Source organism: Pristis pectinata, chromosome 25, assembly GCF_009764475.1.
Source record: "Pristis pectinata isolate sPriPec2 chromosome 25, sPriPec2.1.pri, whole genome shotgun sequence".
Taxonomy (NCBI): Eukaryota; Metazoa; Chordata; class Chondrichthyes; order Rhinopristiformes; family Pristidae; genus Pristis; species Pristis pectinata.
The window spans coordinates 10,920,797-11,209,154 of NC_067429.1; the positions used below are offsets into that span (position 1 = coordinate 10,920,797).

The window sequence follows — 288,358 nt, forward strand, 5'->3', positions numbered from 1 at the left end:
TCACAGGCTGTGCAGCACTCCCTCAACATGGCACCAAAGCATCAGGTTAGGTTCTGTGTTTGAGTCCCTGGAGTGGGGACTGAACCTACGACCTCTTGGTCCCGTGTAGGGTGAGCTGGGACTGACAACAGGATTTTCAGAAGTAAAAGAGACTTGCTAAAGATGATTGTAACTGACATTTAGTGACATAGAAGGAGTTGCCCATCGACGGGTGGAGATGTAAACAGGCACGGTAGTGTAGCGGTTAGCGTAACGCTATTACAGTGCCAGCGACCCGGGTTCAATTCTGGCCACTGTCTGTAAGGAGTTTGTACGTTCTCCCCATGTCTGCGTGGATTTCCTCCGGGTGCTCCAGTTTCCTCCCACATTCCGAAGACGTCCAGGTTAGGAAGTTGTGGCCATGCTATGTTGGCGCTGGAAGCATGGCGACACTTGTGGGCTGCCCCCAGAACATTCATTGCAAAAGATGCATTTCACTGTGTGTTTCGATGTATATGTGACTAATAAAGATATCTTATCTTATCTTGTTCACCTGTTTCCCAGTATATTATTTCTTTAACCTAAGACCAGGAGAGTATAGAACAGGGAGGGTGGAGTGGTACAGGTGGTGGGCTGTGGGCTGTGAGCTGATGTCCGACTCTCACCAGCATCATTCCAAGCAATCTTTGAGGGGCCCTTGGTCTTCTGTTCCTCCTTGTTGGGATGTGCCTTATATCCTGATGGATTATTTGACATTAGGATGGAGAACGGTGAACACAACCAATGTCCTACCGACATGCGTTAAAGGTACCGGCGTGCATCCTTGAAAGCACAATTAAAACAAATACTACTTGATTGGAGCACAAAAGAGGCTGCGTTGTCATTTGAAGCATCAATCCAGAGGAATTACGGCATCTCCACAATAGTCCAATAAAAGTGAAACTGTGGAGAGAGCTCTGACCCTGAGTGGGAAGACTTGGTGTGCTCACAGACTTTTTTCTACAGAAGTAGACAATAAGTCAAGGTTAGAGGTGCAAAAAACAGAGTCAGGAAGAGTCATATGTCAAATGAAAGGGATCTCATTTGGGATTTTTGGATTATAACCCTTATCCAAATGTGCCAATGTCTTCATTATATTTTTAAGAAGGCCTCAATACTGCATGGCCATTTATTAATCGGCTCATTGTTGTCCCTCTAAAGGCCTTATTTTTCTGCTTCACTTTTTCAAATGATGTTTATTGGCAGTTCATCCTGATTATGGGGAGGGGGTGGCGGGGGGGGGGGGGAAGGAATAAGAAAATTATAGTCCTTTCTCAGTTAGATTATTAACTCCTAAATTACAGGCCACAAAAAACCAACAAAGGTGCTATTCCCCTAAATCACAGGTCCTTTTACTGCCCTCTAGCACAACAACCTATAATTAAAATCAATTACCAAAAAGAAGGGTGAAAACAGTGCCTTGTGTCTGTGCCTCAAGGCTGCCCTGGGAGCCCAGATAATTCAGATGTTTTGTCATTATCAGGAATAATAATCAACCATCAAAGTCAAATCTGTAAACAACAATGGAGGCCTCTGGATGGGAATTTCAATAGTAGCACAACTCTCCACTGAGGTACTGAGGGAACTGCAATTTTGGAGTGCTAATTGTTGCATGAGACTTTAAATCAAGGTCTTCTACACCCTCTCAGGTGAATGGTTAAAAAAAAATGACAAGGTACCCTGGTCAATATTTGACCATTAATCAACATTTATATAAAACATTATCTGATTGTTGTTATATCGCTGCTGGTGGGAGCAGACTGTGCACAAATTGGTGACTGTGTTTCCTACATTATAACAATTACCACATTGCAGAGGTATTTTATCAGTTGTAAATCAATTTGGGACATCCTGAAAGCGATGTTAAAGGCGCTATATAAATGCAAGTCTGAATTTCTTTCCTTTTCAACAATATAATTGGGCCCAAGCTGTGGATGAGTTAATTAATTTTTTTAGGACAGTTTTGACTGATTGTAATCCAGCTGATGCCAATTTAACGAGCTGGTGGTTTAATTGGGTGTGTTTAAACTTATCAGTAAAATACAAATCAAAGGTAGTAGACTGTACTGTGGGTGAATCGTCCACTCTGTACCCAAGGAATTCAGGAATAGGTATTCATAGTCACAGAGTCGTACACATGGAGAGAGGGCCCTCACCCCCCTTGTCCATGCTGGCTGAGATGCCCATCTATGCTAATCCCATTTTCCTGCATTTGGTCCATATTCCTCTATTCCTTTCCTCTCCATGTACTTGTTCACATGTTTTTTAAAAAGCTGTAGTCGTACCCACCTGCACCACTGCCTCTGGCAACTTGTTCCATATACCCACCACCCTCCATGTCAAAAACATGCCCCTTATAGAGCTCCTTTAAAGATTTCCCCTCTTACCTTAAACCTTTGTCTTCTAGTTTCAAATCCCCCTACCTTTTATAAAAATTTACAAAACATAATCCAAAGTAACTAACAAAGAGCCAAAGGTGAAGAGAACATTTTTTGATTACATGGTGAATTATTGTGATACGATTAACCTGAAAGGCAGCAGATTTAATAATAACGTTCAAAAGAGGGTTGAATAAATTCTTGTAGGTAAAAACCTACGGGTCTGTGGAAATATTGGATGGGTGTGGGATGCTTCAAAGAGCTGGCAAATGTATGACAGGCCAAATGGCCTCCTTCTGTGCTTTACCATTCTATTATTTGATGTGTTCATTATAATATGAGGTTAAATATACATTAAATCTCACTACTACACGACAAAAGCTTACACATGAAGTTCTTGACTCTGTGACAGTCCCTCCAGAGGAGACATGAATTGGAACCCCTGTCAGATGCCTGTGAGAGGTAACATAGTATTACTTTAAAGAAGTTATCTCCCACATCTTTGTAAATACTTTATTGCTAATGAACATTACTAAAACAGCTGTCTGTAAATTGGCTGCCATGTTTCCAACGACGGAGGAGTGACTCATTTCAACAATATTTCATCAATTGTAAAGTCTGCCAGGATATCCTGGGTTTGTGCATGATGCTTTACATATAAAATGAGTCTTTCTCTGTGAAAAGTGCCTGCCCTCAACTCCATAACTTCCCCCAGTAGCAGAACAATCTCTACAACTTGTTGGATCGGTAATAGTTGTTGCAAACTCTCCACTCTGTGGTACGGAATGCTGGTTATACACCACCTAAAGAAATTCGGCATGTCCCAGATGACTCTCACAAATTTTTATAGATGCACCATTGAAAGCATCACAGCTTGGTATGGAAACTGCTCTGCCCAAGGTCACAAGAAATTGCAGAGAGCCGTGAAGGTAGCCCAGTCCACCATGCAAATGAGCCTCCCCTCCATTGTCTCGTGAAAGCAGCCAACATAATCAAGGACCCCTCCCACCCCAGTCCCCTCCCACTGGGCAGAAGATACAAAAGCTTGAGAACATGTACCACAAGATTCAAGGACAGCTTCTATCCCACTGTTATAAGACTCTTATGTGCTAAAGATGAACCCTTGATCTCCTAATTTACCTTGTCATGACCCTTGCACTTTATTTCACTACCTGCACTGAACATTGTCCGTAACTGTAACACTATATTTCGCATTCTGTTTTTTTCCTTTTTCACTACTTCAATGTACTTATGTACGGAATTGGCACGCAAACAAAAGCTTTTCACTGTATCTCAGTACATGTGACCATAATAAACCAATTACCAACCCTGTAATCATACCTTAGTCATTCTTACCGAGGTGGAAACACACAAATACACTCAATCAAAAGATCCATTTTATTCAAGTGTTGCTTTCAACAAGTTTTGCTGAGTACATAGGTAAATGACTTCATCACCTGAGGAAAGTTCCACTTGATGGATATCCATTGAGTAAAAATATTTCTAATGAGAATGAAAGATTTGCATTTATATAGCTTCTTTCAAGACATCCACTTTCTGGTCAATGGAATACTATGAGTGTAGTTACTACTGTAATACAGGAAATAAGGCAAACAATTTGCAGATAGCAGGATCGCATAAGTAGTACTGCTGTTTGTAAGATGTTGTTTGAGGAATAAGTATTGTTCAGAATGCTATGAAGAACTTTGCTGATCTTCTTTGAATTTTCCCCTCGGCATCTTTTAAGCCAACCTCCAACAACCTCCTCCCTTAGTACATACTGACTTGAAGAGTCAGCCTTTAATTTTGTGCTTGAGTCTCCACAGAGGGGCTTGAAGTGCACAACCTTCTGACTCAGAGGCAAGAATGCTACCAGCTGATTGATAACTGATCCACTAGCAGGCCCTCTGAATGAATAACCGCATTGGATGGGGGCCTTTGAATGAGTATCCCCATTATTGGATTTATTTTGAATGAATGCTTCCATTATTGAGATACCTTTGAACAAAAAAATACTTATTAATAGGTACCTGTGAATGAAGATCCTCATTGACAGACATTCTTTACAAGAACATCCCCAATAGAAAGCAATTCATTATCTGATATGTATACTGCTCCATAATGACTGCAGTCATCAATGAAATTCCAACCTGTTGATTGTTTATTCCTTTATCTTTGATCGACAATGATCCTTGATGTATCTCGTGTAAAAATATGAGACTATATCACAATGTTGGATTATGGTCCCTGGGGGCAGGAGCTTGTTATAATGTAATGAATTACTGGTGCCCACTTATCTATTAATTTGGTTGCTCATTTAAAGCTGCTAATCGTGTTGAATGTTTTCAGCCAAATGACTTATTGATAATAGGTTTCTGCTCAAAGCAACACTGCAATTACAGAGAAGCCAAAGATTGGTCATCAATCCACAAACCATACAAGGTCAGTTTTCCTTCTATTTTCTAAACCGGTTTCCCATGGAAAGCTGGAAAGCCTGAGGGTGCAGTAATTTCTTTCATTACATTCCTCTTTTCTCTCCAGTTAATTACCATGAACATTTCCCGGCTCTTTTTTAAAGCCTCCAGTAAATGCACAGTTTGCTCACTTATTTAGGCCACCTGGGTTGTTGCTATGACAACATTCCCCTGAAGCATCATGGTGAAATGACACAACCTGAGCTCTGGATTAAGTTGTTTTCCCAGAATACGCAAAGGGAAATAATGGCATGGCATCCTCGGTGTGTTGAAGGACTCTGCGACGCAGGGCTGCCAACAGGCCTGTGTGTAATGGGCAGTTTTTATTTTAAATGCACGCAGAGATAACAATTGCACCTTGCGATTGGTCTTCAAATACAAAAATGGTTGTATCTCACACATTACTAGAATATCTAGCCCACCATATTTTCTTTGAAAATTTTGACCACACGTACATTATTATTTGGAAAACAGAAATCACAGCATAAGGCAGAAAAAAAATCAAAAGATGAACCTATTCCTAAATATTTTCACATTTAAAGATAGCAGGGACTGTTCGAGGATTAAAATCATGGCCTGTTTCCTGCAGCTAATTTTCAGTCAAAACTTATGCATAAAGAGTGTTTTTCATCCGTATTGATGAAAAGTTATTGACCTGAAATGTTAACTCTCTCCACACCTGCTGCCTGGCCTGCTGAATATTTTCTGCCTTCACACTTCTAACATCTGCAGTATTTTCATTTTCCATTCTTCCTTCACCAGGTAGACTGAAACCCAATTACAGTCAGTACCTTTTTGAAGGGTTACTGACAGAACTATTGGTTGGCTAGGACACTCCAAGTAGGAATCTCTGGATGAAAACTCGTGAGCCTCAGTCTCAGCATCTTCCCACCTTCTGAAGGTGAGTAAACAACAACCCTATCACAGTCAATCTAAACCCAATACAGCACTTGTAATATTTTTTGATATTGGACACATATATTTCAGGTTGGTTGTGCTCAGCTTGTGTAGCCAGATTCTGACTAAAATACCAAGCCTTAATGTGTTTACTTGTGAGGAATCGACCAAGCTGACCTGAGCTCGATGACGTAAATATAGTCCCAACCTGACCCCAATACAGTTGGTTGGGTCTTGTGGCTTTGGGATGGGTAAAGTCAGCTTGGAAGTAGGCCCTTTGGCCCAACTCATCCATGCCAACAAAGATGCCCATCTGAGCTAGTCCCATCTGCCCACGTTTGGCCCATATCCCTTTAAACCTTTCTTATCCATGTACAACATCTTTTAAATGTACCTGCCTCAACCACTTCTTTACTGGTAATCAGTACTGGGTAACTAGACTCTAGTCTGAAATGCAACATGTTATTTTGCACACACAAAAAGTGCTGGAGGAACTCAGCAGGTCAGGCAGCGTCTATGGAGAGAAATAAACAGTCGACATTTTGGGTCGAGACCCTTCATCAGGACTGGAAAGGAAGAGGGCAGAAGCCAGAATAAGGTGGTCGGGGAGGGGGAGGAGCACACGCTGGCAGGTGATAGGTGAGTTCAGGCGATAGGTGAGTTCAGGTGAGGGGGGAAGATAGGTGTGTGGGGGAGGGGGGAGATGTAAGAAGCTGAGATGATAGGTGATAGGGCTGAAGAAGAAGGAATCCGGCAGGAGAGGGCAGTGGACCATGGAATAAAGGGAAGGAGGTGGGGAGTAGATGGGCAGGTCATGAAGTTGAGGGAAGACAAAGGGGGTGGGGAAGGAGGAAGAAAAAAAGGGGGGAGAAGAGGGGAGGGGTTACTGGAAGTTAGAGAAATCAATGTTGAGGCTGTCAGGTTGGAGACTCCCAAGGCAGAATATGAGGTGTTGTTCCTCCAACCTGCATCTGGCCTCAACATGGCAGTAGAGGAGGCCGTGAATAGACATGTCAGTATGGGAGTGGGATGTGGAATTGAAGTGACTGGCCACCCGGAGGTCCTTGCTTTAGCGGCGGACGGAGTGAAGGTGCTCAATGAAGCAATCACCCAGTTGTTATTTTGCTCCCAGAGATTGTTGATAGATCTATCCATCCAATCAGAGTTGTTGATCCATCCCACCATTGCCATATTAATTGTCTGAGACCTTTGCACCCATTCCTTCATTTACAAAGGGGATATATTGCTAAGAAATATTTTGCTGCACAACATTTTGTACATCAAAAGGGCTGGGTGAAATGGATTACTAATATTTTGGTATAATGTACGTGTATGTGGAGACAGTGGGGTGCTGTTGGTTAGAGTGAAAAATAGATTGATAAATTCGAAGACGTGTAGCCCACAGAGTCAATGGCCTTACAGCGAAATTTTGTAATTCGTAAATCGAGGAAAATCTGTATCAATATCGTACATTTATTTCATAAGTTTACGGTTCACCGCATCATAACTGAGGCTGTAAAAGAGGGCAATAAAGAAAGTCAAGCAACTGTGATGAGGTGACATGAGGGTTGAGTTTTAGAAAGTACATAATCAAGGGCTCCTACACTTAAATCAATAAAAGTTTAACAAGTGTATGACTGTAAGTTCTTCAGTCCTTTTATCTTTTCCATTGGAAATATAATTGATCATGACAAGCCTTGATAAAACATGCTCCGCTGTATTTGAGTATGTTCTCTGCATAACTTCTGTGTGGGAGATTCACTGCAATTATTAATACACTGCAAGGAACTGCTGCCCTAATTTCCAAACAACAGTGCCAACCGCCCAAGGGCAAACGATGCCATTAATTCAGAGAGGCAACAAGTGGAGTAAACTGCTGATGAGCAGGCAGGTATCTGATGTCCTTGGCAGTCCTTGGTCTGAAAGCTGGTGACCCAAGCTGGAAAGGTATGGCAGAATTGAAGCTGCATTGAAACACTGAACAATGCTTCACTCCGTTGTAACATCTGTTCAATGCAGCAGATCCTGTGATACTTCGAGCTCCACAGATATTAAATAAAAGGAAACTAATTGTTGATATAAAAACAGAAGATTTTGGAACTAATCGGCAGATCAGAGAGAACCCATGAGAACAGAAACAGTTAATGTTTCGTGTCTGAGACCCTTCAACAGAACTGGGAAAGAGAGAAATGAGTTAGTTTAGGTAGCAGAGAAGGTGAGGGAGGGAATAGGTGAAGCAAAGGGAATACCTCTGATAGGGTGAGACTGGATGTCCTAATGCTGCTGTTAAGGGGTGATTAAGATCAGTTTAAGCTTCTTTGTGTAATGTGTTGCTGATAGTAAAGCTGTGGGACATGCATCTATGATAAAAAAAAAACTGAGCCAAAATAATGACAGCCAAAAATGGTCAGTTCTCATAAACAGAGAGAAAGAGTTATCTAATTGGGAGAATCTGATATTGAGTCCTGCAGGTTAATTGTTGATGTTTGTGTGAAGGTTTAGTAATGATTCCTGTTCCATTGATTTTCCTTTCCAAGAATATTTTCATTTTATACCAGCCATTTTTGCACTCCTTTGTAGGGTGGTCAATGGTTGCCATGCTATCTATGTGGAGAAATGACCTGATACCAGTTGGAAATGATACCACAGGAAATGAAGCCTCAGTTTAGAGGAATTATTTGGTGTTGCAGATATCTGTCAGCATTTATGAGACAAGAATGTGATTTACTTTACTCTGCACATGGTAATGCATGAAGTTAGATGATGCATGCTACAGAAATATGACCTTGTTTGAGTATAAATGTAGCCAGAGCTGTTTGTTTACTTCTATCCATTTTCTGTGATAATCTCAATTGAAAAAATGTATTGAATATTTAACATGAATAATGTTTCATGAACCCTTCATTCACAGGCCATGCATGTATGATGTCCACCAAAACCATCTTTAGGAGATCCAAGCTACTCTAAAGTTTGAGCATCATTCAGATTCATCTATTAGACTGTGGGCACCAAGCATGGGTGCTGGCTGGCAGGTAGGTCCTGTTGGGGGTCGGGGGAGATATTTGGTGAGGGAAATCCAATGCTTATAGATCCAGGAAGGTGAAAGCACCATCACTAATGGTGGAGTGATCTAATCGTGAAGAGCAACCACTGAAATCAATAGATCCCAACGCTGGTTGATATTGGTGGCACGTCTTCTTGTGTGTGATTGGTGATCACCAGTAATGTAAATTTCATCCCCAGTGTCTGTCAGTTGAAAAATATAATGTAGAACTACAATCAGCATCTACCATCCACAACAGAACTTAAGATCTAAAGTCTCTGTTCATATCATTGACTCACCTCCAGCTGTTCCAGCTGAGATCTGTGAGTGCCACAACCTGACAGTAACTGCCACAGCTTTCCCATCAGCACACTGTCTTTTTCCCGAGCGTGGAGATTAGCTAGAAGGACATGTCTATTACAATGTCAGAGCCCATCTGTTTTTGTGACACATTTAATACTATTTAATCAAGGGAGGTCAATAGAGTCAAGATACTGATCTAATTGAATGATAGAACAGGTCTGTTTGGTTGGATTTCCTTCCCCTGTCCCAGCCCTAAAGAGATGGTAACATAATGGTTAAACCACGGGATTACCACCCTGAGGTCCGGCTAAGGATCTGAAAATTTGAATTCAAGTGATAAAATGGACCTGGAATACAACGCTAATATCAGTAATAATGACCAAAAAATTATTAAATTGTCAGTAAAATCCATTTGGTTCCTCCATGTTTTTCAGGGAATGTATTCTGTAAATCTTACCCAGTCCAGCCTGTATGTGACTCCAAACCCACAAAAAACTGGTTGACTTTTAATTGCCCTCTGCAGTGGGCCAGCAATTCAGGGACAATTAGGAATGGATAATAGTTGCTGACCTTGGTAAAGACACACCATGTCCCATAAATGAATGAATGGTGGCTTTGGCAGATACCACACATGCATTATCATCTTCACATCCAATGCTTAAAATAATCTCTGACATAACAGAGACTGAAAACTGTCTTTTGTTTTATAAATAACATGGTTTGGTTAACATGTGATATCATAAAATTTCCATGATCTGCATTGTGCTGTTTTATACTTCAGAAAAGGAGGCTTCGCAAGTGATATTCAGTGAGAAGCTCTGGACAGTTTTTCTCCAAGTTTTTGGTCTCTGTGGCAATCAAAGGCCCAGCCAAGATGGTGAGCAAGTGACCTTTCTCCCAGTGTTGGCTATATGAACACACACGAGATATGAGTTCAGGGAGGCTCACTCTAATTTATGCCTGGTGAATACGAGGAAGTACTTTCCTTGATCACAATCCATTTAAAAAGAGCTGAAGTGATCCTTTGAGAAACTGCTGGGCTAAGCTGTTTGTTGCCAGTAAATGCTATGCTGGGTTAGATTTAGACACACAGCCCTCCTGTTTCAAAACTACTCAGAGATGGCAAGTTCCAGGGCTGTTTTACTTTGCAACCACTGAACTTTAATGGACCAAACTGGACAGAGAGCCGGGTTTCAGTAATAACAAACAAAACGCTGGAGGAACTCAGCGGGTCAGGCAGCATGGACTGGATGAAGGGTCTCAACCCGAAACATCAACTGTCCATTTCCCTCCACAGATGTTACTTGACCTGCTGAGTTCTTCCAGCATTTTGTTTGTTGCTCCTGATTCAGGCATCGGTAGTCTTTGTGTGTCTCAAGATGGGTTTCTGTGTTTTGTTACCATCATTTTCACAATTCTCTGTCTCTGATAAGAGAAATTAAAGTTAATGATCTTATTTTGGTGGGAATACTATCACTTAAATTTCCATTTTGTAAATAAGGAATCCATTTTGTAATATGACCCTAATGATAAATGCCTGAAGAACTTTGCCAACAGTGCAATCTTCACAGAGGTCGCAAACAGCTTGCACTTGAAGCTAAACGACAGAATGATTACATTTAGATAATGACTCTCTTATGATTATTGCACACTGAGGGACCAACTTATCTGGAATGTAGCCATAATAGAGTGCATGCTATGCCTTGCTAAAACTTAAAACACTGGCCTGGGAGCATGGCAGATGTTTAGAGAGTTTAGAATATCTTGATAGAGATAGGGAGAACTGGTATAGAGTTCATTGAGGTCATGTGAAATTATGCAATCAGAAAGATATGGGAATTAAGAAATTTTAATGTAAGGTTTGAAGGTGAAGTAGAAACTGTGGTAGAAATTCATCTCCTCTTTTATGTGCCAAATTCACAAAGTAGTAACACATGCAAAATGAACTCTACTCCTGAAATTCAGTTGCATCGTCTTCGATGGAATTAAATTTCAAAAGCAGAGTTTGATGTGTCTAAGTTTTTAAAAGTTCTTTTTTGGGCTATCACGCAGTTAATATAATTGTTTATGTTTTGTTGATGGGTGTCATTAGCGAGGCCAGCAGTTATTGCCCTTCCCTAATTGCTCTTGAGAAGATGATGGGGATCTGCCTTCTTGAGTTGTCGCAGCTTTTCAGGTGAAAATCCTCCCACAGGAGCGCTGGATGGAAATTCCAGGGTTTAAACACTGCCGTGATGAAAGGACTGGCGACGTAGCTCCAAGTCAGGAGGGTGTGCCACTGGGAGAGGGACCTGCAGGCGGTGGTGTTCCAAGGTTCATCTTGCTCCAACATTGCCCGTTTTGCATATGCAATGGAAGATGAATTTTACAGAATGTTGACTGTTGTGTGTGATCTTCTGTTGCAAAGCACTGATGTGATGTTCATATGTTCCCCAAACTCTCAGGAAACCTACAACTGACTCCTGCATCTCAAAATCTCATTTCTTTCTCAAATCTCAGTCAGAATTTATTTTAGCCAATGCTATTGAACAGGTATTGGAATGGCTGCTCATTATACTTACTGCCTGATATTTCATTCCACTAACTGTAGTGAAACTCAGTGATGTACACTGGTTGGCTGCAGTAATGCTTCTTATTTAGGCTGCTGTGCAATGTGAATTTCTAACCCTTTTAAGGATGGAAGATTGTGGGAAATGCATTGAATCACCCTGCGGTTGTAATTACTGGAGTTTCCCAGAGCACCATTCTCTAGCTCAAATTTAGGTGGTACAGTAGCGCAGCTGGTAGAGCTGCTGTCTCACAGCTTGAGCAACATAGGTTCGATCCTGACCTCTGGTGCTGTATGCGCAGAGTTTGCATGTTCTCCCTGTGACCACGTGTGTTTTCCCTGAGTGACCTGGTTTCCTCCCACATCCCAAAGACATGCGGGTAATCGGTCACTGTAAATTGCCCCTCGTGTGGGTGAGTGGTGGAACCTAAGGGGAGAATAGGTTGCAGGGAAAATGAGTAGGGGGACAGGATTTCCCTGTGAGCGTCATAGACCTTGATGGGCTGAAATGGGCCCTTCTGCATCAAATGGAAATATGGAATCCATCTGTTCAGAAACAATCCAACCAGCTAAAGGTCCTCACAGACCTCCTGTTACACCTCCTTCCAATACCAGAACGTCCTTCCATTAATTTCTCCCCCATAAGCCTTCCTAGCTAGTTTATAAATAACGACTGCAGCCTCAGTCTTACAAATTCAGTTCATTTTTGGGTTAGCTACTTGAGTCAATTGCCTTTTAGGAATAGAACATTGTGGGAAATGCTTTGTTTTCACCCTGCTATTGTTTTTACTGGAATTTATATTGCATTCTTCATAGTACATGGTACATGATATATAGTACATACAGTACAGAAACAGGCCTCTCAGCCTACCAAGTCCATGGCGCCAGTCAAGCATCCATTTACACTTTACATTTTATTCTTCCCACATTCCCATTAACTCCCTGCAGATTCTACCACTCACCTACACACTGGGAACAATTTACAGTGGCCATTTAACCTACCAACCCACATGTCTTTGGGATGTGGAATTCATACAGTCACAGGGAGAATGTACAAACTCTACACAGGCAGCACTAGAGGTCAGAATCGAACCTGGGTCACTGGAATTCCCCTAGCTCCACCACTGTTTTGCTTAAACTATGATTCTCTAACATTAAGTTGGCTAAAGGCAAACAAACTGAGGCAGCAGGTTTGGGGGAGGGGTTGGTACAGAATGGGGTGAGGTATTACATTTTTAACAGATACAGTCTTCTCACAGGCCCCATTTGCTGTATGGTTTTCCGGTATTAAGTTGTGTTAAATTAAAATACTGGTGAGGAATTATAGTGTGGTGTAATGGATTCAAGGCTTCTGGTGTTACTGAACCGATGTTATACATTTCTCTCTGCTCAGTCCAGGTTCAGGTCTACGTCCAGAAATGGTGGTGAGGGTGGGGGGGTTGGGGGTGTGAGGGAGGGGTAGTTGATGGGCCAGCTGAGCATGGATTTATGAAGGGGAAATCATGTTTGACAAATCTATTGGAATTTTTGGAGATTTCAATGACCAGAATGGACAAAGGCAAGCCTGTGGATATGGTGTATCTGCACCTTCTGAAGGTCTTTGATAAGATACCACATGAGAGATTAAACAAAATTAAAGCATGGGTACTGGGGCAACAGACTCACTTGGATTGAGGATTGGTTAACAGAGAGAAAACTGAGAGTAGGAATAAGTGAGCCATTTTCAGGAAAACAGGTAAGCCTGGGTGTCACAGGGAAAAGATCCAGGGTTGGAGGGGAGGGTCAAGGTTCAGAGAATGGCCATCAAGGCAATTTGAAGATGGTATTAGATCAGTAGAAAAAACTTATAATATTGCCAAAAAAAGAGTAGTAGGCCAAAGGATTGAGAAAATTTCAAAACTGGGCAAAGGAATTTGAAGACATTGATGGGGAAAGAGGGATTAGAGTCAACAATAGGCTGGCAGGAGAGAGAAACAGACAGTTAGGTCTTCTATAGGTATGTAAACAGAAAAAGATCAATGAACATTACCGTGGCTCCCTTATGGATTGAATCAGGAGAAGGTGTATTGGGGAATAAGGAAATGGTAGAGAAATTGAACACATGATTTGAGTCCGTCCTCATGGAAGAAGTTGCAGAAATGCGTACTAGCAAGAAAAAAGTACTGGCAAAGTGAATGAGTCTAAAAGACAGTAAAGCTTCAGGATTGGATGACTGGTCTCCTAGGGGTTTGAAGGAGGTGACTAGAGATGTATTGGTTTCAAAATTTCATAACTCCTAGAATGGTTCCCATAAATTGGAAAGTAGAAAATGTGACTGGACAATTTAAGGAAGGAGGGAGAGAGGAAACAGAGGACCACAGGACAGTTAGCCCAGCACCAGGGAAAATGCTGCGACTGAATATTAAGGAAGCGGTAACAGGGTGCTTCGAGAATAATAATAGGATTGGGGAGAGCCCACATGGATTTGTGAATGGGAAATAATGTTTGACAAATCCACTGGAATCTCTGGAGATTTTAATGAGCAGAATGGATAAAGGTGATGCTGTGGATATGGTGAATCTGCACCTTCAGAAGGTCTTTGGTAAGATACCACACCAGAGATTATTAAACAAAATTAAAGCATGGGTATTGGGCCTATAGACTCACTTGGATTGAGGATTGGTTAACAGACAGAAAACCGAGAATCGGAATAAATGGGCCATTTTCAGGTTGACAGGTGCAACAAGTCCTGGTTCTGAGGCTCTACTTGTTCACAATCTGTACCAATGATTTGGATGAAGGGATTATGCCATTCATCCAAGTTTTCTGATTGTACAGTGGTAGGCAGCAGTGTGGGCTGTGAGGAGGATGCAGAGAGGCTTCAAGGGGGACATAGGCAGGCTGTGTAAATGGGCACAGACATGGTAAGTGGAATGTAATGTGGAAAAATACGGGGCCATTTACTTTGGTGAAAAGAATAGAAAGACTATTATTTTATATGTAAGATTGAAATGTGTTGGTGTTCAGAGAGACCTGCTTGTCCTTGCATTTGAAATGCTAAAAGTTAACGTGCAGGTTTAGTATGTAGTTAGGAAGGCAAAATATATGCTGGCATTTTTTGCAAGAGGATTTGAGTCGAAGAGTAGAGACACCTTGCTTCAATTATATGGAGCCTTAGTGAGATCACATCTGGGATGTTTTATACAGGTCTGGACTCCTTAGTTAAGGAAAGATAAACTGGTGATACTGGGAGTGCAGTCATCAGATTGATTCCTGGGCTGATGGGTCTGCTGTACATGAAGAGATTAAGTAAACTAAGTCGGTCCTCTCTTCAGTTTATAAAGATGAGATGGCATCTCTTTGAAATCTATGGAATTCTTCAGGGGTTTGACAGGGCTGATGTGGAGCTGGTGTTTTTTTTTGGCTGTGGACCCCCCTGGCACCGGGCTAAAAGATCAGCCATGATCTTACTGAAAGGCAGAGCAGGCACAATGGGCTGAATGGCCTACTCCTGCTTCTATTTCTAATGTCTTATTTATGGGGTGTTCAAGATTGACCGATGTGTCTGGGTATTGGTGGATGGCAGGATCAGCAATGGGTGGGAAGTGAAAGGATTGTTGTTGTGGGTGAGGTCAGGAGCGTGGGTATCTAGGAGAAGGATTAGTAGCGAGTGGATAAGATTGGTAGTTATGCAGTGATGATGGTAGTTAGGAAGGTATGACTGGTGGTCAGGATAGTGAGTAGTTAGGGGGATGTGATCAGAAGTCCAAACTATGGTAGTTGGAAGCTGGGATGAGTAGTTGGGGGGCAGGCAGGGTCACTGGAGTTGGAGTGGCGTTAATGCTCAGGGGTCTATTGTTGGGGGCTGGAAGACAGGAACAGGCAAGGGTCACAAGCTAGGGGAAGAAGTGGCAGTCAGTCCAAGGGTATTGGGGACAGGATGGGTGACCCAAAGGAAAGTGATTTGAGAACCTACCTTAAAGAGTCCTACCTGAGTCAGATGCTTTCGACTGGCCAGGGTTCTACTCAACCAGGTTGTCTTGAAATCACACTCAGAGAGAACGTCCAGAATACACCACCCCAGAAATGCCATTTCACTTTCTTCTGCACTCATGCAGTTCCAAGACTCAGGGAGATTATCACAATTCAGGACAAGGCAGTCCGCTTGCTCAGCACCCCATCCATTACCACAAACATTCACTCCCTCTGCTGCCACGACATTGTGACTGCAGTGTGAACCATCTACGAAATGTACTGCAGTTACTCTCTGAGGCTGCTCCAAACATGCAGCCTCTTCCACCTAGAAGCACAAGGGCAGGAGACACAAGGGAACACCCCCATCTACAAGTCCCACTCTTGGTCACATGCCATCCTGACTTGGAAATATATCACCATCCTCCACTCCCGTGGGTCTTAATACTGGAATCCTCAGACTAACAGCACTCCAGGTGTACCATCATCAGAAGGACTTCAGCAAATTGAGAAGGTGCCCCACCACCTTTCCAAGGGCAAAGGAGGATGTGCAATAAATGCTGGCTTTGCCAGTGATGCCAGATCCTGTAAAGGAATAAAGTGGGAAGTCCCACTGAGGACTCTTCGGGAGGGAACCAGATCCAGCTGCATACTGCCCCACTTTCCACCCTTGCCAATCCCTTCCTGCAACATCTATGGTTGAAGCACTTGCCCCATTTCCCAAGGAAATTTGGAACCCTTAATTCTCCATTAATAGCCCAAACTTTGAGGTTCAGCATTGTTGAAGAAAAATGCAATTTTCAGTTCAGTCTTATTTTGCAGATAAAAATAAAGGTGTCATTTGTGGAAGACCAGCATTTGATTTATTAAACTTGAAATATTACAGTTTCATCCAAGTGTTCACTCATCTGTGCCATGAGGCCCTTTGCAGTGTATTGATGGATTGGTCGTACCCAGCATTGACAGAAAAATAGCTATTACCAAAATACCTTTCAACAGTTACTCTATCTTCAAGCATCAGATAAGTGACGGCCCATTGAAAACAATGTGAGATTTGTTCTCAGACCAAACGGAGGTATGTGGTCACATGACTCCACACAGTTAACAACATTCAGACACAATAACTTGGCCTCACGTGTTGAAGTTGGAGACCAGTAAAATGATATTCACAGTGGGAAGTCTGGGGTCACAAAGATGATATTCACAGTGTTTATTTCAATTTCACATTGAGGAGATTGCGGGTAAATCTGTGGTTGTGGGAGGGCATTTTCGTAAACACAATTGAAGAGAAAATGTAAAAATTGAAGGGGCAGGACTATGTCCATATTTAAGACATACAGTTCTTTTTGTAAGTTTCATACAAGAGCAACATTAAATTGAAGAATGTTATGAATCCAATTACTTTCTACATGAAACTAATAATCGGTTCATTTCTTGTAGTATATTTATACAGATACTGGAAGATGTCCCTTACTAAATATCAACAGTGGAGATCACATAGAAAAATTATTCTGCCAAAACAAAATTCTTCAAAGGTCAAAATCTCAGCCAGTAAATGACAAAACATTAGAAGCTGCGTGTTAATGAAGTATTTAGAAATTACATTCTCACTGAATTTCTGCCTTCAACCATGCAAGAACTGGGGAGCCAATTGGTATGTAACTTTCTCCAGAACGTCAGAGACCTGTGCACTCTTGTGATATTTTCATATGGTTAGGCAGACAATATGACAGCTGTTCCCAGCAAGTCAACACTCCTCCTCACAGGGAGGCAGGCAAGTAGAAACTCTTAAAAGTCATCAAGCTGGTAACAGCTGGAAGACCAAACTGCACTAATAAAATTGAAAGCAAAAAAAAAGCTACAGATGCTGGAAACCAGAAATGAGAATGGAAAATGCTGGAGGTACTCAGCAGGTCAGGCAGCACCTGTAGGGACAGAAAGATAGTTAACGTTTCAGGTCAATGTCCTTTCAGAAATGGGAAAGTAAGAAAGACCAATGGGTTTTAAGTGGCAGAGAAAGGGAGGGGTAGAGAGAACAAAGGGAACGTTTGTAGCCGCAAACGATCTGCTGGAGGAACTCAGCGGGTCGAGTAGCATCTGTGGGGGGAAAGGAACTGTCGATGTTTCAGGTCGAGACCCTGCATCAGGATAGGCTACGGGGAATGTCAGTGATAGAGTGGAGACCAAGAGAACCAAGAGACACAAAGAGCTGTTGGTGCTGTCTAAGAGAGGGTGATGAATACTTGTCAGTCTGGAAAAGTGTAAACAGAGGAGATAAATGTGAGAAAGAAAACATTGCTGGAACACTGTGAGATGCAGAACATAGCAGTTGCTGGAAGCCTGAAATAAAACAGAGTGGTTGAGATGCATTCCTCACCCTCTCTTCGTCCGAACTGATGGCGTTTATGTCACCTGGACAACCTTGGTCTCCACTCTACCAGACATTCCCTCTGTCACGCCACCCCTCTCCCTCTCTGCAACTTAAAACATGCTTGTTTTCCAGTTCTGTTGAAGGATCATTGACCTGAAACACTATCTCTGTTCCTCTCCTCACAGACATTGCCTGACCTGCCAAGTGACTCCAGCATTTTCTGTTTTTTCATTGTACAATTAAAATGTTCTTTTGGCAGAATGTACATATTATATCCTTGATATCCTCTCTACTGACTTGGAATATCTGGACTAACTTCCAAACCTTAATATTTGAATTAAAACAGTGTCCACAAAAAAAAACCTGTGATCTGATTCAGATTCAGTTTTGATGTGCCTACACATCTATTACTGCATGTCAAATACAAATCATTATCTAAAGGGTTCTGCTATATAAATGTGTGTGTCCCTTTCAAATAAGCAGGCATTCAGGTACTATTTTTGTTCAGTCATGGGATATGGACATCACTGGTGAGACTAGCAATTATAGTCAGACTCACAATGAGATTCAGACTAATTTCTCTGGATCCATGCAACTGGATATCAGCTTAATTTACCACCATTCTACCTATATAATGTACCTCTATGAGGCAAGTTTTAAAAAATATTTAACATTAAAACATAAACTCTGAAATTTGCAAAAACCTAAAAGGCATGAATAACACAAAACATATATCAACATTTTAAGTAAAGAATTCGCTTGGAATATTATTAGGATCTTTTAAATAGAATTTATTAAAAACAGCGGTAATCTAGTAATCTAACTGTTTGGAACATATTTGATGTCACCTTTCACCATTATTTTCTTGTTAAGTCTATGAGGGAAGGTGTCACAGACTCAGTACACATGGACAGTGTGCTCATTATTCCAATAATACATTAATCCCCTGAAATACTTCAGATAATATTCCATGCCTTCCACTTCCAGCCTTTACAAGTGGCCTTGATATTTCTGGAGCTCCCAGGATGATGGATGACGATAACTGATGGATGAAGGTCCAGTAGAGAAAAAGTCAGCGATAATACTGGACTTCTTGGTATTGCCATCAAGTTGCCCCTTGAAATCTCTATCAAGAAAGTACTCTTAGCTGCAGTGGGGCTGACATTTCATATCCTCAATGTTATTGACCCAAACTAGGGTTATTGAACTGGGGCCATGCTTGTGCTATGAATTCACACTTCTTTCCTTGGACTGCAGCAAGTCTGGTGCTGCTGATTTTTCATCAACCATTTTGGTTTCAGAGAGTTTCTTTTTTCAGATTTTTGTTCCTTTTCCTATAAAAAAAACGCCCTTGCACAGAATACCTTTGCTAATGACTGACATTTTAAAGAACTCACAAAAATATTGTGCAAAAAAGACTGGTAACCCATGGTTCCACCGAACTCTACACACATCTACATCAGCTCTGTAATAGTCTTTGTTACTGAAACCATATTTTCTTAATATGATGTTCATCTAAATATATTTGCAGTATAAAACTGCTGATTCTAGATGTTAAAGCAAGAGGCAGATTTCTGCCATGCATAACTTATAATGTTCACATTTATGACTGCATAGTTCCCTTTTATTTTCCAAAATGTCTATAATGTTTTGAACCCTGAAGTCAATACGGTGCAAAAAGAAATGGTGTATGCGTTGCCCTCAGAGGGCCTGGAGTGGCTCTGAAGAAGGCTGGTCCAAGAAATGGAGTCTGGAAGAGTGTGGTCGGTCGAAGAGTGAGATTTGGCATAGCACAGACAGCGGCTGCTGTTAGAGGATTTGGTAAGAAACCGGTTGCTATTGGTTTTGTGAGATGCTTCTGAAAAGCCATCTTTGTCTGAAGAAAGAGAAAATAACATAAAACTGATTATGATGTTCCAACCACTCTGGATCATAATTCACCACTTATGATTCTCAGCCTGAAATCTACCACCTCTTATCCAAAAGCAAAATTCTGCAGATGCAGGACATCTGAAATAAATCAGAAGACTCTGGAAATACTCAACATCTGTGGAGAGGGAAACCATTTCCGGTCAATGACCTTTCATTAGCTTTGTACAGAAAATAAAAGATCATTGAACTGGAATGTTAATTCTATTTCTCTCTCTATAGATGCTGCCTGACCTGCTGAGTAATTCTAGCATTTTCTGTTTTATTACTTTAGCTCCTTGTTTATAAAATCTTTTGTAAATAGTTGTTTATTAATTAATTAATCTTGGTTATAGCATTTCATATGTCGGTAACAACATTTTTGTACACTTTAGGAAAAAGGAGAGAGAAGTGGATAAGACAGATGATCAACTATGATCTTACTGTAAAGTACAGCAGTATAGAGGGGTTGAATGGTGTCCCACTGATTCTTTATAATACAATTCTTGAGTTAAAAATATCTGGCCACCAGTGAAGGATAACATATTCCTTAACCTATGGGATTTCAGTATTTGAAATATATATTCTTATAAGGCATTTTCAAATCAGGCATATTATTTATTTATTTTAATCGTACTTTGTATTCAGATCTTTATAGCATCTCTCTTGAAGGCTTGCCATATTTGTTCTGTATCAAGCAGGCTTCTATTGTAGCTTTGAAGTGCAACTTTATTAAGATTATCAGTAAATCCCAACATCAAAGGCATTTTCTTGTCTGAGACATAGATTTGTGTGGCAGTTCTTCTGTTGGGTGCCCGATTGTGAGATAGTAACAGTCCCATCGACGTGGAGGTCACTTGGGAACAGGAGGATGAAGCCGGTCAACTGGAAGTTCTACTGAAAGGACTCTCTCAGAATTTCTGCTGAACCTACATTATGAATAAGGTAACCGGCACTTTGTGAACGTCCCACATTTACGTGTTGTTTTATTTCACTTGTGTTTCCCTTCTCATAAATTTGGAGTTTAATAAATGAAAGTTTTGTTTCAATTGTTTTGGTTTGTAAAGTCTGTGTTTAATATTCTACCAAGTGATGGTGGCGGAGGAACCGAGAGAGATTGTTGCAATGAAAGCCTGTTAACCTTCCCTCTGAGAAATCTCATGGTGCGGTCAAAATGGAACTTTCTGCATTTGGCCTCTTTCACAGGGGGACTTCACAGAGAAATAGTTCTAAACATAGGTAGGTTAATTGGCCACTGTAAATTTCTCCACGAGGTTAGTGTATTGACATCTTCGGTGATGTTAACTTCCCCTGGTGCAATCTGGGGAGAGTTGATGGGAATATGCGGAGAGCAAAATGGGGTTAGTGAAAGGTTAGTTTAAATGGGTGCTTGATGTTTGGTGGGGGAAAGGGAAAGGGTTCTCCTTGAGTCCTTACCTGTCAAACAAGCAATTTGATTGTATAATAGTGCAAATGTGTCATAATAATTTTTGCCTGCAACGCTGTGACATTGCAAGCTCCCACTGACTGGGGCTGATATGTCTCGTGACAGCACTCAGTTTCTGGGGAAGAGCATTTAACTTGGAGAATGGGCTAAGCTTATATTGGTGCTTCTGTGGAAGCAGCAGTTCAGAGGGCAATAAACCTGACAGTCATTACTGCCCTTCAGAGATGTCAACAATCAAGGTCAGACTCTAGTACTCACCGCCAGCACTGCAGTCTGTTGGAGCTTGGCATAGGGACTGTATTTGGGCTTGGATGTCTTTCCTGTAAGCCTCTCCTTATGTCTTCTGCTGGTCATATGCTGCATTGGAATGCAAACAGATTTAAAGATAAACAGTGCTTGAAAGGTAGACTCTGTTCAGTTATTTTAGTGAAAGCTCTGGTTTATATTGTCAGCCCGTTGACTTCTAGCTATATTGGTGCTTTGCCATAATCTTAAAATCTGTTAAACAGATCTCATATTGAGTCATAATGTGTTCACATTAAGGGTAATACAGTAACTAACAGAAACACTCGGGACAAGCCACCATTTAAGAAAAATAATTGTATTGCTTACTGGATGCTATGTGCAATCTCACTTCATTCTGTAATTTCATTCAGAGTTGTTACCAACACTAAGCCCAAGATCGTGCATTGCCTGACCAGTGTCTGTCAGTTGGATTGCAACAGTAGATTTCCTGAGTCTTTTTTTTACGTTTTTTGACTGCTTGCTCCCATCTCTCAATCTGTTCCTCAGAAGTTCTCTCACTCAGAACTTCAATTATCACAGTTTTTTTTTCACAAGATCACAAGACAAAGGAGCAGAAGTAGGCCATACGGCCCATCGAGTCCGCTCCGCCACTTCACCATGAGCTAAACTGTTCTCCCATCTAGCCCCAATTCCTGGCCTTTTTCCCATATCCCTTGATCCCCTGACTAATTAGATATCTGTCAATCTCTGCCTTAAACACCCCCAATGATCGGGCCTCCACAGCTGTATGTGGCAACAAATTCCATAAATCCATGACCCTCTGGCTAAAGAAATTTCTCCGCATCTCTGTTCTAAATGGGTCCCCTCTAATTCTAAGACTGTGCTCTGTTGTCCTGGACTCACCCACCATGGGAAACAACTTAGCCACACTACTCTGTCCAGTCCTTTCAATATTTGAAATGTTTCTCTGAGGTCCCCTCTCATTCTTCTGTACTCCAATGAATACAGTCCAACAGCCGATTTTACTGAGGAGATCCCTCAGCACTTAAGCCTTTGTGGAGTGGAAAGTACAGAAGAATCTGTTTCTGTTTTCTTCCAGAAACCCTGGTGTAAATAACATTTGAAATGGGAGCAGCAGAGTGCCGTTCAATCCTCTGCATTGCAACTGCCTCTTTGAATGGTAGTTTCTCAGCTGTAAGTTGTCAGAACTCCTGTCTGTCCAGTTATGGAAGAGCAGAAATCTCTTCCAACTTCCTTCAAAGCCTACCCCTCTGTCTTTGATCCCTGCCACAAACTCCATTCCTCAGCCACTAACTCCATTTCTCTCACTGTGTACAACCCTGGTTGGATTCTCACATCTACACACACTGACTTTTAGACTACATACATGCATGTCTCTAAGACCGCCTATTTCCACCACTTTAACTTTGCCTCATTCTACCTCTATCCGAACTCCTGTTGCTGAAACTCTAAAGATCAATCAGAGTAAGGAATATTGTCTCCCAACAGGCAGACAAACATTCCTTGGAATGTAGGAGACTGAGGGGTGACCTGATAGAGGTGTATAAAATCATAGAGAGGGGCATAGATATGGTGAATGCATACAGTCTTTTTCTCAGGAAAAGGATTCAAAAACTAGAGGGCATAGGTCAACCTCACAATCTACCTCATTATGACCTTGCACCTTATTGTCTGCCTGCACTGCACTTTCTCTGTAACTGTAACACTTTATTCTGCATTCTGTTTTTGTTTTACCTTGTACGACCTCTATGCACTGTGTAATGAATTGATCTGTATGAACGGTATGCAAGACCAGTTTTTCACTGTACCTCAGTACATGTGACAATAATAAAGCAATTTACCAATTTAAGGTGAGAGGGGAAAGATTTCAAGGGACCTGAGGAGCAACTTCTTCACACAGAGGGTGGTGCTATATGGGACGAGCTGCCAGAGGAAGTGATTGAGGCAGGTACAGTAAGAACATTTAAAAGACATTTGGACAGGTACATGGATAGGAAAGGTTTTAGAGGGACATGGGCCAAGGTAAATGGGACTATCTTGGATGGGTATATTGGTTGGCATGGACCAGTTGGGCCGAAGGGTCTGTTTCCATGCTGTATTACCCATTACTATATGACAAAACATATCTTTACCTATCCACAGGGAGATAATTTACCTCTCCCTGGCTAAGCTGCAGCGTGATTCAATTCAGGACTCAACACTCAGAAACTGAGCTTATAAGCTCCTTGGCTAGAGGTAGATGAAAGCAGAAGTGGGGAAAGCAGAAATGTAACCCTTCCAGTTAAAGGTTCACCTTGGACACTGTGCAAATAAATACTCAACTGACATTACAGCTAATGTCTGTAAAAAAATTACCTCATCCTGATAATGAACACACTCCTATGAAACCATAGCATCATGGCATAGCTAAGTATTTCAGGAAACCAGATGTATTTATTCTTTGCTGGTAGATGATCATCTTCATGTTTGAAAAATACAGAAAAGTGGTTGTTAGGTGAAGATGCCTGGCTGAACAAGGTTGCCTGTCAGCCTCTATATATTACGTCGGAAGCATCTGAATAAGCAGTCATGGCACTCACTGTATATCATCCTGTTTATACAGCGGTTTCTAAGCATGTATATTTAGGCACTGTTATTGAAGCTTGTGCATTTGGGTTTTATACACTGAACAAAGAAACCAGGCCACGGAGGAATAATGGGCAGCCAGGGAGAAGGGTCAGCGAGTTGTAGTGCTTATCATCTTTAGGGCATGCAACAGAAAGATTTTAAAAGAATTACCAATAGCTTGTAATCTTGTTGCCTTTTTCCTGTAGTGAAACCCCCCTGTGTGGTCTGTGTGAGAAGCTGAGCTAGAAGGTAGAAATTAATGAGATAGATTGCCTGGACCCTGTCACATCCTTGATGGTGGGAGCCAGTTGTCGTGTTTCCTACATTACAATAGTAATAATTCAAAAGTACCTCCTGGGTTTTAAAGGGTTTTGGTACTTCACAGAGAGGTTGTAAGCGGTGATATATATTTCTTTTCCTGCTTTTTTGAAAAAGTGATGGGTGGTCATCAAAGACAAGGTGTCAAAGGAAAGGAATTTTGCACGGGAATCCGTCAAAGAGTCGAAGGGTTTGAGAGATGGGTCTTGAAGGCTCTGTTTTTCTGGGTTGAGAGCTCCAGTATCCTTCTCATCAGTGATGCCTCGGCACATTCAAAATACCTTTTTATATATTTCCAATAATCCCAACAAACAGGTCCAATTTCTTAAAGCTTTGTGGACTTTCCTCTAGCCATGCCATTTGAGGGCCGCCCCAAGAGCCGTCACGTGGAGTGGGATGGGGGAAGAGATGATTCAGGGAATGATGTGGAGAGTCAGAAGATTAGGAAGCAGGATGTAGGGTTGGAATGGATTACAAATGGACAGAGGAGGGTTTGTTGCACTTGGAATTAAGCAAGGGGTATTCCATTTGCTTTCACGTGACCAGTCGTTATAAGAGCCTCAGGGAAAAACACTGTGATGCTGGAGGAACTCAGCAGGCCAGTGTTTTTCATCTAGATTCCAGCATCTGTAGTCCTTTGTTTCTCTGGATCTTCAGGGGGATGTGGGCACCGCTGTCCAGCCGTCAAGAGGTCATCTACTTGGGCTGCTTCAATGTCTTTGAGGTGAAGTTCTTGTAGATGAGTGCCCATTACTGGTCACCAGTACTGATGCCAGTTCCCCATGTCAGCTTAACTGAATTTAAACTCATGAAGGGATTTGAACACTTGCAGCTGAATCCTAACCAATATGTTACTATCCCACACTGTGCCAGGTACTTTACTGACAGCACCTACTTAGTTACTGATTCACAATTACAAAAGGAAGAAAGTAGGTTCTTTGGATGAATGTAGAATATAAACTTGAGATTCTAGCTCCATGTATCACAGGGGGAACAGATGACTCCATAGAACAATACAGCACAATACAGGCCCTTCGGCTCACCATGTTGTGCCAAACTTTAAACCACGCCTAAAACTCACCTGCTTGAGTTGAGTTTCAGAGTTGACGTAGATCTCACAGATATTACAGTGGAAAGCCTTACTCTGGATGCCGATGCTCCCCTTGTTACCAATGCGTTTGGTTTTGTACAATGTCCGTGGGAAGAGTCTCAGTCTGCTCCTTCTGTTGTGACTGTTCTGACCCTGCAGCACCGATTTATGCTTCGACCCTAAAAAATCGGCAAGGTAATGTATCAGCCTCCATTGTTTATAATTACAGTAACACCAGTCACAAATGTTTAGGAATATTTGTGATGAAACAAAATCAATACAGAGAAAACAATGCGTGGGCTACGGTTGCCAAGTGTCCCATATTGCATCGGATAGCCTACGTTTAAATGGGAAATTGGATGCCTATTTGCGATCAGTCTGGGACATACTTCTTCCCTTATAATTTCCCAACTCAGGTATCCAACCTACAAAGGAATTTTGGGCTGGATGGAGTGACCCCTGGACACTATTTTCTTTGGATTCATCTGACAGACACGTTGGCTCAGGATTTTGCACTCAGCTAGCAGGTCTGGACAGAGTGGACGTCGAGAGGATGTTTCCACTGGTAGGAGAGTCCCGATCCGAGGGCACAGCCTCAGAATAAAGGGATGTCCCTTTAGAACTGAGATGGGGAGAAATTTCTTCAGCCAGAGGGTGGTGAATCTGTGGAATTCGTTGCCACAGAGGGCTGTGGAGGCCAGGTTATTGGGTGTGTTTAAGGCAGAGATTGATAGGTTCCTGATTGGTAAAGGGATTAAGGGTTATGGGGAGAAGGCAGGAGAATGGGGTTGAAAAAAAATCAGCCATGATTGAATGGCAGAGCAGACTCAATGGGCTGAAAAGCCTAATTCTGCTCCCATGTCTTATGGTCTAACGCAGGAAATAGAAGCAGGAGGTGGCTGTTCTGCCCTTTGTGCCTGCTCGGACCTTTTGCCTCAGTGCCACTTTCTAGTACCTATCTCAGTTCCTTGAGTCCCTTAATATCTGAAAATTTATGTTTCTCTCTTGAATATACCAAGTAACTGAATGTCCATATCGCTCTAGGGCTCTGACCTCATGATCTACTTTGTTGTGACTTTGCACCTTATTGCACTGCACTTTCTCCGTAGCTGTGACACTTTACTCTGTACTGTTATTGTTTTTACCTGTACTACCTCAATGCACTCTGTACTAACTCAATGTAACTGCACTGTGTAATGAATTGACCTGTACGATCGGTATGCAAGACAAGTTTTTCACTGTACCTCGGTACAAGTGACAATAATAAACCAATACCAATAACAATTCAGCACTCTCTGAATAAGGAAATTTCTTCTCCTATCTGTCCTGAATGACTTATCGTCTCCCGCTTTTCTGGGGCTGCAACACATGACATTAGACTTCCGAGACAGGGGAAGTATAATCCCTGAATCTACCCTGTCAAGTCCCATGAAAACTTTTTATGTTTCAATGAGATCACCTGTCATTCTTTGACAGCAGAGGTCAATGCTGGTTCATCTATCGTCAAAGGGCAATCTCCCCATCCTAGGGTTCATTCTGATGCACCTCTGTTGCACTCCCTCTGTTTCAACATTTCCAACATTTCAGAAGAGGTTTCATCAGGCCTCTGTATAAATGCTGTAGGACTATAACAACAGTTTTGTATTTATAACTTTAGATTATTCAAAATTAGAGATGAGATTTCCTACAGAATACACTGGAATCCATTAATGCTGTCTGCTGATGGGACCTCTACTAAGAGACATTCTGCTTCTAATCATTTTAACAGCTGTAAAAATCCCTTTGTTACTGAGTTAGAGGGTGGAGGTTTCACATAAAAGGAGTGTGGGGAATTTCCTCAGTGGAACGTGATCAGGGGAGGGAGGAATGGGGAGCTGGAGTGATTTCTCTTGATTGACCGCTCTAACTTGAGTGGAAACCTCAGGTAGATGCATGGACAGGTTTTCAGCCAATGTTCTGCCCTACAGTTAGGTTGGTAAAATCCTAAGCCGATTGCCTGTCGATATATCAATGAATGCAAAGGTAGGTGGGATATCATAATCTAATCAAGGAGGGTCAGGATAACTTCATGAAGGGGAGACTGTCTGTCAGATATATTAGAGACAAAAGAGAGACCGCAGATGCTGGAAACCTGGAGCAGTACAAAGGCGCTGGAGGAACTCAGCGGGTCAGGCAGCATCTATGGAGGGAAATGGACAGTTGACGTTTCGGGTTGACACCCTTCATCTGGGGTCCATTTCCCACTTCCCTCCATAGATGCTGCCTGACCCACTGAGTTCCTCCAGAGCCTTTTTGTGTGTTAACAAATTTCTTAGAGGTTTTTTAAGGAAGTCTTGACCAGAATTGATAGAGGGGAACTAGTAGGTGTATTGTATTTGGAATTCCGGAAGGTGTTTGACATGGTGCTTCATAAAAGGGTAAATTACACGACCGTGGTATTGAAGGTTACAAACTGTCATGGAGAGAAGACTGGTTAACAGATAGGAAGAAGCAAGTAGGGACAAAAGGGTCATTTTCAGGTTGGCAACCTGCGAGCAGGGGGGAGCTCACAGGTTGCAGGTCACAGGGAGCAGTGCTGGGATCACAACTGTTCACAGCTTATGCATGACTTGGAGGAAGTGAATGTACAGTAGCCAACTTTGTAGACAACACAAAACGGGACAAGTTGTGAGGAAGGTACAGTTTATAGAAAGGTAGCAATTGGTTAAGTGAGTGGACAAAATGTTGGCAAATGGAGTACAATATGGGAAAATATACAATTGTTCACTTTGGAAGGAAGTACAAAATAAAATAGTTTTATTTATACGGGGAAAACAGCTGCAGCATGAAGGGATTTGGGCATCCTTGTGCACAAAACACAGAAAGCTAGCATACAAATACAACAGGTAGTAGGGAAGGAGAATGGAATGTTGACCCTACTTTTAAGGGGGTTGGAGTATAAAAGCAGAGAACGGTAGCGTAGCGGTTAGCATAATGCCATTATAGCGCCAGCGATTGGGGTTTAATTCCTGCCGCTGTCTTTAAGGAGTTTGCATGTTCCCCCTGTCACTGCGTGGGTTTCCTCCGGGTGCTCCGGCTCCCTCCCACATTCCAAAGAGGTACGGGTTAGTAGGTTAACATGGGTGTAATTGGGTGGCACAGGCTCGTTGGGCCAGAAGGGCCTGTTACCGTGCTGTATAAATAAAGCTTTTTAAAAACTCCTTCTGCAGCTGAACAAAGCACTCGTGGGACCACATCTTGAGTACTGTGAATAATTCTGATCCCCCTATTTTAGGAAAGATTATTTAGTTGGAGGGAGTTCAGAGAAGGTTAGTAAGGATGATCCTGGGTTTGGAATGTTTGTCCTTTGAAGGAAGATTAAACAGTTGGGACTCTAGTGATTGGAGTTTTAGAAGAACAAGTGTTGATCTTATCAAAACGTTTAAGATTCTAGGGGGGCTTAGAATGGGTAAATACTGAGAGGAAGTCTTCTGTCGTGGGAGAACCCAGAACCAGAGGAGATAGTTTCTGAATAAGGAGGGGGTGAGGGGTGCCCATTTAAGGCTGAGATGAGGAACAATATCTTATCTCAAAGGATTGTGAGTCCTTGGAACTCCTTGTCTCAGAGAGGTGTGGGAGCAGAGTCCCTGTGTATGTTTAAGGCAAAGATAGCTAGCCTTTTAATCAGGAAAGGAATCAGGGGTCATGGGGAAAGGGCAGGAAAGTGGATGTTGAATGTTAGATCAGTCGTGATCTTGTTGGATGACGGAATGGGCTCAAGGAGCTGAATTGCCCACTTCTGTCCCCACTTCTTATGGTAGCTCCAAAGTTAATCGGTTTTAATTTTTACAGGGTCGAAGTTGCAGAAATGGGAGCAAACTGGCTGCTATGTTAGTCTACATTGCAACAGTAAACCATCAGCTGTAATGCACATTGGGACACTTTAACATTCTGAAAGCTGCTATATAAAAGCTAGCTCATTAAGTTTTTTTTCAGATCAGGCGGGCAAGAAAGTACTGTATCAAAATATAATGGACAAATGGTTTGAATCACTTTCCTCCACACACCACTTTAATGTGGGTGTTAATCTGCATAATTTATGCCTCTGTTAAAATGGTGGTCACAGAAGCAACAATGAATCTGTTAAGTATGTGTAAAGGGCTATTAACAGAAGTAATTTCTGGCCTTCCCTCTTCTGAGAAATTATTTGTTTTGCGGGACTGAATTTGTTAAACTTATATCAAAATATTCCATCCACCATCCAGTCCAGCGAACCAATGTATTGCTCTGTATCTCACTATTGCTGAGATCAAAGATCTCGGCTGACTCTCCACTGAAGGAGTCCTGGCCTGTTGGAACTATCCTCTTTCAGATGGGATCTTAAAACCAGGACATGTCTGCCTGCCAGGTGGATGTAACAGGTACTATTTCAAACCATCAAAGTGGCAGAAAGTTATCCCTGACGCTCTGCTCAAAATATATTCCTTAATCAACATCATTAACTAAATAACAGATTATCAATTTACTTAGTTTGAATGTGCTTCTTTATATAATTACTTTATATTCAAGTTCTCCACCATATTTTAGGGCTTCCTCCCTGATAATCTCAAGCCCGAAATAGCAAATAGCCTGGGTTTAACTATTTTTGTAATGGGTGCGATAGGTTATGTGACTGTCAACCATATAATGTGCTTCAGTGGAGAACAAGGGATGCGAGAGTTATCTCACTCCTTTGAAATGGACCACTCCAGGGGCACACACTGCCCAACTATTCAACCAGCTGAGAACCACTGGTGTCAACCCAACAACGGCATTTGGTAATTGGTTTATTATTGTCACATATACCAAGGTGCAATGAAAAACTTTGTTTTGCATGCCATCCGTACAGATCATTTCACCACATCAGTACATTGAGGTAGTACAAGGGAAAAGCAATAACAGAATGCAGAATAAAGTGTTACAGTTACAGAGAAAGTGCAGTGTAGGCATCCTGTTGTACAAGAGGTCCATTCAATAGTCTTATAACAGCAGGATAGAAATTGTCCTTAAGCCTGGTGGTACGTGCTTTCAGGCGGAGGCTGATGATAGCGGACCAACCTCTACCACTGACCTGTTGCCTTCTTAAAGGAGAATTTATTGTGACAGGTCAAGGAAGAGGACTAAAATCTGGATTAAAGCAACTTGGTGCCTTTAAGGTAGATTAACACAAGAGGGGAGGAATATAAAGTGATGGTCTGGTGAAATAGGATGGAACGCAAAGCCAACTGAGTTTCACCAGATGAACTGAAAGATTTGTTTCCATCCTACAATTCCTACATGTTGCTACGTAATATGCATCTGAATAAAATTCCTTCCTTTTCCCTCCAGTTAGCAATGGCCACTTACATTTCTTCCAAAATGGCTTCACAAGTGTCAAGCAGTGGGGCCACTCACCATTGTTGTGTGCCTCGAGTTGTGATACGGAGTTCACAGTCACTTTGCAAGCTGCGCAGTACAGATGCTGTTTCATTTTCTCTCCTTCTTTCTCACTCTCAGGGATTGAGCTGACACTGTTGGTGCCTTCACTTCTAATGATCTCTGCGGTGTGCACCAGCGAGGTCTCAATGCCATCCTCAGACCTGCCATTAGTAGCTTCTGAACAGGAGAATGTGGCTGATGTCTTGGTACCAGCAGATTCCATCACAAACATTTTGGATACATGGACCAATGAGGTAGAATCATCTTCAGTTTTCTCCACGGCTGGTGCTGTAGGATAATCCTCTACAAGTCAAACACAATAGGTTGACAGAATATATCACCTTACATCTATCCATAGTTTTTTTTGTCAGAGGAAGTCTGTTCAATTAAATTTCGATTGAATTTTTTTCAACTATTCAGTTAGTTAATGCAAATTGGTTTAGCTTAAATCACTAGATTCCTGAGGGATGGATACAGAGAGTTTGTTTCCCCTGAAGTGGAGGAGGCTCTGGGGTCCTGAATGAGGTATACAAAAGGGGCATAGATTGGGTAGGTAGTAGGGAACTTTTCCTCACAGCACAGATATCTAAGACCAAAGGCCAGAGGTTTAAATTAACGGGTGGGTGGTTTAGAGAGGATATGAGGAAGAATTCTTTCACCCAGAGGGTGGTTAGAATTTGAAACACTCTGCCTGAGAGAGTGGGGAGGCAGAGCCAACTTTTAACAAGAATCTGGACAAGCACTTGAACTGCCAAGACATAAAGGCTACATATCAAGTGCTGTAAGTGAGATTAGTATAGGTAGGTACTTGATGGTCAGCATGGATATGGTGGGAAGAAGGGACTGTTTCTGTGCTGTACAACTCAATGACTTTATAGTAAATGCATTAGATGTGATCTTCCACAATTCCCAGAGTTGGAAAGCTTCCAGCTACTCAAGAAAAGGAGAGAGAAAGCAAGAAAATAATGGCATCCATTACCAAGGAGGTGATATCAGAGCACTTAGAAACACACAAGGCAGTGTCAACATGGCTTCATGAAAGGAAAATTGTGACTTAGCATATTTTTCCAACAGTTCTTGAGGTTATAACTAGCAGGACGGATAACGGGAGTTAGTAGATGCAGTATATTTGGATTTCCAAAGGCATTCAATAAAGAGCTATCTAAGATTACTGCATAAGATAAGGGCTCATGGGTTTGAAGGTCATATATAGGAAGGATGAAGGATTGATTTTCTAGGAATAAACAGGACATTTTTGCCAAGCTTGTGGAGTCCCTGATGGATCAGTGCTGAGACCTCGGCTACTTATAGTCTAATATAACGACAGATAAAGTGATGGAATGCAATGTATCCAAGTTTGCTGAGCTGCAAAGATATGTGGGACAGGAAGGCGGGAGGAGGACCTGTAAAGAAATGAAATATAGACGTTTTAAATGAGTGGTGAAAAGATGGGAGGTGGAAACTAAGGGGAGGAAATGTGAGTTGTTCACTTTGTTAAGAAAAATAGAAAATTAGAATGTTTGTTATGTAGTGCAAGAGAGATCTAGGTGTCCTTGAACATGAAAATTGCAGAGTTAGCATGTAGCTACAGCATGTAATTAAGGAGGCAAATGGAATTTTGGCCTTAACTGCAAGGGGAATGGAGTATAGGAGTAAGGAACTCTTGCCACAACTGTGTAGGGTGTCGGGACATCACAACTAGAGTACTTCATGCAGTTTTGCTCTTGATTTAAGGAGGAACATGTTTGCCATGGCGGCAGTACATCAAAGGTTTGTTGGATTGATCCTTGGGATAGGGGATTGTTTTGTAAGGAGAGTTTGGGTAGAATAGGCCTATTCTTTCCAATTTAGAAGAATCAGAGGTAATCTTCATGGAATATATCTGATTATGAGATCTAGCAGAGTAGACGTCTTGTGGGAGAACTTAGAACTAGGGCCATTGAACCCAATGATGAGATAGAAAGATTTTTGGACTATAGAACATCAAGGGTTGCAGGGAGCATGAAAGAAAGTGGAGTTGACCAACTATGACCATACTGAATAGTGGGGCAAGCTTGACTGTTTGTATGGCTAACTCCTATTCCTTAAGAGTCTCAGGATAAGTGGTTAGCTACTTAAGACTGAAGTGAGGAGGAATTTATTTCCTCAGAGGTTGCAAACCATTGGAATCCTGAGTAACTATCCTAAATATCCTAAGTATATTTACTTGTCTACTGTAAATTGCCCCTAATGTGTAGATGGATGATGGGAAAGTCAGGGAGGTGATGGACAGGTTTTTAGACCACAAGGGGATTGAGGGTTGTGGGGGTTGGGCAAGAAAGTGGGGATGAGGCTAAAGATCCTCTTGGCCATGATCTGAATGTGGGACCAGGCCTGAGGGGCTACATAGCCCACTCTTGCCTCCTATTCTGATATTTATAATGCCTCAGGGTATCCGAGTCTTATTATTATGCAATATTATTTTCTACAAATTGACACAGAACATTATTAATATAGGGAAGTCAATTAACTGAATGAGTTTGATTCTCCATAAAATGGGTGTCATATAGACTTCAGAAATGTTCTATGTTCTATATGTAAAGCCACAAGATTGCACAATTGTAAAGTCAGCACCTTCCATGGACAGCAATTTCCATCAGCTACATTACAAGGAGAAACTTTGACACTGATGAGTTGTGGATTCCACATTGAAGTCCCAAAGTTTAAATGCTTAAAAGCATCAATGTACATCTCAGTTCTAAATAAACTACATCAAGAGTAGTGAAATGGGTGGAATTCAGGTATTCACATCATATTTTTTATTCAAGTTAGAAAATCACGGAGTACATATATATATATCCTTATGACACAGAGGAGGCCATTTGGCCTATCGAGCCTATGCCAGCTCTCAGAGCAATCTCATCAGTCCCATTCCCCTGTATTTCCCTCTCACTCATGCTTATTAACACCTCCCTGACTTTCCCACCACCCACCTATACATTAGGGGCAATTTACAGTAAACAATTAACCTACCAACCAGCATGTCATTGAGATGTGGAAGGAAACCGTAGTCATGGGAGAATGTATGAACTCCACATAGTCAGCAACAGAGGTCAGAATCAAACCTGGAGACAACTACACCATCTGTACTACCACTGTGCCAATACAGTAAGGTACAGTTCACCAGTAAAATTGTGGAGGATTAATGTGCCCACATTTGAGTGGAGCCACACCGGACTAGAAAGTAAGTTGCCCAGCTTGGCAGGAGAAATGTGTGGCTTTCTATACTTCCTGCTGATCAACTTTGTAAATCATTGAAGTCAAAGGAACTAACTTTCAGAAAGAGATTACAAAGCACAGCCACTACTACATTGCAGATTTGCAGCCCAAGGTGTCTGGTGAACATTGGTGGGTCAGGTTTATTGTCTCTCTTAAGGAATGTATCCCTATGATGTGTTTTTTCTGATGATCTGGCACACTGGAGGTGCATTATGTTTCATATAGAATTTGTTTCATTCTGGTTAACGCATTCACTTTCACACCTTTGCTTTCTTCCTTCACAAGCCTTTAACTTCCAGTGGTTAACAGATTCCCAATTACAAGGTGAGATGGGAACCCCTTTACAGGCCCCAGTCACAATGCACTACTGACGGGGTTTGAAAGGAGCCAATAAATGCAGGAATAATCAAACCCTCAGTCTCCACCCAAATTCATTCTGCTTCCTGTTCTTCTGAATCAAGTTCATTCCCCACTACTCCCATTACGGCAGCCTTTATTATCAGTACACCCACCCCAGCCCCTCCCTCTTCCACTTCATCTGTCCTTTTTAAATGTCAAGTGTGCAGGAATATTTAATTTCCAACTTTGGTCACCATGCAACCGGATTGCTATAATAGCTTTTAGGTTGAACCAATTTGACACTATTTGTGCCATCAGTTCATTTGGTTTACTTCAAATGCTTTGTACGCTCATACAACACCTTTGATTTTAGCTTTTAACCATATTTCCTTGATTTAACTTTGTTTACTTATGTGATGCCAAAGCTTGCTAAGGCATCACTTTAATTATCCAAGGCTAACTCCGACCTTGTGTACAAAGAACATAGAACATAGAACAGTACAGCACATGAACAGAACTTCCAGCTTACAATGTCTGTGCTGACTATGATGCCATTCCAAACTAATCCCATCTGCCTGCACTTGGTCTATATCCCTCCATTCCCTGCCTGTTCGTGTGCCTGTCTAAATGCCTCTTAAACATTGCTAAGGATAGAGAAATGGAGGGCTATGTGGGAGGGAAGGGTTAGACAGATATTAGAGCAGGATAAAATGTTGACACAACATCGTGGGCCGAAGGGCCTGTACTGTGCTGTAATGTTCTATGTTCTAAGGTACTCTAAGGTTTTGCAGCAATGGGTCCTCAACAAAACCTCCCAATGACCATGGGATGAAGCTCATTCTAACTCAACAAAAATGTTACTTGGCCTGTCACACACTACCAATTTAACTAGATATTCCAGGCACCAAAGGACTTGCCAGTATTAGTCACAGTAACTAAGAAACCACAGGATTGTCACAGACACCCATCTGGTTCACTCATTTCTTTCTCAACACTGGCCAAATTTGATTCCAGCGCTCCTACTGACTCCTAACAGGCCTCAAAATGATCTGACAAGACTTCTTGGATCAAGAACCGGTTCGGGAAGGAGAATAAATTCTGGTTTGCCAATGATATCCACACTCAGTGAATGTATAAAGAAAAAGATCTTTAAATCAACAGCGAATATTCTCAGGAACAAATAACAGAGTTTAAATTGTTCACATTTCTAATTTTAAAGCCATTGACTTGATACTTTCTTAGCATTGTGAAAATTGCTGTAAGTTACCTGTAGAGAAATGAAACTAGAAAGGAAAAACTCAAGAGAAAATCTACTTTAGTTGAAACACTTAAACAGAATCACACTGTATTTTATAGGTGATAGTCTTCATTGTTTGAGTAAAGATTCAGAAAGTACTAGAATACTTAAGTAGTGTAATAACTGTCAACTTGTTATTTGGTATCTCTGACATGAAATGTAAACTTCATTTTCAATTTGGTTGCACACTGCAAGTTCAATTTGATACCAGGCACGGTGTTACATATGACTCCATGCAGATAAATCCTCTCTACAATTATGTGCGACTGATCTCATGTATTTTGATGCGCAATAGAATTATTAAATATCTTACATTCGGAGGTGTAATTGTCATGTTTCATCTCAAAGAGACCAGATTACAGCCGGCTCTGTGGACTACAGCAGCAGTTTAAGAAATAAGCATTCTGAGGTTAAGACTAGTGCCTTTCCAACCAATAGGAAAACACACTCCACATCTGTATGCAGATTCTGTGGAGTTTGATGGCTTTTTAAATGACTAAACACATCAAATAGACTACTTAGTACTTCAGGGTTTTCAAGTAGATTTGGCAGGCACTGAACAACACAAGTCTGTTTCTAAGCAAATGGAGAGGAGTTTTAAACATTGACCCCATTATGGGCCTGGCATGAGTTGTAAGTGGTAGTGCGATCACCCTGGCATGATAATCAGCTTGTCACGCTTCAACAGGGTCATAGTGTCCGCCTGCCACTGCTCTGTCTTTACTGGCACTGAATGTGCTCTTGTTGATCAAACCATGACTGAGGGGATTCAGATTTTAAAATTCTGCAAGGCATGGGATAATGTAGATGCAGCATAATATGAGGCTGCAAGATATAGGAGCAGAATTTGGCCATTCGGCCCATTGAGTCTGCTCTGTCATTCAATCATGGCTGATTCTTTTTTTCAACCGCATCCTCCCGCCTTCTCCCTGCAACCCTTAACCCCCTTACCAATCAAGAACCTATCAATCTCTGCCTTAAACACACCCAATAACCTGGCCTCCACAGCCCTCTGTGGCAACAAATTCCACAGATTCACCACCGTCTGGCTGAAGAAATTCCTCCTCATAACCAAACTCAATCACTCTGCATATAGAGTTTACACATGAGCATTTAGCCTGTGAGCCGAATGTTGAATATATGGAAGAGGCACACCACAAAAGTTAACAGAATGTTGGCAAATTCTGTTAAAAAGGCTAGAAAAATATTTGGCAAGGAATATAATGTAACGTGGAAGGAGAGGTGACAAAATAATCTGGGTCTTGTGTGTCCAGGGTTATGCCTTCATCTTCAGATATCATTTGGTTAAGGCTGGATAATATAAAGGAAAGAAAAACAGCCCTTTCATTTCTGTCTTTTATTTTCAGTTTGTTTTGTCAGATTTCCCACCCAATCAGTTGTTTAGTTCTATTTATGGAACATGTGCAGAACATCAGAGAGAGGAGGTCATCGGTGGCAGATGAAGGGAATTATAAAGCAACAGCTGACACAGTGCAGATGATGCCGCAAAGGCATTTTGAATTTATGTATTAGATGCTGTTCCTCGATAGTTATGATCTACCTTCTATTTGGTGATGATGTTGGGGAGTGAACTGATCAGTGACAATGGGTTCTCTAGAGGTTCAGTCAGGTAGCCTACATTTCCTCTCTTCACCTGTGCCACAGTTTCTAATCCAGCGATGGAGAAGTGGGGTGCCTGCTCCCATGCCCCTCCTGGTGTTCCTCACACCAGTCCCCCCCAAACCTCCCCATTACTTCAACAGCACATTAGCAGAGGACTGCTGTGTTAGGAACCTATCATGATAGCACATCGCAATATTACGTATGCTGATGTGTGTGACCATGCTGAAAAACTCATGCCTATGTGGACAATCCCCAACAGCACATTCATGAACATCCCTCGCAGTGGCTTTTGGTCAAGATGTGCAGTACCATTTGAGCCTGCCTTGAAGTGTAAGATGGAATTTCCAGACTGTTCCTTCTTCCACACCAGGAACTGGATCTAAATCCGACTGGTGCAAGTTGCTTCTCCCTGTGCAACATATGATCAGCTACATCCAAGTCAGCTCTCAATTAGGATCAGGACAACAATGCAAATCACTTCACAATGCAAACCATTGGAGGGTTCAAAGCAACATTGATAGGGCTGGATAACAGCCTGCTTGTAATATGGGTCCCTGAGCTAATCACTCCTCATAAGGCTAATCATATGGAAAAATGTCCAGGTCTGACCTTTCCACAAAAGAAGTAGTCTCCCATTACCTTCAAAGGCACCAACATCATGGTAGTAGTGGGGTGGGGGGGGGGGGGGGAAGGTGAGTGATGTAGGGGGAGAGTTGGGGGAGGAGGAGGTATTGTTATCATTAACCAAAGGAAGAATTGAACCAGCGACATAAAGACCAATGCTGTACAAACGGGACAGAAGCTTTCTGCACCACTTCCAATGCTCAAGTTGAGATTTAAGGGGAATACCCTTTGCTGTGTCTGAACTGGTGAAGCTGAGACAAGGCTCCACAAACTCAACATTACTGAGAACTGCAGCTTTCTTGATCAGTGCCCTTGCCAGAGATTTCAATATCCACTACTGTGTCAGCAGTGCATTACAGGTGCCATTACACCATCCACTACACCAACTCACTGAGGTTACTGCAATGGCAGTTTCCTTTTCTGTAAACTCTGGCACCGGAAGAGGACAAGAGCAAGTATTTTGCAGGAATGCCATTACCTCCAAGTTCCTCTCCAAGGCTACATTGTCCAGGATTGGAGATATAGGCATAGACAGGGTGAATGCACTCAGTCTTTCTCCCCAGGGTTGGGGAATCAAGAACGAGAGGGCATAGGTTTAAGGTGAGAGCGGAGAGATTTAATAAGAATTTGAGGGGCAACATTTTTACACAGAGGGTTGTATGTATATGGAACGAGCTGCCAGAGGAAGTGGTTGAGGCAGGTACATTAACAATTTTTAAAAGAAACTTGGACAGGTACATGGATAGGAAAGGATTGGAGGGATGTGGACCAAATGCAGACAAATGGGACTAGCTTGGATGGGCATCTTGGTCAGCATGGAACAGTTGGGCTGAAGGGCCTGTTTCTGTGCTGTTTGGCTCTATGACTCTATATATTCTATATACAGGTTGAAATTCTCCAGTCCGGCATTCCGTGGTCTGGCATGTTTTGAATCTGTAGTACAGATCTATACTAATTAACTTAACTTGTTATCATTGACCAAAGGAAGAAATGAACCAGCAACATAAAGACCAATGCTGTACAAACGGGACAGGAGCTTTCTGCACCACTTCCAATGCTCAAGTTGAGATTTAAGAGGAATTAACTAAGATCTAAATAAGCTCTGAAATTAACTAAGATCTGTACTAGTCTGTAGCTAATTAACCTACTAGTGCAACTTTTGAAGTCTCAGCTGACAGCGATCTTGTCTGACGGTGTTTCCGATTTATGGATACTTTGGGTTATGGACAGTTCTTGGATCCCTAATGTATCCCATGGAGTGTCGCTAGTTAAAAAGAACGCTTCTCCTGCTCAGAGGAAGATGATCAGGGACAATTTCTATGGCCCGGATTTTCTGTGGCCCCTCACCAGTCAGGTCCCAAGGGTGCCGGATGAGAGAGTTTCAACCTGTACTTCATTTTCACAATGTAAAATCCCCAGGAATTCCTGACCCAACACCACACAACCCCACCCCAACATGCTGCTGGTTCAACATCAGAAAAAAACATACATGTTATAGCCCTGTGCCATCAGCATGTGATGTTTACCATCCAATTACATCAGTCTTGACATTAGACCTGGTCACCAGATAAAGTTGAATAACATAATAAATACAAAAGAGTGGTGTACCTGAGACTTCTTTTTAAACCCTACCATGGTGTCAGGCTTGCTAAATCAATATTTGGCTTCATTCTATATCCACACTTTTTTCTTCAATTCTGTTCCTGACATCATGGCTTATCTCCAGCTCTTTCACTTTACTCAGGATTTATTTATGTTTTTATGGTCCATCATTTTGTTACACACAATATTACTCTCACACTGATACTTTGCACTATTTCTGTCAACAGTTTTCTATTTATTCTTTATTCAATACAAATAAAGACAGACAGGGGGAAATATAGTGCTGCTACTGAACAAGATTCAGCCAATAAAAAGAGCCCTTTCATGAACTTGCAGCCGTTCTGGGATGCTAACAGAGTATTGTGCCATAGCTTCTCCAAGTATAATAATCAGGATCAACATTTCAATCACTAGAGTCATAAAGCATCTTTTTTAAAAAAATAATCATAATGCACCATAAATCCAAGTTCTGTTTCACTCGATTTTGTCTAAAGCTGACAGAAAAACAGTTTGGGTGTGGATGCTATTGCAATGGCCTAAAGTTCAGTCCTAGTAGCTCACTGGGATACTGTCTGTACAGTGTCCCTGCTCATCAAATTTTATCTGGTATCCTTCATTAGAACTGAGAAAGAGAGAAAAATTGTTAGTTTTGAGTATCACAGGGGAAGGAATGTGTGGAATAAAAGGAATATTTCTGAAAGGGTGAGACCAGATGGTGGTGAGAGGCTGTTAAAATCAGATTATGCTTTTTAACTTAATCTGATTTTAATGACCACATTAGGTCATCTGGTCTCACCCTAACAGAGATATTCCCTTTGTTCTGCCCATCCCCCTCCTCGCCTTCTCTGCTACCTAAACAAACATGTTTCCTCTCTCTCCCAGATGTGGTGGAGGGTCCCAGATCTGAAACGTAAACTGTTTCTCTTTTCACAGGTGCTGCCTGACGTGCTGAGTGTTTCCAGCATTTTCTGTTTTTATCTCTACATGAACAGACTGGGCCAACTCTGATGTTGTGGCTACCCCTTCTCATTGTACCATCTTGCTGTGTTTTAATTTGCTTGGTTAGGTAATTATTACCTGAACAACCCTTGTGGCAACCTGTTTAATACCCTAAGAGATCTGTACATTGTTGGGAGAATCAGTGGAGACCATTTGCTCCAACATTCAACAAGCGAATAGGGTTCAGTGCATGTAGATCTTTGGTTGTTGTAGAAAATTTGCCTGGAAGTGCACTAGTGTGATAACAGCTTTGGGCAAAGGTCAGCATTCCCAAACACCTAAAGTACATCATCATTTTACAAGGAAAAAATGTACTGAGGGGGCTTATGTGTCCACGCAGTGCTGAGACACGCGTTTGAGTAGGTTTCAGTTTCACTCGACATTCAGTTTCCCATAACTGAAGATTAACTTTCAAGACACAGCTTGAGAACAGCCCAGGAGAAAAATCATTGTGGCATTAAAAAGGATGGTGTATGATACATTTGCATCTAGTTATGTAAATAAGTAATTTGATCAGAGGACATACCGACATCATCACATGTATGATGTAAGCACCACATGTTGCTTGCTGCCAGAGTTAGAACAAACACTTTCATTCATAGCTTCTGTGACCTGTAACTGTTATTGTAAGGAGAATCCTATTGCTATCCAAGGTCCACCTTGGAATATATTACAGTGCATTCTTTGTACATTTACTTTGAACAGATGTCTATCAAAAAAACTGAATTGACAGACAAGGGCATACAATGATCATCTAAGTGAATCATGAGAAGTTTGCTCACTCTCTAACTGACATGGGAAGATGGTTCGTCACAGAGTTGGTGACGTCAGGGGATAAAAGGAAGGAGAATGAAGGTGAGACAGTGCATGGCAGAATACTATGTAATGAAACTGTCAACTCGATTTGTAAATGCTCATTTCCATTGAGGGAATGTAGCCACAGCAGATTGCAAGCAAAAACTTTTTGCTGTGATCTTCATGCCAGATATTGCTGCCACAGACACCAGTCTGGCACAAACGTCTTGGCAGGTGAAGATAGCCAACTGCTCAATTGTGTGGAAGTGAGGGAACTTGCTTAGCAATGCAGTGCTGCTAAGACTCCCTGAAACAAATAAAGAAATGGAAACCAAGGTCACATTGTCAGTCTGGGGTTTCTGGCTGGGGTGGTGTGGTGGGGGTGTGGAGGGGTTTCATGGGCTGACAAAATTCTTTGTCTCAAAGGAACTACTGAGCCATGTGCCTTCAGGGGTGAGTTGCCTGGTGAGCAAAAGGAGGGGTTTAATGAATGTGTGAAGGAAATTGAGGATGTGTAGTTGCTAACTCTAAATCATAGCAGATCACCACTTAAATTGGAGTTTCCTCTGAGCTGCATTTGGCATGTTGTCATACCTTTACCAGAAGTGTGTCACAGAGCTTGTTTACTCTGGCAATGTAACAATAAATCCTGTATGGTTAATGGAGCACCATGATTAATAAAACATTTGCAATATAAAATAGAACCTGCCACATCCATAGCCTACTAGATGTTGGAAATGGATTGATAATCAGAAGTATCCAACTTCCACATTTGTTAATTATCTGAAATTTAAAGTGCTGTAGCTGTCCAGCACTTTCAAGTTCTACTGTTTAAAATAACAAGTGGAATGTCCAACACATTAGAGTTACTTAACAAACACCTAGCAGACACCTAGGAAGTGTTGTCAAAATGTAAGTTATATAAGTAGTTGTACCTCATCATTGTGGAATACCTGGAGCAGTGAAAAGGAGCACTGTCCAAGTTGGATGGACACAAGCAAAAGTTCCACTCGTATTTCACCTTATGTATATAGGGATGAGAGTATCCTTTCCCTTGTTATAATTAAAACTGGTTGCTAGGACATTGAATGGACCTAGCTTGGCACAGGTTTGGATTCATACTGTAGCTGCTGTGAAGCCCAAGAAATGTAAGGTGAGTGGCAGCCTCACACCTGTGTCAGATTGCCAGCCTGAAACGTTCACATTGAGTGGCCCAAGGCCATTTACTTTCAATGCAGAAGTAGAAAACAATCTATGCAATACCTGGTTAATACAAGGAGAAGACATATCCTGGGTAAGTTCTAACAATAGAGTGAGCACTGTACCAATGAAGGAATTCTTTTGTCTGGACAGGAGCATAAACCAATAATATGTCTGCCCTCTTGGGTGAGAGTAAAAGAGCCCGTAGCACCATTTAAGGAAATGGAGGCTGTTCTCTTTGGTGTCCTGGCCAATATTTAGCCCTCAATTAATATCACAAATACAAATTATCTGGCTATTGAAGCGTTGCAGGTTGTAGGGAAGCACAGTGGCACAGTTGGTAGAGCTGCTGCCTCACAGCATCAGCGACTCGGGTTCAATCCTCACCTCCAGTGCTGTCTGTGTGAAGCTCGCACCTTCTGTCTGTAATCGCATGTATTTCCTTCGGGTGCTCTCGTATCCTCTCACATCCCAAAGACATGCAGGCTGGTAGGTTAACTGGACTCTGTAAACTGCCTGTAGTGTGCAGGTAAATGGTTGAATCTGGGGAGAGTTGATGGGAATGTGTGGAGAATAGGCTGTGGGAAAATCACTGGGGAATGAGATTGGTCTGTGACAGGATAGACTTGATGGGCTGAACTGACATCTTTCCATGTCATATGGAAACATGGCTCTATGCAAACTGGCTTTCTTGTTTCTTAAATTACAACAGGAACTACATTTCTAAAGCAGAGAGACACAAGAGACCGCAGATGCTGGAATCTGGAGCAAAACACAATCTGCGAGAAGTACTCAGCAGGTCAAGCAGCATCTGTGGGAGGAAAGGAACTGTCGATGTTTCAAATCAAAACCCTGCATCAGAACTGAGAGCGGAGAGATGAGATGGCCAATATAAAGAGAAGGGGAGTGGCAAGAAGGAATTTCTAAAGCATTTCTAAAGCAACTTACTTTGGAATGATCTGAAGCTGTGGAAAGTGCTATAGAAATGCAAGTCCTTCTTTGTTGGGTTTGACTGGAGCCCAAAACATTTGAAGTTTCACACTTGAAGAGTAAATTTTACTGCAATTCTTTGACAAAATAGCCTACTGACAGCCACACCAAAAGCCACAATCCTTCTGGGGATAGGTTGAGCGAGTAGGACTCTTCTCTTTGGAGAGAAGGAGGATGAGAGGTGACTTGATAGAGGTGTACAAGATGATAAGAGGCATAGATCAAGTGGACAGTCAGAGACTTTTTTGCAGGGCAACAATGGCTAACATGAGGGGGCATAATTTTAAGGTGATTGGAGGAAGGTATATGGGGGCTGTCAGGGGTAAGTTTTTTACACAGAGAGTGGTGGGTGCGTGGAACGCACTGCCGGCAGAGGTTGTGGGGGCAGATACATTAGAGACATTTAAGAGATTCTTAGATAGACATTTGAATGATAGAGAAATGGAGGGCTATATGGGAGGGAAGGGTTAGATAGATATTAGAGCAGGATAAAATGTCGGCACAACATCATGGGCTGAAGGGCCTGTACTGTGCTGTAATGTTCTATGTTCTCCCAAATGCTAACAGACTTATTGTGCATTTGCAATTATATTTCTCAACAATTTGTTTCCCAAAGTTGAAATTTCATGAAACCTTGTTGCAGAACACAACCTGCTCAATCTCTATGTTTAGGTGAAAGACTACAATGATCAGATGCTGAAAGCTAGCCATATCTAAGAAAGATGGCACAGTTAACCTGTTTTCTCTGGGTCACTCATGGTATCGTCAAGGTTGTGAACAGACTGCGTCACGTTGTCCTCCTTGGCTGCTGCGGCTTTCTGCTTATTTTTCAGCGCCTCAAGTGCTTTGAGCTTCCGAGCATGTTTGTGACCCTTGTAGTGAGCCTCGGCCTGGTTCTGTAAAGTAATGAACCATTCGGTTAAGATCAAAATTCCTCGACCAGAAACCTTTCCTTGCCATGTAACCTTTGTATAAAGAAGTGTACAAACAATGGCATCATTCCAAGGTAAGAACTGTGATTAGGTAAATCAATGCATTGGTACCAACATGCTGTAGGAAAGGCCCAAATCAGATAAAATCCAATACATTCTTGTGAGTTCATCCCCTTATCCACATCTGAGATACAATGGTAACCAACGGCTCTTCAGACTTTCGTTCAGATTCAAATGTTCTCTGCAGGATTAACCTAGGAGTCAAGGATGGGAGTAAGAGGGTGACCAGACCTTCCGTTTTGAATGGAACAGTCCCATATTGAAGCTGTAATGTGGGTGTTCTGACCTTTTCTGAAGAACCTTAAATCAATTTTGACAGATGTCTATGTTCCTGACACAAAGCTGATAATATACAAGTGGAAGCAGGGTATCTGTAATTTCATAAGACCACATGATAATTAGGCCATTTGGCCCATCGAGTCTGCTCCACCACTCAATCATGGCTGATTTTTTTCAACCCCATTCTCCTGCTTTCTCCCTGCAACCCTAACCCCCTGACTGATCAAGAACCCATCGATATCTGCCTTAAATACACCCATTGACTTGGCCTCCACAGCCCACTGTGCCAGTGAATTCCACAGATTCACCACCTGCTGGCTGAAGAAATTGCTCCTCATCTCAGTTTTAAAGGGGCGTCCCTTTATTCTGAGGTTGTGTCCTTGGATCGTAGACTCTCCTACTAATGGAAACATCCTTGCCACATCTGCTCTATCCAGACCTTTCAGGATTCCATGTAAGAAGAAAGTCTTGTGTTTACAGTAACCGTAGTCAACCTTATGACATGCAGTGCTGACAACTGCTGTCTTGAGTAATCACATGTATACTGGGCTTAAACCCAATTCAAGATGGCTGCTGGTAGCCAGCCACATTCATCTAGCTTCTGCCTTAGTCATCCACCCTCAGCAAGTGGCTGGGAGCACCCCTACACTTCCAACAATGGGAATGATGTGGGAATGTGGCAGGATCATTGCTGGGATCCGGGTGAGGGATCAGAGTGTGGTGGGAACAGAGCTAAGTGTGTGGAACGGAAAGTAGAGGGAACAGGCAAAACCTGAGGCAATCACTTGGAACATGATGGCACCATTGCCAACAGCCCACTATTGGGTGGTTTCAAGGAGTGTACTTTTACCTTACCTATCGTGGACGCATCAAACAAAAAGACTAGTGGTATTCACACTAGAACTAGAGACCACTTGTATTCTCTTCCGATGACAAGGGAGAAAAACAAAATTCATCGAGTTTACTTCTTCAAAGAATGAAACATTTGACTTTCCATGTGAATTTCTTCAACTGATTGTGCAAAATCAGCCCACTGAAAAGTTTATTGGACTTTATGTAGACAACACCAAGATAAGTGAGCTGGAAAAATCAACGCATGCTGAAAATTGCAGGTCAAACCCAGGGAAGAGACACTTGGTATCGGTTGTGGTTCTCACATTTTTCATAATGTCTACAAACAACAGCTGACTGTTTTCCACTTGACTTGAAGTGCTTTGCTGTGAAGTTTATAAATACTTTCACATTTACACTGTTTGTGCAGAAGAATTTCTGCTGATTTGTGACCTGCTTGAATATTCCAAATTGCTAGAACAAGGCAGCATACGGTTCTTATCAGTGGGACCAGCACGAAACAAAATTTTGTTGACTTTTGAGGGACAGAAGGCACTTTTTCTATAGCAGGCAAGGTGCCCAACACGATTGAAAAACATCTTTAATGGTTCCTGCTCCAAACTGTGAATTGCTTTTGCTAGTAAACAAATAGCAGCCATTCAGAAGACTGCAGAGACCATTGAGAAGAGCAATTGTCAGTGACTGAGGCTGCATTGCAAATCCATGGTCTTCGAGAAAACTCAGTGGAGAAGCTCCGAGAAAGGTTTGTCAAATCCGGTGCAAAGATACATTTGCAGTGTTTGGTTGAGGATAGGGAAATTAGTGATGGGAATTCAATAAGGTAGAAGAGAATTTTTTTGTCAACAGCACCAAGTTACCTAGACTTGTGGATGCTGGCCTTTGAATTCACAGAACAGCATGAGTGGGGCTTATTAATAAAAGTGCTGGAGTGAAATGATATACGGCCTTGCCACTTGCTAAAGAAAAATTACCACATTAAGTTTAATGGATGAGAATTATCTTTTCGTCAAATAATGCAAAACCAACAATCTCCCAGCTGATGTCTGATTGGAACGCACATAAAGGTGACATAATGTGTTTCAGTAGATGGACACAAACGCGGTGGAATACCCAGAACCACCAAAGGCAACTGAGTCCACATTGTGTCCGTCAGGTAACACAGCTCCCAGTGAACAAGCCTTTTCAATAATGAACACAGTCTGGCCATGTCTCACTGCTTCTACCAACGAAGGCTATTTTGTTTTTGCGGATACGTTTTAAACAAAACTGCACAACCTTCTTTGATAAACAGTTGAAAGATAGACAGGTGTTATAAAAGATTTCTTCAAGAGAAAAATACAATCCACAGGAAGCACTGCACTGCAGACAGCACAATGACAAGAGACCAGAGCCTTCTAAAGAGCAAGAGCTAGGTAATTGTGAGCGTGGTATTATATTTTACTCAATATTAATGTTCTAATATGTTGTAATTCTGATTAGCAGTGTATATTTTTAGTGTTTTGGTATTTGAAGGTTTGTGATTAATTGTTGTGTTCTTCAATAACTTTACTTAATGTTGATGTGGGGGGTGGGGAGGTTTTGAGTGGTGGGGGTTGGGTCAGCGTACTCTTTCCCTGGTTGCAAAAATTAATGTCACATATTAAGACAATGGAAAAGTGGTCACCCTAAAGATCAACCATGACCTTGTTGATGTCACAACTGGAGTGAGGAGCTGAATGGATGGCCTCCTCCTGCCTTCATAGAACATAGAACAGTACAGCACAGGAACAGGCCCTTTGGCCCACAAAGTCTGTGCTGACCATGATGCCAAATTAAACTAAACCTATCTGCCTGCACATGATCCATATCCCTCCTCTCCTGCATGTTCATGTTTCATTTCTTATGTTCTTTTAAATCAACAGTCCAATTATACTATGAGGTGATTCATAAAGTTTATTTGTGAAAATCTCTCACACCTGTTAAACCATCTTATGGGAGTTCATATTGTGACAACGGGATATGGTCGTATGGTTGTTAACAGGGGAATTTGCAGAGGACTGATCTGAATTCAAGTCCCACCATCATGGCTGGAGAATTTTAATTCAAATAAAAATATTAAAAAAATCAGTGACAGTGATCTTGAAATTAATGGATTATCATAAAAGCCCATCTTTTGGGAGGGATATCTGTTCACCCTACATCCAGCTTATCTGTGGCTCCAGACCCCTAACATGGTTAACTCTTAGAGACACAAGAGCCTGCAAATGCTGGAATGTGGAGCAACACACAAAACACTGGAGGGAAATAGACAGATGGTGTTTTGGGTCAAGACCCCTCATCTGGACTGAAAGGTAGAGGGGAGTTAGCCGGTATAAAAAGGTGGGGAGAAGGGGTGGAGCAAGAGCTGGCAGGTGATAGGTGGATTACGTTACCTCTTAACTGCTCTCTGGAATGGCCTATTATGCTTCTCAGTTCAAAGGAGACAAATGCTTGCGCTGATGCTAACGTCCACATCCTGTGAATGGACAAATCTCCCGAGCACAGTGGCACAGCTAGTGGAGCTGCTACAAAACATTTAGAGCAACCCACGCTGAATCCCAACCTCCGGTGATGTCTGTCTGGGGTTTACTTGTTCTCCTTGTGACCATGTGGGTTTCCTCTGGGTGCTGTGGTTTCCTCCCATTTCCCAAAAGTGTGCTGGTAGGTTAATTGGCCCCTGTAACTTACCGCTAGTGTGTAGGTGAGTGTTGGAATCTGGGGGAGTTGATGGGAATAAGGGGAAAATAAGGACTAGTGGAGGATTAATGTCAACTGGTGCATAGTGGATGTTTCTATGCTGGATGACTCTGTGATTAGGACTTTATCCTAGTTGCTGAACTTGTAAAAAATATTAATGAAAATTAAAAACTGTAGGTGCTGAAACTCTGAAACAAAAACAGAAAATGCTGGAAACACTCAGCAAATCAGGCAGCATCGGTGGAGAGAGAAGCAAAGTTAACATTTCAGGTTGAAGGACCTTTTCTGTGAATAATAAATACCTTGCTTAAAGGCAATATTGTTAGAGAGGATTTTATTCATTTTTTTGTGATAAAAGGTATTGTTAGTCCTTTCACAAACTACCAGGGTAGGACAAAGGGCAGACATGGTAGCATAATCACAAGAAGCCTAGAATTGTCTTATAAGCCTTGCAGGGAGATATCTATTTCACTGAAACACGGCTGAATTCAAATGAACTCCTTTGTTATTTTTCTAATCTGTAAAGAAACTGTTGATGTGCAGAATCTTATTCATACCCTAAAGCAGGAAGGTGGCATATGTTTCTGAGCTCCCAGAAAGCTCACTTTGAAATGAGCCAGACATTCCTCAGGATGCACAACGCATCCTCAAAGGCCCCTTTCAGAAACCCGAGCAGCTTCTTGCAGAAAATGTTACCCAATGTAGGACATTCCGCATGACCACCCAGGAGAATGCTCTTCTTCTTTCCAAGATATCAGTACTTTTTGTTGAAAAGGTTTCTGATTTATTTTAATATTTTATTTCCATCTGTCATTGCACTCGTACTCAGCTAAGCTCAGCAGAATAACTCAGAGCTTGAAAGAGGTTGCTCTTAAAACAGAGCAAAGAGTTGACACACACACAGCAGCTGGTGGCCTGGGACCCAAGCGCCTTGGGGTAACTGCCGACTTACCTTCCTTCTTTACTTGTCCAAGTACCCCACATGACCTACTTTGTTACTATCATTGGCATTTTTGGTTACTCTGAACCCTATTAAATCAGCCAACAGTTTGAGGCAACTGCCGATTTAGATCATTTTTCTTTGAGGCTAAATCCAAATTATAATTGATCACATTGATTATATTTCATAGAACATAGAACAGAACAGCACAATACAGGCCCTTCAGCCCACAATGTTGTGCCGACCTTTAAATCTCACCTAATACTATCTAACCCCTTCCTCCCACATATCTCTCGATTTTAAATTCCTCCATATGCTTATCTAGTAATCTCTTGAATTTGACCAATGTGCCTGCCTCCACCACCACCCCAGGCAACGCATTCCATGCCCCAACCACTCTCTGGGTAAAAAACCTTCCTCTGATATCTCCCTTGAACTTCCCATCCATTACTTTAAAGCCATGCCCTCTTGTATTGAGCATTGGTGCCCTGGGAAAGAGGCGCTGGCTGTCCACTCTATCTATTCCTGTTAATATTTTGTACACAATACGGGACATTGTGACCCATCGAGTCTACGTTGGCACAGCAGAACATTCCCAATCCCCACTAATTTTCCCTGTAACCCATTCTCCCCACATTCCCATCAATTCCCCCCCAGATTCTACCACTAACTAGGCTTGATTTGCTGTGACAAATTAACCTATCGGCCTACTCGTGATTGTGGGAGGAAACGGGAGCAGCTGGGGTAAAACCCACACAGTCCCAGGGAGAGCGTGCAAACTTCTCACACCGGAGGTCAGGATTGAACCTGGGTGACTGGAACAGCCCTACTAACTGCACCATTGTGCTGCCTGTTTGCTTTCTTAGCACTTATCAAGTTGGGGAATTAATTTCTGATAAAGTATTTCTTGCGTAGAAAACTATCATAATGTTTGGGTGGGGATGGAGCTTGGTGGGAGGAATAATTGCTCAAAGGCACAGTTATATCCAAAGATGATAGCTGAAATCAGAAAGGGTTGGTGATAGGAATTCGAGAGGACAGAGGCTAACAAACCTGTCACATATCTGGAGTGAGGGGAGGGGTGCAAACCACAGATGTTAGTGCAGGGTTGACAAAGATGAGCGCACCATGTCAGCGTGTGGCTGGGGAGGCTTTCTCAGTGGGGAATGTAGCAGGTGTGAGTGAGAGATATGCTGAAGTGGGATGAGTGGGAAATTTAATTAGCTAATGTGAGCTGCATATCATTAAATTAGTTGTAAATTAGTTGTATCATTACTGTTTGGCCTCCTTGAAAACTTTACGATTCCTGATTAAAAGAATTGGAAACAAGTTGAATTCACTTACTATCCTATTTTGTTGATGGTGCTGTTATTCACTGTTTGCTTCTCATAATCTATTTGCTTCAAGGAGTTTGTTTATCTTCTTTTTCCTGATGAGTTCAGTTTATTTTTTTGAACCTGATTTGCTGCAACTCAGAACTCACCTCTCCGAAACTTATATTGAACATCACTGTGAGTTGTGGAGTTCCCATTCCATCTATTCCAGGAGGACAATCAGCCCATCCAATCTATGCGACTCTCAGAGCATTCCCATCCCCCCATTTATTTCCCTGTAACCTGCCCTTTCTCACATGCCCATTCCCCTGATCCTTCCACCTTCCACCTACATTAAGGGTAATCAACGGCCAATCAACTCAACAACTAGCTCGTCTTTGGGATGTAGGGATGCCAGTTTCTCACAGCTACTATTGGGCAGGAGGTACAGAAACTTGAAGTCCCACACCACCAGGTTCAAGAACAGCCATTTTCCTTCAAACGTTCGGTTCTTGAACCAACCGGCACAACCCTAATCACTACAGTTTAGCAACACTATGACCACTTTGATCACTTTGTACTAAAATGGACTTTGTTTTTTTTTGTTCTAAGCATGTTCTTTCTTGTAAAAATTGTGTTTAATTTATATTTTTCTTGTGAATGCTGCTTATATGATGCTCTGTGCCTGTGATGCTGCTGCAAGTATGTTTTTCATTGCACCTGTGCACACATGTACTTGTGCATTTGACAATAAACTTGACTTTGACTTTGATTTTGACTTTAGAAGGAAACTAGAGCATCCAGGGCAAACGCATGTGGTTACAAGGAGAACGTGCCAACACCACATTGACAGCACTGGAGGTGAGGATCGAACCAAGGTCACTGGAGTTGTGAGGCAGCCACACGACTTACTGTGTACCTTTATGCTCCTTCTGCTTAAAGTTGATAACGCTTCATAGAAATCCTTCCCATCATCATGTTTTACACAGTGTGCAGTATTGATTTGTGTGCATTTAATGCATAGTAAAAAAGGTGCTCGTTCAACAAAAAATCTCAGCTTCATCTTCCCAATAAATCTTACTGAGAATATGTGTTGCTTAAAAATTCAGGATACACAAAACATGACTGATATTGTCATTGTAAACACAGCACACTGTGAACAGTGATAAGAACACCTGGTAACAAACTGACCAGTGGTGTTCTTGGAAAATGCTTTCAAAGACAGCACTGAATATTAACCTAATGCACACAATGGGCAACTGATGCATTAGTAATATCTGAAATGACGTTTTATCACATTGTGTATTTGAATGCATAACTCTGCTTCATACGAGAGCGAGCATAAAATGTGATGAACAAAATTGATTGTGCACCCATAGATAATCCTTTAAACATGGACATTCAACTCAAATTTGACAAGGATCCATCACACATTGCAAGTTGGGATTTTTAAAGGCTGTGGAGGAAGATGGACAGGAACCCTGCAGTTGGGACCATGTACTTAAGGTGGTGTTTAAGTAAATGTACTAGTGAATGAAAATAAAGTAACTGTGAGGCTTGTCCAGAACAATGATAAGGGACAAAAGGAAAAATTAACTACATGGGGAAGAAGATGGTGTGTGGAGTAGCCAGTACGGCTTTGTTTGATCAGTAACTGAGTTATCAGTATGCCTTCACTGCGCCAACTTGGCGAACAGTTGGTGGCAATTATAAATGCTATCCAAGTGGAATTGACAGCTGACTGTTCCACAGATGACTGTGTCTGACTCCTGCTTGGTGAATGGACTCACAATAAGCCCATCAGCCGAGCAGCGATGTGTTGGAGAGAGGTCGGATACATTTCATGTCCACCCATCAGATACGCTGGGGAGGGTTGGGGTATCTGCAGTGATTCCATTCATTTGAATAGGGTCAATGTATAGAGGCACAGACTCACAGAGCATGGAAGCAGGCCCTTCAGCCCACTGAGTCCATGCTGACCACCAACCACCCATTTACACTGATCCTTCATTAATCCCCATTTCCTTTTCCTCAACTCCCCTCAGATTCTACTACTTGTCCACACACTGGGGACATGTTACCGAGACCAATTAACTTACCATGCTGTCTGACTATGAATTCCGTTTATACCAAAGTGGATGTGGAAACTCAGTTGATCACTATATTTAAAAACAGATTTTTTAAAAAAATACTTTACAAATGCATCTTTGAAAACTTGGCAATAAGTTACACATTTTTAGAGCCAGGCACGATGTTCAACAATACACTGCTGAGTACATTACCAGAAAGCCTCATACATTCCCCCTTTGGAACGTGGGAGGAACCGGGAGCACCCAGAGGAAACCCATGCAGTCAAAGAGGGAACATGCAAGCTCCACACAGACTGTACCAAAGGTCAAGATCGAACCTGGGTCTCTGGTGCTGTGAGGCAGCAGCTCGACTAGCTGCAGCACTGTGCCATCCTTGTTTGAATTGTTTGTGTTTGAATTATTTTATTGTATTTCACTTTATCTTAATGCTTTTCAATTATTAGTTAACAGGTGAAGGGGTTTTCAATTAAATTTATTTTTAAAAGGTGCTTTTTTAATCAAATTTTTAATTATTTCAATCTACTTGAACAATGTCTGAACATCAGAAAGAAGGAAAGTCAGTTCAAAAGCCTTTGACCATGGGAGGTTCCAAGGACGGGGTCTCAGGATGCACTGCCAGAAGATTTTTAACCTCTCGAAGCCTATTCTGCCATAGGTACCTGTCCGGTGGAAAGGATCAGCCCGTCCAGCCCTCTGCCTAGGTGGTGCCTCTGTGGCCAGGGAGTCTGGGCTGTGGGCTGAGTCCACCATGATCTGGCCTACGGAATGCCTCTTGGTTGTTGCATTCCATATTTTCAGAATCAGGTTTATTATCACTGACTTATATGTTGTTAAATTTGTTGTTTTGTGGCAGCAGTACAGTGCAAAGACATAAAATTACTATAAATCACAAAATAAATAAATAGTGCAAAAAAAAAGGAACAATGAAGCAGTGTTCATGGGTCCGTGGACCATTCAGAAATCTGATGGCGGAGGGGAAGAAGCTGTTCCTAAATCGTTGAGTGTGGGTCTTCAGGTAAAGAGGTGCCAAGGCCACAGATCCAAATTAAATCAGTGAAGAGCATTAGGAACAGTATCATTACCTCTAGTAACCAACATATTGCAGACAGGATCAATCTTTCAATTGGTCAGTCTTCAGTCAATTCAATTCACTTAACACAATATCGAGAAACAGCTGAAAGCACTGGCTACAGCAAATCCTATGGGACCAGACAATATTCTGAGTGTGCCACTAAAGATCTGTGCTCCAGAATTGGCCATGTCTCTAGCTAAGCTGTTCCAGTACAATTACAACACTGGCATCCACCTGACACTGTGGGAGATTGTCCAGGTATATTCCTGTTCACAAACAGCCAAACAAATCCAATCCTGCTAATTACCACCCAATCAATCTACTTCCAATCATCAAAGTGATGAAAGGTGTTGTTGACAGTGCTATCAAAACAGCACTTAGTAATAAACTGCTCACTGGTGCCCAGTCTGGGTTTTGCCAGGACCACTCTGTTCTAAACCTTATCCCGCCTTGGCCCAAGTACGGAGCAAAGAACTTAATTCCAGACATGAGAGTCACTGTCCTTGATACCACGGCAACATTTGATTAGGTGTGGCATCAAGATGTCCTGATAACACTGAAGCCAATGGGCATCAAAATGAAAAGACTCCAGTAGCTGGAGCTGTAGATCACACAAAGGAAGATGGTCAACCCAGGACATCACTGCAGGAGCAACAAACAATCTGCTTGAGGAACTCAGTGGGTCAAGCAGCATCTGTGGGAGGGGAAGGAATTGTCAACATTTCCAGTCGAAACTGTGCCAACCCAAAATGTTGGTAATTCCTTTCCCCTCACAGATGAGGCTTGACCTGCAGAATTCATGCAGGCAGGGTTTTGACCCGAATTGTCGACAATTCCTTTCCCTCCACAGATGCTAGCTGACCCAGTGGGATCCTCCAGCAGGTTGTTTGTTACTCCAGATTCCAGCATCTGCAGTCTCTTGTGTCTCCAGCACTGCAGGAGCTCCTCGGGTAGTGTCCTAGTCCCAGCCATCTTCAGCTACTTCCTCAATGACCTTTTCATCACCAGGTCAGAAGTGGGAATGTTCATTGATCCCATTTGCAACTCCTGACCAACTGAAGCAGCCCAGGTTTCCATATAGTAAGACTTAAACAACACTTAAACATGGGCTGATGTATGTCAAATAACATTTGTGTTACAAAATTGCCAGGCCGTGATCACCTCTGACAAGAGAGAGTCTGACCACTTACCCCTGATATTCTGTGATTGAGTCCACCACCATCAACATGCCGGTGGTCACCATTGAACAGACACTCAGCTGGACCAGCCACAAAAACGCTGTGGCTCCAAGAGAAGGCGAGAATATTCTGTGGTAAATGACTCACCTCCTGACAGCCCAAGGCTTTTCCACTATCTCCAAGGTCCAAGTCTGGCCTGTGATGGAACTCCCTCTGCTTGCCTGGATGAGTGCAGCTTCATACCATCCAGGACAAAGCAGCCCACTTGATCAGTATCTCATTCACCATTGTAAAAATTCATTCTTTCCATCACTGCTTCTCCACGACTGCAGTCTGTACCCTCTACAATCACTTGTCTCGTCTACTCCGGCAGATCCTCCCAACCTACAACTACTATCACCAAGAAGGGCAAGGGCAGCAGATGCAGAGAACACCGCCCCCTATATGTTCCCCTCAAAGTCACACTTCATCCAGTCTTTCAGTGTTGCTGGGTTTAAATCTTGAGATTTCCTCTTTTACAGCACTGTGGGAGCACCTTCACCAGAGGCACTGCAACAGTTCAAGAAGGTGGCTCACCACCGGCTTCTGAAGGGCAATTAGGGCTGGACAATAAATACTGGCCTTGTCTATTACACGCAGGTTCCCAAACATTAGTGAACATAAAAGGATGCAAGAAGCAAATGCACCCTCACAGTTAATTGGCATGACCAATTGGCCTGACCTTCAAATATTGGATGGCACCTAGTGTTATGCGTAACAACACACAGAAAGACTGGACACGGATCCACACTTCAGAAAACTGAAATGAGGACATTTTATCCAAAATGATTGATGGACCCAGCATCCCATGTTTATCGATTCCCAATTGGTTATTTTAAATACTGTATCGAAAAAAGACATATTTCTCTTTTGTTTTCATGATGATATGTGGACTGGATTTACGACTGTACCAGTAAGAAGCCAGGTGAAGATATAAAGGCATGAAAAATCACAGACACCACCAAAGAAGTGTAATTTTTAAAATTATAAAGTGCATTATAAAATCACAAAGGTGTCCAACCCCTTGTGAGATGAGGGTCTAGGACAGGGAAGAGTAAAACATCCCCCTTCTCTTTGATGCCTCATGTTCGGCATTCCTGAGCCAATATACTGCATACCCACCTCAACCCCTTTGCCTTTAATATTCACTAGGAAGTTCTTGCTGCGAGGGAAGCCATGTGATCCTTGTGTGCTTACGTGGAGATTGTTCCTGACAATAACCCAGGGAGAAGGCCCTCCCTGTGAATGTGCATTACAGTTTGCAGGCTGCAGTTGAAGGAACTCTGTTGCGGAGCCAACAATCTCAGATGGTCCAAGTGAGCCATGTGGTGATGCTAGGGATGACCTGATTCACTGTGACTCGTATGGAAGTTTTCCATTATAAGCCTTGGAGATCAGGTTTCCTTCCTCAAGTGGTGAGGGTCTTTGACCAGGGTATCACAAGATCTAAACCCAAAAGTACTAGTGGATTCAAGCAAAACCACATCAGGGGCTTGTGAAAAACACACCAATTAACATATGTGAAGAAGGCAATCTCCTTTTACATCCATCAAGATTACATGTCGTAATATGGTCAGTATAGGTAATCATGTTAGACACAGATTATAATTGCACATGCATTATTTGAAATTCTCATAATAACCTCTTTCTTGTCCATTTACATTGAGATATATCAGATTGGGCTGTACAATGGAGCTGTCTCAGAGCTCAATGATCTGGGTTCAATTCTGACCTCTGGTGCTGTTGGGTTAATTGACTACTGTAAATTATCACGCGTGTGGGTAACTGGTGGGAGCCAACGGACATGTGAAAGAGAATAATTGGGGGAATGGGAATAATGGGATTGCACTGAGAGCTGGCAGAGACTCAGTGGGCTGAATGACCACCTTCTACGTTGTTTGGAATACAAGAAACTAACAACTGGGAAAAAGACCCAACAGTGATCAGAAATGTTCATAATCAACCCTCTAATTTAACAGACAGTGCAGGGACACCACCTGCACAGACTCCAACCAACGAAACCGGAAGTTAACAGCTCCGATGGGAATTGCCGGGAATCAGCCACACCCGAGTCCTGAATTTCCACATCAAAATTGTGCAGAAGTCCAAACTGCACATTCGGATCATGATTTGTAAACCCAGGTGGGTTAGATTCAATCAACTTGTTTCTTGTTAAGTATCAGAATATTGGCCTGAAGCAATTAAGGACACTGGCTGTGACCACTAGATTCATCACCACTTACTGTTAACACTGTTAGATCTGTATCATTAGACTGAGGACATTCCAGCAATATCAATGATAAGTATTCTATTACAAGTTTTTAAAATATGTCTGTAATGGATGATGATGAGATATCCAATGTTCAGCAATTAGCGATAAATACTTTGCTCCAAGGCAGTTGACATGGAATCCAATAAAATAATTAAGGATTGGTTGTATTGAGTTTGCCAATTAAGGGCCAATTAAGGACAGATTGATTAAGGGTAATAAATGGTTTCCTTGACCCATCTAAAATCCTAAACCAGCAGTCTGCAGTTTCCTACAATGATTGACTATTCTGATCAATACCTGGTGTTAGATCTTAATCCTACCAGATCTGTGTAAACCAAGTGGGTGGGCATTTAAATGTAAACAAGTTACATAATCACTTATGTCCTAATCATTTCTAACTGCTTGCAATTTTAACCTTCCTTTTCAATCTTTTTATTAATTTTCAAATTAATACAGAATAATACATATAACATCGGTAATTATACACGTAATACAAAGAGATCGGGAGGACAATCATGACATATATAGTCATAAAGAATAAAAAAAGATATATTCTAATCCCCATGGTTTCTTAGTAAATGAATATATTACAAAAAAAATCAAAATGAGGAAGAGAAAGATTTATTATATAAAAAACCCAAAGTGAAAAAAAATTATAAGTAATAAAACGAAACAAACTAGAAATAAATTTCAGAAAAAAAAACTGGACTGACATTTCTCAATAAACAAAGAGCATTATTATGTCGTCAACTCCGCTCCTCTAAGTTCATTGAAAAGGGATCTATATCATATGAAAATATTGAATGAATGGACTCCAAACTTCCTCAAATTTAAGCGAAGAATCCACAGTGCCACTCCTAATTTTTTCTAAGTTTAAACATGATACAGTTTGAGAAAACCATCGAAAAGTAGTGGGAAGTATTGGATCCTTCCATTTAAACAAAATGGATCGCTTGGCCATTAACGTAACAAAGGCAATCATATGACAAGCAGCATCAGATAAGTGGCCAGATTCCATCACTGGTAGCCCAAAAATTGCAGTGATTGGGTGAGGTTATAAATCAGTATTCAATACAGTTGAAATAATATTAAAAATGTCTTTCCAATACTTTTCCAAAAGAGGACAGGACCAAAACCTTCAGGCATGTGAGATGTTCAGCTAAAGCAGGGAAGGTCTCATATCTTTTTGCCAGTTCTGTTGCGTCAATGAGTAGCTGATGCAGTTTTAACTGGAGCTTGACCTGTGGTGTGTGAATGACTTGAGGCAGAAACAGGTCTGCACCTAGTCTGGAGACCAGAGCTTATTTCTTGAAGCTATGAGTCTCGGTCTCTGCCCTGGATTGCCCTCTATTTGTCTACCTGCACTTCATTTTCTCTGTAACCGTAGTACTTTATTCTGCATTCTGTTTTTGTTTTTACTACCTCAATGTACTTTTGCATGGAATGATCTGTCTGGATGGCATGCAGACAAAAGCTTTTCACTGTATTCCGGTACATGTGACAATAATAAACCAATATTTCCTCATGCAAGATCTTTCCAAAGTTCCAGGTCATTTAACCAAGAAAGTACCACATCACCAGAAAGTTATATACTAATTTCTGTAGGTTTATGTATAATTGATAAAGCAAACTACATTTTCCAACATATCCCTAACTAATTTCCTGCTTTCCATTTAATAATAGCTCTTGAGATTTCTTAGTGACAAGAGATTGAGACCCATACCCAATTCCTCAGTGTTTACTGCAAGGAGGTTAATAATTTGAAAAGTTGTACAAGTGGTGGTGGCTTACTGACCTGCTATTGGAGTATGGATTATCAGAGTGTGCACTATTCCCTGCCACTCCCCATCTGGTCTACTCCTCATTTCAATGTGAAGGGACGAGAAGCAGGCACACCATGCATCCAGTGATATAACAGAAACTAATCCTCATGAGGGTCCCTTATGTTTAATAACCTCTGAAGGCTTCTAATGAAACATCATTGACCCAAAACATCCTCTCTTTAGAAATGCTGCTTGGCCTGCTGAGCATTTTCAGATGTCTTTAACTTTTTGACCCTCAATGTAACTTGCCATGTGTCTCTTCATTACTGAAATCACAGCTCGGAGGTCAGCCCAAGTGCTCGGATTCTCCAGGGGCACTGAGAAATTCCACAAGGTCAGGAGTAAGGACTCAGTACACATTTCACAAGCACACGAGATGATAAACTGCATAAGATATTTATTTAATGCAAATGCTGCACCATGTTTCTGCAATTTAGCTGAGACTCATCATGTTGTCAAATCCTGCAGACCAAAGTAAAATTCCTCACTGAGAAATGATGCATAACAGGAATTGCTGATCACAGTTGTCCCAATGGGTATTTATATTCAAGTCTGATTATGATGTGCAATAGTTAAGATGGGTTGTTATTTTAGTCATCACTTCTGAGGTGAAGGTATCAATTCATTCCCAAAAACACCATTTCACAATGCCATGGTTTCCTTAAGATGACACAAGATTCTAAAATCAGAGTGTAAAGAAGATACATCATTTTATATATAAAATTACCTACACAATATGCACATGCTTGTGCTTGCTGACTTCATTGCTTCCCGATTTTGCAACACCCAGTGCTTATCTTTATCTTCATTTTCCTTCGGTACCTACATCCCAGCCTAAAGCTTTAATTTCCCCCCGCCCCACAGTCCTCTGTTACCCCCCCTCTTCCACTTCTGGCTTCTTGCAAATCCTCACGTTCCTTTGCTTGAATGTTGTTGGCCATGTCGTCATCTCCCTGCTCTCTGAATTCTGGGATTCTTGTCCTCAAACACTCCACTTCCCTCTCCCTCTTTTTCCCATTTCTCCCTTCTCCACAAGACCCATCTTGTAAGAGGAAGCTTCTGGTCACCTGTCCTCCTGCAGCTCGATGTTAAATTTTGTTCAGTAAACTTCCTGAGAAACACTGTGTCACACTATGCAGGATGCACAAACCCTGCCACATGTGTGGCAGGTGGTTACTGACAGGATGGTGAATGGGTTGTTTGGGGTTTAATGTGCTTCTTCCACTACTTGTGTTTGCCCTTCACATGCCTCTGGCATAGCGACTCAAGGTAGTAAGTACCTTCTGGAATGATGCTCCTCTACTGTGAATGGTCATGGGACAGGTATTCCCATGAATTGGAGAGGATGTCACCTTTTTCAAGGAGACCTTGAAGAAGTTCTCTGTCCTTGAAACCTTTTCTCTGTTCTTGAAACTTTTTCTCTGTCTTCCTTGAAACCTCTTTCTGTGATCTAGAGTGAGTAGAGTGCTTCTTTTGCGAGTCTGGTGTTGGTGTTGTGGATGACATGGCAGAGGTGGTTAACTGTGATATGAGCATCATGCTAGGAATGCTGACCTGGGAGAGGACACCGACAAACATTTCTTTAACCTGCCAATGGATTTGGAGCATCTTTCAGAGATAATGCTGTTTAGACTTCTCCAGTGGTTTGAGACGCCTGATGTAGGCTGTTACCATTCACTGTTTGACATGAAACTTAAAATAAGAATAAACAGACATCCCAATGTCCTGGGAAGGAAGGTTGAGAATGTAGTTTTTGTTCCTTTGAGTTTTTTTTTGGTTTTGACAATCTATGGCTCTGAGGTACTCTAAACATACATCTTAATCTTCTGCTCTTTGATGGAAAGGTTAAAATCTTCTCAATCCCAGCAATATCAGGCTTCAACCAGGAAGGCAACCAATGATTCATCACTCCTAAATGCAATGTTGTTCACTGGAATTTCATTCAGACAGGGAGCGTATTTACCAATCTTGACAAGGCACTTCCTGGGCTTTGCTTAATACTCCGGAAGGTGTTACAATCCCTATATAACCATGTTAGACTGACTGACATGCATGATTGGTTAATATACTGACTGAAGCAAATTCACTCCAGATGAGAAAAGCAAGAAGGGAAAGGATTAAGAGGGTTATTCAAAAAGTTAAAAGGTCAGCCGTATGCTATTAAATGACCTCTGTTGGGAACAAAGCTCTTTCAAAGCTAATAGACAATTAAGTTGGCAAAACAGTCTTGGAAGCTGCAGAAATGGAGAAACAAGTTACCTATATAATAACAGGGGTTAAAAGGAGAAAATAATCTCATACTCCCATGGCTCAAAAAACCTCATCAAGAAAATAAAATGGAGAGAAGAAGTGAACTGCAGTTACTGTGTGCAGGAGGATCACTTGGTATCTGTTATAGTGTGATTCTTAATCAATGATACTTCACTTGAAGTTGCATTGCTCTTGGTGTGAACTCAGTCCATTGGGAGATACTTGCAGGAGGTGGTTGCATTTTGGTGAACCCACACATCCTCTAAGTTGCATGGCTAAATGCCCTGTTGCATTGCTCCTTGGTGCCTGCAAGGAATGCATGTTGCCAGATCGCTCAGCTGCAATTTCCTGTCTATAACAGATGGAAAATTGGAGGGAGGGAGTGTGAAGATCTTGTAAGTCGTGCATGCCAAGCTAAATGGTTTGCACCCCTTACTGCCATTTCTTGACTGATGCATTTACAAGTTGCTTTGTATCAATCTGAGGTGACAGTTTATTTACACTCCTGCTAGATCTCTGGCAAGTTAATCTGGAAAAAATGGGATCACCTCCAAGGAAATGCACAGTCTTGTTTTCACAAAAAGACCTTTGCTGTTTTTGAGGGACTGAGGTGGCTCCGTGTAACTCAAAAAATGATAGAAAGCATAAAACCCTGGGAATCAAAAAAAATGAAGATTAAAAAATATTGCAGATGCTGAAATCTGAAACAAAAACAGAAAGTGCTGGAAAGGCTCAACAAGTCAGGCAGTATCTGCGGAAAGAGAAACAGAGTTAATGTTTCAGGTCAACGACCCTTCATCAGAACTGGGCACCAATTCTGAAAAAGTATCTTTGACTTGAAAGGTTAATTCTCTCCTTAACTCAGGAGGTATTTCCCTGACCTTTGGTTTCAAGGAGCTCTTGTTGGTTCTGTTATTCTTCTCCCATCAGTTTCAACAGTGGTGATGAATGGAATACAACTTGGGCTGAAAACATTGACCGAAATGAGGAACTGATTCAAGGCCCAACAGTTAAGACCCCCTGGGCTTTGCTGGCCTTGAAGGACATGGACAGTTCTAAACAGGAGCCAAACAGGACCTGGGAATGAGGCCAGTTAATGCATGAGCAGCAAATCAAACCCTCCTCTGCCTGTGAATGAGATAATCTGCATCCAACAATGAACCAAATCATCACATTCTGCCCTGGATACAATTATATGGAAGCATCTCTGAGATAAACGCCCCTCTCCAAAAGAGCCATACGGTGGCTTATGAATCCTGTACACAGTTTATAAATGTTATTCTAGCTATGCGCTACATACTCTCCATGGAAATTATTTTTGGAGGCAGAGTGAGATGTACAGTTACAACTTTAATGTGCATTTAACATTACTGACTGGGAATGAACTTCTGGACATACCTTCAACCTCGGATTCATTAAACTGGGTAAGAGTTAGATAGCCTTTTTACTGCGACATGAAAACCAAAATCACTAACAACACCATCTGAGGTGGCCTTACCAGCTTTGTTTCAGTCCCTATCTGTCTGAAATGTTTATATACACTGTGGACAGCACCAAACCCTCACTCACTGCTACATTCCCAACATCCATTCTCTTTCCTGGTTAAGCCAATTTACTCTTAAGTCTGGAATCTTGCCTCCTAGTAAATGCTTTCCTGGCTAATTGATTGTTTAGTTCAGTGTCAAAACCCTTGTTGAAACCTTTTTCATCAATTTGTAGAATATTATTTATAAAGGTCTGTTCATTCCTTGGAGACTCCAACAAGCTTCTTAGAAGGGGCTCTGCCTCTGTGGCTATTTTGTCCTACAATGCCATACCCATCTAATTGGTCATTATCTTCTCTCCATGGGATGCCTTCTAATATTCTCACAGCTGATGTTAAGCTCATTTGTGCTAACTCCTGGGCCATCCCTATGTTCCTTTTCAAGGTTGGGCACAATATTCCAATCCTCAAGTGAAATTCCTCTTTCTAACAAATCTCTAAAGAATGCAAACTGTCTCACTAGTCATTTTTAGAAACTTCCTTATAAGAAGTTTGCTGTACATTTATTGTGAGCATACCTTTAAGAACTTGTATAGTATAAGGTATGAATTTTGATATACTGTCTCACCAGTCACTGCTATTAGTTGAGTGTTGACTACCTTCAATAAACAATGTTTTGTTGGTAGCAGTCCTTGTTATGTATCTTAGTGAACAGCAACACAGAAGAGCCCGTGGACACTGCAAAGTCCATTAGGATCATTGTCTTGGCTTCCCTAACTTTAATCAATGATCACTGTATCTGGACATTGTACTTCTTTGGTAACTCCTCCATTTCAAGAAATGTAACTTTGACATTGGAGGTCATCAATGGTTTTTCCAACAAACAATAAGAAGACAACTTTTACTCTGTTTACTCTCCCTTGGATGCTTGATATTACATTAGCAAAGATATCAATAACTTTACCCTTCAATTTTGCTTTGCAGTGCATCTATTATTAGATATATTTGACCTATCTTTTTTTTAAATATCCCTTGCTATCTTCACGTATTTTTTTGAACTTATCTCACATGATCAGTTTCTTAAACCCCTTTGCATTATGATTATCATGCTCCACCAGGGAACATAGTTTTAGACTTGGAGGATGTGTTTTTTTTGGCCTGATATCAAATAACCTTCTGTGCAAACATAAGATTTATAACTATGAAATGAACAAAAAAATTATGGAATTCTACATCTTGCAAATGTCAAACCAGCTTCTGCGAGAAGCAAGACAATTTTTCTCAGTGCAAGATAGAATTCATTAATGATTCTCACATCACTTGTTGTCATTAAATTTACTACAGTTCAGTGAAACAGATTTCAGACACTCTTTACCCCATCACCCGTTTATTCTTTTTTCACTCCATTTCATCACATTTTATTAGAATTCCACAAAAATTCATTTGTGTCATTAAAATGCAAATTATACCAGCAAGTTTAACTGTGGAGCCTCAATATGACAAAAATGAATTGAGTCGTAAAAGCCATTCTCACCGCATCATTGCTCCTGAAAGAGACTGAAGGAAATGATGTAGCGGGGAAAAGGTTCAGGACGACACTCTGCTTCCCTCACTCACTCACTGCTCTTCCCTCTCTCCAAACAGTGTGGCCATGTAACAGGATGCTTCAAGGGAACGAGGGTGACTGTGTATGGGGACTTGGAGGGGCTCGGAGAGAAGTGTGCATTGGTGGACAGCTACATGGTAAAGAAAGACTCTTATTCATACTGCACTGTTCATGATCCTTTCAGGACGTTTCACAGTACTTTACTGCCAGTGAAATAGTGTAGAAATATGTAAACTGTCTTCCACATTACCACAATGTGCACTTAAATAGCAATATGATAATGATTAGGTCACTTGGTAATTGGTAATTGGTTTATTATTGTCACATGTACTGATATACAGTGAAAAGGTTATGTCTGCATGCCATCCAGCAAGATCATTCCATACATAAGCACATTGAGGTAGTAAAAAAGAAAAAAAACAATGCAGAAAATTGTGTTGCAGTTACAGAAAAAGTGCAGAGCAGCTAGACAATAAGGTGCAAGAGCCATTACGAGGTAGATTGAAAGATCAAGAGTTCATCTTTAATGTATGAGGTCCATTCAAGAGTCTTATAACAATGGGATAGGAGCTGTCCTTGAGCCTGGTGGTGCACTTTCTTAAGCCTTGTGTCTTCTGCCTGGTGGGAGGGCGGGAGAAGAGAGAATGACCGGGGTGGGAGGGGTCTTGATTATGTTGGCTGCTTTCCCGAGGCAGCAGGAAGTGTAGACAGTGTTTGATTCAGTGATGTTGATTGAGGAATAAATAGTGGCCAGGACACCAGGGATAACTTTCCTGCTCTTTTCAAAATAATCTTGTGGGATCCTGTGCATACACCTGAGAGGTCAGTGGTCCTTGGTTGAAAGTGTTACCTGGACGACAGCAGTGTAGCAGTCCCACAGTATTCTGCTGGAGTGTCAGCCTAGATATTTGGAGTGGGACATGAACTCACAGTCATGTGACTCAGATGGTAAGCATCACAAACAGAGCCATTTTGTGTCAGTATTGCATTCATTTTTGCTTCAGTTGTAAGACTGCAGCTGAAAAACATAAATCCCCAACATCTGGGGCCAAGGACAGATGGAAGAGCTTTAGAAATTTTCTTTTTGTAGCACAAAATGGCCTTATAAAAGAAGGAGGCAAACTTGGCTTACACCATTAGTTGTTTGCCCAATGGTGAAAAAAATTGGACTGAAACATTTTTGACCAAATGGGATTGTGGGATTTTTTGAATGCCTTAATGGATTATAATCTATAATTTCTCATGGGGTCCTTGGTAGATGAATAAACATCCTTCAGTGGTTTTTCAGAATGTTTCTATGATTGTGGAAGTTCATCATGAACTTGTGCCCTCCCTAACCCAAGCTAGATCAAGAAATGATGAACAAAATATTGTCTCAATCCTTAAACTCACATTAGCCTAGCACGAACATAAATCTGGCAAGGAATATAAATGCATTCTTCTTGCAAACACTATGTAACTGAAATATAGTTTTCTCAAGATATGTGTGTGGACATACTCTCAAATTCAATAATTTTAGTTGAACTATTAATAACAAGAGGTACCAAAAGTCCCTGGATGTCAATCACAGTTGGGATCAAGACTATTCAATACTAATTGATCTCAAAGACTTTGTGGGATGATGGGGGAAAGGGTGGTCAAGGGGAACCCAGCATGTGAAACCAGGCAAGGGCACCTCCTGAAAGCTGGAAAGACAATGAAGAGAGGACAACCTTGTCAAATGAACCTACCAGGCATAGTGGGGATGATGCTCTCAGTTGTAGACGATGCCATTTTTGAATTTGGTTGCAGCAGTTTCAAAGCTGATACAGGGACAGAAGTGCGAGCAGAGAGATTCAAATGCCGTTGCAAGAAAGATGGGCACAGAGTGGTCATAATGTGATCAAGGTGTTGGAAAGGGAAACACAGGAGGTTCTGCAGATGCTGGAATCTGGAGCAACACACACAAAATGCTGAAGGAACTCAGCAGGTCAGGTAGCATCTATGGAGAGAAATAAACAGTCATGATTCAGGTCGAGACCCTTCATCAGGGAAAGAAGGCCCAAGTGAGGATATAGCTCTTCAGATCTGAGTGGCTAATGGTAGTTTCCTTCTGAGAAGGGGCATTTTATGGTGGCTTTTTATGGGGAATAATTACATTGTTAGTTAGCATGGGGTCCAGGAAGGAATGATGGAAGGTTGGAGGTTCTTCAGGAATGGTCCATGACATTTGGCACAATGGGCTCTTGGCTCACAGTCTTTCATGAAGAAGAGCTAGGCACACTTTTATTATTTGGTCTTGAGAATATCAAAATATGAGCCTTTAAATCTTGTTGGCCTAGCACTATATCCAGGCACTGCAGTTTAGTGTGAGTTGTGTTGACTCATTGTGAATTGTAAACATCATAAATGGATGTCAAGCAGTTTCATAACAAAACTGTATATTAAAATTTGTTATATCATTTTCCTCATTTTTAATGCTTGTTATAATGGCATAATGTTCATGAGCAATAAAATATGAATAATCAGAAGCCTATTTGTGAAGAATGTTTGTGAAGTCTACACATCATAGATGTTCTGGTATTTTTCTGCAGTAAGATGTTGGATTTTATTGGTGTAGAACAGTCTGTTTTGCTACAAGATGTTCCAAAGGTGCACTTATAGCAGCAATGCTGCAAACAAATGGCCTTCAAAACTGGAACCAAAAGATTGCATTAAATTGCTTTGTTAGCATGCTAGAGTCCCAGAAAGAGCAGTAAAGGTTCAATGGAAGGGTTCCAGGGATGAGGGAGTTTGGCTACAAAGTTATGCTGGCAGAGCTGGGGTTGTTCTCCTTGGTGCAAAGAAGGATGAAAGCAGATGTGATGGAGGTGGTCAAGATCATGACTGGTTTCAACAGGGAAATAGAGGCAAGCTGTTGACATTAATGTACGCTTGAGCACCAGAAGATGTAGATGTATCATGGTGGGTAAAACCTCATGGAGTCATAGAGGAAAACAGCACGGAAACAGATCCTTCGGCCCAACTCGTCCATGCCGACTGAGGTGCCTTCCTGAGCAGGTCCCTCTTGCCTACATTTAGCCCTTATCCCTCTAAATCTTTCCTATCCATGTACGTGTCTAAATGTAATCGTACACACTTCCATCATTTCTTCTGGCAGCTCGTTGCATATACCCACCACCTTCTGTGTGAAAAGATTGCCCCTCACGTCTCCTTTAAATCTTTCCCCTCTCATCTTAAGCCCCTGCCCTCTGGTTTTAGACTCTCCTACCCTGTGAAAAAGACTGATCATCCACCTTTTCTATACCCCTGATGATTTTATTAAAGGTCACCTCTCAGCCTCCTTCACTCCAGGGAAAACAGTCCCAGCCTATCCAGTCTCTCCTCATAACTCAACCACCCAGTCCCAGCAACATCCTTGTGAATCTTTTCTGTGCCTTCTCTAGCTTAATCACATCCTTCCTATAGTGTGGTGACCAGAATACTCCAGGCGCGGTCTCACCAATGTCCTATACAGCTGTAACATGATGTCCCTACTCTTGTACTCAATGCACCATAGTATAGAACAGATATGAAGAAAAATATTTCTATGCAGAGAGTGGTTATGATCTATAATCAATCAGGGCTTTCAGAAGAGCATTGTATAGGCACTTGGAGGGAAAATGATTTGCAGAGTTACAAAGAAAGAGCAATGGAATGGTGGAAGCTAGATCATTGCGGGTATTTAGAGAAGGTAGATATTCCGTTGTAAGATCAGGGAATTGAGGGCTATGGAGAACTGGGGCAAAAGAGAAGCTGAGGCCTGGGGAAGATCATACTGAATAGTAGAGCAGGCATGAGGAGCCTGGTGGCCTACTCCTCTTCCTATTTTCTTGTGTAGTCTTGTGTTGACTGGACTACTCTACAGAGAGAGAGAGCGAGAGAGAGAGAGAGAGAGAGAGAGAGAGAGAGAGAGAGAGAGCGAGAGAGAGAGAATGTGTTTGATGGGCTGAATGACATCCTTCTCTGCTGCAAAGATACTATAATCCTATGAAGCTCTGATTAATCTTTTAAACCTAAACTCTTGGGCGACAGATGTGTGTCATCTGATCCACAGATTCTGTGCAGCAGAGAGAAGCAAAGGAAAGAGAGGAAAATAATCTTTAAAGAGTATGGGGAGGAAAGGAAGGCAATAAATAATAAACTAAATGAAAATCAGAGGTTGAAAGACAGACTTTGCTTTGCACCTAATCTTTAACAAACTGGTTAATGGGATTTTCTATGATCTACTGAAGAAGTTAGTCATCCAAATTTGTTCAAATAACTGAACAGTGAAAAACCGCATACTGGAAATCTGCAATAACAACTAAACTTCCTCATCAGGTCTGGGAGCATCTGTGGAGAGAGAAATGGAGTCAGTGTTTCAGATCAATGATCCTTCACCTGGGCAGATGAAGAGTCAACGACTTGGACAGTTAACCCTGTTTCTCTCTCCACAGAAGCTGCTGAGTATCTCCAAAATTTTCTGATTTTATTTGGTATAATAACATTTCAGAGGAGTTTTACTCTGAACGAGTTAATTGGAACTATCTCCTGTATGATACAGAGTAATGGCATTTGAAATCAGATTCATCACAATGTCAGTTTTCATTGCACAGATTGAAAGAAAAATGTAATAATATTTAGTGTACATGCAGTACATTTTGTGGTAGTGGTGCTCAGGTCTGGGTTCAAGCGCCACTCCTGAGAACTGAGCACAGAAAACTAGGCTTCACTTCAGTGCAGTTGTGAGGGAGTGCTTCACTGTCACAAGTGCTGTCTTTAATGTGAGATATTAAACCAAGGCTCCCTCAGGTGGATTTAAACCATTCAGTGTAAGGAGGAGTGGGGTAATCCCTGGTGTCCTTTTATCTCTCACTCAACAATACTGAAAAAAAAAGCCCAAATGAAACAAAAACAGAAAATGCTGAAAAAAATCAGGCAGCATCTGTGGAAAGCAGAACAATTAATGTTTTGGGTCTGATTTCCAACATCTGTAATTTTTTCTTGATTTTCATTTACTTTGAACAATAAAACAAATGATCTGGAGTTAACATCTGTGTTCCGAGACCCTTCAAAGGGTCTCAGACATGAAATGTTAACTTGATTTCTCTTTCCACAGGTAATGCCTGAACTATTGAGTGTTTCCAGCATTTTCTGTTTTTTATCTCAGATTTCCAACAGCTATGTTTTATTTTCAATGAACTAGTGAGTCTACTTCATTTGTGTGACAGGAAATTCCATCAGCCATGCTAAGAGTTGTACCAGAGCGCCAAACAGCACCAGTACAACCGCTTGGTATTACCTGATGAAACTGGGTTTTAAAGCACTTAGTAAGAGATATACTTGGATTAAGTTTTATTGAAAGTCTATTGGGGGTAATTGTCATTACTTAGTGGACACAAGCAGAGCAGCAGAGATGGGAATCATCTCCTTTGGGATGGGTTGTGCTATTTACTTGAAAAGTACTCCCAATGCATCTGAATGTGCATGCACAATGGGCTAGATCATGTTTCTGTTTGCTTTCATGATGACCCCTCCAATTTTCCATATCTCCTACATATGGATCCTCATGAGAAGCTGAGTCAAAGGAAGATTTCATTTCAAAGCATCAGCCATCCTAAATTCTAGCCTCTTGCACATTCCTGATTTTAATCACTCTGCCATTAAAAGGCATGCTTTCAGTTGTCAAGTGTCTAGGTTCTAAAATTCCCTCCCTAAACCACTCTGCCTCTCAATTCTCCTTTAAACCACTCCTTAAAATCTATCTCCTTGACATAGCTTTTGGTTCTCTTCCCTAATTTCTCCCTACAGAACTTGGCACCAGTCTTTGATTGGTTGTGCTCATGTCAACTGCCTTCAGAACACATCTCTATGTTAAAGGTCTTGCAGAAATGGAAGGGTTTGGAATTTACTACTAGTGCTACGAAAACATACAAAGCAGATAATTTACATCACTTCTGAAGAAGCCAGAATGTGGATTAAATTCTGGTTCTGTTACAAATAAATTCTATTTTTAACAAGAAATCATTATGTGTCTAAAACATGCTGCAATTATTTTGCAGGAGTTGCCAACCTCAGAGAACCATCCATACAAGGAATGGAGTTGCTTTATATCAAAATGTCTGCCAACGGTCTCTTTGGTAGGATGCTCGAGCTTTTATCTTTCGTTAGGGTATCTTTCTACATAGATGAATTGTTATTTCTAGAGCAACTACTTTGAGTGGCCAAACTTGGACAAAAGATTGCTCACAAGACTGACCAAGCACCCAGATCAAATTAATTGCCACGGTACATTAACCCACAGTGCACCTTTACAGACCTTCATGGAGAGCTTAAAATTATATGTTTTTAAATATATCTTCTGCACGCTACACTACAAGCTTTTAAATATTAAAACATAATTAATTTACTTTGAATTTGGTTATAACGTACCAGTGAAGCCCGTGGTTACTCCTGTATCATTGTTCATAGTAATTTTCAATGCTTTAACATCAAGTTACTCACAACTACCTTTATCAATATTCCAATTTAAAGTGATAAGCACATTTTCAGCTGTGTTAATAAAACAACACCAGGTTACCACTCTTAAATAAACCAAAGAAAATATTTTGATCAGGACAAAAAGTTAGGTTTAAAGAGCTGCCCAACTGAGCTGGTTAATGGACAATTTTCTATTTATGATAAGCTGATAAGACAAATCAGTCTGTGGAAACTAGACCCATAAAATCAATGTGAAGAACTGGCAGAATTTTGGATAGATTCATATCATCCCCACCCCCCCACCCATGACATTCTATTTCAATGTCAGGAAACACTCCTAGAACTAAACCCATGTCCCGAGGTTGTTAAAGTTTGATCAGCAAATGTGTTTCCTTGTGCCCACAGAGTATAATGTTATCATGGGCAATGGTTCAGGCATAGCTCTTGTAGAGAGAAGCACCTTACCTCCGAGTTGAACCTCAGGTGGCAGACGTTGCAAGAGATTACGTGCTTCTTTTTTGGTGGCAGCGTTACACCAAACGTGTGGTTTATTACAGCCTTCTGCACTGGATCCATCTGCAATTAAAATAATCACATTTAGAAGCACAATTTAGCCTCATTAACTGTTACAAAATAAACCGTGCTTTATCATCTTAATAGGAAAACAGGAAAGCAAAATACATCAAAAAATGCTCCGCTCACGGTGAATAAGTAACCTGGGGACCTAGTCTCAGGATCGGGGGCCAAACATTTTAGAACTGAGAAGAAATGTCTTTTTTTTACTTTAGAATAAAAACAGAAGATACTCAGCAGACCAGGCAGCATCTGTGGAGAGAGGTATGGAGTTAACGTTTTATATCCAAAGACCTCTCGTCACAAGGATCTCGGACCTGAAATGTTAACTCTGTTCCCTTCTCAGCAGAAGCTGCCTGATATTCTGAGCTCTTCCAGCATTTTTTGTTTTCACTTGTTAAATAGCAGCTGTAACTTTCTGCTGTGGGTTTAAGTAGCAATGAACACAGAGTGAAACATTGCATTAAACTGAAGGGAAGGGTGAGGGCAAGCTACCCTTTTCACATGGCAAGTTATCGGATAAGGACGGAGGCCTCGAAGGAAGTCAGGGCCTGAGCTGGCAAGTAGGTCAGCCAGCGAACTGTCCATTCCACTCATCAATATACCCTGCCGTGCTAGGTACTAATGACAGGCTACAGGGCGTTAACCGCATTAAACTTTAACTCTACTGTAAGTTAGACTATTGTATTTGTTAAAAGGCTCCATTTCAACTGTATCCAGTGTACTCCTGGCCCTATCACATGTTAATCACAGGGGAAATCTTATTAAGTCACAAGGTAAAACTGTATTGTTACTTTGATGTTTAAGTTAATTAAGATTCATATGCATTCCCACCTTCAAAAGGAAGGTTATCCTTAGAAACAGCATCAGGGCCACAGGGCTAAAGTTCCTATTTCTCTGTCTAACCTTATCAGAAAGGAGAAGTGAGAAGCTGTAACTCAAACCCATGTTAAGTACATTAACTTGATGGGAAACATTTCACAGCCCAAATACATCTCCGAAAACCTTTGTGGACTTTTTATATCAACTTTGACTTAGTCTGATGCTTATATAATGGATAATTGTTACCTGATGGACAGTTCCCAAACCTTTTGTACAATTATTTTGGCATTTAATATCTTGCCTACATCTTTGCTTTGCTGTATGGCAGGTAAATAAATTGGATCAATAGACTTAGTCTGTATAAAGTGGTTCTGGTTTTAGATGTTTTTCATTTTTATTCATTCAAAGATGCAGGTCTCAATGGCCTGACTCATTCTGAATGGCTTGTTGGCTATTTCTGAGAGTAGTTATGAATCAACCATGTTGCTCTGAGCTTGGAGTCATATAAAAGACAGAATGGGTATAAGATGAGTATAAGAGTTGGGACATCATATTGCAGCTGTATAAAACATTGGTTAGACTGCATTTGAAGTATTGTGCACAGTTCTAGTCACCACACTGCAGGAAGGATGTGGTAGCAACAGAGAGAGTGCAGAAGAGATTCACCAGGGTGTTACCTGGATTGGAGGGCTGGGATTGTTCTCACTGGGATGTTGGGAAGCTGAGGGGTGACTTTATAGAGGTTTATAAAATTATGAGGGGCATAGATAGGATGGACAGTCAGAATCTTTTTCCCAAGGTAGGAGAGCCTAGAACTAGGGGGTATGGGTTTAAAGGTAAGAGGGGAGAAATTTAAAGGAGATCTGAGGGGTAAGTTTTTCACACAGAGGGTGGTGGTTATCTGGAACGAGCTGCCAGAGGCAAACACAATTACAACAGTTAGAAGGCATTTGGGCAGATACTTAGATAGGAAAAGCATAGATGGATATGGGCCTAAACCTGGCAAATGGGATTAGCCTAGATAGGGATCACAGTAGGCATGGACAAGGTGCGCCAAAAGGGCCTGTTCCTATGCTGTACGAATTAATGACTCTATGATTCTATCTTAGCAGAAAAGGCACAAGTGAACCAGTTGAGTCTTTACAGTTATCACACAGGTTCATGGTTCCCCTTGCTGACACTAGGCTTTTATTCCAGATTTACTTCATCAGCTATATTTATTTATTTTTTCACTCATTCACAGGATGTGGACATCACTTGCAGTGCTCCCATGGCTGATTGGCCCTCAAATGAGGAGGCAGGTAAGAGTCAGCCCTGTTGTTGGTCCTGGAGTCACTTATAGACCAGAATGGTGAAGGATGGCAGGTCGCCTTCTCTGGAGTACCAGATGGGGTTTTACAACATTCTTCTACTTTTACGGCCACCATTATTGAGAATGGTTTTTTTGTTTTCTTCCTGGTGTCTTCTTTCAGGTGTCCTGTTCAGATTTAATTTCATGCCCTTGGATCAATGGTCCAGCACTCTGGCTGCTGGTTAAATAATTTACCACTACAGTCTCACACCTATTGCCATGGTGTCTGGTTTAGTTCAAGTCACTGGTTTATTGATCTAGTAACATAACCACTATGGTACCATATCCTGCTGTTTGGAGCGACGGTAGAGTGTGGCCTGGAACTATCTGGGTGCAGCCCCGCTGCTGGGATTCCTTGTGCTTCCTAGCTTTGGATGGTAAGGCCGAGCATGTGGGCCGAGAGCTTCCTCCCCATGGTCCACGAGGCCTTGCACCATGCCAGGTCCTTCCACAGTGTAATCAGGTCACATGGGATTAGGATAGATAAGTCCAATAGTCAGCATGGACGTGGTTGGTTGAAGGGCCTGGTTCTGTGTTGTACAACTCTATAACTCTCTGAGTGTGCATGAAACTGCTGAGGGTTAAGCCAAGCCTGTCAAACCTTTCTGAATGTCCCTGTATGTCCCTGACATTCAGAAGTGTTCCAAGATCATTAATAATGAAATAAACAATAAACATAAATATTGTGATGATTTACATAGAATAACAGAATCACACAAGACACACACGAATATAAAAAAAACACTGCAAGCACTGAAAAAATGACTTGCTTTTTCTGACCTTCCTTCTTCACGGATCTAAAATTTCCATTGGAATCAATGGGTTCACAGATGCAGCACCAATTCTGATGAATGGGCCCACAGAACCCACATTTGTCAGGGTGGGGACTGTCTGGCTAGAGGTTGTGGCTGTGGGATTGTGCAAAACTAATGACTCCAAGTGAAGAAGTTGATTAATCTTTTTGAAAATTCATCTTTTGTATTTTGGAATTCCTCTGGCCAATAAGATCTGTCTTCATGAGCTGTCGAGAAAATCATGAGAGGCCACCGTTTTGGAGCATGTAGATCACAGGACTGCAGGCACTGGGGCATAAGGTGTGTCCTTGAGAATCAACAACTTGTTTCATTCCCCACTCAATATTCTTCCAGCAGAGATCTTGCAAGAAAGATCTTGCATTCCTACCCTGTCTCTCATGATGTAGGGATATTCCAAAGAGGTTTACAGTCAGGGGAGTTATTTAGGGAATACAGTCATTATTCAGAATTGTGGCTTCTGATCATTGCATAGCAAGATTCCATAAACAACAATGGATTAATTGGGAGTCTGGTCTGGTACAAAATTAAAACTTGACTTGAACCTGAGTTGATGATGATCAATCTGAACTCAATCTGGTCCCAATTAGCTATAATTTCTCCCTACCTGACCTGGCACAGGGGCATTTGCAGAAAAGTAGAAAAAGGACCGACTATGTTGCATGTACATTGCTATTGATCAAGAACAGAGGACAGATAGAGTAATACTACACAAATCACCCCGAGCTGGATAAAGTCTTGAGCTGGGCTGGCCGGACCTGCCCTAACCTGAACCCAAATGTTTTATCAGATTGTACACATAACCCAACCCAGACGCAACATATAACTGGGTCCCGTTGGGCTTGGGTTGGCAGCCAGGCTCTCTGACCAAGTAATCTGGTTCACTGGTGTTGGCTGGGAGACAAATGTTGGCAAGGATGCCAGGAGAATTCCCCTGCTCTCATCCAAATATTATTTGGGATCTTTTAGGATCAACAAACAGAACAGATGAGGCTTCAGTTTAGAAACTCATCTGGGATTTATTCCACAGTGGAATGATAATTATTCAGGATTATCTACAGGAAAGGCCACTGAGGCGAGGGATTGACATCCATGAGTCAGTCCTTGTAGTGAAAGCTAAAAACCACCTTTTCCCTCTTTTCCTCTCTGGGCGAACTGACCTGCTGGGCATGTCTTCCTGCCCCGTATTTCGCAACTCCTACCTTCTTTTGTCTAATCTTCTCACTCTCTAACTGCTCCCACTCACTCATTGACCAGATAACCTTATTTGCAGCTTATCCCCATGGTCACTCAAGAGACTGCAGATGCTGGAATCTGGAGCAACAACCAATCTGCTGGAGGAACTCAGTGGGTCGGGCAGCACCTGTGGGGGGAAAGGAATTGTCGATGTTTTGTGTTGAGCATCGTTTCGCCCCAAAGCATCGGCAATTCCTTTCCCCCACAGATGCTGCTCGACCCACTGAGTTCCTCCAGCAGATTGGCTGTTGATCCCCGTGGTCACCCCCAGTTTTACCCTATCAGAGACATCCCCTTTTCTCCCACAGTCCCTGCAGCTTCTCTTCTCTCCTTCCCAGTTCTGGCAGAGGGTCTTCAACCACAAACACTAACTCTGTTTCTCTTCCCACAGATGCGGCCTGACCTGCCGAGTATTTCCAGCATGTTCAGTTTTTATTTCAGGAAAGGAGATTACCTGGAGAGAGCAAAAATCTCTATGTCCTAGCAGATGAGATTGAGGAAGGGTTAAAACCAATGCTACTGTTGCTTGATGCACATGGCTACACTCAATATAAGCCAACAATAGCAGGAATTTACTCACTGCAGTTAAAAATGCCTTCAGCCTCTGGCAAACTGTGGACCACAATACAGTTACTGCTTTATACTCTCAGGAAACACAGAGCTACCTGTTTGATTTCCCTGTCAGCCCCTTTCCTCCCTCCCAACAGAAATGCACAATCCCGGATTGCCTTTCAGCGTATTTAATTACAAAGGCAGGTGCATCAGTCTTGGAGGCACACGCCTGCACAGAAAAGCCATTATCAGTTCCCTGAATTCCATTCCAGGACCGAGCAGACAGGTGATTACAGAATTATCAACCCACAGACTGTCTACAGCTCACCACCACTTGCTCGGAGCTTGGCTTCAGTCCAAAAGTTGGTTTATGTCCTCAGAACAAATATTGTAAAAATAAAGATTTGTTGAAACAGAACCCAACAGTAAATTAACCAAAGAACCATCTTAGCTCAAAAGCTGCTCTAATCAGATGGAAATGCCACAATGAACTAAATTCCTGTCTGACAAAAGAAAACAATTACAGTTAGGAGTGTGTAATCCCTTTCTGAAATGTAACATATCACATAAATATTCATTACACCTTCCTCTCTGTACAAATTATGCAAGTTTAACTAACAGTTTTTCAGTCAATATGATGCAATCTGTTCTGCAGAACATACTGCTTGCTTTTTCATTGTCAGTTGGCTCCAGTATATGTGGCTGAATCAAGGGGCACAGTTAGACCCATCCTCTTCTTTTGTAACTACCTAGAAGAAGTGAATGGCCTCCTCCTGTTCCTATGTAAACAGGATTGAAGGGCTGAATGGCCACCTTTTGTTCCTGCATAAGGGGCTACGTTACCACCTTTTGTTCTTGCAGAGTCATCTCAGTGAATGAATGACTTGTCCCTGTGTTAAGGTTTAAGGCTGAGCAGCTTCCTGTTCCTGGGTAGCAGGCTCAATGTCCTCCTTCTGTCCCCAGCTCATTGATTGCCAGTTGCTGTTAGCCAATTGTTACACTGGCAGCCCAACAAATCAATGGAGAGAGCAGAACAGGAGTTAGGCAGAAAGTGGGATCACAGCTCAGCTGTTGGTGTCCACGTTATTTTGTTGGAATCTTAACAATTGATGTTTCCACATTCTATGGCAGTGGAATGAAAGAAAGGAAAGAAAGGAAAAGACAGAACTTACAGCACAGGTGGAGGGCAGGTAGCTTTGCTGACCCTGAGCTCCCCTTGAGAGCTGACTTTACATGGCGCCATTTTTCTGTGTAGCATTAAACATTGCCCAGATCTGAAGGTTTGAACATACTCCTGGCCAAGGAACTGGTCTGATTTCAGGTCCGGTTGCCTGTTGGATGAATATGGCTCCAAAACAGACCATGGTTGAGGTTCAGGTAAGTTTTGTGGTTGTTGGGGCAGGATGGCAGGGAGCTTTGTTGATGGGGCAGGGTGGAGGTTGGTGGTTAGGGTGCAGATGGGAGAAAGTAGGAGCTGATTACAAGTGACAGGGAATTAAAGATAGCAAGGGATCAGAGGGGTTGTTAGGAATAGATCAGAGACACATCTCAGATAGATTGGAGGGGGATGAGGCAAATCATTTTGTTGTCCAATAAGTTTATTCACAGAAGTTTCTCAAGATCTCTTACTTTATGCATTTCCTGTTCATCTCAAGGCTACTGCCTGGTTTCTTCTGTTTGCCTCCTCAGGGAAGTTGCTTGCCTGAGGAGGCAAACCAGGGAACTCAGGGAAGTTGGTCATCCCATTACTGGGCTTTCTTAGTTGCAAATGGCTCTCAAAATGGGAGTACATAATGAAATCTCAGGCACATTGCCATGTTAATCCATCTATTAAAATCGACCAGCAGGGTAATCACATAACAAGTTTCCCACATTACACTCAGAAAAAGTACAGGCAAGTTGGAAGCAAGTTACTTGCTTTTGAACACATCTATCATATTCTCCCTCAGCCATCTTAGCTCAGGTGAATATGTGTCACCTCTTATAGATAAGATATCTTTATTAGTCACATGTACATCAAAACACACAGTGAAATGCATCTTTTGCGTAGAGTGTTCTGGGGGCAGCTTGCATCTGTCGCCATGGTTCCGGCGCCAACATAGCTTGCCCACAACTTCCTAACCCATACGTCTTTGGAACGTGGGAGGAGACCGGAGCACCCGGAGGAAACCCACACAGAAACATGGGGAGAACGTACAAACTCCTTACAGACAGTGGCCGGAATTGAACCCAGGTTGCTGGTGCCGTAATAGCGTTACACTAACTGCTAACGCAGACCATGTTGCCCTGATATTTACTAGTTTTTAATTGGGTGGAGGATATACAACTGGAAACACCAGAGATTTTCGGCTAATTTTCTCTTGAAAGACTTAGTTTAGTGTTCAATGGGGTTTGGGAATATGCCAGTATTAAGGATTTGATAGGCTTTGTGATTGATGGGGGATGGAGGGTGCTGGGATCAGTAAGAGTAGGGGGTACAGTATGCTTGGCAGAGGGTTGGGCGCAGTGTGGGGGTAAGGGGATTTGTAGGAATTCCACACTTGGCATCACATTCAACTAGAATTATAAATGAGCACATTATTTACAATGTGCAAAACATCATGGATTTTAATCAGTTTTGTGCCTGCTTATAAGCCATGCCAAGTCAACATTTACAGCTCTCACTGATCAACTCAAAGCCATTCCTTTACAGTGAGCATAACTGTAGTGAGGCCAGTCACTCTCACTGAGCATTATCTCTGAGCAATGGTCAAATTTTTTTCCCTGAAAGTTATTTTGGGTTGCACATAGCTTGGTGAAAAGAAAGCAGTTTGTTGGTGTCAGTTTAGTATTAACAGAGCAAAACCTTGATAAGAACACCTAGCAGACTTATTTATGAGAGGAAACAATAAGCAAAAGTAATATTAGATTAAAAAAACTGCCCCTGACAAATTAAGTATAATATCAAAATCAAAATGACATTGTTAAACATCTGAGTTGAAGGGACTGATTGTGTCTCACTTCATCCATGTGGATGTTGCAAATGACTTCTGGCTAAATCAGCTCTGCAATATAAAAGTTAAGTTAAAGAAAATCCAAAAAAAACTGCAGATGCTGGAAATCTGAAATAGAAACAGAAAATACTGGAAATACTCAGCAGGTCAGGCAGCATCTGTGCTAAGAGAAACAGAATTACCATTTCAGATTCCTTCTGATGAAGAATATTGAACCTGAAATGTTTCTCTTTCCACAGATGCTGCCTGACCTGCTGAGTACTTCCAGCATTTTCTGTTTTTATTATGGACATTAATTTCTTGGGTATAAACTGAGCTTTGATGATGTAATGTAATCCTTCCTGCCTGAATTTTCTGCTTGCACTACAACTGTGTGATCCAACTACAATATCAAGAACCAACTATCTCATCATTACAAGAAATAGGAATGGAGAAAACACACTGAACAGGTGAATATCCTATTTTCAGTGAAACTGTGGTTAAATGCATTACTACCTTGAAATGCCTTAATCTCAGCCAAGACCATTTCACACCCACTCTTTCCAACAGCGTCCTTTAAGAAATGCAAGGTATCCACTTGTGGGTTGTGTTGCTGTCAATAGAGGATTTTTGAAATGTGTGAAGTGTATCATCATGGAAAGCGATTTACTAACGTCTACAAGTGACAAGTCAGTCAGTGGCTTTAATGGGCAATTGACTTGTAACGCTCAAGTAAAGTGTTAGCATTGCACTAAAGACAATTCTGAGTTAATGGCACTTTTCAGTGCCTTGTAAATGGCTCAAAGTTGAAAAGTTACACTTGTGAACATTATAGAAAGCTTAAAGGATAATCATCGTGGTTGGGAAACCTTTAAACTTTTAAAAACTATAAGCATCTACTGAACAGGTGAACACCCAATTTTAGTGAAACTATGGTTAAATGCTTAATTCCAAGATAGGAAGGGAGTTCTTCTGATTGTAATAATCTTTATAAAATAAGTTTGCTCTCCTGTTTCTCAGCTACACATGTTTCCTTGTGGCATTGATAACACAATGTCAGTTTTCATTCAGGCCAACAATAACATCTTGACCTCACTCCATTTTCCTGGTACCCAATACTGGATGAGCTGAAACCTCTGACTAAATATTGCAAAGAATAAAACTATAGTCTTCAGTACTTGGAACAAACATGCTTCTCTAGCCACCAACTTCATCAGACTTCCTGGCAACCATGCAGTGGTGAGTTTGCAATCCTGATCTGTTATTTAACCCAAATTTCAATGGCTGGAATTTCCTTCCATCTCTGTAACTTGGTGAAAACCCCATCCGGCTTCATCCATTCCATGTCTACCTGGACAACATCCCATCTTTCATAAACAAGCTCATCCAAATGCTGGTGTTTGTGACAGGCATGGTAGTGCAGCGGTTAGCGTAACGCTTTACAGTGCCAGCGACCCAGGTTCAATTCTGGCCTCTGTCTGTAAGGAGTTTGTACGTCTCCCCGTGTCTGTGTTGTCTCCAGGTGCTTTGGTTTCCTCCCACATTCCAAAAACGCACGGGTTAGGAAGTTGTGGACATGCTATGTAAGTGCCAGAAGCATGGCGACACTTGCGTGCTGCCCCCAGAACACTCTACACAAAAGATGCATTTCACTGTGTGTTTCGATGTACATGTGACTAATAAAGGTCTTATCTAAATTCTGTTCACCCATCAACCTCATGGTTGCAAATCTACAAAGGTTTGAATTGTTATCCTTATTTACATCTCACTCTTTGCCTCACCCCCCCCCCCCCCTACCTCTATAACCTCCTCCAGCTCTCCAGTCCTCTAAAATTTTGCTCCTCCAATACAGGCCACTTGACTAACTCTGAGTTTAAGTGGTGATCATGCTTGCAGCTGCCGAGCTCCATAGCTCTGGAATTTCAGGATTAAATACTTTGCTCACATTCTTCCCTTTTTTTAAGAACATGGGACACTGAGATAGATATAGGAAGGTCATGATCGTTCTGGAGAGGGTGGAGAGGAGATGCAGCAAGGTGTAGCTTGAGGCGGAGCTATGGGAAGAGGCTGGATTAGTTTTCCTTTAAGCAGAGGAGGCTGAGGGGGGACCTGATAGAGTTATACAAAAGGGTAAGGACAGCATAGATATAGGAAAGTTATCCCCAGTGCAGAGGTATATAAAAGTACAGAGCACAGCTTTAAGGTAAGGAGTCAGAGGTTTAGACAGGATCTCTGAGGACAAATTTTTTCATCCAGAGGGTGGTTGGAATCTGGACATAGTGCCTGAGCCGTGATGGAGACACGTACTCCAGTCAAGAACTTCATAGATGAGCACCTGAATTGCCAGTTAGCAGAATTAGACTATTTGGCCCATCGAGTCTGCTCTGCTATTCAATCATGGCTGATTTTCCTTTAACCCCACTCTCCTGCCTTCTCCCCGTAACCCTTAACTCCCCTTACCAATCAAGAACCTATCAATCTCTGTCTTAAATACACCCAATGACTTGGCCTCCGCAGCTGTCTGTGGCAACAAATTCACCCTCTGGCTGAAGAAATTCCTGCTCATCTCAGTTCTAAAGGGATGTCCCTTTATTCTGAGTCCTGTTAGTATGCTGCATAACTCTATATGCCACAGTGATCCATTGGATGAACTAACACAATATTCAGAATCTTTTGATTTTAGTTGAAATTCTTATACAAAGTTTATTGTTATGGTCTCCAGGGTAATAGGTTTGAGGATCAATAAACTTCTGGATTGGTCAGTTTGATCTCTACAAACTGTTCCTCCAAACTCAAGAGATTAGTGGTCTGAAACACACCACTGAATTTCTGCTCAAGCATCAGGCAAGTTTCATTAAACTAGCCTGGGCCACTGCCACTCCTGCTCCTCTCCCGCATCTCTTCCAGCTCATGACTGAGTGCGCTCTCCCAACTCCAGGGAAACCTCATGAGTGGAGGGCGGCCAAGGGTTGCTTGGTATTGTCATTGGCTGGAGGTAACTACCTCACCTGGAGATAATGGTCACTGCTGGTGACTGGCTGGACTGACGGCAATGAAGCCTAGTCTCTTGCTAGGATGAGCAGTCACCTTCTGTCCCATTGACCTCCTGATACCCTGATTACTTTTCCCCAAGGTTTGAGAGAGGCAGCACTATTTGAATCACTTGTAGTTGAATGTCTCCCTTGAGGAAGGTATATGGCAGTTTGCTTAACTCAAGAGATAAAAGGGAGGAGTTGTTGAGAGTTAAATTCATAGCTAACATGAAGGGGTACTTTTTAAAATCCAAGATGCTAAATACCTTTGTTACCTGTGTTATTTTTTTGGAAGCCATCACATGTCATGAGATCTAACTCAATTGGAATCAATTGGTCCTGTAACCTTATGCGAACAGCATCACCTGCAACTGTAAAACCACTAGATCTTGATACAATTCAGTCTGTTTCACATACTGTTTCATGTATCACATTTACAACAAAGTCCACTTGGCACATTCCAGATCAAAATTTCCTTTAGCTTTATTAATCAGAGGGATTAATTAATAGTACACTGTGTTCCAAATCTTGAACTTGAATCAATATATGACTCAAATGCAACAACATCTTACACTGTTTGATTGGTCTGAGCACCCAACAAATTAGAATTTAAAGTAGCATAATGGCCCTTCTAAAAGAAGGTCTGGGACAAAACTGATCTTACTCTGTCTCATTCAGTTGCGTGAACATTTCCTCTTCCCATCTGTTGCATGCAAACTCCTTTTTAAATTCATTCATAGAATGTGGGCAAGGCTGGCATGGCCTGGATTTGGTGCTCATCCCTGGCTCACTCACCACTGCGCCAGGTTGGAGTCACATATATCATTAGGTAAGGAAATTAATGGACCAGGATTTGTAAGACATTCGAATAGTTTCGTGACCACCGTTCCTTCTACAGTGTTAATTCCAGATTTATTTAATTAACTTAGATTTCCCAGCTGTTGTGGTGGGATCTGAATCGACCTTTGGATTAGTCCTGTATTCTGGATTATGACCACAACACTACCATACCTTTGCATATATCCTCATAGGAATCTATAACATTCCAACAGAACCAGACTGACAGATGCAGGGAGGGTGTTCCTGGTGGCTACTGAATCCAGAACCAGAGGTCACAGCCTCAGGGTATGGGTTATGCCATTTGGAACTGAGGTCAGGTGAAGCTTATTCACTCAGAGTATGGTGAACTTGTGGAATTGTCTACCGCAGAAAGCAGTGGAGGCCAAGTCGTTAAAAACTATATTCAACATGGGAGTAAGATATATTTATTAATGATAAGGGGATCAGGGATATCAGGAATGTATGATGTCTCTGGGCCTGTACTCATGGAGTTCAGAAGGATTTGGGGGGGGGGGGTGGAATCTCATTGAAACCTACTGGATACTGGAAAGACCTGGAGAGATTGGATGTAGAGAGGATGCTTCCATTAGTAGGACAGTCTAGGATCCGAGGGCGCAGCCTCAGAATAAGGGGACATCCCTTTAAAACTGAGATCAGGAGGAATTTCTTCAGCCAGAGGGTGGCGAATCTGTGGAATTCACTGCACAGAGGGCTGTGGAGGCCAAGTCATTGGGTGTATTTAGGGCAAAGATTGATAGGGTCTTGATTCGTAAGGGGGTTAGGGGATACGGAGAGAAGGTGGGAGAATGGGGTTGAAAAACAATTCAGCCATGATTGAATGGTGGAGCAGACTCGATGGGCTGAATGGCCTAATTATGCTCCCATATCTTTTGGTATAGATATGAGTAGACAGCAGGATACTGAGGTAGATGATCAGTCATGATCATATTGAAGGGTGAAGAGGGAATGGATGGCCTACTCTTGCTCCTATTTTCTTTGTTTTTATGTATTTTGAGCATTTCCTGCCTTTACTTCAGGATTCACTGCTTCTCTTCTCCCCAGTTTCAAAAGTTTCCTTCCTTTTGTTTCAATGCATGCCGCTGCAAGCTAGACCCATGTGACTTGAAAGGTCAATGACCTTTTCCCGAGCTTCTGCTACAGTGCTCTCGAGCTGGCAGCTTGAAGGTGCACAAGAACTGCTTGAGGCAACGTACCTGCCAATCTGCCTCCTACCTTCACTCAGCATGTTAGCACAGCAAGCTGCTAGTCTGCTACCTTTCTGGTTTGGATTTTAAAAAAAGATTTGACTACTTAAAGATATACTCCTTCACAACAATCATAGCCTCTAATTGGTTGTAGACAGAGACCTATACATAAAATTACATGTGCGTCAGTGTCTGTGGGAACAGGAAATGGGGCAGAGAACTGCAAAACGGAGTCTCTGACGGCTTACATGAAAGTTAAGAGGACAGAGGTCTGACTGACATTTTAAATAACACGAAAGGGACTTTATAATGCCTCATGTGTTATTTTCTGGACACAAGGGTTGTGGTTGTGACTTGAGGTTCAAACCAAGGATCTGTAATGAGGCATGTATGTTTTGTACCAACCTTCCATAGTTCAGTTCCACTGGTGTCAATGGAGCCAAATTTCACAAGGGGAGGAAAACAAGAAGCCATCACCACACAACTCCCTCACAATATGTGACCCAGGGTGAACTTCTACCCAGTTGTACAACACCTTGATGAAGTGAATGGTGATTCTTCAAAGAAAATTGCTGCTTACTAATGGTCACAGTCTGTTATCTGCAGTGGTGGGAGTGATTGAGATATGATTGCACAACCTTAAAGCATGCTGGCTTATGCACAATTTTTCTCAAAGCTTATTGATGCCAGTGCAGTAAGTAACATGGTGACTATGCTACAGGGGTTTTGATGCTGAGTGCCTGTTTGTCCTTGCTTCTTGTCATTTCCACCACAAGGAAATATAATCAGTGGTCAGTGAAACCTGCAATCCTTCCGCTTGAAAAGTCAACTGCTGCAGGACCAGCAGACATTTCTCCTGCACTCTGCCACACTCCGTGGATACCAGCCTTGAGGCTGCCTCTGTAAAAGTATCAGGTCAATTTGAAAACAATGTGACAGTGCACATGTTATGCCCATGCATGAAATACATACTTCAGAATAAAATGAAGAGAGTTTTGCCAAAGGACAATACTGTCTGAAAATGGTGTGCTTTCCCCAACTCCCTGCTTTGTTGACAGGACCATTCTAAACCCTTGGTCTCTGCCAGCTGGTAGGGCAAGAGCAGTAAGTACATGGGGCTCCATCACCTGTGGGTTCCAGTCCAAGTTACATGTCACCCTGACTGGAAATATATAGTGCTTGAGTTTCTGAATCTTGGAACTTCCTTCCCACCAACACATGCAGAAAGGTACTTCACTGGCACCTTCTCAAGGACAATTAGGGCTGGGCAATGAATGCTAGCTTTAACATTGATGCCCATTTCCTGAATAGAACATAGAACAGTACAGCACAGGAACAGGCCCTTCGGCCCACAATGTTGCGCCAAACCAATAACATTAGTAATAAAATGCCCAACTAAACTAATTCCTTCTGCCTACACAATGTCCATATCCTACCGTTTCCCTCACATCCACCTGCCTATCTAAGAGCTTCTTGAACGCCCCTATTGTATTTGCCTCCACCAACACCCCTGGCAGCGCATTCCAGGCACCCACCACTCTCTGTGTGAAAGACTTGCGCCGCACATCTCCTTTGAACTTACCCCCTATCACCTTAAATACATGCCCTCTGGTATTAGACATTTCAACCCTGGGGAAAAGATATTGGCTGTCTTCTCTACCTATGCCTCTCATAATCTTATAAACCTCTATCAGACCTCCCCTCAGCCACTCCAGAGAGAACAACCCAAGTTTCCCCAACCTATCCTCATAGCACATATCCTCTAATCCAGGCAGCATCTTGGTAAACCTCTTCTGCACCCTCTCCAAAGCTTTGACATCCTTCCTATAATGGGGTGACCAGAACTGAATGCAATACTCCAGATGCAGCCTAACTAAAGTTTTATAAATCTGCAGCATAACTTCCTAACTCTTGAACTCAATTCCTTGACTAATGAAGGCAAGCATGCCATATGCTTTCTTTATCGCCCTACCAACCTGTGTAGCCACTTTCAGAGAGCTATTAACTGAATGAATAACAAATATACATCTTGCATTGTTCACTGATTCCTATCTGGTGGATTGTAAACCTCAGAATTTAAAAATAATGAAAATGTCCAACCTGAACCTTTTGGAATCTGGATGAGATGGAATACCTACTTTGCTTCATAGCTCAACCATGCAATCTACTTAATTCTCATGTGAGTGCCATTCTCAATAACCTCAAGTGACCTCTCTATTTGGCTCTAGTTTTAGAATTTGTCTATAAAGTCAGTTAAAGATTACCAAAAATGTTGAGTAGGGCCCCGCTCAATTTTATGGTGCACAAGGACACCCAGATCTCATTGTATCTTCCCTTTGCCTCAATCTGTCACCATTCAGATAATGATCTGCCTTCAATTTTCAGAACCAAAGCTCAGCCACTAAACTTGGATCATGGGAGTCCTTCACACCCACAGCTTTAACTTGTGTTCTTTCTGCCCTCCTAATCTTTCTATTTTTTTGTGGCAGAGGTGGTCTCAGCCAATGGTGCTGCATTTTGCTCTCTGTATATCTCATCCCCCAAAGTCATGCCATAGATATAAATAAACCTTCTTGGCTCAGTTCTGGAATCATCTTGTTTACTTCTCCATGATACTGACCATGGAAAGGTTCTGAACTAATACCATTGGTGGAACAGGTGACTTGCTGGTGTGAGCTACCTAGGTGTGGCCTCCAAAGGCACATTACCTTGTGTAGGAGGGGAGGAGGGGAGGCCACCACTAACGTTGGTGCAGCTGGGGACTGGGAATGTTGCCAGTCTCAGGCAGGTGTTTCATTCTCTCTGCACTTGAATAACCTGACACTTTCAGAAGGCTTTTGACAGTTTCTAAAGGCAGAAACTGAAGGAGATGAATGAGGAATTGGCTTAAGGGAAGGAAGCAGTGGGTTTTAGTTTCAAAGAGTAACCTAGAGGTGTTTGGAAGATTAACAATGGGTAAGCAGAGGTCATAGCTGGGGCACTGACTAATGGGCTTGTGGAGACTCTGTGTTGGCCGGGACTTCCCCAAACTGAAATATAATTGTCCGTAAATTACTCCAAACATCCTGGGAGAAATGTAGGTCTAGAATTCCTGTAACAATATATTCATCTGCTGTTTTATCATCAACCCAATCATGGTACACTTCTGGATCCTCAGAAGTGGAATGCATCAGACTGCCGTTATCATGTGGCGTGTTACTGGCTGGGAGTGAACTTCCAGACATTCCTTTATGAACCTCACCTTCCACAGTGCTGGGAAAGCAGGGAGGAAAATTATTTTCCTGTGGAAAGCTCATTCTACCCTGGATGAACTTCCTGTGCAGGACAATATCAGAGCTTGGGCACCTCACTCTAAGCCAATATGGCCCACTGGCCCAAAACCACTTTAATGCTGACGTGAGTTTTTATGGGGGGAAGTATCAGAATCAGGTTTATTATCACTGACTTATATGACGTGAAATGTGTTGTTTTGCAGCAGCAGTACCGTGCAAAGACATAGAATTATCATAAATTTCAAAAATACATAAATAGTGCAAAAAAAAGGAATAACGAGGCAGTGTTCATGGGTTCATGGACCATTCAGAAATCTGATGGCAGAGGGGAAGAAGCCGTTTCCATGGCTTGAGGTTTACATGCCGCCTTCAAGTCACACCTGTGATTTAACTTGAGTTCTTTCTTGACCTGCTTAAGGGTGTCCTTGCAGTCCCTACCCCTCACACTGTAGTCACTGGGACAAAAATCACCAGCCAATATACAGCACTTCAGAATACACAACTGCTGTAAGGTAATAACACTGGCAAAGAGTGAACACATGCCACCTGTTCACACATCTCCTCCTCCTCCAGTACTAGCAACCAATACCACAAAAAAAGGTGGGTTGAATGTTCATTCATTTTGTTGCTTTTTTCCTCAAAAAATATACTTTATTTATAAAATACAGGGCATTCCTTAATTGCCATTCACTCTATTTTGCTCATCGTTATATACCATTAGGATATTTACATTAGGTAAATATTGCATCAATTTTTCTTTCTCAAGCATTCCACCAGTGTAGGTTGAGAGTTTATTGCACAGAACTCAGTGGTATCTGGTGGTGAGACAACCCCTAAATTGTGGCCTTTCCTACAGAAACTTTGTGTGGCTGCACCTATTTTTCAGTGCATCCCTCAGCACATCTCCTGCACCCTTGAAAATGCCATTTGTTTGGGAATATTTTCTTCCACTGGAGATGTCTACAAGTGTGCTTTTCACTGAGATGATGATCTTTCGGCAGTAGTTGGTTTTGTCTCAGTCTGTGTCCATGGTAACAGCCTGTAGATCACAGTGTCCTCTGTTAGCAGCTGCCTGGGGCAAACCTCGACAATGACCACTGCGTTCCTCTCCAGACCTTCTTTGCAAATGCACAGTCCACGAAGAACTGGGCGATCAGCTAACCCTCACCACAGCTTTCTTGAGGGCAGCGTGTGGTGGAATTGAGAGTCAGGCTTCGCAGGATGGATCCGACAGGGAGCAACCCTTGCACTGTTGGCCAAGCAAAGTCTTGGTGCTTGATTGCAAGCTCTGGCGATCAGTCTTTCTGCCAATTGACTTTGCTTGGGGGTCCGTCCCCCAGGGTCCGCCACCATTTTCTCCTGCATGGTTTTCAGGATGTTCCGTGATGATCACCGCCTGATGGATGTGGTCAAAGGTGTCTTTCTGCAGAAATTTATCTATGAAGGACAGGTTCAACTGAATAAAACATTGTGCTGCAACACGGCTAGGCTCATCGTTTGCAACATCAGGAACAGGTAGAACCCCAGCACATAGTGTTTGGTTTATTGTTGTTTCTGGGACACTGGTTCATATAAAATGACTGCACCGTTTGCAAACACAACAGTCTCTGCAGTTCCTAGCAATTTAGTTCATATACCAGTCTGAGTGGGTGACCTGAGTCACAAAATAAGGAAAATATTTAAATTGTACTAATTCCCAATTTGTTCTAGTTTGCAAATCCCACAAGATTGGGTTTCCTTGAAGCTAGGACAGATTCAAAGCAAAAATGTACAGAATTTACTCTGACTGTGCACAGATTCCAGCTCTAATCCAGCTTCCATTTGCTAGTTTCAATGGGGCTGGTTTCAGTGAGTAAACTGACAAGGCCCCCACTGTTCATTAAATTCAGAAACCTGTTCCATTTTCCGTGAAACCTGTCTGCTTTCCCCTGGAGGCAGAATCCTCAGCAGGGAGGGACCTTTATCAACGCTTCTCATCTGGACATGAATTTATCGACTTGCATTCTCCTGTGGCGACTGAGTATTGTTTTGTGTCTAATCAGTAGTTCAGAGAGGAGTTAATGGATTTTATACGTCTCCTTGAAAGTTTGATACATCAAAGAATATTATATTTATAACAAATAGTAAACTGTAACATAAAATCAAAGCACTATTTAAATAACCAAGCACTTAGCAGTTTTTAGCACTGATAGATCACAAAACAGTCTTGGCCTGGTCTGAGTCAATTGTTTTCAAGATCTTGCAACACAAACCCAATCTGCCCAACGCTACTCCTCTTCTATGTTTCTGAGAGTTTGTTCCAATCTCTCTGAAATGAATACAATTATTCTGCTTGCTGTAATTTCCTTCTCAACCTCATTGTTCACTTTCAGTCTGTTCCATTTTGTTTTATTTCAAAAATAAATTTTATTAATAAAATATATACAAGAAATATAAAAAAACAGTGCATGGCTTTCCTTACATTCATTGTGCTGTTCAGTCTGTACATTCATAGTGTTATTAAGTTCTATACATTGGTAGAGTTTGCACATTCTGTGTACAGAACACTTTTGCCTCTCAAGTGGCCTCCTGGGATGATATAAACTTCAAGTGTTTGAGAGGCTTCTACGGCAGCCCTAGCACCTCAATGTCTAGTGCCAAAAAGACCTCAGACTGCAGCCATTCCCTACAAAGGCTCTGCGTTGGCTGCATTAAGCTTCAGTGCATCCCTTAGCACGTACTCCTGCAGCCTGCAATGTGCCAGTCAGCAGCATTCCCTTATGAAAATCTCATTGTACTGGAAGACCAATAGATTTTGGACAGACGAAAGTCCATCGTTCACTGAGTTGATGATCTTCCAGCAGCACTTGATGTTTGTCTCGGTATGCATCTCTGGGAACAGTACATAGATCAGAGGGTCCTCTGTTAAGCTGCTGCTCAGGATGAATCCGGACAAGGACCCTTACATCTCTTTCCAGACCTTCTTTGCAAATTCATAGTCCACAAAGAGGTGGGTGATTGTCTTGTCCTCATTGTAGCCATCCTGAGGGAAGTGTGCATTGGGAGGGGAACTTCAACTGAGCAGGAAGGACCTGACAGGCAGGGCCCCTTTCACTGCTAGCCAAGCGAGGTCTTGGTGCTTGTTGGTGAGCTCTGGTGATGAGACACATACTCCTGCAGCCTGGAAAGTGCGAATCAGCAGAATTCCTTTATGGACATCTTGTTGTACTGGAAGACCAACAAATTTCAGGTGGTGCAGCAATGTCCATCTGAATGGAACATTGCACATTCACACCTGTCATACAAAGCATGGCACATGTCTAGGCTCCTCACTGTGGTAGCTCATCAGACTTGTGGTCCATGTTGGGGACTTGGAAGTAAAATTGCAGACTTCATATAACTTGCTGTAAGTACCCAAATTTCCACCACGTTTTAATTTTCATTAAAACTGAATCACTAAGTGAACAAAAACACTGTACTAAGCAATCCATTTCCAGGCACCTATGTTGGTTAATCCCCCTGCATTGGTGCCAGGGTCTATTAAAGTTGATGTGTGAAGAATTATTTGATGAAGAAAAAGAAAACATCAACAATGTTACAGAGGCTGTAGGAAAAGATGGCACATGCTTCAAATAAGAAAGATCAAAACTATCTAGTTCTAATTAACTCTACATGTGTATTAAAGAATAGAAAAGGCTTTGAAGCACAGTCTGGTTTAACCCTTTTGGTAACTTTAGACTTTCATCTTCTGATGCCAGAAGTATGAAATCAGAAGATCAAAGGAACAATTATGATCCTACATGTAATAACGTTCTCACCGAGGCACTGTTATAAGGAAGAGCTGTATTTTGAAGAATTGCTGTAGCAGTAAAAGATTTATTAAATATTCTGCTGTTTGGATGTTGTATTGAACTGAGTACTATTCACCATTAACCTTAGGCTTACTGGCTGATATTGGCTCCTGGCTAAGCAGTATATCAACTTTCACATTCTCAGCCTTTGTTTCTGAATTCCTCCATTGCATTTCCCCATCCCTATTTAATCTCCACCAGCCCGCATCACTGAGATACCTAGGATACCAGTTCTCTCCAATGCTGGCTTTTGTGATTATCCCTGAATTTATCTGCTCCACCATTGGTGTCTGAGCCTTCTGCTGCCCATAGACTAGGCTCTGAAACTCACGACTGACACCCCTGCATCTCCATGTTTCCTTTCTCTGAAAAGACATTCCTTTAATTTTACCCCTTTGACCAAGCCTTCAGTCATCTGTCCTACTGTCTTTTTTGACAATGTTCCTATGAAGTGCATGGGACATTATTCTTCCAGCTTAGAGATGCTATATAAATGGAAGTTGTTGTTTCTGATGCTAATTTTGAGCATTTATTCTAGAGGGCTTCACAGAAGGTAGTCAAGAGCCAACACATACAGTATATGATTGAGATTTCTAGATCTATCTGTTTATTCAAGCACAATTCATGCAAATAAAATACAGAAAAGCAAAATAAACTTACAAAAAATTGATGCACAACATAGTAACAAAATAAACAGCAGGGGTAGCTAATGCACAGCCTCAACTGAATCTGCTAAACGCTAAATGGGAAAATAGATGGACATTTTTTAATTGAGTCAAGTTCCTCATGAAACCCAACCAGGTGATTCTGATTAGAAAACAAAACTTAAAGGCATTTTCCATGAGTGTCCCTCACCCTTTCCTGAACTCTTGAAAAGGACACTGGAATTTTTAACTGAACAAAATACTCAAGCGTTTCCAAAGCCTATCCCTTTCTCTACACATCTGCTTGAGCCCCTCCTCTCACACCATCCTTCCCTTGTAAGAAACACAAGCAATTAGAGTCTCTTGAAATCTATTTGCATTGCTTCAGCAGCATTCCTTGGTAACTAGCATTAATTGATGCCTGGCACATCTGCCCACACTTGGCTTGTTAATCCACCTGTCACTTCCGAAGCACTCAAGGTTTGACAGGAGTTTCCAACACTTAGGGGAGATCACAAAAATACTTGGAAAGATTGAATAAAATTTACCTGTCATGACATCATCATTTCAATATTGTAACTGTCTAAATTGGGCTAAAAAAAACACTGGGAAATATTCTGGGGAGGAAGTTCTCTTTGGTTGCTGATACTAAAAGTCTGTAAGAATCTTGGCCAGCAGTGGAATCTATTTGATTTCTTCGGCTGCCTACATGACCAGACAAGTTTCTCCCATTTCATCTTTCACAGGTCCTTTGTACTGGTGCTTACAATTTAGTTACAGATGGCGGACAGTGAAATTTACAGCAGAATTTGTCCATCCATCATGACCTATGACTTGTGGTCGTTTCTGCCAAGGAGGATTAAATGTGCATTAGCACTGGCATACTTAACTGATGTAAGAACATAAGAAGATCACTGCTGATCTTCTGCCTCACTGCCTTCCTGCAGTATCCCTTTATCCCTTAATATACAGAAATCCATCGATCTATGTTCTAAATGAACTCAGTGACTGAGCCACTGTGGTCCTCTGTGACTCACCACCCTCTGCATGAAGAAATTTCTCTTTGTCCCAATACTAAGTGGCATGTTCAAGTTCAAGTTTATTGTTGCCATGGGCATACATACCCAGGGTATAAATGCCATGAAAACTAGATTTTTGCAGCAGCAGCACAGTACGTTACAAGACAAGGACAAACATAAGTTAACATAAACTTAAATTAACATAAATTATGTACACGTGTGCAAAATAAACAAGAACAGTAGTGTGAGATTGAGAGATAGAAGAAAACAATATAGTCTGAGGTAGTGTTACAGTTTTTCAGGTCGGTTCAAGAACCTGATGGCAGTGGTGAAGAAACTATTGTTGAACTTTGAGGTTCAAATGGCATACCTCTTATTCTGTGGTCTCTGGACTCCTCAGTCAGGGGAAGTATCTTCCCTGAGATTTCTATGTTTTATAAGGTCTCTTCTCATTCATCTAGAGAATACAGAGCTAGTAAATTCAATCTCTTTTCGTGCAGCTTGGGAGGAGCAACATTCCTGACTGCTGCTCACAGAAAGTGGCACATTTTCATTTATTGTAGTGTCTCATTCAGGACTCTGTGACGTACCATGTTGCGATGAAAGAAGATTGAGATCTTCACAATGTCACTTTGAGCAATGGTGTTTTGGCTGTAACTGTATGCCACAAAATACGACAACCCTGGCAATATACATGTAAATAAAGAAGTAAAAAAAACAAAGCCTTTTATTTGTCTTAGTCACACAGCAGTGAATCAAATCATTGTTAAAACCTCCTGTTCCATGTTAGAACACTGCTCCTCCTGGCAATATGCACAGCAGCTTCTGGATGCAAAGGTTCACGAAAAAGACACCACAAAGGCCTGAATAAACCACTGGTGACATGAAACTCTTTAATCTATCTGCAACGTAAACATTTTTTTTACTATGGACAGGAATCCAAAGTCAAACATGAAAAGGTAACACCCTCCACGGCTCCTAACCACAGATCAGAGTCCGAATCAATAATGCATTGTTCGGATTTCAATCAGAGGGTAACCATACACCTGTGTGCAGGTGGTCTTTGAGACAAGCCCTGCAGTGTTGGCAGTGACGTTACTAAGCACCAAGGGAAGAAGTGGTATTCAGAATGAAGTTGAAGCTCCATTGCTCAGAGTTAAAGACTGGTGAAACTAATGATGATGAGAGGATGATGATTAAGCCCCAGGGTTAATTTGCTTCTTTCACAAAGAGCAAGTTGGGCTGTTGGGCTTCTGGCAGGCTCCCTTTGATGCTTCCTCTGACATGACCCTAAAACTCGACTGCGTTACACTATCTTCCGTTTCCTTATCTCTTCAAGCCTTGGCAACAGGTTGTGTCGTTAGCACTGACACCTTGCACTCCTCCTCATCCAGCCCCACCTGACTGATTTCCCAACCTCATGATGGACAATAAATGCTGGAAGAAGAATGGGAAGTTCCCATATTGAGTTAATAAGGTTGTCTGTAACCAGTGCTAGAGGTCAGACAAATGCCCACTGAGAAAGTGCGAAGGTGTATCCAATGGGAAGGGAGGGGACCCCAAATGGGATCATAAGAGAATAAATGTGTGAGATGAAAGGTCATTGACCTGAAACAGTGAGGCACAAGAGACTACAGACGCTGGAATCTGGAGCAAAAGACAAACTGAAGGTCAGACAGTATCTGCGGAGGGAAATGGACAGTCGATGTTTTGGATTGAGACCCTTCATCTGGACATTGACTTTGTTTCTCCATCCACCAATGCTGCTGACCTGCTGAGCATTTTCAGCAATTTTTTATGTTTTAGAATTCCTGCATCTGCAGTTTTCTTCCCCCTTTTGGAGAAGGATAATTGCTGGTTTTGAATTTCAGTAAAAGACTGCAACAATATCCAGGGAACCTTCAAATAACCGCATTTTATTTCATGCAATTTCCAAAATTTTGAAACAGTCTATGACTGCAAAAGCTGCCACTCTCTGTGGAGTCACCTCACTGCCAAGCAGACATCTCTGCTGTGTTGGGATATTTATTATGGAGCTTCTGATGATGGGATGTCACTGTGGCCAATCAGAGACAGATGGGAGGGACAGGCCTGTTGGCTAAATCAAACCACACAGTGACACTCTCTCTACAACTTTCTGCTTCACTGATCTTAATACTCCTCTTGATCCAAGACTGATTCACTTGTCATTCATTAGTCCTGATTTTAACTCTGGGGAGTTGGGTGAAGAAGGCAGAAGGACTGAGGTGAATGGCACTCATCACGGCACCGGCATGATGGTTCCATGATTTATTTAAATGATGGAAGGGTGGTTCACACTCTGATCCAGTGGGAATGATGAGGCCGGAAGGAGTAGAATTCTGGTCGGCAGGATACCGCTGTAGGGAACATCGGAAACAGCCCTTGTAGGTTTTTGTGCTAAGCATTCCTGCAAAGCAAACTGATTTAGAAGTGGAGATGAGGTTACAAAACCCACCACAACTCAGTATGCAAGAGTTGAAATGAAGGAGATGAACCACCTCCAGGATTAGAGGCACCTGTCACCATTTGGAGCACCGTTTAGATTTAACTCCAAGCATTAGGATTGGCATAGACAATGGTATCAGCATTTATAAACCTGGTTCTGGTTCCAGTATAGATAGAAGGTGGGAAAAATGTCTGGGAAGCAAAGAAATAGGTGGGAAAAATGGCTTCAGATGGGTTTCATGCTGTGTCCTAAATTTTAAGGTGACTTCTATGAGTGGGTACAAAGACACTGCATTGCATGCCGAAATACGTCAAGCCTTGCACCCTGCTGTGCTCCCAAACCCCATTTTTTACTTGACTGGTGTATGTAACAGCCAATCAGCAGCATCGAATGCCCTCTTTGGGGTTTGGGTTCCATTGAGAATTTGCTGCACCGGCACGTTACCAAAACAGCCAATGGTATGCCGTGTAGATGCGCAGATTGTACTGTTATTTGGGTCTTAGTTGGTTAAAACATACAAGCTTATACAGCGTATAAATTCAGCCTGGTTTAACCTGTCAAGGTGATATAATGACAAAAAAGATCTCAAAGCTGTATTGGGAACATTATTATTCCCACCACTCTACTGATAATTTGCTTTGCGTCACTTGGCAAACCGATTATTTGCATGACACACATGCCCATGTTTTTCATTCCAGGCTTTTAATCCCTCCATAAATCTGCAGAGTAGTTCCTTTACTATGACTGATGACGTCACAAGCACCTCACAATCCTTCTCATTATTCCTTATTTTTTTTCTAAAACACCACTGCCCTCCTGAAAGTTTCAGGATTTCTGCCTATCATCTTGAGTTAAGCTTTGTAGGCAAGTTCTTGTACCTTGTTAATTTTCAATTACAGTGCCAGTGACCCGGGTTCAATTCTGGTGGCTGTCTGTAAGGAGTATGTACATTCTCCCTGTGTCTGTGTAGGTTTCCTCCAGGTGCTCCAGTTTCCTCCCACTTTCCAAAGACGTACGGGTTAGGAAGTTGTGGGCATGCTATGTTGGCGCTGCAAGTGTGGCGATGCTTGCGAGCTGCCCCCAGAACACTCTACGCAAAAGACGTACTTCACTTTGTGTTTCGATGTACATGTGACTAATAAAGATATCTTATCAGAATTTTTCTTAAGGCTTGCCTCTGCCAATTTTCAGTACGTGCCTTCTAATCTTCGGCCAGGTGAAAATAAATCTTTCTATTCTTTATAATTTCCTTGGGGAACCTCCCAATGAGATGTTCTCCCTCCTAACACTACACCTGACCCATGACTCTTACCCACTTCACTCCTGCTGATATTGACTCACTAACTGCTCGTTTTAACAACAGGGGCTCCGAAAAACAACTAAAGATTTACTTCCGCAGTTCGCAGAGGACATGATTTGTTGTGGCAAATGATTGGTCATTATACAGCAAATGGGACTGAACTTTAACCTCTCCTCTTTCCCCCACCAACCCACCTGTTTTTGGGGGCTGGCATCTTCAGTTTTAATGTCTCATAGGTTTAACTATGGTGTGCCCTGTTAACCAGGGTTTGGGAAACCCGACATTTCAAGGGAGACAAGGTGGCTGGAGAGGCCCATGTTTTTATAGAACTACCTGTGGGCCAGGAGGAACAGGTGTGTGCTTCTCCTCACTACCACCCCTCTCTTTCACCACCACCTCCAAGCCTAACTGCTTTCCTTGAATTGGAATTGGAGCCCCTATCCAGTCCCCAGCATCGAAATGCCTGGGATTAGACCAGGCATCATATTCCCACATTACACACCCCTCACCATTACCAATGTTAGGCTTCCTGCCAGCATCTTCTGTGGCTGTGATGCTGGGCATATGGATGACATGGGCTAATGATAGAGAATGGTATGTGTGATCAGCGAGTCTCTCAGACTGGCTGTGAACTTAGGCTATCAGTCAGACTGTATTCTAGGTGGGAATGAAAAATGTGTGCTCAGGAATTGGAAATTCCACTGCATATTGGGAAACCCAGTTTTCCAGTTGTCCCTCCCTAAATTCCATCCAATTCCCAGCATTGAATACCGATCTGTTAATATTGGCACTATCATTCTCCACATACTTGGCAAAAATTGTACAACACAAATCTCCAACTTGTCACAAGTGGTCTAACTGTACCAAGTCCAGGCCTTATTCATCTTGAAGCTTCTTGATTATAACAGTTCCTTTCATTCTCTGTGTATATATTCATTCTGTGCATTATCACTAATCAAACTCTAACCATCAGCAACAACAATACCGTAGTAATGAACATGAAATGCAGAACAAATTTTTGAACAAGCTCACAGACTAAATGAGAATAGTTAGTGACGAGAAAAATAATGGCAGATGTGTTTCTGAATCTAGCTCCTGGTTAAATGTTCATCCAGTGTCCTGCATGATGTCAATGCATCAGTGTCATACAGGGGAGCTTTGGTTATTATATACCACATTGCAGCAAATAGATATACCTGTGTGGTGTGGGACAAAGATTCATATAAATGCCAACCATGTCTAATTTGTTAGTATGAACGTTAGTGTCTTCTCCCAGGCTAAGATCCAGGCTGTGATCATGCTCAACCAGGTTTCATGGCTGGGGTTACATCAGCTGTGTGCCTGATATGTGAGTCCCTAAGCAAGCATTCTACTCTTAGCCCCATCACGGTAAGCAATTTCCAGGGGACAGTGAAAACACTTAAAGGACATCCTCAAATCCTTCTTGAAAAAATGTAGCATCATCACTAACCCCTGGCCTGAGACTTCTCAAATTGGCAGGGAGACACCAAACACTTTGACTCTTTCTGATGGGAGATTGTGAAGGAATATTATGTTTAAGGTGAGGAAGGAAAGACTTCAAAGGGACCTGAGGAGCAACTTCTACACACAGAGGGTGGTGTGTATATGGAACGAGCTGCCAGAGGAAGTGGTTGAGGCAGGTACGATGACAAATTTTAAAAGACACTTGGACAGATACATAGACAGGAAAGGTTTAGAGGGATATGGGCCAAATGTGGGCAAATGGGACTAGCTTGGATGAGTTGGGCCAAAGGGCCTGTTTCCGTGTTGTATTACTCTATATGACTAAGCATAAACAGCAGACAGAGCACAGGACGAACTGGGCAACTCTGACACCTGTCCCATCAAGCATCACCTGCCCCACTTGTGGCAGTCTGGGTATCTTGCATAGGACAGGGTATTCACCTCAAAACTGGAGTGAAAACAAGTCACCCTCAACCTTGAGCAGCTGCCTACGAGGCGGCAGAAACTAGAGAAAACAACGATCTCAATGTAGTGTTAGGAATCAGACATTTCCCTTTGTACATAGAAACAAAATCTTACATTCCTCTATGTGACCAATGACTAGGGTACATCTTCACAATAAGCCCACAGGCTCACCAGAAAATGGTTGAGTCACTTCTACTCAAAGTCACCAGCCATCACTTACATCCAGGCTGGGGCACTTACGACTCAGAATGCCAGTAACTTGGCTCACATCCATCAGATTAGGAGGAAGTGTACATGCCAACCAGAACTTCAGCAAGGAGGCTGGAATTCAACCATATTTTTTTTCTTAGTCACATGTACATCGAAACACACAGTGAAATGCACCTTTGCATAGAGTATTCTGGGGGCAGCCTGCAAGTGTTGCCATGCTTCCAGCGCCAACATAGCATGCCCATAACTTCCTAACAATTTGAGAGGTTTCCTATGAACTGTTAGAGTTGAATCACTAAGAATCTGGCCAGATAGCCACCAAATGTCCAAGGCAGCCCCGATAGCAGGCTGCCTCCAAACGAAGTGCTGGCTGTTTCTTCATGAATTTAATGACTCAATAATTTGTGAATTAAAATCTATAATACAATTAGTCAAACTAAGAATCCAGTTGTATACTGAATTACTTAGGGAATGAAATCATTAGGCAAGTAATAATGAGAGCATGGAAGTAATTTGTTTGGTGAATTTTATGATGCTCAAGCTTTTGCAGTGGTAGGGGAACATCCTGACATAAAAATCTATTGCTGTTCCTTTATCACCACTGAGTCAAAATTCAGTAAGCCCCGACCTAACAATACCATGGGAGTACCTTCATTACCAGTATAGCAGTGGTTCAAGGAGGCATCTCATCACCACCTTCTGCGTGGGTTTCCTCCGGGTGCTCCGGTTTCCTCCCACATTCCAAAGATGTACGGGTTAGGAAGTTATGGGCATGCTATGTTGGCGCCGGAAGCGTGGCGACGCTTGCGGGCTGCCCCCAGAACACTCTACACAAAAGATGCATTTCACTGTGTGTTTTGATGTACACGTGACTAATAAATAAAGCTTATTTTATCTTATCTTGATGGCAATTCAGGATGAACAATAAATGCTGGCCTTGCTAGCAACACCCAATTCCTATGAATTAGAAGTTTCCAAACTTTGCTGCATATGGGGTACCCCTTTAAAACTTGATCCACTTCTGAGGACCACTGAAATATCAAGATCATAAAAAATGAATATTTAAAGGTCCCATTTTCATTACTATCAAACAATATAAATAACAGACTGGTACTTCAGCAAGTACGGAGAAATGGAAATATACGAAAACAATTAAATAATAAACGAATAATGCTAAGATATCAACGGCTAATGGACCCCAGTTTGAAGACCTTAGAAAAGATGTCAATGGGGGGTGGAGCAGCTATGCCACTTCAGACAATGTACAGACCAAGTACTTGTAGAATAGGAATGGTATAGGCTAGTTACTGACTGAAATTTCTGCTGCTCATCTGCAATAACTTCCATTAATCTCAGATCCTGGGGACTTCATTAAGGCAAATCTTCCCATTTCAGAGAATTTCCACGTTTACAGACTCTTTGGATGGTCCTATTCCAAACAAATGCTGTGTGCTGTGTCATCAAACACCAAACAAGGGAATGGAATGGTTTAGATTTAAGATTACTTAATGGGAGCTCCTTGCATATGTTGTAGAGAAAGGGTTTTCACCCCATTATGGCAAGAGCAAAATCAGATTCCAAGGGGATATCAATTTCATCCGAGGTAGTGTGGGGTAGAATCTTTTACTGTCCTTATTTTAATGCTTTGCATTCAAACAGATTGTTTCTCTCAAGCTTGAAATACACCAGAGGTCAAATGGAGCTAACATCAGTTAGAGCTTATAAAAACATGTGGCAGACAGCACTGGTGAGGATAACTCTTTTTGAGTGACCTACCTTTGTGCCCACATTATCCAGTTATGTTCTGGAGCAGCAGACATAGACAGAGTGTGGTGTCAAAGGGTATTTGGTTACATCTAAAACAATTGACTAATATGCATTTCAGAAGCCAAATTAGAAAACATTTTTTTTCTCTGTATGCAATCACCCTTACTTAAAAAGCAGAGAGATACATACTATGAGAGCACTTACTGCGTTGAAGTTGGGGAATAATCCAACAGGAGAGGGGCTGTTTAGACGAAATGGTAGGAAGTGTTTGATATCAAGAGCTGGCTGCATGGCTCTTCCTTGCAGCTGTAGGGATGCTAAAAGACTATTGTGCTGGCCTGTGGAACCTGCAGAAACACAGAATGAAGGCGAAGTGATTAATTGCAATTGACACACTAATTGTGCTAAGTTTATAAAACACACATGCAGCACGTGACACCATCCTACATATAAAATGTTTGCTGAGTATTGAGCATTTCTAAGGAAAGGTCTGCTGTCAATAACAACGCCAGGTGAGCCTTCTCTTTCAAAATTATGACATAAGCTATTTCAAGAAAATGTCTCAAACAAAAAGACCCTCCCTGTGGAGCAAGCAACCCCGAGCTTTCAGCGAAATCAGTGAAAATACGAGCAGGCAAAGGATTGGAATCGTGTCCCAGATCTTCGGAAAGCTACAACAAACATCCCTGTGTGGGACAGTAGTTAAAAACAAAACAGTCATGGCCCAATACAAGAGTATCATTTAAGAAGCACTTGGATAGGTACATGGAGGGGCGGGGCTCAGAGGAAATTGGGACTAGCTGGGTGGGTACTGTGGTCGGTATGGACTGGTTGGGCCAAAGGGCCTGTATTCGTGCTGTATTGCTCAATGACTCTAATAGCAAGAACAGAAGTCTTACACCTGTGGAGCAAACACAGTTTACATCCTCTCCTGAAAAGCTGAACTTCAAACAGAAGGTCATATAGGCAGTTATGTACTTATGCAGGTACAAACACACACACACACACACACACACACACACACACACACATGGAGAGCTGCAAATCTGTGCTTGTACAGAGTCACAGAGATGCACACTCAGATGGGCAAATCAGATGTTTGCACACTGTCAGATCCATGCACAAAGACAAGCACACACACACTGAGATATCAGTGCCCATGTGATCATCTGGGCACCTTTGCATGCTTGGAATGATTAGTTCTTCATTCACTAAATTAATAACACAGTGGTGCAGCTGGTAGAGCCACTGCCTCACAGCACCAGAGACCTGGGTTCAATCCTGACCTTGAGTGTTGCCTGTATGGAGTTTGCATGTTCTCCTTGTGACCATGTAGGTTTTCTCCAGATGCTCTGGCTTCCTCCCACATCCCAAAGACGTACAGGTTGTTGGGTTAATTGGCCACTGTAAATTGCCCCTAGTGTGTAGGTGAGTGATGGAATCTGGAGGAGTTGATGAGAATGTGGTGAGAATAAAAAGTGGGATTAATGTACGATTAGTGCAAATGGGTGGGAGATGGTCAGTGCACACTCGGTGGGCCAAGTTTCTGTGCTGTATCTCTCTAACACTTTATGACTTATAATAGTGTAGACCGGTTCAGTATAAAATGACTGTGACTACACACTGCACTGCATGAGCATCCTGTGAGTGGTCATAATCTAAAAAATGTCAGAGTTCAATTATCCCACCCCCTAAACATCACTGCAGGAGTTGCTCAGAGCACAGGCCACCTTCAGCTGTTTCATCAATGATCTTCCTTCCATCACCAGGCCAGAACTGGGGACATTCGCTGATGATTGCACAATGTTCAATTCTATTTGCAACTCCTCAGCAAATGAAGCAACCCATGCCTGCATGTGGCAAACCCAGGTGACATTCAGGCATGGACTGATGAGGTGCCAGTAACATCCGCAACACAGAAGAAACAGGCAACGACCATCTCCATTAAGTGAGAGTCTAAGCACCATGACATTCAATGACATTACCATCACTGAGCCCCCACCCAGTATTAGTATTCTGGGAGTCACCACTGACTAGAACCTCAGTTGGACCAACGACCTAAAATCAGTGGCCACAAGAGCAGGTCAGAGGCTGGGTATCTTGTAGTGAGTAACTTGGCTTCTGACACTCCAGTTCCTTTGCACCTTCTGTAAGACACCAATCAGGAGAGCAGTGAAGTACCCTCCACTTGTTTTGATAAGTACAGCTCCAACAACTCTCAGGAAGCTCAACACCATCCAGGACAAAAACACACTTGATAAGCATCCCACCTACCACTCTAAACACTTATTCTTTCCAGCATTGGTGTACAGTGACTGCAGTGTGTAGTACACTCAGTTACTCATCCAGGCTACTTCAACAACAACTCCCAAACTGGTGACTTCTACCGCCAAGGACAAGGGGAACAGAAGCAAGGGCATCACTGCCTGCAGGTTTCCCTCCAGGTTGAGCACTATCCTGACTTGGAAATGTATCACTGGTCCCTCATTGTCATTGGGTCTAAATCCTGGAACTCACTCCCCAATAGCCTTGTGGCAGTTCCTTCACTGGAAGGACTGGAGTGGTTCAAGAAAGCAGATCAGCGTGCCAGTGACACACAAGTCATGAAAATGAATAAACTTACAATATATGGAGTGTAATTTCTTACCATTAAAACAAATCTATCCTTCGCATCCTTTTGAGGATATGTTAAAGCCCTTTGCAGCATCTTTGTCAGCATAGCCATGTTGGAAGCACATCAGCCAAATGTGAACAGTATGTTCCTTCATGCACATTTGATTGACCAATTAAGAAGTAATGTTGATTGAGGGATAATTATTGGTCACAACACTAGGAATAATCCCATCCCCTTCGGAAAAGTGCAGTGAGATCTTTACATATATCCTGAGGCTAGATGAAGTTTTATCCGAACAATGACCCCTCTACAAGTGCAGCACTCCTGCAGGATGACTCTGTAGTGTTTTCTCATATTTATTTTCAACATAGAAGGAGGCCATTCAGCCCATCAAGGTCAATGCTGGCTCTAAATGCAATCCCGCTCCCCCACCTATTTCCCTCGAAACTATTTTCTCTCACATGCCCATTGGTGAAGGTGGAGAGTTCTGAACAACAATTTAAACATCTCATGGAGTTCAAGTGTAACAATCCAAAATAAAGCCAGACTACAACATTTGAGATAACATTTATAATAGAAAGCCAAAATCCAAATTGCATTTTGCTTTTGCATGACTTTTTTTTACCAAAAGTGAGGAGCAGTGTGGTGCCTGTGGTTCTCCCATGCACCATCACCCTTCCACCCCTGCAATTCTTGCAGCTGGGTGTGAGGCGGCACGGCAGCGTAGCGGTTAGCGTGACACTATTACAGCACCAGCGACCGGGGTTCGATTCCCATTGCTGTCTGTAAGGAGTTTGTACGTTCTCCCCGTGTCTGCGTGGGTTTCCTCCGGGTGCTCTGGTTTCCTCCCACATTGCAAAGATGTACGGGTAGGTTAATTTGGGTTTAAAATGGGCGGCACGGACTCGTTGGGCTGGAAGGGCCTGTTACCACACTGTAAGTAAAATTCAAAAATAAAATTATTGCATCAATCACATCATTACACATGGCTCCATTGAGAGTCAGAAGCTGCTGTTCAGATTCTACGGGAAAGGGTGGGTTCCATTTATTTATTTTTCTCTGGTCTCTTGCTGGTGAAGTTGAGTCATTTTTGTGCACAGTTGTCTACCGTGTCTCAGTTGGCAGTGCTCTCGCTTATGGTTGAGTCGGGTGTGACTCAAGCCCCACTCCGAGACCTGAGTCTATAACCTAGAGCTGGAGCTCCAGTGCAGGCCTGACAGGGTGCTACATTGTCAGAGTTGTATAAAACATTAACTGAGATCTCAAATGCCTTTAACCACAGATATCAAATATCAGAAGAGGTGAATGGAATATGATGCATGTCTGGGCCAATGCCTTACCCTCAGACAAAGTCAGCTGTTTGTGGATGTGACCTAGTCTAGCATGGATGCCCACATAATAATATTCACTCTACAACATGTGCTGCCCAATATGAGACACTTTGGCGTGCTGGGTGGGATGCTGCTCAATTTCCATTCTTATCCATCCAGTCTTAGCCACAGAATCACCTTCACTCTTCCACTCCTGCACCATTCCCTCTTTAGTTTCCCAAGAATCTATCTTTGCCTCTCTCCTATTCTCTCATCACATTGACCAATGAGAGAGAACCTGAGCACCACCCCTTGACATGACCTTTGTCAAATCCCCCATCACAAGTGTCCTCAGAGTCACTATCGAACTTAAACAATCCGATCGGTCACGTAAGCAGCAGAAAAGAGGATGTATCCCATGGTGAGTGACTCCTGAAAGCCACTACATGAGACTGTGATGAAGTACTCTCCACCTGCCTGGTTAAGTCCAGCTCCAACAGCAGTCAAGAAGTGTGGCACCATCCAGGGCAGTGCAGCCTGCACGATTGTCACCCTCCTCTCCCTGAAACTCTCCTCCTCTTTAACTGTACCATTTAACACTTCTTTCCAACAACCTGACAGCATCTCAGAAACCTGCTCTCTAGAAGGCAGGGACAGTGGGCACATGGGGGATCTTTCCCTCCGGATCATGTACTAACTCAGAAATATATCTCCATCCCTTCATTATCTTTTGCATCACATTGGAGGTACCACACAAATGTTATTTGATCCTAATGTTGGTTTCTAACCATATGCTTGCATCGTCACTAATCTTGAGAAACCTTCAGCCCTGCCTTCGTTTGCTCTGGACCTGAGCATTGCAGCACAGCCCTGGCCAGCCACTCATCTTCTGTTCCCCATGAACTTCTCATTGAAGATCCTGTATCCCAGCTCAAATCAAGTCCTGTTCAACTTGGATCCTCTCCTGAGTTATACAATGCTTCGATTTTAAATTCCCTCCAAGGTCCTACTCCTCACCATCCCAGTAATTAACCTGCAGCACTGTAGCACTCTTAGATACTTGCAATCCACTAATTTTGGCCTCTTCCACACTCTCAGTTTTAACCAGTCCACCACTGACGGCCATGCCTGCAGCTGCCAGGGCGCCAAGCTCTTGAACTCCCTTTCTCTTTGCCTCTATACCCTTTTAAAACCCTCCTTAAAAAATTATCCTTTAACAGCCTTGTAGCCAATGCCCTAATATTTCTTTACATGGCTTACTACTGTTTTGCTTGATATCGCTTTCGTTAAGTCCCTTAAAATGATAATGCATAATGGTGATGCATTTAAAATGATACATAATTATGAGTTGCTGTTCCTGAATGACAGGATAATGCATATATATAGACAGGTTGCCCTCTTATACTTCCCTTGAACTCAAATGACAAAAATCTGAAATGTTATTTAACAGTGGAAAGTACACACACATAAACTAAATCATCCCTGCTGTCTGTTCCCCTCCCCCTCCCCACTCTCATCCTCAGCAACCTAATACACAGAGATGTGGAGGTCAATTGCAAATATGCCAGGTTGGCCCAGGCGAGTTAATTTAACACAGAGCAAGGATTACTTCCAAGCCCTTCCTGAATCCATATTGAGTAAATTTTCCAAGAAAAGCCACTGGCACTTGCAACTTCACTTATGAACAGCCATCCATGTTGCCACAAGTTGCATTAGATGCCGTTTCCTTCAGGATGTGTGGAGTCCATCCAATGTACTTGATTCCATTGGATAAAATGCAAAATCTGCTCCTTTAACTGAATCAGATGTGGAATTATTTAAAAAAGAATATTGAATATTACTTTTATACAACCCATACAGATCAGGAAGAAATTGCTGCAGTCTTAAATGGAAACCATTTGGCTATGTTACCAGTTTGTGGGTGCTTTGGTGTTTGCCTGTTCTAGTGCACACAGGGGGCACAGACTGGGAAAGTTGACACTCCGGCCTGCAATTTTCCAGTCATCCGTTTAATGTCCTGAAATTCGTAGGCTTAGGGTCCATAACTCCCTCAATAGGTGCTTGCCGGAATGCACCAGGAGTTTCCGAAGCAAAATATTTCAGCATTAGGTTTATGAAGCACTTGAAATAAATTGTGATCCACAAATACATCATCATTAGAATCCTGACTCATATTGTGCAGAATGACTGGTCCTATCCTTCTCTGATACAGCCCTTGACAAAACATCCTGATAATCTGCAAATCTTAAATCTTTTATTTCTGCAGATTTGAGGATGAAGCAATGAAAAGCAAATGTCTGATTCTTACCTTCTTCTCCCCGATCTCTTGAAAGAGCTTCCCAGTACTTAATATATATGACCCAGATGGTTTAACATTCCACACATGCTTTTACATTTCTACCCTTTCAATTTAGTCTTGTCGAATGAGTGAAGAAATGAATACTGTACTCAGTGATGTGGCAGATCGGTTGGGGTCTGTGTTCACAAAAGGCATTTGTGCAAATAGTTATGTGTAACTGCCAAAATCCAAATGGGAATGGCCTTATTCATAACCCATGACCTCCACCAAACATTATTGGCGCCAGGGGAGAATTTGATTAACTGTACTTACCTGTGCACAGCTGTATCGTTGTGCCACATACTCTGTGTTTATTGTTGGTCTGAAGAAACTGAAATTGCCTGCGAATGTGGCAGTTTGAGCTTTAGTGTTACAGTAATGAATATGACCTTCTTGTTACAGGAAGGTTAGTTTAAAATACATTAAATTGAGGCTATTCGAGAGGGAAGGAAACAACGTGGAAGAGCTCACCATAGCTTGCAATGTAAAGGAATGGTTGATAATGCTTTGGCCATATTCACTACGCTATTTATCAGAAGCATAAACTCAGTAAATTACGTAAATACCTTTAAAACAGTTGCGAGCTCTAAGTTTAATCCATGATTATTGGCTGAATAGTTAGAAATTAAAACTGGGAAGTGTAAGTTTGGTTCACTGGTAACTTCCTTGCTTTGAGACAGAAGAACTTGGGTTTAAGACAATTCTGTGACTTTAATGCAAAGTACAATGAAGTGTCAAATTGATGGAGGCTTTCATTTGGATGAAGCCATATCTAACAAATTTTAGAAGATTCTAAAGAAGCGAATTCACCAACTTTCCTAATCATTCCACTGCTGCCTCACCAAAACTAATTGTTTAACTAATTGTGAGATACAGGTGACCCCTGCGTTAGGTGGGGTGGAGAGGTTGCGTTCCTAGAAAGTGGTCTGTATCGCGATTTTCCATAACGCGAAGCTGCATTTCTGAACCCATGCACATTACTTCGTTATTCCTTTTTTGTGCATTATTTATTCATTTTTGTAATTTATAGTCATTTTATGTCTTTGCACTGTACTGCTGTCGCAAAACAACAAATTTCACGTCATATAAGTCAGTGATGATAATAAATCTGATTGTGATCTGTGTATGCAGAAAAAGGAATGCAAGTTGAAAAAAATGTAATTATAATATTATTTATTTACTTTTTTCACATAAATTCCACAAGTGCAAATTTTATTCTGTACCTCAAATTTTTGGGTAGTGAATTTTGCAAGTTCAAATTTCTGTTATCTGGATGGCTGTAACATGGGGACACCTGTACTGCTGTGTGGGAGTGTGTAGATCCCTTTTACTTGTGCCTTTGGCTTGCTCACTGCTCCAGTCTCTTTTCTGGCTCTGCGGTGCCTTTTAATTATATTGAATTTACATCTATCACTGTCCAGCTCATTTTGTAGGCCATTAGCATTGAGTGCCTCTGTCCATCCCCCAGTTTAGCACCGTCTGTAAGTTGACATTGTTGTGGATTGCTCAACAGTGTTACATGTACTCGAAGAGTCTTTTTAAATTTAAATTTAGAAATGACAGTGAAGAGTAAAGTGCTGGTGAAAAAAGATGAGATGAATTAAGAGGTAATAGTGAAGCCATGTCTAGCTAGTTTTTATAGATCTATAGATAGTGAATGGAAGGAAGTACTGAGGAAGGCAAAGTCCTTCACAATCTGCAGCTCCTGGGAAAGGCACAATGGAGCTGTGGGAAGAAGGAGTTAAGGAACTTTTTGATGTCAAGGCCCTGGGAAAGAATGTTGCAACAAAGTCATAGTGAGAAAAAGAGCAAATAACAGTGAGTTTTCGCCAGTGAGGAAGAAAATTGAGACGAATACTGATTTTATTAGTGTTTAATAAAGATATAACAATGGTTAATACAGACAGAATTTGGGTATTGAGGTAGAATTACAGAAAATTTATCACATGGGAAGCCATTTTCCATACAGTCATTAAGTCATACAGCACAGAAACAGGCTCTTCGGCCCAACTGGTCCATGTGACCAAGATTCCCATCTAAGCTAATCCCATTTGCCTGCATTTGGCCCATATCCCTCTAAACCTTTCATACCCATGTACCTGTCCAAGTGCCTTTCAAATGTTGTTAATGTACCTGCTTCAACCACTTCCCCTGGCAGCTCAATCCACATACAGACCACTCTCTGGGTGAAAAAACTGCCCCTCAGGTTCCCATTAAATCTCTCCCCTCTCACCTTAAACCTATGCCCTCTTGTTCATGATTCCCCAACCCTGGGACAAAGACTGTGTGCATTCACCCTACCTATTCCCGTCATAGTTTTATACACCTCTATAAGATCACCCTCATTCTCCTACGCTCCAATGAACTATGCTCCATTGTCCTATCATGTCCATGCCAGTTAAGAAAGAGCTACCTGGTCCAATCCTGCCTTCTAGCTCTGGGTTAGTGCCTCTCTGCAGGTTGTGGCTCTTTGATTGCACATCCAACTACTTTTTAAATGTGGGGAGGGGTTCTGCCTCTACCACCTTTTCATACAGTGAGTTCCAGAACCCTACTACCCACTGGGTGAAAAAATATTTCCTCCTTTCCACTCTAATCCTTCTGCCAGTTGCTTCAAATCTTTCCCCATTGGTTTATGACCCCTCTGCTAGGAGAAATATGTCCTTCCTATTTACTCTATCTAGGCCCCCATGATTAAATGTCCCATCAACCTTTTCAGTTCCAGAGAAGACAATCCTAGTCTCTCCTATCTTTACTTGTATGGCTACAATTTTCCATTCTTGGCAATATCCTTGGAAATCTCCTCTGCACCCTTTCCAGTGCAATGGCATCTTCCCTGTAATGTGGTAACCGGAACAGTAATGCATTACTCATTCTGTGGCTTAGTTAATGCTGTGCACAGTTTCTACTTAACTTCCCGCCTTCATATCCTTTGCCTCCACAATTTCCTCCCTTGCTCCTTTTGACAGTCTGGGATATATTTCATGAGGGCTTGACATCACTTGCAGATGACAATCTTTTGCCTCTGTCTTACCCAGTACTATGAGAACATTGTTAGTAGAACTTATCTAGATATGAGCAGGGATTCAATGTTTAAACTGAAAATATACTGTTGAGATGGAACAGAAAGCTATGCTTCTTGGAGGCTGCTTTGACAATTGAGGATGAAAGGAAGTGGCACAGATGTCATGTCTTCCCTCAAGTTTAGTGCAGAGGAAGGTTTCTAGTGATTGGAGTTTGCTGAACTCTCATTGTTGATATTGGTTTATTATTGTCATATGTACCAAGATACAGTGAAAAGCTTTGTTTGCATGCTGTCCAGGCAGATCATGCCATGCATATGTTACATTGAGGTAGTAAAATAAACAGAACGCAGAATATAGTGTTACAGTTGCAGAGAAAGTGCAGTGCAGGTAGGCAAATAAGATGCAAGGGCCATGACGAGGTAGATTGGGGGATCAAGAATTCAAGAGTTTATCTTTTAATGTATGAGAGGTCCGTTCAAGAGTCTGATAACAGCAGGATAGAAGCTGTCCTTGAGTCTGGTGGTACGTGCTCTCAAACTTTTGTGTGTCCTGCCCGATGGGAGAGGAGAGAAGAGAGAATAACCAGGATGGGAGGGGTCCTTGGTTATGTTAGCTATTTTCCCGAGGAAGCGGGAGGTGTAGACAGAGTCAGTGGAGGGGAGGACGGTTTGCATGATGGACTGGGCTGCGTTCACAATTCTCTACAATTTCCTGCGGTCTTGGGCAGAACAGCTGCCATAGCCAAGCTGTGATGCATTTGGATAGGACACTTTCTGTGGTGCATCTATAAAAATTGGTGAGAGTCATCAGGGACATGCCGAATTTCCTTAGCCTTCTGAGGAAGTAGAGTAGTTGGTGTGCTTCCTTGGCCGTGGCATCCATGTGTAACTCTGTGCATTTACACATTTCGTTCCAGCAGTGCCCATCACTTTTTATGGATGCCTGAACTGTTGATCATAGTGAAGCAGAAAGCAGAGATAAGGATCTACCCTCTGACAATAGAGGAATCACGGGGAGAGCTACCCTCACACTCCTTCTGGAGAGGCAATGTCAGAAGCACGTGAGCAACTTCTAGAAATTTGTTCTGGAATCAAGTCTGCATCTTGAAAGGAAACCAACAAGAACAGAAGAGCCTCACCAGAGAGAAGAAAATGAATCATCACTCCTGTACACTTGAAACTGCAATATTTTCGAACTCAATTATCTTGCCAAAGAGCAGGTACGACGGCTACATCTAAGAAAGGAGTAAGGAGCAGGAGAAGCAGTACAAATACTATTTAGCATCTGTGCCTCAAATTCTTTTTTTAAAACAGTTTTTATGCCCCATTTCAGTCAGTTCCGATTTACTCCCACAGCAGCAGATGCTGCTTCCTTGGCAGAGAGTGGTTTGTTCTTTCCCAGCACCTGCATCTCCTGAAGCGTGAACTCTGGATGGCAGCTGCTGGCTGAGACAACACAATCTCACTGACACCACCACTTTTAACCACTTGACAGCTACGTTCATCCTGTACATTAAAAATGCATGGAATGTGGGCACCTGGACCCATTCCTCATTTTATTGGCTGTCAAAACCACCAGCTTCATGGCACGGAGATGTTGGGTTGACGTCAATGAGACCTGGATGGAATGCAAAGTAGGAATCTTATATGTTATGAAGTTATTGATTCATTTGCTTACTGGTATGTACGGATACTTCAGCCATCTCATTTGCTTATTTTGCAGTTTATTCAGAGGAAAGGGCCATTCACCAAGATCATCCCTGTACTCCATCCTAAACAATCTATCCACCTTGGTTTAGCAATCTAAATACCCTTGTCTAACAAAAACTATCGGTGCCCATTTATTCAACTGCCACCATTGACACGCACACAACAGTGCCACAAAGATGATGGTGTTGGCGATAATGAAACGGGAAATAACTGGATAATATTAGCTTGGTTGAAGGAGAGGCTTCCTGTTGACCCAGATCCAACAGCCTTTTGGAGAAGGTGGGTTCCAGAACATGACTACCATTTGCTTCATGCATTAGCCTGACATTCCGAATCAAACAATGAGTTTATTCACCTTGTTCGATCCTTCGAAGCAGAGAAAATAGGTCCCCTCTGTCTACACATCCATGCTTCTTATAATCAAATACACAATATATAAATACTCCAATCCATCATTTTTCTCAGTTCTCACCCACTTCTAAATATATATTGTACACATACACTATCTTGTAAAGGGATAAAGCTAACAGGTATAAGCCAATGTGAATTTTTTACAAAAGGGTCTCAAACCTCATCTGACTCATTTGCCAGTTCCAAACCTCTTCACAGTTTGTCATCACATCCAATTCTATTTCTGATAATGTGAGTTGAATAGGAACATACAGATATTCCAATCTTGGTTTCTAGTGAATGCTATCCCTTTCATTTCATACAATGGAAGTTTTAGTTAAATAACTTTCCCTTTGACATTTACAGCAGTGATATAACTATTTAGAAAACTTCCAGCAAATTCAAATACCTAACCCATATACAGTATCAGGACATCTTTCAGAGAAATGCAGAGCATAACTCAATCATTGTGGGGCTCAGGTCAGACCACAAAGAGACCGGAACACGGTTTGACTGGACTTAAGCTCCCTAACAAAAAAAAAGTCGAAACGAGGAGTGTGGCTTTTTTCACTTCGGTATTTAAGACTCACTCAATTACATTTTCTGACCCACCTCTTTAGAACTGATGCACCTTTATGTTGTATCTTCTGAAGTGAATGACTGATGGGCTAAGAGTACATTCTAATGTTTATTCTATATTATCATTTGCAACTGAAATCCACTGGAGGTTCATTTCAGGCATCTGTAATAATTTGACAAACATAAACAAAGCAGGGAAAAAGAACCTTGGAAAGAACAATGTAAGGAAGGACAATGATGGCCAGGCAGCAAATAGTGTTGCAGAATAGGAATCTAAAAATTTGGTTAGCCACAAGGTTAACCAAAATAAGTTAAACTGCTTGTACAGCAACACACTCTGTCCATAGTGAAGCATGTTTTTGGAGAAATCAGACATAATAGAATTAATGAGACCTGGCCCAGATAAATTAGGACTGAGAATGAAATATTGCTGGATACAACATAATTGCAAAGAGATAAAGGAAAAAGGAAAGGTGGAGTAGTGAACTTAGAAGAAATAACATTACAGCAGTAATAAAAAGGGATGCAGCGATAATGAAGACAAAAAGAATCCCTATGGCTAAAGACAAAGAATAACAAGGTATCAATCACATGGTTAGGGTTAGGCATTGTCTGCAATTCAACTAATAAGGAATATGCAGAGAAAGGGAAATGAATTAAAACACAACAATAATCATAGGTGATTTTAATTGCCCCTAAGTTAATTGGATAGGAGAGATAGGTAAAGGGGATAAGAGAATGGAGATGCTACAATGTCTACAAGACTCCTTACTAACCTAACATGTGAAAAACCAACAAAAAAGAGTTTGCTAATGGATATAATAATGGAGGATCAAACAGAGCAGATAAGAGACGTAAAATTAGGGGAATATCTAAGCAATAGTGATCATAACATAGTTTCCTTCAAGCTTGTAATAGTAAAATACATCAACCAAGAAAAGTAGGTTAATCAAGGGAAGATAGACTGACTTTGTGGGGCTAAGAATAGAACTTGGGAAATTAAAATGGGCAACACTAACAAACAATGATGTAGAACAACAATGAGTAACATTTAAGACGGTGCTCAAGGGAGTGCAGGAAAAATATATTCAACTAAAAGGAGAGAACAAACTGAACACACTTGAGACAGATTGAATTAAGATATAAGAGAACAATTATAGGTAAGAAGCATACTACAGAAGCAGAAGAGTCTATGATAAGAGAGAATGCAAAGAGATTAGGAGACAGGTCAAAAAGGAGTTATGAAACTAAATTATAAAGGAGCATCAAAATAGTGGGATATTTTACGGACACATCAATTAAAAAAGGGTGGGATTGAAACAATGGGAAAAATAGGAGAACACCATGGTAGGGTGAAAGCAGGATCATTAAATCATTATCTCACTTTGGCATTGGTCAGGGAGATAGAAAACGCAGAAATAACATTGGATGTTGAGATGGGTAATGAGATAAATCCATTTAAAATAGGAAAAGAGGATTTATTGAATCAAAACTAATCAAAGTTACAGAGCATAAACCCCTGGAATGGATGGTTTGCATCCACATATTTTAAAAGAATTTTGGGAAATGTAGAAGCATTGCTAGATGTATTTAATAATTCATTAGAAAAAGGTGCCGAGCTAGATGATTAACAAGTAGCTAACATAACATCTACATTTAAGGGAGTGTTGAACATGTTCAGGGAATTATGGACCAGTTATCATAACATTGGTGGATAATAAAGATAATGGTATTTCTACCAAAGGAGAGAATAGAAGCACATTTAGAAATGAAAAGTTTAGTAATGAGTAATCAGAATCTATATAAGAAAGGGAAATCTTGCCTGATCAACCCTTTGAATTCTTTGAAGAGCGAATTGAAAGTGTAGCAGTTGCTGTTACTTATCTGTTTTTTGAATAGGCCCTTGACAAGGTGTCCCATAAAGACGAATGAAGGTGGTGAGATAATGTAGGGTCAGGTTAAAAATAGCAGAATGGGTTGCTTGCTAACTTCAGGAACTAGGAGAGTGTGGGTATGGGGTCACTATTCACAGGGAAGAAGGTGGGTTATAGTTTTCACAAGGAACTGTGCTGGGACCACAGCTGCTCTCAACTTACGGTAACAATTTATACTTTAGAATTAAAGCCATGATTTCTAAATTAGGGAGAGCAGTTAATACTGAGGAAGAATACAAAAATTACAGGAGGACATTAATAAATTTGTAGAATGGACAAGTCAATGGCAAATAATGTTCAACACCAGTAAAGGCAAAGTAGTGCATTGCTGCACAAAGAATAGAGAAGTTATTTATTGGAGATAGGAGTTTTGGAGGGGTACAGGAACAATGGGACCTCAGTTTACAAATGACTGATCAATAAAAGCTGCATGATAGGTTAGCAAGCCCGAGGAAAGAGCAATCCAAGGATGAGAGCTTATTTTTAGAGGGACAGAAACGAAATGTGGGGAAGTTATGCTCAATCTGTATTGAATGCACAGTTCTGTTTGCTTTATTATAGAAAGGATACAGAAGCATAGGAGAGAATGCAGGGTAGGTTTATCAGAATTATCCAGAAATTTACAGGTCTATGTATAATGAAAAGATGAACAGTTGGGTCTCGTCCCTCTTAAGAAGGCTGAGGGGCTACCTACTAGATGTCTATAAAATTAAAAAGGTTAAAATACAGAGAGAAAGTTTCCACTGCTGGGGATAAACATAATGAGACTATCACTACAAGACGGTTACCAGGAACTCCAGTAAGGTATTCATTACCCAGTGAATAGTGAGAATGTGGAGTTTGCTACCATAGGGAGTGATAGAATGTGACAGTATAGATACATTAAAGAGGAGGCTGGGCAAGCACATGGAGGAGAAGGGAATGGTGGATTACACTGATAGATTTAGATGAGAAAGGACACAATAAGGCAGGATTGGAGCAGAACAGATGGCGTAGACTGGCTGGGTTGAATGGCCTATTTCTACACTGTATATCCTACATAGTCCCACATAATCCTGTTTAAAGAAAGCTGAAGAAATACCTCCCAGATTCCAGAGACTGGAATTTCCTTGTTAAAGCTCCCACATCTCTGCCTGCTTGGTGGCCCCTTAAAATGTACTTCTCTATCCAACCTTTAGGTTTGATGATGCTGAGGTGAAGCATTTTAGAACATCCAACCATGTTAAATATAAATGTGTGTTGTTAATGTTGAACTGGGAATTATTAATCTGAATGATGATTAATAACTCTCCTTTTGACATTTCTGACATTACTGCAATTATGCAAATAACTTCCAGCAAATATAAATTTCCAACCTATCTACAGCGGATTACAGGACATAACCAAATCATTTAGGGTTCAGGTCATATTACAAAGTGACAAAAACATAGCTTGAATGGACTTATGTTTTTGATGGTCTGAGTGCCAAATTCACCAAGGAAAGACAATAAATTTATTTACAGTATTTATGCCAATTTACACTATTTTTTGCCAAACCTCTTTAGAACTGTTGTTCCTTTATGTTGTATTTTGAAATAGAATTCTGAAGTGATAGAGTTATCAGCCAGTGCCACAGTAGAAATATTAAATGAGTGGGAGCTGATGCAAAAATGAAGTTAAATGCTATTTTAAATTCAGTCATGCAACAGTAAATTTCTCTCAATGGAGCAGATGGAAGCTAGATATAGAAAAGAATGAGAACACAAACATACACACAGAGTTCTTTTCTCAGTTATAGAGTCAAGGTGTCACAGAACACAGAAATAGAGCCTTCAGCCCATTACATCCATGCTGACATTTTTGCCCGTTTACACTAATTTCATTTGCCCGCATTAGGACTGTATCCTTCTATGCCTTGCGTATTTAAGTATATGTCTATATGCTTTTTAAATGTAATGATTATATTTGACTCCACCACCTCCTCTGGCAGCGCCATCCAGATGTCAACCACTCTGTGTGAAAGAATGAACCATTCGGATCCCCTTTAAAACTCCTTCCTCTCATCTTAAACCTATGCCCTCTTGTTTTTGATACCCCGACCATGGGAAAAAGATTTTGACCATCTGCCCGATATCAGGTCACCCTTCTGCCCACTTCTCTCCAGGGAAAACAAGCCTTCCCTGGAAGTCAAACTATGCAGACAAAGTCTTTGAGATCATGCAAGTTATTGAACATTATAAGCATCTCTTTAGAAAAGGTGTGGTTTGTTTAGGTTAAGCTGTAGAGTTTAACTTGATATTAACCACTGTAACATTGCTTGTTGTTAATTACTGCGGTATAGGTTTGAACATAAAACTAATATTGAAGTCTAAACTATTAATTAGTTCTTTGAGGATTAAGACCAGTGGAATCCATTGGTATGATTTGCGATAGGCAATGAAAATCTTCAATGCATGTTGCATGAGTTCTTGCTTTATTCCCAGATCCAATGAGGAGCTGGTGAGGTTGTTTGGCATGATTGGCGTACATCAGAAATGTGATTGGTATTACAAAGAGTTTTTTAATAAATACTACTTTGCAGGAAATCAGGGTGCATTGGAGTCCATAGTTTGTCAAGAGCTCTCCTTGACATTTTTTTCACTCCGCGTTAGCTGCTCTGTACTGACACTCGTTTTTTCAGCTGTGCCAGTGCGGCCAAGAAGATACATAACAACACTTTTTTATTGGTGGACCAGTGATATAGGTCTAAATCAGGCCTTGGTGCAGCATATACAGTATCTGCTATGGTAATGTAGTGGTTAGTGTAACGCTTTACAGTGCCAGCGACCCGGGTTCAATTCCGGCCGCTGTCTGTAAGAAGTTTGTACGTTCTCCCCGTGTCTGCATGGGTTTCCTCCGGGTGCTCTGGTTTCCTCCCACGTTCCAAAGAGGTACGGGTTAGGAAGTTGTGGGTGTGCTATGTTGGCGCCAGAAGCGTAGCGACACTTGCGGGCTGCCCCAGAGCACTGTCTGCAAAAGGTGCATTTCACTGTGTGTTTCGATGTACATGTGACTAATAAAGAAATCTTATCTTATCTTACCTCCCTTCTTAGATTGGAGATGATACCTTTGTTTGGAGATGATACCTTTTCAAACCATTTACTTAATTAATATCATCCAGCTGTTGGAGACATTACTAGTTGCTATGAATGGGCTCTACCTTCAAACATCTTGGCATTGATATTTTTGGAACTTCTAGCTGTAGTCTTGGGAGAATTGAGTACTTGATGGTTGGTATGGACACGATGGGCTGAAGGGCCTGTTTCTGTGTTGTATCTCTCTATGACTCTACCTTCCCAGAAATGAGTCTCTTATTTAAATTTTAGCGTTGACAAATAAAACAACAGGTGTTTTGGGTGCAGGGATAAATCTCAAATCAGAGAATGTCAGAGATGTTCAGCAGCACAGGCAGTATCTGTGGAGGGAGAAACAGTTAACATTTCAGATCAATGCCTTTCACCAGATGGGTCCTGAGTTCCGAGCAAAGTCATCAATCCAAAACGGTAACTTTATGTCTCTTACTCCCAATGCATCTGACCTGCAGAGCACTTCCAGCTTCTTTTTGCTTCCAAGAAGTGTTCTGGGGGTGGCTGATCTTAGAGAAGACAAACTTGCCATTTGTCTTCTTGCAATTGGTGACTTATTTGAGATTTACCCCTGCACCCAAGTTCACCCACAAAGGCAGACAAATTTGACTGACAATTTACAAATACCCATTGCATTGTTTATGGATTCCTCACTCAGTGGCACTTCCTTTCACAGTGGAAAGTTACTAAAATACATCACAGGAACAGGTGGAGAGTATTTAGCCTCTAGAACATGTTCTACCATTCAGCGAGATCATGCTGATCAGGAACCTAACTCTCTGTACCCGCCTTTTACTTAATTTTACATTTCTTCTGATTATCTTCTGATCCCACCCACCCCAAACATTCTCTCTTTGCCCCCCTTCCATCAGGCAGAAGATTCCAAAACCTGAAAGCACGTATCACCAGTCTCAAGAACAGCCTCTATCCCGCTGTTATAAGACTGTTGGACGGTCCCCTAGTACAATAAGATGGACTCTTGATCTCACAATCTACCTCGTCATGGCCTTGCACCTTATTATCTGCCTGCACTGCACTTTCTCTGTAACGGTAACACTTTATTCTGCATTCTGTTATTATTTTCCCTTGTACTACCTCAATGCACTGATGTGATGAAATGATCTGTATGGATGGCATGCAAAACAAAGTTTTTGCCATAGAACCATAGAACAATACAGCACAATACAGGCCCTTCAGCCCACTATGTTGTGCCGACCTTTAAACCACGCCTAAGACTATCTAACCCCTTCCTCCCACATATCCCCCTATTTTAAATTCCTCCATATGCTTATCTAACAATCTCTTGAACCTGACCAATGTATCAGCCTCCACCACCACCCCAGACAGCGCATTCCATGCACCAACCATTCTCTGGGTGAAAAACCTCCCTCTGATATCTCCCTTGAACTTCCCACCCACTACCTTAAAGCCATTATTGAGCATTGATGCCCTGGGAAAGAGGTGCCAATTTATCAAACATCTCAGTTTAAAATTAACATGTGTTAATAACAAAAGAGAGTTTGAATTTGTAACACCCTCTATGTTTACCTTCTAATTTCACTCATAGGGTCATAGAGTCATACAGCACGGAAACAGGCTCCTTGGCCCAACTGGTCCATGCTGAACAAGATACCCCATCCAAACTAGTTCCATTTGCCAGAGTTTGGCTCATAACCTTCCAAACTTTCCAACCCACGTACCTGTCCAATTGCCTTTTAAAAGCTGCTATTGTACCTGTTTCAACCACTTCCACTGGTAGCTGATTCCACATAGATACCACCCCTTGTGTAAAAAAAGTTGCCCCTCAAGTTCTTCTTAAATCTTTCCCCTCTCATCTTAAACCTATGCCCTCTAGTTCTTGATTCCTTAACTCTGGGAAAAAGACTGAGTGTGTTCACCTCATCTGTGCCCCTCATGATTTTATACACTTCTATAAGATCTCCTCTCAGTTTCTTACGCTATGAAGAATAGTCCTAGCCTGTCCAACCTCTCCTTATAACCTAGTCCCTCAAGTTCTGGCAGCATCCTTGTAAATCTTTTCTGCACTCTTTCCAGTTTAATAACAACAGGGTGATCAAAACTGAACACAGCGGCCTCACCAGCGTCCTGTACAACCACACCATGGCCATCCAACTTTTAAACTCAATGCCCTCACTTACAAAGGCCTGCATGCCAAAAGCCTTCACCACCCTGTCTACCTGTGACTCCACTTTGAGTGAACCACGTATTTGTACTCCGAGGTCCCTCTGTTCTGCAACACTCCCGAGGGCCCTGCCAGTCACTGTGAAAGTCCTACCTGGATTTGACTTTCCAAAATGCAACATCTTGCACTTATCCAAATTAAACTCCATTTGCCATTCCTCTGCCCACTTACTCAGCTGATCAAGATCCCCCTGTAATTTTTGATAACCTTCTTCATTGTCCACTATACCACCTACGTTACTGTCATAAAATCCTGGTTCTATTCTTTAAACTATATTACCCCGTGTCCTTGTACTAGAATCCCCAATCAGTAGAAATAATTTCCTTGTATCTCCCTATCAATATTTTCAAAACTTCAATCAAATTTTCAATCCTTCTCATGTTTGAAATTCCAGGGAATACAAAGCAGGTTTTGGTAATCCCTACTTGTAATTTAAACTTTCTGGTGAATCTACTCCACACTCCCTCCACGTTGAGGGCTTTGTAAAGATTCTGCAAAATGTCTATACTCTCGCACCACACTCCTTAAGATATAAAGGCTATTATTCTGTAAGGTTTTGTGGTTATTTTCTGTAGCTGTCAATGACATTTTAAATTAACTATGTACTTGGATACCCAATCTTTTAGCGTCTCCACTGCTTCCAGCTTTTCACCATTTTAAAATTACTCTGTTCTGTGCTTTTTAGGTCCAAGGTGGATGTCCTTACATTGTCAGTGTTGCAATATATTTGCCATAGTTTAGCTTGTTCACTCAGTCTCTCAGCATCACTGTGCAACTTAATGCTTCTATCCTCACCTTACAGTCACAGCATCCTTAGAGATCAGTGATGTGAGCACAGACTGGGGCATAAACCTGTGACCTTGGCCAGTTGGAGGCTCAATGCCATACCAGGCAGCCCATTTATCAATCACACATCAAAGGAGCTGGATGATTACTCAGAGACTAGGCTGCATCCTTCCTCAGCTGCAGTAACTTTGGCCGAGCAAAAAGAAAATCTGCAGCGGGTTCGAAATGGGCTGCTGCTGCTTCAGCTAGAATTTAGCATCAGGACTCCATCATTTTAATCTGGAAATTTCTGTAAACATAATTGGCAGTAGGAATTTTGTTAAGTAATTAAAACTACTGGATTAACTAAAAGACACTTGGACAGGTACATATGGATTGGAAAGATTTAGGGGAATATGGGCCAAACGCGGGCAAATGGGACCAGCTGAGATGGGCATCTTGATTGACTGAAGGGTCTGCTTCCATGCTGTAATACTGAATGACCCTGTCTCTCTATGACAACTAGTCAGTTAGTCAGGGTATAAGCACGTCATCATGTAAGTTGAGGTTGCAGGCCATTTGGTATATTGTGCCTCTGCCTGTGTTATGTTTTCAACTGTAGCCTCTTAGTTCAGTTTGTCTAGCCTTTGCCTGCATCCTTTCATACTATTATTTTCCAAATTACTTATCCAATTATGTTGGGCCTAGAAATTTCAATGCACCCAATCAGTTTTGGTCGTAAATACAAAACTGCAAATTTCGTCCCTCGAGTGCCACTGAAAAATTGTTGTACATATTCAATGAAAAATCACATCAAATATGACAATATAAAGCATTATATATGTTTTGTTTTAATTGGCATCCTACAAACACCATGCAATCATGCATTTTTGGAAAACAGACATTTATTTGATTATCCAAAGATGACAGTGGAACAAAATTTGCCTCGAAGGTAAAAGTGACCTCTTCCAGAGAGGATGCACCGATTCTTGCGGGAGCTATCTTGGAGCAAGAAACAACCATAGGGTGAAATAAATTAATGCATGGTTCATCTAATGCATGACGATCAAATTTATTTTGAATATGCCAGAAGGTGTATTCAGAAATATGAAAATAGTGAAATCTTAGATAAATTGGAAATAATATATTAATCTTTTTAATGCTGAAGCCCTTTTTTCAAAGCATCAGATCATTAAATATGACAATGTTACTGTTGCGAAGAGGATTCAGCTCTCCAGGGAACAACATGCAAGACACAATTTGCAATTACAATCTTGTCATCACAAGCTAGGTCTGTTGAAACAAGATAGAAGCTATTTATTTGCTTGATTTTCAAAACATTTAAATTCTCATTGTGGCTGAAAAGACATTGACCAAGGCAGATTGCCGAGGGACCAATCTTGGCTTAGATTTTCTCTTAAAATTCATTGCCTTTGAATTAAGCCTTAAGAATAATCATGCCCTCCATTAATGCCATAAGAAAAAGACTGTGCGCAATAAAACTGGATGTCCTGGAAATCCTATCGTGCAGCTCTACCACAGCACTTTATTGAAAACTTTGTTACTTCTGGATTTTTGATGCCTGCCTTCATTTCTTCTGACATGACACAAGGATAGATGCAGCTGGATATGCACAAGAACATCAAAGAATGCACAACGATCACTTGACTTCACCTGTGTGAAATGTTAACATGTGTACTTGACCTGCAAACTGCTTCGGTCTCAAACACCAAAGCATATCTTAATTGAAGGGCAGGCACGGTGGTGTAGCGGTTAGCATAACGCTATTACAGCGCCAGCGACCCGGATTCAATTCTGGCTGCTGTCTGTAAGGAGTTTGTATGTTCTCTCCGTGTCTGCGTGGGTTTCCTCCGGGTGCTCCACTCTCCTCCCACATTCCAAAGACGTATGGGTTAGGAAGTTATGGGCATGCTATGTTGGTGCTGGAAGCGTGGCGACACTTGCGGGCTGCCCCCAGAACATTCTACGTAAAGATGCATTTCACTGTGTGTTTTGATGTACATGTGACTAATGAAGAAATCTTGTCTTATCTTAAAAAGAAGGGATATGGCAGCATATGAGAGTTGCACATCCAAAGCATTACATCGAGGAGTGGTAGGGGTTGTTTTGACTTCCTCATGTGACGTTATATGATTGATAGAAGATGAATGCTCTTCTTTAAAGAAGGGGTGGAGTTAAGTTCTGCATCATTCAGAGCTAATTCCACGCATAATGCTGTTACTGATCAAAGAGTCACTGAAATCTACAGCAAAGAAGGTCACTCAGCCCTTTATGTCTTATACTGGCTAAAATCTGACCAATGGTTCATCTCACTTCCCAGCTCTTTGTCAATAGCTTTGCAGGTTTTGGCTATTCAAGTGCTCATCATGTAGATGTGGCAAGATCTTCAGATTTTCAGGCAGTGAATTTCAGAACCCCACTGCTGAGTGAAATAATTTGGAGATGGTAATTTACCCGGTAAATCTTTCCCCAAACTTTTCTAAGTATCATGGCAATTTTCACATCAAAACAAAGCCCTGCTGTTAAGCAGGCAGTAGGCTTTCTGCCTCAGCACCTCTTGACAACCAGAAATGAGGTCAATCTATCTCCTTAGTTAGCATTTGTTCAGGGAGGAATCTCAAGAGCTCACCATGGAATTTCTTCTAACATTCCATGGGACCTCCTAACATCCACCTGAACAGCCAGCTGGGATCTCAGCTTAAGGCTTCACCTGAATAAAGATAACTAAGAATGCAGCTTTCCATCAGAGCTTGTTTTTATAACTGCCTCAATAGTTTTTCTTCTTGTTTACCCAACGATTCCAGGACAATCCTGCAGAGTTGGCAGTTCACTCCCAGGAGTGATATTGAGCAGGGAGAATTGGACTTCCTTCTGATGGACATGAGTTAATTAATAAACATCAACTTCCACATTTAATATTAGTATTAAAGGTATCATGTGCAGTAGAGGTTATAGGATAATCAATATTATCTATCTTGGGTAAGGAAAGCTATTATAAAATCATTTAGTTTCATTGGAAAAATTATCCCCTAATGAGGTCTTTGCATTGAACTCAAAATAAACTTGGCCAACTGAAGCGCTGGTGCTGTGCTCCTTAGGAATGGAACTGGAACCATAAATATCGTTTATAGTGTATAATAGTTCATATTTATAATAATTATAATATAAACTAAGCACTGCCTTTGGGGAATTTAGCAGGTCGTTGGTGAGTCTGCATACAGAATATTGTGTTCAGTTTTGGTCACCCTGCTGTAGGAAAGATGCCATTAAGCTGGAAAAAGTGCACAGCAGATTTACGAGGATGTTGCTGGGACTCGAGGGACTGAGTTATGGATAGAGATTGAGCAGATTGGGATGTTTTTCATTGGAGTGTAGGAGAATGCATTTCACAACATTTTATACTCCTTTGTCTGTATTCTCTAACTGCCATTATCTCATCAATCGCTACTTATCCCCATTGCAACCCTGGCCAAGCACAGTCTTTATCTCACCCCCACCCTCTCTGTTTAATTGTATTTTTCTCTTTCCTAGTTCTGAAAATGGGTCTTCAACCTGAAACATTAATCCTGTTTCTCTTTCTACAGCTGCTGCCTGATCTGGTGAATGTTTCCAGGATTTTCTGAAAATCCTTCATCTTTTCACTGGCTTTTGGCCCAAGGTGATGCAGATTCCTGTAAAGGTGCATTGCCTTAAAATGTTCTGCTCTCTCTATAGGTGCTGCCTGACCTGATGAGCATTTTAAAGATTTTCTGCTTTATTTCATACTTTCAGCAAAGTGTGTTTGTAGTGCGTTGGCAAGTGTGATTAAAATGCCTAGTGCAGGGCACTGAATCTTTTCTCAAATCTTGTTCTGAGGTTATTCAGTTATATCACCAGCCATGGTCACTCAACAGCCATCCACATTATTATCGGGAAGTTGCAGGCATAGTTTGGGAGAGGAACAAAGGGATCTCAGATCACAAATAAACCAATCTGTAAGAATTACACCAAAAAAACAAACCAAGCCCTAGAGCTTGTTTCTAGACAGATAGAGCTGAAATGTTGGGGAGTTATGCTAATTATGCATCATACCTTGGTTCGACAATGCTTGGATAGTTCTAGTTGCCATAAACGTGCACTGAGAGGGTGCAGAGAAGATTGACACGAAAGTCCTTGTAACACGAGGATGTACAAATTGGGAAAGGGTGGTCAGACTGGGTTTATTTGCTCTTGAGAAAAGAAGGCTGAGGGGTGAGGAATGAGGGCGACCTAATAAAAGTCTTAAAAATTATGAAAGGTTTATTTAAAATTATGAAAGGTTTAGGTGAAGTGAATACATACAGAATGCTTCCATATATGGGGAAAACCGTAATTTGAGACCATAAAGAGAAGATAATCACCCAGAAATCCAATAGGGACTTCAGAAGCATTCATAAGTGGCCAGAATATAGAAATCATCAAAACAGGGAATGGTTGAAGTGAGAGGTTGAAGGAGAGGCAAATGAGGGAGAGGACACAGTGGGTAACACTGACAGGTTTAGCCAAGGGAAGCTAGCGGCTTGAATTGACGTAAGTGACATGCACTGGTTAGACTGAAAGGCTTCTTTCTGTACCTTTTGTGACCCTTCAAATAATAATAGCATTGTTAACTTTCATTGGTTGAAAATATCCCAGGAATTAACCGTTCATATAGTGTCTTATATTCTGTCCCCAGATTCACAACCATTTATTCACTAATGGAGTAGGACTGATGGTAAAGGAATGTTCATGGGTTACAGCTGCAGAAGTGCAGTCAATTATTCCCTGCACTATGAGGTATTCTGCCACCGAGAGGCAACAAATGTTTTTTTTGTTGGCCATGATGAAGACCCTGGTGAACAATTCATCAGTGACCTGCATGATGGGTGAGTAGTATGAGATGTCTTCCATGCCTGTCGGTACAAAGCCTACACATACAATTCAGTTCAGCAGCAACATTCACAGCCATGGATGTAATGACTCTGACTATCTGGAATTGATTCCTAAGCCTGGTTACATCCTGTGCAGGGTTCCAATAACTTCACTGGAACCAAATGTGTGGAGGTGATGCAACCAATGGCTAACACCCCCATATGCATTTACACCAAGCAAACTGAGGCAGATTTCTCCCCTTTAGATCATACAGATATAACTGACTTTGGTGGAGGTTCAGCAATCCATGGAAATCAAGAAGACACATAGGAATATAAAAATATCACAGAGCTGATTGACTTCTTGGGCGAGAAGTGCAGTAAAAGACATGAGAAAAGTGAATCCATGGCTGAAAACCAATTACTACGATAAAGTCACACACTGCTGATATGATTGAGAGCAGAAGGCTTAGGAGCAGAGTTAATTTTGAGACGTCAGGCCTCTGCCATAGATCGCCTATGGATGGCACCTTGATTCAGAGTCCTCAGGGAGTGGAACTGCTCCTGAGGTACTTTGTTCCCAGATTACAGAGTACTCCTTTCTTCAGAAGCACTGCTGCGTGAATTGTTTAGGCTTTTGTTAATGTCACAACCGGGAAATTCTCCTTCTGCTGGGTGGCATATCATACAGGCCTTCACCTTGCCATATGTCTTCCTACAGTCCTTATTTGGCCTGGTGCCTGGTCTTATGGGGGTGGAGTGAATTGCGAGAGCAGTGTATTTCATTGTTGGTCATGGACCTCGAATAGAGAAGGAAGCTTTTTGCTGTTCAGTAATGACAAACACAACATAACTAACATTTTCCCCAAGAGAAGATGATCCAGTCAATAGCAGGAAGGGCACCATTTGCTGAGCATCTAAAATAGTAGATGCTCCTCCAAAGGTTAAATCACAGTTTTAGAGTGCTAAAGTCTATCTTCCCCATCTGACTCAAAGAAAATTGGCGTAATACAAAATAAATACCTTTAAGTGTGGTGAATGCATATGCATTCAAAACATAGTCATTCATCCATCACAGGTCTTGAAGTGGAGAGATTAAAAATTAACTACTTGAAGCAACTGCTGCAAGCTTATCCTCTTTGCTCCTCATAATAATTGCCACGAAATTCTCTGTTCAGTGTAATGGTTCATTCTCTCTGACCTTACCCCATTCAGTTTGGATATAATGACAAATTTGTCTGAGGTGGACTAAAGTTGACCAGAAAAATCCCTGAATCCAATGCAGCCTCAAGAAACAAAGCTGTTGCCATAAAGAGAGTAAAGCTTTCTAGGTTATGCGTCAATGCATTTTATCTTGAATGCCACGTAAAACTTCTACAAAGCTGCACCCTTTCAAATAATACTTCAGTACCAGGAAGCTAAAGAATATAGTCTTGTTCTCTCCCATTACAGTTGAATGGATTCAGCATGCACGTTTGTAACTGACAATGACAGCTCTTAGAGGTTCAAGATGGCACACACAATTGCAGGTATGCTGCTCACATTCCACTGTCTGGACACAGGCTAATCAGGCATTGTAATCCCAGAGCAACAAACAATCTGCTGGAGGAGCTCAGCGGGTTGAGCAGCATCTGTGGGAGGAAAGGAATTGTCGATGTTTCGGGATGAAGCCCTGCATCAGTACTGAGAGTGGAGAGGCGAGATGGCCAGTATAAAGGGGAGAAGGGGAGGGCTGAGACATGAGTCCAAAGTGACTGGTGGACTGAGGAAGACTGCCAAAGCTTCATCTGGACCCCCATCAGGTACATATATTATAATCCTGGAGCCCACTTTAATTACCCTGTAATCTGGAGGACTTTTAAAAACATAGAACACAGAAGAGTACAGCACAGAACAGGCCCTTCGGCCCAGAATGTTGTGCTGACATAGCTAATCCCTTTTACCTACAGAATGCCCATATCCCTCCATTTTCCTCTCATTCATGTGCCCAGCCAAGACCCTCTTAAAAGCCACCTTCAGAAATACCTCCACCAAATCTGAAACATAATTCACATTATCTTGTACAGACTGGGCATGTGAGAGAGAATAGGTTACAGGAAGGTAAGTGGGGAAAGGGGATTGATGGGATTCCTCAGAGGGCTTGGCCCCCATCGATGCCATGAAAAATATGAGAAATATTTCCCAATTTATAGTCAGAAATATATGGAGCAGATTCTCATCTCTTGACTGAAGTAATGTCACCGAGAAGAAATGTTGATTTTTCACATTTTTTGTCCATATACGTTAACCAAGTTTATAACTTTCTGGTGGCAGCACTGACAGCACATCCTCAATGCTTCTGGAAGATAATCTGTTCTTTTGCAGTAGGTATACTTCTCCTTTATACATGACACTGCTCCAGTAAAATTGAGGACAAAGAATTCTTCTAGTCATGTTAAGTATCTGTTCATTACCTTGCCAGCAATAATTTGTAGGTTTTATTCATTTTCCAGTCTGTCTAGACAGATTTTCATTATATGGTCTCACGCAGAAAATTGGGTGCTTTTCTTTAGTTGTCTTTACCTCATCTTCCTGTGGTGGTCATTTTCAGCATTGAGACGTGTCAATAATGTGTACGTTTCAGTGGGAAATTGTCTGGCTATCTGGACTAGACTAAAAATATTGACTTTACAACCATTAACTGCATCTTTTACATTAACTAGCTTGTGATTAATAGCTTCCCTTGTTGATTCAGTGAATAACAGCATTTCAAATAATGGTCCTGGGGGAAAAAATCATTATTCAAAATGGTTTTCGTCAGAATTGATGGGCTTAGTCTTTCACACAAATGATCTCTTCTTCCCATTGATTTCTTATGAAATTCAGTGTACAAAATTAGGCTACAGCAAGAGAATTGCTCTTTGCTCTGGCCACTGCTTACGGGAAGGATGTGATCGCAAGCCACAGATGGGACTTTCCAGGGCTGGAGGACTTTGGCAATGGGGAGGGATGGGTCAGGCTGAGGTTTTCTTCTTTGGAACAGATGAGGCTTGAGGTGTTAAAAATTGCACTTTGATAGATGAGCAGGAATGCCTATTTGCTTTAGCAATAACTAGAGGTGCAGATTTAGTCAGAAGATTGGGGGAATTTTCTAACCCCAAGGAAGAAAATGATAGGGGTCTGGAACTTGATGCTTGAAAGAATGGTGAAGGCAGATCCCTTCTTAACACTTATGAAGTAGGATAAGCATTTTATGACCTGCAAACCACAAGGCCATGAACTAAGAGTTGGGGAATGGGATTAACCCAAATGGCCTGGATCGAGAAGATGTTTCCATTAGTGGGAGAGTCTAAGATCTGAGGGCACAGCCTCAGAAATCAGGGATGTCCCTTTAGAACTGAGATAAGGAGGAATTTTTTCAGCCAGAGGGTGGTGAATCTGTGGAATTTGTTGCCACAGATGGCTATGGAGGCCACCTCACTGTGTGTATTTAAGGTACACGTTCAGTTCTGGTCGCCTCATTATAGGAAGGATGTAGAAGCTTTAGAGAGGGTGCAGAGGAGCTTTACCAGGATGTTTCCTGGATTGGAGAGCATGTCTTATGAGGATAGGTTGAGCGAACTAGGGCTTTTCTCTTTGGAGACAAGGAGGATGAGAGGTGACTTGATAGAGGTGTACAAGATGATAAGCATAGATCGAGTGGACAGTCAGAGACTTTTTCCCAAGGTGAAAATGGCTAACACGAGGGGACATAATTTTAAGGTGATTGGAGGAAGGTATCGGGGGATGTCATGGGTGTTTTTTACACAGAGTGTGGTGGGTGTGTGGAATGCACTGCTGGCAGAGGTTTTGGGGGCAGATATATGTATTAGGGAAATTTAAGAGACTCTTAGATAGCCACATGAATGATAGAGAAATGGAGGGCCATGTGGGAGGGAAGGGTTAGATAGATCTTAGAGCAGGATAAGATGTCGGCACAACATTGTGGGCCAAAGGGCCTGTACTGTGCTGTAATGTTCTATGTTGATAGGTTCTTGATTTGTAATGGCAATAAAGGCTACAGGGAGATGGTAAGAGAATGGGATTGAAAAAAATCAGCTATGATTGGATGGCAGAGCAGACTTGATGGGCTGAATGGCCTAGTTCTGCTCCTATATCTAATGGTCTAAATTGCCCTCCCTTGGAGGGCATGCTCTCATTCCATGTCATAGATGTTTTTGTTTGATTTATGGCTTATTCTTTCTCTTCCAAATGCTCTTGGTTTGGAAGTGCTCAACTTATATTGGTTTTCTTCACCTAAATCCTAACATTGAACTGGCCAGTTGAGAGATTAGAATCCCAAACAGTCTTTGCTCTCAATAGATGGTTTAAATCAACTTTGTTCCAGAATTCATTGAAGAATCATCTTGGGTTAATGTAAAAGAATAATATTGCTGGTAAAACCTGTTGCAAATCTTTCTTTCCAAAGCACTGTGTTTTCCCCCATTTTCTGTGGTTAAATCAGTCCAACTGTGTTGATTTTGGAGGTGGATTTACCAACCTTTACATTGTCCTGGACATCTCTGATGAATATCCTTTCTAACCAAACCCACATTTTACTCCAACAGCAGTGCAGACCAGGGGTTGCTCTTGAACTTAGTTTACTGTGTCCAAACTTCTCCGATACTGCCTTGAGAAATGCATAAAGCAGCTGACTGCCCTGCCCCAATCCTCCCCTCCCCTGACACTTCCAGGAGGTTACTGTTTGCCAATTTTTGGGTTTAGGACACATACTGTATGTCCTGATATTTTTGTGTGCCCTGTACCACAGATCATACATCAAGTGGCATCATTAGAAGCTAAACAATCCACAAGTTAATTGGGTTACAAACATTTGCTGAAACTAAATATAGTTTTTGATATTCAGATGCATGATTGTTAAAGCATAATCTTGTGATTCATGATTTCATCTGAATATGGTCCATAGTATCATGCACTTTTATATACTTAGGAAGTGCTGCCCATTATCACTTCAAGCTTTTCCTTTACAGACTTCGTACCAAACTCTGATGGACTTGTTATAATGTAGCTTGCTGATAATGAATTGGTGTGGAGAATCAGAATGATGGTCCTGAGATCATTCAAGCACAAACTTGCTGAAGTTGGTCTGCAGGGAAGATCATTCACATCCCCAGGATGTGTGTACTGATCCAACCCAACTTATCTTTACTCAATGATCATTTTTATTCACTGCTTACACATCTTTTATCATGGCATCAATTGTGGTTGAGGATATAACTGCAGAAAATAACGAGGAGATCCTGAGGAGTCAATGAATGGATTTTGTCAGTCAGTTTCAGACCCCATTGTTGGCCCACCAGACTTTGACCTCTTGTATTGTGACTGGGTCATTGTCAATGAATTCAGGACCAGGTCTCTGTCCAGCCAAGCAGCACTGTTGGGGTTGTAGTTGTAGCATAGTTCAAACCTTGAAGCACATGGTTAAGGAGCACCTGAATGCCTTTACTCGGTTTGGCAAACAAGCAAACACTAGTAAATAAATGCATGAACTATCTTTCCTTCTCCCTCTACCTGGGCTTGCAAGAAGTATTGCCTAGAAATTCATCCATACTGTGCAGTGCCATACGCAACACTTGATAACTGACCTAGGAATTTGGATCCTCTGTACAAATTTAAGGTCTAAGCTCTGAAACAGATGAGGGGATCTTGTCACAATGAGTACTGAGCACCTGGTTAGCACCAGTCACTCCATGACACCAAACCTCTCCCATTTCCCACCTGTATCTGCTTTTTTTTGCCTGTTCTTATTATTGCATGGAGACTGCACTCCCTGTTTAGAAAATTAAAATTATTGAGTTCAGGCAGATGCAAAATATATCACATTCTATGTAAAGATCAAGTGATGCCCAAGGGGTGTATAATGAACTCCCAGGATCCAGATCTTTGCACTTTCAGATAAATTTTGGAACTCTTTATACAATCCTAAAAGAATGGTCAAGTTAAAGGATGAGAATACCAACCCTTGTGGAACGGGAAGAGGCCACTGGATCATCACCACAGTAACGCTAAACTAATCTCTCACCCGGCTTTCTCTCCATAGCCTCTGGTCTACTTGTTTATCCAACTTCCCCATTAAAGATGCAACAGGCCCAAAGACTTCCTGTGACAACAATTCCATGCTCCAGTAAATCTCTGCATACAGAGATTTCTATAAACTTCCCTCATCAACTGCTTTCTAAAGGTGTTAATAAGATGGACTCTTAACCTCACAATCTACCTAGTTATGACCTTGTACCTTATTGTCTACCTGCACTGCATTTTCTCTGTAACTGTTACACTTTATTCTGCATTCTGTTATTGTTTTACCCTGTACTACCTCAATGCACTGTGTAATGAATTGATCTGTGTGAATGGTATGCAAGACAAGTTTTTCACTGTACCCTTGGTACATGTGACAATAATAAACCAATTCCAATTAAATTGATGACCCATTGGCACTAACTACCCAATTCAAAGGAAAGAGATTACTTATTTAGTCCATCAAATATTACGTAAATTCAAAATGGTTGATTAAATATTTTAGCCCTCTCTGTACCAATAGGTCAAGTGTTGCTTGGCTATTTCACCAGAAGGGACATCATACCTGGCTGCTGCTTTGTTCTCTTCCGATTGTCACTGAGTTGTACTTCCAGCAGAGGTTACTAGATAAGCTTTAAGAATAGGGGCATGGATCCTGTTTGGTCTTCCCTGCCTTAACCCTGGGCAACAAGGTCAGTTGTGATACATTTCACAATCAGCCCAGTTCACATCATTTATCCTAGCCAGTTCTCCTTTGGTTCTCTGGATTGGTTTCTAAACCCTCGTGGAGATTGTGGTCCCTCCTGTCAAAGCCCCAAGTCCTGCAATAACAAGGTGTTGAAATTGCCAAGACTTCCCTGTAGTTGGCCCATGAGCCAGACAGCTCAAACAAGCCAGCACAGGCAAGAATTATTTTACAAACAATTGTATAATTTCACACTAAACAGACAGAGTTGTAGGGAATGACATTTGTTGTAACCTTTTGCTGGCTTCATTATATGCAGCTAAAGGGCTGAAACATGCAATTTCTTTGGACAAAGAAATACAAATGCGCAACTTGCTGTGACTTGTATTTGGTGCTCTGGTGAAGAAACATAAAAGCAGACATTGAGTATTTCCCGCTCACTCACAGACACCAACACGCTTCCAATAACTGAAAATCAAAATATTGTGGATGCTGACAACCTGAAATTAGAACAGAAAATGCTGGAAACTCTTAGCAGACCAGGCAGCATGTGTTGTAAGAAGAATAGTGTTAACATTTCAGGATCATGATCCTTCATTCTGATTGGGGATTGAGGGAATGGGGAAATGGCACAGAGGAGCAGCTGAGGCCTGGGGTAGATCAGCCATGATAACACTGTACTGAATTGAGGGACCCTTGTGCTCCTGTGTTACTCTTGTGATTAAGAGTCTTGAGCCTGAAATATTAACTGTTTTCACAAATGCTGCCTGACCTTCTGAGTATCGCCAGCATTTCCAACTTTTATTTCACACTTCCAATAAAACATAGACAAAGTCCATGATTTAACTCACAAAAAAAAATCGCAGTATAACTGGCTATAAAATGCTGCACAAAAGAGAAGTGGAAGCCAATTAGAAATTAATAGAGCAAGAGCTCTTCCATATCTTGCTTGTAGTTTCCTTGTTGCTGGTTCCTGATCAACCCCTGAGACTTGTTCCCTTCAATCCCTTGTATTGCCCCTGACACTGGCCCTGATTGTGACCCAAAGCTGCAATATTCAGACATCTAACTCTGCTGTAAGCAGAGAATGCATTCCTGACCTCGGTACCGTTTTAAACCCCCCCCCCCTTACCTCACCCTCCCTTACCCCACCCCCTCTTACCCCACCCTCCCTGCACCTCAATGAGCTTCCTTTCTCTCCTTCCCAGTTCTGACAAAGTGTCTTCAACCTGAAACGTTAACCCTGTTTCTCTTCCCACAGATGCCGCCTGACCTACTGAGTATTTACACCATTTTCTGCTTTTACTTCATTGAAGATAGAACATTGAATAGTACAGCACAGGAACAGGCCTGTGATGTCTATGATGACCACCATGATGCCAATCCCAACCAATCCCATCTGCCTGCACATTGTCCATATGCCTCCATCCCTGCCTGTTCATATGCCTGTCTAAATGCCTCTTAAAGTCTTGAACATTTTACCTCTTACAGTTTTAAACAGTCAGGACTTTCCACCTCTAGTGTGTAGTGGACTTGAACCACTTGGATCAATGCCAAGGGCTAAGACGTACATCTTCTGTGAACATCTTTTTTATTCATATTCTGGGATTGAGTGTTGCAGGCAAGGCCAGCATTTATTCCTCATCCCTAATCACACTTGAATTGAGTGCCTAGATATGCGTTTTCAAAGGACGTTTAAGAGTCAACAGTGTTGGTTGGGCTGAGGTCTACACAAGCCAGACAGGTAAGGACGGCAGATTTCCATCCCTAGTTTGTGAAGCAGATGGGTAAATTTTGGAGTCACCACTACTAATGATGATTTTTTTTTCCCAATTGAGTTCCAGATTGATAACTAAATTTAAATTATAAAGCTGCCATGGTGGGATTTGAATTTGGATCTGAGCTGTGCAAATCCAGGCCTGTAGGTTATATATGTATCCAGTAATTTAACTGCAGGGCCATCACTGCACTTGGGGGGTGGGACGGGCAATGGCTGTAACAATTTAAGCTGTAAGTTAACATCATTCCCTAATGGACACAAAGGGGAGGGTAACAAATGGTGACTTGGACAAAAAACAAACTGCTGGAGGAACTCAGTGGGCCAGGCCACATCTGTGGAGTCAAAGGGATGGTCGACATTTTGGGTCTAGACCCTGCATCAGTTCTGGTAACAAATCAGGAAGGGTTACAAACATTGGCTTTGTGGGAACAACACCAGAAAGAATTATTTTTAAACAGTGGGAACTCTGAAGCTCACATTTTGGGATATCAGCTAAAAGCTCTGATCTTTCATGCCATTTTATAATTTTATTTTACATTTCCAATATTTTCATTTTTATTGAAACTTTTTTATTTCAGAAATGTTGATTTGGCTGCCCTTTCAGGGAATGGGGGAGTTCAGAAAAAACAGCTGCCTTAATATCAGGAAATCATCCTCTAATTCTTCAAGATGAAATCTGACTTTTTAAAAACTGAACTGTATCCAAAATACAGTAAAATTCTGATAATCGACACACATAGGACTTTGGCAGATTTTCTGGACTATTGGATGTTATAAATACAACAAATTTTAAATGCGATGTTCTTCTGATGTTGCATAGTTTAATTATAAGATTTCCAGCAATGTTTAATTGGAATGCAGGAACTGAGACCCTGGTGAGATTCAGAGGAATGTGGGACCCTCATCCATGAGCCAGACACTGAACCATCAGGATTTTTGAATAGTCAGAAAGCAGGTCATTGGAGTTTTGCTGTATTTCAGTTTCACCTGAAAGGTACATACATTGGCTTCCATGTAGCATAGTACTTTCTTCTTAGAAACATGACTTCCTAATGTAGCAACAATTTACCCCGAAATAAAAGTAGAAAATGCTACGGAAAAAATTTTAGGTTTTAATCCTTATCAGAAGGGCTTGATAGCAATAATCTATGATTTAATTATGAAAATACGTCCAGAATCACTGGACAAAATTAAGAATGAATGGGAAAGTGAACTCCAGACACCTTTACCAACAGAGACATGGAAGAAAATTCTTCATTTAGTTAATACATCTTCAATGTGTGCCAGACACTCTTTGATACCATTTAAGGTAGTCCACAGGACCCATATGTCAAAAGATAAGCTAGCTCATTTTTATCACCATATAAATCCTATATGTGACAGATGTAAATCGAATGTGGCTTCTTTGACACATATGTTTTGGTCCTGTCCTCTTTTGGAAAAATACTGGAAAGACATTTTTAACATTATTTCAAATGTATTGAAGATTGATTTACAACCTCACCCTATCACTGCAATTTTTGGATTACAAAGGATAGAGTCTGACCATTTATCTGTTTCCACTAACCGTATGATTGCCTTTGTTACATTAATGGCCAAACGATCCATTTTGCTGAAGTGGAAGGATCCAATACCCCCTACTACTTTTCAATGGTTTTCTCAAACTATATCATATTTAAACTTGGAAAAAATTAGGAGTGGCACTGTTGATTCTTTGCTTAAATTTGAAGATATTTGCAGTCCAGTTATTCAATATTTTCACATGATATAGATCCCCTTTCAATAACTTTCCAATTTAGAGGAATGGAGTTGACGACATAACATTGCTCTGTTTCTACTGAGAAATTTCAGTCCAGTCTTTTTTTTTTGTTTTTTTTTTGCTTTTTTTGAAATTTTTCTGTCTAGTTTAGTTTGGTTTGATATATTGTTTATAATTTTTCTTATTGATTCGGGGATTTTTTTCTTTCATTTCTTTTAGATATAATAATGTCTTTTTCTTTCCTTTTTTTACATTATATTCATTTATTAAGAGATCGTGGGATCTACAGATTTTTTTTATATTTTATTGTTCTTTATGATTATCTGCCATGATTGTTCTCTTGATCTCTTCGTATTACATGTACAAACATCGATGTTATATATTAATCTGTATTAATTTGAAAACTAATAAAAAGATTGAAAAAGAAAGAAAATACTGGAAAGGCTGCATCCGTGGAGAATAGAACGAAGTTTTAGTTGATAACCTTTCATCAGAATTATTTACTCTGGTCTGAATCATAGAGTGACAGACTGGTGACAGTGTGGAAGGAGGACATTTGGCCTATTGAACAGTTCCATATAAGATCAATCTGCTAGTCTCAAAATTAGACCCACCTTGACTACTACAGTTGTCGGTGCATTGTAGATCCTAACTACACTGAGTTCTCATGTAAAATGTTTCCTCATAGTATCAGTATAATGAAAGTATCAGAACAAGAGCTCAAACATCAATTAAGATTAACTATTTCCGTGTGGCATTGTATAATTGCTGAGTGCCCATCATTGTACACTGTTGATTATGCACACCAACAGCTGATAAAAAGTGATATGGAGAAAGATTTTGTTTTGACTTGAGTTTTGTTTAATATTTGGAAAGCAAACAAAGGATTACCTCTTTGGTGTAACCTACTGGATTCAAAATCATGTCCATAGAGGCCACAAATCAACTCTGACCCCATTTAATTCCCTACCAGGTTGGACATGTTTGTTTGTTTCTATTGCATAATTGACTTTGGCACAGAAACAGCATGGATTTCATAGTGGTAATTTTTGCATGTAGTCTCCTGCAGGGAATCTCCCATGTTATCAGGGCAAATTGGAAAAGACTTCCCACTGTTAGTCTTCTGTTTTATCTGGCAACCTTTCTATTCAATTAGCTTCAGTTAAGTCCCTGTTCATCATTCTAAAGTTTGCTCCCTACTTGGATAACTGGGTCTTCAGTTCTCCCAGACAGATGTGGAGTGCGAGAAAAAACAGCAGAAATACAAATTTGCAACTGCAACAACACTCAGCCTTGAGAACATATATAATGCTTTCATTTTTCACTAAGAATAAATCTTTACCAGTTTGAATACTGGTTAAACTTTGTTATGAACCTTAGGTCCAAGGTGTTTGCCTTCCTTCAGGTTATTTATATATTTTGGTTTGTACCCTAGGACCAGCCTAGTAACATATACATTTCCACGTAGGAAAGCTTTTTGGGTTCTGAATGCAGGAAACAGAATTGGGCACAGATAATTGCTTCTACCATTCGGTTGGTCACAGCTCATCCTGAACCTAAAATCTAAAAAAAACAGTATGGAAGGAGGCCATTCATCCCATCGAGTGTGTGCCAGAAGCAAACTCTTTGCTTAATTTGCTGTAGGATGCAAAAGTTGATGGTGGAGATCTCAGCAGGAAGCTGAGGAGGATCATGCATTCAGCACTTCTGGCTGAATGTGGTACACCTTCGGTATCCATCATCCTTGTTTGTCATCTTCTGAATTCCTCGTACTAGTTGTGTGCAACATGTTCTGCTGCTCTGTCCACCAGTTCCGCTCCCATTGGATGTATAACTTGACTTTATCCGCTCTGGACAATGACTTCAGTGGCAGAGATGAAAGCCTGACTGATATAAAATTGGTCTGAGTGATCTTGGACCAAGCAGGGGAAAGTAAGCCATTTTTTCTGCCTCCTGCTCACCATCAGTAAGTGTCTATACTAAATGGGGGTGATGGAGTAATTCATAGCCATATGAACAACTGGTAGTCATTATCTGGACCTTCCCATAAATCACGGACACCTGGACAGGTTACCACAAGTTAACCAGTGGCTGTGGAACCATAAGCATCACTCAAAGAAGGCTTTGTGTTCAGATAGCACCTACTGCACCTCATTCAGAATACTGCAACTTGCTTTACAGCCCATGTAGTGCAGTCACTGTTACAATGTAGAAAACATGACAACCAATTTGCACACAGCAAGATCCCACAAAAGCAATGTAACAATCACCAGTTTTTAGTCATGTTGGCTGAGGCCAGTACACTAATGATAACTCCATTACTTTTGTTCAGAGTCCCATGAAAGCTTTTGTGTTATCTCTGTGAGCTGCTGGGGGCTTCAGTTTAATGGACAGCACATCCCAAAATGTGACACTCCCTCAGTACTGCGCTGGAGCATCATCCGAGATTTTTGTGCTCAAGCTGCTGAACGGGACTCGAACCTGAATCGTCTGATCTGGAGGCACAGCTGAGACTGAAGAGAGAGCTGAGGTTTGAAAGAGATGTAGGGTGGATGTAAACATGATGACGATCCACCATCATTACACTGGCTTTCGTACAGAATGTTACAACCAACAAACGGATAACCTGAACTATGGTGGTGGAATGGTTAGCATAACAGTATTACAGCGCCAGCGACCCAGGTTCAATTCCGGCCACTGTCTGTAAGGAGTTTGTACGTCCTCCCTCTGTCTGTGTGGGTTTCCTCCGGGAGCTCTGGTTTCCTCCCACATTCCAAAGATGTACGGGTTAGGAAGTTGTGGGCACGCTATGTTGGCGCTGGAAGCCCCCAGAACACTCTACGCAAATGATGTATTTCACTGTGTCTTTTGATGTACATGTGACTATTAAAGATATCTTATCTTATACAAAAGTTTGTTGTGAATATTTTTCAAAGTTGCTGGCAAAAATTTGATCTTAGAAGTTCATTTTGTTTGATTTTTCATTTCCAAAATTTTTTCTCAGTATTTTTCATAGAACTAACATACAACATGAGGCTAAAAACTTATCAACCTAGGATTAGTTGCTGTGTTAACCAGCTGCTGCTCATTGGCTTATGATTGTCCCATTGGAAAGTTCAGTAGAAATGAACCAGACTTCCTGGAATAATTAAATAATTACTTAATAATGATTAAATAATGACCCTGTTATAGGAAAGATGTCATTAAGCTGGGAAGAATGCAAAGAAGATTTAAGAGAATGTTGGCAGGGCTGAAGGGACTGTGTTATAAGGAGAGGTTGGACAGGCTAGGACTTTATTCCTTAAGAGTGTAGGAGACTGAGGGATGACCTTATAGAGGTGTACAAAATCATGAGGGACATAGATAGGGTGAATGCACATGGTCTTTCTCCCAGGAAAAGGGAATCGAAAACTAAAGGGCATAGGTTTAAGGTGAGAGGGGAGAGATTTAAAAGGGACCTTGAGGAGCAACTTATTCATGCAGGTGGAATGTCTATGGTATGAGCTGCCAGAGGAAATGGTTGAGGCAGGTACAATAACAGCTTTTAAAAGACACTTGGATGGTACATTGATAGGAAAGGTTTGGAGGGATATGGGCCAAACCCGGGCAAATGGGACTAGCTCAGGTGGGAATCTTGTTCGGTATGGATGAGTTTGGCTGAAAGGCCTGTTCCTGTGCTGTATTACTCAATGACTCTATGTTTCTCTTTGCACAATTGCTGAGTATTTTCAGCAGTTTTTGTTTTGATCCCCGATTTTCATAAGTGTTTTATTTTTGTTGAAAATGGATCACTAAACATGCAAAAATCCAGTCCAATTTCTACTCAAACAAAACTTAAGTGAAGAGATTCACATTGCACTGCATGAGGCTCTTTCCTACCTGCTGTCAGTGCTCCAGCATTAAGATAATGTATGACTAACATGCTACACTTCACTTAATTCATTTGTGTCTTCAAAGCACAGATACATGATGTTTTCTGTGTCTTAAAATTAAAATTGAGCTGTAACAGAATGGTTGTATATAAGATAATTACATTTTACAAGATTAATTATATAAAACTATGTTACCATGATCAAAAGCAAATGGACTCTGGTTGATTCAAAAGGGGTAATTTTCCTCTTGCTCCCTATGTTTGGTGTGCCTTGCAACTGCTTCCTTGGACATGTTCCTGAGTGTCATCGATCTTCCACGCTGACTTGAGTAATTGCAAAGTTTCTGCATCTGGTTTGGGATTGAGGCTCAAATAAATAACCTGGGGCTCAGGCCCAAACAGGTAACCTGGGGCTCAGAATGAAATAAGTAACACGGGGCTCAGGTCCAAATAGGTAATCCGAGGCTCAGGCCCAAACGGGTAACCTGGGGCTCAGGTCCAAATAGGTAATCTGGGGCTCAGCTCACTCAAATAACTCACGATTCAAGTCTGATCAAGTAACCTAGGCTGACAAAATTCTCTTCAGGTCTTAAAATATTCAAACGTCCCTTCTCAAACAATGCAGACCCTGGAATCTGGGAATCTAACATCATTCCAAGCACCCAGTGTTGGCCTGGTACAAATTTTAAGTAGTTTGGCACATTAAGTATTGATTGGTATCTCTTTAAGAATTATATAACGTGCCCAGCGACTCTCCATGTTGTAGCAGCATTACTTAGTGTGGAACTTGCCGGAGAGTCAGTCTGTCACCGTGGAGGAAGTGACAGTGAGAAAAATGCTGTCCCTTTTTTATTTAATAAAGTTCCCTTGTTGGTCCCTTGAATTGCCAACTATTTTCCAGTTTCATAGACAGAGAAAGATACTGACTGGCAAATGACTGGAATGTATAACACAATCTCATTTGCAATTCATTTCAATTCCCCTGCCTGTGTTTGAACTGACACAGTGAACACCTATTACCACATCTGCTGGGAAATTCTGCAATTGATGGCAGTTGGCAGTGAATCAACTCCTCATCCAATTTTTCTTCCTGCCTGCTAAGTTCTTATGGATTAGTGGAGTTGGCAGATGAAAATCTATCCTAAGTACCTTAATTTTATAATTAATATTTTATTCTGTGGGGAAGTGACTTCATTCTCTGCAAGCTTTGAGAGCTTGCTGCTAGCATACGGTATTGCTGAGTTGGCAATAGCTACTGAAAGAGTTCTTATAATGGTAGAGTTGCTCAAGCCAGTTGTTCAGTGCAGCCCTTTGGACACAACGGTTCAAAGCTCAATGGCCACTGATCTTCATTGGCTCATTAGGTCTCTATTTCCTTGGGCCTAGAAGGAGGAAATCAGTCAGGGTTGCAACTCCTGATTATTGATCTCTGCTGGGAAGTACGCACTGGGCAATGATAATTCTGGATTAAACAATGACTCTCCCTGTGCACAAACAATCTGCTTCTTCTCAGTGTCCAAGTCCACCAAAGTGGAAGGGTTGCTTGACCGCAGTGCTCACGTTTGTGGCAAAATAAGAAAAAAAGGAAAAAGGAAATGAAGGAAAACTTACAATTTAACAACTGTAACAATGCAAGAGAAGGAAGGACGCTACCGAGTTCAGTAGCACTGAAATCCCTAATGCTGAAATATTGTACGCCTCTTAAAGATACCAGCGTTTTCTCAATGAGCTGCATTCAGTGGTGATTAAATGCGAAACAATGGGCCCTTTAGAAAGAATACTTGGGAATACTCTAACAGGCATATGATAGCTGACAGACAGGTGTGGCAGTGCTGAATATTTGCACTGGCTTTTGCAAGTGGTGAGATCTTCACTGAGACCCTTGGATGGTTCAAAATCTGATGGAGTCTCAAAACATTGAAGTGCCGGGATCTTTTACTCCAACAGAAAGCAAGCTTTTAAAAATAAAAATACAGACCTTTTCTAAGTTCATTTTTCTACTAATAAAATTAAAAATATTTGCTTTGGTCCATACTTGCTCCTTACATCTTACTGTAAAAGAATCAGTCAACAAACAAAGGTTTTATTTCTACACACAATCTGCTGGTGAATTTCAACCTGTATTTTAAGTTTTGATATTTATATCAGATCACAGAGTTAAGTATTCCCACAGCTCCATGACTCAGATGAATCCAGCATATATGAATATAGGATAACATAGAAATTTGATGTTTATATCTACTTTTGGGGATTTTCAAGATAAGATACCAATGTCTTTTTTTAAACACTGTGTCATGCTGGAAATTATTCTCAGTGATATAAGTTCACAAAGACTTCACCTACTCATTTCCAATTCTTCCCTTGGTTATTTTAATTGGTTAATTTAATTAGTTAAAGCAGTGGAGAGAGAGAAATAACATAAATATGTTAAACACACATCCAATTACATTGCGCACAGTAATTTCCAGGCTATTATCCTCACACACTATATGCTTATGTAGAATTTACTCCAATTGTACATAGTACATCGATGCTAGCTCTTCAATCTGTCCTGTTGCTAATATTTAAGGCATGTTTCATAAACACTACTCAGTGGAAAGCCATCAATTTGGTACAAATGTTAGTGTAAGATGGAATTCATCTAGATGCAGTCTTCCATCGGTAGTGAATATCTTGCCAAGGTTTATTTCTCTTTATTTTATCGGTCCAGAAGGATCCCTTCTTCTTAGGCAATCCCCTTGGATTGAAAATGACTTACTTCCACTCTGTTTTTGTGGGATCTGAGATAGATAATGTGTGAACTGGAAACCCTTCCACACTTGGAGCAGGAGATGGCTGGTCAGGTGATTAGTATGTGAGGTGGATCGTCCTGCTGGTTACGCAAAGCCTCCGTGTGTTCCCGAAGCATGGGCCCAGGGTCTTCAAAGCCATCCTGAATGCTTCTTCTCCAATTTGAGTGTTCATGGGCCAGAGGTTCCTGGGAGTCAATGGAGATGTTGGATTTCTTCAAGGAGGCTTTGAGAACATCAAAGAATCTTTTCCTCTGTGCACCTGCTACTCACTTCCCACGACAAGAACTTGAAATATGGTCTCTTTTTCGGAAGTCCACATGGGCTGCCCCACACAGCCAACTGAGTATAACTGGGGCCTCAACATTGGAGATTCTGGCTTGGCAAAGGACGCTGACATTGGTTCGCTTGTTACAGAGTCACAGAGAGATACAGCATGCAAACAAACTCTTCGACACACTAAGTCCACACTGACTGTCAACCACCTAATCCTACATTAATCACATCTTTATTCTCCCACATTCTCATCAACTCTCCCTAGATTCTTCCACTCACCTATACACTAGGGGCAATCCACCTACCAATCTTCATGCCTTTAGGATGTGGGAGGAAACCAGAGGTAACCCATGGGGTCACAGGAAAAGTTTGCAAACTGCACACAGAAAGAACTCAAGGTGAAGATTGAACCTGGGTCTCTGGCGTTGTGAGGCAGTAGCTCTACTAACTGAGCCATTGTGTTGCCCATTTGTCCTTCCAGAAGGATCCCACCTCACATCAATGCACTGACACAATTGATTCCTTAATAGTTATGCGATATTCCTCGTCACTGCTGCATCAGAAACCCCATTCCAGGTGCTCAGTGTTCCTTCTGTCATGGAGAATCCCTTCCAACTGCCCAACATTTGCCTTTTACTAACTTGAAGTATAACCCTTCTTCAGATTGTCAGAATTTAATTCAATTAGATTGTTTCAATTTAATCAAAGTGCTTTTTAGGAATTATCATAGTAATATGTTGATTTTAGTTAATTTTTTTTTGCTCATACATAATTTCTCCTTTTAAAGTAGGGAAGACTAAAAAATTGTGTGCTGATAAAACATACTTTAGATATGATTATCTAGAGGTATTTAGAATATTTTATCTACCATTTGTTTTAAAATTTCTTGACTCCAAAAGCAGCCATTGCCAGACACATTTGAAAGGGAACATCTGGGAACTTGGACAGCAAAGCAAGGGACTCAGTGGGACCTCTTCAATGGATTTTGAATACATTGTAAGAAGTAAAGAAAGAGGGACATACCCTTTAGCACCAGTTAATATTTTAACTTTCAAATTACAACGTTTAGCTTATAAAACCTTCCTCCATCTGTAAACCTGTCGAATTATTTCTTATATGGAGACAAGGGAGAGAGATTTACGTACAGTCGTCAACATTAAATACAAGCAAGAGTAATTAGTCATTCATTATATGCACCTCCATTGGAACCAAATGTGCAGAGGTGAGTATAACTGACAGCCAAAACTCAAAATATTCAGCGCCGGCAACTAAAGGCGAATTTCTCTCCGAGGACCTAAAATATCAGATGTCAAAATGGTGTCAAAACTAGCTGCTCAGGGTGGTAGAGGTATAGCGGTATAACACTAGGAATTCTAATTCCCAGTCGGAAGGCTGGTGGGACACAGTGAGGTCTGCAGTGTCCTGACCAATCAACTTCAGTAGCTGAGTCTCATTAGCATTCTGTCTGCCTGAGAGGCAGTTCACTAGAGTTGGGCTTTCAAAGATTGAAGGAATCCTTGTCAAGGAACTGTGGAGGGATTCAAGAGAGTTCCACAGATCAGAAAGGAGGACAGAAACCCAACTTTTATTTATGGGATCTGGAGTAACCCTTCTGTTTATACACAAAGAGAAGTTTACCTTGCTGGGGCTACATTGAGCATCTGTTGGGTAACACACAGTAGATCTCCTATGCTACGCTGACCAAGCAGTTTAAATCACATCTCAATCTTGAGGTCATCATAAAACCACAATTTATGTTTAGCCATTACGTGGACCCTTCAAGTTCCCAAGTAAGCGCATTAAAACATCAAGGAATGTGCCCACTGGTTGGAGAGGAACTCCCCTCCCATCTGAAACACAACTGAACCATAGATGCAGCAGAACGGTTGGCTAGACAATGGGAGGAACCAAACTGGATCTCTCCACTAGAACATAGAACAGTACAGCACAAGAACAGGCCCTTCAGCCCACCACGTCTGTGCCGACCATGATGCTAATTTAAACTAATCCCATTTGCCAGCACTAGGTCTCTATCCTTTCATCCCTTGCCTGTTCATGTGTTCATTGTCTGTGCTTACCTGGGCCAGATGTGAATTGAGCTGACGCCCCCCACTCCCTTCTCCCTTCACCTGCCACAAGCTATCCAACAAGCCCTCAGTGGTGAGTATGCCTCAGCCTCGAACTACTGAGACCCTGGCCCTAGAACACTCTGTCAGCCTTTCACGGGAAACAAAGCTGGGGTGGAACCCCACCTGCTGTCAAAGCTGTTGAGTCTTACAGTTTATAAAGATATTCAGCGATGTTTAAAAAAACTACAACAGGTTGAACTCTCTGGTCCAGTGTTTTGTGGTCCGACAACTCCTGTGGACTGGCGGGTTTTGAATCTGGCGCCATCAGTTTGCAGAGCGGTCACCGCCTTGTTAGCCAAGCTGCCAAGTTTATTTATGTTTACTTTCCATTTTAAGCTTTAGTACATATGCCTATGTTTCAAACAGCATTAAGTATAAATGAAAGTACAGCGTAGTTTTTCAGTTGTAAGCTTCACGTTATATTTCATGAAACAATAAAACAACGGTATTAATGATGGCTTTATTTTCTGTTTTACGCTTTGTTCTACTTTTTATGACATAGCAATAGCTATGCAGAGTGAACTGGCAAGCCTAGGGGTTAGGCACATATTTACGTAGGGGGTTCTTGGGGCTATTTCTGTGGTCCAGCACTGGTCAGGTCCCAGGGTGCCACACTAGAGAGTTTCACCCTGTAGTACTGTAGATAACTAAAAACAATTTCTAAATTTTTCTTAAAAATTAAAAAAAATATGAATATATCTTCAAAACAATTAAAGTAAGTAAAAAGTGAATTGCATTGTTCTCCCAACCCTGGGGTGACAAGTCTCTGCTACTGGACTCCATGTGGAGCCAGTGAGAGGCATCAGCACTGGACTGCTGGCCAGAACTGGTCTGATTCATCCTAATGAAACACAGGACTGGGAACCGAACTAGGAACAGAATGAGATTAGAAATGAAGCAAGGCGGCATGGTTGACTTATGGCCATCAAGCGGAGTCCTAGGCGAGAAGGGTGCAGAGGTATTTCTGGATTAGGTATGGCGGAGAAATCTGTTATGGAGCCAAGACTGAGGGAAAAAAAATGGTCCATACATTCCTCCTGTAAGGGGAGTCTTTCCTGGGACTGACACCAGGAATGGAGTGACATAAGGATATAGCATTCAGCTCTCATGCTTGCTCTGCCTTTCCACTGGGTTGCACAGTGGTGCAGCTAGTTAAGCCACTGCCTCAGAGTGCCAGAGACCTGGGTTCAATCCTGACCTTGGGTGCTGTCTGTATGGAGTTTGCACTTTCACCCTGTGGCTGTGTGGGTTTCCTCTGGGTGCTCTGGTTTCCTCCTACATTTCAAAGTCGTGCAGGTTGGCAGGTTAATTGGCAATCTTAACGCCACTAGTGTGTTGGTGAGTGGTAGAATCTGGGGGGAGCTGAGGAGAATAAAATGGGGTTAATGTAGGATTGGTGTAAATGGATGGTTAATGGCAGTGTGGACTCAGTGGGCCAAAGGGTCTGTTTCTGTGCTGTATGGCTCTATGTGTAATGTCATGGCTGATCTTTTACCTTTCCTGCGCTGCTCACATGATTCTCTTCACATACAAAAATCTACCTTGAATACACCCAGTAAATGAGTCTCCATGGCACTCTTGGGTAGGGAATTCCAAAAATTCACCACCCCTGGATGGAGAACTTCCTTCTCATTTCTCCCAGAGCTAAGGCTATGTGAAGATGCTGCTCGGATTAAGTCTGTAATGGAGTCTGATGACAGCAGTAGTCTTAGGTGTGAATAATATGCATCATTTCCTCATAATTATTATAACACAGTACACCAACCATTGTACTTTGAAAAATGACAAGCAACAATTTGCCTCTTTTTTCTCACTTGCATGACATTTCTATTGCTCATGCATATTATCACACAGACGAGAGACTGAGAAGGCCACTTAAAGGGGATTGTAGCATTGTGATTAAGTTATTGAACTAATATTCTGGAAGCAAGGACTAACAATCTAGGGAAATGACTTCAAGTTCCTCTGATGGCATCTGGGGAATTTAATTCAGCTGATTAAATAAAAATTATGGAATTTGTAAGCTGGTATCAGTAACAGTAACTATGAAACTACTGTACTGTTGTTCAAATATATATCTGGTTCACACTATCCTTCAAGGAAGGAACTCTGCCACCCGTATCCAGTTAGGCCTAAGTCTAATTCTCTGCCTCCATCATCGCACCAGCAATTCCAAAAGGAGAGTCAGAAGAAATTTCTTTGCCCAACAAAGCAGTAAGAATGTAAAACGTGAGTGATTGATGCCATTTAAGAGGAGGTTGAACAAGCACCTGAGGGAGAAGGGAATAAAGTGTGGCGCTGATTGATTTACATGAGGAAAGATGGGAGGAGGCTTGAGAGGAGCATAGACTGGCTGGGCCGAATGGCCTACTTGTGTATATCCTATGTAATCCAATGAGGTTGACTCTGAATCATCCTCTGAAAAGGCCGAACAAGGCAGTCAATTAAAAGGAGAATAGGGGTGGACAATAAATGCAGGCCAGAACAGGGACAGCCACATATCACGAATGAGTCATAACTCATTTGCACTTGGGGCTCTGGGTCACCAAAACTGTGCAAAGATTTTGCAACAAACAGTCTGCTGGAGGAACTCAGTGGGTCGAGCAGCGTCTGTGGGGGGAAATGGATTGTTGATGTTTAAGGATGAAACCCTGCTCCCTCTGTCCTGATGCAGGGTTTCGCCATGAAACGTTGATAATTCCTTTCCCTCCACGGATGCTGCTCGACCCTTTGAGTTCCTCCACCAGATTGGTTGTTGCTCCCGATTCCACTGTCCGCAGTTTCTTGTGACTCTAAAGATTTTGCAAATTTATTTCACAGAACAGTCTCACTGGAAAGTAGGCAAGGGAGGCCTTCATTGTGTTAGTCAAGGCTGGATTCAAAACTAAAACCCTGGGTAAAAAGAATGAGTACTAACACATTTCATCGTTTTGTTTCCTCTCCAAAAAATACAACCTCTCCACAAAAGCAGAACCGTTAATGAAATGCAATAAATCTGGTGTTTCAATGTATTAAAGTCTGAGAAAAATATTAATATCAATAGCATTGTAAAAGTAGCATGACTAGAGGGATTTGTGTATGTGTTGATGTGATGGACTGAGGTGGTGAAGGTGAGCTTACACAGAGGTTGCTTATGATTGGTAAATCAATGCAATTAGGGTCTGAAGCTGGTTGTAAAATGTACGCTGGCATGTCTGCATTTTCCATGATGCTGTTTAGCGTCAGAAGTTTGCTGCTACTTTCAAAAACAGATATTTGTCCTTCATTGTCTTCTCAGTACAAATAAACTCCATCAGATCACTTTCAGCAACACCAATTCCAGTTAATCGAAAACAAGCAGAACAGGAAAGGAAACCGATCCTCTCAAAAGATATGACAAAGAGGAACCAGTCCAAAATAAAACATGCCAACTTTATAACCCCTGATTCAATGTTTTTAATCTAATACTACTTGATCACATCCAATTTAATGTAAAATATGACTCTGTAATAATTCAGACAGATTGATTACACTAACCTTGATAAATGTGACAAATGTGTATGTGGCTGTAGTGACATATTTATGATATATTTTTAATAGGCTCACACGTAGAAGTATGCATCAGTGTACAGTTTCCACTTGTATTTTAATGAATGATATGATGTATTAGATATTTGTGAAGTGTGATTCTTCCTGTGGTCAACTCAGTTTCACCGTTGGACGCACCTCCCAGGTAGAAGAGGAATTAAGCATTTGGAGTTTCTAAGCAGCGTTACCGCATCTGCACTGACCATTTCAATGTGGTGTTAGGACAGAAATTGGGTGCTATCCCTGTCTCAGAAGATAATACAGGGTCTTAAAGAGAGTTATAGAGAGGGATACAGGGTGGAAATGGGCCCTTTGGCCCACAGAATCCGTGCTGACCACCAAGCAGCCATTTTTACATCAATTCTACCTTAACCCATTATATTCTTCCCATATTTCCATCAACTACCACTGCACCGACTGCCCCCCCCCCCCCCCCCCAAAGGTTCCAGTACTCATCTACAGCAATGTATAGTGGCCAATGAATGCACCAACCTGCACGTCTTTGGGAATGTGGTAGGAAACCAAAGCACTCAGAGGAAACTCACATGATCACAGAGAGAAGGTACAAACTCCACACATACAGCACTGGAGGTCAGGATTGAACCTGGGTCACTGGAGCTGTCAGGCAGCAGCTCTACTAGCTACACCACTGTGCTACCCTCATGTAGCAATAAATTGGTTAAAAGAGGCAAAACCAAAATTCTCGGCTTCTCCCTCATTTTAGGATAAAATAATTGCCCAAATGAAGTCTTCGGCAGTAATCCCCAGCCTAAGAATTTTTTTCTCTTGCACTTTAATAGGTAGAAAATTGCTAGTTATGGTCTGTATTCGTGAAAAATTCATGGTCCTTGTGTCTGCGAATCAGTGGGTAGAAATTTATGCATTCATTATATCTCTGCCTATATAACAATCTATGCACTTCAAAAAGTTGTCCAAAACCATGAGAGATTAATATGCAAAGCACTGTGAATATAGAAATATCATCCATCCCCTGGGCAACAGTGTGTGATTTTGCCTGAGGAATAAATTCAATGCATTAAGAAATTTCATGGCACATATCTTAACACATTTGATCTTTCGGTAACAAAATGGTATGATGAAAAACTTTAAACACAACTCACATTTATAATACGCGTTGGGTAGCCTAACGGTTACGGTTAGTGATACAGGGTAGTCAAAATACCACACCAGTAGCCCAGAGGCCTTGACTAATAATCCAGAAACACTAGTTCAAATCCCATCATGGTAGCTGGGGAATTTACAGAAATTTGAAATTAGACCAATCAGCCCCTCATACCTGTTCTACCATTTGATAAGATAATGGCTGATCTGATTGTAGCCTCAGTTCCACATCCCATCTACCTTCAGAGATCTTTCAGCCCCTTACCTACCTCCTAATTCTGCCACAAAAAAGATTCAAACGCTCTGCTTCCATTGTCCTTTGAGGAAGAGGGTTCCAAAGATTCATGAACCTCTGAGAGAAAATATTTTACCTCATCCCTCTCTCGAATAGGTGACCCTTTATTTTTTAAACAATGAACCTTGTTCCAGAGTAAACATCCTCTCCAAATCCACCCTGTCAAGAACCCTCAGGATCATTTTTGTTTCAATCAAATCCCTTCACTTAAATTCAATTACATAATCTGTAATGAAAAAAAATTCTCACACAGGAAAGTATTTGATTTCTTGCAAAAGCTCATCTTGGTTCACTGATGTTGTTTAAGGAAAGAACTCTGCCATCCTTCCCATCTTGCCGGTATGTGATCCCAAATCCAATGTAATTAACCCTTAGATATCCCTCCATGACAAAACACCAAGAATAAAACTGGATGGGCTGCACAGGATTGAGCTAGACATTGGGTTCAGATATGACAGGGGAACATGAAGACCAAACAACCCTGCAAAATTATCCTTAGGAACATTGGCGGCCTACCTAAACTTGGAGAGCTGTCTACAGTGTATTAAAGTTGTAACCTCACATAGAATGGAATTGTACCTCTCTGCCAAAGTCCCAGACTCCTCTGTCACCATGACCACCAGGACACATCCATCAGAGTTGGTAGCATGACAGCATAAAGTAAGGAGGGGGTGGCCCTGGGATGCCTTTCATGTTGACCTCAGTCTCCAGGAAGTCTCGTAAAATCAAGTGTAACAAGGGCAAGGAAACTCCTACTTATTACCACCTAGTCTCAGATGGTAAACCTACTCCTCCAGGTTATACACCACTTGGAAAAATCACTGGCACAGAGTGTGCTCTGAATTCCATTTCCATCACCAAGTATGGCTCAGATGAAACAGGCCTGAAGGGACTCCTGAAAGAGGGAGTTGATGGAGAGACAGAGAATAGGTTACAAGGAAAATAAGGGGTAGGGAGGGGTGTGGGGTGGTGCTGATGAGAATGTCCTGAGAGCTAGCGTAGACTGAATGGCCTCCTTCTTTGTTGTAAGGAAAAATAAGAATATCAGAAATATTTGAGGGTAGCTGTCAGACTCTGGGGTTGCAGAGGTGGTGAGAACCAACAAAAAGCAATGACCATTTGTCTTTGGAAAATGCATCTGTTCCTGAAAATATTGGTAGGAATGACCACCCCAGACTCTTTGTGGAGACTAAATCGTGTCTTTGCACTAAGTTCTGCTATGTGGCATCATCACTGTGCTAAGTGGGACAGATTCATAACGAACCCAGCAGAACAAAACTGAACATCCGTGAGGTGCTATGGGACACTGTATTTCACCACAATCTATAACATCATAGCATATCCCTCACCTGACCATTATCACCAAGCCAGGGGACCAGCCCTAGTTCAATAAAGGGATTCTTTGGGCATATCAGGAATAGCTCTGGGTGCATCTAAAAATGAAAGGCTAACATGGGGGGGGGGGGGGGGGGTTACAACCCAGAAAGCAGACTTGTACAGTGAAAGAAAGAAAGACTTGGGACATAGATTCATTGAGCTTGTGTGGTATTATTCAGTTCCATTAAGGTTGTCTTACATCAAATTGTGCTTAGGATCAACATTTCATTTGACCATACAGAACCAATTGGAATGAAAAGTCCACATAAATATAAACAATTATGACCAACATGAAGAGCTGATGTTGATTTAATGCAGTAAATTCAGGCAGTGTTCAGCTTCAAAAATGCACAATAATTGCATTATTGCTAACAATATTTGTTGCTGTGTGTGGTGTGGGGTAAATGTTTGCAGTGCAATTTTAGTGTATATTTTTAGATATAATAATTTGCAGAAGAAATAATAATCGCAGTTGGAATCAGTGATGAGATGACTCTTTGACATCTCTCAACTCTCCTGTTTACTGATCCAGCGAAATAATTTATCAGTTGACAGCATCCATTCATTTAGGAAAATGAAAAGCCCTGCTAAACAATAAAACATCTACAAATGTAGTGAGTTACTAATACAGGAGATTGAGTTATCATAAACAGATAAGTCAAAGTTTGCAAGGTGTAAACCAAACAACATATACTTATGTAGAACCTCCTCATATCTTTTGCCACTGCAGAACAATTCACAAGCAGTGAAGTGGAGTCACTGTTATTACGTAGGCAAGGCTTTGAATGATTGTTTCCTGACCCAGAATCCTGGAATGAATCCTTCTGACATTTTACTTTCATCATTACATTTGTCTACATTTTGCCTGTGGTCATGATCTTGGAAATCAGATATGAGGAGGCAACCAGGAGTTGTTTCCCATCCCTCATTTAATTTCTGCACCTATTTGTGTATTTTTGCATGTACAAAACAATGCCAACCCCTGTTCTATCAGTGACACCAGTGATAAAACAGGTCTGATAGAAGCAGAAATTTGCTTTTTTTTTCTTTTCTGGTTATTATTTCATTATTCCTTTGTTAAAGTGACCATCAGCAATGTGCCATTCATGTGGATTAAGGGTGGTTGTTAAGTCATTACTTCAAGGTTACGATGAAAAAGGTGCTGTTGATTGCAGCAAAATTGTAGTGGAGCGTACATTGCAAAGCAATCAAACAACATTTTTCATTATGCCATAATTATTTGAACTGTTATCTATAAACCCTGTACTCAGACCGCCTGCATGCACCACAAACACCACTTTCAGAGAACTACTTTTTGATTTCTTTCAGAAAATTAAATGTATACACATTTTAGTTCAAATAGACTTTCCTCATCAGGGTCCCTTGTGATCGGATTTGATAAAAGCAGTTATGCTGGTGCCTGGAGTGTTTACAGTAACAAGTGAAAAAAAGATGGCATTTGAATAATGAAGTAGTTTGGAAGATGCTGACATCTCCATCGTTTAAAATCTCAAAAAGCCCTGCATGGATCATTAAAAAGATTCAGAGCCTGCGTGCAGGAAAGGTTGTGTATGACATACATTCCTAAACTGGGCTGCTGGCCAAGAAAATAAGCATTAGAGATTTACAAAATTACCCTAAATGTTCAGGTGGCAGCGAGGGTAATGGGTTTGCTTCATAATGAAATAGCCAAAGGTACATTTCTTGGCAGAGTTATACCTCCTGGCTGATGTTGTGGATATTTTATACTGAACTGGCAGATGGAGGATACCAGAGTGCTAAAGTACCAGCTTTGTATTAAATCCATCACAGCCATACAATATACTAACTCCTGCTTTAATCCAGCCCGATTCTATTTCTGTCTTCCTACTGCAGGAACTGGCCCTCAAAAACATTCACTCCTGTTCCTCAAAAGCATCTGACGTGCAATTCTACCTCCTCTACCACTCTGCAAATCAAGATGAAGTACATTATGTAGACACGGGACAGAACTGTGGCAATTGTTATTGCTGCTACCTCACGCCTCCAGGGACTCTGCTTCGATTTCAACCTTGGGTGCTGTCTGTGCAGAGTTTGCTCATCTCTCTGCAGCTGCGTGGTTTTGCTTCTCCTTCCTCCCACATCAGAAAGACCTGGTAGGTTAATCCTTGGTGTTGGTTACTTGTAGAAAGGATCAAAGGTCACTTGATGGGCATATGGAAGAGATAAGTTGCAGGTGCACAAGTACAGAAGGAGAGGGGGAATAGGACAAATGAGATTGCTTCACTGAGAGCCAGCATGGACCCAATGGGCCAAGTGGCCTCCTTCTGTGTCATTATAAGTAGAAGAAATTCATCATTGGCTGAATGTTCTAAACACAATACCGTAGTGGCTGTGCATTGTACTTCAATTCCAAAGTTTCACAGCATTGACTTCAATGAACCAAATTCCAAAAGCAGGGTACAGCGAGTTCATATTACCATATTCTGCGTTTAGTGCATACAAATGAAGAAGGATCTCCACCCCAATTGCTTTCTCCTTTCACATGAAAGCAAAATACAACAGATGCCACAAATCCTAGATAAAAACAGAAAATTCTGCAAGTGTTCAACAGGTTAGACATTTAAGCTTTGGGTGAGTGTCATCTACTCTCAATTATTTCCAGGATCTTCATTGTCTCCAGTCTTCTCTTCGTGCCACAACCCTGCAAGTTTAAACAAAAACCTATCCCCTGATGTGTGACAGGGAAGCATGAAAGGTGTGGGGATCTTGGAGGGTTGGATGGGGAGCAGTGGCGGGTGGACATCCAGATATCTACATTTCCCACAGGGCTTCACCTAAATCTTTTGTCCATTTCCACAGTGAGAGCTGGCTAGCTGTCAGCCATGAAATTCAGTGGCATCAGGCAAAAGCCAAGGGCTGGAGAGATAGAGGGGGAGGGTGTAAACTTGAATGGTGGGTGGATCATGGGCCAGATAGACTGAGGACAGGGCCAGCCTTTAGTTCCATTCCCATTACTGGTCAGTCACTGGAGAGATTGGAGAGGGAGTGGCTCAGAAGCTCAGAGGGAGAGTCGCAGGATGACTGGTTAGAGGATAGACATCTCTGACTGGAGCATGGATAGACCCTGGGGATCTGATCAGCAGGAGGATGTGTGGAAGTACAGCTTTTCCTCCTGCCTCACAAACATTGACCGGTGGGAGCTAACTTTTAAATTGCATGGAATTATGACAAGGTTTTATGTGTTTGGCAGCAGCATTTGATCAAATTAATTTTTAGCCTTTATCAGTTGTGGAGATTCAGCAGCAATGTGCACTTGTATCAAAACAGCAACCCGTCTTTGCTTTTAAAACATCAGCCAGTTTATAAGTTAAATTAAATTTATTAAAAACTACACTGTCTTTCAATCCCTGCCATCTCTGTAATCATTGGTAATTTATTTTGATAGCCACTTCACTCTCTGACCACAAACTGCATTGTGCCCAATCAAGTTACAGTGAATTCTGAACTTCCAGAACCTCTGCTTCCATGACAGGCTGTATATTCATCCCACTTTCCACCACCAATGTCCACCATTCCATCCTAAAATCAGCCCCTGTCAAATTATGGTCAACATGGTCCACTGGGGTTACAAATGGGTTCACAGATGTGTTAGGGACCACAAAACTTACACAGGTCTGTTACTGGGTTTTTAATAAACATCTCACCGCAGCATAATATGAGTATCAAAGGTCAGGGTACAGCATTTATTTTTGAAAGAGATGGAGCTTCTTTTCATGAAAGCCAGACTGGGAATTTCCCCAGGACTCTACCCTGGGTACACTTAGGTACTATGTAGTAAAACTTTAGCAGGAGTGAGACAGGATGTGAGGATGGCAGTAAGACCAAGAGAGATGATATAAACAGCACATCAAGCAAACAGAAATTCTGAGAGTTCAGACATTTCAGTGGCTTGATTTGGAACCTCTTAAAGAGAATGGTGTTTTCAGTGACTGGACAGTCAAGGGGCTAACAAAAAAACCCAAAACAAATTAACATCAACACTACAGGAGCTGAGAGGAAGAGCCCTCATGTCTATTGCAACTGCCCCTCTCTCCTCTATGGAAAATCCCAACAACAGTGTCAACACCATGCCCTAGAACATCACAATAAATAGAGTGCTCTCAAACTATACACTGTAACTTTTTAAGTATAGGATTATGGGAAGAGAGAGCAGAGGGATATATTTTATTTTTTTTCTTTAACCCTCCTTACACTTTCAACTTTTCTGCAGACTGTCTACTTGTTGAGGTTCCAACCAATGCAATCATCATCTTTTGTGACTTGGCTGAGAGTCCAGAAGAATTTTCCTCATATCTACCAATGTCATTCTAGAATGGGTCTGACAGGTTGTGTGCTGACTAATTCTACCATGTTTTCACTCATTGCTCAGACAAGGTAATGGACCTCTTCTTGACAGCCAATGGTGTTTATCACCGTGAATCTATTTAGCTGCTGATTTCAAGTAATCACTTGGAGATGAGGAACAAGCCATAGACGTCACCTTGATCACTGAATTGTCTGGAATGAACCAAGTATTTTGAACCAGCACTGATCATGTTGCAACTTTAAGCTGGCTGTTGGCAGGTTTAGCCAATTGCAAGACATGCTGTGTGTCTACAGTGTGAAAGATTATCAAATTTCATGAAAGAACATTTGGTACTTTGGTCAACATATTAGAGAAGGTTGACCAGTAGTATCTACCACATGCCTGGCAAATGTTACCATGTCGGAGTCTTCATACAGGTTACATGGAAAAATCTCATAGGCCAATGGGACAATTTCAAGAACCCAGGAGCTTTAGTGAACCTGCTTCCTGATCCCTTTCCAATCTTAGGATGTTCATGTATGCTTCTCCATCTACCCTGGGTAGAGCAAAATACTCCCCATTGGAGCATTAGTGGAAAATGGTACGTAAGAAATAGTACCTTCGTCTTCCTCTGATGGAGAATTTTGTGGGCTCAAGTACTACTCCAGATACTAGAATGTGACAATGGGTGCCGAAGGGGTGCTGCCCTGTTGGAGATGCCACTTTTTGAATGAGGTGTAAACTGAGACTCTGTGTAAGGTTTGTGCAAAAGCTCCCATTGCACCGTTACAAAGAAGGACAGGGAGGTTATCCCTGGTGTGTCGGCATATACTTACCCCTCATTCAACATCACTGAAGCAGATTATAAGGCCATTATAGCACTGTGGTTAGGTTAATGGACTAGTGCACAAAGGGCTGGCCTGTTGATTGAGAAAAATGAGCACACTGATGGCTGGGAATTTAAATGTAATCTTTAGAACTTGATCCAAGAGAGCCAGGGAGGCTGAATCAGTGAGTATGTTCAAGGCTGGGATAATTAGATCCGGGACCGTAGAAGAATTCAGTGGTAAAGGAGCTTAGAAGGAAAGTAGAGCTGATGTCAATGATTAGATCAGCCATGCCAATGCTGAATGGTTCAGCAAGCTTGAGAGGCCTGGTGGCCAACTCCTGCTCCTATTTTGTACACTTTTATCATATTACTGTTTGTGACAGCTTGCTTGTGCTCACATTGGTGACTGTGTTGCTTATATTACAACAGTACGCAGCACTGCAGTATTGACTGTAAAGATCTTTGGGGTGTGCCAAGAGGTATGTATAAGATACTATACAAATGCAGGTGTCTTCTCCTTTCTTGTGAATGAACAGGAACCTGGCATTTACTTTGCCCAAAAGCTGCAAAAATTGGATTATTTAACTGTTAAGTGGATTGCAATTCCCCACTGCACTTTTTTAAAGTACTCTGGTTGAGAGATCCACATCAAAGTCCAGTGTAAGCTATTACCAGAAATAAATCATTTAATTACCTCCCCACCATCATCTACCTTTAAATAGGACCAGTAAACATGTAATGCTTCAGTAATTAATTCAAACCGTTATTAAAAAGGACAGATAATTTGTCCCTATGATTGCAGCACTAGACAGCAACCATGGCAATACAATGAGAAACCCAAGATGTGACTGTCAAACTGACAAACGGAAAGAACTGGAGCATCAAGTTGTAGATGGGGTAGCGTGGGAAGGAAGGGTTAAGATTCACCATCTTTAGAACAGAAACAGATTTGTTCATTTGGATGAAAACTCAGTGAAAAATGAATCCAGACTGCTTCCTATACTATAGTGCTAGGTCTGGCTTTCAATTACTTGCTTGTTGATCTGATTCACTGTAATGAAAATTGCAGCCAACAGACGCCTAGTCTGATTTGAAGGATAAAATAATGCTCTCTGATACAGAACAAGATAATCATAAGTGATTTCTTCAAGGGAAGAAAGTAAGTGAAAACAGTCACAGAACTGTTTCAATCTTCTAATGAATTTGATGTTTATCAAGAAAAAACTTAATAAAAAAACAATGGAGACATCATTGCCAGATCACCTGGATAGGTTCTGTAAGTTTTTGGTAGATTTGGATTCATATACTGAGAGTAATACTGGTGGTGGGTCACTTGTCATCTACTTACATTAACACATAAGGTTTGTAGATATCTCATAAACTCTCTTCTATTTGCCTCTGCAGGAATGTGAGATGCTTTAATAATGTGACACAACTGCCTAAGATGTACATGCATCACAGAGTCATACAGCACAGAAACAGCCCCTTCGACTCACTACGTCCATGCCAACCGTCAAGCATGCACCTATACCAAACCCATTTACCAGCACTTGGTCCATAACCTTCTACGTCCTGGCAATTCAAGTGCTCATCCAGATACTCATCAAACATTCTGAGAGTATCTGCCTCCACCACTCACTCAGGACGTGTGCTGTCTTATCCATTCACCCTCTGGGTGGGAAAATTCTTCCTCAGATCTCCTCCAAACCTCTTACACTTTACCCTATGTCCTCTAGTTTTAAATAAAGCTTCCTACTATCCACCCTACCATGTTAATTTCAGCATGTTGTCTAGCAGGCCGTAAAGATGTCAATCCTTGAGATTTGTGTAGATAACATGAAAATCTGAGTACTTAGAAATTAGCATATATGATGGTTCCAAGATGTGGTTTAGTGACAGATTATCATTTACCTCTGCCTCTAGCTGTGCAATCAAAAAAACATTATTTGCTGAGAGGAGAAACACAGGTAGCAATTGTATTTTTTTCCTACAGAAGAACTACTTCCAGCTGGGTAGAGACAGAGTAACATTCAACAGATGATCATTAGTTCCCAAATCACAGAGGCAGCGTGTCATCTATCAGATTGACATTTCTTCACTTTCTCATCTCAATGCTCTCCTTTACTTCATTTCAGATGGTCTGCGCTCGAACAACAGAATCCTGATAGCTTGTGCTGGATTTTGGTGTAAAGATCACCTCGCTCCACCTCCTCTTTATACTGGCTACCTCCACTCTATTTTTCAGCCCAGATAAAGGACCTGAAATGTTAACTGTCAGTTTCCTTCTACAGATGCTGCCTGACCCGCTGAGTTCCTCCAGCAGTTTATTTTTTGCTCCAGACTCCAGCATCTGCAGTCTCTCGTGTCTCCATCTTGCATTAGATATTCCCTTTGTCATATCCATTCCTTTCCTCACCTTCCCTGCAATTTAAAACTGACTTGTTTTGTTTTAATCTTTCTTTCCCCAGTCCTGAAAACATTAACCTCTATTTTCTCTTCCCACGGATGCTGCCTGGACTGCTGAGTGTTTCCAGCATTTTCTGTTTTTATTCATCTTGCGTTAGTACTGGTCAATCAAATTACCCACTGTTATCACATCTTACATCAGGAAGAAATTAAAACCTTGTCAAGTATCTTAACATAATGAGGACTGCTCCAAATGTTTTTTATTAAGATGGTAGGAAATAAATGGCTTTTGATTTTACTTCTGTTTCTCAGCATATAACAAAGTCTTCCACCTCCACACTAGATTAAATGTCCAGTATATTCAGTGCTCTCATTGGATAGACTTTTTCCTTCTTACTTGATGAAGGATTACATTTACCTTCCCTTGGCAGGCACGGTAGTGTAGCGGTTAGCGTAACGCTATTACAGTACCAGCGACCCTGGTTCAATTCCGGCCGCTGTCTCTAAGGAGTTTGTACGTTCTCCCCACGTCTGCGTGGGTTTCCTCCAGGTGCTCCGGTTTCCTCCCACATTCCAAAGACGTACGGGTTAGGAAGTTGTGGGCATGCTATGTTGGCGCTGGAAGCGTGGCGACACTTGCGGCTGCCCCAGAACACTCTACGCAAAAGATGCATTTAACTGTGTGTTTTGATGTACACGTGACTAATAAAGAAATCTTAATCTTAAGACCAATTTAGACTTGTATATCTTCTTTATCATTGTAATATTTTCTCAGGTCATTCACAAAGTTGGTACTTAAATAAAACAGGACACAGAGTAAGGATGGATCAGAAGAGGTGACCCAAAGAGATTTAAAATGGGAGAGGGAAGACACAAGGAGAAGGGGTTTAAGGAGCATTGCAACATAGAAAATCAAAGGCATGAATAACAATAGAAACATAGAATATAGGAGTAAGAGTAGGCCATTCGGCCCTTTGAGCCTGCTCCTCCATTCAATATGATCATGGGTGATCATCCACACTAGTCCACCATTCTGGCCTTCTCCCCATATCCCTTGATCCCTCCAGTCCTAAGAACAACACTTAACTTCTTGAATATACTTAATGGTGGGTTCAATGGCTTTCTGTGGTAGAGAATTCCATAAGTTAACAACTCTCTGGGAGAAGAAACGTAATTGGTAAATTATTATCACATGTACCGTGGTACAGTGAAAAACTTTGTTTTGCATGCCATCCATACAGATCATTTCATCACTTCAGTACATTGAAGTAGTACAAAAGAAAAGTAAAAACAGTGTGCAGAATATAGTGTTACAGTTACAGAGAAAGTACAGTGCAGGTAAACAATGAGGTGCAAGGCCATGACAAGGTAGATTGTGAGGTCAAGAGTCCATCTTATCGTACAAGAAACCTGTTCAGTAATCTTATAACAGCGGGATAGAAGCTGTCCTTGAGCCTGGTGGCGTGTGCTTTCAGGCTTTTGCATCTTCTGCCCAATTGGAGGGAGGAGAATGGTCTTTGATTATGTTGGCTGCTTTATGAGACAGCGAGAAGTGTAGACAGAGTCCACGGAGTGAAGGCTGGTTTTCATGATGTGCAGAGCTGTGTCCACAACTCTCTGCAGTTTCTTGCAAATTTCTCCTTCTCTTGTCTAAAGTGGCTTAAACTTCTTATCCTTAGACTGGGATCCTTGGTCCTGGACTCTCTGGCCATTGGAAATATCCTTCCTGCATCTAATATGTCCAGTCCTGTTAGAATTTTGTAGGTTTCTATGAGATCCCTTCTCATTCTTCTAAATTCCTATGAAAACAAGACTAACTGACCCAATCTCTGCCCGTACATCAGTCCTGCCATCCCAGGAATCAATCTAGTTGGGAGGAGTTGCAAGAATGGGGAGTTCCAGGGGACAGTTGGGTTACAGATGTTGCACAGATGTTCCAAAGGTAAAGATGGGTAAGGCCATATGGCTTGGATAGTTGGGAACCAACTTTGATAAAGATTGATGGACAAGTGAGTCTTGATACTAAAATTAAACTAAAATCCATAACCATAATTTTGCTTTCCCACTAAATTTATGGAATTATGTGACTATTTCTGAAATATTTAAGGTGGTAAAATTAGAGTAAATAACTGGAAGTTAATTTTACTTTGAGTTTGATCTCAAAAGTTGTGCATTGTACTTTGTTCATTATTCAATTGGACATTTTTCCTGAGCCAAGCATGAACCTTAAATTACTAGACTAGTATTTGGAGGCACAAATTCAAATCTCACCACAGTGACTGGGGAACTTAAGTCCAAGGAATTTAATGATGATGAGCATGAAACTATTAAATTGCTGCAAAAATCCATCTGGTGCACTAGTGTACTTCCTTCCAGAGAGAAAGTTCATTGTTCTTACCCAGTTTGGCATCTACATGACACACACCCCTCAACAGAGTGGCTGACTTAATTGCTCTCTGAAATGGCCTGGCAAACCATAGATTTCAAGGGGAAATTAGTGTTGCGTCATGATCTGGTACAGCAATTTGAATGTGCAGGAATATAAGAAGTTGCAGAGAGTAGCGGACTCAGTCCAATACATCAGTGGCATATCCCTCCCCACCATCGGTAGTATCTACATGAGGCACTGCCTCAAGAAGACAACATCCATCATCAAAGATCCCTATCATCTGGGCCATGCCATCTTCTCGCAGCTACCATCGGGTAGGAGGTACAGAAGCCTGAAGTCCACCAGGTTCAAGAACAGCTACTTCCCTTCAACCATTCGGTTCTTGAACCAACCTGCACAACCTTAATCACTACCTCAGTAATAGCAACACTATGACCACTTTGCACTACAATGGATTTTTTTTTGTTCTAATTGTATCCTTTCTTGTATAATTCTTGCATAATTTATGCTTTTCTTGTGAATGTTGTATCGTTAATGCTATGTGCCTGTGATGGTGCTGCAAGTTTTTCACTGCACCTGTGCATACATGTACTTGTGCATATGACAATAAACTTGACTTCGACTTCGACGGGCAGTAAATACATATCTTCTCCACAATTACATCACAAACCCACTGGCCAAGCTGGGTTGATATTGTAAACTACTGCAGAAATGATAAGCTCCTTCAGCAAGATGTCCTTTGACATGAATGAGGAGATGCTGCATGAGTTCCAGGTCCAGTAGCAATGGCAACGTGACGAGCATCACCAATTGTGTGGCCATGGAAACAGCTTCTGGCTAATGAGGAAGAATGCACCATGCCAAGGATATTTATATCTCATTTCTCACCTGCTGTGGGACAATTGAAGCCAGCCACAGAGTTCACTAAAGTGGGCTGCAGCCTTAAATCTCAATGTTAGACATCTAAGGAATAACTTTCTGACTTTGCTCTGCCCTTCAGGGACACAGAAATCAAAACAGAAAACGAAGACAAAAGAGACTGCAGTTGTTGGAAGAACTCAGTGGATCAGGCAGCAACTGTGGAGGTAAAAGGTGTACGTTGATGCTTCAGGTCAAGACCCTGCATCAAGACTGAGAGGGAAGTTCCTGATGCAACGTCTTAACCCAAAACATTGACATACACCTTTTGCTTCCACAGATGCTGATAGCATTCTGTTTTTGCTAAAAACGGAAAATCTCAACTTAGGTTTTTATTTCAGATTTCCAGCAGCTGCACTCTGTTTCTTTCCTATTAATTTTGAAAACCTGGGTGCAACTCAAACAGCAAAACAACATCCTTCCAACACAAATTTGTATTTCCATTACACTGAGCACAGCAGTTTGTAAAATTGGAATTATGCTGCTGAGCGGTCTCATCCTTGCTAAAGGGTATAGATAACATACATGCCAAAAATGTCATTTTGTGTTTTCTGGAGAGACTTCACTGCAGATCGGCAAAAATCTGTGAAGATTTGCAAAAGATCAGTCCACACAAAGATCTCATGCCCGGGGCTCAGACAAGTCTATTGCATTTGCTCTACTTCATCTGTATTAAGCTGCAACAGTCTCTGTCCATACAGGTTGGAAACATTAACAACAACCCCACCTTCTGCCTCTCCCGAAGCTCATTCATTTATCTACAAAGCTTTTATCTTAAAAAGAAGAAACCATTTAATTAGATCAACTTGAAGCTGCCACATGCAACTTTGGACAAAGCACTGGGAAGTCTACTCCCTTTTCAAATTCTTCCCAGGTTTCTGCACTTAGTAAGTGTCCAAACAAGCTTGTGCTGTTCAAACTGAAGATAAGGTAATGATATTTCAAACTTCACACTCTTAGCCCATAGCCTCATTGTCAGGAGTGCATGCCAGAAATTTAGATATGGGTGCTTTGTAGCAAATCCTGAACTGTTATGATAGATAAATCACCTGAATTTTTATCTCACTCTCCTGGTGGCCAAGGCTAACTGCCAGGAAAAGTCAAAAAGTAGCTCAATCACTCAACTCAGGGCACATTCATGATGTGCATACTCAAGAGTCATACAGTGTGTAACAATATTCAATCAAAGCAGAAAACGTCGACCAATGGAACAATTTTCAGTGAATTGCAGGTTTAGTGAATGTGTGATGATAAGAGTGAAATATTGTCAACAGATGGAAGACATTACATTTTGCAACCAATAAATATACAGATGTAAAATGAGATTTCTGTATAAGTGACACAACTTTAAACATTATGCAAGGTAATAATGCAGCAGTAGAATATAATAGAGTATAAATGAGACATGTAAATTGCATTATTAATCTAAATTAAAAAAAACTACAGCAGATATAGCAGCAGTAAATTCCAATACCTAATCCACTCTGGACACAAAGACAACTCATGCAATGGCAGACTATGCCTGCACATATGATGGCTCGTGAGCAATTCAGTTGGATATGAAATAAAATGTGAATAGTTCTCATTCTACCTGCATCAGAAGCTGTCTAAATGGAACAGAAGTATTGATTTCATTCCAATTATGAATACAAACTACTAAAGTGGATACAATTAATTGCATGAACTCCAACTTGCTGTCGCTTAAGTATTTTTAATTAGTTTCTGATGTCTGAGAAAATTTTGTTGATAATTGTAATAAGCACACAAATATGATGATTCTAGAAAATCATACAATTCACTTTAATTCACTTGTTCATTTAATCTGCTTATCTATGTAAAAATTAATGGTCCCAACATAATACAATTAAGCAACCCATGTAATAAATAGTAATGAAATGAAAAAACACAATCAAAATACATGTCAAGGCAGAAGAATTTGGTTGGATTTAGGGTCTAAAGTGAAATATTTTTTCCATAGGAGAGTTCAGAACTCTCACATTTTTATTGTCTCTATTAACCTGGAGTATTATTGGTAAGAATTATATTTAGGACTAAAGGCTTCGACTTCTTTCAATTTATATAAGCCACCAAAGGTACGATTGCTAAATTTGCTGATGAAACATAGCAAAATAAGTTAGGGAGAGGACATAAAGAGATTACAAAGGGATACAGATAGGTTAAATGAAGAAGCAAGTGAAGTGCAGGCCATCCCTGGGTAAGGAACGTGTTCTGTTTTTACAGAGTCGATTTTGTCCATAAGTTGGAAAATACACAAAAATCCCTTGATACGGTAACCATAGCTTCACAGTATTGTAAGGCATGCATCAAATGCACACAAGACTGATAAGAAAGAACAATTACTAAAAGGGAAGAGAGAAGAGAGAAAACTAGTTCTGCTGCTTGTAGGAACAAACATCCATAAGTTGGGCATTCTTAAACCAGGGATGGCCTGTATAATGTTGGAAAAGATGAACTTGTACATTTTTGGCAGGAATGAAAGAAAAAATAAAATCTCAGTGGTGAAAGAATGCAAAGCTCTGAGATATGGGGGATCTGGGAGTGCTAGTGCATGATTTGCAAAAGGCTACTATAAAGGTAAAGCAAGTAATTAGGAAAGCTAACAAGATGTTATTGTTCTGTTTTTATATCTGTTTTTCTTATCCTACTTGTGTAAATTTAGCTTGCTGGACAGGTCCCAACACCTTACCATTAACACATTACACAGAAAAGAAGATACAAGAGATTCTGCAGATGCTGGAATCTGGAGCAACACACACAAAATGCTGGAGGAACTCAGCAGGTCAGGCAGCATCTGTGGAGGGAAATAAACTGTCAACGTTTCAGGTCGAGACCTTTCAACAGGACTGAGAAGAAGCTTAATGTGTGGTATCTACTGCCAATTACAGAAATTCCCTTTGTTCTACACATCCTTCCTTCCTCCTCCTCTCCTACTTAAACCAACTTGTATCTCTCTCTTTCCCAGTTTTGATGAAGGGTCACATATGCTGCCTGACCTGCTGAGTATTTCCAGTATTTTCTATTTTTATTTCAGATTTTTCAGCATCTGCAGATTTTTTTTTTGATTTTCAAAATGTTGTTGTTTATTGCCAGGGAATTGAATGCAAAAGAAGGGAGGTTATGCTTCAGTTATTTAGGGCATTGGTGAAATCACATCTTGAGTACTGTGTGCAGTATTGATCTTATTATTTAAGGAAGGATATTAATGCGTCGGAAGCAGTTCAGTGAAGGTTTGCTAGACCAATACCTGGAATGCTTGGACAAGTTAGGCTTGTATCCACTGGAGTTTAGAAGAATGAAAGGAGACTTAATTGAAACATGTAAGATCCTAAGAGGTCATGACAAGGTGGATGTGGAGAGTATGTTCCCTCTCTGAGGGAAATTTAGAATTAGGAGTCATTGATTAAAAATAAGGAGTCATAATATGAGGTGAATTTTGTTTACTCTCAAAGAACTGTCTTCCTCAAAGGGTAGTGGAAGCAGAATGTTTAAATATTTTTGAGGCTGAGTTAGGTAGATACTTGATAATTGAGAGGGTGAAAGTTTACTGTGGGTAGACGGGAATGTGGAATTGAGCTTACACTCAGCTTGAGGAGCTGAGATACCTGCTCCTGCTCCCAAATCAATATGATACTTAGATATCATACATTTTGACAGTTAAGAATTTTACATATAATGCAATGAGTTTTATACATTGTTACCCTTTACATGGAAATATATTTCTGTTCACAATTGTGTCACGGATACAGTGAAGGCGCTTTGGTTAACTGTCATCCAGCATCTCACCGCTATGTGAAATGTCCCAGTAAATATTGCTGAAGATCACATTGCCAAGAAAATTTCCATTAATAGAACACTACAGCCCAGTACAGGCCCTTCAGCCCACAATGTTGTGCTGACATTTCATCCTGCTCTAAGATCTATCTAACCCTTCCCTCCCACATAGCCCCCTATTTTTCTATCATTTATGTGTCTATCTAAGAGTCTTTTAAATGTCCCTAATGTATCCATCCCTACAACCTCTGCAGGCAGTGCGTTCCACGCACCCACCACTCTCTGTGTAAAAAACTTACCCCTGACATCCCCCTTATACCTTCCTCCAATCACCTTAAAATTATGTCCTCTCGCGTTAGCCATTGTTGCACTGGGAAAAAGTCTCTGACTGTCCACTCGATCTATGCCTCTTATCATCTTGAACACCTCTATCAACTCACCTCTCATCCTCCTTCTCTCCAAAGAGAAAAGCCCCAGCTCACTCAACCTATCCTCATAAGACATGGTCTCCAATCCAGGCAACATCCTGGTAAATCTCTTCTGCACCCTCTCTAAAGCTTCCACATCCTTTCTATAATGGGGCAACCAGAACTGAACACAAGTGTGGTCTGACCAGAGTTCTATAAAGCTGCAGCATCACCTCGTGGCTCTTGAACTCAATACCCCGACTAATGAAGGCCAACATGCCATCCACCTCTTAACAACTCTATCAACCTGTGTGGCAACCTTGAGGGATCTATGGACATGGACCCCAAGATCCCTCTGTTTCTTCACACTGCTAAGAGTCTTGCCATTAACCTTGTATTCTGCCTTTGAATTTGATCTCCTGAAGTGTATCACTTCACACTTATCCAGGTTGAACTCCATCTGCCACTTCTCAGCCCAGCTCTGCATTCTATCAATATCCTGTTATATGGCACGGTAGCGTAGCGGTTAGCGCGACGCTATTACAGCGCCAGCGATCGGGGTTCGATTCACGTCGCTGTCTGTAAGGAGTTTGTGCGTTCTCCCATGTCTGCGTGGGTTTCCTCCAGGTGCTCCGGTTTCCTCCCACATTCTAAAGACGTACGGGTAGGTTAATTTGGGGGTTTAAAATGGGCGGCGCGGACTCGTTGGGCCGGAAGGGCCTGTTACCACGCTGTAAATAAAAATCAAATTTAGAAAAATTTAAAAAAAACTTGTTGAACTGATATGTAACAGAGTTGAAATAAATTTCCTTGTTGTTAACCGTGGCACAGATTAATGCTGTTCCATCTGATCCTGATCAGATCTGTTTCTTGCTGATGCCTATATTGGAGCCACTTGACCTTCATTGTTTAGTACCCAGCAATTCTATACATCTTAAATGAATCCTTCCTGCCAAAGTACTATAGAACTATCAGGATGCTGGAAACGTTGTTCTGCCAAGCAGATACTTACAATTTAACAAACCGCACAGGTCCACATGCTTATCTGTCACTCTATGCCATGGTGCAACCTGATGAAAAGTTGTGATCTCTCAAAAGCCAATATAATATTGTTTATCTCATTCAAAGAAAGTAGGCTAAGAGGGAAGTATTCTATGTGCCGATCTCAAGATCCTGACAGTCATTGGGAGAACGGTTTGTTGGACATTGCATGCTGACAACCCACCGCTTCCTTGTATGAACAAAGAAGCAGAAACAATCTCAATTTTCAGATCCCTGAAGCATTTCCATGCCAAGACGGTGGCTGATGACAGACTTCTTGTGGCCTAACCTGTTAAACCGATTCCTAACCAACATCATCAAACCACAGTTGACCAGCAACGTTCAGCCTCCTAATTAAAGGAATGAAACTCAAAATTAAAACAACGTAGTAATGTAATAGAAACCATTGTATAGCATTTAATTGACTGATGATAATTTATTCATCAATTTGTCATGTCAAGGACTCCAGAGAAACTATTTTTTAATTATATCTCGATACAAATATGCTTTAAATGGACAGACAAATTATGAGCAGGAATAGGCCACTGAGATGTGAAACTGGCCATTTTTCCATTGTGTTAATTCCCTGATCCTCCCAAGCAGGCTCTGTGGTCAAGCAGATGATGGCTGTTGTGACTACCAGCCAGAGACCAGGCTGCTAGAGTCCATCACCTTCACCCAATTCTCCTGCTGGCAAGAGGGGTAACTTATGGTAACCAGATAACTTACCAACCTGCATGTCCTTACAACGTGGGTGGAAACCTGAGCACCTGGAGAAACCCATACGATCATGGGGAGATTGTTCAAATTCTACACAGATAGCCTGAGATCAGGATTGATCATGAGTTGTTGCAGTTGTGTGGCAGCAGTAATATCTGCTGCACCAGCATGCCACCTGTACATGCATTTGTAAAATTTAGAATATTGCTTCTGTCTTTAAGGTCATGACTCACGTACTCATGTCTGCGTGGTTAAGCACAGCTCAAATGCCATCTATAAAATTCGCCAATGACACCACTATTGTTGGTAAAATCTCAGATGGCAACAAGGAGGCGTACAGGAGTGAGACAGATCAGCTGGTTGAGTGGTGTTGCAACAACAACCTCGCACTCAACTTCAGCAAGACCAAGGAATTGATTGTGGACTTCAGGAAGGGAAAGTCAGGAGAACATGCACCAGTCCTCAATGAGGGGTCAGTGGTGGAAAGGGCGAGCAGCTTCAAGTTCCTGGGTGTCAACATCTTGAAGTATCTATCCTGGGCCCAACACATTGATGCAATCATGAAGAAGGCATGCCAACAGTTCTAATTCATCAGGAGTTTGAGGAAATTCAGTATATCACCAAAGACTCTTACAAGTTTCTGTAGCTGTACGGTGGAGAGCATTCTGACTGGTTGCATCACAGCCTGGTATGGAGGGTCCAATGCACAGGATCGCAGGAGGCTGCAGAGGGTTGTAGACTCAGCCTGCTTCATCACGGGCACAACCCTCCCCGCCATCAAGGACATCTTCAAGAAGCGATGCCTCAAGAAGGTGGCATCAATCACTAAGGACCCTCACCATCCGGGACATGCCTTCTTCTCATTACTACTATTGGGGAGGAGGTACAGGAGCCTGAAGACCCACACTCAATGATTCAGAAACAGCTTCTTCTCCTCCGCCATCAGATTTCTGAACGGTCCCTAAACCCATGAACAGTACCTCATTATTCCTGCTTTTTGCACTATTTATTTCCTTTTGTAATTTAAAGTAATTTTATATCTTTGTACTGTACTGGTGCCACAAAACAACAAATTTCATGTCATTTAAGTCAGTGACAATAAATCTGTTTCTGATTCTGAGGTAATGAAAGATTAACTCATGAATAATCAGCTTAATTCATCTTCTTCCATGCAAAAGCAGTTAATTGCCCAAAATATATGTCGATTTGTGACAAACACTCTGCTTGGCAATAAGATTTCTGATGCTCTGAATTGATGTGGAACCAGTTATTTTAGACATTTCAAACAGCAAAATGAAAATATGCAAGAGAAAGAATTTTGGCTAGACTGCTGCAAAAAAATTGATAAGTACATTTAATTTAAAATGGAACTGTGTTCTTTATTTGATGTTGGTTAAAATGGTTGGTCAATATGTACGACCTTCATGTCAGTAAAGTAGTTTAAAAGTGGCTGGGAAGCCAGATCCATTTGCAAACTGCAATACATTATCCAAATTTATCCCAGGACCTGCATTCACACTCTGAATGTGTATCAACATGGAATATATTCTGATTAGGAGTTCCATGACAGGCTTTCAATCTAATACAGTTAACCTCTTTGCTCAGTGCTGACAAATTTTGCTGAGGGGCCCATTAAATATCATCAAGTCCTTGTTAATATTTGCAAGGAGTCTAATACTTGCTTTAAGGCAGCTGTCCAGGACACTAAGAAAGACGTCAGATGTATGTCAGGTGCCCTTGTGGTGCTTGATTTACCCCTGCAAAATTTACATTTTGACCCTAATTAACGTCCATGAAAATCCCACGATTTCAAGCCCTTTGCCTTTGATCAATTTAAGCGCCCACCAGCTTCACATCCTTACATTTATCATCAAAATGGGAAACTAATAATAACACATTAGGAAAGAAATTCATTCTCACCCATGTATGCTAAATGAGCAGTACAGTAGTGTCTGTGCATTGTACCGTGTTTCCAAAATTCTGCTTCATCAATTTATTGCTTGAATTTTCCAGTTTTAACCAGTAAAATCAGAACAAAAGCACCCCCGATGGCTCACCTGGAAAATCGTTTCTATCTGACAAAAGGAAATCTCAGTGCTAAGCCATAAACATTCCCTATGCAGAGTTTTCATTCATTTTGCTTTAAGAATGTTGCATGTACCTTTCAAAATACTCATTCAGACCACTGACCAATCCTGTCGGTCTGTGAGATGTGCTGGTCAGTGGCCTGGTTGTGGCGATAAAGGGAGGTAGAATAAAAGCACAGGCAGGAGCGGGGTAATAAATGAGGGTGTTTGTGTTTACGTAAAAGGAAATCGGGGACAAAGAAGTAATTTTAGATAAAGCTGGAACCAGTCTGTGCTTGTTATTATTATTGATTTTAATTTTAATCTCAATGAAGACTGTACAATGATGCATCTTGAGTGCTTTTCAGTCTTAATAAAGACTGAAAGTTGATGCATCTTGAGTGTTTTTTTAAGTAACCAAAAATATCTGATTTGTAGAACACTAATAAGTAACGAAAGAAGCATTCCTGAATTGAACCTGGAATAATAACTAGAAGAATCAAGCCCTAAATATACTACATTGTGCATTTAATGCATGCATCCAAGGGCTTATTTCTGGCACATTATCTCTTAAGCTATTATGTTTAGGAGCTAGATTTTTCCATTGTGTCAGGATCCTGAGGCAATACACAGGAAAGAAAAACGAACATTTCAAATCAATTTTAATTTCCCAGTAAAATCCATCTGTCCTAGACAAAATTTGTACTTCAGCCAAGCAGCTGCCAAAATTGAATGCAGCAACTCTCACTTTATTGAACTGAAAGCAGAATACATTATTCTAATCACACTCTCTATATCTTAGTTCACTCTATAGTCCTATTAACATTAAGTGAATTTAGATTGATTCTGAGCCTAATGAACTCTGTTCACAGTAGAGAAACAACAGATGTAAACTTTTGCAATCAGCTATGACAAATAGTCAATAATATGGACAATACACTGAGATTTTGACGAAATTTTGTTTTTGATTACAGTATTCTATTTGAGCTTTGTTTATTAATCTACCACCTCTGCTTTCATAGACCTTTATTCAGAAGGGTACAATCTGAGTTTCAATGGCCTCTCCTTTGGCTCTAGCACCACATGGGGTGTTTTTCACTTCATGATAACAATTAAGACAGGTGGGTGCATTTGTTTATAGCATAAAATGCTGTCACGACTGTGCAGTAATGCTGATGGCGCAGCCCCTATTGTCTGATTATAATGCCCCTTCCTTCTCTGTCGAAAAGGACACCACCAGGTATAATACGGAAACCGTCATCAACCTGGCCTGGCACAATTGTGCACAGCTAGAAAATGCTTCAAATGGTTAGATGAATAGCACATTACATGTGGCTTGTCACATTTGACCACTAAACTAACAGACACCGGGAGGAGAGTATAGTGCTGCGGATATCTCAGGAACACAACTCTCTACCACATGCTACTGCCTTTATTTTATGTCTCTGTGACACACAATATCACAGGATCTCAGCTCTGACATTGCTGATGTATTGCACTCACAGTACATTAGCAACTCCACAGTCATGGGCAATCTTTAAAGATTACTTTTTGTGTTAACCCTCGTGAGCTAGGCAAAAAAATGGATATTGAATTTTTTCCCCCTATATTGCAAAGCAAGAAAGCTGTGTGCTTGATTCAATGGATTTCTATCAAACATCTGCCACTCCACTGTACATTCCTGAAAAATGACATCATGCCATTGCATAGATTTGTGAAGAATGACATTAAACATGGCAAGTGCATGTCACAACTCTCACCTTCTTTTGCACAGGCTAAAGTGCATCCATTTTCTCAGGGAGGCAGGGAAACTGTTTTCCTCCAACATCTATCACACGTATTTTTCTTCAAAAACAACCTTGTGGACTTCACGGTACCAAATAAAAGCTGGGAAATTCAACCTTACACTGCCGGAAATGGAGCAGAAAGAACAAGTCTTAGATGCCGGAAAGGTGAAAACAGTGGACCACTAATTTTTCTGGACTGTCTCTGCAGAGGACTAACTGTACTTTAGATCACATCTAAGCATTTCTAAATACTGCTTGAGATTATCTGTTCATTCAGCAAATTGCAAGATCTAGTAGTTGCTTAAAGGAAGACCCAGCTTCACGGTAAATCGACATGAATCACTTGCAGGAGGAAGAGCTTAAATCTGTTTTTATTTTCAGCAAGGCTACATTTAATCCTCATCACGCAGTAATGAATTTTTCAACTCTGCTGTAGTCAGAAAATATGGAATGGTTCCTCCCAGCCTGCCTGGAATAGCCACCAGAGATCTAAATTTAAGTTAATTATAGGGATGAAATTAAGAGGTAAACATTCTTAAAGTGCCAGACATCTTTCCCTCCTTCTGTTGCTTTCTGAACAAAACCAGGAAAATCTAGATATCAGCTCCATCCCAACAAGATCAGGATTTGACCTGCCTTGCTTGGATGAATTTTCATGTTCAAGGATTCAGTTCCACTTCCCTCCAATCCCTAACTAGATGTCTCTCTCCCTTCCTCAGTATTGAGAGAATTTGAATGTGAATCAGTTGGGTTGACATCTTTCTGAGCTTGTCTCCCAATTTTACTTTCATATCCCTGAGCCTCAGTAAGAAAATAAGAATGAAAGAGCCCATGGCAGTATAAAGATAATTTGTCCCCCACAAGTTTTCTCATTTGAACTTCTGCAATGGACTTTCGTGTGGATTTTTTGCTGTGTCCAATTAATCTCTTAAATACAAATACCATGTGACCACTAAAGCTTAGCCAACAAAACTCGAATACATTCATTCATACTAAAAGATCCAATTCACCTAGAGAGACAAGAGGCAATTTATGGGTTCACAAAACAGTAAGTGGGCTTGAAGCTGTAATCAAACAACATGAATGGATGAATTTTGATTGGTGACCAAGGCCAATCAAAGGCCACTACTAAGGCCAATCCCTTTATAATAAAATGAGAGCACTTGGAACATGAGTAGAGCCTCCAGTTGTAAGCTTGTTGTTTAAAGTAGGGGAAGGTGGTGAGAGAAAGGAGGGAGAGATGGAAGATCTAGTCAAGTTGTAGATCTTAAACCTTATTTTCATCACCTTAACTCTTTGATGGTCAAACTGCATGAGACTTCCTTGTTGAACAAAATGTTAACTCCCAGAGGAACACCAGCCCTCAGATTCTATTACGTTCCAGGGATAGCAGGTACACTAGCATTGAGCTGCTTTGTTGTCCTGGACCTTCAGCCACACAGGGGAACAAGTACTGAATACACACAAAAAAGAGAACACTGCAGGCCAGTGCTGAACAGATTGTGGACTGAATATTGGTCAGACAGTTTACACACCTCACTAAGTCAGCCAAGGTACTTTATTATCTACTTTATTTAACAGTCTGATTTATGCATGGTTCAAATCCATTCTTGCATTCAGACTCTTCCACCGTACTGTCTCAGATAACTCTGCCCTACTTCCAGGAGCTCCTTCAACCATACCTTTGAAAGGGTTTACACGAATCAATCTCTTCCACCACAATACATTTTTGTAATGTGCATGCGTGCAAACACACCCATGAGAGTTGCACCGTGAGACATGACTATGTTTTCTCCTGTCCACTTTTAAAGATTTACCTGTTGGATGGAGAGCAGTGTTTATGACAGCAGCAAGGAAATACCAGAAAGAGAAGGGTCATCCATCAATGCTGAACTGCCCCACCTGGATCTAGACAATATCTCCCTTCAGGGACCTCATGATTGTGCTGATTAGAGAGCCTAAAGCAGATAAGGATTCAGTATTTTCCTTCTGAACAACATGTCACCCATTGTGAGAAAATTATAAATTCAAACAAAGCACCAAGTAACTCATTACCCTGCAACCTGCATCTATAATCTGCATCAGAGAGAGTAAGACAGCCTCCTCCCTGTAAAGTACACCCAGAAACATAAGCCGCCTCACAGTATTCAGTTTCAACAGGCCTATTCTTGTGAATCTTGGCTCCTAACAATCTGCCCTATGTAGGAGTGGGAATAAGTTGGAATAACTGTGGTAGTAGTAATCATGGTGGACAGCTGTGCAGGAGCAGCTGACGGCAAGGAACAATAATTGCCGGAAGGAATAGCTTACATTCATCTGCAGATCTGGGATCCACGCCCCATAGGTCCTGATTCTAAGTGAACAATGGATGCTGAACACAAGGGTTTGCAAGAATGAGGTGAGACTGCTAACTTGCAGCCCCTGAATTGACTGTGGAGGATTCCACTGCCCACATCCACATACTTGTGATGAATAGACTTGTAGAAATGTAGAAACCTCCATAACCATCTCCAACAAGATGACCGATGGCAGCAGCCAACACACCAGGGACATCTTTGGTAAATGCTCCCTGGCTATTCAATGGTACCAACTCCTTTCACTAGGTTTCCCTGTAGAAAAAGAACCATTTCTCCTGGCATCACCACAGTCATTGGTGCAATCAGTCTACTGGCTTCCATGGACTAGAGTTGTGCCAACTCAGCAGCCAGTGTTAGGCCATGGTGGTAGCTGAGGAGTTGCTGTTTCTTTGCACAGCATCACATCCAGAGGCTCCTGCTGACAGTACACATGGCAGGCAGACCTCATCAAGTGATCCCCGGATCAGTGCAGGGATTGGACCTCACTTCACACTGCATTCATAAAGACAGCACCTCCAGCAATGCAGTACTTGGAATCAGCAGTCCGCTGGAGCTTAAGGGCATAAGAAACAGATACAGGGTTAGGCCGTTGAACCCTTCTCCCTACACCATCATTCAATAAGATCAAGGCTGATCTTTTACCTCAGCGTGAAGTTTGCTGCATGAACTCCATATCCTTCAATATCCAAACACCTCCCAATTTCTGAATATACTCAGAGACCGAGCCTCCGCAACCCTTTGGAAGGAGAATTTCAAAGATTTACTACCCTTTGCTGAAGAAATTTCTTCTCATCTCTATTGCGAGTAGTCGACCTCTTATTCTGAGACTGTGACCCCTAGTTCCAGATACCCCAGCCAGGGGAAGCATCAACCACACATCTACCATGTCAAGCTCATTAAGAATTTTCTATTTTTCAATTAGATCAATTCTCCTAATCTCAAGGAATTACAGGACTAAATTGCTTAATCCCTCCTCATATGAAAAACCAACCATCTCAGGAATAATGGAGACACAAGAGACTGCAGATGCTGGAATCTGGAGCAACACACAAAAAGCTTGACGAACTCAGCAGGTCAGGCAGCATCTACAAAGGGAAATGGACGGGGTCTCGATCTGAAACATTGACTGTCCACTTCCCTCCACGGATGCTACCTGACTCGCTGAGTTCCTCCAGCTTGTTGTATGTTCATCCCAGGAAAAAGTCTAATGAATGAGAGATTAATTTGCAGAATATTTACTACAAGGAACCCAGGAGAAAAGCAAAAATCATAGCAGCATTAAAAGAAAGCATGCCCGTTTAAAGTTTATTTCTCTGAATCCTAGTTGAAGGAGGAAGACCGATACTCGTGTGTTATCAAGTTGAGTGGTTAAGATTCTGTGTTCTTTCCAATTAGCAGTGGAGAGAATGGGACATGTCAGGCAAACTACGACATGAAGGAGGGGCAGAGTAACCAAGGTAACCAAGGAGGTCATATGATGAAACCTCCAGGAATACATCTGACAAGAGTTGGTCACTTCATGAGCACTGCCCTTGCTTTAATTGAATGCTGCACCTACCACAGTGATAGTAGGAAGTGTGTGGGTGGGGTGGGGGGGGGGGGAGGATGTGTGGGTGGGTGGTTTGTTCCTTGATTGAGGCTAATCCTCATGTTATCTTACTGATTTAGAAAGAAAAGTCACATGGAATATTTTCAAGCAATGCTGAATACATCTTTGAAAGCATGTTGTCACACTCAGGTAATTCTACCTTATTGAATAAAAGGCACCAGTTGCCTTGCAGCAACATGACTCGAGATTACCATCAGAGGCCTAATATCCTGGTTGGATGTTAATCAAAGGTTCCTTAATGGTGAAAATGAGCTGTGAGCCACTCACTGGCAGATTGATTTCATACATTTTTGTTAATAAAAATCAAATATCACGTAGTTTTACTTGCATGCTTTATACATTACTTATCAATTGTTTGTTGAAGAGAAGTATTTTTCCACTGATATGCATTTACACATAATCTGATCTAGTGTTCTGTTTCATAACCTTTAAGAGTTAAAGGGCTGTACCTGCCTTTTTTCTGGCCAACAACTTGCATAATTCAAAATAAAAAAAGTATGTTAAGTTCACCTTTAATTAAATCTGCTTGATTTTGTAGCACAGAGAACAGCAGGTAACATCAGCCACTGATGCTCATCTTAACACAAGCGGACTTTGGTGCATGAGGTCACATTGCCCATTCACAGGTTTCTCAAAGCTGCCAACAGACAACATCTTACTTTCAGATCAAAAGACTTTCCTCTTGGAACAGGGTCCTTAATAAACCAGGCAATTACCTTAGCTACTCATTTACAGAGCACAACAGAATTCAGAGGTAACTGAATATCTTCTTTACATGTTTATCAAACATTTTATGCCTTATTAAGCAGATCAACAATAAAGCCTGCTCCCAGTTATCTAGCTGGTAAAATCTTGATAGCAAGTGCTTGCCTCTTTCAGCCACTATTAAATATTTTTGTGATGTCGAGCAATGATGAAAAGAAGTGCCATAAAATAAGACTGGTTAAAATTCACTCAAGAGGTATTATGACAACACTGCATCATAGCGGCAAACTAAGATTAAATCCAGCTTCAGCCTTGCTAGCACTTGAAAAGGCTTCTCGACTTTTCTGCCGTGTCGCTATCTCTGTGCAATCACGAGCTGAGCAATGCTATAGCTCTGCCAGATGAAAAAGAAATTCCACCATCCCCTGTGTTTAAAGTTCCCCTTCCTTTTCTTACTCACCAAGAAGCATTCTCCCACAAGATGAAGTTGTTGGAGGCCAGCTGTTAGTTCAAATGTTGGGAAATCAGCCAAAACAAAGACCTCCTTGAACAGAATATCTCTCCCGGGCAACTTAATTCCAAATGCTACAGTTACACCTTAAAACTCAGTGCTCCAGTGTTCTTGTGCCTCTAGGGTAGCTGAATGTCCTCTGCAGCTACTGGTTTCATTTAACCCAATCACAAGGGGAGATGAGAATTAACAGCCATATGGCCTTTCCCACCAAAGGTCCCGCAGACAAAAGAGAAAAATCAGCATGAGAATTAGAGGGGAGGGAACATAAGTGAGTGAAGTTCAAATATCTGCCTTCACAGGGTAATGCAGGCTCACACTCTGTCTTCGGCAGTGGCTCAGGGTAAACTGCAGAGCAGGCAAAGCACAGAATCCTCCAGAACGAGGGGCTCAACTGCATCAATCACATCCCGAGAATCCTTCTCCTTTTTCCTGTCTGCATTAACATGCAAGGCAGCACCTTCAAAACACAGGAACTTAAATAGAGTTATTCATCTTTCCTGCCTCCGTTACTACCTCCGTTCTCCCCAGCCACGCGCAGCAGACTGGGAGAGGATGCCTGACAGGAGGCTGAAAGATGAGAGCTGGTCAATTTATTTTCTTTTATACAAGAATCATAACATTCCTCTGAAATGAAAGAGCTTCTCTATGTGACATTCACTGTACATACTTGCTGGCTTACCAGCTCTGGATGTGGGTCTGCCTGGCTGTTTATAGTACTGAGGTGAAAACTAACATTCACTGCCTCATTGTATGCTTTGAAAAGATTTGCATTTTAACTTGTGAACCCATGCTTGAAGTTTCCTTTACTTTGCAATTATTATTTTTAACCAGAAACTCTATTGAACACCCTGTTACACTTTATTTTCCTCATTTTGTCTTTGCTATACAGGTGTTACTTTAATAGTACTGGAGCATAACAAAAACTGCACCAGCGCCATAAACATGGGTCTGTATCCTCTTGAAGCTAATTAAATAAAAGCTTTCATTTGCGGTGACTGAATGTAGTGTTTGGCATTATGCGGAGTCATCAATACAAGTTCTCTATGCCCCAAGGGACTGGGATAGTTACACAGTAATCCCAAATTTAATGAGGGTGGAGGTGGGGTGTGCTAGATGACTCACATAAGTCAGTTTGCTGCAGAGCAAACAAAGTCAATGCACCTAGAAAACAGTAAACTTACAGAGTATGGGAAAGAGAGACTGTAGCAGCTTCCCCCAATAAAACTGGGGTGTCTTCTCTAGAGAAGTGCAGTGAGTGGAGGATGTAAATTATGTGCACTAAATTAGTTTGTCATGTCCAGCAACAAATAATCTGCTGGAGGAACTCAGCAGGTTGAGCAGCATTTGTGGGAGGGAAGGAACTTCCACTTCCTCTGGCAGCTCATTCCAAACACTGACCACTCTCTGGGTGAAGAAGTTGCCCCTCAGGTTCCTATTAAATCTCTCCCCTCTCACCTTAAATTTACACTCCCTTGTTCCTGGGAAACAGACTGTGCACATTTCACTGTGCGCAGATGATGCCACTTTCAGGGAACATGTACTTGTACTTCTAGGTCCCTCTGTTCTACGACACTCCCCAGGATTCTACTGTTCACTGTGAAATCCTACCCTTATTTGTCTTCCCAAAATGTAACACCTCGCACTTATCTGAATTAAAACTCCATTTGCCATTCCTTGGCGCACTTACCCAGCTGATCAACGTCTCTCTGTAAACCCTGATAACCATCTTCAATGTCAACGACACCACCTATTTTAGTGTCATCTGCAAACTTACTAACCATGCCTTGTACATTCTCATCCAAATCATTGATGACAAGCAGCAATGGGCCTGAGAGGAGAACAACATTGGGCTTGCCAGTGGCATCATTCCTCCAATCAAACAGTCTGTTAACATTGATAGTGGAAACCTCATTGTGAGGAGCAGCAGGTGGGTGAGGGACTCGCTTACACCCACTGGCCTGACATTGACGTTGGTCTGACATGAATCACCACCCTTGTGGGAAGAAATCAGGAAAGAATAATATTAACCAAAAATATATTTAAGTCCTCTTTGGAAATCTCCAAATAGAAACAAGTTTTTTTTTAAGGATAACTACGCCCTTTACAAAATAAAATTAAATATGTAGGGAAGTTTGATCTAGAATCTGAGTGAAAATCTTAGATGAAATAAGTGCTCTGTTATTCTTGACCAAATGCAGTGAACTTTACATCATAGATGTTCAAGAATTGGAGTAGGTGTGATCCTTATTTAGAGTTTTTTAGGAGACAGATGGTCCATTGAAGCCCTACCTAGCTATTGGAATGAATTGAAGAAAACCTGACCAACAAGCCAAAAACCCACTCTTGCGCAATAACTGAGGTGTAAGTGCACGTTGAAGGAAGCTCTGAAGACAAGCTACAGTTGAATGCTGAACACCACTTATCCCTATTCCTTTATTCTGCTGAGACAGTGAAATAGAACATAGGACATAGAACATACAGCACAGGAACAGGCCCTTTGGCCCGCAATGTTGTGCCGAACTAATTAAGCTAATGACATCTAAGGCCTTCTGGTCCATATGCCTCCATTCTCTGCAGGGCCTCTCAAACCCCTCTATCGTATCTGTGCATTCCAGGCACCTGCAGCTCTCTGTGTAAAATACTTGCCCCACACAGCTCCTTTGAACTTTCCCCCTCTCACCTTAAATGCACATCCTCCAGTATTAGACATTTCGACCCTGGGAAAAAGATACCGACTGTCTACTCTATCTGTGCCTCTTATAATTTTATAAACTACTATCAGGAGTGCTTGCCTTATTCTTGCACAATAAAATCTACTTCCCTGTAGGATTCCTTGAACCCTCCCCACAACTTACAAACAACCCACCCCCATTCCCAAAATAGAACTATGGAGGGAATGAAGCTGATCATATTAGTTGCTAATACCTTCATTGTAGATATGAAGACCTGAAACTCAGCTGGGACGACCTCTCACAAAGATATTTAGGTAAGGTATACGTCAGGCCTATGAAGGAAGCATAAGGAAATGCTTCTAAGACACTGAACGGATAGGGTCTGGAGTGCAGTGCTGGGGGCAGTGAAGGCAGACTCATTCCTGGGTAAGTACTCAGAAGGAAGTTATCTACAGGGCTGTGGGAAGTGGGATGAGCTGGATGGCTCTTGTTTACAGCCATAGAGTCAGAGACCCACAGAGATACACCATGGAAACAGACGCTTTGACCTCTCCGAGTCTGCATTGACCATCAAGCTGCCATCCTACCGTAGCCCATCTATTCTGCCCACATTCCCATCAATTCCCCCCTAGGTTCTCCCCTACTATTTACAGCGGCCAATTAACCTTCAAACTGCACATTTTTGGGGTGTGGGAGGAAAATGTAGCAACTGGGGCAAACCCACGTGGTCACGGAGTGAACGTGCAAACTCCACACAGACACACCCAAGATTAGGGTTGATTCTGGGTCGCTGGAACTGTGAGGCAGCAGTTCTATTAGCTCTGTTGTGTGAGTCTGGGGGAAACGACATTTCGTTCCTCCATGTGTTTTTATAGCATATGGGTGAAAGACAATAAAGTATAACTTGAACTTGAACTATTAGCTGTGCCACTGTGCTGTCCTGCTGCATAGCTTGGATGCTGTAACCTATCTTGTTACTTCTTTTTTTTACACTATTTATTTTCATAATTTATAATAATTTTTATGTCTTTGCACTGTACTGCTGTTGCAAAACAATAAATTTCACATCATATACAGTAAGTGAGAGATAATAAATCGGATTCTGATTCTATCTGTGATTCAGAGTTTCTCCCACCCAGAGAGAGGTATAATACCCCTCACCAAACCGAGGGGGTAGAGCCCAGAGAGGAGAGAGTGCAGGAGCAAAGATAAAAACTACTGGATCTTGGGAATCGCTCACCCATTTAATTCAAACCGCATGCAAAATAGTGAACACAAATGTTGTATCCGTGAGCAGAACCAGTAGGTATTGTGTACGATGTTGATGCCCAGTGGACTGCCTGCCATTGTTGCTGGTGTGCTCTCCATTTTGTACAGCACTGTCATGACGTGAATTTATTTGTTACCGTTTCAGCAGATAACCCGCTGGAAACCTCTTTCCTTCTGAGGAAGGATGAGAGAAGCAGAAGACTTTGAGGTCAAAACTGGACACCCCTTCCTTTAAGAGAGCCTTCGGCAGTCCCAAATGGTGCCTGGGGTTGCACACACACTTGGTGTGCTGTGAAAGCCCAAGGGAAGTCAACTATAATGTCAATCAGCATGTAAAACTCATTTAACACCAGCACTGCCATTTTGGGGCTCAAAGTTCCTCCAGCTGATGTCCTCCCTCAACCACCCATGACAGATGCTGCCTGACCTGCTGAATTTTTCCAGCAATTTTTGTTTTTATTTCAAATTTCCAACATCTGCAGTTCTTTTGATCAACAGAAGTAAATAGTTGGGAAGAATAATTTGACCTCAGTTACAAGAGCTAAGCATGCAGTATGTTAACAGCCTTACATCGTGTTCTGCTTCTGAAATTCAATTTCAGCAGGCACGGTAGTGTAGCGGTTAGCGTAATGCTATTACAGCGCCAACGACCCGGGTTCAATTCTGGCCGCTGTCTGTAAGAAGTTTGTGTGTTCTCCCCATGTGTCTGCACGGGTTTTCTCCGGGTGCTTGGTTTCCTCCCAGATTCCAAAGCTGTACAGGTTAGGAAGTTGTGGGCGTGCTATGTTGACGCCGGAAGCGTGGCGACACTTGCGGGCTGCCCCCAGAACACCCTACGCAAAAGATGCATTTCACTGTGCGGTTCCATGTACATGTGACTAATCAAGATACCTTACCTTAATGCACACTTTGTGGGTGCAAGAGGTGCTGAATTTCAGGAAATGTTGATGTTGAGTTATTACAACAATATGAAATTAAAGGAATGGGTCAGATTGCATACAATTCCACCTCAGGAACAGAAAAAATACATTATGCGTTATGTGATACAATTCTTTGATGTTTCCAAATTACTGTACCAATCAATTTCCTGTGAACAATGTCAGGAGCTGGAAGTTAGCTCTTGACGGTCTCTTCAGCCTTGCTCTAACCTAAGCTAAACTACGGCACATCCAAAACAGCATCACAGCAAAGGCATAAAAGTAATCTATCACATGAGTGACATGAAGCAAAATATCACACAATGCATCGACACTGAACAAGGTAAGGACCTTTGATACAACGTTTGCAATGCTACATAAGTGTCATTTTATGTTCCAAGTTTCAAGTTTGCATAACCTCCAAACTAAAGTTAGACCATTCTAGTGTGAAATTAGAAAACCACATTGTAACAGAAAGAGTAATGGAATAAGATAAGACTTTTTAATTAGTCACATGTACATCAAAACACACAGTGAAATGAATCTTTTGCGTAGAGTGTTCTGGAGACAGCCCGCAAGTGTCGCTACGCTTCTGGCGTCAACATAGCATGCCCACAACTTCCTTACCTGTACGTCTTTGGAATGTGGGAGGAAACCAGAGCACCCACAGGAAACCCATACGGTCACGGGGAGAACGTAAAAACTCCTTACAGACAGCGGCCAGAAATGAAACCAGGTCGCTGGCGCTGTAATAGCGTTATGCTAACCGCTACACTACTGTGTCTGCCCTGGGAGTCTCTCCCTAAAAAGCTTTGGATGTTTGGTTATCTAGAAATTTTCAAGCGTGAGATAATACTTCGATAGTTTAATGAAAAGACTACTACAGAACATACTCAAGGGTTTGGATAGAATACTCTTGATCCTCTGTTTAACATTCAAAAGCTTGGAGAGAAGAGTTACCTTTATGAATGAAACTGTGGGTATTTCTAACATTAATTAACCCCAGTTTAGTGATACTCTTCAGGTAGGTTTTAATTTATTCATATGGAATTCCCAATCTTTGTAGTACAGTAAAAATCTGATAATCTGGCATGCTCAGAACTTTATTGGTGCCGGACTGACAGATCTTAAAGACTATTGGATGTTATTTCTATTAACAGCCCAACACATTTAATTCACTGTTTTTAAGATGTTGCACAGTATTATAATAGATTTTCTGGTGAAACAGGTAAGTTGAAAGGGAGTGCATGAACTGGAGCCCCAGTAAGTGGAAAGAGAGTGGGGGAACCAGAGTCCCGGTGAGTGGGAAGCGAGTGCAGGAACCCAATGAGTGGAAATGGAGTGAGGGAGCTGGGGCTCCTGAGAATGGAATGGGAATCAGGGAAGAGGGACTTCGGTGAGTGGGAGTGTGGGAATCATGGTCCCAGTGATTGGCAAACATCACCCAGTGAGCCAGATGTTGAACCACCGGGATTTCCGAGTAGTTGGATAGTGAATTACCAGAGTTTTACCTTAAAGGTATCATTAGTGGCCAGGTTTGGACATCCAGTGCATATTGCTCTTGGAGAGGTCTCTGATCCTGTGAACAGATACTGGATTTGCCCTTCAATGATACCTGATGCATTTATTCCCGTCAAACAGTGCTCAAAGTTCCATTGTGCAGCATGGTTTGGATGGTGGAGGTGGAGACATGGCAGTCTTGGAGGAAGTTCTGGTGATGTCATGCTTAAGGAAGAAATCTCAAGATAGCATGAGCCCATTATGGTCCCCTGGACCAGTGGTCTGGGACTACATGATCATCCTGTTGTTTATGAAGAAACAATCAAAAATAACCGTAACTGGCACAGCTGCAGTAGAAGCCTCAGAGGTGGAGAAACATCTGTCAAGGATCAATTTCCTTTAACAATTAAAGGGACAGTTGAACAACCATATTTCTTCCCAACATTAAACCTTCAGATGTAACAGCATCTCAGCCAGAATGAATAGTGCCCACTGAAATGTTTAGCAGTACATCCCTTGGCACCAAGTTACCCCTTGATCCAGCAGATTCTAATAAGTCATCACATTTAAAATTTTAAAATGTTAATGGCTTCTCTAAGCAGTGAAAGGCAATTGTGAACTGCAATTATTGTCCAACCATATTTAGTTAAAATATTTTGTCCAGTTTTATAATTCTTCCTATAACATGAAGAACAACTAAATAACTCACACTTTAGAATGAATGCACTTTCTTTCACTCCCTCTACTTTGTACATTGATAAGCTTGGAGCTTTGGAATGAAGTTGTAGAGAAATGCAGCACAGACACAGGCCCTTCGGCCCACTGAGTCTATGCCGACCACCAATCACCCATTTTTACACAAGCCCTACCCTAACCCATTTCATTCTCCCCACATTCCCATCACTCCTCTCTAGATTCTACCACTCAGCTGCATGCTAAGGGCAACTTACAGCAGTCAAGAAATGTTCCAACCAGCATGTCCTTGGGCTGTAGGAGGAAATCGGAGTACCTGAAGGAAATGGTCACAGGAAGGAAAAGCAAACTCCACACAGACAGCACCAGAGGTCAGGGTTGAACCTGGTCACTGGAGTTGTGAGGCTGCAGCTCTTCCAGCTGTGCCTCTGTGCCATCCCATCAACAGTTGGTGCAGGAATATACTACAATTACAGAGGGTCAGATGAGACGCAGAAACCAGATTATTTGTTGCCCGGCGAACTCCTCACCAACTGCAGGTTTATAACATGTAGTTTTATGACATGCTCCTTATCACCTGCAGTTTTATAACATGTTTGGATGCTAGTGGAGTATGACATGTAGTTGACATATTACCAGAGAAGTAAATACAAATCAGTAAAGTGTGTTAATGCTATTGTTTAAATTTGTTCAGATTTTATATGAAATTTGTCTTTATAATTCAAAACAATTGATAATATAAGATACCTTTATTAGTCACGTGTACATCGAAACACACAGTGAAATACATCTTTGTGTAGAGTGTTCTGGGGGCAGCCCGCAAGTGTCGCCATGCTTCCAGCGCCAACATAGCATGCCCACGACTTCCTAATCCGTACGTCTTTGGAACATGGGAGGAAACCGGCGCACCCAGAGGAAACTCACGCAGACACAGGGAGAATGTACAAACTCCTTACAGACAGTGGCCGGAATTGAACCCAGGTCGCTGGCGCTGTAATAGTGTTACGCTAACTGCTACACTACCGTGCCTGCCATCTTTCATTGAGTCAATGAGGCCATTAAGTGTCCTTTTTTAGATAGAACTTCCAGCAACTTGTGAGTCACTCTGAGTAAGACTGGGTGCAGGAAATTGGATGATCAACCATTGCACTGCATGGGCATGATATGACCTTCTGTGATGTAAATTTCTACAAAGCAAGACAAAACCATCATGCATTATTCTGTTGCTACAACATCACTGAGTATAAATTGCTCATCCTTTTAAGGTAGAAAGTACAATTGTTATAAATAAACACACTCCAAGGGCAGGGTCTTATCATTAATTGCCACAGGAAATTTGGCCATAAATTTCTGGCTCAAAGTCAGACATTTTATTTAGCATTTTGCAGTGTTGATCCTCACGAATTTAACACTTCATGCATCAAAGATGGATGGTTTTGTGTGAAATCGATGGTGGGAGAAATTATACATAATTTATATTTGTTGTTAGTCTGGTTAGATTAAAATGACTTGCATTCTTATAGCACCTTTGACATCCCTTTCAGTTTAGTTTATAATGAAGTATGATCACTGTTGTAGTGTAGGAAATGCAGTTGATGTGCACAGAAAGCTCCCACAAACAGCAGTATGAATAATGACCAGAGAACCTATTTCAGTAATGTTTACCATAGGATATATATTAGGCAAGGCACTGGAGAAAAAGCATCACTGTTCACTGAAATAATGCCAGGTGTCCTTTACTGTCACCCATATCACATCGGATAAACAACAGCTCTGAGAGTGCAGCAGTCCCTCCTTTCGTCACTGGCCTGCCTACGACAAGCTCTCAGCTGGCTCAGGTGTTATAGGTTAAGGTACACCATGTCTTATTGGAAAGTCAAGAATGACTAAAGGTTTTAGCCTTCCTACTGCAAGTGTTTTCCATACTTCCTGTCAACACATTATATGTGCACTCTCTATAATTGGATACCTACATTTGCAAAAGTTGTGGGGGCTGGCTAGAGAAGTCATTAACAATATTCTGAAATTTTTTTATCTGTCTCAGACACTTTGGAGAGAAACATAACGAGGGAATCAGATGCAAATCCAAGGTAATCTGTGTACGGCTGTGAGATAGCAGTTTTAGCATCAGCTTTGTGTAAAAGACTGAAATCCCCACCTAGAAGTGAGCATCTTGACATTCTACAGCATCCAGGACTTCCGGAGATCCATCTGTGACACAAAATCATTACTGGGCTTACACATTGCTGCTTAGCTGTAGGAGTGAAAATGCAATGGGGCACAATTGAGATCAATAACGTGGTCAGTTTTATGAACTCTGTAAATAAACAGAGAGACCCTGGAGCACCAAATGGCTGAAAAATTCAGCTGCTTACTGCCTGTTGTTGAGGCGCTTCAGGTGCCTGTTGTTGAGGCGCTTCAGGCCAAGCAACTCAACAACCTGCACATTCTTGGGACGTGTGAGGGAACCAGAGCACCTGGAGGAAACCCAGGCAGTCATAGGGAGAACGTACAAACTCCACACAGGCAGCATCAGAGGTCGGGACTGAACCTGGGTCATTGACAGTGCGGCGTGGTGCTTCAGCTGCCTCACGATGTCAGTGACCCAGGTTCAGTCCCGACCTCTGATGCTACCTGTGTGGAGTTTGTACGTTCTCCCTATGACGGCCTGGGTTTCGTCCAGGTGCTCTGGTTCCCTCACACGTCCCAAGAATGTGCTGGTTGTTGAGTTGCTTGGCCGCTGTAAATTACCCCTAGTGCAGGGAAGTGTAAAGGTTGGAGGAGCTGATAGGAATGTAGGGTAAATAGGTTACAGCAGGGGAATGCGATTACTCTGTGAGCTAGACTGGACATAATAGGCAGATTGTCCTCCTACATCGTAAGGTGATGTGGAATATGGAATGTAGACATTGTTGCAATTTGGAGACCCAAGAGGCGGATGTAGTGCAAGTCATACTGGCTGCCATGTTGGAGAGACGTCTGTGTGCGTGATACTAATGCCCAACAGAGCTGTGCAGAGTGGGCAGGTTGCGAAGCCTAGCAGTGATGTGATACCCACCATGGCCAGACTAGAACTCAGCACTTCAGCTATCCCCAAGTGATAACTACATTGCTGATTGGAAGAGCTTGCTGTGTGTAAATTGGCAGCTGTGTCTTCTACGATACCACTGAATACATATCAAGATCTCATTGCTGTATAGCACTTTGGGATGTCCTGAAGGAGACGTGAAAGATGCTATAAAAATTCAGATTTTTCTTTTTAATCCAACCAAACTAAAGGTGGTGAACATGTGTTCAATAACAGGTAAGACTCTCCACCAGTGCTATTTAACAGGTTACCAACAACTTGTAAGTCAGTTGCTGCAAATTTTCTGGAGACCGCAGATGCTGGAATCTGGAGCAACAAACAATCTGCTGGACTGAGTCCTGATGCAGGGTTTCGACCTGAAATGTCAGGAATCCTTTTCTTCCCACAGATGCTACTTGATCTGCTGAGTTCCTCCAGCAGATTGTTGGTTGCTGAATGATTCTTATTTGTCACTTTGAATCAACTACTGATTGGTGTTGCTGGATATCTTTAAAGTTGTTGAAGACCATTGTGAGTGATATGTCAGGGACTGAGGGAGTTTGTTTCATTCAAAGGGTTGTGCAATAACTGGTTTTACCCAGACATGGGGACACTTGTAGGCATGCCCTTGGAGTGCAGCATGTCAGCAAGCATGGGCAGAGGGCATGCCCAGCAGGAGAGGTTGATGGGAGAGGGAGCAGAAGCAGGCACAGGAGGAGGCCACATAGACTCAGGGTCTTCAGGAAGCAATTTTTCCAAGAGTAATGGCCAGGTTCATATTGAAAAATGCTGCTTGCTCCATCTGCACTACCATGTGGAACCACTCACCAACTTTTATCGATGCACCATAGAAAGCATCCTATCTGGATGCATCACGGCTTGGTACGGCAACTGCTCTGCCCAGGACCGCAAGAAACTGCAGAGTTGTGGGCACAGTCTAGCGCGTCACGGAAACCAGCCTCCCCTCCATGGTCTCTGTCTTTACCTCTCGCTGCCTTGGCAAAGCACCCAGCATAATCAAAGACCCCATCCATCTGGGTCATTCTCTCTTCTCTCCACTTCTATCAGGTAGAAGACACAGGAGCCTGAGGGCACCTACCACCAGGTTTAAGGACAGCTTCTATCCCACTGTGACAAGACTATTGAACGGTTCTGTTATACGATGAGATGGACTCTGACCTCATGATTTACCTTGTTGTGACCTTGCACCTTATTGCACTGCACTTTCTCTGTAGCTGTGACACTTTACTCTGTACTGTTATTGTTTTTACCTGTACTACATCAATGCACTCTGTACAGACTCAATGTAACTGCCTGTGTAATGAATTGACCTGTACGATTGGTATGCAAGACAAGTTTTTCACTGTACCTTGGTACAAGTGACAATAATAAACCAATACCAATAGTATTGGTGACCTCAAGCAGCTATTCTGCTGCTTTGATTGCTCTAGAAGAGCTCCACAGCACCAGCAGAGCACCAGAGCAGGTCCTAACATCCATCATAGTCTGCCATCTTCTGCAGAACTATCCCGAGACCTCTGCCCTTCCCCTCACAGCCAGCAGCCGCAGAGCGAGAGGAGGAAGAAGGAGGAAGGCGGCAACTTTGGCAGGTCACCTCTTGAGAAGACCTGTTTCTCTGTGAGTGGTCTGAGTTGTGTGTAGACCAGGCACGAGCCAATGAAAATCGCAGAGATGTGTTGCATGCTACCGGATCCCGCTGCGCAGAGCTGGGAACTCCGTGTGTCCAACATACATAAGACCCTGAAGGAAAATGGCTGACTTTGTGACCTGCGCTACAAGTCTCCAAACAACTACATGGCTGGTTTCCCTGAGATGTTGTATTGACTTCTGTCCATAAATATTGCACATAGAACTCATAGGCTGCAGTGTCTTAATGGAGACATTCTTTTGCCATGCAAGTTCCCTTTCATGGAGACACAAGAGACTGCAGATGCTATAATCTGGAGCAACACACAAAATGCTGGAGGAACTCAGCAGGTCAGGCAGTATCTATGGAGGGAAATGGACAGTTGACGTTACAGGTCAGGACCCTTCATCTGGATCAAACCTTTCATGCCAATTTCAGGAGTTTCAATTTTTGATTTGATTTATAAACTGTACCTCACTATTGGACGAAGGCTGGCATGCACTGAGGAGTACTGTTATCTTTTCTTCTTCCTTAAGGCAGGCCAGCATGAATTCAGTCAAATTCATATTGATCTGGGAGACTTGGCAGTAGCTTTTCCACATATGCGTTGCATCACTGAGAAACTAATTGGTGCAATTTGAAGTAGTTTTCAGTATAATCGACAACAATAGAGCAACACTATTTTTGTTTGTTGTAATCGCCCCAGCACCTGCAAGTACTGGTTTCATCCAGAAGCTTAGACTGGAAAAGCCAGGGTTGTTCTTGCAGAAATGATGGTTGGGAGGAGATTTGATGGAGCCGGACAGGATCGAAACTGGTTTAGACAGGGAATATCAAGGGAAGCTGTTCCTAATAACACAAGGGACAGGAGGGCTGCATCCAAGCTTTTAGGCAAAAGTTGTTGGTGGAATGTGACGAGTAACTTTTTCTTATGCAGGGAAGACTGATGACCTGGAACTCTCTGCCTATAGGGATGGTGGAAAGACACTCAACTGGGTTTCAAAAGGGAACTGGGTGGGCACTTGAAGGAAGATCATTTGCAGGGTTAGCTGGAAAGAGCAGGGGAACGGGACTGATGGGATCATTGTACTCAGAGCCAGCACAAACTCAGTGGCCTGAATGGCCTCTGTCTTTGCTCCTTATCTGTTTCTGTATTCCTTGCTGCAGATATTCCTGCATCTGTTTCAGGTGTGATGCTGAATAAACTAGCCTAGAAATTCATCCCTAGTCAGTGAATCAGTCAATGGGATTAATTTCACAGGCAGAGCTCAATGCCCATGACATCAATGCCCATTTATATGGACGGATAAATGTTCCTAATGATCTGGGCAAGCGAGCCCAAGATTGGGGTGTATTCATTGTCGCAGTTTATCACTGGATCACAGTCTGGAAGAGGAACTGTAACCAATTCCTCTGCACTACAGGTATGGATGGTATAATTCTTCCCCAGTAGAGATTCAGCACAGAATGTTGATAGCAGTGTATCTCTGCAAAGGCAGACAGGACTATTTCTCCTCCTTTATCTGTTTTTCTGTCAACGTCAGCAGGAGGAGGAAAATGGTGACTGTTTTTCTGGCCACTGAGAGTTGAATTAGTCTTTGGCAACAAGGGAAGTGGGTCGAGCGAGCTAGGGCTTTTCTCTTCGGAGAGAAGGAGGATGAGAAGTGACTTGATAGAGGTGTACAAGATGATAAAAGGCATAGATCGAGTGGACAGTCAGAGACTTTTTCCCAGGGCGACAATAGCTAATACGAGGGGACATAATTTTAAGGTGACTGGAGGAAGGTATAAGGGGGATGTCAGGGGTAAGTTCTTTACACAGAGAGTGGTGGGTGCGTGGAGTGCACTGCCGGCAGAGGTTCTGAGGGCAGATACATTAGGGACATTAGACAACTCTTAGATAGACACATGAATGATAGAGAAGTAGGGAGCTATGTGGGAGGGAAGGGTTATATAGATCATGGAGCAGGATAAAGTGTCGGCACAACATTGTGGGCTGAAGGGCCTGTAACGTGCTGTAGTGTTCTATGTTCTATGTAATGGGGATGATTTGCATTAAGTTAGCAGCCCAGTTAGAGGAACATCTTTTCTTATCCCTCGGTAGTTCTTTGAGGTCAAGGATGACTTGTGTTTCCAATTAAGGTTTGTGGGGCCAATGAGGTCAATATGGAACCTGCAGAGCCTGTCACAATGGGGCAGGAAGTGCTTGCGGGGGCAGGCAGATGGGCCAATGGGAGTTGGTGCCCCCCTTCAGTCATATATTTTGGGCATTTGTCCTTTAGGTTGAGGATCTGCTGCCGGACCCTGGCCTTCAGATGCTTCTAAAGCTGTTTCTTTTCCCTTGAGGTATGGTAACATTTGCACCACATGAGTGCCAGGCAATGGTGATATCCAACAAGAGAAAATCCAGCTGTCACCCCCGACACTTAATGGCATCACCGGCACTAAATCCCCCACTATCGATATCCTGGGGGTTACCATTGACCAGAAACTGAACTAGAATGGCCATAGAGTAGCCACAGGAATCCTGTGGCAAGTAACTCACCTCCTGCCCCTCCAAAGCCTGTCCATTTACAAGGCTCAGGCAAAGAGTGCGATAGAACACTCTCCACTTGCCTGGATGAGTACAGCTTCAGTGACCTTCAAGAAGCTCGAAACTATACAGGACATCACTATATGGATGGACTATATTACCCACTTGATAGGCAACCCATCCACAACTATTCACTCCCTCCACCTCTGACACACAGCGGCAGCAGTTTGTGCCATCTAGCCGATGTACTGCAGCAACTCACCAAGACTCCTTAGACGGCACTTACCTAACCCATGAGCTCTAGAAGGACAAGGGCAGTAAAAGCACGGGGAACCACCACCACCTGGAAGTTGCCCTCCAAGCCACACACCATCCTGACTTGGGAAGATATCGCCGTTCCTTCACTGTCGCTGGGTCAAAATCCTGGAACTCTCTCCCTAACAGCATCGTGGGTATACCCACACTTGGACTGCAGTGGTTCAAGAAGGCAGCTCACTACCACCTTCTCAAGGGCAACCAGGGATGGGCAATTAAATGCTGACTTAGCCTGCGAAGCCCCATCCTCTGAACGAATATAAAAAAAATTGAGTTTTCAATCCAAGAATGTGAAGCCAGAGTAGGCCATTCAGCCCCTCCGTGCTGCCCCATCATTCAGAAGGATCATGGCTGATCCTTCACCTCATGGCCACTAACCCCAAATCTGATCTTTGATTCCCTTAATTTTGAAATCTATTAATCTCTGTCTTGAATACTTGCCCTCTTGGGTAGAGAATTTCAAAGATTCACTACACTCTGGGTGAAAAAACACTTGTCTCAGCAATGCTAATGATGAATCAGGCTGTTGTAAAATCCATCTTGTTCACTAATACCCTTCATTTAAATTTGCCATCAATTCCCACTTTGATCTGTATGTGACTCCAGACCCACTACTGCAGTTTACTTTTTACTGCTGTTCAGTTCAGGGTCAATTGGGATAGATAATTGCCAACGTTATAGAACAGTACAGCACAGGAAAGAACCCTTCAGCCCATGATGTTGTGCTGAACCAATTAAGCTAATGATGCCTAATTAAACTAATCCTTTCTGCCTGCGCATGGTGCATATCCCTCCATTCTCTGCATATCCATGTACCTATCTAAGAGCCTTTTAAATGCACATACACATGCCAATGAATGAAAACTCTTGTACCACATTCTAAAACAAATCTCTCTCACCACAAATAACTGCTAAGGTATTTTTAAAAATGCTAAAAAATTTAAATATGATATCTTTATTAGTCATGTGTACATCGAAACATACAGTGAAATGCATCTTTTTGCTTAGAGTGTTCTGGAGGCAGCCCGCAGGTGTCGCTACGCTTCCGGCACCAATGTAGCATGCCCACAGCTTCCTTGTTTTTGCCCCAAATGATGTTTATGAGGGTTTTCAGTCTAGGATTTGTGTCAATCTCAATTTTCCCAGCATTCCTGAATGTTCTATTATAATTTCAGAAATGTATTTGTGCAGCCATAGCTGTTCAGTATAAGGCTGTTTCCAAATCACTGGTTTGGTCATGTAGCAAAAGAGATTTAAGGATAGAGATTTCCTAGATCAGTGGAAAAGTCAGATGAACTGCAAGTGATTACCAAAATATCATAAAGAAAGCAATTTTGACAGGAGTTACACAATTGTGCTGCAAGTTTATCAAATGATTGAAAGAGACTGAAAACACTTTTGCACAGAGACAATGCCCCTTCAATATTATTTTGGCATCTTCTAAACCAGTCATCATTAGGGTAGCAATGATGACAATAGGAGGTACTGCAAAGGACTATTAGACAGTTCAGAAGACTCATGCATCATATGGTGACATCACTTACACCAGGTAATGGGATCCATAAATCACTATGGCTTCAATTTGTGTTGACCAAATTGGAGAGAGAAATAATTACACTTTTAGAAAATGAATGTTTTGAGTTATTGATTTACACGTTTAATCTGAAATTCAGAGCCTTAAACTAAACTGTGATCTCAAAGAAATTCTAATTAATATGCCAGTGTCTGCACTATGGGGTGAGACAGACTAATGTCACCGTATAACTTCTTCACATTTCCAGCTTGAGGTTACATAATGTTTTCATAACATTCAACCTTTCAGACTGTGAAACATGGATTGCATTGTATAATATAAATCAGGTCATTTCATGGATTAGTGTAGAAATTTCCTACATATGGCTCACCTCCATCTATATTATTAGGGCATGAATATTTCAGTTTCAACTGATAAAAATTGTACAAGTACTTCCAAAGATCAACTTGCAATTTTTTTAAGGGATAAAACCCCACACCAGCAATAGATGTCAACCATGCAGAATTTGCATTTTTGTTCATCTTGCTTGAGGAATGCATGTATGGCTTTCACAATGTTCACTGACCACTGACCTGCCCATTTGTCTGTGAGATTCACTGGTCTGGAAATGGTGAAAAAGGGTAGAAAATGTGGGAATGGGGGGGGGGGGGGGGGGTGGGGGGGGGGAGAGGCAAAACAACAAAAAAGTGCTCATTTGCTACTTGGGAGGGTTTAAACTAATTTGACAGGTGGATGGGAACCAGAGCACTGGGTCAGAAAGTGGAGGGATTGAGAGGAAGGGAGATGTCAGGGCCAGTAAAAATAGGCAAGAGTAAAGTAATAGACACGATGGTACAGATGGTTTGAAGCGTGTGTATTTGAATGCTAGGAGTCTTATGGATAAGGGTGATAAACTTAGAGCATGGATTAGTATATGGAACTATGATGTTGGGCCATAACAGAGACTTGGTTGAGAGAGAGGGACAGGAATGGGTGCTTAATGTTCCAGGGTTTTGATGTTTTAGAAAGGATAGAGAGGGAGGTAAGAGGTGGGGGTGTGTGTGGGGGAGTTGCACTACTAATCAGGGACAATACCACAGCTGCACTCAGAGGGGACATAAAGGATGGCTCGTCCACTGAGTCTATATGGGTAGAACTCAAAAATAAGAAAGGTGCAATCACTCTGATGGGATTATACTACAGACCCCCAATAGCTACCGGGATATAGAGGAACAGATATGCAGGCAGATTAGGGAAAGGTGTATAACTAATAGGGTTGTTGTCACGGGGAACTTCAACTTCCCTAATATAAACTGGGACCTCCTTAGTGTAAGAGGTTTAGATGGGGCAGAATTTGTTAAGTGCATCCAGAAGGATTTCTTAAATCAATATGTAGATAGTCCAATGAGAGGAGGGGCCGTACTGGACCTGGTGTTGGGTAATGAGCTTGGCCAGGTGACTGACCTTTCAGTGGGAGAACAGTTAGGGAACAGTGACCACAACTCCTTAAGTATTAAGATAGCCATAGATAAGTATGGACCTTGCGGGAGAGTATTAAATTGGAGCAGGGCAAATTGCGGGAGCATTAGGCAGGAACTAGGGTGAATTAATTGGGAACAGCTGTTGGACATCTGACATATGGAGGGTGTTTAATGACCAACTGCACGGAGTACAGGACATGTATGTTCCAGTAAGAAGGAAGGACAAGGTAAGAGAACCTTGGATGTCGGGAGTGGTGATGAATTTAGTCAAGAAGAAAAAGGAAAAGTATGTAAAAGCTTAGGAAGCTAGGATCAAACAGAGCACTTGAGGATTCTAAAGAAGCCAGAATGGAACTCAAGAAGGGAATTAGGAAAGCCAGGAGGGGCCATGAAAAGTCCTTGGCAGGTAGGATTAAAGAGAATCCTAAGGCATTCCATACATACATCAAGAGCAAGAGGATAACTAGGGAGAGGGTAGGACCACTCAAAGACAAAGGAGGGGACATGTGCTTGGAAGCGGAGGATGTAGGCGAGGTCCTTAATGGGTACTTTGCATCAGGAGAAGTCATGGAGGATAGGGAGTTCAGTGGAGCATGCTAAATTGCTAGGGCATTTCAAGATGAAGGATCCACGATGAATTGACTGTTTGGGTTCAGAACTGGCTTGCCTGTAGAAGACAGAGGGTAGTGGTCGATGGGACTTATTCTAGCTGTAGGTCTGTGACTAGTGGTGTTCCTCAGGGATCTGTATTGGGACCTCTGCTGTTTGTGATGTATATAAGTGACCCAGATGAAAATGTACATGGGTGGGTTAGTAAATCTGCAGATGATACGAAGATTGATGGTGTTGTGGATAGCGTAGAAGACTGCCGAAGGATACAGCGGGATATAGATCAGTTGCAGATACGGGCGGAGAAATGGCAGATGGAGTTCAACCGGCCAAATGTGCAGTGTTGCACCTTGGGAGATCAAATGTAAAGAGACAGTACACTGTAATGGCAAGACCCTTAACAGTGTTGAGCAGAGATATCTTGGGGTCCAAGTTCATAGCTCCCTGAAAGTGGCTACACAGGTTGATAGGGCAGTAAAGAAGGTATATGCAATTCTTGCCTTCATTAGTAAGGAATTGAGTTCAAGAGTCAGGAAGTTATGCTGAAGCTTTATAAAACTTCAGTTAGGCTGCATCTGGGGTATTGCATTCAGTTCTGGTCACCCCATTATAGGAAGGATGTTGAGGCTTTGGAGAGGGTGCAGAAGAGGTTTACCAAGATGCTGCCTGGATTAGAGGGCTCGTGCTATGAGGATAGGTTGGACAAACTTGGGTTGTTCTCTCTGGAGTGGCGGAGGCTGAGGGGAGATCTGATAGAGGTTTATAAGATTATGAGAGGCATAGATAGAGTAGACAGCCAGTATCCTTTCCCCAGGGTTGAAATGTCTAATACCAGAGGGCATGCATTTAAGGTGATAGGGAACAAGTTCAAAGGAGATACATGGGGCAAGTTTTTTACACAGAGGGTGGTGGGTGCCTGGAATGCACTGTCTGGGGTGGTGATGGAGGCAAATACAATAGGGGCATTCAAGAAGCTCTTAGGTAGGCACATGAATTTGAGGGAAACGGTAGGATATGGACATTGTGTAGGCAGAAGGGATTAGTTTAGTTGGGCATTTTATTACTAATATAATTGGTTCGGCACAACATCATGGGCCTGTTCCCGTGCTGTACTGTTCTATATTCTATGATTACATGAAAGAAAATAAAGGTTTTTGCAATTTAATTATTGTACTAAAGCCCAAACTAGTCCATAACTGACAGGACTCATTGACTTAGATAAGCTCTTATAAAGAGTGTAGCTCTGGTGTTTTTTCAATTACATAATCTTGCAGAACACAAATTAAACCAGAACTACACCTGTTCTAAAACAAAAATAAAAACTGAAAGAAAAATCCTGTATAATATTTAAATTGGTGGGAATAGGCGATGCACCACTGCAACTGACAAAGGTTTGTACAAGGCCATCAAGAATGAAGTTGAGGACAGGCTTGAAATCCAGACTTCACAGTGGAAGCGTTGTGACATCACAAAAATTCCCCAAGCTCCACATTTCCATCAATTGGAAGATTGTAGTTGGGCTGAAAGAGACCTTTAACCTTTGTAGTTACTGGGAAACTGGGAGGGTGTGGGCATTCTCAAGGCTGAGCACTTAACTCACCAGACCAAGGAGGTATGGGGGTGGTCCCCAGCAATCAGGAGAGACCAGCAATTGAGAGAAGCTCATGATCAGGAGGGAGGGGTTTTGGAAAGTATTTTGAATCCCTCTGGCCAACAAGATAGAGACATTTAACTATGCGAAGATGGCAGCTCCTGTCTCTCTTTCTTGCTGAGTGGTTCAAGTGCAATAAACTTCATACAAGGTTCCCACATACATTGTGCAGGTGGCTGGTTATAACTACAGTTCCCTGGACCATACCTACGTGAAGCAGGTTGGAGACACCTTTCTGTCTTTAACTCTTTTACTGCCACCAATCCCTCCCCTTAACCTTGTTTAGACCTGGGAGATGGGAGTGAGTAAAATTTAATATTATGGCTATTAAGATTAAAATCTTCAGTGACACAATAAAAGTATCAGAGACATAACAGACTGCAGATGCTGGAATCTGGAGCAACAAATAATCTACAAGAGGAACTCATCAGATCGAGCAGCATCTGTGAGAGGGGAGGAAGGAACTGTAGATGTTTCAGGTTGAAACCCTGCATCAAGATTGAGGGTGGAGAGGGGAGATAGCCCGTATAAAGAGGAGAGGAGGAGTGGTGAGACAGGAGCCCGAGGTGATTGGTCGACTGAGGAGGGGTGAATAAAAGTATTGTTCTCTTCAGTTCTCTAAAGGTAGAGTTTCTTCAATTCATTTGCCTGCCGTACCAGTAATTAGAATCTTTTACCATTGACAGAGTGTTTTGTTCATCAACAGTTCTAGCCTCAATCTTATCTCTTTTAGCTTCCCTATTCACAAAATAGCCCTCAAGAAGTTTGCTTTCCTTATTTTCTCAAAATATTCTTTAACCTTCAGCAATTCTGAACTCCCCGTGCAGCATAAGTTTATTTCTGAGATCAGTATTGTTTTCATATCTGGGAAAGCTTGTCTAACAACCGCTGAGCCAAGTGGAACATTAATAGAAAAATTGTCGTATATAAGACAAGAAGATTTCCGACAGTATTCTGAAATTAACATATCAGAGAGGTGATACAAGAGAACATTGTGGGCGATGCCATTGAAAAGAAACAAAAACCTCTGTACATTTTTTTACGCATAGCTTCACGCATGTCAAAAAAATCTAACAGCTGAAAGACATCTCTAAATTTAGGCCTCTGATCAGCAACATTGGTTTACTGTTCCACCTTTGATAGTCCACCCCCTCTAATTCTACTTTTTGAGTGCAGAGAATAGATGTTATACCACAGGTATATACAGTCCTTGTTAGGTCAACAGAAAATGCTGCAAACACCCAACTTGATAAGTGGCATCTGTGGAGATGGGAGAGAGTTAATGCTTCAGATCAAAGACCCTTCAATAGAAGACCTTGTTCAAATTCACTGGTTTGTGGTTTGCTTTGGTTCTGATGTAGAGTCTTCAGCCTGAAGCATTAACTCTGTTTCTCTTTCTCCTGATCATGCCTGACCTGCTGAGTGTTCCCACCATTTTCAGATTTTATTTTGGATTTACAGCATCTGCATTTTTTTTGCATTCTTAATCCTTGTTGGGTCAAACCTCGAGTACTGCAAGCAGTTCTTGACAGACTACCTTAGTTGGAGTGCTACAAAGATTAACCGGAAGGAAGATACAAGAGACTGCAGATGCTGGAATCCGGAGTAAAAAATGATCTGCTGGAGGTTCTCAATGTGTAAGGCAACATCTGTGGAGGCAAATAGATAATCAACATTCTGGGTCAAGAACTTTCATCTGGACCAGAATGAAACTTGGACACCAAGGGTTAAATTACAAGGGAAGATTATTCAAACCAGGACTGTATTCACTGGAATTTATAGGGTCAAGAGACAATTTCACTGAATTTTTCAAAATGTTGTCTCAGTTCTTGCTGGGATGAGCCCTTCACCCACAGTTGCCACTGGTCATGGACTTAAATGGCCCAGGACAATGGTCTTGTCTTGCTGGCACAAAGTTGCCCAAATTCTGGTGTGTGCCAACAATGGGGGAATTAAAGAACCCACATCCCCACATTTTCCTGAAGTTTTAAAAGTTGGTGAAGCACCGTGTTTGCTTTACCATCTGTCAAAGCTGTTTAAATGATGTAATTGTACCTGCTTCTACCACCTCCTCCAGCAGCTTGCTTCACTCTCCATCCTCTGTGTGGAAAAACTTGCCCCTCGGGTCCCTTTTAAATTTTTACCCTCTCACTTTAAGCCTATGCCCTCTCCTACCCTGGGGAAAAGCAAAATTATCCTTGTTGTAACATAAGCTGCAGCTTCAGTAGAAGGAAACTCCTGTATGGTGTATGCCGGGCAGTGGATCTCCCAAATTTATTTCCATAATGTCTTAAGTGGGTATGCATGAAATTCCTGGAATGTAATTTCAAATCCACCATCACCCTGGTGTGGGGCTGCAGCTTTCATTTTCGTTTCTACCTACCTTGCTCTAAATTTAAGAGCAATAACTTCTTCATTGACACAGCCTCCAAACCATTTTTTCTCTTCCTGGCAACTTCCATTTCTCTGGGATGGGTCTGGGAATCCTCCCCCAGATGTTCCAACAGTGAAGGAAAGGACAAATTTAAAAGCTTGTTATTGACAGAAGTTTTACTGGCAAGTACTTCCCCGGTGATGGCTGGAGATGACCTTAGTTCATCACATCTGCTGAATATACTTCAAAACTTTGAAAGGCTCTGTTTAAATACATTGGATTAATGGCATATGTATTGTCAATCCACTACTTACTCTTCAGTATGTCCTACAAGAGTGGAGCATGCTCAGATGGAAAGAAACCTATTCATAGTTAGAAAGTGCCATTCATCCCTCAGTGCTTTACATCGAATGGGCCACTTCTGAGTGCAACATGTTGCTCTTCGGATAATGTTCTTGCATCTTCACATTAACCTCCTGCATCTATGTGACAATCCAGCTGAATGTGGAAAGTGGTTTGCTGTCTCGTTTGGAAAGTGACACATCTGGCAGTGCAGCTCTCCCTCAAAAATGCACAGAAGAGTCTGCCTGGTTTACACTATCACAACAGTCGTCTGACTCCAAAGCAAGAGTTCTACATCACAGTTATGGGTCACATTACTACCAGACCTGGCCTTGACTACCAGTCTTAAATACAGATCAGCAGACACTGGCCCAAAATGCTGATTCCTTGTGAAAAACATGTGCAAGCATGTGAACAATATGGAAATGGCAGTGAATTGGATGGTGAAACATCATTAAGCCATAAATTGAGAATGTCTCTCCAAAATGATACCAGATTTCTTTCATCTTTTCCTGGGTTGATGCTCCTGCAATTTTCCCGTACTTCTCTTTCTGTAAAATCCATTTGGTGAGACATTTTGTCAAGGCTTGATTTTTGAAAGCAGTTAGTGTGGAGTCTGTGAAATAAATTAGCCCTTTCACAGTCTGCTTGGTTGATACCTGGACATGGATTGTTACTCACTTTGAAGGTTTTCATCCTTCAACTGAGCAACAAAAACTGTCTTTGAATAAAATGTCCCTGTCTTATGCTGAATTGTTTTTTTTTAGATTCATTATCTTTAGACTTCATGAACTAGTAAAAAAAATCACTGAAACATTACCTGAATAATTGATCCGTTGTCCTAAAGTTACACACCATGGGAAATTATTAGTCAGTCAATCCCACGGATGATGCCGTCATCTTCAACAAGTAACAAAGTCACTATTTTACGGAAGGTTAACTTAGAAAAGGAACAAGTTTTGTGCTTTTACTGCAAGCTGGATATTAATTCAATATTTTATCCCAGTGGGGGTTTATAAGCTTAGGGCTGTTAAACAATTTCTATGATGCATCTGTGAATTACTGCAGATGGTCATATTTACTCAGTGAGGCGCAGAGTCTAGTCATGCCTGCTGTAAAGGGAAGACGGACTAGGAATTGGCAGCTTCAGCAGGGTAAAAAAACCCTTTGGGAATGTCAGACTATAAAAATATAGCAGTGAGAGATAAAGTAATTGAATATGAAAGCCAACTATGTACAAAATATGACAAGAGACTTTCTTCTAAATAAAGTCAACAGGGTCCTGATACAAGGGAGAAAGAGGCAGCTTCAAACAGTCTAAACAAGACCAGGGTGACCTGAACATGGGTGGTGAGCATCTGAAGAGTTTGTACAGTGTGCTTTGTTTATGCTGGATGATTGTGAATAACATTCTAGTGACACCATTTATTTTCCAGGTATAAAGCATAATAAACCCAATTTTTTTTTAGGTAGCTGAGCTGACTGCTTGTTAACATTCACGGACAATCAGTACGACAGATTGCAGATGTTGAGAATCTGGAACGGAACCACGGAATGCTGGAAATACTCAGCTGTTCAGGCAAACAGTATTTGTTTGCACTCAGATGGATAAAAAATTCTCCACTTCCCCAACCCGACCTCACTGAAAACCAAAGGCTAAAAATGGCAACAAGGTTGAAAAGAAATAAAATGAGGACATCAGAAAGTCATGATTGGATATTTGTAACATTGCCGCAAAATCCCAGGATGAAAGAACAACTGGGGGGGCAAGTAGTTCTGCAGGGAGCAGGGATAGGTCGATGTAATTAAAGATCAGAAGAATTTTGACAGCTACACTGAACACTCCGCCTCGATAAATTAGGAAAATATCAAGAAGGGTTGGTTTGTGTGAGAGAGGGTGGGAGAGAAGTGCGGGGAGAGAGAGAGGGAGAGAGAGAGAGAGTGAAACAGAGAAAGAGAGAGAGAGAGAGAGAGAGAGAGAGAGCACAATGGTAGAAGGGGGAAGGAGTTGTAGTTTTGTTGACCAGCATTTGTTTGGAATCGGAACACTAATGCGTGAGAAAATTTCCAGAAGAGATTAGTCAAACACTACAGCTTTAATAAAGTACAGCACTGACATGATTATTAAGAAATTTGAGCTGTTAAAGGGCAAAGGAAAGGCTGGCAAAAAAGAAAGCAGACTCTTTGGCACAACCTTCAGCAATGCAGAGTATATCTCCAAGGTGCTGGTTGGATCACAAACATAAATGGAAGTAGATTTGCGCTAATTCAAATCCTTCACTTGATGAGAAGATGAATGCAAAGCATTAAAGTCGAGCCTGCACACTGTGTTCTAACTTACCACCACATTCTCAGTGGTCATAATATTTGTAACCCCTAGGTTTACGGTAAAGTAGGGGTTCAGCAACATCAACCGGAGCTCGACCAGTTTTTAATGCACAATTCACATTACTAAGGAAGCCTGGTGCCACCAGGGAGCAGGCTCAGGAGAGGGATGCTGAGTTAGGCCTGTTAAATCTTGTGTTACCTTTTTCATTGGTTCTAAGGATTATTGGTAAAATGAATTTTAACCCAGTTGCTCCTGGGGATATGGCATCCTACAACAGGTCTCTTACATCAACATCAATTGACACCAAGCCTAAAAAGGCAGATCCAGTAGCTGGCCTAGCAGCATTCATTGCAGACACTGGGGTTGTAAAGTGAACTGTAATGGCACCTTGATCCCAACCATTATTTTCTTGACTTCTGCAGCAAGTGTGCAGGAGACCTCTTCATTCCCTAATCGTTACCAACTTTCAGAGTCCATAAAGAACAAAACCCAGTCCAACTGAAGTGAGGCTTGTTACACTGGCCACAGCACCACTGCCCAAGACCTGCCTGAAGCCATTGTGAGTCAGGCATGCAAACTGGTAACAGACTTACCTGTCCAAAAGGGCATAACACTGGCTGTTGGGACCCGATGCAGAATTTAAGAACAAATTGGTTTCCGTCTATTTGGTTTATGATTAGAGGGGCCTAACCAGCAGTTCACCAAGGACTGTACAAAGTTATATGTACATGAATTGAGAAGGAGCAGAAAATCAAAACCCCTGAAATAATGAAGACGTCTGTGCTTGCACAAGCAAGATCAGGGTAACATCCAGGCTTAGGCTGGAAAGCAACATAACATTGGCTTACACTAATGGCAATGACTGTCTCCAGCACAAATCTGCGTAACCATTTTACCATTGGTCTCTTGGTCTGCAGTCCCTTGTTGAACCATTTTTCCTTTATGTTCAGCATTGTTTTGTTTAAGAAACATGCACCAGAGTCTGGACCAACCATGTCAACATAATAGCTGCAAAAACAATTCAGAGATAGGGTACCTGCAGCAAGTGACTCATCTCTTGACTCCCTGAACAAATCCCTTCCATCATCTACAATGTATAAGTCAGGAGTATGATGGAACCATCTCCACTTTCCTGGATGAGGGCGGCTCCAACTGCTTCATTTCTATACATGACAAAGCAACTCATCCATCACCCAAGCATTTGCACTCTCCACACCCCCCCACCCCACCCCAGTGCACCTCAGCTGCAGTGTGTACCAAATATAAAATGCACTGCAGTTACCTCCCAATATTTCTTTGATAGCATCTCCCAAACCCACAACTCCTACAGCCAAGCAGGACAAGAGCAGCAAGTGTGTGGATATAGGTTTACCTTCTTGACTCCTCCAAGTCACACACCTTCCAGACAAATTTACCACTGGTCAAAATGTTTAATACTCAAGGGCATATTGCTGAGTTTAAATTCTTCCTTCCCAACAAAATACTGTGTGAGGACCTTCAATGGTGGACTGCAGTGGTTCAAAGCAGTGACTCACCACCACATTCTCAAAGACAATAAGGGGAGATAATCAACTCTGGCCTTGCCAATGAGGCCTGCAGTTGATGTATAAATGTTAAATAACAAAATCCCATGCTATCCCAGGTTGATGTCAGTCCAATTCACCCATTCCCCAGCCTTATTTTATCCTCCTTCATCTCATCTTCCAGCAACAAGTGGGTCCACCATGCATTGCATCCATTTAAATGAGACAATGCAAAATGCCACTCGAGTCTTCTGCAGACACAGACCGACGCTCAAAGCACTCTTTTACTACTCATTCTGGCCAATCGTACTTTTTCTCCTGCCACCACCCACCCCCCCATCCTCCCAAAGCCAAAAGTGCCCCTCAGTAGGAGTCACTGCAGAGTGTTGAAGGGTCATTCTCTCTTCTCTCCTCTTCCATCAGACAGAAGATACAGGACCCTGAAGGCACATACCACCAGGCTCAAGGACAGCTTCTGCCCCACTGTGATAAGACTATTGAACGGTTCTCTTATACGATGAGATGGACCCTTATTGTCTACCTGCACTGCACTTCCTTGTAGCTGTGACACTTTACTCTGTATTCTGTTATTGTTTTACCTTGTACTACCACAATGCACTGTGTAATGAATTGACCTGTACGATCGGTATGCAAGACAAGTTTTTCACTGTACCTCGGTACAAGTGACAATAATAAACCAATACCAAAATGGGGCATTGGCCAACTTTACCTTCACTCACCCAATGAACACTGCACCTACTTCTAATGTCTTTACTATGACTATGCAGAGCAGAATTTCAATCTGGCATTCTCTCGGCTTATATCCTGAGGGATGTGCATCTTTGCTGCTGTTTGAAGCAAAATTCTTCCTGGACACATTTCATGTTGGTAATGCAGCCCTGAATGCTTTGGCTACCCTGGATTTCATTGTGCATTGAAAAGTCATCTCGCAGTGCTGCTGAGTTTTAATACAACATCGAATATGGGGGTGGGCAGTAGATCAAAATATCAGCCGCCAAGAAAGTAACGCAGCAACATTTGCCTTTAGTCATTGGTGCTAAATACATCCACTTACCTCAGCGCAGTGGGGTACATTCCAGTCACAAGAACAAATTAAGCAGAGGTACAACTGGTAGCCAATAGCCTCAATAGTATTCATACTAGAGAACAATGACAGATTTCTCCTGCAGCCCTCCTACACTGAATAAAGCTGAAATAAAATACCAAATACCTACAAATCTGATTTAAAATTGCACCAAGTGATACACTGACTGAGAAGAGTCATCAGTAGGTTCTTCCTTACAGCATTCTCCAAGACAAACTAATCAACCAGTGAACGTTAGCTGACTGAGACAAATCTGCCAGTGAATCAGTGAAATAACCAGTGACGGCATAATCATTGCAATCAAATGCATTATAAAATCTACCTGGCAAAGTGGTAATTGCATCTTGAAGTGTTATGCAGCATTTCTGCATTCTTTAACAGGGATGAGAATGTTCGTAAGATAAGATAAAATAATATCTTTATTAGTCGCATGTACATCGAAACACACAGTGAAATACATCTTTTGCGCAGTGACTTTGGGGGGCAGCCTGCAAGTGTCTCCACGCTTCCGGCACCAACACAGCACGCCCATAACCTCCTAACCTGTACATCTTTGGAATGTGGGAGGAAACCGCAGCACCCGGAGGAAACCCACGCAGACACGGGGAGAACGTACAAACTCCTTACAGACAGTGGCTGGATTTGAACCTGGGTTGCTGGCGCTGTAAAGCATTGTGCTAACCACTATGCTACTGTGCCGTCGGCAGTTCAGTTGCCTGTGTTTTGCGGACACTGTTAAAGGGAAGACTGTGAAGACTGCATTGCCTTGGTTACCTACGATAGGAAGGTGACCGAAATTGGGCCAAATGGTGCTGACTGATCAGGCTTGGGCTGGAAAGCAACATGACATGTTACACTAGTGGCAGTTTAAACTGGACTGTTAATGATGTGGAGAAAACAGGGATGTTACAATGAACATAGAACAGTACAGCACAGGAACAGGCCCTTCAGCCCACAATGTTGTGCCAAATTAATTAAATTGATAACACCTAATCCCTTCTGTCTGCACATGGTCCATATCCTTCCATTCTCTGCATATTCATGTGCCTTTCTAGGAGTTTCTCAAATGCCTCTATTGTATCTGCCTCCACCACCACCCCTGGCAACGTATTCCAGGAACCCATCACTCTGTGTATAAAACTTGCCCCGCACATGTCCTTTGAACTTTCCCCCTCTCACTTTAAGTGCATGCCTTCTAGTATTAGAAATTTCGACCCTGGGAAAATGATGCCAGCTGTCGACTCTATCTATGCCTCTCATTATCTTATAAGCTTCTATCAGGTCTCCCCTCAGCCTCTGCCACTCCAGAGAAAACAACCCTAATTTGTCCAACCTCTCTTTATAGCACGTGGCCTCTAATCCAGGCAGCATCCTGGTAATCCTCTTCTGAACATTCTCTATAGCCTCCACATCCTTCCTATAACGGGGTGACCAGAATTGAATGCAATAATCCAGATGCAGCCTAAGCAGAGTTTCATAAAGCTGCAGCATAGCTTCAAAAAATAAACAGAGCACAGAGAAAGAAATGCCTCAATTGTACATATTATGAATAAAATTCATTTTTGAAGAGAAATCAGAGATTTGTTCATTGTACATGGCTTTGATTTTTTATTGTTAGTATTTTAACATTTTTTAATAAAAATGTTTAGATTTTGTTTTTAATAATTATTTTACAATACTTAAATCTATCTGAATAGTTTTGAGAAATCTCCGGCTATTAAAGCCATTAAAAGAAGTTGAGAAGCTGGTGAGCCGTCAAAGGCCATCAGGGCTCTCTTGTAGCTGGGCTTTGGGTTACAACACTTAAGGCCAGCTTACCGCTTGCAGCCGTCTCTGCCTGGCAGGATCTACATTGCGTGCAGAGGATCGGCTCGCTCAGCTTACATCCCAAATCTGTCCACACTTGCTGGGGAAATGTGAGGAACCATGGTGAGAAAAGGCAAGAGGCTGGCCTCAGGATGATTCAACCTGCCATTGTACTTGGAGACTTGCACTAGGCACATGCTTAAGAACCCCTACACTGCATTACCATAGGATGGTCACCACTCTCTCATAGCCCTCAGATACTGGTGTCTGCGCATTATATTGCCATCTGCAGTGCTAGGGACATGAGGAGTCTGTGCTACTCTCTGTGGCCATTTCGAACTTTCATCATAAGAAATAGGAGCAGGAGTAGGCCATTTGGCCCCTCAATCCTGCTTCCCCATTCAACAAGATTGTGGCTGACCTTCTCCCTCAATAACATCTAGAAATCTACCTCAGTTCAAAATGTAATCAGTGATTGAGCTCCCAGAGCTCTCTCGATAAGAGAATCCCAAAGGTTCACTGAGTTAAGAAATATCTCCTCTTTTCAGTTCCAAAAGACCTTCCCCTATCTTGAATCTGTGACTTAAAGAGGGGAACCTCCTCCCAACATCCACCCTGTTGAACCTCTAATCACATTTCAATGAGGTCTCCTCTCAGTCTTCCAAACTCTAAATAGAGGCCTGGCCTACTCAACCTTTCATCATGAGACAGATCCACATCTCAAGAATGAGCCCCCCTACAGCACATATATTCTATTCTGGGACGGGAAATCAAAATTATACAATTTACTCCAGATGCAGTTCACCAAGGCCATATATAACTGTAGTGAGATGTCTTTACTCTTGTATTCAAATCTAGCAATAAAGACCAACAGACATTTACCTTCCTAACAACCTGCTGCTCCTCCATCTTAGTTTTTAGTGACCTCTGTACGAGGACACCCAGGTCCCTTTGAACATCAGTGTTTTTTTAATCTCTCAACACTTAAAAGATACTTGGCATTTCTGTTTTTTCTACTGAAGTGGTTAACCTCACAGTTTTCCACATTATGCTCCAACTGCCATACTGTAGCCCACCCATTCCACTCGCCTATATCCCCTTGAAGCCCTTTTGCATCCTCATCAATACTCACATTTCCCCTTGGTTGCTGAAACCAGACCACCCGCAGGAAACCCACACAGTCACAAGGAGAACATGCAGACAGACAGCATCCGGGGTTAGGATTGAACCTGGATCTCTGGCACTTTGAGGCAGCAGCTCTACTACCTACTCCACTTATGCAGCTGCATCAACCAATGCAAAGACCTAGGTAAGCAGAACAGTAACGTGAAGGCCTGACTCCTATTGCTGACCTGAGGGTGTCACAGCCCGACTTTCTACCAGTCCTTGCCAACTCCTGAAGCTTTCTGTGCTTTTTCGCAGATTCCCTATCCTGCCTCCATTCCTATGACCTACCTGGCCCCACACGAGTCTCAATCCCTGTGACCTCTATCCTGACCCACTCCCATGCACCTTCATCCTGCCCCAACCCCTCTCCTATTGCCCAAGGCTCACTTCTTTCCTTACCTAAAGTCAATTTATTCACTGATTAACCTTCACTGCCCCTGTTCTCTTGTCTCAGCCAATTGTTCATGTTAATATCCTGACCCTCAGTTAAATCCTGAAGACTGCAGGCTGCCTTCTCCCCTTACCCTGGAACCCAGCCTCAGATTGGATCCCAGCTCTCTCTCCTGTCCAGGTCCGGCACTGATGTCTGGAAAATTTTACAAATGAGTAGATGATGTAGGTTTTATTGGAAAATGAAAAACAAAAGTGTTGATGCTGGAGGTCTAAAAAGAAGAGAGGAAAATTCTAAACGTACAAGTCAGTGCTTAGATGGACCATTCAGAAGGACTAATATCGCTCATTTATTTTTATACTGCTGTGTTAATTAGGGAAGGCTGGTTCCACCCTCAACATACTGACTCAATAAAACCAAGCATTTGCCTTGCTATAACTCTAAAAGTTCCAGGTGAATTTTTAAAATTGTTTCAGTAAGAAAATGGATTAGGAACTGGGTAACACTTAGGAATTCTTAAGTACGTTCAGCCTAAGAAGGAGAGATTTACAGCAACACGGATAATTTACAACTTGTTTCATTTATATCAGCAACTGGTCAATCAAAGTAGGTCTCAATGAATGTGGAAATGGCAGAGAAAGAAAGTGATAGCAAACAATATGTGCTTGTTAATGAATGCAAGAAAACACAAGTTATGTATCCTGGTTACATGGCAAGTACAATGACAATATTAGAGTTCAGATAGAGCGTGACCAGAACCTTTCATGTGATGGGCACAAGAGAAAAGGAGAAAGGAAACAAAGTTGCATCAAAGCAAATCCCTTCCCCGTGACGAAATCCAAATGCTCTCCAAATGTTCTGCATGCCCATCCCACCATTTCAACCAAGATCCGAGGTTCTGAGATACAAGTAACACTGCATCACGTACTGAATATAAGATCTTCTTGGTCTGTTTGCTTGAGAAATGAAACATAATTTATAAGACTGTTATAAGACTCTTGATCGGACCTCTTGTATGACAAACTCTTGATCTCTCAATCTACTTCATCATGGCCCTTGCACCTTATTGTCTACCTGCACTGCACTTTTTCTGTAGCTGTAACATTATATTCTGCATTCTGTTTTTTTTTCCCCCATTTGTACTACCTCAGTGTATTTATGTTTGAAATGATTTATCTGGATAGCATGCAAAACCCAGCTTTTCACTGTACCTCGGTACGTGTGACAAGAATAAACCAATTACCAATTATGAGGTACTCTGACCACTGAGTTAACCTTGGAACTGCTTTCGAGACCAGCAGTGCTAGGCTGGGTGGGATAATTGCACTATTAAGAAACATGTTTGCATTGGAGCAGCAGGATTATTGTTGATGGATAATAAATGGATAGCAAACAGAGATTACAGGTGCATATGTAGTGGAGGGTTGACGCTGTGAGGTACATGGTGAAAGCACTTTACCAGTGGATCGGGTGGGGAGGGGGGCTAAATTCCAGAGACCATGCAGTGAACCCGAGTCCCTTCAATGTTATGCAGACCACTAAATACAATAATGGTATAACCAGCAGCCCGGTATCTAAATTGGAATAAAATACTGCAGATGCATCCATGAGGAAAGAAACAAAGTTATAATTTCCCCTCAAGGACCTTCTGATAGAGTCCTGATGAAGGGCCCTTGATCTGAAACATTGACCCTAATTCCCTGCGGGTGCTGCATGATCGGCTGTGTTTCCAGAATTTTCTTTCATTGCTCATTAAACCCCAGCAAATAGTAGATGTGAGACAAAACAGCCTGAAGTTCTTGAAGAAACAGAGGATGTAGACAGAGAAAATAAAGAGATGGCTCAGCAGATAGGGAAAGAGCTGAGAAGATTTCCAGATTGTCAATATGTTAATCAGCACAACAATATTTTTGCAGATTACATCCTCAGGATATTTAATAATTGAACCATCAAATTGTTGATGTCTTTGTGCTACAGCCAACAAAGTGGATATTAACAGCTGTTCTTTATTTCTCAATTTTAAAACAAAACTTCAAAAGCTTTGAAAGTAGTTTTGATCCACAAGAAGGACGAACTCAGAATAAGTTTGTGGATATGATCAGAGCAAAGAGAAGGGTTATTGGAACTATAATAAGGTATAAATGTGACACGTACAACTAACATGACGAACTCTAACTATGACTCGCATAACAATTCTAACCTGAACATGTATACCAAACTAAGAAAACAGACCCAAACTTACTCTGCTGATTTGTTGCAGAATATAATTAATGTAATTATAATCGTATGTGCATGTTTTATTTTCATTCTGGTTCAGTAGCAGCCACCGTGACTGCCAGCTATCTGTATGCTCCAAGCTCCTGATGAGAGTTGACATTTGCACAAGAGCATTAACAATTTGGACATCATTAGCATCAGGAAATAACTTCCAGTTAACTGCTGAAAAATAACTTGTCCTACATATAGTGTCCAGAAACAGCAGTTTTTAACCAAATATATATGGCGTGGAAGTAATAATGGTTAGGGAAATCCTGAAGAATTTTTAAACTATACAATGCAAACTTTTATTTTGAAATATTTACTATAATGTATTATTTGTATTTTATCTTGGCTCATTAGGTTCCCTTCATCTCCAGTCATGCCATGCACCATTCCCCCACAGAATGAGCCTCTGGCTGCCTGCCGATGTTTAACCAATGACTTGACCAACAAGAAGTGTGCAAATGTAACGTCAATTGACTTGTCCTTTGATTTTATGTTGCATCTCTAGGAAAGTGTCTGATATATCTGCTTGACAATTCCCCTGGCTCGCTCCACTAAACCCAATAATTGATCCTTTAAAACTGTTACTCATTGAAGGAGTTTCCTGTGACTATGCCTGTAGGAGGGTCAGGGAGAAAGTTTCCAAAAGGAGGCAGTCGGAAAAAAAGCAGCTATAAGGCTGCCATCTGGCTCTGTAGATTGTTTCATGAATTGAGTACTTTCATTGATAGTCTATGTTACTAACTACATCCAATATCTTAGAGAGTGAATAGGGGAGATACTGAAACAGTAACTGCAGATGATTGCACCATACATACCACCTATATAATTAAGCATGGCTGATAATAAACAGCTTCTGCTTCTGCTTTTGCAGTGCTTATAACCGGTGATGCTGTGCTCCACAAATTCTCACCTATTATATTATTCTGACTGGTTTGAATAGAATTATTGAAAGAACATTTTTAAAGGGAAAGCAACCATACAATCAATCTATTTCAGTGATCAAAAACAATTAAATCCAAAATAACATCTTTTTCTTGCTGACTGTATACAATCTATAGATACGGTGTGCATCATTGTGACTGAGTAGCCAAAATAAATTGGTTTCAAGACTGATTTATCAGTTCTGTTGACATTCACTCCTCTCCTTGGAAGGAGGCTCATTACTATGAAGCTCTGCTGCCCTCTTCAGATAGGATGGCATCACTGACACAGACCAACGTGACCTCATCTGGCCAAACTGGTCAGAGACAGAGTGCTACAGGTAGAGAAGGAGGTGAAGAAGGTGTTTGGCACACTGAGGCCTTGCTACACATCGCCTTCATCAGTCAGAGCATTGAGTATAGGAGTTGGGACATTATGTTACAGTTGTACAAGACGTTGGTGAGGCTGCACCTGGAATATTGTGTACAATTTTGGTTATCCTGTTGTAGGAAAGACATCATTAAGCTGGAAAGAGTGCAAAGAAGATTTATGAGAATGTTGCCAGGACTCAAGGGCCTGAGTTATAGGGAGAGGTTGGGCAGGCTAGGACTTTATTCCTTGAAGCATATGAGACTGAGGGGTGACAGAGATGTATAAAAGATAGAGATGTATAAAATCATGAGGGGCATAGATAGGGCAAATGCACACAATCTTTTTCCCAGACAAATGGAATCAAAAACTAGAGAGCATAGGTTTAAGGTGAGAGGGTAAAGATTTAAAAGAGACCGGAAGGACAACTTCTTCATGTAAAGAGTAGGGCATATATGGGACAAGCTGCCAGAGAAAGTGGTTGAGGCAGGTAAACTAACAGCATTTAAAGGATACTTGGACAGTTACATGGATAGGAAAGGTTTAGAGGGATATGGGCCAAATGTGGGTAAATGCGACTAGATTAGATGGGCATCTAGATGAGTTGTGCCGAAGGGCCTGTTTCCATACTGTATGGCTCTATACTGGATTCACCCTGCAGCTCATCAGCTGTTGCCCCCACCCTCTTTCCTCAGCTGGTTTGGATGTAATGGGCCAATTGCACTGGATGCTGGAGGCATCCGGTGAGGCGTAGCAGGGCCTCAGTGGCGAGTACGTCTCAGGCAGTGTAGAACTGAGACTGTGCCCCTTGGAAGCCCTGAATGAAGGCAAAGCTAGGGTCATTGCTTTGTCTGTCTAAGTTTGGACAGTCTTTGGAAGTTTTTGATACTACCATACTTAAAAACTACCATATTTGATGCAAATAATTTAACAAAAAAAATGAAATTAATTAAATGTGCATTAAAGTACTAATAAATAATTAGTTTCATTAAGTAAAAATAAATACTTCCGGCTCCTAATCTCCCACCTGGAAGTCCTCATTTAGCTCTGATTGGCACAGGATCAGAGGGATGATTCTCCAGCCAGATGTAGGAGTGTCCCAGTAAATCAAGGCTCTGCCATTGGACTTCATGAGGAGTTCAGCATGGAGCAGAGTAACTAGCGTGCAGCACGTTCCACTGTCACAGCGGGTCCACATATGTAAGTCTGGGGCATACTTGCGGCTCACAGTACTGGGGGTAATATACTGGCATGGATTGAGGGTTAATGGACAGTAAACAGGGAGTAGGCACAAATGGCTCATTTTCAGAGTGGGAATCTGTGATGCACAGGGTGCTACAGCGATCCATGGATGGGCTCCAGCTGTTCACAATCTATGCCAATGGTTTGGAAGAGGTGATCAAGTGTAATATATCCAAATCCACAGCTGGTGGCAGCAGGAACTGTGAGAAGGTTGCAAGGATGATTCAGGGGCACATAGGCAGGTCAAGTGAATGGGCAAGGAGATGGCAGATGGAGTATAAAGTGGAAAAGTGTGAGGTCATCCGCACTGGCAAGAACAACAGGAATATGGAGTAGTTTTTAAATTATGAGAGTTTGAAAGACATAGAGGGACCTGGGTGTCCTTGTGCGCAAAACTTAACACAGAGATACAACAAGTAATTAGGAAGGCAAATTGTCCCTTGTCCTTTATCACAGGAAGATTTGAGAATCAGAGTACAGATGTCTTGCATCAGTCATAAAGGAACCTGACTGTATTTGGAATATTGTGTATAGATCCGGGACCGTCCTTGTGGCGTTTGAGCCTTCTCCCTGTGGAAGGGTAGGTTTTTTCTGGGTGCCCTGATTTCCACCCACTTCCCAAAGATATGCTGGTAGTTAGGTTAATTGACTGCTGTAAGTTGCCCCCAGTCTAGGTGGGTAGTTGGAGAACCAGAGAGGTGTGAGGGAGAATAGGACACAGGGAAATAAGTGGGGGAATGGCACTGATGAGATTGCTCTATGAGCCAGTATTTACTCCATGGGCCAAATGGCCTCCTTCTATGTCATAGAAAAATTGAAATGATATTGATGACCATTCAGGACAGAGATGAGAAGAATTTTTTTCACCTACAGGGTACAGAGTCTTTAGAATTCTCTACCCAGTAGGGCTATAGAAACTTAGTTGCTGAGTATATTCAAGACAGAAATTGGTAGACTTTTAGATATTAAGAGAGTTAAGTGATACAGGTTACGCGCAGGAATGTGGCACTGAGGTAGAAGATCATTCATGATCTAATTGAACAGCAGAACAAGCACAAGGGGCTGAAGGGTTTCCCATTGCTTCTATTTCTTATGCTTGTGAGTGAGTGGCTGATTGCCAAAGCTAGCACAATTTAGCCCAATATTTTCAGCAGGCGGGAAACAACCCAAGCAAAGCAAGGAAGAAAATGACACCTCATTCCACTTCCCATCCCACAATCACCTTAGGTTGTAAGGTGCACAGGCAAGTGGCCTAGAATTCATTCAGCTGAAAGAAATGTGTATGAATGATAGCCTGAAACATGAACTCCTGGAAATCAAGAGTCAATCACTTAAGTTCCTGGACTGCCCTGGGCAAAGTGCGTTTGGTTTATAAGGGAATTGGAAGAAACAGCGGAATGGAAACTACATTAGATGTTTGGTTTACATGGAAACCACTCACCTTATTGATTGCTTGGGGCGATGGTTTGCAGCTCAGCAGTGACACACATTGAAACTGTTCTATAAACCCAAAGTTATCAAGGTAGCAACCCTAAGGAGCCACTTAATCTGAATGTGCAAGATTTTTATGTGTTTACCACAACTTAATGCGTTATTTTCTCAATGAACTCTCTTGTTTGTATTCATCAATGTAATTGCTTCCCCTGAAAGACAGAGGTGATGAATTAATCTGTAGGCCCTGATTTCTTGGTTCTGAAAATGATGTGTTTTGAAAGACAGGTGGGATAAACATTTCCAAACATTAAATCTATCGACCCATAAAAAAATTCCTTTCCTTCATTATGACATTCAACTTTTTTCAAATGCGTTCTTGGCTCCACAATCCTTCCTTAAACACGATTCCATTTGCTGGTATCCACTGATGCTTCAACTATTCTTGAATTTACCTTTGACTGGTTCAAGGGAGCACCTCCAAATCACTGCCATCAATTTAGATCAGACAATTTAAAGGATTATTTCATTACTTAGAAAAGAAGGGAGCAAGAAAGGAACTGGATGACTGTAGACTAGTTCCATGTTCCAGTCACTTTACCGTCAATTGCAAAGAACTTGTTGGAACCTGTTGGAAGTTGGGTCAATTGTAAACTGGTTAGCAGAGTCAGCAAGAGTAAGTTATGACTGATTGAGCTGAATTCTTTGAGTAAGTTATGAGCACAGTGGATGAGTAAATTATGAATGTGGTGGAATATGGATGAGGAGGCATTTATGGTTCACTTGTACCACTTAGCATTTAATATATCACATTCATTGCTCGCAATGTGATCCCCTCTATACTGGGGAAACCAAATGCAGATTAGGTGACCACTTTACAGTCTGCAAGCCCTCAATCTCCACCATCACATTCCCATTTTGACCTCTCCATCTTCAGCTTCGTACACCGTTGCAATGCAAAGTAAATTTGAGGAACATCACCTTACCTACTGACTGAGCATAATTCATCTTCCCAGACTCAACAATGAATTCAACAATTTCACATAACCAGCCATTTCAGTCTTGCATTTCCCTTGCTTTTTCTGCTAATATTAGATTTTATTCATCTCCTCCTCCATACAGCTCATCGACATATATTTTTTAGCACTGTAGAAGTCATAGAGTCATCCGGGCCATTTGGCTCAACTCTTCCACAGTGACCAGTGGGCACCCTTCCCTATTAATCCCATCACACAGCACTTGGTCCATAACCTTCCAAGCCTTGGTGATTCAAGTGTTTATCTGAACACTTTTTAAATGCTGTCAGCACCACTCTCACAGGCAGTGCTTTCCAGCTACTTTCCACTTTCTGGGTGAAGAAGATCCCTCCTCATATCCTGTCTGAATCTCTTCCCCCTGCTACAGGGATATGTTTCATGCAGTTTACCCTACCTATACCTCTCATAACTTTATGTGCCTCAATCGTGTTCCCCCCTCCTCTCTTCCTCCACTTCAGGGAGATAAGACCTGGCTTTTCCAGTGTCTCCTCGTAACTGAATTGCTCCATCCCAGGCAACATCCTGGTGAATCTCCTTTGCGCTCTCTCCTGCACTATCACATCCTTCCTTCACCTTGGTGACCAGAACTTCACGCAGTTCTCCAGCTGAGGTCTGATCAAGGTTTTATAAAGTTGGAGCATAACCTCTTGCTTCCATATTCAGAGCCCCAACAAAGGACAAAGGGAGGCCAGTATCCCCCATGGCTTCCTAACCACATTATCTGTCTGTGTTGCCACTTCCAGTGGACTTGTACTCTGACGTCCCTCTGTTTCTCAATACTCCCTGAGACCCTACCATTCATGACGTATGTCCTAGCCTCATTAGTACTTCCAAAATACATCACCTCACATTTGTCTGGATTAAACTTCATTTGCCATTTTTTTAGCCCATTTCACCAACACGTCAATATCTTTCTGCAGCCTAAGATGACTTTCCATGCTATCAACAACACCGCTCATCTTCGTGTCATCCATGAACTTACTGACCATGCCTCCCACATCCACGTTAACGTATATTACAAACAGAAAAGGTCCCAGCACTGATCCTTGCGGGACACCACTAGACGCAGGCATTCAATTGCAAAACAACCCTCTACCCTCACATAAGAACATAAGAAATAGGAGCAGGAGGAGGCCATCTGGCCCATCGAGCCTGCTCCACCATTCAATAAAATCATGGCTGATCTGGCCATGGACTCAGATCCACCTACCTGCCTTTTCCCCATATTCCTTAATTCCCCTACTATGTAAAAATTTATCTAACTGTGTCTTAAATATATTTAATGAGGTAGCCACTACTGCTTCCTGGGGCAGAAAATTCCACAGATTCACTACTCTCTGGGAAAAGCAGCTTCTCCTCATCTCCGTCCTAAATCTACTCGCCTGAATCTTGAGGCTATGTCCCCTGGTTCTAGTCTCAGTTACCAGTGGAAACAACCTTACTGTCTTATCTATCCCTTCCATAATTTTATAATTTTATATGTTTCTATATCTATCCCTTTCATGATTTTATATGTTTCTAGATGTTTCTATCACCCTCTGTCTCCTAATGCCAAGCCAATTTTGGTTCCTGTTTGCCAACTTGCCCCGGATCCCATGGACCCGAACCTTTTGAACCAGTCTCCCATGTGGGACCTCGTCAAAGGCTTTACTAAAGTCCATGTAAATCACATCAACTATCCTGCCCTCATCGATACACTTTGTTACCTCTTCATAGAATTCAATCAAATTGGACAGACAGGATCTGCCCTCAACAAAGACATATTGGCTGGCTCTGATCCGCCCCACCTTTCCAAGTGATCATTAATCCTCTCTCTCAGAATTTTTTGCAGTAGCCTTCCTACCACTGATGTTAGGCTCACATGTCTACAGTTACCAGGCTTTTCCCTGCTGCCTTTCTTGAAAAAGGGGAACCACATTTGCTGTCCTCCAGTCATCTAGTACCTCACTTGTGTCCAATGAAGGTTGAAAAATCTCAGCCAGAGACCCAGCAATCTCTTCTCTTGCCTCCTGTAGCAGCCTGGGATAAATCCCATCCAGTCCTGGGCATTTATCCACATTTAAGTCCACCAGAGTATCAAGTACTTCCTCCTCTTTATTCACGTATCCCTTCACTGAATCCTCCAATTTTTTGTTATTGACCAAAACCCTTATCACCTTTCTTTAGTCACTTCCATAATGACTCATGTCAATGAATCTCTCCTACGGTCCACCCTATCACAGACTCTCCCATTTGTTCTCTTCTTCCCTCTGCCTCTTTCTCTGCAACTGACTTCAAATTGGTTTGATCTTTGATAGTCTTCTGGTTCCGATGAAAGATCATAGACCTCTAACGCTGTTTCTCCCTCCACAGATGTTTCCTGATCGGCTAAGTATTCTCTGCATTTTCTGTTTTTATTTCAGATTTCCAGCATCTGCAGTATTCTATTTTTGCAGGTTTTTTTTGGTTGTTGTCTACATTTGAGACCATGCATCATAGGAGATAATTAGTTAATATGGGAGTGCATAGAATTAACCTCTTGTGACAGATTATAACTGGTTGGGATATAGGAAACAGTGTAGGTTAAAAGATAGGCAGAAAGAGATAGATAACATTTCTCTGGGGTTCTGTATTGGGCCTATGTCCTCATACTGTGTATTTATTATTTGGATGAAAAATTATGGTTGTACATCCAAGCTTGCAGTTCCACAAACATGCAACCATGGCACAATGAAAAAGCTTGCGAAGAAAGGGCACTGTTTGTGCATGGTGCTTTAGACAATACTTCTGACAGGATGTGGCAACTCCCAATTTTGATTTCTAATAAGCTTGATGGATTCACAACCTGTCCAAGATTCAATAACACACTTAGCTTGGGTGGTTCCTTATGGAATTTGCAAGCTGGCCAAGGAAACTGGTAGATCATGCAGATTCTGCTGATGTTCTCCATTCATAGAGCCAGCCCTTTCACTTAATCAAGGCAGAGCTGATCCTCAGCCCACCTTCATTAGAACTTAGCAGTAGGAGGTCCAGACCTCCAGCATCAGGGGGAGCAGGTACACATAATGAACTGTTACTTATCCATGGAGCATTCCTGTGCGATATGACACATAAGTGGAATTGAATTCTTGAGCAACAATGACCTACTTCAATGATATAACATGTTTGAGGGCCAAAAACAGTTGTGTTTCCCTACGTCTGTATTTACTATTGTCTACAATTATAACTACCCCATTCAATAGCTGGGTTTGGGTCTTTAAAAGCTGCTTCCTCATTGGATAATTGGGGAAAGCTCTCTGAACAAAACTTTCTTCCAGCAGTTATTAAAATCCAGAGGAGGAACTATCACTGCAAAATTCAGAGCTGGTCCCTTTCACCCAGATTGTTGGCAAAAGGGCGGCAACATCTTTGGCCAATTAAGTCCAATGGGGTAGAAATTTGCTCGCTCTTCTCGGTGATGTGATAATGTTTGACTGAACTCCGCATCCAAAGTTCGTTTCCTGAATATAAAGGAAACAAATTTCCGAAATGGGGTTGATTGCACATTTACTATCACATCGCACGTCCGACACATAAAACAAAATCATTCCCACAAGGTCGGGACTGTGATCCACAGCTGCTCATTCAAAGTTGCTTGTTTTCTTTTTGTTGAGCTATTCTGAACAATGGAGGATACTGCTCGTTGTCCTGGATTTTAATAAATTCAGGCAATTGAGTTGCATCCAGCCCATTGTTTGGATGTTACTGTGACTAGCTGTCTGCAAAAATAAGACATTTCTACTACTGAACGCTGAGTTGCAGTGACAGTTTTACACTTCACTACATATTCCTTCGCATTAGCTAAATCACTTGCCCTTCTTCTTGTAACGTTATGAGACGACTCTCACTCAATTTACATGAGCTGGAAACTGACAATAGACTGCGGGCTTTAAAATTTGGAACACGCTTCTGGCAAAATTATAGTTTATGCTTTTTATATTATTTCCCCGAGTCTACTCTGTAAGAAATTGCCTTCAGAAGGGGTGACTTAGCACTTCCAGCAGCATCCGTGCCACATGTGATGTTTCTGGAGCAAAAAGTGCTGGCTACCATATTGTTGTGGGTTAATGGCATCTCTGAACCCTTCAACCCACCGAGCAACAGAGAGATGTGTGCACGAATGTTAGTCACAGGGACCCCCCCTCTTGATATACAGGTCGACTTGCTTCTGGCCATTGCTACACTTCTTAAAAATCTTTGGAATGGTTATGACAAGATGGGGAGTGGGAGATGCTGAAAACAGAAAATGCCAGAAACACACAGCTGGTCAGGCAGCATCTGTGGAAAGACAAATAGAGTCATCATTTCAGGTTGAAGATGCTCTTGACCAGAATTTTCTGTTTTTATTTCAGAATTCCAGCAACTGTAGTTTTTTTTCGTTCGCAATGGAATCTGTGACATTGGCCATTGAACACTGCATTAAAGTTGGGTCCACGAGTGGGCAAGTGGATTTACCATGTCCATGTTGTAGTGGTTAGCGTGACGCTATTACAGCGCCAGCGACCCGGGTTCAATTCCAGCCGCTGCCTGTAAGGAGTTTGTACGTTCTCCCCGTGTCTGCGTGGGTTTCTCCCAGGTGCTCCGGTTTCCTCCCACATTCCAAAGACGTACAGGTTAGGAGCTGTGGGCGTGCTATGTTGATGCCGGAAGAGTGGCGACACTCGTGGGCAGCCCCCAGCACATTCTCTCAGAAGTGGCGGGCCCTACGTTTTACCCAAAGCCTAACTGTGTGTGGGAAATTGAATGGCAGGGTACTTCCATCATCACCAACTGACCAGGGTTAGATGGGATTTGAAAATGAAGAAATGATAAGGTTGTTCTGTGGGAAGGAGCAAAGGCAGGTGCTTCGTTCTAACGCCATCTGCTCTTTGTAAATAAGGAGGGTGTGAGTTGAGCAGAAGGAACGTGAAGAAGGCAAATAGGGATGAGGACACCATGACTTTTAATGGTTTCAGCCTTGCTGCCCACAACCTCATCAACAACCAACCCAACAGTGGTGCAGACCTCCTCTTCCCTGGATGTTGGGACCATCCCCCACGAGTTGGCTCCAGATACACAGTCTCTGGCTGTGTTTATGTCACAGAGAGGAATGCCTAGCAGTTGAGAATAACTAGCAGGACTTGCAAACTGTGCAATGGGGAAGTGACACTTTCAGCAACATTAAGTGTGTGAGGATGTGATGCAGCATCTGAATGTTAGATATACGTCCTGACTAATGGAGGCCATTGCTGTTGTGGTAAACAGAGCACTGACTGAGGCTAATGGTACAGATGTTAGGGCAAGACAGTTGAAGCGCATTCATTGAACCTGATTGTTTGGTTGGGGTCACTGAACTTCCAGCAATGTTTCAACCTGCCTCACGCTAATGGGAGAATCTTGAACGAGGGGTGTAGTTGCAAGGTAAGGCGCCGGCTGTTTAAAATTGAGGTGCGCAGAAATGTCTTTTCACAAAGGCTGGAGAATCTCTATCTCTGAGGGTAGTATTTGGAGTATTTGAGGGAGTGGGAGATAAATTTCTGAATGATCGGGAATTGAGCACTGTGGAGAACTGGCAGAAGAGCTGAGGCAGGCGTGGATCAGCCATGATCATTACCAATAGTGGGGCAGGCTTTCGGGACCAGGTGGCCTACTCCTGCTCCTATTTTCTTGTGACCTCCCGAGTATCTGCTCCTCCTGCCTTCTCAGTCCATGTATTGCTGCTCTACGGATAAGGGCATCCCTCTTGCTTTCCACCTCTTCCACCAAATATTTAGTGGATTGTTTGAAGACTTGGAGCTGTCCCATGCCACGTTCCTACCTCTGCCCACATTTTTGGAGATCATCGTAGCTAGATCGTGCTTCAATGTGTGAATGTCCACCAAGCCACCTAAAGTTCTTAAGGAATGCTGCTGTTCTAGAACTTTCAAATGGCTGTTTCTGTACTCAATCTGAGTTTTCCCTGTAAGGATATTAAAACGTTGTGTAGAAATTCATTGTTATGCATATCATTTTCTGAAGCACTTGACATTCCCAGCGGGAATATCAATTTGTCTCATTATTACACATTGCCACTAAGCATTAGTTGTATCTCTCGGCTGAGTTAATTTTTGTTTCAGGTGATGGGAGCCAAATCGTTAATAGTTTATTTATAACTCAGAAATAAAAAGCATACGTTTGTTCTTTCTGTTCATGATCCCTTGGCAACTGACTTGACAAAAACATGCGAGCGTTATTACAACACATTAATTTCAAAGTGAAAGTGGATGCGGTATTTGATGAAAGCTATGCACTACACATCTTGTCTGTGTGCACTATGTTACATTGGTCTTTAGATGTTGAAGATCTTGCGATCTGGTATTTATCTGCATCACTAAAGACCTCCTAAGGGATAAATCTGCAGTTTGTCAAAGGATAAGCCCGTTAATTTGTTTTTGGAATTCATGTAGTTCAAAACCTAGCCAAAACCAATTCTCATGACTATTGCATCCTTTTACTAGTTAGTGTGAAGGATTGCAGTTTTCGTAATTACATTTTGATTTTGGTTAACCTGAATTTTAATGGGGAAAATGTGAGCAAACCCAACAATGCAAATACTCATCTTCTGTTCCTCTTTACTTGTCCAGGATCTTGAGATGTCTCTTTACAAATCTGAAACACCACCGTGTGTGCGTTCAAGCAAGAAGCCCGGAAATGCAAAATAAAATGAAAGAAAGGTAAAAAGCAAATTGTAAAAAATAAATATAAAAGCATCAAGATGGGAAGAATATATGTATGCAGTGCTGGAGATGAATGCTGCAATAATCGTAATAATCATGAGGAGTGTCTGAAAACTGACTGCAGTGGGCTTCTGAGAAACCAAACTTCAAATGGACAATGGTTCGGTTATGGTTTAAGGCAACTCATATCCATGCAAAGTTATATTCACACAACTGTGTCCTTCACAGTTCTGAAAATCATTTTACAGCTTGGGAATGCTTTGTTGCAAATATATTAGTGCATATTTACAACTGGAGCTTTACCAGTTGGTAAAGCTTGGTTGTTCTTTAGCAACTGTGTAACTTATGGATGGTGAGGGGAGGTGGTGGTGAGGGGATGCAGTAATAAAAGTCCTGGGTATATAAAAAAAAATTTAAAGATGTTGACTTCTCAATTTTCATATAGCTTCAAATCCAGCAAATCAATTCAGTGAAAAGAACAAAGAACGAAAGAATTTATAAATATCGTGCATCAAACTAAAGCTGTTGTGGGGAGTTTTTCTGTAATTAAATTGGCTTTTTTGGGCTGTGACAGGGATTTAGTCACACAAGCAACTATTTAAGATACCTTAAATGATAGATATCAAGTAGACAGTGATTAGCTCTGTATGACACAGTCTAAACTGCTTGGTCGAAACACGATGAAAAAGCAGCAACGCACCTATTTACTGGTGAAAAACTAGTGGCATTTGAGCATAAGATGAACATTTAAAAGTATCACCACGGTAATACTAATGAATTTCAATGCAAATACTTTTTAAAAAAATGTTCTTTAGAAACAAATGCCATGGATAGTTGACTCCAAACCGAGAGTTTCAAACATTTCCAGTTTGTACAGAATTGCTGATCCAGATACAACATTTAAACATACGATCCTGATCAGAGCATAAACTGTTCCCCAATTATTCACATCCTCATCACTCAGCACTCTGAATACGTTGGTCCAGCACTTTGTGATCTTTGACAGGTTAACAACTTCCTGGTAAAGATCATATATTGTTCAACAAATTGTTTTAGTTCAATCTCATTTGCAGATTGTGAGCTTAAAGGTACCCAATTGCAAATATTTTTTTTACACCATCTAGCAGCATCCTACAGAATTCGATTTGTGCTGAAGTCAGTAACAACCTAGGTTCAACTGTATAACAGGAACCAAAAAAAACAATGATTTTTATTTGCAACAAAATTATAAATTACATCAAGAAGCTTATTTCAATGACATTCTTTGTCCATGATTCTCCCATACACTGATACCTAAGGCGTGAATATCTATAAAGATATGCAAACCACATTTGCTCCTCTTTTGCCCACTTCATTACTTTGTAAAGTACATATTTTATTAATCAACATTTACAATAAAACTGTGCCTTAAGGTAAATTACATTGATCTAAGTGCATAAAATCTGAAAGGCTTTCTAGAAGAGGTAAACCACAATGGTCAGCTATCATTTTACCAGCTTCTGTATCTTAATATTGGAAATTCATTTCTGTTTTACACTTTCAAGTGTTGCATTTCATGGGCTTCCTTGAACTTTAAACTTGTGCTCAAATTGAGCCCAAGTAGTTCCATTCTAAAACTAATTCTATTTTAATAAGACGTAGCATCACTTTGAATTTCACTGGGTACCAGAGTGAAACAAAATGAAACTAAATGCTGATCCATGTCCTAATATATCAATTAATTACAAGGTGCAATGTTTTTCACAATGATCTTAAAACATTTGATCAATATCCTTAGGTATAGTACTTTCTATATGAAACTGCTAAATTAGTTCACAAAAACCTTTCCTGTGCTGAAGACTGATTTACTGATTCTAACAAATCTCTGCAATTTTTCCTTGCACGCAAAAAAGCAAGTAGTACAATAGATCAATATAAAACATAAACATACCTCGCTTCAGAAGTGCTGCCCACATTGTTATATGTTCGTGTTTCTGTTGTGAAGTCTGGTTGTAAAAAGCATAGGGACACTTGTTCGTGATGTGCTTGAGGTTTAGAAAATGAGAACGAAAGTACATGGTCTTGGATATCCATAGTACATCTTGCCAGAGTGTGTTATGTTCACAGAGCTACTCAGCTGATCAAGGCAAATGAGGCCTGGCAGCAAAAAACAGCTGTGGTCTCTTGCACAATGGCAAACTAAACCAAGGAATCCTAAACCATGTCTGCATGCTTATTTGTTCAAGGAAATACATCATCAATTAGCGCTGAACAATCTGGGGGGGGGGGGGCTTTACACTGTTATTGATTTACTAATATCAGTTGGTGTCAGTTTGCTTTGACTAATAAAAACATGTAATTGTAAAGCTAAGCAAAATTTTGAATGTCACAGCCTAGAATCAAATGCCTGTTGGGAGTCACTTGAAGGAGACTGCCTGGAAGACAGTTTGAAGGCATGTTTTCCCCTCTTCCACACCTCATGCAGAACACTGTTGAACACTCTTGTTTTTGTTTTGGTTCATTTACAGGTTGGAGGTATTGCTAGCAAGGTCAGAATTTAATGCCAGTCTGTCATTTCCCATGGGATGGTAGGGAACCCTTTTAAATGACTGCAGAGGATCTAGAGAAGGTTCTCCTTAGGTGAAGGTGGGTTTGGAGATCCAGCAGCTGGACCCACAACAACAACGAAGTTTGAACACAACAATTGTAGGTAGAAGCCATGACTAAATGGTAATCAAACAGCAAAAAAACTGTAGATGCTGGAATCCCGAAATAACAACAGAGATTGATGGAACTACCCAGTAAGTTCTGACAAGAGGTTATTGACCTGAACATTAACTCTATTTCTCACTCTACGTATGCTGCCTGACCTGCTAAGTATCTCCAGCATTCTCCAATTTTACTCCAGAAGACTATTGCCTGTGTCATACCAAGTAAAGGCCTCCATGGAAATTGGACTTTGTGGAATGATTGGGTGCAGTATTTAGCTCAAATGCCCAGTTGGGGGATCAGCAAACAAATTGGTGAAATTTCCTTATAACAAAAACCCAAGGGTGGTTTGGACCCTTTTCCATTTGTCAAAACACTGCCTGGACATTTCCTCTTGGCAGCTGTACGCAAGTCATAACTACTGTGTCATTCCTGCACTCAGCGCTGGAGGTGAGTCAGTGACCTGTAGTTCACTTTCCATGGCAGTCACAGTGCAGTGAGATAAGGTCACCATGGAGGTAAAGGGAAATGGGAGGTGAATGGAGCACTTTCTTTCACATCTGTGGCCCCATCACTTTCCCTACATCACATCCCAACCCCCCACCACCACCTGATCATGCCTGCAGATTCATTCCCCTGCTCCAAATGGCCCCACGTCACTGTGAGGCACAGGCTGAATTCAGACAAATGTTGTGGCATTGATGCTGCAGTAGAAGGCTCCTGATAGCTACACTGTCCTTTTGATGTCCTGGTTGTATACATGCAAAGTGGTCATTGCAAAAAGATCTTAATATTCATTCAGTCAAATTCATATCATTTGTACTTTACATTTGTGGTGTTTTCTGGTTCTTGAGCTGTGTTTATTTTCTTCTGATGTTAACCCAACATTGTCCATTGATTAACCACGTATATTTTCCATATTGCAGGTGAGCTGCATTGTGCAAATTATGTTTTCAGCTGTCGTGCAGAAATTATCTCTTGTGTAATCAGTCAACAAACAGATACTACTATATCAATGTCCAGTGGGGGACATTTTAATTCACATATGGTTGTTGATTCTTTTATTATGACTGAGAAATACGGGTTATATGTTGCACTTTATTGATCCACACCATGACAGGGTGAAGTGAGCATTCAATGCATTGATGATGTCACCATGTGTGCAAATAACACTGGCGAAATGACATTTGCACAGGATCCATGATGTATGGCAGTGCTCAGTTGATTTCTCAATGGGTGAGACTTCCACTGAAAAGGGACAATCCCATTAAAAATGTGTGCAACTTACATGTTTAAAAAAGATGCAAGTGGGTTCATTTCTAGCAATTGCCTTTTATTAACCAAGCTGAAAACATGACTAGCACAGCACAACTCCCCTTTGTCCATGTTGTGACCAAGCTTGTAATGATGTCTGAAGTCAAGAGGTGCTGGTGAAACCCAAGCTATGCATTGATAAGTATTGCATGCTAGCACTGCCAAAGGCATTTTTTAGATAAGATATCTTTATTAGTCACATGTACATCGAAACACACAGTGAAATGCACCTTTGCGTAGAGTGTTCTGGGGCAGCCCGCAAGTGTCACCACGCTTCCAGCGCCAACATAGCATGCCCACAACTTCCTAACCCGTATGGTCTTTGGAATGTGGGAGGAAACCAGAGCACCCGGAAGAAACCCATGCAGCCATGCTGAGAACATACAACTCCCTACGTGGCCGGAATTGAACCCGGGTTGCTGACGCTGTAATAGCATTATGCTAACTGCTACACTACCGTGCCTGCCCTTCCATCACATTTCTGATGTCTGGAACAAAATGATTATTCAGTTAGATTGAATTCAACTGCTTTCTGTGGATATATATGCAATTTTCCACTTTGTTGGTTCCCTGAATAGTAGGTATATCAGAACAGTACGGCTGGGAGCATGTCTAGCATGGGAATGCAACTCCTCAGCACCATACATGGGATGTTATTGGATCTTTTACTGTTCATTGACATTGAGTAAGAATGAGTTACCATGGCTAAAGCCTGGCCTCTGTGATAATGGACACCTCTGGCTGAAGCTGCAAACACTTTTGCCTGTCCTTTGTGCCTACATGCTAAGCTTGGCTTTTATCGACAAGGGGTCAGTTTATGGAAATATTATTATTTGTTTAATTGTCCATTTATAACTGGGCATCTGAGAACATAGGGGTTTGAGCAGATCTGTTGCTACGTCCAGCACTCCTCACTAGACCAAAGTACATCCCCTGGGAATACACTAGGTCATGTGAAGACAGACTGTGCCACCCTACTGTGATGGCTCAAAAGTACCTCATGGATATCCTGTTTCCAGCAACTGGATGGTGCAACAGAAGATGGTGAATTATATCCTCTGTGAGAAGCCCTCGCAAAACCACCACGGACAAATGGATTGACCACAGGTAGAGTGGTGAGGAACTAAGTCAACGAATACATTCTCTCCTGTTGAGTCTCTCACCACCTGCCAATCAGCTTGACATCATCTCCTTCAGGTTTCACCTGGCTCATCAGTAATGGTGGTACCTCTGACAGGGTGATAGATACTGAACTCCCCCACCTACAGTGAATTCAGTGTACCACCACGATCTCATACAACCTTTCAGGTAGTGTTCAACACACAGAGGTACCACCAATTCATTTGCTGATGGACAGCAATGAGTGGTGATCAACAGGTAGGTTTTTGCATTTTGTTTGATTCTTCCTTGGGGCTGATGTCAATGTTGAGTCCTCCCAGAGGTACTGCTTCAAGGATAGCGATGGAAGAGTCTGGGGCCAGTGAGACAACACCTTCTCCATTTAGAATACAAGACCATCTTTCAGAGATGTAGTTTGCATGGTCATCTAGCTGGGTATGCCTGGGCCAATGTTTACTTGGTCCCAATTTATGATTATAGTTTTCCCTAAAAGTTTGCAACATTATAGAGCAATTCAGAAGCCTGTTAAAAGTCCATGACATAGGGTTGAGGATGGCAAATTTCCTTAAAGGTAGTGGTGAACAGATACGTTTAATGTTACTGATGGCCACCATTACTGACACAGGCTTTCAAATTCCGGATTTATTTAATTATGTTTAAATCCCTTACTACTGTTGTGGGATTTGAACTCATGTTCAGTGGATTTTATTCCAGGCCATCCAGCCTACTAGCCCAGTAACATAACCACTGTGCTACCACAATCCCTGAGGTTTGTTTGGATCACACAAATTAACGCAGACAAAAATCCCATGTGACTTGAGCTCAGAAACCCAGAATGAACAGGGGCAGCTGTTAAGGGACAATGAAGAATTATTTCATCCTAACCCGGTCATTGCCCACATTAAATTGAAATAAAGCGAATCAGAAGTGTGATTCAACCCTGAAGCACTACTGTCCAAGCATGACAATTTTAATAAAAGATATTCAAGTTTAGTTTTCAGTTGTTTTCCTCCAGCTTTAAAATGATTTATTAATTTTCCAGACAAAAGTCCATTTGTTTGTCAATCTAAGGTTACACAGTAATTTGTATGTGACTATCCTTAACTATAGCCTGAGGGAAGGTTCTTTACAGAGAACTTGTTTCATTTGTTCAGCTTAAATTATGGCTCATTGCTCATTTTCATTGAATTCAATCTTTTCTCCTCATAGTAGAATCAGGATTTTACTGTAGTTGGCTACAGAAAAAGCTCTATTTAATAGTCACAGTGTGGAAGAAGGCCTTTCAGCCCATTGAGCCTGTACCTGATTTAAGTAAGAGTAATCCAGCCAGTCCCACTACCTCTCCCAGCAACCCTACAAATTCCCTCCTTTTAAATATCCATCAAGCTCCTTTTTGAACATTAGAACTCAATCCATCTCCACTTCTATCCTCTGGCAGTGGATTCCAGACGCTTAACCTCTTGGGAATTTTATTTTTATCCAGCATGTCATTTTTTTTTGGTTCCTTTCCCAATCGTCTTCATCTATTTCCTCTGGTACTTCACCACCCTCCAATGAGAACAGCATCTCTCAATAACCTTCATGATTTTAAATACAACGATCACATCCCCTTTCAATATCCTCTGTTCCAAGGAGAACAAACCCAGCTTTCCCAGTCTGTAGGATGACTACTGTCCCTCATGTGGGCAGGCACGGTAGTGTAGTGATTAGTGTCATGTTTTACAGCACCAGTTCAATTCCGGCTGCTGTCTCTAAGGAGTTTGTACGTTCTTCCCGTGTCTGCGTGGGTTTCCTCCTGGTGCTCTGGTTTCCTCCCACATTCCAAAGACGTACGGGTTAGGAAGTTGTGGGCATGCTAGGTTGGCGCCAGAAGCGTGGCGACACTTGCAGGCTGCCCCCAGGAGACTCTATGCAAAAAGATGCATTTCACTGTGTGTTTCGATGTACATGTGACTAATAAAGATATCTTATCATATCATCCCTGGAATTTCAGTACATCTTACCCTCTCCAAAGGTGCATCTTTCCTAAACTGGATGCAACAGTTGCAGCTGAACCAGTGCTTTAGAAAGGCTCATTATGACTTGGGCTAGGGGACTGTAGTTATGCCTACCGACTAAAGTTGGGGTTGTTTCTTGTACACGCTACACCTTTATAAAAGCCTATGTTTCTTTAACCACTTTCTCAATCTGTCTGCCGCTTTCAAAGAACTTTATGTATATACCCACAGATCTCTACCTTCGTCTACCCCTTTTAGAATTGTGCCCTCTAGTTTATAATGCCTCTTCTCATTCTACCTATCTAAATGTAATACTTCACATTTCTCAGTATTAAATTTCATGGTCCTCCCCATTTCACCAGTTTGTCTATACTCCTCAAAACACTGGATGAACTCAGCAGGTCAGGCAGCATCTATGGAGGGAAATGGACAGTTGACGCTTCGGGTCGAGACCCTTCATCTGGACTGGAAAGAAAGAGGGGAGAGAGCCAGTATAAAAAGGGGTGGAGCAAGAGCTGGCAGGCGATAGATGGATCCAGGTTGGGGGTGATAGGCAGATGAGGGGGAGGGGAGAGTATATCTGGCTATCTCCCCTCCATCTTTCGGTCCAGATGAAAGGTGTATCTGGTGTATACTGTGCTGTCTGTGTGGAGTTTGCACGCTCTCGCTGTGACTGTGTGTGTATCCTCTAGGTGCACTAGTTTTCTACCACATCCCAAGAACATGCAGGTCAGTGGTTAATTGGCCAATGTAAATTGCCCAAAGTGTGTAGGCGAGTGGTAGAATCCGGGGGGAGCTGAAGGGAACGTGGGGAGAATAGGTTGTGGGGAAAGTTACTGTTGGGTGGGGGTGGGATTGCTCTGTGTGCCGGTATAGACTCAAATGAGTGGAGGTGGCCTCCTTCTACGCCATGAAGAAATATGAAAGGTGTACCAGGAGAAGGCAAGGCTGTGCTTAGCACATGGACTGGCTGAGTGTTTCAGGCCACTATCTTCGATGAGAAGTGAGGTGGAGATCTTAAGTAAATGCAGATTAATTGGTCTACTGGCCCAGGCCATTCTCTTACAGCTTTAGTGGAACTCTGGCTGCTTTCTGCTGTCGTTCTAAATGTATAAAGGGATTACTGGGATGACAGGAGGTGGGGAGTGTGAAATTTAAGGAGAGGGACCAAGGTGGGAACAAGTGTAGGAGGTGCATTGGGAACTAGAGCTCGAGGCTTTCTCCCCATAACCCCACCCAAAGAGCAGCCCAACACAATCTGTCATTGCCGCACATGTCAAAATACATTGTGCTTCCTTTTCCTTGTGTCTGAAAGGAAAAGGATGAGGAGGAAAGAAAGAAACACCCAAATAGAAGGAGAATGTAATAAACCAGAAAAATTAGGGAGGGTAAAAGCTGGAGAAGAGGGAAACAAACAGGAACAGAGAGGGACAAACAGGAATGTAAACCATGGCAGAAACAGACGAGAGAGCCAAAGCAAAAAGGCTGTGGATGCTGGAAATGGGGCAGCTTCCATGACGACAGAAACAATGACCTTGGTTGTTGACCTGAAGCATCAGTTGTGTTCCTCCTTCCACTGGTGTGTGATTTGCAGAGTGTTTTCAGCACTTTTTGCTTTTGTTACAGGGCAAAGCACTTTTCAGGTAGAAATTGGCCCTCAGCATTGTGTTAACTGAGCAGCATGGAAGTCCCTGCACAACGAACACCATCACCAAAATTCCATTCCATTATAAGCCACCAACAAATTTCTACCTCTATATTCAGTCACTATTGTGGACCATGAAATGGAGGATTGATCACAAAAGCCATTTTCATCATTCCTTTCAAAGCTTTGCTTTGGTAAAAATAACTCTTACATTCCCCCATTGCTGCTTCTCAGTTACTGTTTTCAAAAAAGGTTATCATCTTTGCTGTAACACTAAGATCTGACCTGCGCTTTTTTATGATGTTTGCTTCTGTGTGCTGGAGAAAATTTGAATAATGCACCCCTCTGAGATTTCTTGCCAGCTTACAGAGCAAGCACATCACCTATAATTGCCTGTAATGTATCTGTAATCACCAGCAGCAGCACTGAGGATGATTAAAATGAGAAACCTTGATGCCACATTGGGTTAGTAAAAAGACCTTTCAATTTTCAAGCCCAGTTTGTGATGTTCAGTAGCATTTTTGCTTCTTAAAAGAATTTTAATTGAAATCAAACACAAACAGGGACCACTGGAATTTCAGCTGTCCACTTTACACATTTAAACAGAAAAAGCATCCTCATCCTTTTATATAAAACGCTTTACCAGAACTAAAGACAAATTTGCAAACATTCTGGATCAAAGAGAGGGGGAAATAAAGAACAGATAATTCAACCACAGACAGGAAGGATTACTTATTGTATGAACATCCGCACAGAGTTTAATGCAAAATAATTAACAATATCAAACATCCCTCAGTAGGCAACAGAAGAGATACCACGCAGCAAAACTTCAGATGGAACAGAGACGGCAGCTCCCTCTGTTTGGCTGTGCATGTTCAAACTGCCCTAACATGGGCACAGGTTGAACAGGCTGACAGATGGGCATTCCAAGGGGACTTGCCAGCATCCAACTTCTCGAACATTTCGGACCTCTGCATTCGGTCGCATGTTCGCTGAAGGCCAAAAGGAGCGGGACCTTCTGTGAATGTGTGACCAAACACAGAAGCTGCAGCCTGCAGAAGCATCTGACCAGCTGTTGCTTCATTGCACCCGGGGTCCTCCTGGGTGCAGGGAGTCAGCTGGTTCAGCCCTCTGCAACTGAAGAAGAGAAAGGTAGGCGGGTGAATGGGCGCCATCGACACTGGGTCAGGTCAGGCACAATCTGGCCCATGAACATGGAGAGCTGATAACCTCAGCATAATTTTTACCATCACATCTGGGCCAATGTTCACCCTCACACGAAACACTGGAGGAACTCAGCAGATGAGGCAGTGTCTATGGAGAGAAATAGACAGTCGATGTTTCGGGTTGAGACCCTTCATCTGGACTGAAATATGCACTCCCCTCTCTCTTTCAGTCCAGTGGGTCTTGACCCGAAAAGTGGACTGTCCATTTCCCTCCATACTGTCGATGCTGTCTGACCTGCCGAGTTCCTCCAGTGTTTTGTGCATTGCTCCAGGTTCCAAAATCCGCAGTCTCTTGTGTCTCCGATGTTCAGCCTCATTGGATCAATAGGTCAAAGGAGAAATCAAAGAGGAAAAGACAGGTCAAGTACAAATAGTGTGCAGGATGGGGTCCAGAGTTACACTCGTGGGAAGGCTAGAACAGGTCAGTAAGGTTACATCTTTTCAATTGTTAAGATGGCAGACATATGTGTTTTCTGCATTTTCAGTTTAGTTACTGCAGATGTAGTTTTTCTTATGTGTTCTCCACATTCCTATTTTTGTGCTCTTTCCATGTTTTTTGCATCGGATACCATCCCATTGAAACCTACAAGATTCTGAGAAGGGTAGTCCAGGGAGATGCCCCCTGACTGGACAGTCAGGTATAGTCTCAGGACATGAGACAGATGATGAGATATTTCTTTACATGTAGAGCAGTAAATTCTCAGAGCGGTTTGGAAGCTCAGTTGTTGAGCATATTCAAGGCTGAGATGAAACTTGTTTTGGACACTCAAGAAATCGAAACTTTCAGGAAGGAAAGGGTACTTTTAATGCAGGATTAGCCATGATCATTCCCAATATGGGGCAGATTCGAGGGGTCGCACAGCCCGTTCCTGCTTCTGTTACTTACATTCTTATCTGATACTCTGTTGGCACTTCTCAAGAGATCTATGAGCAACATTTTTTACTTTTTTCTTAAGTCCATTACATTAAAAGTGAGTGCATTTTGAAAAAAAAATTCACTGACTGTAAAACACTTTGGGATATGCTGAGATTATAAAAGGCCACTTTTTTTGGCAAAATGTCTAATTATCTTTTGGTTCCAAGTAAAAACATGTATCCAAGAAGATACCCAAACTTTGTTTTGGCAGAACATGCTGTTGGACACACTGCATACATCCAGCATTTTCAATTTTTGTTTCAAATTTGTAATTTCTTTCTTTATATTGCAACAGAGAATGAACTTGGGTATACACATCTCAGCAAATGGCACAATAGGATTGTAGCACATTATTTGGCACTAAACTGACAGCTTCACTTACTTACAATGAAGCCATTGACACAATTTATATGCAAGTTTCAGAGGACTCTGGTAGTTTATGAATAACAAGGTGTTAATTAAACTCATTTGCTCCAAATATCAAACAGAACGTGCAGTTGATTGTACACTGATTTGCAATGACTGCAAATGGCAATCACCTTGATTGTGTTGTTAATTGAATGAGCTTCCATAGAAACAAGCAGAAAAAAAAGCTGGCTTTAAAAAATGTACCCAGCAGGTACAAACTTACAAGCAAAATTGATGGACCAACTAAGAGAGCTAAAAATGATCGATCTTACTAGATTAGTCATTTAAATTTAACTGTTGGAATTTCATCATTTTTCATATTTTGTTTAACCTGAGACCTGCTCTCTCAGGTGGATGTAAAGGATCATATGGCATTGAACTCATGGCAATGCAGCCTGGTACCATTTACCATCAGGTCAAGCAGGAGGTACAGAAGCCTGACGTCCCACACCGCCAGGTTCAAAAACAGCTACTTCCCTTCAACCATTCGGTTCTTGAACCAACCTGCACAACCCTAATCACTACCCCAGGATAGCAACACGATGATCACTTTGCTCTAAAATGGACTTTGTTTTCTCGTTGGTTCTAATTGTGTTCATTCTTGTAAAAATTGTGTATGATTTCATGTTTAATTTAGATTTTTCTTGTTGCTGCTGCTTACATGATGGTATGCATCTATGATGTTGCTGCAAGTTAAGTTTTCATTGCATCTGTGCACACACGTACTTGTGCATATGACAATATACACAACTTTGACTTGGTATCCCAGCTCATATTTATTGCTCAACGAGCAACATTGAAGACCTCAGGAGTTCTGATAAAAAGTTATGGGTGTGGAAACATCGGATGGGACAGGCTGACAGCTGGCCCGTGGCAGTGCTGCCATGCCCATTATGGATCACTACACTGGAGCAAAGAAGTCAGGAATTCGCTGGAGATCAGATGCACGCACACAAGACCTCTTATTCTGTCCCTGCACTCACCAGGAGCGTTCTGCAAGTCACTGAGATACACAGAGCCTGGGCTCTGAGCTTTAGACTAACTAGAGCTGGTGCTTCCAACACAGTCCCATTCATTTGAATGGAGTCACCAACCTTCATTTAAAAGATATTTAGGAAGTTAAGTGTTTATTTACATTAAAATTGAGAAAAATAAATCTTTGTAATTAATTAATAGCAGTCTCATACATTTTAAATACAATCATTGCATAATTATATTGTAGTCATTTTTCAACTGCACCCAAATGTTTTTAATTATTAGAAAAGCTTGGAATCAGTGAAAAGGCCCTCCCACAACACATTCCTCACTGAATTGCTATAGGCACCATCTGAACCTGCTGAGCAAATTCCACTGTCTTTCAGATTTCCAGCCTGTGCAGCATTTTGATTTGGTCATTTGTTTTGCAGTGGTTTGTACAAACTGTTTCTGTTGCAAACTCATCACAATGCTGCTTACCTTGCGACAGCTACACTGTAACAGAACTTCATTGGCTTTCAAGTGAATTGGGACAACCTGATGTTGTGAAAGGTGTGATACAGATGCAAATCCAACTTTCTTACTACCTTTTTCATCTGTTGAGGAGATACAGAAATCACAGTCTCAGAGACCATTTATTGCCCCTAATCACCCCTCTGAACTATACGACTTACTTGGCCGATTCAGAATTTAACCACATTGCTATTGGTCTAGAGTCACAAACAGGCCAGACCAAAGATTCCCTCTCCAGAAGTACATTTATGATACCAGCTGAGTTTGTGGTCACTTGCTTTCTATTCCAAATTTATTTTGATGCTTTAATTTGAATTCTCAGTTGCCCTGGTAGGATTTGAATTGTGTCTCCAGATCAGTGGTCCAGGCTCTGGATATCCCTCCAGTAACAACCACTAGGCTATTAGAGTGCAGGTAAAGCCCATGTAATTGAAAAGGTAAACAACCTAATCCAGAAGAGCAATATTCTCTCGGGTATACGCTGTAGTGCAGACTAAGGACAGGCTTATGCACAGGTATTAACATTTCCAGTTTATATTCACTTGTTTGGATAGCACTACTTTCTCCGAAGCACTCCTTTATCAGTGTGATACAGCACTGCTAAGGGTTCACCAATTGGATATAAGCATTTGTTATCATTAATGGGCAGAGATTTTTTTTTATTCCTTAATTCCATGTATGAGAAGCTCCAGACAGTTTTACACTTGCAACCACAGGTGACGGGGATTTTGTTTTAATTCCATCAGAGCACAGGCTAACCTGTGGTGATGGAAACACTTCACTCCAAGTGTACCTGGAACCTTGAACGGTGGAGTAAAACCTATGCTGCACTGGTATCACATGTACACAATTTAAAAAGCTCATCGTTGCTGAAATGATTCGGAGAGGCCCTGCTTTAATCTGGAGGCATTCCATAATCTTCTGTCGACAGTTGACTGAAACCAATATCTGCGGATACTGTCAATTTTTTAAGCCTCCAAGTTGTTCTAAGTCTTATCAAACCTCTGAAGATGTTTGGGTTCTTTTCCATTTCTGAAAGTATAAAGCACTGAAAAAAAAATTCTTCAACTCCCTGTAATCCTGAGCACATCGTGCACTCAGTAATGGTCACATGGAAGTATGGAATCAGTTGAATGCCTCTGGTCTGCTTCAGCAAATTCAATGTTAACCCTTCAGGGGTCTTCAGTGGCACTTCTGCATTAACACTGTGGGAAAGAATATACTGTAAAGCAACAAGTAATGACAGCTTGTAAAGAGCAGTGCAATAACTATGGGAGACTTTAATCTCCATGTTGATTGGGTTAATCAAGTTGGAATGGATAGCGACAAGAACGAGTAAGAGTCATGGAGTTATACAGCACAGAAACAGGCCCTTTGGCACAGCTCATCCATGCTGACCAAGGTGCCTCCTTGAGCTCGTCCCATTTGCCTGCATTTGGCCCATATCTCCCTAAACCTTTCTTATCCATGTACCTGTTTAAATGTCTTTTTAAATGTTGTAATCGTACCCACCTCGACCACTTCCTCTGGCATCCTGTTGTGTGGGGAAATCATGTCTCACAAGTTCGACTTAGTTTTTTGAAGGGGTGACGAAGAGGATTGATGAGGGTAGGGTGATAGATGTTGTCTACATGGATGTTAGCAAGTTCTTTGCCAAGGAAATTCTAATAGAATGCAGCATATTAAGACTTATTATGTTTGGATAATGCAATATTAAAACTATAATAAATGAACTGCTAAGCAGGAATTATTCATTGGTAATGGCACTTACATTTCAACATCTGCTAATCATGGATGAGGAGTTCGGTGAAAAATGTTGCCAAAACAATCCTAGTTGTACTCCAAGGAATGGAATTGGCAGATAACTTGTAATTCTAACTGAGGTAGTGGATAGGGCTTGCAAATTAAATTAAACTATTTTTAAAAATTGAGCTGGATTTACATTAAATCAAAGCCATAAAGAGGGGCTCACACACAGATGGAAGAAACTCTCATCTGTGCCTCCAACACACGCAGTTCGGCATTTCCACGCTCCTCCATGCACTAGTTTGTCAGTTGGATGGTCGGGGCCACAGAAGCTGCAGCCTTTGTGCAATTTGCACCAAGTCCCTGATCTCTCTTCACGTTTTGTTTTTCATTCAAATAGTTTCATGCAGCACACAGTGCCAAGTGATCCAGGAAAGCTGTATAGACTCACTGGGTGCTGATTCTATTGACTAACAGAATGTTGAGGAACATAAGGCCATAAGACGTAGTAGCAGAATTAGGCCATTCGGCCCATCGAGTCTGGTCCGCCATTCGATCATGGCTGATTTATTTTTCCCTCTCAACCCCAATCTCCTGCCTTCTCCCTGTAACCTTTGACCCCCTTTCTAATCAAGAACCGATAACCTCCGCCTTAAATATACCCAGTGACTTGGCTTCCACAACTGTCTGTGGTAATGGCCAAAGAAATTCCTCTTCATCTCTATTCTAAAGGGACGTCCTTCTATTCTGAGGATGTGCCCTCTAGTCCAAGACTCTTCCACTACTGGAAACATCCTCTCCACGTCCACTCTATACAGGCCTTTCAATATTCGGTAGGTTTCAATGAGATCCCCGCTCATCCTTCTAAACTCCAGCGAGTACAGGCCCAGAACTATCAAACGCACCTCATACATTTAATTTCCAGGATCATTCTTGTAAACCTACCGTGGACCCTCTCCTATGCCAGCACATCCTTCCTTGGTTATGGGGCCCAAAACTGCTCACCAGATTCCAAATGTGGTCTGACCAACAACCTTATAAAGCCTCAGCATTACATCCTTGATTTTATAATTCTACTCCGCTCAAAATGAATGTTAACATTGCATTTGCCTTCCTTACTACTGACACAAGCTGCAAGTTAACCTTTAGGGAATCCTGCACTAGGACTCCCAAGTCCCTTTGCACCTCCAATTTCTGAATTCGTTCCCCATTTAGAAAATAGTTTATGTCTTTATTCCTTCTACCAAAGTACATGACCGTACACTTCCCCACGCTGTATTCCATCTGCCACTTCATTTCCCATTCTCCCAACCTGCTGAAGTCCTTCTGCAGACTCCCTGCTTCCTCAACACCACCTGCCCCTCCACCTATCTTTGTAACATCTGCAAACGTGGCCACAAAGCCCTCGATTCTGTCATCCAGATTACGTGAAAAGTAGTGGTTCCAACACCGACCCCTGTGGAACACTAGTCACAGGCAGCCAACCAGGAAAGGCCCCCTTTATTCCCACCCTTTGCCTTCTGCCAGTCAGCCAATTTTCTATCCATGCTAGTGCCTTTCCTGTGACACCATCTATTCTGCTTAGCAGCCTCATGTGTGGCACCTTGTCAAAGGTCTTCTGAAAATCCAAGAATAACATCCACTGACTCTCTTTGGCTATCCTGCCTGCTACTTCCTCAAAGGATTCCACAGATTTGTCAGGCAAGATCTCCCCTTAAGGAAACCATGCTGACTTCAGCCTCTTTTATCATGAGCTTCCAAGTACCCCCAAAATCTCAACCTTAATAATGGACTCTACAACCTCTAACATAGACAGAATGGTCTCTGCTCCACAGCAGCAAACCCTTACCTTAACATCTGGAATGGACTCCTTTCCCATCTGTGGAGCTTGGTGCGGTGTGGGTCACAACAGGAGTGTTGCTGTCTCCACTCTTCCCTCTCCTGCATCACTTCATCTGCCAATCAATCCCTCCTCACCTGGACCCATCTATTGCTTGCCAAGCTCTTGCCACACCTCTCCCCTCTTAGCTTTTACACTGGCCATCTCCCTTCTACTCTTTCAGTCTAGATGAAGGGTCTTGACCCGAAACTATCCATTTCCCTCCACAAATGCTCCCCAATGCACTGAGTTCCTTCAGCAGCTTTTTTTTGCTCCAGATTCCAGCATCCGCACTCTTGTGTGTCTCCTCTAAAAGGTCTGCTGTAAGCTGCTCTCATGGGACACAAATGCTCCTGCTGGCCAAAAAAAAAAAATTCTATCTGCTGACCTTTCATCCATTTTGGTGGGCCACTTTCTAGCTCAGCTCTGCAGATAAGCCACTGCAAATGTGATTGGAGAGCTGCCTGCCTGAGCTTATTTGGAACTTGCAGGAAGCCAAAAATTCCAGTAAGGTCTGATCTTGAACATGGTTCATGGCCTTTTGCTGGAACCATCGAAGATAAACATAAAATGAACATCAGTTGCATGTGAATATTCATTGGAGTCAATGGATGATCAATGCTGTGGAAGAAATCAGTGCTTTCCATAAGGTCTATTAAACAAACACTTCAATATAATGCCAATCTATTCCACTGAACTTGGACACAACTTATCACATCATTCAGTATATGCAATTACCAAAATCTGTGAAAAGTGCAATAATTCTAGCACTCATAAATTGTTTTATTCTGAATGTGCTTTTTTATAGTCAGTATCTCCAGACTGAGTAAAAACATGCACAGCAAAATCTGGTTAATGTGTTTGCTTGATAATTCTAATTAAAAGGATCATTTTGCGTGAGGGGAAAAAATCAATTGCTGCAGCTCATTATAATTATCATAGAGAATAAATGAAGACACAAACTCAAATATGTGATTTATGAAACATTTATTGCATGGCGTCATTTCAGTAATATGCAATCTTGTGCAGTTTGGATGTGATTGCTAATGAAAAGGATTCAGAAGGAAAATTACTCTCTCCTGAACAGATGATCAAGGGGCCAGAAGGTGGGGGAACAAAAACAAAAATCATGCTGCAAAATTTGAAACAATTTAATGGCCGACAGTCTATTTTGGACAATAAACAACCTTGCTGCTCGAGCACATTTAAATGAATGTAGAATATTTTGGATCCAGTTCAAAATTCATTGCTGTGCATTACAATGTTGATGCATACATGGGTCCCAGCACTGAATGCCCATCTCAAGAACCAACTTCAAACTAGCCTACACGTCAAAGTAACATAACTTAAAATCTCCTTGCCCATTGTTCAGGCTGAGAAATCCCAGTAAAATGAATGGAATCTCCACTCCTGTAATCAGTGAAGCAGTTTCCCCAGGATAATATTGAGTAAACCCGGCAAATCTGGGAACTCCGCAGAGCACGGAAGTGGCATCTGTCACTCACTAAGTCCAGAACTTGCAGCAGGACAGCACAAGTCCAGAATTCACTGGAATGGGAATGGTTAAATGTATACAATTCCCTTCGGAATCGCCAGCCACAGGCAGTATGATCCAGCCTATTTCCCAAACACATTTCCTATAATATGTGCACATTTTAACAGAGAATTTATTTTCAATGGGTAAACACTTTCATTAAAGTTACAGACAGAAAAATGAATTAAGCATTCAACTGGTGAAATTGCCAAAGGCACATTATCATGTTTAGAACAGTTAAACTACAAAACCTCACCTATGTTCAAATCAATTAACAAGCAACCTTAAGTACATTTCAAAGAGATATTGCATGCAAATTAGTAAATTGTCCCCTTAAATGGTCAAAATCTCCAGTGAAAATGTGTTTTAAATATTTACAAGCATATACATCAGCAAACTAAGGGCAAAATTGAGAGTTGATATTATTAGACAAAGCAATTGGGCTGCTTGAATGTTTATTTCTAAGGTAAACTGATTTTGGACAAGGTCTGGCACAGGGGAATCAGTCATCTAACTGTAATAATATTCAAAGAATTGCATAAACTGAAATCAAACAAGTCGTTAGTGTGCATATTTTTTCTTACATTGAGAAACAAATAACATGGTTCTGGCTGGCCAAGCTGGTGAGTTATGCTCCACCTTTAACAGGAGATGAGAATGTGCAGCTTCAAGAGGCATAGCTGAGGCACAGTGTAATAAAAAGACCTAACTGTGGGAAATGACAAGTGCAAAATCTTGTAGTTGTGTGCCACAATCTGATAGACTGTTCTGGTTAGAAGTGGACATGGAGGTTTTATGACATGGTATTGATCATAAGATGATAAGATCCTTATTAGTCACATGTACATCGAAACACACAGTGAAATGCATCCTTTTGCGTTGACTGTTCTGGGGGCAGCCCGCAAGTGTTGCCACGCTTCTGGCGCCAAAGTAACATGCCCACAACCTCCTAACCTGTACGTCTTTGGAATGTAGGAGGAAACCGGAGCACCCGGAGGAAACCCACGCAGACACATGGGGAGAACGTACAAACTCCTTACAGACAGCAGCCGGAATTGAACCCAGGTCGCTGGCACTGTAATAGCATGACGCTATCCGCTACACTACAGTGCCTGCCCATGTGATGTTGCCCACAATTTACAAAGGTTTAAGCGCCACACAAAATATTTTAATTCTTCCTTTTTTGCAGAATACAAAAACCTCAAACAATTACGAATCAATGATAAAGCAAAGTAACAATGGATAACAATTAGAAGTGCAGATGGCAGAGTGGTACAGGAAGTGGAGCTGCTCCTCTCAGTTCCAGTGACCTGGGTTCTGACTTCTGATGCTTCTGTGTAAAATTGCACGTTCTCCCGAGTGAATGCCTGGGTTTCCTCCACAAGCAAAAGTCACGAGAGCTGATGAGTTAATCGGCCACTGTAATTTGCCTAAACCGTGCAGGTGAGTGGTAGAATCTGGGGAGGGTGTAGGGATGTGGGGAGAGTAAAAATGGGATCAGTGTAAATGGGTGCACGATAAGCGGCATGAAGGGCTGATTTCTGTGCTGTAAGATTCTATTCCTGTGGTGTTCCTACACCAGTGGTCACCATGAGCAATACCCAATTCCACAAAATTATCTTCATAATGCTTAATCCAGGTTTCATCCAATTTTATCTTTTGTCAATACAGCACATGTTGAAAAATAAGAAATAATGAATAAAATAAACTTATTTTAATTCATTGACTCCCACATGCTGGGTTCCAGAAAGGTAAAGCTCAATGCTCAAAGATAAGATCTCTTTATTAGTCACATGTACATCGGAACACACAGTGAAATGCATCTTTTTGCGTAGAGTGTTCTGGGGGCAGCCCGCAAGTGTCGCCACGCTTCCAGCGCCAACACAGCATGCCCACAACTTCCTAACCCATACGTCTTTGGAATGTGGGAGGAAACTGGAGCACCCAGAGGAAACCCACTCAGAAATGGGGAGAACATACAAACTTCTTACCGACAGCGGCCGGAATTGAACCCAGGTCGCTGGCGCTGTAACAGCGTGATGCTATGCCTGCATTGTAATACAACAGTGCAAAGTCCAAGCTGAGGTGAATTCCTTTACTTTCCCTGGGTCAAATGGTTCACTCAGGGACTCTGCCTGTGGTTTACCTGTCGCCTTCTTTCCTTTGGACAGTGGTGACAAGTCAGATTCTGTGGATACATTTTCCCACTTACCTCTCTCAAAGCGTAGATTTGGAACCCTGGCAGTATGTGGACAAATAAGGGAGATAAACCTCTCAGAATCGGAGTGGCCAGGGAATTCCCAATTGGTGGTCTTGCTACATCAACCAATTCACAGCGTCATTCTGCTACTGGAGAGGGACTAACTATGAAGAAACTCCTGGCCATTTCTTAGAATAGAGACATGGCAGAGTTGGAAAGTAGCCAGCCTCTCATGTAAAGTCAGGATAAAGGATTGACACCTTGTTTCAGTGGCAGGTGTGAGCCTAGAGATGTAATCGATTTTTTCCATCTATGTTCACAGTTAATGCTCAAAACTCTCTTCTTTCCTAAGGATAACATAAACTTAACAATTAGCCATAATGAATCCTTTAAGAGTAATCTTTCCTGGACAGGCAATAAATTATCAACAGGGATAACTCCCCTTCTCACATACACGATTAACACCGTGACAATGAACCTTATTTCTCTCTGTGAGTAGGTCACCTAATGGGGTTGCTTCTGTTAAAGGATGAACCAGATGTTCTGGTTTATGGGAAACCCCTTTTTCTCAGCACAGCTCATTCCAACCTTACCTTGGCTTGTGGGTATTTTTCCATTATGAAGCTTTTTAAGTCGTTTTTGGTGGGATTTGCCATTGTAGTGGATCTGGGCCTGAGCGGCGGAGTTGAGCTGAATGTTACAAACCCCACAAAGAGTGAAAGTCTGGAGTTTTCTTTCTCGCTTCTGTGCGCTGTCTGTGGTAACAGATTGCAACTCCGTGACATCCTCATTCACCAAGGAAGCATCTGCATCACCACTTTCAGGAGGCAGAGGAGGACTTAATGGCCGTTTCATACCTTTAAGAAGAAAGGTCATTAACTGTTTTTGAGCACCGAAAGATTTTCTGTCAGCCTTCAAACTGAGCATTTTCTTTCTTTTAAAATAGGACTTACAAAGCTAATTATATTCTCAATATTACCATTGGAATTCAGAGTCAGACAAACCAAGATTTTTTAGGCCAATCTTTTATACCCCCTGCCTGGTGTTACGCTGGAGGGAACAAGTCCACGAATCTCTCCAACATTCCTGTCTGTATCAAACTATTTTCCTTGAAACTAAATAGGGATACAGTACAATAGAACATCACTATCTCACCAGATCTTGCTCATTATTCCAAATGATCACCTTAAACTTGAAATGCTATTTTTAAACAAGGTGTTGAAAGATGAATCAAAGTGATAATTCCTGCTAAACACATATTTTATATTAGCTTTTTTTTTATATATGTCCATTATTTTGCAATTTGCAGTGGGAAATGCAAATGGCAATAAAAGATAATGAAGTGTTTAGGCCTCCCAATCAAATGCTAAACTCTTCATATAAATTTATTCTTGGTTGGATTTACATCAGTAATGTAGCCAGAGGTAAAATGGGCTAATAAAGTGCCAGAGGCTGAGTGGACCATCAAACCCTTTCCCAGACACAAAAGATTCTGCAGGTGCTGGAATCTGGAGCAACACACACAAAATGTTGGAGGAACTCAGCAGGCCAGGCAGCACCCATGGAGAGAAATAAACAGTCGACGTTTCGGGTCGAGACCTGATGAAGCGTCGACGGTTTATTTCTCTCCACAGATGCCGCCTGACCTGCTGAAACCCTTTCCCACATCCTTCAATGTGGCAGCTGAAAAGCATTCACATCAGTAGGAGGTATGTTAGGAATTGCAGTACCAGAAGAGGATTCACTGTGGATAGTCAATGAGAGATACACCTGTACCTCCAGAAGACTAGCATGAGGGAATTGGCATTGAACCAAATGTTATGGGCCAATGATAGAAACAAAAAAATAGGATTAGGAAGTCAAATTTATTTTTCAGTTTCAGTTTCATTGTGATATGCCATGTTAATCCACCAGTGATTTTTTTTTTTACCAACAATATAAATGGAATACACCTGACAAACACTGCATTTAGCTGGTTTCAATGTTTTTTTAAATCTTTACACAAATAAATACTTTACAGTTCCCATTCGTAAGATAAGTTCTAATGTTTCAAGGTGTTAGTCTTATTTGTTGCAGTAATTATATATTGCTATTTAATAGGATATAAATCTTCTGGGCATTTGTGGAGCATTCTTTAATTTAGTGTGAATGGAAAAGGTAATTAATATGTAAACATGCTGGGCATTTTTGTTAAATTGTAATTGATAAAATAACAAGCCAGAAATTACATTCAAAAACACTTTCACAGCATCAAATCCCATTGGAATAGTACCTTCTGTATTGTTGCAATTGGCTAATGATAGATCAACAGAAAACAAATCAATCTTCAGTGTCAGTGCTTTACTGAAAGCTGCTGTTTGTGTCCAAATGTTCATAGAGCAAGAATGGAAGCAGACAGAAAAGGGAGCAGGAGGAGGGGCGAGGAGATGGCGAAGACAGTGGGAGAGGGCGGCACAGGGAAAGATGCAGACGATCAAGTGAAGAAATTCGAGAGTTGAGAGGAACGGGACCCAATCTCATTGAAATATGAGTCTTGGTGTAGTGGAGGGAGGGAGGGTGGTTGGATCGATGGTCTGAGGTGTTTCCACAGAGCTAGGCAGCAATCTCAGCAAAAGGGGTTGACTACTTATCGTTGAGATGAGGCAGGGATTTCTTTCAAAGACTTGTACGTGTTTGGAATTTTTGAGGCCGAAGAGAGATGGAGGCTGGGTCAGTTGAATAGATTCTTAGACTTTATAGGAATCAAGGGTTACAGGAATTAGGCAAGATCAGCCACGAGGGCCTGCATGGTCTATTTCTGCTCTAACTTCTTATGAAATGGTGAGACTGTACCTGGAGTATTGTGGATAGTTTTTGTCTCTTTATGTAGAAAGGAAGACCCTTCGTCAGAGCGGTGAAAGAGACAAAAGAAGCTTGTTAATTTCAGGGCAGGTGGGGAAGGAGGGTAAACCCATGGGGATAAGCTGTAAACAAGGTTTATCTGGTCAATGAATGAATGGGAGCAAACAGAGAGCGAGAACATTGACAAAAGAATGTAGGAGTTGCAAAATGCAGAGCAGGAAGATGTGCCTGGCAGGTCAAGCTGGGCATGTCCTCCACTTCCAGAGCAAAACAAAAGAAAAGGAACAAAAAGGGAGCAGAGGGACTGAAGTGAAGATTTATTGGACTGGTACCAGGGATGGCAGGTTTGCCATATGAGGAAAGATGAGTATACATGGACTGCATTCTTTAGTTTAAAAAAAAATGAGAGGAGATATCATTGAAATTGTTAAAAGTGTTTGACAAGCTCGATGAAGGAAGGGTGTTTTCCCCTGACTGATGAGTTTGGACCCAGGTAGCACAGTTTGTAAATAAGGGACAAACCATTTAGGATTGAGATAAGAAGACATTTCTTCACTCAGAAGGTAGTGAGCCTTAGAAATTCTCAACCCCAGACAGTTACGGAAGTCCAGTCAGTCAGTTCATTCAGAACGATTTCTGGGCATTAAGAGAATCAAAGGATATGGAGACAGTGTTGGAAAATGACACTGAGGTGGACGGTCAACTATGTTCTCGATGAATGGTGGAGCAGGCTTGAAGAGCCATATAGCCTACTCCTGCTCTGTTTACTTATGTTCCAATGTAAAAGAACACCGAGTAAACTGAAAAGGTGTTGGATCTATATAGCACTGTTTGTGTCCCTTTCAGAGTAAACAACTTGTAAGACGCAATCACTGATATAATGCTGGAAATGGAGGAAAGCAAAAATCGAGCACCTACGTTCAGTCTGTAGGAGTGACCCTGAGCTCCTTGTTGCCCTTCACCTTAACTCCCACTTTGACCTATCAGTCTGTGCTTTCGTGTACTGTTACAATGAGGTTCAAGGCTAGCTTCTGGAACAGTATCTCATCTTCCACCTGGGCTTGATGCAGCCTTCTGGACTCAATATTGAATTCTACAACTTTAGGTAACTTGATTTCTGACAGTATCAGACATCTGTCTGTGATATTGGCTCGGCTTGTTTGTTTGTTTGTTTGTTGGCTCCTTTTCTTTTTTATTTGCTCTGGAAGTGGAGGACATGTCCAGCCTGACCTGCCGGGCACATCCTCCTGCTCTGCATTTTGCAAGTCCTACATTCTTTTGTCAATGTCCCCACTCTCTATTTGCTCCCATTCACTCGTTGACCAGATAACCTTGTTTACAGCTTATCCCCATGGTTTTACCCTCCTTCCCTACTTGCCCTGGAATTAACAAGCTTCTTTTGTCTCTTTCCCAGTTCTGATGAAGGATCCTTGACCTGAAACATTAACTCTGTTTCTCTTCCCACCGGTGTGGCCTGACCTGCTGAGCATTTCCAGCACTTTCTGGTTTTATTTTAGATTTCCAGCATCTGCGTTTTTTTTTCCATTTTCAAGTACAATTAGAGCATTAAAGAATGACAGAGTCAGTTCTTCACAGAGTAGAAATATAAGTGGGGATGGACTTGCTGAATAGCAAATACAGTAAGGGAGGGGCATGTTTGTATAAACGAGTAGGAGTGGTCAGTGTAGGAAAATGGTCACCATGGAGACACTGGGAAAGGCAGTGAGGGGACGGATGAAGTGCCTTCATTTGGATTATTTTCAGGTTGATGGGTATGTTTCCTGTTCTATTTTTCATGTGTGAAGTTGGACTTATTACTTTAAATATTTTGATTGTGATTTTAACTTTCACATTTTAATTCGAATGTGGTGCGAGTTCTCCAGAACACTGGGCCTGTCACATTTCATTAGGTTGCCTGATCTCACACTGACATACTCGCCTACAGGTGCAAGTCCAATTGCAACCAAGCATTAGTGTTTAATGATTTCCTGCTGACCACTGAGCTACCTGAGGTTGCTTCACGCTTGTCCGCGGACCACAATCCACCTTCCAGCACAGTTGTCCTCTGAGAGAGTGACCCTGGTCGATTGGCAAGGCCCCTCTCAGAGCACAAGTTGCTGGCTACGCTCCCAGACTGTAAGGCCTTGCCTTCAGGCTCACTGTCTTTCACAGCCATCACTGAGATTTATCTTTAATATTAGAACATCGAATAGTACGGCACAGGCCCTTTGGCCCACGATGTCTGTGCTGAACACAATGCCAAATTAAACTAAATCTCTTCTGTCTGCACATGATCCATATCCCTCCATCCCTGCATATTCATCTGTCTATCTAGAAGCCCGTTAAAGACCACCATCATATCTCCTTCCACCACTACCCATTCCAGGCACTTTGCACAACAATGGACTTTGTTCTTTTTTGTTCTAATTGCGTTCTATCTTGTAAAAATTGTGCATAGTTTATGTTTTTCTTGTGAATGTTGTATATCTGATGCTATGTACCTGTGATGCTGCTGCAAACAAGTTTTTCATTGCACTTGTGCATACATGTACTTCTGCATATGACAATAAACTTGACTTCGACTACCACTCTCTGTGTAAGAAGAATTGCCCCACCTCTCTTAAACTTTCCCCCTCTCACCTGAAATTCATGTCGTCTAGTATTTGACATTTTGACCCTGGGAGAAAGATTCCGACTGTCTACCCTATCTATGCCTCTCATAATTTTATAAACTTCAGTCAGGTCTTCCCTCAGCCTCCAATGGTCCAGAGAAAACAACCCAAGTTTGTCCAACATTCACATAACTCAAAAACTATTGGATACAATGAATACAAAATTAATACAAATACAGTTTCTGAAAGCAAAATGTAACACTAAAGAATACATTCAGAAATAATTAAATTTAAACTAACTGGATTAAATCAATTAATCAGTCTTCCAGAGAGTGAACCTGTGGTAAGCATCTGGCCTAGATGGTGTCGTTGGCTGTACCCTTAGATCCTGTGCAGATCAGCTGGTAGGGGTATTTGCAGACATGTTTTAACCTCTCCCTGCTTCAACCTGAGATTCCCACCTGCTTTAAGAAGACCACTATCATCCTGGTACCTAAGAAAAACAAGGTAACGTGCCTTAATGACTACTGCCCGGTGGCTCTGACATCCACCATCATGAAGTGCTTCAAGAGGCTGGTCACGGCACGCATTAGCTCCAGCCTCCCAGTCAATCTCGACCGACTGCAATTTGCCTACCGCCGAAACAGGTCTATGGCAGATGCCATCTAACTGGCCCTACACTAATCTCTGGAGCATCTGGACAGTAAAGACACCTACATTAGACTATTGTTTATTGACTACAGCTCTGCCTTCAATACTATAATTCCAAGCAAACTCCTCACCAAATTCCGAGACCTGGGACTCAGCAACTCCCTCTGCAACTGGATCCTTGACTTCCTGACCAACAGATTGCAATCAGTGAGGATAGGCAGCAACACCTCCACCATGATTATTCTCAACACTGGTGCCCCACACTGCTGCATCCTCAGCCCCCTACTCTACTCCCTATACACTCATGACTGTGTGGCCAGATTCTGCTCCAACTCCATGTACAAGTTTGCAGGTGATACCATCGTAATGGGCCATATCTCAAATAACAATGTCAGAGTACAGGAAGGAGATAGAGAGCTTAGTGACATGGTGTCATGACAACAACCTTTCCCTCAATGTCAGCAAAACAAAAGAACTGGTCATTGACTTCAGGAAGGGGGTCGGTGCACATGCTCCTGTCTACATCAATGGTGCTGAGGTCGAGAGGGTTGAGACCTTCAAGTTCCCAGGAGTGACCATCACCAATAGCGACCATCAACAATAGCCTGTCCTGGTTCAACCATGTAGACACCATGGCCAAGAAAGCTTACCAGTGCCTCTGCTCCCTCAGGAGGCTAAAGAAATTTGGCATGTCCCTGTTGACCCTTCCCAATTTTTATCAATGCACTATAGAAAGCATCCTATCGGGATGCATCATGGCTTGCTGTAGCAACTGCTCTCAGCACACTTGGCACATCACAGCAACCAGCCTCTCCTCTATGGACTCTGTCTATACTTCTCACTGCCTCAATAAAGCAGCCAGCATAATCAAAGACCTCACCTACCATGGACATTCTCTCTTCTCTGCTCTCCCATTAGGCAGAAGATACAAAAGCCTGAAATCATAAGCCTCTTAGTCTCAAGGACAGCTTCTATCCCATTGTTATAAGACTATTGAACAGTTCCCTAGTACGATAAAATGGACTCTTGACCTCGCAATCTACCTTGTTATGACCTTGCACCTTATGGTCTACCTGCACTTTCTCTGTATCTGTTACACTTTATTCTGCATCCTGTTATTGCTTTACCTTGTACTACCTCAATGCACTGTGTAATGAATTGATCTGTATGAATGGTATCAAAGACAAGCTTTTCACTGTACCTCGGTGCACGTGACAATAATAAACCAATTCCAAAGTACCTACTACTTTCCCAGCAGCTCCTTCCCATATATTTCAATGTATTTGTGCCAGATGTAACCTGTGCAAGTTCTGGTGTCTCAGCCTGGCAAGTGGGTAAATCTGAGGAAGTCTGCACTGACCTGTTGGACTCTACGGGAAGACAATCAGCACAGTTCAACTTGTGTCCTGAGGCTGATGTATCACTGGAATGTAAGGGTGCACCTCCGGCTGATCCAAGTGGATCCGCCAGCTTTAATGTAGAAGACCAACCCCAACGGCTTTAAAGCAATGGGTGGGAAGTTCAAGGGAGATATCAGGGGAAGTTTTGTTTTTACTCAGAGAGTGGTTGGGGCATAGAATGCGCTGCCTGGGCCGGTGGTGGAGGCAGGTACATTGGTCAAATTCAAGAGATTGCTAGATAAGCATATGGAGAAAGTTAAAATAGAGCAATATGTGGGAGGAAGGGGTTAGATAGTCTTAGGTGAGGTTTAAAGGTTGGCACAACATGGTGGGCCGAGGGGCCTGTATTATGCTGTACTCTTCTATTATTCTATGATAAAAACCAGCAATTACTACAGCACTGGAATGAAGCTTCCCATCCCACTTCTTATCCTGAAAGCAGCCTATGATATGAGAAAACTGAGAAAGTGGCTGCAAAAATTACAACTATTTCTGCTGCCGTTAATATTTTAAAGAAATTAAATACAAATAGTCCCATATAACAAAATGGAGCAATACACACACAAAAAATGCTGGAGGAACTCAGCCAATCAAGGCAGCATCTATGGAGAGAAATAAATGGTCGACACTTCATCAGGTCTCGATCTGAAACGTCGACTGTTTATTTCTCTCCATAGACGCTGACTGACCTGCTGCACTTCCTCCAGCACTTTTTGTGTGCGTTGCTCCAGATTCCAGTGTCTGCAGAATCTTGTGTGCCTGTATAACAAAATGGGTTTGTTTTAAACAACAGAAACTAACATTTAATAGACAGAGGAAAAATTATGCTTTTTCATTTCAAAATTTGTTTCCAATTTTCTTTGCTTTGATCCAGATCATTTCCATTCTCCTTTAAAAATCACTCTTTCACTCCATAATCCCGGCTGTATATATCTACAGAAAATGTAGTGTCGCATCAGGGTCAGCATTCAAAGGGACTGCTGCATTTACAAGTATTTTTTCAACACTTCAAAGGCTCAATTCCTTTCTGAAAACCTTTCACATGATAAATATGATGGCAATTGATGTGAACAGGATAGATTCGAATATATTTTCCAGTAGTCTTTCAAGCAGATAATTCTGTTCCAGTCATTATCAGATAAAGCAAGCATCACAAAACTGAATCTTCCACAGATATCATGCAATTTCATAGAATTTTACAGGACAGAAACAGGTCATTTGGTCTGACATCTGTCTGCCAGTGTTTATGTTCCATACAAACTCCCTCCTTGTTGTCAGGACTTCCAATTACTTTCCCGCATATATTTATTTAACTTCACTTTCGATCTGTCTATGCTAAGTGCTGCAACCATTTGATGTGTTTAGGAGTTCCATTTTAGATTCAAAGAGAGATTCAGGCTCTTCAGCCCACAGAGTCTGTGCTGACCATCAGGCACCCATTTTCATACCACTCTACCCTAACTAGTTTTATTCTCCCCACATTCCAATCAACTCCCATATTCACACACTAAAGGAAGTTTACAGTAGCCAGTTAACCTACCAATCCATGCATTTTTGGAACGTGGCAAGAAACCGGAGCACCCACATGAAGGTCACATGGTCACAGGGAGAATGTGCATAGACAGCACCAGAGACCGGGATTGAACCAGAGTCGCAGGAGCTGTGAGACAGGAGCTCATCCAGCTGCGCCACTGTGCCACCCTGGATAACATTGTTGTCTGGTTACAGAAGATCATCCTGACATCTCATTGGATTTATGTGACCATCTTACACTCAAGAGCCTTGGTTTTCGCACTCCACAATGTGGAAACATCTCCCTTCCATTAACTTTATAAAACCTCTCTAATTTATAGGCCTCTATCAGGTCAATATATTTAGCCGTCTTTTTTAAAAGTAAATAATGAAAATGGAGTCAAGGAGAATAGTGAGTGGCTGTCTGGATTTGACCAGAAATCAGTAAGTTAGCAAAACAAAGCCATCGACACATCATCAGTCATGAGTCAACAGTGATTAGCCTGTAACTGTTAGTATAGTGGTCATTATTAGACACTCCACAATGCTGCAGGGGTAGGGATGGTGAGAGAGAGAGAGCGCGAGAGAGAGATCACAGCAAGAGAGAGAGCGAGACAGAGGGAGAGAGAGTGAGAGAGAGAGAGATCACAGCGAGAGTGAGAGAGAGAGAGCGAGATCACAGCGAGAGAGAGAGCGAGAGGGGTCAGAGCAAGAGAGAGAGTGAGAGATAGAGAGTGAGAGAAAGGGGCCAGAGGGAGGGGGGGGGGAGAGAGAGGGGGGGCGGCGAGAGAGGGGGGCGGAGAGAGAGGGGGGCAGAGAGAGAGGGGGGCAGAGAGAGCGAGGGGGGCAGAGAGAGAGGGGGGCAGAGAGAGGGGGGGCAGAGAGAGGGGGGGCAGAGAGAGGGGGGGCAGAGAGGGAGGGGGCAGAGAGAGAGGGGGCAGAGAGAGAGGGGGGGCAGAGAGAGAGGGGGGGCAGAGAGAGAGGGGGGCGGAGAGAGAGGGGGGCGGAGAGAGAGGGGGGCGGAGAGAGAGGGGGGGCGGAGAGAGAGGGGGGGCGGAGAGAGAGGGGGGGCGGAGAGAGGGGGGGCGGAGAGAGAGAGAGGGGGGGCGGAGAGAGAGGGGGGCGGAGAGAGAGGGGGCGGAGAGAGAAGGGGGCGGAGAGAGGGGGGGGCGGAGAGAGGGGGGGGGGAGAGAGGGGGGGCGGAGAGAGGGGGGGCGGAGAGAGGGGGGCGGAGAGAGGGGGGGCGGAGAGAGGGGGGGCGGAGAGAGGGGGGGCGGAGAGAGGGGGGGGCGGAGAGAGGGGGGGGCGGAGAGAGGGGGGCGGAGAGAGGGGGGCGGAGAGAGGGGGGGCGGAGAGAGGGGGGGCGGAGAGAGGGGGGGCGGAGAGAGGGGGGGCGGAGAGAGGGGGGGCGGGGAGTGGGGGGGGGGGCGGAGAGAGGGGGGGCGGAGAGAGGGGGGCGGAGGGAGGGGGGCGGAGAGAGGGGGGGCAGAGAGGAGGGGGGGCAGAGAGGGGGGGGAGGGGGGGGCAGAGAGAGAGGGGCAGAGAAAGAGGAGAGGGGCAGAGAGAGAGAATAAAATTCTTATCTGGTGAAGCTATAATTCAGGATGATATACATACCATAAGGAAAAATAAAACAGTACGTAGATAGCTAAGTGATCTCACAACCAGCGGATCGAATCAATGTTCTGTAGTTCTTCTACAACTAGTTGTGAATGGTGGTGGACAACTAAACAGCTCATGGGACGAGGAGTTGCTGAAGACAATGGCAGGGCCCAGCAGGGTTAGTGCCGAAGAGGAAGGTAAAGCATTAGCAACCATGTTCAGCCAGAGTGAGCAGTGTAAGATCTCTGGCCTTCTTCTGAGATCTCAAACACCACAGGTCAGCCTTTAACCAATTTGATTCACTCCATAGCTCAGAACACTGGATACAGTAAAGGCTATGGGTCCAGGGAATATCCCTGCCGGAATATTGAAGACTTGTGCTCCAGAACTAGCTGTGCTTCTACCAAGGCTGCTTCAGTACGGTTATAATCCAGGAATCTACCCAAGGTGGAAAATTGCTCAGGGGTGGCCTGTTCACAAAAGCAGGACAAATCCAACTTAGCTCATTTCTCCCAGTCTACTATCAATGAGTAGCAAAGTGATGGAAGGTGTCATCAACAGTGCTGTCAAACGGCACTCGTTCACCAATAACCTACTGATGACGTCGACACAGGAGGCTGCAGATGCTGGACTCTGGAGCAAAAATAAACGGCTGGAGGAACCCATCTGTGGAGACTTTTGACAAGGTTGGGATTGGTGCAGAGTGAGTGGAGAGCTGCTCATTCAGAGGGGTGAGGTCGGAGTGAGTGAGGGGAGCGGAGAAGTCGAGGCTTTCGATGAGGCACGGTGGTGTAGCGGTTAGCGTAACGCTTTACAGCGCCGGCAACCCGGGTTCAATTCCGGCTGCTGTCTGTAAGAAGTTTGTACGTTCCCCCCGTGTCTGCGTGGGTTTCCTCCAGGTGCTCTGGTTTCTTCCCACATTCCAAAGACGTACGGGTTAGGAAGTTGTGGGCGTGCTATGTTGGCACCAGAGGCATGGCGACACTTGCCCCCAAAACACTCTACGCAAAAGATGCATTTCACTGTGTGTTTCGATGTACATGTGACTAACAAAGATAGCTTATCTTATCTAGGTGCATTTTGACAAGGTTGGTCTCCACAGATGCTGTTTGACCCACTGAGTTCCTCCAGCAGTTTGTTTTTGGCACCTGCTTGTTGATGGTCAGTTTGTGTTTCACCAGAACCATTTGGCTCCCGGCTTCATCACAGCACTGGTCAAAATAAGGACCAATGAGCTGAATTCCAGAGACAAGGTGAGGGTAACTGCCCTGGGCATCAAGGCAGCATTTAGCTGAGTGTGATCGTCAAGGAGCCCTGGTAAAATCTAATGTCAATGGTTGGAGTCATATCTTGTGCACAGGAAGGTGAATATGATCATTGAATGCCAATTATAGGAGCCTCAGGACATCATTGCAGGAGTTCCTCAGAGGGGAATCCTAGGCCCATCCATGTTCAGCTGCTTCATAAGTGCTATTCCATTACAAGGTCAATTAAACAGCTCATACAATGTGGTGTTTGGTGGTACGTCCTTTAAAAGACTGCATCCATTTGCTACATGCTGGATATCTGGTGTTCATAAGACATAGGAGTAGAATTAGGCCATTTGATCACGGCTGATTTATTTTTCCCTCTCAACCCCATTCTCTTGCCTTCTCCCCATAACCTTTGACGCCCTCACTAATCAAGAACCTATCAACCTCCGCTTTAAATATACCCAATGAATTGCCCTCCACAGCAGTCTGTGGCAATGAATTCCACAGACTCACCACCCTCTGACTAAAGAAATTGCTTCTCATCTCAGTCCTAAAGGGACGTCCTTCTATTCCAAGGCTGTGCCCTCTGGTCCTTGACTCTCCCACTACTGGAAACATCCTCTCCACGTCCACTCTATCGAGGTCTTTCAATATTTGGTAGGTTTCAATAAGATCCCCCCTCATCCTTCTAAACTCCAGTGAGTACAGGCCCAGAGCCATCAAGCGCTCCTCCTATGTTAACCCTTTCATTCCCGGGATCATTCTTGTAAATCTCGTCTGGACCCTCTCCAATGCCAGCACATCCTTCCTTAGATATGGGGCCCAAAACTGCTCACAATACTCCAAATGTGGTCTGACCAACGCTTTATAAAGTCTCAGCATTACATCCTTGATCTTATATTTTGGTCCTCTTGAAATGATTGCTAACATTGCATTTGACTTCCTTACTACCGAATCAACCTGCAAGTTAACCTTTAGGGAATCCTGCACTCGGACTCCCAAGTCTTTTTGCACCTACGGTTTCTGAATTCGCTCCCAGTTTAGAAAATAGTCTACACCTTTATTCCTTCTACCAAAGTACATGACTGTACACTTCCCTACGCTGTGTTCCCTCTGCCATTTCTTTGCCCATTCTTCCAACCTGCTCAAGTCCTTCTGCAGACTCCCTGCTTCCTCAACATTACCTGCCCCTCCACTTATCTTTGTAACATCTGCAAACTTGGCCACAAAGCCATCAATTCTGTCATCCAGATCATTGACATATAATATGAAAAATAGCGGACCCAGTACTGACCACCGCGGAACACCACTAGTCACCGGCAGCCAACCAGGAAAGGCCCCCTTTATTCCCATTCTTGCCTTCTGCCAGTCAGCCAATCTTCTATTCACGCTAGTACATTTCCTGTAATACCATGGGCTCCCATCTTGTTTAGCAGCCTCATGTGTGGCACCTTGTCAAAGGCCTTGTGAAAATCCAAGTAAACAACATCCACTGACTCTCCTTTGTTAACCCGCCTGTTACTTCCTCAAAGAATTCCAACAGATTTGTCAGGCAAGATCTCCCCTCAAGGAAACCATGCTGACTTCGGCCTATTTTATCATGTGCTTCCAAGTACCCCAAAACCTCATCCTTAATAATGGACTCTAACATCTTACCAACCACTTAAGTCAGGCTAACTGGCCTATAATTTCCTGTCTTTTGCTTCCGTCTCTCCTTAAAAAGTGGAGTGACATTTACGATTTTCCAGTCCTACGGAAATATTCCTGAATCTAGTGATTCTTAAAAGATCACTACTAATGCCTCCACAATCTCTTCAGCTTCCTTTTTTAGAACCCTGGGGTGTAGTCCATCTGGTCCAGGTGACTTACCTACCTTCAGACCTTTCAGCTTCTCAAGCACCTTCTCCTTACTAATAGTGACTACACTCACTTCTGCCCCCTGATTCTCTCAAATTTCTGGCATGTTGCTGGTGTCTTTCACAGTGAAGACTGACACAAAATACTTATTCAGTTCCTCTGCCATTTCTTTGGTCCCCATTACTACCTCTCCAGTATCATTTTCCAGCGGTCCGATGTCCACTCTTGCCTCTTTTTTTATTCTTTATATATCTGAAAAAACTTCTGGTATCCTCTTTTATATTATTGGCTAGCTTACCTTCATATTTAATCTTTTCTCCCCTTATTGCCTTTTTAGTTGTCTTTTGTTGGTTTTTAAAAGCTTCCCAATCCTCTAGCTTTCCACTAAGTTTTGCAATATTGTACGCCCTCTCTTTTGCTTTTATGCTGTCTTTGACTTCCCTTGTCAGCCGCGATTGCCTCATCCTCTCCTTAGAATGTTTCTGCTTCTTTGGGATGAACTGATCCTACGACTTCTGAATCACTCCCAGAAACTCCTGCCATTGCTGCTCTACCATCATCTCTGCTAGGGTCTCCTTCCAATCAACTTTGGCCAGCTCCTCTCTCATGCCTCTGTAGTTACCCTTACTCAACTGTAATACCGATACATCAGATTTTAGCTTCTCCCTCTCAAGCTGCAGGGTGAATTATATCATATTATTATCACTGTCTCCTAAGGGTTCCTTTACCTCAAGCTCCCTGATCAAATCTGGTTCATTGCACAACACCAAATCCAGAACTGCCTTTTCCCTAGTGGGCTCAAACACAAGCTGCTCTAAAAAACCATCTCGTAGGCATTCTACAAATTCCTTCTCTTGGGATCCAGTACCAGTCTGATTTTCCCAATCTACCTGTATATTGGAATCCCCCATGACCACCGTAACATTGCCCTTTTTACATGCCTTTTCTACCTCCTGTTGTAATTTGCACCCCACATCCTGCACCAAAGCCAACAATGTCAATTTCAGTCTGGTTTTACGCAGGGAAACCCAACATGCCATTCTGTGAAATTCACAGCTGAAATTCTTGCACTTTAAACGGCTTTCACAAATACTGATAGGGTGACCCACAGCACCGAATGCTGAAGAAAATGGTGCAGAGCTATTTCTAGTGTCAGACCTTCTTTCTGGTAATGCCTTATGACCAGCAGCTTCACCTCCAAGGCAAGAAATTACAGGTTTGAGCCCTTCTCTGGGACCCAGACTGTCACCTCAGTGCCACACAGAGGGAGTGTCCTGATGAGTCTTTCAGATCAAACAAAGCCTTGTGTGCCTTGCTGGGTGGCTTAAAAAAAGATTCCCAGTATTTCCTCAATGATAGCAGAAGTGGGGGTGGTCCATTTGGAAAGCTGGCAGATTTACTTATTCTGCTAACTTGATGAACATTTCTACCTCAAGAGATTATTTTCATAATTTATTTCATTTTGGTTTGATGGATCTTGCTGTGCATAAGTTGGCTGGTTGCTGCCTTCTGCATTATAACAGGAGTGACCAAAACACACTCAGTTGGCTGTGAACACTTTGAGATGTCATGAAAAAGCTATGCAAATTCAAGTGATCAATTTCTTACAGAACACCCATGAGTATATAATGGTCCCATCATTTCACCCTTTTATAGACATTCCCTTTATCCACCTATTGCCCCCCTCCACCTTCTCTGCCAGCTGGACTAACTTGCCTTCTCCCTTTCCCAGTTCCGATGAAGGATCCTGGATCTGAACTGTTAGCTGTTTCTCCTTCCACAGACGCAGCCTGACCTGCTGAGTGTTTCCAGTATTTTCTGTTTTTAATACCTATGAGTGGAGCCACATGCAGCAATTCTCAGTTGCACATCCCTTGCACAGACTCAGTAGTGATAAGTGGTGATTAACACCTCTACTAAAAAATAAGACATCTAAATGCCTAAAAAAATGCTCTGTTCCTGGCGTATGATGATGCCTGCATGGCAGTTGAACATGATCAGGCTCAGCAGTGAGAGTGGAGATTGCACAACCCATGCATTCTGGGAACTGACCAATGTCACAGTAACCAACATCAGAACAGTCCCCTAACTTCCAGCAGAGAAGATGTACAATAAGACAAGTGAAAGAACAAGGCAGTCATTAGGAAGAAGCTTGAAGTATCAAGAGACCTTCAAATGCCCTGTAGTCTAGGCCATGAGAGCTACTTGCAGTATGATAGGATAATGGCTAAACATCTCAATCTGGGCATATTCAAAAAATGAATATGCATTGAAACCATCAGCAGAAAACAGGCCAATACAGGCCAAGAAATAATGCACATTCTTATTGATAGTTGTTTGATATAACTGTTTTCTATTTGCAAATGTTTTGCTATATTTGGTTCAGACCACCAGCATGCTCCTTGATAGCACAGTGATGAAATATCAGATAAAGGTATGGTGCAAACAACAGTTTTGTGCTTGAATACTAGTTTCTCAATTTGAACAATGACTTATTGACGGTATCTACTCACACTGTTGAAGGAGGTTTGCACAGTACACACCAATGCAAACACTAGTGTATGTGATCATACCTGATGTACCTCCAGCTCTGACATTAAAAATCCAGCCATCCACCTTTGCTGGAGTCTTGATTGACATGTTTCCTTTTAAGACAGCACCAAATTCCAAGGCTAAATTGCTGTTGACACTGGTGCCAACCGGCGACTGCTCACTGCTCTGTGCACAGAGCTGACAGAGGACTGCTGCATGGTATTAATACAGAGCAGATATTGAAGTAGTTTTGGAATCTCTCAAGTGTAACTGCTCATTGCCATTCTCCAATTGAGTCAAGGCAAATTCTGGGTGTATTTTGACATTTGGACAACTTCTCTGCAGTAGCAGATGTTTCCACATGAACTGTTCCTGGTGCACTGGGGACCTGTGAAATCGAGCCGTCTTTTCCAGACATTACCACATGCCCTGTGCAAACTGCAATGGAAGGAACCGTTCCACTACAGAGTTCCAAACACAGGTGTTGGAATCCCCCACACAATTAGCAGTCATCTCTAGATGAAAGGAGGCAAAAGAATATTGTTCAGGTGTCACACAAAGCTTGGTATAAAACATGAAACCTTATCCTTGCTACAATTCAGGAGGAGGAAGGAGGCTGCAATGTGACCTCCTTCGATACCATAAGTAAACATAATAACATGCTGCACTCCCATCCTAATTAAACAGAAGTACTGATATCCCTACCCCAATTGTTCTAGCGATCCATTTTAGCTGTTTTCCTCAACATTAGCATCAAATTCTTTTCTGTTGTCAGAGAAATGTGGGGTTCCGCTGGCTGCTCCCCTTCCGCCTCAACTTTGGAGCAAAGGTTTTGGGGTTTCTTTGTGAGATAAGCAGGACGTGTTCTATCAACAAATAAGTCCATTTATCCTTATGCCCTGGTATACAGGGTGTGTGGATATGCTGTCAAAACTTATCATGTACAACACAGAATATCTGCATAATGTACATGTCACACACACACCGTGCTGCTCTCTTTCAGAGCCTGCACATGTAAAGCACATTCTTCTTTGCTTTCTTTCTTGTTGATGTGTAGGTGATTTCAACCAGGGTTTCACCATTCTAAACACACTGCCAGTTTGCCACGTTGGTAGATATTATCCATAAGAGCAAAATAAAACCGGGACAGTGATTTGGCTCATACAAAAACTCTCTGCTAATATTCTATCTATGGCTCTGCACAACAGAAGTTATTATATTTTCAGTCTTGACAACATTTGTTTGTAATATCCTTTAGCCTTACACTCTCTCACCTCTGGGTCTTTGTGCAAATCCTTATTTAACCACTCCCCTTTTGCTGGGTGTGCATTAGGTTCCTGACACCCTGGTCTCTGGAAATTCTTTCCCAAATTGTTCCACCTCTCTCTCCTCCTTTGAAACGCTTCTTGACTCTAACTTCTTAACCAAGCTTTTGGTTATTGTCTTAGTTCCTCCTTATACAGGTTGATGTCACATTTTGTTTGATAACATCACTCTCATGCACTTTGAGACATTTTACTTGCTTAAGAATGCTTTGTTTTGTTGTTACTGAGTCTTTTTTTAAAAATAAGACCATGCCTTGTGCACATTCCACTAGCGAAAGTACATTTACTAATGACCCACCTTAGTACACAGGCTCCGCTAGAGCCAAGACAATATATGTCGGATCACACATTCCACCATTGCATCCCTCCCAACCTCCACACTTCCTCCCCACTACCATAACCCTATGGGCAAGAGTACTGAATAGTCCACTACTAGGAGGAAGAAAATATTCACGTGTGCCAGTTCTGGGGACTTTCAGACCACGATCTGGATTTTGAACACATATCTGGTTGTGTTTTCTTCCAGAGAATGACTGCTGAAGAAGAATTTCTGGACTCCAAATCTACAACAACTTGTGCTTTGCCTCCTGCCCCATTGGGTTCTGCAATTCCATCCAATGATACATCCTTCAAGCTGAACCTTAAAAATATGTTTGCGTTAGAGAACTGCTTATGGACTTCCCAACACAGTCACTGATCTGTTGAGACCACATTTACTCCACCTGTCCCTGCTTGCCATAACTGCTCTCTCATCTGCTTTGCTACACTTTATAATGGAATGATAATAGGCATCTGTTTGCAGGAATGCCCTGTAAATAGCTGGAAGAGATTAACAGAAGTCCCAGCGGAGTCCTCACATTTGAAATCAAAATATTTGAAAACTTGTGACCAATTGAATGACTTTGGAATTTGAAGTCAAGACACTTGTCATAAACTCTATTATTGTAAACAAATGTCAAAAGGAAAATTGCGAAAAATGTCATGCACAACCAAAACCATCAGCTACAGAATAGTTGGTCTCATATGTCTCATTGCTGTTGGCAAGAATTGGCCAGCAATAAAATCCCAGCTGTCTCTGCCCAAACAACAATTAATGAGCATAAAAGTGATGCACAGTACCTGGGAAACACTTTGCATGATGATAAACCTCTACATAAATGTAAATTATTCTTTAAAGATGAAATTATCATAGAAATTTAGATGTGAGATGTGCAGAATTATTCTATGATAGGTTTACTTCAAGTTATGGTCTTTATTACATATATTCCACAGGTTAATCTTGATAGCAGAAATGATTCCACTGGATGGTATGTCTGCTGTTGAGCACATATCTGGTGATTATACTTCTACTTTCCTACTGAAAGCAAACTGCAATAATTCTCCCTGTGCAAATTAGACAAAAAACTGAAATTCCATTTGGAATAAAACATAAGCTACTTATGCCAATTATGCCTGAAGATGGCACCACTGAACTACATTCAAACATTCCTTGACTTAGAGATAATAGCAAATGCATTCTGAGAAGGTAGTGCCCAGAAATAACACTCATTATTTTAATAATAGCCATTAAGGGAAAGATTATGAAACAAATTTGAATCTCACTTATCCCAGGAAAGAGAAAACAATCACCCAGGGAAATGTAGAAAGATCAAATGATGGACTACAATCATAATTCCGAGAATTTGCTTATTTATAGAATTATCTGGCTTTGAAGAATTTGTAACTTCATTTCAAAACTCTTGAGCAAGGGTGATCGAAGGCTTGCAATCCATCTTGCATCATAATCACTGCAATCTGTGCTAACCAATAATATAAATGAGCCAGTGCTTTATTGAAAGTACTGGTCCACTTGTGCACTGAAAACTTTGATCACATGTTGTAAACACAGATTTCCTATGGCACCTGTCAGTCAGGAAACCTAGGCTAATGTATATGGAATCTGGCATGCTGCTGTGATGTTTAGCTGCCAATAAGGAGGTTCACAACCTTATTGTTCTATTTCAAGGCTGCTGCTTAACCAGCATGGAGTTAGGGTTAGGGTAATAATTGTGTCTAAAAACCAGTTAGGTGGAAAGAAAGAGGTCCTGATATATACAGGGAGAGGATTTGTGAGCCAGGGAGTGGGGAACGGTGACTAGGGAATTCAGAAGTCTGGGTTTCCTTGAGCATGATTTTAATTCCAGTGTGTAGTTTTTTCCTTGGAAAGACAGCTGTCCCATCTGGAATCTGATTGAGAGTGTTGGCTTGCCGTTGGCCAGGAATTGCTGTGGATGTGAACAAACCTGGAGGCACAGATGGGGTATCAGCAGAGATTGGAGGCAAAGGCAGAGATTGTGGGGGTGGGTAGGAATGGGAGGGTCATTTGAAGTTATAAGGCAAATAATTGCAAGGGTAAGGGGATGCAGGTTGGTACATGAGGGAAGATGGTGGGGTAGGGGAAGGGTTTCTCTATAAGTGGAGCTGTGAAAGGTATTTACTTGGTAGATCCAGTGACTGCGTTTCCCTGGGTTCAGGCAATCTAGTCAAATATGGTTAAAAATGAAGCCACAATTTAAAAGTTTGCATCAGCAAACCCAGGACATGAGAGGATGTCAGTGCTCTTTCCTTTCCCTCATCCCCACTGGAAATGGAAAATGGGGATTGGGTGTGGGCTTGAGTCGGGTTGGATTCCTGTTTCACATTTTTAACATTTGAACCTCCCAAAGCCCTCCCACGTACAACAGTTAAAGTTAGACCCAGAGAGGTGGAGTTAAGGGCAACATTATAGTGTGGATGGACTTAGATAGCTGTATCCTATACAGGTTTATTTTGAGACCAATGCAGAATGTGTGCTTCAATGACTTGGACATGCACTTGGAGTTTGCTGAATTGTTCTGAAGTCTGAGGCAAACTGCAAAGTGGTGTTCAATAAGATTGCTACAAGAGTAAAAGAGTGGTGGATGGAATTCATTGTAAGAAAATTTGCAGCGGTACATCTTGTTTAAATGAATTGTACCTTGATTGGATGATATCTGGGAAATGCAGCAGAGTAGGCTACAGAACACGATAGAAAAGATGCTGAGCTAAATCAGGTTACAGCACAGATTCAGTAAGGTGTTGCCTGGTAGGAGGGGACAGACTTCGGATAAATGATGCCCCCTTTGCTAGAATGGAGGCGATAAAGAGGTGAAAGAGTTAATGTTATGAAGGGATTGATACTTATTAGCTATTCACAAAGGTTGTGGGGTCTGTGACAAGGGCACATTGAAGATTACATCTGACAGACTTCAGGTGAGAAGCAGGACAAACAGGTTATAATGTAAGTGCCGGCAAATGCACTTTGCAAAGTAAAGACTGGGTCAGTGGTCTGAAGGATGCTGAAGAAGGGATAAAGGAACGGAGGATAAACTCCCACAGTTCACTTCAGGTGTAATTTCTACAACTCCTAATGATGTAGGGAAATCCAACTCCAAAAACAAGGGCAATAAAATCTGCAATGCAAAATTAAGCCTCAACTCAAGGTAGAAGCTGTGGGCTGAACTTGGAAGGGGAAGCTGCATAAACTAGAGGGCAGAGCCATAACATTCTCTCCCACACAAACCACTGAGAGCCTCAGTGCCCTGCTCACTGTCAGCTGCACACTTGAGCCAGAGGCACAGTACTCTGCTGCCAGCCATACTCCCAGTGCCCTGCTCACTGACAGCACTTCAGGGTCAGAAGCCCAGTACTCTGGTATCAGCTGTACTCCCATTCCAGAGGCCCAGTGCCCTGCTCACTGTCAGCCCTACTCCTGGGCCAGAGGCCTAGTATTCTACCCAATGTCAGTACAATTTACAATTGTTCTTTTAACAATTTTTTATCCCATTTCATAGTGCACAATAAATTAAGAGAAATCCATTTTAATAGTCTTGAATTAACAGTGTACATAAAACAAAGCATCACTCAGAAATGCCCATTAATTTAATGAGAGCAATTAAGGAAAATAAGACTAGTTACTTTGAAGAGGCTGCCTTTTCTGTAGGTGGTAAAGCACTGATTGTTCCAGATTAGTAGGGAATGTTCAATAATAGGTGCTTCAAGCAGTAATATGGTAGAAGGCTTCCAACGGCTACACCCTGTGGAGAGGAAAGTATTCCTCCCAGACACAAAAACACAGAATATGCTGCAAACACTCAGAGAGTCATGCAGCAGCTGGAAAGGGAGGAGACTCTGGTTAACATTTTAGCTCCTGGCCTCCCCAATACTTTTGCTGGATTTACACTTTAATTCCTTATTAAATGCATCACAAGATTTGAGGGCTGGAATTTAACAGTGCAAGCAGATTTGTAACAAGGCAATAGTTATTAATATGATAACAATGAACTTCACAGGCCAGAATAGAAACTCTGAAAAGTTCCTGCAGGTAGGAAATTATTCTAGTGGAAAGTAAAACTCAATTTTTAAAAAAATGTTTTTTCAGTCACTTTTGTTCTCAGACTAATTTCTCTTCCTCCCTTTATTTCTGGTGTTAATTTATGCTCCTTCCCTATCAGTTCCTCTTTTTTAAAATCTATTGAGATGTAAAAAACATCAGTGAGGCTGCACAAGGAGTATCGTGTACAGTTTTGCTTACCCTTTTAAAGGAAAGAGTGCAAAGAAGATTTATGAGAATGTTGCCAGAACTTGAGGGTTATAGGGAGAGGTTGGGCAGGCTAGGAGTTTATTCCTTGGAATGCAGCAAACTGAGGGGTGACCTTATAGAGGTGCATAAAATCATGAGGGGCATAGATAGGGCGAACACACATGGTCTTTGTCCTAGGGAAAGGGAATCAAAAACCTGAAGGCATAGGTTTAAGGTGAGAGGGGCAAGATTTAAAAGGGACTTGAGGGGCAACTTCTTTACACAGAGGGTGGTGTGTGTATGGAATGAGCTGCCAGAGAAAGTAGTTGAGACAAATAAAATAACAGCATTTAAAAGACATTTGGATAAGTACATTGACAGGCAGGGTTTAGAGGGATATGGGCCAAATGCAGGCAACTGGGACTAGCTCAGGTCGACAGCTTGGTCAGCATGGATGAATTGGGACAGAGGGTGGACTCTTTGACTCAGAGAAACAGTTTTTGTGTCTTTCTTATAATTTCATGGTCACCACAACTGAAGCAGCCTTATTTAATTACTTAGACTGAAATTCTCCAGCTGCATTGGGGAGATTTGAACCTGTGTTTCCAGATCAATAAATTACCTGCCACACTACATACCAAGTTTTGTGGGAAGCAAGGAAATCCTATCCCACTCTATACCGGACACCCATTGCTTAGTACATTTTCAGGCAAGCTTGTCTTGATGTTTTTGTGTTCTTATGTGAAAACATTGTACATTGATCAATCATTAAATATATTGGAAAGATAAGTAACAATATCTTCTTAAATAATAGTTACACTGCCTTGTAACCTCTCCCTTACGAGTGCTCAGAGGCACTCTACTGCGTGTCTGAGAGGCTCTTTCCCCTTTCTCATGACCTTTCCTCTACCTTTCTTGACTCCATTCCACCAGGGGATTCCGTGCTGTGGATGACAGTTCCTGATATACTTGCTGCTTGAGGCTCAGACTGCACCAGGGGAAGCAGCACAGCCTGACATGAACTGCAGCTGTGACCAGCAGTGTGAAATTCTTCCAGGAACAAGGCAACGGCAACCTTCTTGGCACGTAATGACAAAAGAAACACAGCAGTCACACTGCTAGCTCATAAATTTTCCCTTTTGGGGAACACAAAATCCTCGGATTTATGAATGATGCAATTGCTGGCTTTGCTTCTAACAGAACAATCAAATGATAATGAAATTCCATCGATTCTTTTATTTTTGTGATACTTTGCTTCTTCAGTTCAGATTCAAAGGCTTCTACATAGTTGTAATACTTCTGTGATTAACATGACAGACTCTACCCATCAGTGTGTCAGCACTTAACATTTCTGCACTGGTAGTGCAGTTGAACTCACTTCAAACTGCATTGCAGAATAAAACATGAAAAACAGCTTCATGAAATTCTCACTTATAAAAAAAAATATGCATGCAATTGAAGCAAAAATGAACTGCAGATGCTGGAGATCTGAAACTAAAAAACAGAAAATGCAGCAAGGTCAGGCAGTATTTGTGTAAAGAGAAATAGAAGGATCATTCCAAATGTTAAACCTACTGACTATTAGGTAATGTCATGCTTCTTGTGTGATACATGAAGATGCATATGGTTCATACGTACAACTCCAATTCCATGCACGAGTACCTGTAAGGAAATCGCTTACTCATGATCCCTGAGGAAACTGCCATGGGTTCCTATGCGGTTCTATATCAATGTCCTTTTTTAAGTGCATTGGAATTTCTGAGCTCATGTTTGAACCAGGGAATGGGGCTGAAGTGAGCTGACCTTAGAAGATGTGAGCTTATTTCATTCACATGAGTAAGCTCAGAAAGAGGTGTCATGGGGTGTTTTTAACCTCAGTTCCTGAGGGAGATAAAATATAGATATCAAATTCAAACCACCGAAGGAGATAGCAGAGAGGTAACCAAAACTTTAGCAAACAAGGTAGGCTTTAAGCAGTGCCTGAATGGGAAATAGATGTGGAAAGGTAGGTGTGTGGGGAGGGAATTTCGGAGCATAGGCAGGGGCTTGATGGTCAAAGTGACAGCTGCCAATCATGGAGCATTTAAAATCAGGGAAGATCAAGAGGAAAGAATGAGAGATGTGCAGATTGTACAGAAGGTCTTAGAAATTGAGAGGATTAAAGTGATAGTCATAGAGTAATACAGCATGGACACAAGCCCTTCTGCCCAACTCATTCATGCTGACAAAGTCATCTACCTGAGCTAGTCCCATTTGCCGAGACCAACTCAGAGGAGAGATAGAGAATTGGAGGGACTTGAAAACAAGGATGAGAATTTAAAATCATGGCATTGCATAATAAGAAGCCTATGTATGCCAATGAGCACAGGAGCCATGGTCGACATGACTCAGTGTTGGTAGTATAGTTTAGTTTGATCTCGAGACTAGAATGAGCAAGTCCAGTCAGGACAGCACTGGAATCATCATGTGTTATGCGTTCAAATTAGTTGAGCCAGAGGCAAAGTTAACTGTTTTATGGAGATGGTTTAGTGATGGAGGAGTAGATCTGAAGTTCCTTCTGTGGTGAAGACTGAAAACATTGTGAACCATTTAGCTTGGTTTCAGACAGGATCATGTGTCCATAGCAATGGATGTTCGCCCTAGTCATTGAATTGATCTTACTTCTCAGAATTGGGACAACTCCAGTGTACAGAATTTCCAGCAATATAATCTAGAGATGTCTGGCTCAACTGCTCTTTGATCATATCAAATCTGGTTAATAGGTGCTGAAAAGTAGTTGGAAAAACAGGTGAATGAAAGGGACTCTTCAATGTCACCATTGGAAACTTTGAAGATATACAAACACAGAAATAGAATCGTCCTGGAAGTTTTAAAGACATTTATCATGTCACCATCAGGGCTCTACTGTCCTGCTGTTTGACCTACTGTCCTCCATCAATTTTTATCAATGCACCATAGAAAGCGTTCTACCTGAGTGCATCACGGCTTGGTACAGCACCTGCTCTGCCTGTGACCACAAGAAACTGCAGAGCGTTGTGGACACAGCTCAGAACAATCAATGAAAACCAGCCTCCCCTCCATGGACTCTGTCTGTACTTCTTGCTGCCTCGGTAGAGCAGCCCTCGTAATCAAAGATCCCACCCACCCCAGACATTCTCTCTTCTCCCCTCTCCCATCAGGCAGAAAGTACAAAAGCCTGAAAGCAAGTACACCAGATTGAAGGACAGCTTCTATCTCACTATTATAAGACTATCAAACCATTCCCTAGTACGATAAGATGGACTCTTGACCTCACGATCTACCTCGTTATGGCCTTGCACCTTATTGTCTACCTGCACTGCACTTTTTATGTAACTGTAACACTTTGTTCTGAATTCTGTAATTGTTTTACCTTGTACGACCTCAATGCACTGTGTAATGAATTGATCTGTATGAACGGTATGCAAGACAAGTTTTTCACTGTACCTCTGTACACGTGACAATAATAAACCAGTTTACCAATCTTATCACCAATTTGATAAAAAAAACTTTAGCCATGTCTTTCAATATTTTACATGTCCAATTCATTCAGAAAATGCTACCTCTGTTCTTTGACCTATCTCCAAAGCATGACTATGGTTTTGAGAGTCATTAAACAGAAAATCTTACAACGTTTTGATAAAATACTAAGATGGTAGAAAACATGACAACAACATTGTCACACTAACACATAATGACTGCAGGACAAAACCATAAGAAACCTTATCTAATACAGCACTACAGTTACAGGTATGGGGAATGGTCTCTGGATTTAAGCCTTCACAATAACACCAGACAATAGCAATCTCCAACAATAGAGTCTAACCAACTCTGAATGATCTTCAATGGGTTCAGCACATTTGAATCCCACATCATCAGTAACAAGTGCAATGCATTTATTACATGCCTTTACTGTGCTAAAACAGGATGCTCCACATGAGAGTTATCAAACAAAATTTCACACTGGTCCACATAAGGAGATTGTACAGCAGATGACCAAAGAGGGCAGTTCTCGAAAATGTCTTAAAGGGGGAAAGAGATGCAGAGAAGTTCAGGGAGGGAATTCCAGAGTCTCAAGCTTCAGCAGCTGAAGCCTTGATGATTGGGGACGTATAAGAGGACAACCTTTGAGCACAGAGCATGGTTACCTGACCTGAACCCAACTCGATCTGACTACACGTCGTGTTCACGGTGGGTCAGGTTGCACTGTGCCAGGTTGCCAGTCAGGATGATGCTCAGCATGTGTCCTCTGTTCTTGAAAATATTTGGTATTTCATCCTCAAACAGGTTCACTAGTATGTTTGAGACTGTCATATTTATGCAATGGTTGGGCATGGAAAAATTTATAAGTACTTTATAACCTTATTTAAATGCAGACCTCTAATGCAGCTATCATAGAGGTTTGAAAGACTGGCAAGCTTACAAATCAGGAGGGGCTAGGCCACTAAAGGAGCTGTAAATAGATGAAAATGTTGAAAACTGAGGCATAGTTTAATTGGGAATCAATGCAGATGACAGGCATAATGAACATCCCAAGGCCACCTCTTACTCGTAACCTAAGAGGACCAGAACTATAAGTACCACATAGCCATTCAAGTGCAGGTCAGAGGCTTGATACTAAGGGATAAGGATCTCACCTCATGACTTCCAAAGTACACTATCATCTGCATGAGGAAATCTCTTCACTTTCCTGATAACAGCAGGTCTTTCAGTATCAAAGAGCCTCATGCTCACAATTAGCACCTCATCCAGCATTTTAAATGCTCACTTCCACCATCCCCAGAGCCACAATATGGCTACCTTGTGTATCGTCTACAAAATGCACCTTGCTAAGGTTCCTATTCAGCACTGTCCAATTGTGCAAACTCAAGACTCTGAAAAGGCTGAGAGATGCAAGGGGATGGCACCACCTTCCAAGTGCCCCTCCACCATTCTGACTTGGAAACATAACCCTGTCTCATTGTTCTGGAACTAAATCCCAGAACTCACCAGCTAACGCCTTCACCACTCAAAAGAAGGCAGCTCACAATCACCAAGGAACTTTTAGGAATGGGCAATAAAAGATGATCTTGCCAACAGAGCTAGCATCCCATGAATGAATTTTGAAAGATCCACCATTTATTCTACCCAATCTTGTCAATTTTAATCAAGCATTGAGGCAATGTAATCTCCTACAACTATAATTTTGAATTTGTCCTGATCCATTTTTTGATTACCCTAGAGTTCCAAACAAGTAATTTTCTCTTCTGTCCACTGTAGCCCTTGTGATATTGATTTAGATTTAATCACTGGAAAAATGCAAGTAACTGGATTAATGTATAGAAACTATTATTTGTATTTTTTCAATCCACTTGAGAGCTGTGACCCAGAAACCGTTAAGGCCAAGTGCATTTATTTTCTATTTTCAGAAAGTCTGTTTGATTCCCAGTATAAAACAAAGAGAATGGTTCATTTAAATTCCCCTGCTGTAACATGACTTTTGTCAGGATTTACCTTTTCAGACTGATTCCACTTTTGTGAATTCAATTTAACTTTGGTAAATAGCATTTATTTTCTCTGCAGGCTTGATAAATCTCTATACTATCCTAACCAAATCTACCACTTACTCTATAAAACATGGAATGTAAGGTAATAAGGTATACACCTAATCCTAAACATTGATGTCTGAGTATATCGATCTATATAATTGTTAGCTGTGGGACATGCATTTTTATTCCCCAGGATCAAGCAAAGATGGCAGCAGCCTATTCAAGGGAATTATTGAATGTGCATTGATTTGATAACCTAGTTTCAGTTAATGTTGAATTGATTCAAAACTACAGAACCACTTGCTAGAAATGGCCTTGAAGGCACTGGTTACTGACCTGACCAATTAGTTAAACACCTGTGACTGACACAGCTTTGACAGCTCATTATAAACCGAAAATTTGCAACAGTGTCCACTGTGTACTTTGTTGCACCAATACAAAGAGTGGAGTGTATTTAAGGTAGCTGATGTAAAACTGCTGCAAAAAAAAAAATCAAACTCAAGATTTTCTCAAATATCTTGGCGACAGTTTTACAATTCATAATCCTGCCCCTACCCCACCTGTTCCACTTTTCATTGAGCTTTTGTTTCTTTACACCCAATTACATGGAAGCATTTCTGAAAATTCACATGGTGAGCATGACCTTGGATGATGGTACAAGATAGTGATGCTGAATTGTCTTCTGATATCTCAAATATGTTCTATTTTCTCCCCTATTAAAGCCAATAAAGAAAACAGGACCATGTGAAATGAGTTGCTTATTTTGAGCATTGTCTAAGACCAATTACACTCCAGGGAATGGCCACAAAACCTTACATTTAATATTACACAATCTGCATTTGCATGCAAAATACTGGAAGCAATGGGCTCTCTGTGGTTTCCTGGCATTAACATGACTTGCAGGTAGTGCTCAGGAGATAAAACATTGTTCAGGGGACTAACGTAAAACCTGACAAACCTAACAAGTGCCATTTTGTGCCTAAATTCACATCCCTTCTAAACAATGCAACATCAAAAAATGCTAAATGATAATTTCCCTATTAGTTTATGTTATTTCTTCTGAAAGTTTTGCAATTTGATTAACTAAAGCACACAGTTGCCTTGAATGTATTCAATGGCACTTCATGATATTTATTTGCTGTGTAAAATTAGAGCAAGAATTCAATGGATGAAAGTTTTATCCAACAATATTATCTTGCATTGATAGCACAGCTGAATGTCCTAATATCCCTTGGCACCATATCAAGACATGATTTCGTGGACAATTGGACAAATTCATTCTTCTACACTTTAATTAAACTGATGTTACTGTAAGAACGAGGATTGAAATTAGAGCATCAGGCATTTCAATGCAAGCCCGGAATTTCAAGTTCTGACCTTGGCCAGAAGAGGTGGTACAAAATGCACTGGGAACCTTCTTTGCAAAGGAAATTATAATTAAATCTAATCCTTCAGCTTCGTTACTGTCAAGTTTATCTCTTTCCTACATCTTAGCTGATACAGGAACAGGAGCTCATGATGAAAAAGTCAATGCCTCAGTAGTTTTAGTCTCATGATAGTTGGAATAATTGGGTTTGTATACTAGTTCCAAGTTGCACATTTCTCCTTAGCTAAATGGATGTCCCAGTAATCACAGTTTAGGAAGGGGTGGCAAAGTGTGGCAAAGACAATCGGTGTGCTACAATGACCATGATTGACTAGAAAACCACCCATTGTAGGACACCGTAGTCATCCTGATCTTAGGAATGTTCCTTGCCAGTCTTATCAAAACAATTATGTAGAGAAAGTAATGCTGCTACAGCTGGTTATATTCCAACAGCAATTTGCCTCTTTAACAATGTACATCATTACAAGAACTCTCCAATCTGTTGGGTTCCATGGCTCCCATTACTGAGCCACATTGCTCCCTCTCACAGTACGAGAGGCCGCAACCAACAAACTTCTCTCAAAGCTATGTGCCAATCCAAATTTGTCTCTGTTCCACGACCAACTCATCACCCCTTCTGGTTGAAGCTGCCATGCCAGTATGTAGCAGAGACCGCAAGACTTGACATCGCCCATGAACAAGGTTCCTGATCATGAACCCTTGCGCTCAACCTCCTGGATCAAGGATGGGCACATTGTCACTGTTTCTAGGCTGAGCAAAGTCTCTGTGCAGTCAACCAGCATTGTGGGGTCTCTGAGATAATCAAGCCTGTAGATGTGAGACAGACCAAATTATGGCACACATTGTGACTGAGTCTCTGCTAATCTAATTCAACACTGGACTCTTCAAGCTACCATGGTCACTAAAAGCGTTATTACTTGGCTTAGAATACAAACAATAACTGAATAAGTAAAAGTAACAGTGTAAGACATCCCAAGGCTTTGTTCCCAAGAAGCATTAAAAGACCAAATTAGTCCCCGAGTCACGTCTTGACAATCTTGTTGCACTCAATGTAATACTTGACCAGGCTGGTTCGTGGGCTTCCCAGGTAAATATGTGTAAGTATGGATATCCACTCATCCAAAGAGTTGTGAGTAGTGGTCTGGAACTCACTGTCTAAAATGACATGAGGGGTTTTTGCCTGCATTCTCTTTTTAAAAAATGCTCCCTTTGGGCACTTGATGTGCCATAATCTGCAAAGCGCTGGAAAGTGAAATTACTCTGCGGCTCTCTGACTGCTGGCAGGAACATGATGGACCAAATGGTCTCCTTCTGGAACATAACTTCCTGTGGAGGCATAATGTAGTGCATGCAAATACGCCGATGACATCACTGTCATGCGAACTGTACTAACAACAAGACTGTGGAAGAAGTCATTGAATGAACTGTCACACTTTGTTTAAGATCCTGAGTCCTCATGTATTTCCAATAACACATCTTACTGTGGTTTCACCAGTATAACCTAGCATGTATGATTCCATGAACATATTCTAAAAGTTACTTAAATTAAAGGGTAAGATTGCTCTGCTAGTTTTGTATCTCCTCTTCCAATTTTTGCACTAAACTGGATTTATTTCCACACTGTAGTTTCAAGGTGATCCAGTATATTGAAAGCTGGCAAAAAAAATCTGCTCCTCTGACGTTAGCACTGATCTAGCTGTGAGAAGCTCAAATGAATCAATGGAATCGACATCTGTTCTAGCCTTGGATCAACGCTACAAAACTGGCACTTTTCAACTGGCACCCAGCCTAAAATGGATCCTAATTGCTGCTGATCTAAGCACGAGATCTGAAATGACAAAGTACACTTGGCTGATTTTAAACTCTAGACATTTCCACCTGCAAGGCGGAAATTGGTAATGACTGAATCCGTTTTCTGAATGGAATAGGGAGGCAAATTTACCAATTTTCCAAGGTCAGGGCTGACATTCCAGGCAGAGATGAAAAATCTGAGACCGTGTTGGCCTTGAATGATTTCCGAGACATCAAGGGCAACTCTTCAAATTACTTGGTGGCATTGTGATGGATTGCACAATTAAGGTAACATGTAGGGTTTTGATATATTACAATGAATAGAGTTAACTTGGGCAGTTGTATAGAATTTATCAACTTATGACATTCTAATTGTGGTAGGCATTCAGACTTCACCAAAACAAAATGCATTGGTGTTAAAAGCACTACATAAGTTGTCATTTCACTTCATGAGTGGTCTGAAACCTGCCGATGGCGGATCGGCAAAGAACCTCCCGCTTAGCTGCAGCACATTCCAGACTTCTGAGTCTGCACACAACACCGTGGAATTCTGAAATGTGCTGGAGGACTGATGCAGATGCAGCAGGCTTCCTGCTCCACCCCAGGAGTGTACTTTAAGTTGGTGGACCAAGAGGCAGGACGCACTTCATTTCTGGCCTCTCAGCTTTACCTCAACCGTAGTACGGTCTCATTATTTTGCATGGAGCCGCCAAACATTGTCTAAAAGATAAACTTAAGAGTCATACACCACAGAAACAAGCTCTTCAGCCCAACTGGACAATGCCGGCCAAGATTTCCATCTAAGCTAGTCCCACTTGCCCATGTTTGGCCCATATCCCTCTAAACCTTTCCTATCCACGTACCTGTCCAAGTACCTTTTAAATGTCGCTTATGTACCTGCATCAACCATTTCCTCTGGCAGCTCATTCCATATACTGACCACCGTCTAGGTGAAAAAGTTGCCCCTTAGGTTCCTATTAAACCTCTCTCCTTTCACCTTAAACCTATGCCCTCTAGTTCTTGATTCCCCAACCCAGGGAAAAAGACTGCGCATTGACCCTATCGATGCCCTTCATGATTTTATGCACCTCTATAAGATCATCCCTCATTTTCCTATGCTCCAATGAAACAAGTCCAAACCTACTCAACCCTTCTCCATAACTCAGTCCCTTGAGTCCTGGCTACATCCTCATAAACCTCCTCTGTACACTTTCCAGCTTAATGGCACCTTCCCTATAGCAGGGTGATTAAAACTGAACCAAAACTATGTCAAGTTGTTTGATTTTTTTTTAGGTGTATTTTAAAGCAACTAATTTCATGTTTATCTATTAAGTACTTTTTAGAGATATTTTCAGTTACTTATTTTTGAACCATACAGAGGTCCTTTGAATGAGAGAAGGGTAGGGTATGGAGGAGGGGGCAGAGGGGAAGGGAAAGGGAGAAGGAAAAGGAAGGATCAGTGGCAGGGGAATGAGTCGGGGGAAGGGGGGAGGGGGAAGGAGGGGAAGAGGGAGGGAAGTTAAGTGAAGGAAGTGGGGGTTGGAAAAGTTAATTTGCAAGATCTTGGGAACCGTGAAGTCAGAAAATTTAACATGGTTTTGGGATTGATTAGGACTAGGATCTGCCCCAATCCAGCTGAGGATAAATCACACTGGCAACGAATGACAGAGCTTCTTTCCATACTGCTGGATTGGGTACAGAGTCAAGTTACGTCAGGATGAAAAGTCAAGATCAGCAACCACCATGTCCTGGTATCATCAGTGACTCTGCTTGGTTGATCATGTGTCCTTATGGGGGGGGGGGGGCACAGGATCTGTGCATTTACCCTTTTATCTCTTCCAATAGTTGGCTATTCCGGTACTGCCTGCTGAGTGCCAGACAGCATCATTCACTCAGTTCCCTTTCATATTCCCTAATGGAGGATGCATGCGCTAAATGTAGTTCCATTACTTGGAGGTACTTGGGCACCTGAATCTTACCTGGTTTATTGGGGTGAGAGCAAAGGGTGATTTTCAGGGACACATGCTGTGTCCAGAACAAATCCTGTGCCCACAATGTTGTGCCAAACTAACTAAACTAGTAATTAAATGCCTAACTAAGCTAGTCCCTTCTGCCTACACAAGTCCATATTCCTCCATATTCGTGTGCCTATCTAGAGCCTCTTAAACACCTCTATCATATTTGCCTCCACTATCACCCCTGGCAGTGCATTCCAGGCACCACTCTGTGTAAATAAAACTCGCCTGCACATCTCCTTTGAACTTTTCCCCTTTCACCTTAAATGCCTGCCCTCTATTATGAAACATTTCCACCCTGGGAAGGAGATACCAGGTGTCTACTCTGAATCTTATAAACTTCTATCAGGTCTCACCTCCCCTGCTCCAGAGAAAACAACCCAGGGTTTGTCCAAATGCTCCTCATAGCACATACCCTCTAATCCAGGCAGCACTCTGGTAAACCTCTTCTGTATCCTCTCCAAAGCCTCCACATCCTTCCTAAAGTCCAGTTTCTCCTATTTATGAGACACGTAACAAACAAATTGCACTTTAAAGAAATTCAGTAGTACCACCAGTTTTTTTTTAAACCCAGCAAAAGTTCAAAGCCTGGGCCTCTGGAGACACAGTTTCACTAGAGGATATGGGGATGACTTCTCCATTGCAGAGCACTGAGACTACCGGCCTTTTGGCTTTCTCCCACATCCCAAGAACATGTGGGTTGGTGTAATCGGACAATGTAATTTGCCCCTAGTGTGTAGATAACTAGTAGAATCTGCGAGGGTGGTGGTGTTGATGGGAATCTGGGGAGAATAAAATTTAGGATAGATCAATGTAAAATGGGTGCCTGATAGTCAGCACAGACTTGGTGGGCTGAAGGGCCTGTTTCCGTGCTGTATCCCTCTATGATTCTACGACTGATTTTCAATTTCAAAATCTATCACCCAGCATATACAACCACGTGCTGCGAGATAGTAATTCTGGCCCTTTCCATTTTAATGGGGTAGCTAAGGATGTCTTTTTATGGAAACCAATCTCAGTGGATTAGAAACGAACTTCACAGGATACTTTAAAAAAAGCTGAAGAATTTACAATTGAATGATAAAATGACTTATAAAGTGACACTACTGAGAAGCAAGCAAATGCTCTCAGCTTGTCAAACAGAGACAGTAACTTGCATGTGGCTAACATTCAGATGGAATTTTCCAACACTGATAAGAAGTGCGCATGTATCTTGTCACACAGTGCGTTACAATATTGTCACAGTCGAGCTTTCTGCTAGAGCCCAACACTAAGATTCACACTGTCGTGTCCTATTCCGCAGTGCAGAGATAAATCATACACAATATTTGTTTTGTTTACTCTTCTCAAAGTATTCATCAGTAGGAAAGCTGGCTTTACTGGGCACTGAACAAACATTCAGAATGTTTCCCTTTTACAGTGCACTGACATCAGTTGTTACAAAGATCAACCTTGCTCTGGGGGCTGATTAACAGATATCAAAGTAATAATCTACTTCCCCGCTCCTTTGCTGATATAGATTGTATCTCAGTGGAATGCTTTTTTAAATAGAAGATAGTAGTGGCTTCAATTCCTTTGTGACACCTTTCAGCTTAACAGTAAGCACACAAATGTCCCACAAGAAACTCAGATTTTACTGGGAAAGAAGTTACAGTCCACCAAAAGTCAATTAAAATCCCAACATTTCCCTGGATTTCAATATGTAAAACCATTTTCAGATCCTGATGAAAAAACACAATGATGCTGGAGGAACTCAGCAGACCAGGCAGCATCTGTGGAGAAAAGCAGGTGGTCAACGTTTCGGGTCAGGACCCTTCTTCAGGACTGATGGTAGGAAAAGGGGAAGCCCAATAATATAGCAGGGAAAAGCAGAGCAGTGATAGGTGGAGAAAAGAGGGGAGGCGGGGTGGGCACAGTGTGGTGATAGGTAGCTGTAGGTAAGAGATAGTGATAGGCAGGTGTGGGGGAGGAGGGGAGAGCAGATCCACCAGGGGATGGGTCAAAGGTAAGAAGAGAGAGGAAAAAAGGCTAGGAAAGGGAAGAGGAGGCATGGGGTGGGGCGTGGGTTGTGGGGAAGGGGGTGGGGATTATCTAAGGTGGGAGAATTCAATATTCATGCCATTTTCAGTTCCTACTTTAGCCTCATGTACACTAGAACATGGACTTTCAACCCTTACTCAACTGTAATAAAACAGATCATACAGGAGGACATGTATGCAGATTCCATTCTGCAAACTCCTACTCATCTTGTTCCTACCTTAATTTTACATTATTTCAGTAGATAGTGAAAATGCTAACAGTACCCGTTACACAGAAGATTCAAGGCACTTTACAGATGACTAACTACGTTTGTGATGACAAGATGGCATCATCGATCCAATTCTTTGTAAACTACCACTAGATATGTTCCTGCCAGTAGATAATGGGCATCCAAGATTTCTATCACTGCGAGAGACAGGAAGATGGAGAGATTGATGGGATTTGTTGATTTAATTTGTTTCTTTATTGATGTTTCTTGCAACGCACTGATCTGCTATTTTACTGCAAACCTGCTATCTGCCATTCCTTCCCCAACCCACCCCTAATTCAGATAGACATAGACTTCCCAAATGAAGCTGGAATCCTTTAATTTCCAGAAGAATATCAGGATGGGATGGCTGGGTGACAAAGTGGTACTGCATCACCAATATATGGGCAAAGACATTCCTCTCACCAGCTGTGCCAACACAGTCACTGCAGAGGCTGATTTATGAAGAAAGACATCACTATATTCTGCCACATCCATTAGAATGTTTCATTTCCCTCCACAGATGCTGCCTGACCTGCTGAGTTTCTCCAGCATTTTGTGTTTGTGTTTCCAGATTTCCAGCATCTGCAGTCTCTCGTGTCTCCATTAGAATTCTGTTCACCTCCACCAAGTCTGTTGAGGTTACAACAACATTTAACACTGAGGCTACAGAGCAACCCCTGGCCACCACTGCATGACAATAACGTTGACCAAGGGCCGCGCATAGATTGGGCACTGCCATGAAAATCCCATCACGCAACTAGCTCTGGTTCTGACCTGCTGGAAGGAACAGCCAATGACACCAATTGGAGGTCAGAAGTCCAGGGCTGCTGATAGTAGTTCACATCTCCTGCTGAAGGGTACAGATAGAATATAAAGCGGAAAAAATATCAGGTTCACTCTGGTAGAAAAAATAGAAAGGATGAATATTTTTAAGTGGTCAGAGATTGAAAGGTGTTGGAGATCAGAGGGACCTTGTACACAACCTACTGAATGTTAATATGTAGGTTCAGCAATTAGGACAGCAAATGGTATGTTGGCTTTCACTGGAAAAGAATTTGAGTACAAAAGTAGAGATGCCTTGCTCCATTATATAGGACCCTGGTGAGACTGCATATGGAATAGTGAGTGCAGGTCTGGTCTCTCTGCGAATAATAGGGAATTATATTTGCTGTTTTCCAACCTAACGAAAACTTTCCCTGAATCCAGGAGATTTGGGACATAAAATCCAACACATCAACTCTGCTCTTCAGGAGCACACTCGAAGGGCCGAATGGCCTAATGCTGCTCCTTATGTCTTATGGTCTAATTATCCCACTGGCCTCTTCTCTTAAGTTCCTGGAATGAAGTTGATCAGGACCTGGGCATTTGTCAGCCTGCGGCTCTGACATTTTGCTCCCTACCATTGTCATGGTGATTGCAATTTTCTCTAGTCCTTCTCCCTTCCAATTCCAGATTTACAACTATTTCTGGGATGTTATGTGTATCCTCTACTGTGAAGACTGATGCAAGATAACTGTTTATTTGCCATCTTTGAGTCACACAGCAAGGATACAAGCCCCCCAGCCCACCAAAGTAGAGCCAACCATTGACCACTCATTTACACCAACCCTACAAGAATCCCATTTTTAAAAATAATTCTCCACACATTCTCATCATCTCTGCTCAGATACTACCACTCAACTACATACGAACGGCAATTTACAGTGGCCATTTTACCCATCAACCCTCCCATCTTTGGGAAGTGGGAGCAAACTGGAGCACCTGGAGGAAACACACGCAGTCACAGGGAGAATGTGCAAGTTCCACACAGACAGTGCCCGACATCAGGATTGAACCCAGGTCACTGGCACTGAGAGGTAGCAGCTCTACTAGCCGCCCACCGTGCTACTCCATTTTCCTTTACTAATTCTCTCCAGACCTACTTTTGATATGAACAACACTTACTTCATTAGCACATTTCCTTTTTAGATATCTATGGAAACTCTTACTGCTTTTACATTTCTGGCTAGCTTTACTGCTTACTCTAACTTTTCCTTCCTTCCTACTTAAGGAACGATATACAGTACTTGTGATTGAGAAATGCAGCAAAGTCTCACAGATTGATTCCAGGGATGGCAAACTTGTTCTATGGTTAACCTTGTTCTCTCGAGTTTAGATGAGTGAAAGGTGATCTCATTGAAACGTACAAAACCCTTCAGGGGCTTCAAAGGGAAGATGTGGAGTTGATGTTTCCCTAGCTGAAGAGAAACAGGGTCAAAGTCTCAAAGTAAAGGATTTGGCCACTGAGGTCAGAGATGAGAAGAATTTCTCCACCCATAGAGTGGTTTGGAATTCACTAACTAAGAGTGCTGTGGATGCTCAGCCACTGAATACATTCACCCAGAGAGTGGTGAGTACCTGCAATAGACTGCCTGAGAGACTGGTGGAAGCAGAGTTACGGACGGCATTTAATAAGTTTCTCGACGAGCACTTGAATCACCAAGGCATAGAAGGCCACGGACAGACTGCTGGAAGACGGATGGGTGTCCACTGGTCAGCATGGATTTGGTGGGCCGAATGGCCTGTTTCCATGTTGAATGACTCTATGACTTTATATCAAGGCAGAGATGGAAAGATTTTGATATTATGGGAAATGAGGTTAGTGCAGGAAAGTGCCGCTTAGATAAAGGATCAGCGTTGCTATTACAGTGCCAACGACCCGGGTTTAATTCTGGCTGCTGTCTGTAAGGACTTTGTATGTTCTCCCCGTGTCTGCGTGGGTTTCCTCTGGGTACTCCGGTTTCCTCCCACATTCCAAAGACGTCTGGGTAAGGAAGTTGTGGGCATGCTACGTTGGCGCCGGAAGCCTGGCGACACTTGCGGGCTGCCTCCAGAACACTCGACGCAAAAAAGATGCATTTCACTGTGTGTTTCAATGTACATGTGACTAATAAGATATTTTATCTTAAACGGAGCAGTAGGTACAAGAGACCAAATTACTTACTCCTGCTTATAGTTCATATTATAATGGGTTATGGTTCTGTTAAATTGATTCCATTGCATCATCTGCCTCAGTAGCTGGAGGATCATAACTGTTACACCTTATTTATAAAACGGGAAGAACAAATAAACTTAACAACTATCAATCAGCCAGTCAGTTTAACACTGGCAAAGCATTTGAAATAAAAATGTCTGTGAAGAAAATTAACAGCCACTTGGGCAAGCATCAATTAAAGCCATCACGTTTTGCAAAGGAAAAGTCCTGTTTAACTAAGATGATAGAGATTTTTGATGAAGTCCCAGAAAGCATGGTTGAGGGCAGCACGATTAGCACTGTGCATACAGACTTCCAGAAGGTATGTGATTAAAAGGAAACACACATTAGTTTTTTAGCCCATGAAATAATAGGGGTAATAGCAGCTTAGGTGCAAACATGTCTGATGGATAGGAAAGGGTGAATTTGTGAAATGAATGCATTTAAGATTGTGGCCTGGTGCTTTGAAAGGACAGAGTGAATGATTATGCATGCAAAAGAACACTGACACGGCGCTAAAGGCACATTTCTGGTTCTTATAACGACGGATGCAGAGGAGAAAGAAGGAGTTATCAAGATTGTTTTCAGAGGAGGCAAGCTCAGCTTTTGTAGAAGGTGAAAAACAGGATATTACAATAAACTTGGCAATAACCAGCCAGTTTATTCTTAAGCAACAAATAATCTGGTGGAGGAACTCAGCAGGTCGAGCAGCATCTGTGGTGGGGTGGGGCAGAGCGGAGGGGGGGGGGAGGGAAGGAATTGTCGACGTTTTGGGTCAAAATCCTGCATCAGGACAGAATGGAGAGGGGGAGGGCCCACGTACAGAGGAAAAGGGGAGTGGTGAGACACGGGCCAGTAGGTGATTGGTGGACTGAGGAGGGGGTGAAGAATAACAGACAGATCGAGGAAGGGGAGGGGGGAGGGGTGGATTTGGAAGACAGAGGCAGGGTGGATGATAGATGGGAGTCGACAAAAAGAGGAGAGGCAGATGGAGTGAGGTGGGGGGGGGTGAGGGAGGTGGGGGGGGGGGGGAGAGGAGGGTGAAGGTGTAGACAGCTTCTGGAGGATGATAAGCAGGAACACAAAAGGCTCCCAGTGCTGGAATCTGATATGTAAAGGAGATGACAATATTTAGGGAGATGTGAGTGGCAGATGGAACAAAAACCGATTGGGGAGGGGGTGGGGGGGGAGGGGGAAGGAACCTGTGAGTGAACTAAGGAGGGGGAGGGAGGCAAAGATGGGTGATAAGGGGCTGGGGAGGAGGGAAGGGTGACAAAAGTGGGAGGACTGGAGGAGGATTGGAAAGGGGGGGGGGGGGAGAAAGAGGAAAAACACACTATAGAGGAGGTCTACCTAAAACTGGAAACTCAATGTTCATGGGTTTGTAGAGTTTCCCATCAGAATATGCTGCTCAACTCGCCAAGTTCCTCCTGCAGATTGTTTCGCCATTCAGTTCAGAGATGAGAAGAAGCTTCACCCATAGGGTGATAAATCTTTGGAATTCACCAGCCAAAAGGGCTGTGGCTGCTCAGTCACCGAGTACATTCACCCAGAGACTGGAATAAACCGCCTGAGAAACTGGTGAAAGCAGAGTTGCTGATTCCAGCATCTGCAGTCTTTTGTGCCTCCAATTTATGCTTAAACTTCATTCTTCAGCAAAAATTAACAAAGGCTATAATATAGAGAGAGGACAACGTGCAGTGCAAAGCCATCAACTGTCAATTGCCCCGCTCCTACTTTATCACCCTCAGGGATGCTTTCCAGGAATGACAGAATTCATGTTTACTGTGTGCACTGCCTGGAGAGTGCTACACTATCAAAGGAACCAGTGCTTGGGCGAGATGTTAAATGGTAGTTTTATTAGCTGTCTCAAGGTGCAGAGCAAATGTTTGCTCATTAACAGTGCGTGCCCCTGACCCCTTCTGGCTGCCCTGAACTGCCTGCTCCTTTACGAAGAATGCAAAGCATGAAATTCCTGTTTGTTCCTGTGATGTGCAATACAACCCAGTGTCAACACACAACTCTCAATGAGCTTGATGACAGGGAGCTGGACGCTACATTCACCTTTGAGGACTCTCTGGGGTGAATGTACCTACAGCGATGAGTGAAGGAGCACTCACAGATGACCATGTAAAATGCGGTATACCATCTTGTCACTGAAACCACTCAAGTACTTTAATACTGGGGAAGGAGCAGGGATAAAAATAACGCGTTTCTTCCTGCAACTGTGTGTAGCTTTGGAACTTCCTTATCAGTTTGCCGTACCCGTTTACTTTCCTGCCTGGAGACACAAGAGACTGCAGACGCTGGAATCTGGAGCTACAAACAATCTGCTGGAGGAACTCAGCAGGTCGAGCAGCATCTGGGGAGGGGGGAGGGGTTGGTGGTGGTGAAGAATTGCTGATGTTTCTTCCCTCCCCTTCCTGGTTCCATCTACCTGCTACACACACAGGTTCACCCACAGGCTTCCCCGCTTCCCGCTTTTTGGGTCTGGTTCCATCTTTCCATCTGCCATTCACCTCTCCCTAAAAGGTTCCTATCATCACCTACTTTACTTATCGATTCCAGCACCGGTATCCCTTGTGTTCCTGCTTATCTCCCTCCAGCAGCTGTCTCTAACCTTCACCCTCCCCTCAACGGCCTCTCGTTTTTTTCCTCTTTATCTGCCTCCAGCTATCGTCCATCTGTCAATGTCTCCCAACTCGACCCCTCCCCTCTCCTACCTATTGCAACCTGTCTGTCATCTTTCAACCCCACCTCAGTCCACTTCCCCCTCTCCTCTTTATACTGGCTATCTCCCCTCTCAGTCCTGATGCAGGGTTTTGACCCAAACATTGACAATAGATGCTGCTCAACCCACTGAGTTCCTCCAGCAGATTGTGTGTTCTTACTTTCTGTCTGGTTGGGAATGGAGGAGAGGGTGAGAGATCAGGCCGGTAGGTAGAGGGATCAGGGTATGAATTGTTTGTGAGATGAGGCATTCAATCATGGTTAAGTCTTTGGGAGGGGCTATGATTGGGAGTTGAGGTATGGGGGTCGATAGTTAAGGGGTGATCAGGCATGGGGATGTGTATTGGTCAGTAGTGAGATTGAAAGGCAAGAGGTGTTGAATGAGGGTCACAAGCTGAAGGAGAAGAAATCTGGGAGGCAGGGTAGGGTGTCTGAAGAAGCAGGCTAGACAGCAACTAGTGACCTACTTGACCTGGTTCCCAATGTCACCTGCCTATGCATGTTGGCTGCACCGACCACGACAATTAAGTCACACATAAGTGTGCGGTGCACATCATTGAGAGCTGCTGAATATCAGCTGGGTGTAGGCATTTCAGGCACCAATGGAAGTGGAAGTAAAATCACTGATTCTGCACTCCATGCAGCAATTCCTCGATCTTCAATAACATAAATAAAACTGTTTTTGTTTTATTGTCAAACTTTGGATCCCTGATGCCACTTAAAATTCATAAGCACATTAATTAATAGTGGGGACTTCTGAAGCCGTAAGGATCTTGTAAAGAAGATCGGCAATAGAACTTCCCCCAACACAGTGCTGTCTCACAGCCCCAGTGACCCAGGTTCAATCCTGACCTTCAGTGGCGTGTTTGGATTTCTCATGTTCCTCGTGAGCTCTGGTTTCCTCCCCATCCCAAGGATGTGGAAATTGAGCAGTTAACTGGCTGCTGTAGATTGCCCTTATTGTGTAGGTGTTGGGTAGAATCTGGGAGGAGTTGATAGTGTATGGGAAGAATGGGTTCAGTGAAACCAAGTGCTGCATGGCTAGTAAGGATTTGGTGGGCCAAACAGCCTGTTTCCATGCTGTATGACACTTTGTTTTCACCATGAAGGCACAAGATTATTCCTGGGTGTTTCACTCTTTTAGCCACATAGCATACGAACGTACAAATTAGGAGCATGAGTTAGCCACTTGGTTCTTCAAGCCTACTCTGCCATTTAATAAAGATCATGGTTGATTTCATTGCAACCTCAGCTGTACCTGTCTACCTGCAGTAACCTTTCACCCCATTGCTTATTAAGTATCAGTCTACCTCAGCTTTAAAACATCCAATGACTCTGCTTCCACCACTCTTTGAGAAAGACAGTTTCAAAGTCTTATAACCTTCAGAGAAAAAGAATTCACCAAATCTGTATTTTAAGTGGGTGACCCCTTAGTTTTGAACAGTCCTCTAGTTCTACATTCTTCCATGCAAGGAAATATCCTCTCCCCATCCATCCTGTGACTCTCATGTTAGCATTACGGATTTGAGTTAACTACTGGGATCCATGATCTTAGCCCCCGTGATAGTATTAACATTCTCCAGCAATATTTCTAACAAGCTTACAGCATAATAATACACATGTTCACAATGGACTCCATCATCAACGGCCATAAATCATGGTCTTGGTACTTGACCTGCCCTGATCTCATCTAAACATTTTGGAATGTCATGCCCCTTAGCGACAGGTGAAATAATATGCTGTCAATTTATTATTTGGCCATACGCCACTGAAAGATGTGCACTTGTTAACACAGCACTCAGAACATAGTCTCCCAACAGCACATAAGACTGACCCTTTACATATGACATTTACATCAAATCCGCAAGTATGATGTTGCCAAGCCAAAGCAGCAGCAATATAATTACTCAGCAATTAGTGAATTCTTTTTTGAGAACAGCTACATATGAGTAACTGCTTCAATTTCAGGAGACAAGTTGTGAGAGTAGCAAGGAAACAAATCCCCTGTTCCCCTTCGTCACTGACTGTGATGGAATTTGAATGCTTGCTTACTGGGTCCTCATTTTACCTTTGTTATATTAAAAAAAACCAAAAAAATTGTGGCTCTCAATACCTTTTAAATAGAGGACAGCTCTTCTGAATATAAATGAGACAAATCTGAATTTTCATGCTGTATGACTCTATGAAGGATTAACAACTAGAATCTGAGATAAAAAAAACATGGAGCAGAATATGCCATTTACTTCAAACACATGACCACCATACCATCAGGCCAAACCTGCGGTAATGTAATTACATAGTAATTAGCTGATTTCATCTCCAGAACTGTGGAAGAAACTGGATTTATGACCCAATTTTTTTTTCATTCAGAACATTTGGGAACATCTGTTGGAAAAGAGATATCAAGTTCCTGCAGACAAAACTGCAATTCTTGCTGTCTGCTTTTAAAGTTTAATGTCTCATAAATGGTTTATTATGCTTTATATTGTCGCAAAGTAATAGAAATGACATATTTTATATTTTATAGATTGCAACGACTTAAACTGGCAGTAAATGTAGAAACATCATTTTATAGTTTATTTACATAGTTCAATAAGCAACATTAAAAAATTCCAGCTTCCTAGCAGGACCCTTTGGAACTGAAATTCCCGAGTTCTAACTTTAGTACAGAGATTAACGTATTAATCGAAAATCTGCCTGGTGTTGATTTAACACAGCTGTTAGCTGTGCAACCGCACTAGTTAGTCAGGTAGTGGCAAGGAGATATGGGGAGAGAATATAGCCTATTGCACCTGCTTCTCAATATCTGATAACGGTCCTAATTTCCATCTGGTTTACCGCATGCTTAATGCGCAGGAATTTAATGTAAACATATTAATCAATGTACTGAAACATTGATCAATGCTTTTTTTTAAATGTATAAAAATAAACAAAAGTGCAGTCTTGTTCAAAGTATAACACAACATAAACACCAAAGCATGTTGGAAGGAGGAATGAGCTCAAGGAAGAGGCAAAAGAAGCACAATACAGGCCCTATTATATCCAGCATCATGGCAAGGGCTTGTTCTTCACTTCCATTGTCCCCCCATCTAAATCCCTAATATCAACTGTAAATAGTTGAGGCCACAGCACTGATCCACGTGACATCCCACTAGTTTACTGACTGCCAATCTGAAAACGATCCATTTATTGGGGCTCTCTGTTTTCTGTTCATTAGCCAAACCCCTATCCGAGCAAATATTTTACACCCAGCCCTGTGCACCCTTATCTTCTGAGGTAACATTTTATGTGGCACCTTACTGAATATCTTCTGACAATCCAAGATACATCTACTGGCTCCCTTTTATTCATCCTGTTTATTAAATCCTCAACAAAATCTTTTTAAAAAAATTGTCAACAAGATTTCCTTTTCATAAAACCATGTTGATTTTGCTTGTCCATTTTATGATTTTGTAGATGTTCTGCTATTATCTTCTTAACAATGGATTCCAGCATTTTCCCAATGACTGGTGCTAGGTAACTGGTCTGCAAGTTTCCTGCTTTTGTCTTTTTCCTCTCTGCAACATTTCTTTCTGGTCTTAAATATATGGAGCTACAAATTCTGGGGAGGCTGTAAATACACATTAAACAGGTGGACCAAAGATCACATTGCTCAGTTTCTCTCCTTTCCCTCCCCTTTCATGATCTCTGTTTCCATCTCCACAGACAGATTATCCACTGACATCTTCTACAAACCTACTGACTCCCACAGTTACCTTGACTACACCTCTTCCCGCCCTGTTGCTTCTAAAGATGCTATTCCCTTCTCTCAATTCGTCTGCCACATCTGTTCTCATGATGAGGCTTTCCATTACAGGACATCTGAGATGTCCTCTTTTTTCCTGTAAACAGGGTTTCCCTTCCACATTATCAATGCAGCCCTCACCCACATCTCCTCCATTTCCCACAGTCTGCTCTCAGCCCATCCCCCCCCCCGAAACATAAGAGGGATAGGGTCCCCCTTGTCGCCACCTACCACTCCACGAGCATCCACATCCAACATATCATTCTCTGGAACTTCTGCCATCTCCAATGGGATCCCATCACTAATCATATCTTCCCCTCCCCCCCCTTCTCCGCAGGGATTGCTCTCTCTGCGACTCCCTTGTCCACTCTTCCCTCCCTACCAATCACCCTCCTGACACCTATCCCTGCAATGTGCTACACCTGCCCCTACACCTCCTCCCTCACCACCATTCAGGGCCCTAGGCAGTCCTTCCAGGTGAGGCAGCACTTCACCCGTGAATCCGAGGGTGTCATTTATTGCATCTGGTGCGGGTTCCTCTACATCGGTGAGTCCCGACGCAGATCGGGTGACCGCTTCGCCGAGCACCTTCGCTCCATCCACCGCAACAACCAGGATCTCCTGGCGGCCACTCACTTCAATTCCACTTCCCATACTGATATGTCTATTCACAGCCTCCTCTACTGCCACGCTGAGGCCAGGTGCAGGTTGGAGGAGCAACACTTCATATTCCGTCCTGGTAGTCTCCAACCTGACGCCATCAAAATCGATTTCCCTAACTTGCGGTAACCCGTTTCCCCTTCTACCTCCCCACTTGGTTATCCTTCATTCCTGTGGCCCCCCGCACCCCTTCTCTTTCCCCTCCCCCCACCTTGTGACCTGCCCATCCCCTCCCTCTGGTTCCCCACCTCCGTCCCTTTATTCCATGGTCTAATGTCCTCTTGCGTTGGATTCCTCCTTCTTCAGCCCTTTGCCTCTTCCACCTATCACCTCCCAGCTCCTCTCATCATTCCCCTTCCTCCCCCACCCACCTACCTTTCCCCTCTCACCTGAACTCACCTATCACCAGCCAGCTTGTGCTCCTCCCCTTCCCCCTACCTTTTTATTCTAGCTTCTGCCCTCTTCCTTTCCAGTCCCAA

The 288,358-nt window shown here is 42.0% G+C and overlaps 1 protein-coding gene across 1 annotated transcript; it reads right to left on the reverse strand.

Annotated features, from left to right (window-relative positions):
• Nucleotides 1-19,646: 19,646 nt before the first annotated feature.
• On the reverse strand, nt 19,647-177,481 carry znf385c (zinc finger protein 385C). Its single transcript, XM_052038724.1, has 8 exons — nt 177,403-177,481; nt 101,226-101,368; nt 71,633-71,743; nt 44,520-44,679; nt 31,033-31,359; nt 25,612-25,799; nt 21,597-21,695; nt 19,647-19,859 (listed from the first exon to the last, which is right to left on the reverse strand). The coding sequence occupies exons 1-8, from the start codon at nt 177,410-177,412 to the stop codon at nt 19,647-19,649; spliced, it is 1,251 nt and encodes a 416-aa protein (XP_051894684.1). The 5' UTR covers nt 177,413-177,481.
• Between the last annotated feature and the right edge of the window lie 110,877 nt (nt 177,482-288,358).

Excerpts from the sequence above, each read along its gene's own strand:
- znf385c (XM_052038724.1), bottom strand. Across the intron at positions 71,744-101,225 it reads TATTCCCCAACTTCAACGCA|ATGGATCCAGTGCAGAAGGC; the intron begins GTAAGTGCTCTC and ends TTTTAATTGCAG. Across the intron at positions 21,696-25,611 it reads CTGAAACTCAACTCAAGCAG|CATATGACCAGCAGAAGACA; the intron begins GTGAGTTTTAGG and ends ATTCCAATGCAG.